Source organism: Bufo bufo, chromosome 1 (genome assembly GCF_905171765.1).
Source record: "Bufo bufo chromosome 1, aBufBuf1.1, whole genome shotgun sequence".
Taxonomy (NCBI): domain Eukaryota; kingdom Metazoa; phylum Chordata; class Amphibia; order Anura; family Bufonidae; genus Bufo; species Bufo bufo.
Window position 1 is genome coordinate 505,309,753 of NC_053389.1, and position 288,358 is coordinate 505,598,110.

General features: G+C 44.7%; 4 protein-coding genes across 5 annotated transcripts; 2 read left to right on the top strand and 2 right to left on the bottom strand.

Annotated features, from left to right (window-relative positions):
• Window positions 1-2,023: 2,023 nt before the first annotated feature.
• Window positions 2,024-109,256, bottom strand: PNPLA8 (patatin like phospholipase domain containing 8). Its single transcript, XM_040410925.1, has 10 exons — window positions 109,088-109,256; window positions 95,079-96,120; window positions 87,871-88,020; window positions 85,976-86,127; window positions 85,680-85,774; window positions 70,588-70,759; window positions 60,609-60,666; window positions 46,677-46,871; window positions 25,774-25,969; window positions 2,024-4,224 (listed from the first exon to the last, which is right to left on the bottom strand). Exons 2-10 carry the CDS (start codon window positions 96,084-96,086, stop codon window positions 3,953-3,955), a joined length of 2,298 nt encoding a protein of 765 aa, XP_040266859.1. The 5' UTR covers window positions 96,087-96,120; window positions 109,088-109,256; the 3' UTR covers window positions 2,024-3,952.
• A 75,858-nt stretch (window positions 109,257-185,114) lies between these two features.
• Window positions 185,115-195,089, top strand: LOC120985614 (isotocin receptor-like). The gene is made up of 2 exons (XM_040413650.1): window positions 185,115-186,009; window positions 194,878-195,089. Exons 1-2 carry the CDS (start codon window positions 185,115-185,117, stop codon window positions 195,087-195,089), a joined length of 1,107 nt encoding a protein of 368 aa, XP_040269584.1.
• A 45,563-nt stretch (window positions 195,090-240,652) lies between these two features.
• On the bottom strand, window positions 240,653-244,345 carry THAP5 (THAP domain containing 5). Of its 2 annotated transcripts, none has more exons than XM_040410960.1 (2): window positions 243,959-244,345; window positions 240,653-241,330 (listed from the first exon to the last, which is right to left on the bottom strand). In XM_040410960.1, exon 2 carries the CDS (start codon window positions 241,298-241,300, stop codon window positions 240,671-240,673), a length of 630 nt encoding a protein of 209 aa, XP_040266894.1. In that variant the 5' UTR covers window positions 241,301-241,330; window positions 243,959-244,345; the 3' UTR covers window positions 240,653-240,670. The 2 variants fall into 2 exon arrangements, with proteins under 2 accessions (XP_040266894.1, XP_040266885.1); XM_040410951.1 differs by having other exon boundaries at window positions 243,926-244,345.
• A 93-nt stretch (window positions 244,346-244,438) lies between these two features.
• On the top strand, window positions 244,439-251,241 carry DNAJB9 (DnaJ heat shock protein family (Hsp40) member B9). The gene is made up of 3 exons (XM_040410939.1): window positions 244,439-244,548; window positions 247,654-247,881; window positions 250,735-251,241. Exons 2-3 carry the CDS (start codon window positions 247,665-247,667, stop codon window positions 251,184-251,186), a joined length of 669 nt encoding a protein of 222 aa, XP_040266873.1. The 5' UTR covers window positions 244,439-244,548; window positions 247,654-247,664; the 3' UTR covers window positions 251,187-251,241.
• The last annotated feature ends 37,117 nt before the right edge of the window (window positions 251,242-288,358 follow it).

Below are 288,358 nucleotides of genomic sequence, written 5' to 3' on the forward strand. Positions count from 1 at the left end.
TACGGTGTTGGACCCCCTTTTGCCTTCAGAGCTGCCTTAATTCTACGTGGCATTGATTCAACAAGGTGCTGATAGCATTCTTTAGAAATGTTGGCCCATATTGATAGGATAGCATCTTGCAGTTGATGGAGATTTGAGGGATGCACATCCAGGGCACGAAGCTCCCGTTCCACCACATCCCAAAGATGCTCTATTGGGTTGAGATCTGGTGACTGTGGGGGCCATTTTAGTACAGTGAACTCATTGTCATGTTCAAGAAACCAATTTGAAATGATTCGAGCTTTGTGACATGGTGCATTATCCTGCTGGAAGTAGCCATCAGAGGATGGATACATGTTCTCATTCTGTTTATGCCAAATTCGGACTCTACCATTTGAATGTCCCAACAGAAATCGAGACTCATCAGACCAGGCAACATTTTTCCAGTCTTCAACAGTCCAATTTTGGTGAGCTCGTGCAAATTGTAGCCTCTTTTTCCTATTTGTAGTGGAGATGAGGGGTACCCGGTGGGGTCTTCTGCTGTTGTAGTGTTGTGGCTTCACAAATGCTTTGCTGCATACCTCGGTTGTAACGAGTGGTTATTTCAGTCAACGTTGCTCTTCTATCAGCTTGAATCAGTCGGCCCATTCTCCTCTGACCTCTAGCATCCATAAGGCATTTTTGCCCACAGGACTGCCGCATACTGGATGTGTTTCCCTTTTCACACCATTCTTTGTAAACCCTAGAAATGGTTGTGTGTGAAAATCCCAGTAACTGAGCAGATTGTGAAATACTCAGAGCGGCCCGTCTGGCACCAACAACCATGCCACGCTCAAAATTGCTTAAATCACCTTTCTTTCCCATTCTGACATTCAGTTTGGAGTTCAGGAGATTGTCTTGACCAGGAGCACACGCCTAAATGCATTGAAGCAACTGCCATGTGATTGGTTGACTAGATAATTGCATTCATGAGAAATAGAACAGGTGTTCCTAATAATTCTTTAGGTGAGTGTATGTTGCCTACAGACTGGGTAGTTTGAAGGTGCCAGGTTTGCTTCAGTTTATTTTTCATATAAGATACGGACAGGGATGTTAAACATTCTTGTAATATACTTTATTAGGGAAAGAGGTTTCTTTATATTAGAAAACATGGTGTAAAGAGTATTCTGTAACTGAGCATTGCTGAGCAGTCAGTCTTCAGCGTTCTACTGAGCGCTAAAGATGCCCATGTGTAACAAGTCAGATAGGGAGGGTGATAGACCACATGTCCATAGCCAGGGACTGAGGTAGTGACAAGAGGCGGCTGGAAGCCTCTATATTTTACACACAAGGCATCTTCAGTGCTCAGTAGAACTGAAGGCAGACTCCATTAGGGTATCTGTACATGGTGCAGATTTGTATGCAGAAAATCCGCATGAAATCAGCACCAAAACTGCACAAAAATCAGCACTATTTTGGCTGCGTTTTTGTTGGAGATTTTTAAAAATCTGCACAACAGGTAAATTCCCAAGTTCGAAAAAAGCAAAGCGTACATGAAATTTATCCAATCTCATTCACTTTGCTTTTACTGTATTACGCTGAGGTTTGTCTGCACAAAATCATGGTGAAAAAAAATGCACATAATCCGCATTGTGAGCAGGTAGCCTAAACACGCTCCGGTACACTTTGCTCTTTACACCCTGACAGTTACAATTTTAAAGGGCTATGTCTGACCTAAAACCACAAAACATGCACATTGAGCTTGTTTACACAGCCTGCAGACATGCTGCTGTACCTCTTTACTTATTTGAACGTCCTGTTCTCCCACAGCGCTCCGATGTTTACAACCCAAACTTCTGGGTTGTGCATGTTTCTGATATGCAGCAACCACTCTTCCCATAGTGCTGGGCACTGCTATCTCACTCCACCGCTCCCTTAGAGCAAGCCATGCCCACGACACCTCCAATCCTCGGCGGCCCCACCCAGTACACCTTTTCGCTCTGAAAGAAGAGCTTTACGCGAAAACAAGGCTGAGCACGAATAATAGAGACCAAGAGGTCACAGGAGCAGTACACTGTGAAGTTTAATGGTCTGGCAGTGAAGGAACAATGCTAAGGAGAAGTTCATTCTTGGACAAACTGTTCAACTATATTATTATATATATAGTATTATATTACTATCAATTCTGAGGTTTATTATATAAAATATTGGCTTAAAAGGAAGCAGTCACCATGAAAAAAAAAACAGTCCCACCTACAGGCAGCATATTATAGAGCTATAGAGCTCTTCCTGAGCTCAGTTGCCTAAGTGGCCCATCTTATTAGTGATCGACAGCTCTCCCTGTATAATTGTGTATACAAAGATAGATGTCATCACTGATCGTTTCAGCCACTTGTCTACCGATCTAAGAAAGAGGAGACATTTTGAATTAATTACAAGTTTTACTGCATCTTTTCCCATAAAACTATATATCAATCTGCTCAGCTTCTCCTGCTTTATAACATGGTTGCACTACATTTTCATCATGACATGTTTTATTTAAAGGGGGTCCCAGTGGTCACCCCCCGGTAAGCATTCTTTTATCACAGATGATAAATGTTGTTTGTTGGCCAAGCCCTTTAACAAATATAAACAGTGCATCATAAAAATACATCTCAAAGTGTATGCCACATTTATAATTTGCAAAAGCCATAATCATTAGTAAGCACCTTGCTTTCATTTTTCTGTACTGATTCTGAAATCCAACAAGCCCAGAGCTACATAGTTTAGGGTACTGGACTCCAACCCTTCAGCACTCCCTGCTTGTTTAGTCTCAGCACACAGCTTTTGCTGGTGTTTTACATCCTGGGAAGTGAAATCTTTACAGCAGTCACTGTACAAACTAAAGTTGACTATACACATGAAATTAAAGTTAGCCAAAACAACCGATTTTGGTTGACTATTGTTTGAATGAATAGGCAGGAACATTTTTGAGTATGGCCTGATTAGCCAAATTAGGTCGATCATTTGCAAACATACTGAAGGACCAGGGAGTGGATTTTATTTTTTTTCAAACGGACACCGCGATCAGCCAGGTTAGTCTGACATGGTGCTGGTGGGATTGTTCTTATGAACGATACAATGAACAACTGATGGACTGCAAAGTTGCCTATCAATCTCTCATGTGTATGGCAAGCTTAATATGATGTACAAATAAGTAACACACTGATTCCTAGAAAGTCAGTTAAGTTGTTGACGGATTCTAAAGCTAGCCATATATATTAGACAGCTGTCTGACCAACGCTGTAGTCCAACTGTCTCATCCTTATCTCCCCTTTTTTGCCATCAGAGGAGAGTTGAAAGGTCCACAAATTAGATGGCTGGCCAAAATTATTCAGATTTCATTTTGATGGATTTCAGATTCTGAACGGATTTCAGGTCAGTGCTGGACAAATAAAGCAACAATTTAACTTTTTATGCAGAGTATTTCTTTATAGTCAACTGGAAAATGATGTTCAATGGTGAACCTCTGCTGCATGTCATAATTATTAAGAAATACCAGTTCACTGTACACCTGACTCATTTAAATCAACTTATGCGCACACTACTGCCCCTTTATACAGTATATAAGTGGAGAATAAAGCAGCTCTTTTAGTGCACTAATCCTCGGACAGGATGGAGGCAAGGACGGCAATCAATATTTCATTTTAAATAATCATGTATAACGCTTAACCAAGAATATCCAACAGGTTAATAAAATACAGTAAAAGTGAGGAAATATTTATAATATGTACATTCCTTTTCTCAAATGCATTATACACCAATGTAAAAATCTGTCTATAATGAAATAAATTTAATCCCTCTGGCTCCACGATATACTTGAAGATGCAATTCCAGTAGCTTCAGTCGCAAGGATCCCTTTTACCTCTTAGCTACAGGAGATGTAAACAGCACACAAATGATGTGTGGACTAGTATTGGACATATGCACCTCAGTGTCATACATGGTTGCAGCTCTACAGCTTGGAGACAGGAAAGCCATCATACATGTCAACTTTTAATTTAGTCCAGTCACAAATCCTCTGGAATGTTGTTCTGTCTTGTTTCAAGACCGTGGCAGCTTTCTTGAGTTTCTCCTCATTTCGCTCTAGATAGTTCTGCCCATCTAGCAGAAGTTGACTGAGTTTTTCTTTACGGTTTTCATCCAATGGTATGTCTTCACTCATGACTGGGTTGAATCGGAAATAGGTGTTTGGTGGTAGTAAGGCGTCCAGTGTTTTGTGAACCTCTGTTGTAATTGGGAAACAAAACATGGCACAATTATTAAGAAAAGAATCTATAGTTACACTGAAGTTATTTACTATTGTATCTAATCACAATGACTTACTCAATAATATACAGGTCCTTCTAAAAAAATTAGCATATTGTGATAAAGTTCATTATTTTCTGTAATGTACTGATAAACATTAGACTTTCATATATTTTAGATTCATTACACACAACTGAAGTAGTTCAAGCCTTTTCTTGTTTTAATATTGATGATTTTGGCATACAGCTCATGAAAACCCAAAATTCCTATCTCAAAAAATTTGCATATCATGAAAAGGTTCTCTAAACGAGCTATTAACCTAATCATCTGAATCAACTAATTAACGCTAAACACCTGCAAAAGATTCCTGAGGCTTTTAAAAACTCCCAGCCTGGTTCATTACTCAAAACCGCAATCATGGGTAAGACTGCCGACCTGACTGCTGTCCAGAAGGCCATCATTGACACCCTCAAGCAAGAGGGTAAGACACAGAAAGAAATTTCTGAACGAATAGGCTGTTCCCAGAGTGCTGTATCAAGGCACCTCAGTGGGAAGTCTGTGGGAAGGAAAAAGTGTGGCAGAAAACGCTGCACAACGAGAAGAGGTGACCGGACCCTGAGGAAGATTGTGGAGAAGGACCGATTCCAGACCTTGGGGGACCTGCGGAAGCAGTGGACTGAGTCTGGAGTAGAAACATCCAGAGCCACCGTGTACAGGCGTGTGCAGGAAATGGGCTACAGGTGCCGCATTCCCCAGGTCAAGCCACTTTTGAACCAGAAACAGCGGCAGAAGCGCCTGACCTGGGCTACAGAGAAGCAGCACTGGACTGTTGCTCAATGGTCCAAAGTACTTTTTTCGGATGAAAGCAAATTTTGCATGTCATTCGGAAATCAAGGTGCCAGAGTCTGGAGGAAGACTGGGGAGAGGAAAATGCCTGAAGTCCAGTGTCAAGTACCCACAGTCAGTGATGGTCTGGGGTGCCATGTCAGCTGCTGGTGTTGGTCCACTGTGTTTTAGCAAGGGCAGGGTCAATGCAGCTAGCTATCAGGAGATTTTGGAGCACTTCATGCTTCCATCTGCTGAAAAGCTTTATGGAGATGAAGATTTCATTTTTCAGCACGACCTGGCACCTGCTCACAGTGCCAAAACCACTGGTAAATGGTTTACTGACCATGGTATTACTGTGCTCAATTGGCCTGCCAACTCTCCTGACCTGAACCCCATAGAGAATCTGTGGGATATTGGGAAGAGAAAGTTGAGAGACGCAAGACCCAACACTCTGGATGAGCTTAAGGCCGCTATCGAAGCATCCTGGGCCTCCATAACACCTCAGCAGTGCCACAGGCTGATTGCCTCCATGCCACGCCGCATTGAAGCAGTCATTTCTGCAAAAGGATTCCCGACCTAGTATTGAGTGCATAACTGAACTTAATTATTTGAAGGTTGACTTTTTTTGTATTAAAAACACTTTTCTTTTATTGGTCGGATGAAATATGCAAATTTTTTGAGATAGGAATTTTGGGTTTTCATGAGCTGTATGCCAAAATCATCAATATTAAAACAAGAAAAGGCTTGAACTACTTCAGTTGTGTGTAATGAATCTAAAATATATGAAAGTCTAATGTTTATCAGTACATTACAGAAAATAATGAACTTTATCACAATATGCTAATTTTTTGAGAAGGACCTGTATAGTATCCGAAACCTCACCATTGGACACTATTTCAGAGATTTGGCACCCATCAAAACCATAATAATAAAACCATGTAAAGAATAGGAAATCCCTTCTTATGCACCAACCCTTGTCTGACCTTATGACCGTGTCTTCTGCTACCAATTTTGGATACCTGTTACTTCCTGTTCTGTCTTTTATGGCGCTCTCTCTAACCCACCCTACTACCTGGCCATCTATTAGGGACCATCCTGGAACCATGACCTGGGTATTTTTCCGCTAAACTTCATCTCCCCTTTCAGGAGTTAAAAGTGAACAACAGAAGGATATCTTAGACTCTTAAGCTTAGGTTAACCCAATAATGGTCTCTTAGAATTGCTCCCTGTTCTGCTGCCAAACTTCTTCCAATACCCTAGTCAGATCTGTTAATGCTTCTTGCCGTGTAAATGTGTTTTTTGGAAACCTATTTCTGGTATACCGATCATCTGGATAGGAATGTACGCTCTTTCACTAGTGTCAGTAGAGAGTGCCACATTAACTTCTATGGGACAGTGTTGTGGGCATGCTCTTTGAAATATCTAAGGTTTACTGTTCAGGGAAAAGGATGAGGAATTCAGCCATACACATCACCTATTAGGCTAGGTTCACATCTGCGGGTGAGGTTATGGGGGAAGCCTCCGTCACAGAATGGTGGAAATCATGCCAGAAATCTTACAGACCCCATCATAGTGAATGGGATCCGTTGGGTGCCATCTGTGTCCAGCCTATGCCAGATGCAGCAATTTCGGTATTCTGTTCCTATGTTGCAACAAGATATCTGAATTTGGCTGGAGATCTGAATTTAACCTTTTCGGGGGTGTGAATTATTTTTCATAGTTGAAATTAAATTAAATTACAATTTTGGAGGCTACTTTTTAATTAAAACGCTTTTATGGATATACAATTCTGGTGATTAATTACCAGGGGTCTCCAAACCCCGGCCCGCGGGCCACAACCGGCCCGCTTGTGCGTTCGATCCGGCCCGCCCGCAGCTGGCAGGTACCAAATCCGCACAACCGCCCATGCTGTCACGCTTGTGTTGTGTGTTCGATTCCGCGCCCGCCCGCAGCTGACAGGTTGCAGGAACGAAAGCCGCACAACCGCCCATGCTGTCACGCTGTGCTTTTTGATTGGCTGCTGGGACCGCCGATGTCCCGGCAACCAGTGACGTCACAGGTGCGGCACCTCCCCTCTTCCCGCCCGCTGTTTGAAATAACAAATCCACGTGTGTAGCAGCGGGCGGGAGTCGGGACTCAGGAGTCCAAGAAGAAAAAAAAAAGAAGAGGAGCAGAAGCCGGCTACAGCGGAGGCAAGTGTTGCACAACGCTGATGGGGACACAATGGGGAACGCTGACATTGCTGTGCTGCGCTGATGGGGACACAAGCTGCTGAGGACACATACTGATGGGGATATTGCTGTGCTGCTGGGGACACTGCTGATGGGGACTTTGCTGTGCTGATGGGGACATTGCTGTTCTGATGGGGACACCGTTGATGAGGACACGGGTGTCCCCATCAATGGTGTCCCCATCAGCACAGCAATGTCCCCATCAGAGGTGTCCCCATCAGCGATGATGGGCACACTGCTGATGGGGACAATTCTGTTCTGATGGGGACATTGCTGGGGACACCGCTGTTTGGCACACTGCTGATGGGGACATGGGTGTCCACATCAATGGTGTCCCCATCAGGATAGCAATGTCCCCATCAGCGGTAACCCCATAATCGATGTCCCCATCAGCACAGCAATGTCCCCATCAGAGGTGTCCCCATCAGCGGTGATGGGGACACATGCTGCTGGGGACACCGCTGACAGGGACATTGCTGTGCTGATGGGGATGTTGCGGTGGACACTGCTGATGGGGACATTGCTGGGGACACCGCTGATGGGGACATGGGTATCCCCATCAGCGGTGACCCATCATCGGTTTCCACATCAGCACAGCGGCGTCCCCATCAGCAATGATGGGGACGCTGCTAATGTGGAAACTGCTGATGTGAACATTGCTGTGCTGATGGGGACATTGCTGAGGACACCGCTGATTGGCACACTGCTGATGGGGACAAAGGTGTCCCCATCAATGGTGTCCCCATCAGTACAGCAATGTCCCCATCAGCGTCCCCATTCTGATGGGGACATTGCTGTTCTGATGGGGACACCACTGATAGGGACACGGGTGTCCCCATCAACCGCGTCCCCAAAGGCAGTGTCCCCATCAGTGGTGTCCCCATCAGCTGCTAATGGGGACTCCGCTGATGGGGACATTGCTGTTCTGATGGGGACATCATTAATGGGGACATTGCTGTGCTGATGCTGACATTGCTGTTCTGATGGGGACATTGCTGTGCTGATGGGGACACCGCTGATGGGGACATTGCTGTGCTGATGGGGACACCGCTGATGGGGACATTGCTGTGCTGATGGGGACAACGCTGATAGGGACACGGGTGTCCCCATCAATGGTGTCCCCATCAGTGGTGTCCCCATCAGCACAGCAATGTCCCCAACAGCAGCGTCCCCATCAGTGGTGTCCCCATCAGCACAGCAATGTCCCCAACAGCAGCGTCCCCATCAGTGGGTGTCCCCATGATGGGAATATTGTTTTTCTGATGGGAATATTGTTTTTTTGATGGGAATATTTTTTTTTTTATGGGAATATTGCTTTTCTGATGGGGACATTGCTGTTCTGATTTGGCCATTGCTGTTCTGATGGGGACACCGCTGATAGGGACACGGGTGTCCCCATCAGTGGTGGCCCCTATCAGCTGCTAATGGGGACTCCGCTGATGGGGACATTGCTGTTCTGATGGGGACATCGTTGATGGGGACATTGCTGTGCTTAAGGGTGACACGGCTGATGGGGACATTGCTGTGCTGATGCTGACATTGCTGTGCTGATGCTGACATTGCTGTGCTGATGCTGACATTGCTGTGCTGATGGGGACATTGCTGTGCTGATGGGGACATTGCTGTGCTGATGCTGACATTGCTGTGCTGATGGGGACATTGCTGTGCTGATGGGGACATTGCTGTGCTGATGGGGACATTGCTGTGCTGATGGGGACATTGCTGTGCTGATGGGGACATTGCTGTGCTGATGGGGACATTGCTGTGCTGATGGGGACATTGTTGTGCTGATGCTGACATTGCTGTGCTGATGCTGACATTGCTGTGCTGATGGGGACATTGCTGTGCTGATGGGGACATTGCTGTGCTGATGGGGACATTGTTGTGCTGATGCTGACATTGCTGTGCTGATGGGGACATTGCTGTGCTGATGGGGACATTGCTGTGCTGATGGGGACATTGCTGTGCTGATGGGGACATTGCTGTGCTGATGGGGACATTGCTGTGCTGATGCTGACATTGCTGTGCTGATGCTGACATTGCTGTGCTGATGCGGACATTGCTGTGCTGATGGGGACATTGCTGTGCTGATGGGGACATTGCTGTGCTGATGGGGACATTGCTGTGCTGATGGGGACATTGCTGTGCTGATGGGGACATTGCTGTGCTGATGGGGACATTTTTGTGCTGATGGGGACACCGCTGATAGGGACACGGGTGTCTTTGCGTTGTTTTGCTAAAGTTTTTTCTCTTTTGTTCTCAGTCATATTATGCTGATTACAAAAACGATCCATGTAAAATATATACATTTAATTTAATACATAACTGATTTTTTTTTCCGGCCCCCGAATACTTGTAAAATCTTCAATGTGGCCCTCCTGTTGAAAAGTTTGGAGACCCCTGAATTAGACGAATCCTATTTTACGCCACAACTTATTATTGTGGCACAAAATAATAGGTCTGAGAGACACAAGAATGATACTTCCCTCCGTTCCCCCTCAAAAAAAAAAAAATCTATTATTGTTATTTCCACTCTGGCAAAAGAGCACTAAAACTGCTACAACCCTTCCATCGAGAATACAGGAAAGGACCTGTTAAAGCCATTTTCCTGAATGGGAGCTGCTAAATACTTGAAGCAAATCAGCACTGCAATGCGTACCAGACTAAGGTCTCAGTCAAATTAAATATTGGCCATGCTCAGAACTGCAATCCACTCCACTTGTGAATACGCTGAGCTGGCAGCGGAGGACAACATCAGCAGCAGATTAGAAATAGCTACAACATCACTCTTTGTCTGCAAGAAAGATTGCAAAAGTCACTGTGGAATCAATTCAAAGAAAAAACTATCCCTGCCTATTCAAGAGCTTATTCTTCACAATGCTTAAATGTCACTTGTTTGTAAGGAGCAGACCAGATTGCACATGATTGCTATGTGGCAGTTAAGCTGGCATTAACTCATGTATTTGTTAGCACTGGATACATGATAAAATCCCGGATACCCCCCCATTGGGAGACTAATCAGACTTTAATTATTTCTACAAAAACAAAAAGTAACAATATAACACTTTTCTAAACACACTTGGTAAGGTACATAACACAATTCGCCCATTAAAGGGGTAGTCCAATGAATAATATTCTACAGTTTTCAAACCAGCACATGAAATTAAAATGTAGTCTAGCTACGGAGTTATTCAATAAAATCTCTCTATAGCGCCACCTGCTGTTTTTTCTAATTTTGCTGTCTTGCTCACTGAGACGGAAGCACATTCTCAGTTCCATCATTCAACTGCCACTAGCTACAGCAGACGGGACATGCCCTCTGACAAAGGACGCACCCCTGAGCTGCCAGCTTGAAATAAATCTACCAGATTAATTGGAGCAATGAATGGGGACATTTCTGGAGGTAGGAGGTACAGGGCTGGTTCTAGCTTTGTTAGAAAGAGATGTCATGTACTATGGTGTAGGATTTGAAATTTTTTACATTAATCATGGGATAACCCCTTTAACTCACACATACTTGTTAGCTGTTGCCAACACGACTAGGGGGGCGGTCGATCTGTTTACAGTGTTTTATGGCTCCTGTTGACCTGAAGACAAGGGGATCAAGGGCAACTTTTGCTTGTGCAATATTTGCGACCGCAATGGAACTTTAAAGATTCATATCACTGGGTGCCGCCAGTGACTTTCCCCCTACAAACACTGAGGATGCACAGCAGTCACTGTAACCCATGATTTCACCATGATTATTGTGTGACCAACAGATGCTATGGAGTCTTAACTCTCAGAGGACCTGTCAAGCCCTCTTACATGTCTATTTTACCAATGAAATAACACTGAGCTGTGACATTCCTCTACTATTCCTCCTTAAAATGTATGTACAAATTGACAACTGGTAAGGCTACTTTCACACTAGCGTTTTTCTTTTCTGGCATTGAGTTCCGTCTTAGGGAAAAGAACTGATCAGGCATATCCCCATGCATTCTGAATGGAGAGTAATCCGTTCAGGATGCATCAGGATGTCTTCAGTTCGGTCATTTTGACTGATCAGGCAAAAGAGAAAACCGTAGCATGCTACGGTTTTATCTCCGGTGAAAAAAACTTAAGACTTGCCTGAATGGCGGATCCAGCATTTTTCCCCATAGGAATGTATTAGTGCCGGATCTGGCATTCAAAATACCGGAAATATATATATATATATATATATATATATATTTGTGGTCAGGGCGACGGCCCTTGAACGTACAACACGGAGCTTACCGAAGGCTGGTTAATGCCGGGAGCCCGGAGCGAGGGTAGGCCTAAAAGGGGGCCTACCCCAATAGAACTGAAGAGAAAAAGGGGACGGGTGGGAGGGGTAACTGGCTGCACGTCCCGTCTGTAACTCCCGCCGAGGTTATAAGGGCAGAGGGGGCGTGGCCTCTGCCCCTCCCACAAATACAGGCTGCCCGGCAGCCTTAACCACTTGTGGTCAGGGCGACGGCCCTTGAACGTACAACACGGAGCTTACCGAAGGCTGGTTAATGCCGGGAGCCCAGAGCGAGGGTAGGCCTAAAAGGGGCCAAAAATGGAGACATAATCATACTGTTAAACACTTTATTGTAGCATTACAGGGCAAGTGAAGAGAACGCATCACGAATCTCGGATTGAGGGTTCGGTACATATCTGGAGAAACACGACGATCTCCACCGCCCCATACTCCTGATGACATGCGGTGGTATTTTGTGCCTAGAAGCAGCTGAGGCCGCCCCAATGCGAAAGGAGTGGCCCGAGATGGCCTTGGGATCCTGACCCAACCCTGCAACCAAGGAGCGGACATGGGACATGAACTGAGACGTGGACAATGGACCCCCCTTAAAGGGAAGTAGAGGACTATCTGGGGCAGCCGCCTGCAGCCCTGCAGACAACTGCTGTAGCGCATTGACCGGGCACCAGTCGTTGTGCGAGGGGTAAAACCTCACCAGCGTTGGAGGTCCTGTTTGAGCGGTCTTGGTAGACAGGATACTCAGGATAAAATGGTCGTGATGCCAGGTCAGGTGCTGCTTCTGGAGATGAAGGCTGTGCCGGACGGCAGTGGTGAATTCCCCCGGCCGGAGGAACCCGTAAAACCCCAGGTATAGGGCGGCTTTAATGACTGTGCTAACCAAAGGCCCAAAAGGATTACCATCCAGAGCCAAGGACAACTGCCTAAACAAAGAGCCGGACATAGGCTGACGGACCACTGGCCTACTTGTACCAGCTTTCTCAATGCCCCGGAGCGTGGCCTTGATGGCCTGCGATGTGAAAAAAGATACTCGGGCAGGGTTGTTCAATGTGAATTGATGCTGAATTCCTGCCAAGTAAAGGCGGATGGTGTTGTGCGCAAGACCGAGGTTGGCATGACAATGCGCGATAAATGCCATCATGAATGACACGTCATCCACGTTGCCTTGTGGATGATTCTTTGCAAACTCCTTATACAGGTTCCAGCCCGTGCGATAATTTCTGACAGTGTTCCCAGAAAGGCTCTGGTGCAAGAGATCTTTGGCTGTCCCGATCAAAGCCGTTAATCCCACACCAGGTCGCTGTAAGGTGGAATGCCCGCCCCGGTTGCGTCTGCATGCGGCATAACCTGAAAAAAGACATTAGCGTTAAACCGGGACAGCGCATCCGCAGCCGTATTCATGGAACCCTGAATGTGGGAGCACTCAAAGCAAAAATTATGCACCATGGACAGCCACACCAACCTGCGCATGAGAGACATGATCTTAGGGGATTTAGCTCTGCCACTACGGATGATGTCAACCAAATCCTGACTATCAGTGATAAACAACACCCTCGAGTCTGACCAGTCCTGGCCCCATACATGGGCTGCTGCTACCAAAGGATATAACTCCAACAGGGGGGATGACCGAAGAGCCTCCCTGTCCACCGTGATCTGGGACGGCCAGGCACCGGCCAGCCAGTGATTGCCAAATATAGCTGCAAAGCCCTTGGATGCGGCTGCGTCTGAATAAATCGTGGGAAAGGACGGGTCCCGGGGGGAATGAACAACCTTACCCCATTCCATGAAGATATAAATGTATTCCACATGGACAGATCCGCCATGGCCTGTTGGTCCAACCGAATAATACTGTCTTGCTCTGGGGCTGATGGCAGGAGCAGCAAGAGCCGGGAAACAAAGGTACGTCCCTGGGGCATGACCCTCATGGCGAAGTTCAGCCGGCCCAGTAACGATTGGAGGTTCGTCTTGGTCAGGAAGCAGGACTTGGACGCTTCCAGGATGGCTAACCGTATCCGCTGCAACTTCTCCTCGGGGAGCCTTGCTTCCAACCTCACTGAGTCCAGGATGACCCCCAGGAAGGTGATAGTCTTGGAAGGACCTACCGTCTTCCCCGAGGCGACCGGAACCTGGAGCGCCGAGAATAATTCCAGCAGGGAGGATAAGTTGGAGGGCTGCTGGGCCGGGTGTTCCACCAGTAGGAAGTCGTCCAGGTAATGGATGCACATGGGCGCCTGCCCATGTTCGACCAGGATCCAATGCAGGGCCTGGGCCAGACGGTCAAACAGCCATGGGCTGCTCTTAGAGCCAAACGTTAGACGATTGGCAAAGTAGTACCTGCCTGCCCACTTGATACCGTAGTACTGCCACAGTTGCGGATGGATCGGAAGCAGTTTGAAGGCGTCCGCAATATCCGTCTTGGACAACCAGGCCCCCTGCCCGCCTTGAGAATAAACTGAATCGCCTCATCGATAGAGGAGTACTTCATACTAAACTCCTCCGATGGTATGAGGGAGTTGATACTGGGTATGTGAGAGGAATGAGGAGCCGAGAGATCATAGATAAGTCTTTTTTTATTAGAGTCCTTCTTAGCCACCACTCCAATGGGGTTAACCCTCCACACCTCAAAGGGGATAGAATTAAATGGACCGATGAGGAACCCTTTCTCCAGCTCCAAGGAAACCGCCGCTTGCACAGCCTCTGGATCCTGTCTGGCAGAGAGGAGATTCTCACACTCCCAGTTGGCATGTGGAAGGGCCACCAACCCCGTATGGAACCCCTGTGACAGACCCGTAAGCAGATGCACCACAAACTGTCGATCACCATGCCCTTCTAGAAGTGCCCCCAGGAGATCAACGTTGATGTCGGCCAGTCATGCCTGTTTAGATGCCTTTTTAGGACAGGTGGACCTTGGATGTGCACGAAAGCAGACTGTGCATACGTGGAGGGCCCTGCACCCACTGAACATGCAGTGACCGAAGTTAAAATTATTACATATCTGGCTTTTGCCCAGATACACAATCGGCCTACCAAACTTGTCCATGAGGGCCGGACCCCTGGTGACTCCTGATGTACCTGGAAGGGCTCTATCTGGACGGGAGGCCGCCTCGTTGGGGCACCATACCGTATCATGAAAAATGGATTGGCATGAACCACAAGTGGGGGCACGGAGCCCCGCAAAGTGCCTGCAGAAAAGCTCCATGTCTAGCACAGCCCAATTGGTTATGAATTGAAACTGTGCTAGGGAGGCTGCGGCTTTAGCCGCGAAGAACCGATGGTAGTCGTAGAACGCCGAGCCCCCATACTTGTGGCCCAAATCGGTGACCTGATATAGGTAGGCGTCCAGCTCCTCCCTCCTATTGGGCTGTGCCGAGCAGATGACGTCCCTGAACAAACTAAACGCGAGCACAAACTCGGGTATGGATAGTTTGTGATTCAGTCGGGCATCTTTGGATTTCATCACTACTGACACCTCCCCGCAATCAATGGTTCTGTGCTCGCTAGCATCATGGGATGCTATAAGAATAGATGCCAGGTTGACCTCTTTGCCCGCCAGTATATCCCTCCTGATATTTTCCGCCACAAAATGAGCTGGGACAATGGCCGGCGGAGTAGCTGACATACCTGGGGAACATGCCACTGGCCCTGACACCGCCGTCACGGGCGACACTGACTGCGACGAGGTGGAGGCCCTGGACTCCAGCTCCATGACCCTGTGCTGGATGTCCGCTACTGAGGCAGCCAGACTCCCCATAGTGGCATTCAACTGAGCCAGCGATGCCTGGACAGTAGGTACTGCCAGCTGCTCGCTGGATGGACCCGGGCTAGACACCAGCAGCCTATAAAGTTCGGCTTTCCTGGCTGAAGCCGGGTGACTGATGCCCCTTCTATTCAACTCGGCCACCAGTTTCGGAATTGTCCAATTCCTCAGGGATCCATGACCAGCCAGACCGGAAACGACGGACCCGGAGATGGACGAGGCATCGTCGATGTCTGAAGCCTGGGACATGTTGACCACGGTGCAATACTCTACGCCCTGGATATCACCTGAGGACAAAACCTTTGTTACTAGTACCGACCCAGGCGTGTCTTGGACATCCCGATGGCCCCTCCCCCTTTTTTTTTTTTTTTAAAACAAAACTGCCCCTAGATTTATGGACGGCCTGATGGACCTGAATTGATACTCACCTGGTAACGGAATTCGACGAAAAATGGTAACGATACCGTACTGGAGGCCCTTGCCACCGACCGAGGTGGAGGCTTGATAATGGGAAACTGAAGGCACCGAGACCCCAACGTGCTGCCGTATAAACAAGAATGACAACCTAAATGCACTGGGAATAACCCACCTGGTTGCGTCAGGCCGTACAACCTGCCCCTAAGGGTAAACGAGAAACATAGCCTAAACGTTTTACGGCCACCAAGATGAGGACAGAAGGGCCAATAACCAGGATGACGTGCCCCCCCCCCCCCCCGGGCGAGCTGCTGAGTCATGCATGCTGCTATGGGCGAAATGTGTGCCAGATTGGTGAAAACGACCCCTTGGACGTACTTAGACAGGACACCATGCCGCCGGGGCGGTTGACGCGACATTGCCTGAACGCTTCAGACATACGTGTAACAAAACGAGTAAGACAACCTGGAAGTACCAGGTAGGATCCCGTGCCACCGGGGTGGCGGACATACTTAGCCTGAACGTTTCAAGCAGACATGTAACAGGAGATGACGTGACAACCTGGACGTACCAGGCCGGACCCCATGCCACCGGCGTGGCAGACCCACTTTGCCTGAACGTTTCAAGCAGACGTGCCACAGGCGACGAGTATGGCAACCTGGACGTTCCAGGCAAGACCACCTGTCACAGGAGTGACCAATATAATGCTTAAACGCTTTAAGCGGACGTACCACATGAAATGACAAGACACCCTGGACATCCAGGCAGGAGACCGTGCCACAAGTAGCGGACGTGACATTGCCTGTACGCTTTAGGCAGACATACCACAATGAGGAAAAAGACAACCTGGAGTTTCAGGTATGACCACATGCCACCGAAGCAGCGGACGCCACAATGCCTGAACGCTTCAAGCAGACGTACCACAATAAACAAAGCGACAACCTGGGGTTCCAGGCAGGATTACATGCCACCGGAGTGGCGGACGCAACAATGCCTGAACGCTTCAAGCCGACGTACAAAAAGACAAGTGACAACCTGGACGTTCCAGGCAGAATCCCGTGCTACCGGGGAGGCGACAGAATTGCGCCTGAACGTTTCAAAGCCGACGAGCCACGAAGGAGACACACGGGAATGACAACATGACGTACCCAGAGGAACCACATGCCACGGATATACATATGGGACGTGAAAAGTGCCCGCGGCCAAACCCCGTGACACATATCATACCCATATGACGACAGGACATACAACCTACTGCAAGTAAGGAATCCTTGGAACGGAATGGTGCGTCAGATACTTGACCAGAAGAAAACTCTGCAATATGATGATGCATGACAGAAATGTAAATGCACAATAAATTAAATATTTCCTTTTTTTTTTTTTTTTAAACAACATAACAGACATTGGCGCTGCTGCTCCCGCCCGGAGAGCCCAAAACACCGCTCTAGAGCCGGGCAGCAGAAGATACCTAAGTTAGGGTAATCCTACATGACACACCCAGTCAGGCACTAAATAGCGATCCAAGTGGAAAGGTGTACCACCACTATCCCAACTGCAGGTAGACAGTGAAATACGTTTGGGCCTACTGTCTATGCCAGCCAAACCTAGACATAATAGTTCCTTATTATATTGCTTGCACCCCACAAATTCTCGCACAGTTTACAAGAGTTAGCTGTTGCCACATCACAGACCTAAGTACGAAGTCCCCAAGTGCATGCCCTCAGTGGTGGCATCTGTTTTATGTAACATTGATCCGTAAGAAGTAACCCATTCCAGTAGATCTATATATTTGCTCCACACCGCAAGGCTACATGGGTTACTACACTGCCATCGTGCACGGCCTGTAAATGTGGCGTGCCGGCAGTTATTAGCAGCACCTAAACAACATAACCTTGAACCTGGCATTTGCCTTGAGGTGTGGGTGGCATTGCTAACTTGGTTATTTCTCCAACGTTCCCCTTCTAGCACTCAACTTAAGGACAACGGTCAAGCCCCCACTACCGTAATTGCATAATATTCCCAACCAGCGTTTGCAGCCTGTGTTACTCATGCCTCAGCGCAGCAGGCTTAAAAACCGTTGTCCCGCTCCCATGGACACCAGCCACGTGCGTAGTAACAGCACGCGCTGGTCTACATGCGCCTCTGCCATTCATCATGACCCCCGGCCGACGGCGGTGACCAACAAAGAGGCGTAACTAGGGGCGGCGCCGCCGGCGTGCCTAGCAACCGGCACCCGCGGCCGCCCCCGGAACACACACACCCGCCCTCGGTCTGCCAGTGCCCTCGACCCCCAGCCCCCCCCCCCCCCCCCCCCCGTGGATGCGCCGTCCCCGTGGTGAGGAGACGCCTTGCGCCGCCGTAAGCCGCCCCCCGCACTGAGGTAAGAATCAGACCAGACCGGCATCGGAGACATAGCTTACCTGGGCGACCGAGACGAGGAGAAGCCGATCCAATACTTACCCGGATCGAGGCTTGAAGGCGCGGGACGTGCAGGAACCAGACGTGACCGGACGATCCAGGTAACTGGCTGCACGTCCCGTCTGTAACTCCCGCCGAGGTTATAAGGGCAGAGGGGGCGTGGCCTCTGCCCCTCCCACAAATACAGGCTGCCCGGCAGCCTTAACCACATTATATATATATATATATATATATATATATATATATATACACATACACACACACACACAGTTGCAAGAAAAAGTATGTGAACCCTTGGGAATGACAAATTGGTCATAAAATGTGATCTGATCTTCATTTAAGTCACAACAATAGACAATCACAGTCTGCTTAAACTAATAACACACAAAGAATTAAATGTACGATATACAGATGGCTCACTGTGGATAACCACGACTGGTGCTCAGGTTGAAAAGAAACACCCCTTGTTCTTAATTGTATAGTCAGAGAGTTGAACCGGCACTCAAAACATTCAGAGAATATGTGGAAACATACAAATTTATTATATGGTAAAACCGCAATGTACCTAGGTACTATACATCTAACTGATAAAATATATAATTGATACAAATATATAATTGATAAAAATTCATAAATTAAGAACATCAATTAATCACTCTAGGTGGAATTCTACTTTGGTTCTCTATAGAGATATGTTTGTATAGGTCAGGGATCAGCAACCTCCGGCACTCCAGGTGTTGTGAAACTACATCTCCCATCATGCACACTTGCTTGGCTGTTCTCTGAACTCCCACAGAAGTGAAAGGAGCATGCTGGGAGTTGTAGTTTCACAACAGCTGGAGTGCCGAAGGTTGCTGATCCCTGGTATAGGTAGAACTCCTGGTGGCAGGTGCCATGTAATCAGCGTATATGCATAGGACTTCTGGTCTTTGTGTGGAGGGACACAATTTCTACGTAGTCCCAAGCTTTCAGAGTCAATAGGGTTCACCAGTTTTATAGAAAATATGATGTACACATTTGGTACTCATTTGTGTCCCACCACACAAAGACCAGAAGTCCTATGCATATACACTCACCTAAAGAATTATTAGGAACACCATACTAATACGGTGTTGGACCCCCTTTTGCCTTCAGAACTGCCTTAATTCTACATGGCATTGATTCAACAAGGTGCTGATAGCATTCTTTAGAAATGTTGGCCCATATTGATAGGATAGCATCTTGCAGTTGATGGAGATTTGAGGGATGCACATCCAGGGCACGAAGCTCCCGTTCCACCACATCCCAAAGATGCTCTATTGGGTTGAGATCTGGAGACTCTGGGGGCCATTTTAGTACAGTGAACTCATTGTCATGTTCAAGAAACCAATTTGAAATGATTCGAGCTTTGTGACATGGTGCATTATCCTGCTGGAAATAGCCAGAGGATGGATATATGTTCTCATTCTGTTTACGCCAAATTCGGACTCTACCATTTGAATGTCTCAACAGAAATCGAGACTCATAAGACCAGGCAACATTTTTCCAATTTTGGTGAGCTCGTGCAAATTGTAGCCTCTTTTTCTTATTTGTAGTGGAGATGAGTGGTACCCGGTGGGGTCTTCTACTGTTGTAGCCCATCCGCCTCAAGGTTGTGCGTGTTGTGGCTTCACAAATGCTTTGCTGCATACCTCGGTTGTAACGAGTGGTTATTTCAGTCAACATTGTTCTTCTATCAGCTTGAATCAGTCGGCCCATTCTCCTCTGACCTCTAGCATCCACAAGGCATTTTTGCCCACAGGACTGCCGCATACTGGATGTTTTTCCCTTTTCACACCATTCTTTGTAAACCCTAGAAATGGTTGTGCGTGAAAATCCCAGTAACTGAGCAGATTGTGAAATACTCAGACCGGCCCATCTGGCACCAACAACCATGCCACGCTCAAAATTGCTTAAATCGCCTTTCTTTCCCATTCTAACATTCAGTTTGGAGTTCAGGAGATTGTCTTGACCAGGACCACACCGCTAAATGCATTGAAGCAACTGCCATGTGATTGGTTGACTAGATAATTGCATTAATGAGAAATAGAACAGGTGTTCCTAATACCGTATTTTTCGCTTTATAAGACGCACCTGATGATAAGACGCACCTAGGTTTTTGAGGAGGAAAATAAGAAAAAAATATTTTGAACCAAAAGGTGTGCTTTTGGTAGCTTTTGAACTAATGGTGGTCTGTGGATGATGTACTGTTATGGGGGGATCTGTGGATGACGCACTGTTATGGGGGGATCTGTGGATGACGCACTGTTATGGGGGGATCTGTGGATGACGCATTGTTATGGGGGGATCTGTGGATGACGCACTGTTATGGGGGGATCTGTGGATGACGCACTGTTATGGGGGGGATCTGTGGATGACGCACTGTTATGGGGGGGATCTGTGGATGACACACTTATGGGGGGGGATCTGTGGATGACACACTTATGGGGGGGGATCTGTGGATGACACACTTATGGGGGGGGATCTGTGGATGACACACTTATGGGGGGGGATCTGTGGATGACACACTTATGGGGGGATCTGTGGATGACGCACTGTTATGGGGGGATCTGTGGATGACGCACTGTTATGGGGGGATCTGTGGATGACGCACTGTTATGGGGGGATCTGTGGATGACGCACTGTTATGGGGGGATCTGTGGATGACGCACTGTTATGGGGGGATCTGTGGATGACGCACTGTTATGGGGGGGATCTGTGGATGACGCACTGTTATGGGGGGATCTGTGGATGACGCACTGTTATGGGGGGATCTGTGGATGACGCACTGTTATGGGGGGATCTGTGGATAACGCACTGTTATGGGGGGATCTGTGGATGACGCACTGTTATGGGGGGATCTGTGGATGACGCACTGTTATGGGGGGGATCTGTGGATGACGCACTGTTATGGGGGGATCTGTGGATGACACTGAGGGGGGATCTGTGGATGACACTGAGGGGGGATCTGTGAATGACACTGAGGGGGGATCTGTGAATGACACTGAGGGGGGGGGGATCTGTAAATGACACTGAGGGGGGGTCTGTAAATGACACTGAGGGGGGGGGGGGTCTATAAATGACACTGAGGGGGGGGATCTGTAAATGACACTGAGGGGGGATCTGTGAATGACACTGAGGGGGGGATCTGTGAATGACACTGAGGGGGGGATCTGTGAATGACACTGAGGGGGGATCTGTGAATGACACTGAGGGGGGATCTGTGAATGACACTGAGGGGGGGATCTGTGAATGACACTGAGGGGGGGATCTGTGAATGACACTGAGGGGGGATCTGTGAATGACACTGAGGGGGGATCTGTGAATGACACTGAGGGGGGATCTGTGCATGACACTGAGGGGGGATCTGTGCATGACACTGAGGGGGGGCATCTGTGCATGACACTGGGGGGGGCATCTGTGCATGACACTGAGGGGGGGGGGATCTGTGCATGACACTGAGGGGGGGAATCTGTGCATGACACTGAGGGGGGGAAATCTGTGCATGACACTGAGGGGGGATCTGTGCATGACACTGAGGGGGGGGGGTCTGTGCATGACACTGAGGGGGGGAAATCTGTGCATGACACTAAGGGGGGATCTGTGCATGACACTGAGGGGGGATCTGTGCATGACACTGAGGGGGGATCTGTGCATGACACTAAGGGGGGATCTGTGCATGACACTGAGGGGGGGATCTGTGCATGACACTGAGGGGGGGATCTGTGCATGACACTGAGGGGGGATCTGTGCATGACACTGAGGGGGGATCTGTGCATGACACTGAGGGGGGATCTGTGCATGACACTGAGGGGGGGATCTGTGCATGACACTGAGGGGGGATCTGTGCATGACACTGAGGGGGGATCTGTGCATGACACTGAGGGGGGATCTGTGCATGACACTGAGGGGGGATCTGTGCATGACACTGAGGGGGGGATCTGTGCATGACACTGAGGGGGGATCTGTGCATGACACTGAGGGGGGATCTGTGCATGACACTGAGGGGGGGGATCTGTGGATGACACTTATGGGGCTCTGTGGATGACACTTATGTCATCCACAGATCCCCATAAGTGTCATCTACAGATCCTCCATCGGATGCATCAGTGTGGAGGGAGGAGGCGGAGACACTCATGGCGGTGCAGTGACTCTACTCTAATACACCGGGCCCCGCAACTTTTAAACATTCAATCTGATCTATATCTAATAGTATATGCTCTGTACGGCTCTTACTGTAGTACCGTAAGTTTAGCGCAGACCGGCATCTCCATCGATCATGCGCCGTTTGCCGCACCTCCCTCCTCATGCGCCGTCTGCCCCAGCTCCCTCCTCATGCGCCGCCTGCCTGCTTATCTCACTTTATGAATGAACAGGCAGGCGGCGCATGACAAAGGGAGCTGGGGCAGGCGGCGCATGACAAAGGGAGCTGGGGCAGGCGGCGCATGACAGAGGGAGCTGGAGCAGACGGCGCATGAGGAAGGAGGTGCGGGAAGCGGCGCATGACCGAGGGAGATGCCGGTCTGCGCTATACTTATGGTACTACAGTAAGAGCCGTACAGAGCATATACTATTAGATATAGATCAGATTGAATGTTTAACAGTTGCGGGGCCCGGTGTATTAGAGTAGAGTCACTGCACCGGGCCCTGCCTCCTCCCTCCACACTGTCACTGATACTTCGCTGGCCGCGCTGTGCAGCATAGCGGCCAGCGAAGTATTCGCTTTATAAGACGCACGGCCATTTTCCCCCCACTTTTGGGGGGAAAAAAGTGTGTCTTATAAAGCGAAAAATACGGTAATTCTTTAGGCGAGTGTAGAATGATTACATGGCACCTGCCACCGGGATTTCTACCTATACAAACATGTCACTATAGAGAACCAAAGTAGAATTCCACCTAGAGTGATTCATTGATGTTCTTAATTTATGAATTTTTATCAATTATATATTTGTATCAATTATATATTTTATCAATTAGATGTATAATACCTAAGAATTAAATGTTACCATGTTTTTATTGAACACACCATGTAAACAGGTGGAAAAAGTATGTGAACCCCTAGACTAATGACATCTCCAAAAGCTAATTGGAGTGAGGTGTCAGCCAACTGGAGTCCAATCAATTAGATGAGATTGGAAGTGTTGGTTACAGCTGCCCTGCCCTATAAAAAACACACACCAGTTCTGGGTTTGCTTTTCACAAGAAGCATTGCCTGATGTGAATGATGCCTCGCACAAAAGAGCTCTCAGAAGACCTACGATTAAGAATTGTTGACTTGCATAAAGCTGGAAAGGGTTATAAAAGTATCTCCAAAAGCCTTGCTGTTCATCAGTCCACAATAGACAAATAGTCTATAAATGGAGAAAGTTCAGCACTGCTGCTACTCTCGCTAGGAGTGGCTGTCCTGTAAAGATGACTGCAAGAGCACAGCGCAGACTGTTCAATGAGGTAAAGAAAAATCCTAGCGTGTCAGCTAAAGACTTACAAAAGTCTCTGGCATATGCTAACATCCCTGTTAGCGAATCTACGATACGTAAAACACTAAACAAGAATGGATTTCATGAGAGGATACCACAGAGGAAGCCACTGATGTCCAAAAAAACATTGCTGCACGTTTACAGTTTGCACAAGAGCACCTGGATGTTCCACAGCAGTACTGGCAAAATATTCTGTGGACAGATGAAACCAAAGTTGAGTTGTTTGGAAGAAACACACAACACTATGTGTGGAGAAAAAGAGGCACAGCACACCAACATCAAAACCTCATCCCAACTGTGAAGTATGGTGGTGGGGGCATTATGGTTTGGGGCTGCTTTGCTGCCTCAGGGCCTGGACGGATTGCCATCATCGAAGGAAAAATGACTTCCCAAGTTTATCAACACATTTTTCAGGAGAACTTAAGGTCATCTGTCCACCAGCTGAAGCTCAACAGAAGATGGGTGTTGCAACAGGACAACGACCCAAAGCATAGAAGTAAATGAACAACAGAATGGCTTAAAAGAAGAAAATACGCCTTCTGGAGTGGCCCAGTCAGAGTCCTGACCTCAACCTAATTGAGATGCTGTGGCATGACCTCAAGAAAGCGATTCACACCAGACATCCCAAGAATATTGCTGAACTGAAACAGTTCTGTAAAGAGGAATGGTCAAGAATTACTCCTGACCGTTGTGCACGTCTGATCTGCAACTACAGGAAACGATTGGTTGAAGTTATTGCTGCCAAAGGAGGTTCAACCAGTTATTAAATCCAAGGGTTCACATACTTTTTCCACCTGCACTGTGAATGTTTACATAGTGTGTTCAATAAAAACATGGTAACATTTCATTCTTTGTGTGTTATTAGTTTAAGCAGACTGTGATTGTCTATTGTTGTGACTTAGATGAAGATCAGATCACATTTTATGACCAATTTGTGCAGAAATCCATATCATTCCAAAGGGTTCACATACTTTTTCTTGCAACTGTATATATATATATCTGCCACCCTGTTATTGGGTTTACCCAGTAAAAGGTATACATATCACCCACTAACACATCTGGTCCTTTACCTCTTGCAGATAGATACGATCGGAGATCTTCCCTACCGAACCATTTTCACTTGAGTGCAGCTGTAGTGTATAGCCCATGAAAGGACTATATTGATTCCAATGACCAATGATATAACATTTCTACTAAATACATATCTACCTAGTATACCCATCTTATTGTTTGGAGTCACCCTTGTTTCCTCCTCTGTGAGAAAACAAGGGTCTCTGATTCAATTTTTTTCTCCTTTTTCATTAATCCTTCAGGTATACTGCAGATGACACATGCAATAATTAGTATTTTAGCTCAGTTTAATAATGTATTTGATTGGACCCAGGATCACCTAGTAATACCTTGTGTTACCATCTTCTATTGATCCGTTTCTTAATTGTTTCTGGGAAAACGAAGTGGCAGCCAAAACAAGAATCTTGATCTGTCAGCTTAAAATGCACTTTTGAGGACAAATAAATAGATTTTCTAAACCCAACTAAGGCTACTTTCAGACTCGCGTTTTGTGCGGATCCGTCATGTATCTGCACAGACGGATCCACACGAATAATGCAAACGCTTGTATCCGTTAATAACGGATCCGTTTGCATTATTCATTAAAAAAAAGTCTAAGTCAAAACGGATCCGTCTTGACTTACATTAAAAGTCAATGGGGAACAGATCAGTTTTAAATTGTGCCATATTGTGTCATTGAAAAACGGATCCGTTCCCATTGACTTACATTGCAAGTCTAGACGGATCCGTTAGGCTCCGCATAGTAAGACAGTCACCAAAACGCTGCAAGGTGCGTTCTAGTGACAGTCTAAAAAACGTAACGGAGACCAAACGCAGCAAAAGTGATGCATTCTGAACGGATCCTTATCCATTCAGAATGCATTGGGGCTTAACTGATCCGTTTTGGGCCGCTTGTGAGAGCCCTGAAACGGATCTCACAGGCGAACCCAGAAACGGCAGTGTGAAAGTAGCCTAATATTTCACATCTGCCAGAGAAAATAATTTTACTCTTGAAACTTGGAAATTATTTTTATTTCCCAATTATAAAAATTATTATAAGGAGCTTATACCCACCTTCTGTGTCAGTTGCGCTGCTGATCACGTTGTTCAGTTTGGCTTTCAGACTGGTGTGAGTAGCATTAGTTTTTATTGCACCCTCATACCGCCCTGTGCCAAGTGAGACTATGCACTGGAAAGTAGCATCTGGCCATAGGCTCTTACATTCATGAATAGCTAGAGCACATGGGTTATTTATAAGCAGTCCTCCATCCTGTAAGGTAAGAAAAATGCTTTAGAAATAGTCAGTATGACAGGTAACACTGTAGCATGCATCAAGAGAGAAAACTAATATTGGATAACTTAGGATGCAACTATAAAGCTGGCTGAAAAACCTTTGTCATCACATGATTAACCGTGCTGGTGATCTCCTTTTCAGAGGTTAGTTTGAGTTTGTTAGTGGATGGGACATGTAAAATGGACGTATATAGCAATTATGATGTAACAAGAAGCACAATGGTTTCTAAGAACATTTTACATTCTCGAAACTCAAACATTTAGGCCTTAAAATAGCAAAGTTGAATTAAGACACCAGTCCAATAAGTTCAACAGTTCTGCCGTTACCTAGCCATGTTGGTCCAGAGGAAGGTAAACCAACATATAATCCAAGACCCACCTTCAGTAATCTACCACATGTAAGACTGGGTTCACATCACATTTGTTCCATCTGTTTAACATATACAAAAAATGTACACGTTAATGAATGCCTCAGACATACCGCCATACAGTGGCATCTGTTCACCATAGAGTTCTATTGTAAAAAAAAATAAAAAATGGTGAGCTATGGGGACTGGGTATTGCAGATGTGCTAGCGGCCATCTAGCAACCCATGTCCTCAGCTCTATACATCAAATTCCGGTGACAGGTTCCCTTTAACGTACATGTTTTTTTTACCGGACTCTGCAGGATAGAAAAGGGTGGTGTGTTTCCGATCCTTTCCCCCAACGTATACGTTAAATGGATGGCAAAAATGTGATGTGAAGCACCATAACTTGTAATGTTATAACTTTCTTAAAAGTCATCAAGGTCCTTTTTAAGCATTTTCAATGAAAAACAGCATCCAGTGGTAGAAATGTCCAAAGTCTTAAGGCTCTTGAGGTGTCATACACATTCAACAGCTGTCTGTCAAACACTCGTTCAGCTGATAGCTCTCTCCCGACTCCACATACATGCTCAGATTGGCTGACCATGGGAGCATTCTCAACGCAGAGAGGAGAAAGCCGCTGCTATACACCTCTGGAGTCAGCATATCTCCTGGAGAACAAAAGGATTGGGCGTTAAAATTAAAAGTGCCCCATCCTTCTCTTCCCTAAAAATCTGTTAGGGGAGAGCTTAGAGCACCCCATACACGTTAGATTGTCAGTTGGCCCACCTGAAAATGGCGGGTTTGGCCGACAATAGTCTAATGTGTATTGGGACCTTCACAGCAGAAATCCCATCAGTGTAGAAACCTTCTTTCCTACAGGCACACTGGAGGACTTCTTATCATGGTCACGTGTCTAGGTATCTCTGTATTGTTCATTGACATATTTGTGCATAATGAAAAGATTGATCCTAAGCTGTCTTAACAGCCACAAATTTGTTTAGCTTTCTTAGTACCTTAATCCATTCCTACCAATGATTTTGGTAACATTCAAATGCAATGCATATGATGGCACAATACACTGCATACTACTCTGTACTGTACACTATTACAGTGTAATGTGCTATCACACCTGCCAAGATATCTCATAATTTTAACTAGATGAGCTATGTGTCTCTGCATGAATGGGAGAAAAGAGGAGAACTACTGCGCTAGAATATAGGGACTCTGAACAAGGATATCTTGAGAAGCCTACAACAGGATTAAACCGGTGGCCGCACAGAATATCCAAGACAACTAACAAATAAGATTCTTCTCAAGGTAAGTTGAGCTTCCATGACTTCTAATGGCAAGAATGGTCAATAAGGTCCATCAGCAACCTGTTCTTATTCGGTGTTTGAACAATTTGGAAAAGAGTTATGACTTCCATTACGAGTATAAACAAAAGCTATAATGCAAATGTGAACAGAGCCGTTGAAGACAGGTATAGGGCCCTTTACAAGGGGAGACACAGTAGGCAATTATTGGGAATGAACCACTCATCCTCGATAACTGCCTGCTCATCAAAGGAGGTTAGAGCTGGATTTATCTGCAAAAATCACCTCTTTTCATAGGAGGATCAGCTGTTCAGGAATGATGCTAAGTGAGCACATCAGTGGTGCTTTACCAATGGCACCTTTACAAAGGGCAATTATTGGGAATGATTGATCTTAGTATATTCCTTCCCCAAAACTGCACCAATTGCTGGCCCGTGTATACTTTAAAGAGGTCTTAAGGCTTGTAACATAATTACAGTCTATCTCCACACTAAAACAAAGAAATGAACTGATTGTATTCAGCATAAAGTACATTGTAAAGAACCATTCTGCTTAGCTATTCTATATATAATGTGACATTTGCATTTAATCCTAGTTTTTTTGGCACACCGAGGTCATATATTGAAAAGCAGTATAGTGTTAAAAGAGATATTTTGCTCCATTCTCAGCTGGATTGTGACTACAAACATTTTCAAAAGCAGAAATATGGCCCTGTTCCTATTTTAGCACATTCCCTCCCCCCAAATAAAACAGGTCTTTCATTCTGATTCTTTTGAAGAGAACCTTGAGAGAGCATCATACATTATTTAGTAGAGGTTCACACTGAGCAGGATCTTCTGTTACTACAGCTGTGATACTGTACATACAGAGAGCTATATTGCTCAAAACTAAAGATTCAGAGCAAGTCTCTTCCTTCTACTTTGACTAAAAACCAGTTTTCTACTAATGACTGGAATTAATAGTAGGTCTGAGTGTGTAACAAGCCCTATCTACATAAAACATGACGGCTTCTATTCCCAGGTTGCCAAACATGGAAACTTGTGGAAGGTAACAGAAAAAATACACAAAGGCAGGCATATTTAATTGTGCACAGATGCAACTTGACTGGTTTCAAAATTCTTGACTCATTTAATTCCTAATCATAGATTTTACAAGAAAGCAATTACCAACTATAACAGTGTACTTCCAGGTAAGATGTACACAGTTCGTGTTCATTTCCCAACAGTTATCCTTGGGGTTCCTCCTGCCTGCTTTGCTGACAACACAGCACCCTCATCATCTGCTTGGGTGGATCTTTGTCGAGTCATCCACTGGAAAGTACAGTATCCAGCAGAGGAAGCATACATTTATAAAGAGGATTAGAAGTCTGTCATCCAGTGCAAGAATTGTGTAAGAAGAACATCTTTTTCTGTATAAGTAAAACACAAACAACTTGACTAGTATGGAGACTTTTTTTTTGCGGATTTGTAGACACACAGAATATTATGGAGGGTAGTGGATAATTCCTAAAATGCATGATAAACTTCAATAAATCGGCTTGGAGGAATTTTAGTCCATTCCTCCATACAAAACCGCTTCAACTCAATTTTGGTGTGTTTCCTCCCGGGAAATGCTTGTATCAGGTCTCTTCCACAACATTATTAATGGATTAAGGTCAGGAATTTGACTTGGCCATTCCAAAATGTATTCTTCTTTACCCTTCTTTGGAAGAATAACTTGTGTGCTTAGGGTCGTTACCTTGCTGCATGACCCAAATTCTCTTGAGATTCAGCTCATGGACAGATTTCTTGACAATTTCCTTTAGAATCTGCTGGTATAATTCAGAATTTATTGTTCCTTCAATGATGGCAGGCTGTCCGGACCCAGATACAGCATAACAGACCCAAATCATGATACTACCACCTTCGTGTTTCACAGATGGTATGACTTTTATGCTGGAATGCAGTGTTTCCTTTCTCAAAAACACAACCCTTTTCATTTAAACAAAAAAGTGCTAGTTTGGTCTCATCCATCCACAAAATTGATCCAATAGCCTTCTGGCTTGTCCTGGTAATCCTTAGAAAACTGCAGACAGACAGCAATGTTCTTTTTGGATAGTAGCAGCTTTCTCCTTGCAATCCTACTATGCACACCATTGTTGTTCAGTGTTCTCATGATGGTGGACTCATGAGCATTACCATTAGTTAATGTTAGAAAAGTTTTTAGTTGCTTAGAGGTTACCTTGCGGACTATTACATGCCTTGCTCTTGGCCTGAACTTAAAGGGTACACCTAAAGGGTAATAGTGATCTTGAATTTCCTAAATTGTACACAATCCGTCTGACTATGATTGGTGGAGTCCAAACTCTTTAGAGATGGTTTGTAACCTTTTACAGCCTGATGAGCATCAAACACTCTTCTTCTGAGGTCCTCAGAAATCTCCTTTGTTTATGTTATAATTAAATTCTACAAGCATGTGTTGTGAAGATCAGACTTTGATAGATCGCAGTTCTTTAAATAAAACAGGTCGCCCACTCACACCTGATTGTTGGCCCACTGAATGAAAACACCCGACACTGACTTTACCTTCAAATGATCTTCTACGCCTAAAGGTTCACATACTTTTCCACCCACAGACATGTGACACTGAAACATTTTCTTCAATATGTAAATAACCAAGTTTAATATTTTTGACTCATTTGTTACTGTGAGACAGAATTTTACACCAGAATTGTGCAGCAATTTTGGTGCGAAACAATGCACTGAAAGCCACAACCCCTTCCTGCTAATCCCCCCCCCACGTCAAGAAAGTTGGAATAAAATGTATAACCGTATTTGTGGCAAATAGCACAACCTTTTCAACAGATTCTAGGCACAGACACATTAGTAAATCTGGGCCATTGACTAGTGTGGCAAATAAAAAAACATCTGCTTCATCATGTAGACTGCAGGGACAAAAAACACTTGAATCCACAGATTCATCCTGTCTTGTATCAAACGTTCAGTCTAGCAGTAATCTGGAAAGTGTCTCCTTTATGTACATCAGGCTCCTTAACAACTGAGCAAGTGTGTCTGTCATTTCAGATAAATTTTCGATAAAGCACTATGTTGGAACTACACAGATAAAAGATAACACTTATTTTTCAAAAGAAAGTTGCAAACTTATATTACTCTCGAGATATTTCTCACATTTTTTCTTGATGGCCATTTGCAGAAAATCACTCTGGTAAAAGTATGCTATTTTATATGCAGAACACAAAAACCCATCCTCGAGCATTTATCCGCGTGAACCAGTAATGACACAACTGAATTGGATAAAATGAGCAGCAACATGCAGAATGCACTGAGAAATATATGACTTGGCAGACCCAGCTGTAATATTTGGGCGCAAGGTCTTCAGACTCCATAGTAACCGTTTCACTGTTTGGACAGACATGCTTTGCATTGCTAGTAACTTTCACAGTTCAGCCCCTTTGTTAACAGGAGAATGTCAAACACTGAGTTACTGAAAATATTACGAATCTCTCAGTGAACATTTTTTGCTGCATTTAATCTGTTAGCCTCATCTGTGAAGAGTTACATGCAGGTAAGACTTCGTTCACATCGCCGCAAGGCTTTCCGTTATATTTGTAATCCTTTCAAAATAAAGAAAAGTAAATAATTAACGGAAAGCCGACACTAACGTAAAGCATATTTTTACTTTTTAATGGACTGCCAAAACTGATCAGTTTAAAAAAAACGGACACAATGCATCCGTTCGCTTTACGTTATGTTCCATTATTTATTGTTTTTAAACGGATCCGTTTTTTTTTTTTTTTTCAAATTTCATTTGAGCATGCTCAGAAAAAAAACGGAACAGAAAAACGTATCACATACAAAGCACTCCGTTACAATCAGTCACTCATTGACTTTAATGCACAACAAAACGGATCCGTCACAAATCCATTAATTTAGACGGGAGCAAAAGTCCAGCATGTAGCCAAAAGGAGATGCTTTATCACCTCCACAGAAGTGAATGGGATTTACAACGGATCTGTTTATTTGCGTTTTATTCATCCTCTGAACGGATGAATAGAATGGAAATCGGTGATGTGAATGAGCACTAAGAGTCCATTCACACGTCCGCAAAATGGGTCAGCATCTGTTCCCTGCAATTTTGCGGAACGGGTGCAAACCCATTCATTTTCAATGGGGCCGGAATGTGCTGTCCGCATCTGCATTTGCGGATCCGCACTTCCGCATCCGTGCTTCTGTTTCAGCAAAAAAATAGAACATGTCCTATTCTTGTCCGCAATTGCGGCCAAGATTAGGCATTTTCTATTATAGTGCCAGCAATGTGCGGTCCGCAAATTGCGGAATGCACATTGCCAGTGTCCGTGTTTTGCGGATCCGCAGAACACTTATGGACGTGTGAATGGACCCTAAGACTGGACAATGTCAAATAGAACTGCTTGAAGGTCAGGTTTACAGCTTGAAACAATGGCAGGTTGACTCATAAAAAAACTGCAAGCCTCTGAAGATGGAGTAGGTCTACATTTTGCAAAAATCTGCTTCCTAGTCCTAACTGGAAGGCCTTCTCCACCAAAAAAATTTACCACAATGTCTGACATCCCACAGCATGCGCCGTGGATACACATGTCAGCGCCTGGAATCGGCCTCACAGGACACACTGCACATGCGCCAGCCGGCAATGAGGAGTGAATAAATTAGCAGTGGGGCGGTGCTGGGCTCCAGGAGAAGGGGCGTGGCTGGGCACCAACGGCTGGAGGGACAGCCCCTTGGGCTCCTTACTCAGGTAATTACCAAATTAATAAAAGCGATTTTCTAGACAAAAGGACAACACAAAAGGGAGTTTTTCATCCAAACAATGAAGAATATTGAGAAATGTACTTTTGTGGTTATATTTGCCTATGTCCTCCACATACTAGGAAATGTTATCCGAAGGAAGTACACAGATGGACGCAATATGTGGTAATGTTGGATTCTATCCCTGAGAACATGACCTTTAGTTTAGAGTCTTGTCTTAGGGATCTATTACCTAATATGATTATAAGACATTGCCAATATATATCACGTGCAGTTATGTAATTTACATTGTCCAATAATATGCAGTGTAACTGCCCTGAACACCCCCATGTAACTCCCATATGTTAAGGGTATATAATAAAGAGTTTGGGGCGGTCTCAATAGAGATCTCCACAGACATATCAAACCTGATCATCTCTGTGTGTCGACTGATTGATTTTATTATTTTTATATTGATTACCTGTACCTGAAATTGAACTACTCTGTCATGGTAATATGAGGCAGTGAGATACAGAGAAAGTTTAGGTCAGGAGCCATTCCTCCTTGGGCTTAGGATCAGAGTAATCAGAGACATGGTTAGGTATGTCCTCTGTGACAACTTCACTGAAAAGACTATTTTCATTAGGTAATGGATTCCTAGCAACCAGACTGTCAGACATGACTCCATGCAATGTATGAACACGTTCTCCTGATGGAATAGTCAATGGACCCAAACTGATGCCACAGTGCACCAATCTGCATATTTATTTGCAGAGGTCACAATAACGTCTCTACACGGGTTATTGATCCCTGTATAGGCAATGACACGTTTTCAGATCAGTCTCATGCTTACTCATTCATGTGACCAAATTTGTTTTCAGGATGGTGTCACAGACCGCTCCAAACTGAAATTATAAAAGCCCTTGATCACCCAAAATTGATTTGTGGTTGCTGAGATACTTACTTATTTTAACAAGGAACTGTCAATCCTATTAAACCAGGCTAGTAACTCTGGTAGGGTAGCTACTGCCAAATAAAAAAACTATTTATTGCTCAAATCTGTTTTGTGGTTGCAGAGATGTCTTACATAGGGCATGCCCAAGCCCCTCGGTACCCTGCAGTCTCTCCACTCTCTAGAGTCCCAGGCATGCTCAACCTGCGGCCCTCCAGCTGTTGTAAAACTACAACTCCCACAATGCCCTGCTGTAGGCTAATAGCTGTAGGCTGTTCGGGCATGCTGGGAGTTGTAGTTTTGCAACAGCTGGAGGGCCGCAGGTTGAGCATGCCTGCGTCTAGACTTATCCATGTCCGCTTCCCTTCATCATCTTGGCAGTGAGGAAACCTGAATGAGATGTACTGCACAAACGTTGATTATAGAATTCACAGCGCATACAGGGTCAGGGAAGAGCACAATGAAGATGCCTGGCCCTGTCAATCCAGGAAAGTGGAGGAGCTGTGGTACACAGAGGGGCCAGGGGCCACTGCTCAGTGCACTGAAGCCCTAATTAATATATTAAGAGTAAAATATCTCTGCAATAAATGTATTGTTTTAATCAGCATGATTTGTACCTGTGAAACTGGCTGACCTGTTACATGTGCACTTGGCAGCTGAAGGCATCTGTGTTGGTCCTATGTTCCTATGTGCCCGCATTACTGAGAAAATGATGTTTTAATATATGCAAATGAGCCGCTAGGAGCAATGGGGGTGTTGCCATTGCACCTAGAGGCTCTGTCCTTTCTGCAACTGGGCATCCTCTGCACTTTGATTGACAGGACCAGGCAGGTGTGATGATGTTTTCACTGCGTGGTCCTGTCAATCAAAGCGCTGAGGGCACAGCAGTTGCTGAGACTCTAGGAATAACGCCAATGCCCTAGTTGCACCTACAGGCTAAATTGCATATATTAAAACATCATTTTTCTCAGCAATGCGGGCACATATGAACATGGGACCAACACAGATGTCTTCAGCTGCCAAACGAACATTCAACAGGTCAGCCAGTTTCATAGGTACAAATCTGCTGACAGATGCCCTTTAATAGGGTGTATCCTGCTGAGGGTTTTCTGAATTTTTTTGAACTTTGGATATGTCATCAGTATCTGACCAGTGGGGGTCCCACACTGGGGAACCCTGGTGATCAGCTGTTTTAAGAAGGCACCGGTACTCACAGTAGCGGCCTTCTCGCAGCTTTCTTGAGGCCATGTGATGTCACGTTCATTGGTCACATGGCCTAGGAGCAGCTCAGCCCCATTGAAGTGAAAGGGGAGGAGTTGCGATACCAAGCACGGCCACTATCAAATGGACAGTGCTGTTCTTAATGTGAATGCCAGTGCCTTCTTCAACAGCTGATCGGCAGGGGTCCCAGGTGTCAGACCCCCACCGATCAGATACTGATGAACTATCCGGTGAACTATGGGCTGTTTGTAGACAGAATGAATTAGTGAAATGTATTTGTTGCATCTTTCAATTACATTTTTGTAAATGTATTTGCACATTTACAAAGACCAACAGGATAAATACCTCACATCATTCGACACTTACTCATACACTCTTCAACACCAAGGAGGACAAGCTGTAAGGTTATGAAAATTGACGAAACAGGTGTCATTAAGATCTGCAGGTGACAGGTGATCACATTTTAAAGCACCTAGCTCCAATCTGTGAGAGAGGCATAAAAGCCCGATTGAAAGCAAAGTTTCCATCCACAAAAAAACTCAAAATTGTATTAAACTGTGTTTTGTACGATAACCTCTGTTTGTCTATGTGCCAGTTATCGCCTCTTGTCACAAACTGAGAGGAAAAGAATCCTGCATTGGGCTACAAGCTAGATGTCCAGCTACAGGTGATCCATTGACCTCATGCCTCTGCTCTCAAAGTCCATCATGGTGCAGAGCAAGATGGCACTGAAGGCTGGACTGGAGGTCTATCATGTTCAGCGATGAGTCCCGCTTTTGTCTCTAACACAAGGATAGCCAGAGACTGGTCTGGAGACCATGTGGACAATGCCATAAAGAGGCCTTCACAAAGGAACATCACATTGGTCCCACTTGTAGATTTACAGTGTGGGGTGGCATAATGTACGGTAGATGGACCCCTCTAGTCTTCATTTAGGAACACTAACAGCTCAGAGTTGCATTGATTTGATGGTGGAACCAGTGGTACAGCCATTTCCCCAAGGTATCCCAGGAGCTATTTTTCAACAGGATAATGCCAGGCCACATGTAGATTGTTCAACTCTCAGTAGCCTGCAAAGTCTAAACGTGCTACCATGGCCTGCAGCGTCTCTGGACTTTTCTCCCATCAAGCACATATATGAAATCACTGGACAGCAATTGCAACAGGAGCAACCAGCAGCAGATGTTGATGATATGCGTGCCAAAGTGCATTCAGCGTGGCAGAACATTCCTCAGACAACCATTAATAAACTCATTAATAGCATGCCAAGGCATGTAAGTGTGTGTATTTCTGCATGTGGCTCTCATATTTGATACTGAATAGATCGGGATGTTTTTAATATTTTGTATAATTTGCATATCAATAACACGTCCCAAGTCCTCATAGGGGGCTTCTTTTGGAATGCAGCATTTTGTTTCCAAGAAAGGTCAACTTCCAACTTGTCTGAAACAGGCCATTCTTCCAGAAGCTTCATGAACATGCCACTGGCTTTGAGATGACTATTTTCCTATGGAGAGCTGTGATTGTCATTTTTATGCAATGCTCTCCATAAAGTGAGGTTATAAATTCCAAGCCTAGAGAATGCAGGACGGACCACTCATCCACAACTGCTTCAGTTCACAGGGTATTCTACCCATCAAATCACAAGTCACATAAATTCCCTGTAAAATAATCCTGCATTACACCGCTACTAATAGACTTCTGTATCACTGGTCAATGAATATGGCAGCAAGAAGGATTGCCTGCATTTTAAAGACATTTAGTTCAGCCAACTGTGGATGAGGGCAAACACCAAACGCACTTTCTAATATAGCGGTACATTTTTATGAACAAGGGCATGGATGTGGATGCAGCCGTTTGGTGGCATTCACATGCCCCTATTAATAAAAGGGGTATGCTTAAAGATGTATAGGGGATGAAGGGGTTACCTTAAATACATCAGGCATGGGGACAGATTCTATTTACAGCATTAAAAGGAATTTGTGACAAAATAATATTTATTTTATTTAATATCTGCTACATCCAGTGCTGCTGCTGTTCTTGGAATAAGCATTTGTCAAAGTGCCCACAATAGAAGACAGGTTTGCCCGCACCCCACTGATCAGCTGTTCGGTAGCAGGTCTGGCATTAAACTATAAAATTCTGCCCACTACACAATGGACAGAGCTTGAGCTACTCATGAACAGTTTTTGGCAGGTGTGTCCAACACCCACCGATGTGCCCCTTTATGTTTCAAAGATTTATTTAATGGAAAAGAGCATCTTAGATGCGGTTCAGTATATAGAGAAGTTTTTAAGTGTTGTACAATACAAGCAAAAACATAGTCATTACAACAATTGCAATGGGAGATCAGAAATTAAAAGAGGCAATGTAGTTTGACATTAAAGCAATACAAAGGGTTTGGCGACTTTTCAGTTTTGTACATCTGTATGTGATCGTATTAGGCATTTGTTGGATTACAGTGTCATGCTATAATGAAAATCCACTGAGTGGGAAGAGAACAGCCAGGGTTCCCAGAGCTTTTCAAATGACTCGTATGTGTCCATACGGATGGCCGAGAGCCTCTCATATAATCCTGTCGATCACTGCTTGAAGACTCAGGGAGCTGGACCTCCATATCGCCTTAGAGGAGATATGGATTCTGGCGGCTAACAATATATGTTGGGCTAATTTCAATTTAGAAAATGTCAAGCATAAGGGTTTGTCTCCAAGGAGGCATAGGGAAGGTGAATAGGCACAGTCCAGCAACGAGGATAGCAATCGGGAATTTTTTTTCCAGAATTGCTGGACACGTGGACAAGACTACCAGATGTACCTTCTCCCCCGCATCCTCTAAAACATAAAGACGAGACTTCAGGGTAAATATGGTGTAATCTATAGGGCACTAGATATGTCCTATGAAGGACTTTTATCGAGGTTTCCGCCAGTGATTTGCCATGAGTTTTTGGTCAGGGTCTGGGAACGAAGATGCCATTTAGATAGGGGAAATTCTTCCTGGATATCCTCTTCCCAATCTTTCATATATGGCAATTTAACTCCATCTGGGGAGGCATTAAGCGTCCCATAAATTCTTGACAATAATCCCTGTTTGCACATGGAGAAAGTAATAGACTGTTCAAAAGGGTTAGGTTGGTAAGCATTATAAGACTCATTATCTGGGATTGCGCATTTGTCTTTAAAATCAATTAGGTTACTGATCAGGGGAAAGATGATACCCCTATGGAGAGAGGAGAATCCATTAATAATCCACCACTGAAAAGTACCGTATTTTTCGCCCTATAAGACGCACCGGCCCATAAGACGCACCTAGGTTTTTGGGGAGGAAAATAAGAATTTTTTTTTTTTTAAAAGGTGTGCTTTTGGTGGGTTTGGAAGTAATGGTGGTCTGTGGATGACGGACACTGTTATGGGGGGGATCTGTGGATGACGGACACTGTTATGGGGGGGATCTGTGGATGACGGCCACTGTTATGGGGGGGATCTGTGGATGACGGCCACTGTTATGGGGGGGATCTGTGGATGACGGCCACTGTTATGGGGGGGATCTGTGGATGACGGACACTGTTATGGGGGGGATCTGTGGATGACGGACACTGTTATGGGGGGGGATCTGTGGATGACGGACACTGTTATGGGGGGGATCTGTGGATGACGGACACTGTTATGGGGGGATCTGTGGATGACGGACACTGTTATGGGGGGGATCTGTGGATGACGGACACTGTTATGGGGGGATCTGTGGATGACGGACACTGTTATGGGGGGGATCTGTGGATGACGGACACTGTTATGGGGGGGGATCTGTGGATGACGGACACTGTTATGGGGGGGGATCTGTGGATGACGGACACTGTTATGGGGGGGATCTGTGGATGACGGACACTGTTATGGGGGGATCTGTGGATGACGGACACTGTTATGGGGGGATCTGTGGATGACGGACACCGTTATGGGGGGATCTGTGGATGACGGACACCGTTATGGGGGGATCTGTAGATGACGGACACTGTTATGGGGGGATCTGTAGATGACGGACACTGTTATGGGGGGATCTGTGGATGACAGACACTGTTATGGGGGGGATCTGTGGATGACAGACACTGTTATGGGGGGGATCTGTGGATGACGGACACTTATGGGGGATCTGTAGATGACGGACACTTATGGGGGATCTGTAGATGACAGACACTGTTATGGGGGGATCTGTGGATGACAGACACTGTTATGGGGGGATCTGTGGATGACAGACACTGTTATGGGGGGATCTGTGGATGACAGACACTGTTATGGGGGGATCTGTGGATGACAGACACTGTTATGGGGGGATCTGTGGATGACAGACACTGTTATGGGGGGATCTGTGGATGACAGACACTGTTATGGGGGGATCTGTGGATGACAGACACTGTTATGGGGGGATCTGTGGATGACAGACACTGTTATGGGGGGATCTGTGGATGACAGACACTGTTATGGGGGGATCTGTGGATGACAGACACTGTTATGGGGGGATCTGTGGATGACAGACACTGTTATGGGGGGATCTGTGGATGACACTGTTATGGGGGGATCTGTGGATGACAGACACTGTTATGATTAGAAGCGACCTTGACGACCGGTAGATGGGCCCGAAATATTTTTGATCAATTATATTCGCAAAGAGCTTCTAGCTGCATTTGCAGTAAGTATGACCACCAAGCATTTATTCTTTCAGTGTTTGCTTATATCTTTGTGCAATTGAATAGCAGAGTGCTGTTACCTGTAGTTCTACGAATCCAAGTGTGTTTTAGCCAAGGTAGCGTGCACCTGCGTTCTTATATTCACTTATTGTGGAGGTGCTGGTTCGTTTATTTTTTCCCCATTGTCACTGCCACTAGGGGAGTGGCTCCCCCTGGTGGTGAGATTGAACCGTTCACCACCAGCCCATTTACCATGTGCTTTTAATTAGATAGCTTGTACAGCTGTATTCTACCCAGCCCATACTGCAGGCTCACAGCCTGGGAGAGGCATGCGTAGGATGCAGCTTGGTACTACTTTGCCCAGATTGTAGGCTGTAGGCCCAGGAGAGGCATGTCAGAGTAGGACCCATCTGATTAGAAGCGACCTTGACGACCGGTAGATGGGCCCGAAATATTTTTGATCAATTATATTCGCAAAGAGCTTCTAGCTGCATTTGCAGTAAGTATGACCACCAAGCATTTAATATTTCAGTGTTTGCTTATATCTTTGTGCAATTGACTAGCAGAGTGCTGTTACCTGTAGTTCCACGAATCCAACTGTTATGGGGGGATCTGTGGATGACAGACACTGTTATGGGGGGATCTGTGGATGACAGACACTGTTATGGGGGGATCTGTGGATGACAGACTGTTACAGGGGGGATCTGTGGATGGCACTGTTACAGGGGGGGGGTCTGTGGATGGCACTGTTATATATGTGCCATCCACAGACCCCCCACCGCATAACAGTGCCATCCACAGACCCCCCCAGCCCATAACAGTGCCATCCACAGACCCCCACCCCTTAACTGTGCCATCCACGGATGTTATCCACAGACTCCCCCCCCCCTCCACCGCCCCCCCAGTATACAAATATAAAATGTATTATTCAATTAAAAGTTATTAAACATGCCCTCCTCACTCCTAATAGTACCGTATATCCTAATAGCTTCTGTACAATGCCGGCAGGCAGGCCGGGCAGCCGGCGCGTCACTCACTGACGTCACTTGCCTGCGCCGCCTGCTTCATTCATAAAGTAGGCGGCGCAGGCACGTGACATCAGGGAGTTACGCTGCCGTCCGCCCGGCCTGCCGGAATTGTACAGAAGCTATTAGGATATACGGTACTATTAGGAGTGAGGGGGGCATGTTTAATAACTTTTAATTGAATAATACATTTTATATTTGTGCAGCACTGGAGCGGCGGGGCGGGGCTATAGTACAGTGACTGCATCGCCCCGCCACAATTGCCGGCCCCCAGCTCCTCCTCCCAGTTCCTCCTCCGCTCGCACATCGCAGCTAGCGATGTTAAACTGGTCAGTATTCGCCCCATAAGACGCAGGGGCATTTTCCTCCCATTTTTAGGGGGGGGGGGAAAGTGCGTCTTACGGGGCGAAAAATACGGTATCTGTCCGGAGACCCGGGGGGAAAGCTGGATTTCCAAACAGGTAGAGAAGTGGTGTACATCTGGATTGTAACCTAGCCTTGAACCTAACGGACCTTCAGAGTAGTAGAGAGTGATAGGATAATGGAGAGTAGGTCCAAAATTCTTGGCGGCAAGGGGAGGGATGTCCAGAGTAGAGCTTTCCAGGACCAAGGGTTAAGAAGGGATTGTTCAAGGGAGACCCACAGAGGGTGTGCTTCTGGTTGTAGGTGTGTTAGTAATAATTGGGCTAAGCCCGCCGCTCTGTAATACTTTGCAAAGTCTGGGACTGAGAGACCCCCTTGTGATTTATGTCTACACATTACAGTACGGGATATGCGGGCTCGTTTGTTGCTCCAGATAAATTTCATCACATCTGACTGTAAACTACGGATATCCTTACTAATAATTTTTTGCTTAGCTTTTAATTGACGCGCTAACATCTTGTCGGGTTTGTTCGCATATTTATAATAATACGATGCAGTCCATCGTAGGGCTTTTTCTGTATTGTTTGATGGGATCAGGTTTATCTGCATTATGGTATCTTTTACTGCCTTAAGCAAGTAAAGTGAGGGTGACCTCTGATGAGCTCGGACCAACCTACTAAGTTTGGCTTCTAAAGCCAGGAGGGTTTAGTTCTTTTCTCTTTTTAAGTGGGATGCTTCCTTAATCAGAAGCCCCTTCATGAAAGCTTTATGAGAAAGCCAGATCACCATAGGGTCCACGTCTGTGCTAGCATTATCTGCAAAGAAATTTTCCATTTCTTCCTGGAGCCGATCACGAACAGCGGGTCTAGTCACAAGCGATTCATTAAGTATCCAAGTAAATGGGCGACTAGTAGGAGCGGATGGAGTGACGTCAGCCATAACTATGTCGTGATCAGACCAGGAAGCGACAATGTGCCTGCAATATGACATAGATGGAAGGAGAGATGTGGAGGCTAAATTGAGGTCTATATGAGTGTACAGGCGATGGGCGGGGGAGTAAAAGGTGTAACTCCTTTGTGGGCCGTTATGTTCCCTCCAAGTATCCACAATGGAGAGTGATTCTAAAACCCTTTTGATATGGACCCCTTGTACAGCAGAGCGAGGAGTATGCGGTAGAGACGAGCGATCCAGTAAAGGATCCATCTCGAAATTAAAGTCACCACTTCACAACAGCTCATCGTATGTAAGGGGTTCAAGCAGTTGATGCATTTGAGTAAAAAAAAGTAACCGGATCGTCAGTAGGAGCATATACATTTACAATACATATAGTGCGGCCCTTCCATTCACCCAGCAGGATAACATATCTACCATTGTGGTCCGTGATGGAGCAGGAGATTTGGAGGGGGAATGAGTTACGTATAAAGGTTGTTACTCCTCTGCTCTTGGTTTGAAATGTAGATGAGAAGAACCTGGTGTACTGAGGGTGAAAGAACTTAGGATGGGAGGTGGATGTGAAGTGGGTCTCCTGTAGGCAAATTATATCTGGACTATGTTTGAGGTATGAGATAAATGCAGTCTTACATTTTGTTGGGGAATTGAAACCCCTTACAATATGCATTAGTAACTTACACGTAAACGGAAAGGCGATAAGCTTCTGCTGATATCAACTAACATTGATAACCTTTTTACATTAGAGAGGGTAGAAGAGATGATCTCCGTAAAAACATTTAAACCATAAGACAAAAATAATAACAAAGCACTAATAGGTGCAAAGTGACAACATGAATGGCTGGGTCTAAAATGGCCAGCAAACATAGGTGGGTCAGTTGCAGGGATCAGAGGAGTAATAACTAACCCCTGAACTCCAATAAAAGACCCTATAATGGATGGCAGCATGTGGGTCCGAATCGCTGTTTCCCTGTATAATAACAGGAGGACTGCTGGATGAAGGGGTGGTTAGGTATGTTGAATATCAAGGAGCACACATAAGGGAAAGAATAACCTCAGGGATGTTGATGTGTGCAAACCCTCTCATACGGCAGCAGTAGGAAGGTGAGAGGCGACGGGGATCTTTGTCCAGACCCGGGCTGGTCGTTGGGGTCTTGGGGGTGCCGGGGATCCTTCTGGACGGTCAACCGCTATACCGGCGCGTTGTAGGGTCTCAAACCCCTCCGCGGGGGTAAGAATCGTGTGGATGCGAGAGTTCAGTTGAAAAGAGAGGGCGAAAGGGAACCCCCATCTGTATCGTATTTGGGCCTGTTGTTGAGCTTCGGTCACTGGTCTCATTTCTCAGCGTTTTCGCAGTGTTCATGGGGCTAAGTCCGCATATACAGTACAGACCAAAGGTTTGGACACACCTTCTCATTCAAAGAGTTTTCTTTATTTTCATGACTATGAAGGCATCAAAACTATGAATTAACACATGTGGAATTATATACATAACAAACAAGTGTGAAACAACTGAAAATATGTCATATTCTAGGTTCTTCAAAGTAGCCACCTTTTGCTTTGATTACTGCTTTGCACACTCTTGGCATTCTCTTGATGAGCTTCAAGAGGTAGTCACCTGAAATGGTCTTCCAACAGTCTTGAAGGAGTTCCCAGAGATGCTTAGCACTTGTTGGCCCTTTTGCCTTCACTCTGCGGTCCAGCTCACCCCAAACCATCTCGATTGGGTTCAGGTCCGGTGACTGTGGAGGTCAGGTCATCTGGCGCAGCACCCCATCACTCTCCTTCATAGTCAAATAGCCCTTACTTTCAAAGTTTTCCCAATTTTTCGGCTGACTGACTGACCTTCATTTCTTAAAGTAATGATGGCCACTCGTTTTTCTTTACTTAGCTGCTATTTTCTTGCCATAATACAAATTCTAACAGTCTATTCAGTAGGACTATCAGCTGTGTATCCATCTGACTTCTCCTCAACGCAACTGATGGTCCCAACCCCATTTATAAGGCAAGAAATCCCACTTATTAAACCTGACAGGGCACACCTGTGAAGTGAAAACCATTTCAGGGGACTACCTCTTGAAGCTCATCAAGAGAATGCCAAGAGTGTGCAAAGCAGTAATCAAAGCAAAAGGTGGCTACTTTGAAGAACCTAGAATATGACATATTTTCAGTTGTTTCACACTTGTTTGTTATGTATATAATTCCACATGTGTTAATCCATAGTTTTGATGCCTTCAGTGTGAATCTACAATTTTCATAGTCATGAAAATAAAGAAAACTCTTTGAATGAGAAGGTGTGTCCAAACTTTTGGTCTGTACTGTAGATGAACAGAGGATGGGAGACCAGGTAAGTTGGACATATTTCGTGCAGCAGTCAGGACCATGTCCCTCACCTCTGGGTGGTGAAATTTAAGGACAACGTCCCTTGGAATGTCCGGTGAACGTGGCTTACCCAGGGCTCTATGAACCCTATCCAGCCGTAGCTGATTCGGCTGCGCTTGAGGCAGCAAAGCTGCAAAGAGGGATCCCATGGTAGAGTAGAGATCTTGAAATGATTCAGGCAGACCTCTGATTCTTAAGTTCCCTCTCCTGGACCTATTCTCTAGGTCTTCCAGTTTTAATTCAAGCGCTTGTAGTTTTGCAGTATGGGAATCCATATCTTCCCTATCGGCGCCTATGGCATCTGCGATCCCGTCCGTTCTGGACTCTAGGTCAGAGACCCCATTTCCCGGGTCTTGTATTTGGCGGGAAAATTCCACCACTGCTTGAGAGAGTTCAGCACGAAAGAGGGCTGCAATATTTTTGCATAAGTCAGCCTGACCTGGATGCGGCACTTCAGGGTCGAGGTGCGGTCCACTTTCAGTTGAGGAGGCCGGGCTTGCCGGGGACGGAGCCTGGTCCGCCATGATGGAATGCCTCGTGTTCCTGAAGATCTCTGGTAAGGTCTGTGACGATGTCGGTGAACCCGGAATTTTAGATTTACCCTTTCCGCGGGTCTTCTGTGTCCCCTGCATGAGTGTTCTAGGCTGATGAAGCCAAAGGATCGGCGCTGAGAATGGGAAAGTGTCAGCGGTTGGAGCGGAGCTCACACAGGCATGTCTTCCCTGTAAGCTGCGCGCATGCGCCCTCCACCGATGTGCCCCTTTAAAGGGCATCTGTCAGCAGATTTGTACCTATGAAACTGGCTGACCTGTTACATGTGTGCTTGGCAGCTGAAGACATTTGTTATGGTCAGGGAGTTGCTATTACTCCCAGAGGCACATCTCTCTCTGTAACTTCTGTGCCCTCTGCACTTTAATTGACAGGACCTGGAAGTGAGAACATCATCACACCTGCCTGGCCCTGTCAAAGTGAAGAGGGCACAGCAGTTGCAGAGAGAGCTGAGCTTCTAGGTGTAAAGGCAACACCCCCGTTGCTCCTAGAGTCTCATGTGCACATATTAAAATATCATTTTTCCCAGCAATGCGGGCACATATGAACATGGGAGCAACACAGATGCCTTCAGCTGCCAAGTACACATGTAACAGGTCAGCCAGTTTCATAGATACAGATCTGCTAACAGATGTCCTTTCAGGAGAATTATAAAGGCAGAAGTAATTCTATTGGGCCGTGCTGCTTCTAGGCCACGTGACAAATGAACGTATGGTCACTGGCCTAGGAAAAGCAGAGAGAAGGAAGCATGGGGATCCCGGATGTCAGCCCCCACCAATCAGATACTGGTGACCTATCCTGAGAATAGAAGAAATATATCAATAGAGCAGCACTATAGTGCCTCACGGATTTCCTAGGAATGCATCAGCCAGTCCAAGACCCCAGATCCATTAGGTTTAACACGATAATGTCCAAATAAGGGTCCATTCACACATCCGCAAATGGGTCCGCATCCGTTCCGCAAAATCGAGAACGGGTGCGGACCCATTCATTCTCAATAGGGCAGGAATCGATGCGGAGAGCACAATATGTGCTCTCTGCATCCGCATTTCCGGAGCGCGGCCCCGAACTTCCAGGCTGCGGCTCCGCAAAGAAATAGAACATGTCCTATTCTTGTCCACAATTGCGGACAAGAATAGGCAGTTCTAGGGGAGGTGCCGGCCGGGTGTATTGCGGATCCGCAATACACCACGGACGTGTGAATGGACCCTAAAGAGTAGTGGCAGCATCTCCAATCCAAAAAGGATTATTCACACAGGGTTCATGAGACCATACAGGAGGTCAAATAAAGTGTGACGTATTGGCTACATGGTAGCCTTTCTCAGCTTGCACTTTAATACTCCGCTTGAGAAAAGCTACCATGTAGCCGAAACGTCACACTTTATTTGACCTTCTGTACTGTCTCATGGACCCTGTGTAAATAAACCTTTTTGGATTGGAGATGCTGCCACCACTCTTTATTTGGACACTATCCGGATAGGTCATCAGTATTAAAATCTCGGAAAGCCCCTTTAAGGTGCAGAATAAAAGTTCAATATTCACACTATTCCTGATAATAAAAGGTATGTTTGTCTTCCTCTCCCCAGCCCCAACACTGTCAGCAGTTTATCATGGTCAAAGCTGCTGACAGATTCCCTTTAACACTCATGTTATATAATTTACACTACTCTTAAAATGGCGGTAACACAGTTTGCACAAGACAAGAGAAGTGCCGACTAAATTATGATGTCCACATAGACAGTGGTGCACTGGAGAGGAACAAGCTTTGCTCTGTCAACGGTAAGATGGCTCTTTTGTTAAGGAATCCAAGCAAGTAATGCCAGAAGGCACAATATTCTCTTCTTCAGTAGCTTTTTATTAGTGTCAGGGCTGTCAGGCTGCTACCGAATAATTTCACTTCAGGTTTCTTTTTTTGTTTTATGGGATTAGGTAAATCACAGTCTGCAGAGAAATAATGATGTGAGGTGGAGGGTGTGTTTGACATAATTATCAAGCAGCCTTTAGGCATGTTCATAAAGCTGTGCTCACTAAAGATGTTCTACGGAATTCTGGATCTGGAATAATCACTTGTATTACAAGATCACAAAATACTACAACCAGGTGAAATTGACAACTATGAGGTGATGGATACGCCACTTACCTGGTGCAAGTCATTCCCAAGTACATACTCCTGGAAGTATCCTGGTGCCGCAGATGAAGCTCGAATTGCTTGCCACAAATTATACTGACATCCACCCATATAAGGTGACTTAACACCCGGAAAATGGTTGTAGTTCCTGAACACAAAGGCCTTTAATGGTATCCCTCGGTTAACTATGGTACTGACAGCAGCGACCTACAAAATAAAGATGGCATAATGACATGATGGCCATGTATTTCATAACACAGGCCTTCACTTCAGGCGTAATTACTAAAATGTCACAAAATGAGAACTAAATTGCTGTAACTAAAATGGCAAAAGATTTCCAAATACAAATTTTCCTAAAGCTTAAAAGCTAAAATTAACCATAATCTACAAGGCAGCATCCAGGCACTGTATATATGTTTTATTTCAAATGTTATATCCAACAAACTACCATAAAATTAAAATAATCTACCAAAAGAGGTCTAACCCACCGATCTGGCATCAAGATGTTGGCAGATACGTTAACTATTTCCAGACCAGGCCATTTACCCCCCTTCCTGATGAAGCCTCATTTTGTGACAGGTCACTTTATGGGCTAATAACTTTAGAATGGTTTTACTTATCCAAGGCTAAGCCATTCCGAGAGTTTTCTCGTGACTAATTGTACTTCATGTTAGTGGTAAATTGGCATTGATATTTTTTACTTTTACTTATAAAAAAAAAATCCAAAATTTGCCAAAAATTTGTAAAAACTCACCATTTTCTAAATTTGAATTTCTCTGCTTTTAAGACAGATATTGATACCTCATAAAATATTTATTAATTAACATTCCCCATCTGTCTACGTTATGCGATTTTGGTAATGTCAGCTTATTTTTTTTAGAACGTTAGAAGGCTTAGAATTTTAGAAGCAATTTTTTAAATTTTCAAGAAAACTTCAGATATCAACTTTAAAGGGGTTGTCTGGGTTCAGAGCTGAACCAGGACATACCCACAATTTCACCCAGGCAGCCCCCCTGACAAGAGCATCGGAGCAGTTTATGCTCTGATGCTCTCCTTTGCCCTGCGCTGAATCACGCAGGGCAAAGGCATTTTCTGGAGTTCCGGTGACGAACCGGGCTCTCCTTCGGGTTGCCAGGTGGAGGCTTCCGCCCAGCAGTGAGCCCGGTGATGTCACCGGCACTGATGGGCAGGCTTTAGCGCTGCCCTAGCCTGTAAAACGGCAAGGGAAGCGCTAAAGACCGCCCATCCGAGCCGGTGACGTCACCGGGCTCACTGCTAAGCGGAAGCCTCCAATCGGCAGTGTGTTATGGTAAATAAAAGAGCCATTGCCCTGCGTAGGGCAAGGGAGAGCAATGGAGCATAAACTGCCTGGTTGAAAATATGGGTATGTCCGGGTTCAGCTCTGAACCTGGACAACTCCTTTAAGGACCAGTTCAGTCACTTTGAGGAGGTTACATAATGGAAACCACCCATTAATGACCCCATTTTAGAAACTAAACTCTTCAATTTATTTAAAATAGATTTTTAGAAATGTTGTTAACCCTTTAGGTGTTCCACAGAAATTAAAGCAAAATGAAGGTAAAATTAAAAAATGTCATTTTTGCCGATTTCTAATCCATTTTTTTCCGCACATGTGTTTGTAAACTGCTGTATGGGCACATGGTAGTGGTCAGAAGGAAAGCATCTATCTCCATATGGTTTTTGGAAGGCTGCATTTGCTGGAATGGTCTTTGGGCACCATGTTGCATATGAAGACTTCCCAAAAAGTTGTATCATTGAATTTATAACACTTGGCTGTGAAAATGAAATATTATTTGCTACCCATTTTCTCCTGAATACAGTAACACCCCATTCGTGGTCATAAACTGCTGTTTATGGGGTTCACCATCTGGTATATGATAACTTTATTCTGCAGGTAGATAACACTATGGCGATAACAAATTTATAAAGTTTTTATTTCATGTTTTAATACTTTTGCATAATAAAAATCTGTTCTAATTTGCATTGCCATATACTAACATCCATAACATTTTTATTTTTATGCCAAAGTAGATATCTGAGGGCTTGCCTTTTGCAGGACAGATTGTATTTTTTATTGGTACCATTTTGGGGTACATACGACTTTGATAGTTTGAGATTATGATTTTTTTACGGTGTTTATATAACATTTGATGCTTTAATAGAACACGGTTGTTCCAGATGCAGCGAAACCAAATAGGTCTATTTTAAATTTTTCATTATTCTAGGTTAATTATTTTTTTCAATTTTACACAATAAGAGAATAAAAAATAAAAAATATTATGCTTTTGTGCTGCCATTTTTTCAATTATTCTGTTGATGGTCTTGTGTGAGGTCTCATTTTTTGCGGGATGAGGTGACTTTTTCACGGATACAATTTTGGGTGCATATCACTTTTTTGATCGTTTGATTTTTTTTGGGAGGTGAGGTGACTAAAATAGCTGTTTGGCATAGTTTTCATTTATTTATTTTTTACGGCATTCACCATATGGGGTAGATCATGTGATATTGTTAAGGATGCAGGGATATCTATTATTTTTTTTAACAATCCTTAATTGTCTTGATTAGGGGAAAGGGCATTTATTTATTTTTTTACACCTGAAACTTACATTTTTTTTAATACACTTTTTTTAAATGTATTTTTAATTTTACACTTTGCCCCCATCCATAAGGTCATACAAGACCTTTGGGGGACATTTAACATAACTTTTTTGTTTTTGTTTTTTACGGCTGATTTCACCTGTAACTTGGGCTGACATAGTAGTTACGGGATCACAGGGACTGGAACAAAAAGCGTGCAGCTGCTATCTCTGAACAGACATTTCAGAAGTCCCGACCGCCGGGAAGTTTATAGTCAATCGGCAGTCGGGGAAACTGGTTAAAGGGATTTTCCAGGATTATGGCCCTTTTTAACTAGATCCTGGTGACACTTAATAAAGGGGTTGTCTGGGAATTCATAATTTCTAACAAGTGCAGGCAGCCTGTCTCCACTACTGAAAGGATCATACCTACCTGCTGCTGGCGACTCTATTGGCTCCTGCGTATCTTGTGAGACCTTCTTCAGTAGGGGAGGCAGGCTGCCGACACCTGGTAAAAATTATATATTCCTGGACAACCCCTTTAAGTTCCGTAGGTTGTGAGATAGAGCTTCCATGGACTGGACTTGTTTTACCAATACTTTCCCACAGATGCTCAACTGGATTAAAGGGGTTGGCCAGTTTATATTACTAGCTACAAATCAGCCTCCATGTCTGACGGTTTAATAAGACTAATTTATATTTACACGCAGATCGGCTCACTTGCTTCTGGGCGCTTCCTCAGAACATGGCTGCCGATGGACGGTCCCGTCCATCAACAGCCTGCACTCACTTACCTTGGGGACAGACAGAGGAGTTAGTGCATGCGGAATACATCCCTAGTGTAAGAGAACCTGTCACTGGTTCACAGGCTGACCTTCTGTGAGTCACAGGTACTAACCACTGCATACTGGGAACAACCCACAATAGCCATTAACTATCAGCAACATTTACTACCTTTGCAAACTGCACAGGTATGGGACCACATTTTGGTTAGCATTTGGAAATTCTTCAGACACTTTAATTTTTTGACATTTTGTTGCAGCCTTGTGTAAAATAAAATAAAAAGTTTACATTTCCATCATTCTGCACTGAATACCCCATAATGAGAAAGTGAAAACAGGATGTTCAAAATCTTTGCTAATTTATGGAAATTAGAAAATTTAAATATTGCATGGACATAAGTATTCAGACCCTTTAGTCCTTTGGGAGCGATTATTGCCTCTAGTCTTCTTGGGTATGATGCCACAAGGTTTGCTCACCTGAATTTGGAAATTTTCTGCAATTCTTCTCTGCATATCCTCTCAAGCTGTGACAGGTTGGAAGAGGACAGTCGGTGGACAGCCATTTTCAGGTCTCTCTAGAGATATTTGATTAGGTTCAAGTAAGGGCTGGCTGGGCCACGCAAGGACATGCACTGAGTTGTCCCTAAGCCACTCCCGTTTTGTATGGGCTGTGTGCCTAGGGTAATTGTCTTGTTGGAAAGTAAATCTTCAGCCCAGTCTGAGGTCCAGAGCATTCTGGATCAGGTTTTAATCAAGAATATCCCTGTACTTTGCTCTATTCAGCTTTCCCTTAACTCTGGCCAGTCTTCCTGTTCCAGAAGCTGAAAAACAAACCCACAGCATAATGCTGCCACCACCATGCTTCACTGTAGGGATGGTATTCAGCACTGCCTGGTTTCTGCCAAAGATAATGCTTAGAATTGAGGCCAAAAAGTTAAATCTTAGTTTCATTAGACCAGAGAACACAGTATGGGAGATTCTCCCATCTGCACACAGGAACTTGGGAGCTCAGCCAGAATGACCATTGGAATCTTGGTCACCTATCTTACCAAGTTTCTTTTCCCCTGATTACTTAGTTTGGAGGGACGACCAGCTCTAGGAAGACTCCTGGTTGTTCCAAATGTCTTTCATTTAAGAATTATAGCGGTCACTGTGCTCTTGGAAACTTTCATTGCAGCAGAAAGTGTTTTTCCAGATTTGTGCCTCCACACGATCCTGTCTCAGAGCTCTACAGGCAGTACATTCCTCCTCATGACTTGTTTTTTGCTCCTACATGCATTGCCAGCTCTGAGACCTTATATAGACAGGGTTTTGTTGTTCCAAATCAAGTCCAATCAACTGAATTTACCACTTGTAGACTGCAATCAATGTGTAGGAACATCTCAAAGATGATCAAGAGAAATGTTAAGCCCCCAGAGCTAAAATTTTAAGCGTCGTAGCAAAGGGTCTGACTACTTATGTCCATGCAAAAGTTTCGTTTTTCCTTTTTAATACATTTGTAAACATTTCTAAAATTCTGTTTTCACACATTCTCATTTTGGGGTATTCAGTGCAGAACCATGGGAATTTAATTATTTTATTTTTTTTTTACTTTACCACAAGGCCACAATTTAACTAAATGTGAAAAAAGTGAAAAAGGTCTGACGACTTTCCGAATGCACTGTAAATAGATAGCTAGATATGAGTTAGATAAAAAGATGGATGCATAGATAAATAGATATAGATAGTATCATGTTTCCGAAAGTTTATTTTTATAAACTAACTTTAATTTTTGTTGTAATGGTCAGTTAATTTGCACATCAACAGTATACAAGGTCATAACGCTGGCATTCTAATATAGTCCCATCTCCTAAAATCCCATGTTAGCTAAACTGCTGAGCTTACAGCCATTCAGGGAGTGGAATTCGCATGATGACCCAGCACTTCCTGTTGGGAAGCCGTAGTCAATACAGAAGGTTTAACAACAAAGTACAAGACTCATCAAGAGCTTTTCCAGTGAAACATACATACAGAGTGGCTGACATTCACAATCACAGTATGTCTAGTGCCCCCGTCAATTGAATTACTATTTGCAATGCAACATTTTATGAAGTGGCCTTTGTGTTTTACTGCAGCATTACATCAGCACTTGATAAAGCAGACCATAGCAGTGAATAAACTCCCCGTCCCACAGTTGTATCATACTAAATGAATAATTGATCCACTTAAGGGTAAGTGATGCTTTTCAAAGCTGGAAAACAACTGTCTCTCACAAAAGGCCACTTTGTTGCGAAATATAAAGAAGCAGAAAAATTCTTTTTTGGAATATGCTGAGGATTGTCAAGAAAGAAATACATAATCCAGACTCTTCCATTATACTGACATGACTCTGGAAATAGAGTCTTCATTTTGCATCGTGATGCATCTGCGCATACAGGAGGGGTACTTCTTATGTATCTCAGTCATGTGCCTAGAAAGGACAATCCAATATATGAAATTGGGTTCATCACTCAGCTGTATTATGACTTTCGGATTTCATATGGAGGCTATATGATTTTCACGGAAAATAAATTGCGGCATTAAATTGCAGAGTATAAAAAGTTCCCCCATATGCCGGGCCCCTCACACTGAATATACTTTTCTGGCTCCCCGGCGCCGCCGATGCAGCTTCTCCCTGTGCGCGGATGAAAACATCCGGTGTCTGGGGAAGCAGCCAATGGCAGGCAGGGGCGGGGACGAACCTCCCTAGCATCATGGGTAACTCTAGGGAGGCTCATCCCCATCCCGCCTGCCATTGGCTCCTCCCCACCCCCGACACCGGATGTTTTCACCTGCGCACAGGGAGAAGCTGCAGCAGCGGTGCGGGGACCAGGCCCCTTCGCTGTGATTGACAGCGCTTATGCACGACAGTTCGGCTGGCTTTGCCGAACTGCCGGCTGTCAGTCACAGCGAAGGGGGCGTGGTTACCGTGACTTGAAGCAAGGAGGCCGCTGCCTCAGTGACGTCAAGCCTGACTAGAGAAGCGCGCCGGCAGGGGATTAAAGAACGTTTTTACATCTTTTGCTTCATCTGCCTGCAGGAAGAAAATGATCGTTACAAACACGCTGCTGGCTACTCTCAGGTACTGCTGCCGGCTTAGGATGTTTTTTGGAGGTGACGGGTTCCCTTTAACAATGAGATCCCTCTGATGCTTTGGAAGCTCTCTGTGGACCATGGCTTTTGTTGTGGGATGCGACAAAAAATAAAATAAAATCAGGAAAGACCAACTAGAGCAGCTGAACTTTATTTGGGGTTAATCAGAGGCACTTTAAATGATGGCAGGTGTATGCTGACTCCTATTTAACATGATTTTGAATGTGATTGCTTAATTCTGAACACAGCTACATCCCCAGTTATAAGAGGGTGTGCACACATTATTTTAGTTTTTTTTTTTGTTTTCTTCCCTCCACCTAAAAGATTTCAGTTTGCTTTTCAATTGAGTTGTACAGTTTATAGGTCACATTAAAGGTGGAAAAAGTTCTGAAATGATTTATCTTTGTCATATTTTTCTACATCACAGAAACCTGACATTTTAACAGGTGTGTGTAGACTTTTTATATCCACTGTATGTGACAGAAAAAAATATACCTACTTTTTCTTGTGTGCATAATAAGGTTCCAAACATTTCTACCTGGTCTGACCTAGAGTTTGCTGGCTGTTTTTTGTAGGAGGAAAAGTGAGGCCGGACGAAGCAGCACGCTTCAGGGGAGGCCGGCATGAGGGGTTTTGTGAGCAAGGGTCAGGGAAGGTAAGGGTTAAGTGGATGAGTGCAGGAAAAGGGGGGAGGAGCTAGGAAGGGGCGGGGAGCGGCAGGCTGAAGTAGTGGTGAGGCAGGTCAGCGCCCGCCATTTTAGGAGCAGAGAGCCAGCATCTGGCAGAGAGCCAACATCTTCTGAACTGCAGCATCGGATACAGCAATGGCAGAAGCAGTGGAGGTGATGCTGCGGCGCTTGAGGGAAGCGGCGGACACCAGGGGCAGCGACTGGCTGGAGCAGCAGGTGACCGCATTGCTAGGGGGGGCGGAGGTGGGTACGTCTAGCCCTACTCCAGCAGCTACACGGCCGCGGCGGGTACGGCCGCCGGCGCGCCTGAGCCCTGATTTACCCCCCCGGGTCCGGCGCCGTGTCAGGAGCCCCACAAGGGACCCTCCACGCCGGGAGCATTCTAAGGCTACTGCGGCCTCCCGGCGTGGGAGGAATCCATATGTCCGGCGGGACCCTCCAGAGGCTGTGGGGCCTTCCCCTCAGCCCATCGCGCCAGCAACAGGGGAGTCAGGACCTGGTTCTGCAGGATCCCCTCCTGTCCTCAGGAGTCGGAGGCCTGCTCAGCGTGGGAGAGGTAGTGGCAGCAGAGGCAGCAGCGGGGCTGCGCGGTCGGCCAGGGCGGCCCGGCGCAGGCCCTTACAGGATGAGCCCCTTTCAGTGGCACACGAGGCTGCGCCTGTAGGTGCCAGGGACGGGCGCAGGCCTTGCCATGATGCGCTTCTTACAGAGGAGGAGGACGAGGCTGTTCTGGACGGCTCCCCGCCCCAGAGCAGGCCTCTTGGGCATGAAGACAGTCGTGCAGATGCTTATATGGAGGACAGGGAGTTGCGCAGGCCATTTCCTGAGGGCGGACAGTTTGTTACTGGTCCTGACACCGTGGAAGACAGAGGGCGTCCCAGAGCCATTCCTAACGCACCCAGCAGTGATCCGGCTGGGGTGCTGCCGGCGAACAGCGCAAGTACCCATCAAAGGAATGTCGTGGATCCAGGAGTCGTCCGTCAGGAAGCAGGACCTGCGGCTGCCGGGTTCACAGCACCCGGGCAGCTAGGTGAGACATCACTGGGAACACTGTTATCTATATTTAATGTGGCGCCTGGGGCGGGGGGGAGCAATAGTGCTATTATCGGTGGTTTGGGGCGCTTGCTGTGTGGTTTAGCTGGGGTTAGTCAGGATAGGGGGGCAACGGGGGCTACCCCCTTAGCAGCGTGGGGGTTGGGGGCAGAAAATAGCAATGTACCGGCGACCGCTAACAATAGTAATGTAGCAGTGGCCAATAGCACAAGTGTAGCCGAATCAGTGTCAGTGCAGACGCAGGCGGGAGGTGAGGAGGATAGGCCCAGATTAGATGACGCCGCAAAAGGGGAGGTGTATGTTTGCTTTGAGGGTCCCCTGGGAGCGCATTTGAAAACGGAGGTGCGTGAGAAAATTTGGAAGGGAGAGTATATAGAAATTTTTTCGCTGCTTCCGTTGGAGCGGTTCAACCTTGATGTGGTAAAAAAGGATGGAGTAAGAAAGGAGGATGATGATAAGCGTCGCTATCGCCTTATCCCTAGGTCATTTAGTAATTGGCTACAGGCCTTTGCTATTTTGGCAAGTGTGATTGGGGAGAAGAGTCCGGAATGCTGTTCCCCTTTATTTTGCTATCTGGATGCTATTGGGGAAGCCTATAGAGTGTATGGGGGTTCCGGGTGGTTACGGTATGACGAGCAGTTTCGTCAGAGGAAAGCGGTCCGTCCTAATATGAGATGGGACCATAAGGACATTGCGTTATGGATGAGGGTGACAGCGCCAGGTAGGAGTGGTCAGTCCTTTCGGAGTGAGTCAGGGGTTGGGGTACAGCAAGGTACAGGGACGCCCCCAGTTGGAAGAGGATACTGCTTCCTTTTCAATGAGGGAAGTTGCAAATTCGGCCAAAAATGCAAATTTAGGCATGAATGTTCCGTGTGTGGCGGGGGCCATGGGGCTAACAGATGTTTTAGAGGGGGTAGACAAAGGGGGGGGGGGATAGTTTTGCAAAAGGGGCAGACCCCAGTGCGAGTGGAAAGGATGGTGGGGCATCTAAATAGATATCCGAACCAGGAGTTAGCTGAATTTTTGTATTCAGGGTTTAAGTTCGGTTTTCATATACCTTCACACCCGTTATCAGTCTTAGAGAAGCGGAAGAATTTGCGCTCGGCATTGCAGTTCCCGGACATAGTGACAGGAAAGTTAGCTAAAGAGGTTTCCCTAGGGAGGATGGATGGTCCGTTTGTTACATCACCCATCAGTAACTTGCGTGTTTCCCCTTTGGGTTTGATCCCTAAGAAGGAGCCTAATAAATTTAGGCTCATCCACCATTTATCATTCCCTAAGGGTGCGTCGGTCAATGAGGGCATTGACCCGGAACTTTGTTCTGTGGTTTATGCTTCCTTTGATGCGGCTGTGGAATGGGTAAGGAAGCTGGGTCCGGGTACCCTGTTGGCAAAATGTGATATTGAAGCGGCATTTAGGTTGTTGCCAGTTCACCCGGATAGTTTGTATTTACTGGGTTGTTTTTGGAATGGCGCTTATTTTGTGGATAGGTGTTTGCCAATGGGCTGTTCAATATCGTGTGCATATTTTGAGCGTTTCAGTTCTTTTCTGGAGTGGGTGGTGGTTCAGGAATCAGGTTGTCACTCTGTCATTCATTATTTGGATGATTTCCTGGGTTTGGGGCCGGGGGGATCTAGGGTTTGTTCGTTGTTGTTATCCACATTACAGTCTGTTTTTGAGTGTTTTGGAGTCCCGTTAGCGGTGGACAAAACGGTGGGGCCGGCTACTGAGCTAAGTTTTTTGGGTATTGTCATAGATACACAGCGGATGGAGTGTAGGCTACCAGTAGACAAAGTGTCAGATTTAAGAACAGAGGTGGCGGCGGCATTGACAGCAAAAAAGATTCGTCTGCGGGACCTGCAGTCTTTGTTGGGCAAATTAAATTTTGCATGCAGAATCCTACCTATGGGCCGCATTTTTAGTAGGAGGTTGGCTTCGGCGACAGGAGGGGTGGTGTCTCCCCACCATTTTATTAGACTAGGCAGTGAGTTGAAAGGGGATTTGAAAGTTTGGGATTCCTTTTTAAAACAGTTTAATGGCAGAGCATTAGTTATGGGGGGGGTGGTTGATGCGTTTGATTTCGAATTGTTTACGGATGCTGCGGGTGGAGCGGGTTTTGGGGCGTACTGTGAAGGGCAGTGGTGTGCGGGTCGGTGGCCTGAGTCCTGGGTACGAAAAGGGTGGGTAAAAAACGTGGCATTGTTGGAACTCTTCCCCATTGTGTTGGCAGTCACGCTCTGGGGGGAGAAGTTTCGGCACAAGAAGGTTCGTTTCCATTGTGACAACTTGGGAGTTGTGCAAGCCATCAACAGGGTAACGGCTTCTTCCCCACCAGTTATTTGCCTATTGCAGCAGTTGGTTCTCCGGTGTTTGTCCCTTAATGCTTGGGTGTTTGCGGTGCATGTGCCTGGTTCCTCTAACTGTATAGCTGACGCACTTTCTCGTTTTCAGTGGGAGCGGTTTCGCCAGCTGGCCCCGGAGGCGAGTCAGGTCGGATTGGTGTGTCCAGAGTCGTTGTGGGAGATCCTGGAGGTACCGTAGCTTGTCTGTTGCAGGCATCATTGAGTGAAGGCACGTGGAGGATGTACGATAGGGCTTGGAGTAGGTGGCAGCAGTGGTGTAATGACCTAGGGGTCGAGGTACTGGACGGGGAAATTCCGTTGTTACTGTTCATTGGCCACGTGAAGGATCAAGGTTGGTCGGTTGCCAAGATCAATGGTTGCATGGCGGGCTTGGCTTTCGGATTCAAGTTGCGGAATTCCCCGGACATTACTAAGTCCTTTTTGGTCCGACAAATTTTGAAGGGTTATAGAAGGTTTCAGCGTGTCAAAGATTCCCGCCTACCGGTGTCCTTTTCGTTATTGTTACAGTTAGGGGAGCAGGTAGCTGGAGTGTGTCGCTCGGCTTGGGAGGTGAGCTTATTTAGACTAGCCTTTGCTCTGGCTTTTTTCGGAGCCTTTCGTTTAGGGGAGTTAGTGTGTGCAAGTGTGCAGCGGGAAGGGGGTCTGAGGAGTGAGGATGTAACGTTATATGACGACAGGGTGCTGATTTATCTGAGATTTTCAAAGACGGATCAGGAGGGGAGGGGTCATTTAGTCTCATTGTTTGAGGTGCCGGGATGTCTATTGTGTCCAGTACGGTGTTTGCGGGATTTTCAAGGAAGGGCAGGGGTCGCGGCAGGACCGATTCTCAGACACGAGGATGGCTCCTTTTTATCACGATTTCAATTTATAGCGGTATTCAAGAAATGTTTGCGTAATCTAGGAATGGACTCTGGCAAGTTTACGGGTCATTCCTTCAGGATAGGTGCTGCCACGGAGGCTGCTCGCTTGGGGGTGCGAGATGAAGTGATTAAGCGTATTGGGAGGTGGGAGTCGGAGCGTTTTCGGCTGTATGTGCGTTTAGGGGCAGTTTAAGGCTGTGTCTAACCATGTTTGTCTCGTTCTTTTTTCAGGTGATGCCCCGTTATTAGTTTGGATCCTGGGCCATTCGTTCGTGTTCTGGGGGGCATTACGAGCGGATGTTCGGCAGAATGGGCGGCAGCTGGGGTTTGATCGGGGGACAGCCATAGTAAGATGGATCGGACGCAGAGGTATGGTGTGGGGTAGTGTTTTGCAGGAGGTTCATCGGCAAGCCAGGTTAGATAGAGTCCCAGATATCTTGGTGTTGCATGTTGGGGGAAATGACCTAGGGGTCCGACCTTGCAGAGAGTTGATCAGGGATATACGTTTTGATTTTTTGCGTTTGTGGTCCCTCTTCCCGTCAGTTGTCACTGTGTGGTCGGACATTGTCCCCAGGAAGGTCTGGAGGGAGGCGAGATCGGTTGAAAAGGCTGAATAAGGCTAGGATTAAGCTGAACAGGGTGATTGGGCGGTTCTGTGCCAAACATGGGGCGGTGGTGGTGAGGCACCCCGAGTTGGAAGCAGGAACAGGAGGCTTTTGGAGACAGGATGGAGTCCACCTCAATGCGGTGGGCATTGATTTGTGGTCACTGGACTTGCAGGGAGGTATTGAAACAGCCCTCCGGGTGTGGCGGAACGCGCGAGCTTAAGGGCTGTCAAGCTGCGCGTTGTTGGCGGGGGGAGGTCATAGAAGCTGGGGCTACTGGATGGTAACGGTGAATGAGAGGGCCTCAATGGTGGGGCTGGACTCTCAGAGTTGGGGCACCTGGTTGGCTTGGTATGGCGTCCGTCAGTTGGTGTCCCCGAGCTTGTGGTACGCGGCTGGGGGCAAGATGGAATTGCCGTGGTGGTTTGTGGTCGTTTAAAGGTGCAGTTAGGCGGCTTCTAGGACCCCCCTCGTCAGTTAGACATGTATATATTTATATATATATATATATGTCATTGTTATATCAAGTGTTATGTTTATTCATGTTATTTATATTATTTAATAAAAGACGGCTGCTGTGGCCGATTTAATCCAAACAGTGGCTGTGTGTGGTTATTGGGAGAGGAAATGGGGAAGGTTAGTTAGCTAAATGATGGGGTAGTGGACCCGAGCGTAGCCAATAACCCTACTCATGTAACCTGAATGTAATAAATACTGGAACAAATGACCTTCAGGAACACACTTAACAAATGTCAGCAGTTGATGTAAATGTGACACAGCTATCAAAAAAACTATCTGCATCACTAACAAATTTAAGAAAACCCTCACATGGCTCACATGGTAATAATTTGTTTTAGTTGTGAAATGTTGGTAGCACTGGCCTGGTTTCACATTTTACACCAGAACCATCATAATAGTTAAATCAGACCAAACCAAATAATCATAAAAACTGAGAAAAAACACAAAATAACACTGTTAAAAACATAATAACCGTATCTTTTTCCTATAAGACCACCAATATTGGGGAAAAATGTCAGTGTGCCTTGTAGAGTAAATACCAATCAGTGATTCCATTATGGAAGCACTCATTAGTACAGCAGGACCGGGGAGCAGTGAATACAGCGCTCCCTGTGCTGGCTTTACTCACTGCTCCCTGGTCTTCTTTTGCTGCCCCCGCAAGTTGTGCTGTGACCTGCACACAGCTTGAGGATGTAGACGTGTTCTGTGACCTCGCACCGTGCAAGGTCAGGTCACAGCACAGGAAGAGCACTGGACACCAGGAGTGGTGGCGGCGTCCTGAACAGGAGAGATGAGCTGAGTTGATTGGGGTCTGAGTCTGATGGGGGTCTAAGCTGAGGTCTAATTAACACTGGGGGTCTGATCTGAGGTCTGATTGCAGGTCTGAGCTGAGGTCTAATTAACATTGGTGGTCTAAGCTCAGGTCTAAATAACATTGTGGGTCTGATTGGCGGTCTGAGCTAAAATTTGAGACCTCAGATGAGACACCCAATGTTAATCAAGTTTTAGCTCAGACCGCCAATCAGACCCACAATGTTATTTAGACCTGAGCTTAGACCCCCATTGTTAATTAGACCTCAGCTCAAACCCTCAATGAGACCTGAGATGAGACACCCAATGTTAATCATTGAGGGTTTGAGCTGAAGTCTAATTAACTTTGGGGGTCTCATCTGAGGTCTCATTTAAAAAAAAAAGATTTCCTTATATTTCTCCTCTAAAACCTAGGTGCGTCTTATGGGCAGGTGCCTCTTATAGGGCAAAAAATACAGTAGTTACTAAAACAGAGATTTCAGAAGATGTTTTATAAAACAAGCTATAGATAAACAATTCTGTCACACAACAACCACCGAGCATTGCCGTAATTACCTTAGGACATGAAGGATTTCTTGCAGTCTCAATAAGAAGGTCAGAGCCCATTTTTTCCCTTTTAGAAAGAAAAAATACAACTTATGAACATGAAAAACAAAACACGACTACTACCAGAACAATACAGAGTTCATGAAAACATAAATCGTCCAAAAAACACATTTATATGACGTTTTGTATTATAAAATATTTTTTGGGCATTTTCTTGTGCCATTGATATGACTATCCAAATAAAAAATATGATATTGCATTTTTCACACTGGTCATACTAAATTATTTCCTGCTGTCTGCGGCTCACTTGACAGCCTTGCTGCATATACAGCCCAGGATGATAAGGATCATCTTATTATCAATAGAGGGGGGCAAGTTAAGGACAGCTCTGTTATACTGCTGGAGGCTTTTCATACGGTAGAATAGAATAGTAACACAGGATATATACATTGGTTGTATGTCATTCTACAAATCCACAGCAGATCACACAACGTAATCGAGAAAATCCGCTCGTGTTACATGTGGATATTGTAGACCATTTCACTACTGCTAAATGAAAAGGGATGAAAACTAAAGGGAAAATCCATAAAGAAAATGCAGAAAATGTAAAAATCTGCACTGCAGACCAATTTCTGTGTGGTACATGTCCACAGCAGGTGGATAAGATGTGTAAAAGGTCACTTGTGGGCCTACTGTATTCTGTTGTGGATTATACACTAAAATCCAAAGCAATTCTGACCCACATAGACCTACCCTTACAGTGCAGGTTTCATAAATCATTACGTTTGATGGAAAAGGGGTCTTTTTCACTTTAGGACCCTGTCTCTTCGTGTTGACAAACGTAATAATAAAACAAGGATTTAAAAGAAAGAAATATCTGTATCTATGCTGCAATCTGACTTCCACTTACTTTCTGATCACATCCGATCTCCTTCTCATGGAATTCTCATGAATCATGCATGATAAACCATTTCTATATTCCTCCCTGGTGATAGGTTAAAGGATGTAATTCTTCATTATTATCTGCCCTACATTGCCGACCTGTGTAACTAACTAGGCCTTAAAGTAGCAATGCCTGGAGGACCCATTAAAACAAGCAACATTAAAAAGGAGGAACAAGGGGGGCGTGGTCTGAGAGCGCATGGAGTAAGTCGCACCGCTCACAGCTCCTGCCGGCATCCTGATCATTAGAGTGGTAGCAACGTCTGATTCGATTATTTTACCTTACCTGGTGGGTGAGAGGAGACCGGAGAGTGCGGGGGTGATTCTGAGAGCTCCGACATGCCGAGAAAGTCCAGCACGGGGCCGCGATCCGACAGGCCAGAGGTGAGCCAGCATGGCGCCGAGGAGGAAGAGGGGCCGGCCTTACAGTCAAAGCTGAGCCAGAGTGCGGCCGCAAAGCTGAGCAAGTTTGCCCGCGCAGATACCGGTGTGGGCGACTGGGCAGAGGGAAAGGAGACAGACGCACATACCTCCTCTAAAAGCGCGGTAGGCCCCAAAGCTGCGGCTAATGAAGAGCCCACTTGAAAAGATATTATGGCTGCTGTGGCCAGCTGTAACAGTAACCTGAAGGTGTTCTCTGTGCAAGTTGGTAGCCTGAGGTCAGATGTGTCTATAATTAGGCACGACCTACACAAGATCTCTGAGCGCACCTCTGAATTGGAGAAGAGGGTGTCTACTATAGAAGATGATGTTCGGCCTCTGCAAATGGCGGCAAAAACAACTGCTAAGGACATAGCTGCTTTATATGCCAAAACAGATGATCTGGAGAACAGGTCCAGAAGGAACAACCTGCGGATTGTGGGAATGCCAGAAAAGACGGAGGGGGATAACGCTACAGAGTTTGTGGAAAAATGGTTGAATCAGCTATTTCATGAGAAAGGTCTATCTTCCCTGTATGCGGTGGAGCGGGCGCACAGAGTCCCCATGCGGCCGCTTCCGCCAGGCAGACCTCCTCGTCCTATACTGGCGAAGATCCTGCATTTTAAAGACCGGGACACTATCCTGCGGCAATCAAGGGACAATGAGGAGATGGTCCTGAATGGGGGGAAAGTGTCCATATTTCTGGATTATTCCAATGAAGTGCAGCGGAGGAGAAGCAGATTTATGGACATAAAGAAAAAGGCTGAGAGAGGTCTACAAGTTCAATATGCTATGTTGTTTCCTGCTAAACTGCGTGTGGTGGCATTGGGATCCACCAGATTTTTTGAAGATCCGGAGGAGGCGGCGCAGTGGCTGGACGTCCACGAGCGGCAATTGAGAAGTGGGGCCCTGAACACTTGAAGGAGGCTAAGATATAGTTTCTTATGTTCACTTTATATTTGCATTTGCACTCTAAGGTTGCTATAAATGTTGCACCAGTTAAGAAGTGTATTATGTAATGCTACCACAAGGTAGATCCTGTGGAGGGAGTAGGTTGCTGAGAGTGAAAAATGTATTTCTCAGATGTGGGGAGGATTCTCTACCTGAGGGATGTTGTTATAATCTGTTATGATTATTATATGTTGGGGGGTAAGTTGCTCTCAGATGGCCCTGTTTTAATGTGTGAGGTTGATATCAAAGGGACAATGTTCCCCAGTTATAGAAATCTGATTGGGAAAGGGAGGGAGGGGCGTGGGAGGATGGGTAGTGAGTGGGGGGGAAGGGATACGGTCTTGAAATATGAGCTGAGGGAGTTGGAGTGGGGTGTGAGATCCAAGTATGGTCTGGAGTTCTACCATGTCACAGGTGATTAGAGTTTTAAGTTGGAATGTGAGAGGAATGGCAGATGCACGAAAGAGACAGTGTGTTTTTCAATACTTGGGGCGGTTTCAGCCGGCTATATGTTGTCTTTAGGAAACGCATCTGATTGGAGAAAATCTACACTGGATGAGTAAAAATTGGGTGACATATGCGTTACATTCAACTCATTCTTCTCACTCTAGAGGGGTTAGTATTATTGTGCATAGTAGCATTAGGTATGAACATATGCAGGAATGTGTGGACGCGGATGGTAGATATGTGTGTGTTGTGTGTAAGGTGGATGGAATACAGGTGGTGCTGGTGTCTGTACGTGCCCCCACCATTTGCATCCCCATTGATAAGAGAGATCATGGACTTTGTGGCGGACTTCCCTGGGCTGCCGTGGCTATTGGTTGGGGACTTTAATTGCACGCTGAATGACTCCCTAGATAGATGCCGGGTGGAAGGAGCAGGGGGTTTACCGGGGAGTGTGGCTCTCAGAAATATTATGGGTGAAATAGGTGTGCATGATGTATGGAGATTGCGTAACCCTGATAAGCGTGAATTCTCGTGCAGATCTGCCGCGCACCATTCGTTATCGCGTATTGATTTGGCTCTTGTTAATGATATAATGCTGCCACTGGTTGGGGATGTTGTCTATCATCCTCGGTCGTTGTCTGACCATTCTTTGGTGCAGATAGACTTGTGCCTGGGGGTGCTCAGACAGGGACCGAGGCTATGGAAGTGTAACTCACATTGGCTAAATGTGTTGGGTGATCTGTCCGGGATCTCCCTTGAAATTAAGGAATTTTTTGCTATCAATACAGGGACGGCCTCGGTTCCGGGTGTTTGGGACGCCATGAAAGCATTCCTGAGGGGAGTCTTGATGAAAGAAATTAACAAGCATAAATCTAGGTCTAGGGAGGCGGATGTTAAGGCGCATGTACTGGTGGCTGAGGCGGAGAGAGAGTTTGGTAGATCCCCCACCCTGATTAATAGTGAGGCGCTGGCGGTAGCTCAGGAGCAGCTAAGGTGTCATTTAGTGCAGGCCGCAGAGAGAAAGAGAAGTTTTTATCGTCAGAGATCCTTTGAAGAAGGTGAGAAGGTGGGTCATCTGTTGTCGGTGGTTTCACAGGCTCAGAGAGGCTCCTCTTGTATTCAGGAACTGAGAGATGACAGGGGGAATAGTAGCCAGGACACGAAAGGAATATTAGATATTTTAAAAAGCTTTTATGTATCTCTATATGCTTCCACCGGCTCTAGTTCTGAGGAGGCTCTTAATGATTTCCTAGGGGAGGCACAGTTATCGATGCTGTCAGAGGAGGATAGAGTAAGGCTGGAAGAGCCGATTTCACTGGAGGAACTGGAGGCTGCGCTTGGGGGTATGGCGAATGGTAAGGCGCCTGGAGCTGATGGCCTCCCAGTAGAGGTGTATAAAAAGCTGCAAGGGATATTACTTCCTGAATTACTTAAGGTGCTTGAGCACTCATTGGAGGCAGGTTCGTTACCACATTCGATGCAGGAAGCTATAATTGTGGTTATATCTAAACCTGGGAAGGATCCTAAAATACCGGATTCCTACAGACCAATTTCGCTCCTCACGGCTGATGTTAAGCTCCTGGCGAAGGTGTTGGCGAACAGGCTGTCCAAAGTAATTCTGTCTATAGTACACCCGGACCAGACGGGTTTTATGCCTGGGAAATCGACGGCTATTAATCTCCGTAGGCTGTATGCTAGTTTAAATATCCCGGCGGATAATTGTGGAGACAGGGCCTTGCTTGCTCTTGACGCCGCGTTCGATAGTGTGGAATGGAGCTACTTGTGGGGGGTCTTGAAAACCATGGGTTTTGGAGCGCGGTTCATTCAGTGGGTAAAGGTCCTGTACTCTAGTCCTAAGGCGAGAATTAGAGCTAATGGAGGGCTGTCAGATTGTTTTGCTCTTGCCAGGGGCACCAGACAGGGATGCCCATTGTCGCCCTTATTGTTTGCTCTCGCAATAGAGCCGCTCGCGGCGCATATCCGCTTATCAACAAATATAGAGGGGTTTAGATACGGTGGGCTGCACAATAAAGTGGCTATGTACGCTGATGATACTCTGCTTTTTATGGGCGATACTGGTGCGTCCCTGGATGCGGCCATGGCATTGATTGACAGATTTGGTGGCTTCTCTGGACTTCAAATAAATTGGCAAAAATCCTCTTTGATGCCAATTGATGGGCAGGCCCTGTCAGGCAGACAAGTAGATAGCCTGGTGCCTTGGGTGGATAAATTTAAATATCTGGGACTGTATATAACACCGAGACTATCGGATTTTGAAGACCTTAATCTGTCCCCATTGCTGGCTAATTTCAGGCTTAAAGTGAGGTCATGGTGTAGACTCTTTCTTTCGGTGGTAGGTAGAGTTAACCTTTTAAAAATGGTTATGATGCCCCAGTTGCTCTATGTACTGAATAATGCTCCCGTATGGATCCCCCTGGATAGATTCAAGAAAATTCACTCTAGATTTAGGGATCTTACTTGGAAATATGGGCAGGCTAGGATTAAACTGGAGACATTGCAGTATCCTAAGTCGGAAGGGGGCCTGGCTGTCCCTAATGCATGGATTTATTTTCTGGCTTCCCAATGTCAGCATTTCAAGGGATGGATTGATTTACAAGCACCGGATATGACTGGGCAGATATTGCAGCATTGGCTGGGCAGTCGGGACCTCATGGGCATTCTGGAAGGCTCAGGAATGCATGCTGGGAGGGAAAAACTCCCTCTTATTGAACTTATGAAAAAAGTTTGGGCAAAGGTGAAGCAGCTAAGAGGTGCAGGTGGAATTAGTGAACTTTCCCCTATTGGAAAGAATCATCTGTTGCCCGAATTTTTTGCCATACCAGGACTTAGGAATTGGGAAACTTATGGAGTGACGAGAATTGGCCAATTAATTGAGGACAAGATATGTAAGTCATTTCAAAACCTGCAGCAGGAATTTAATATTCCTAGGGGGTGGTTCTATAAATATCTCCAAATGAGGCATGCCCTTGAGGTCACACTGCGGAAAGGATGTGAGATAGCTCAAATGGAGGTGGTTCATAAGCTTGTTCTCCCGACAGGGGGGGGGGGGAAAGAGGGCTGATATCACAGTTGTATGCTCTTTTACTGGAAAATTCCTGGAAGGGTTTCCGCTCTCAAGAATGAAAAAATGGGAGGCTGACGTGGGGGTTATGTCTAAAGATAAGTGGGAAGATATTTTGGAAGGGGTCCCCAAAGTGTCCTTGAGCGAACAGGGCAAACTGTCCCAACTATTTATTATACATAGAGTGTACAAAACACCGGTGTTTCTAAAAAAGGTTGGAGTAAGTATTGATGACAAGTGTCCAAAGTGTATGGAAGATGGTGCGGATTTGTTGCATATGCTGTGGTCTTGTCCAGTAATTGGTAATTATTGGGAGGATGTAAGAAATATGATTAATAGCAGAATGACATTGAGAATTCAAAAAGACCCTAAGGTGTGTGTATTGGGGTATGTGTCTGAGATTGGAGGGACTGAATCGGTCAAGGTAGCTGTGGGGAGGTTGCTATATGTGGCCAGGAAACTGGTGGCTATGAGGTGGATCCAGGGAAGTCCGCCTACACTTAGTGAGTTTGAACGGAAGGTGCATGACATGATGATACTTGAAAAAGGGGTGTATGTGAAGAGAGGGTGTCCTCAGAAGTTTGATAAAATGTGGAGTGATTGGTTATCTCATACCCACGTGGTTATATAGGCTCGTGAAGGTCAAGACTAGTTGTCAGGGAGGGGGGTGTTAGGGTAGGGTGGGGGGGAGGGGTTTTGGGGGGGTTAAGATATTTGTAATTCTTTGTTTCAAATATTTGTTTTAACATGTGTACACGCTATGTACAGATACTTGATAAAACTGTGTGTTGATATTTCTACGGTTACTGTTGTACACTGATTCCACATGGTGGATAAAGCAAGGAAAAACAACGTATTGTTTTTTGTAAAACAGGCAGCTGCTTGCCACAGTTGCCTGTGGTTGGTATTCCTGCCTCACTAGCTAGTTTTGTGTTCGTTACTGGATTGCTGACCTTTTGTCTGTTTCTCTGACTTTGCCACTGTATTCAGATTTTCCTTTAATGTGACCTGGTATTTGACTCTGCTTGTTATTCGACATTGCTTGATATTAGACACGGTTTAGTTAATTGCCTTTGCCTGCTGAATTTGTCTCTGATGTTATTGCCTGGTTTCACTCTGCTGTGTATGTGACTTAGCTTTTGAATTCTGATCTGGTCCTGGTTTTCCCTGTCTGGTTTTGACTACTCTTTTACCCCATTAGGTTTAGGCCCCTGTACTTAGTCAAGTCAGGGACCATTATCAAGTTTGGGGCCGCCATTAGGGCAGACTGTGCAAGTAGGTAGGGACAATGGTGCAGGAGGAGTACAGGGCTGCACTGCTCCCTACCCATCATGACAGATCTACACACATCTCAAGAACATTAAAATTAAATAAAATGTGGCTCTTACTATCCTGCTTAGGGTAGGTGTTATCCAGACAATAGTCAATAGACTTCTGATGCTGTAGTGATATTCAAAAAGAATGGAAATGGAGCTTTTCATCTGTAGTGGTAGCAGTGCCCACAAACCTGCTCTGGCTGGTAGCTCAGTCCATACCTTCCACTTTCCGTCCATGTTGCTCAGAATAATGCTTAGATACAGGATGCTGCAGAGATCCTTTTTGGATGTTCTTAGGTGTTCTTGGATCCATTTTTAAGAGGACTTTTAGTTTTACCTAACATACACCATTTTACAAGGGCAACTAATAGCAAAAATAACACCTTATGTATTGCAGAACATAAAGTCTTGAATGTTTTTCTTCCTTTCAGCTGCCAGATTTAGAAATTTCCTATTTTTTGTGGAATGTATACCTAGGGTATGACACATCTTCTATTTTCTAAAAGGTAAAAAAAAAAAAAGATTCTACTTGCATTAGTGATTTGGGATTCCCCAAGACTACTTTTTCTCTTTGCTGTAGGGGGTCACTGAATTCCCAATTGTCTTGGGCAGGGTATGATAATCCTGCTATCCTTTGAAGGTTATTTGATGTGAAATGTCCCTGAGGAAGGAAACCAAAGTTTCCGAAATGCATTGGAAGTTTGATTACTACCAGCTCCCTTTACAGAACTGTAAGACGTCCCTGTAGACTTCAGAGGAGTGGTGGAAACAAAACAAGCACCCTAACAGCCGTCGCGGATCTGTGGGCATCGCTACAAATATACGTTAAAAGCTCCATCTGCATTCTTTTTTAATCTCATTAGACCTTAAAAATGGTTTATGGACTACTGTCTGGATGACACCTACCTCAAGCAGGATGAGGACTGACTAGAATCCTGATTGATCATAGTAAGATTCACATTTCATTTAATGTTAATATTCTTGAGATGCGTGTAGATCTTTATTGATTCCAATAGTGGATTGTTTGTAGCTCAATTCCATTATGTGGAGTGGAAGGTAGTGGATAATATTTTTAATAATTCGTTTTTGTAGTAAAGGTGTGGCTCAGCGGCTAGCACTGCTGCCTTACAGTCCTTGGGTCCTAGGTTGGAATCCAACACATCTGCGTGGAGTTTGTATGTTCTCCCCGTGTTTCCCACACTCCAAAGACATACTGATAGGGACCTTAGATTGTGAGCCCCATTGGGAACAGTTTGACGCTAATGTCTGTAAAGTGCTGTAGAATATAGTAGTGCTATATAAGCGAGTAAATATGTTAGCGAGCAGGGTAGTGGTAGCTATTTTCATTCTTTATCTCGTGGAGTATAGTGGTAGAGCCAGTACATCTACTGCAGCTCCCCTATCCTTATCAGCTAATGGTGTGGAAATGAGTGGTTACTTGACTAGAAAAAGAAAATGTATTCATGTATTAGAACTGTACACCACGGTTTAGGTGTGGTGAATATGTTAAGGATCTTAGAAGCCTGTACCACAGCACAGTGCTACGCTATGACCAAGGACCAGACAGGTCCGAAAGATGCAGAAGCACGTAACCATCGACAGGACGTTTTAATGGTGACTAATAAACAAGAAGAGAAATCCTTCAGTCTTCATTTACAATGCTAGCTAATGGATTTTACAAAACCTCACTCATAAGGTGGTTATAATCCAAGGTCTGCTGCAAAGTCTGATTATATGTAGCAGATGTGACTTTGGATGCAAATTTGCTTTGGAAAATTTCCTCCACATCTGAAAAAGGCCCCAACTGTATCTACAATAATGTATTGTGTTCCCTCTACATTGTGAGCCACACAATAAATACTTATGACCCGATCCGGGAAGGGTTTCTATAAATCACCAAAAAAAATAAAGCCTATTTAGGCTAATACCTCACTTGTCCCGGATATTAACACTTAACTTTTACTATCTTCCATTAAAAGTACTCCCCCTAAGTATAAGTGAATGTGAGCGATAAAGAAAGGGTTAAAACTAACTAATGCTCTGTCAGTTCTGTAACAGTCTGTCCGTTACCCCCTGATGAAGCCAGATTAGCTGGCGTTAGGCTCCATTCACACGTCCGCAAAATGGGTCCGCATCAGTTCCGCAATTTTGCGGAACGGGTGCGGACCGATTCATTCTCTATGGGGATTGAATGGATGCGGGCAGCACACAGTGTGCTGTCCGCATCCGCATTTGCGGTGCGCGGCCCCGATCTTTGGGTCCGCAGCTCCGCAAAAAGATAGAGCATGTCCTATTCTTGTCCGCAGCTTGCGGACAAGAATAGGCATTTCTATGGGGGTGACGGGCCGGTGTGTTTCGGACCCGCAATTTGCGGGTCCGCAACACAACACAGACGTGTGAATGCAGCCTAACATGTTGGGGGGCAGGTTTAGAGTTTTAGATTCTGATAATGAGTGCAGCATAATACTAGTGGAGTACACACAAGAGTGAACATTGGTTCCCACACAGAACCATCCATAGTACACTACATATCGGACGGTATTGCACTAATCAGTGAATACAGAGTTCAAGTGTGTGCCGGCGTGGGGAGTGCACCCCCGGCCGACATTACAATTACAGGGAACCTGCTACAGAACTGACAGAGCATTAGTTAGTTTTAACCCTTTCTTTATAGCTCACATTCACTTATACTTAGGAGTACTTTTAATTGACGATAGTAAAAGTTAAGGTTATTAGCCTAAATAGGCTTTATTTTTTGGTGTTCCCTCTACAGTGACGATAACCATCTTATTACATAGCAGGCAGGTGTCATCTGGTGCTGCATACTTACTTCAGCAATTTTTCCCACATCTCACTATTATAGTAGGCATGGCTCCAGCCCATTTTAACTGTTCCAACGATGACGTTCTGCTTGAAGACATCATTTCCTAATTTACGGTACATCTCTTCGCAGTCATCAAGTGGGAGGTGGAATAACCCCAGCATGAACGCCAGTATGGCCCCTAGTAAGGAAGACATATTGAAGTATAATACTGTATAACATGCCCGAAAATGCATGAAAACATCATGACATGGAACGTACAAGTCAAAGAATCTATCCCTGTATGATCAGCCCCTGGATGAGAAAGGCACAGTAGCTGACTATACTATGGCCTATCGCTTTACATTCCCATAGGCAAAAACAATTTTTATTAAAGGAGATTAAAAAATATTTAAATAAAATAGAATCCCATCAAACTGCACTTTATCATATATCTCCACCTACCAGTTATTAAGCGTTTTCAAAAAATGATGGCTCAAAATATTTTCAGAAATTCCATAAAAACCTGTTAATGGGGAGATACATTTGGTAATATTCTCCATGATTAGCTCCAAAGGGCACGTCAAAAGCATTGGTCATGGCTCTTGGGATCACTTGCACTGAAAAAAGGCTGAAAATATTTAGAAAAGAGTACTATTATACTGCCATCTAGTGCGCACGCGCAAGTAGAACATCGCACGAGTGTGCAGCCAAAATATTCTGCATTAATAAAATATTAGCAGCTATTTATAGGCCTATCACAAATTCTATGTTGCCATAGGAATGAAGCAGATATTGCTTGCGTTTTCTATACCAATACCCCATGAAAACACATTACACTGCGTATGGTGTAGTCGCCATTTATACTTTCCCCTGACATACTACATTATTAATTGGGGTGCCCATCTTCTGCATAAAGTAACGCTCTGCCTTTGGAGCTATAATTGCAATGATCCATTACCCAATATGTAGCCATTACTCCAAATGAGTACCAGAACAGGAGCATTTTGGGCAGCAGAGAGAGGGCATCAATAGGGAAATCAATCTCCTTGCAGCTACTGCTCCAGCGCCATCATCGGAATACAGTGCCTATATTCATTCAGGGGTAGACGAAAAACTGCTGTGATGTGCCGAAGGCAAATCTCACTTCCTCACTGCTGCTCGCCTTCATATCCCGAATTGCTCCCACTTGAAAAAGGAATGATTTGTGTAACAGATGTATATGAGGAAACTGGTCACAACGCAGTTCCCCCAAGAACAGTACTGCAGCTTCCAAATACAGTCATTTCTTTAAAAGATATGTAGCAAAAACTGTAAAAAATAAATAAATAAATATACACACTCACAGTTTATGGTACAAAATGCAGCCAATGTCCATAGGCATCATATCTGTGAAGCTCATAGTGGAGAACGGACATAACGGACATTTTTTGATTAGGCGGGTTTTTTTTTTTCTCTTCTTTTTTGTTATTGGTAAGTAAGGTGATAAAATTAGTGTTGAGTGAAGAGAAACATCCGAAGTGGAATTCAGTTCAAATTTTAGAAAAAATTTGATTCCAAAGAAAACCGAATTTCCTTGCGCTTTGTGGTAACGAATAATTTTTCCTAAAATGGTGGCTGGAGTTGAACAGAATGGAAATAAAAAAAAAAATACCTCATCTACTTGCTCGCGGCAGTCCGAGTGTGATGACGTCACCGTGCGCTCCCAGCGTGATCACATGGTGACGATGACGTCACCACGTGATAATGATGGGAGCATGACGTCATCACGTTCAGCGCAGGTCCTTCAGCAGGTCTTTTTCAACCAAGGGAGGAGCGGACTGCCTCTGTGCGAGCAAGTAGATAAGGTGAGTCATTTTTATTTATTTTTACCAAAAAGGCCATACTGCACTAGAGTATTACCGTTTTTAACGGCCGTGAGAAGGGTGCACTTCTAGGCTGAATGAGATTTATGACAAATTCATTCGGAATTAATCAAATTTTTGTCAAACTTCAGTGAAGCTGCTGAATCTAATTTTTCAAAACTTTGCTCATCTGTAGACATGATACAGGACAGAGATTGTAACTATATGACGCAGAGGTCCATAAAATCCAGCCCCTAGCATTGCAGTCTACCTACACAAGCATATGTAAAAGAATGGCTCCTTCTAAAGAGCTCACTGAATTTGGTGTTGTAATAGGAGGTCACCTTTGCAACAAGCCAGTTTAGGAAATTTCTTCCCTCTTAGATATCACACTATCTACTATGAGTGGTATTATTGTAAAGTGGAAGCATTTAGGAAGCACAGTATCTCGGCCATGAAGTGCCAGACCCCACAGAGTTACAGAGCGGGGGTCGCTGAGTACTGAGGTGCAGAGTCAACGCCAACGTTCTGCTGACTCCATAACTGCAGAGCTCCAAACCTCCTCTGGCATCAGCACAAGATGCTCCGAGAGCTTCATGGCATGGGTTTCCATGGATGAGCAGCTGCAGGCAAGCCTTACATCACCAAGCACCATGTCAAGCGTTGGATGGGGTGAAAGCACACCATCACTCTATGGAAACATCTTCTGTGGAGTGATGAATCACACTTCTATATCTGGCAGTGTGATGGACAAGTCTGGGTTTGGTGAATGCCAGCAGAATGTTAACTGCCGGACTGCATTGTGTCAACTGTAAAATTTGGAGGAGAAGGGATAATGCTATGGGGGTGTTTTTCAGGAGTTGGCCTAATTCCAGTTAAAGGGGTTATCACATGAAAAGACATCATATAGTACATGAGGAGATCTCTGAACCAGCCCTGTACCTCACATGGATCCAGAGATCTCCCCATTCATTGCTCTGCTAGATTTATATCCAGCTGGCAGCTCAAGGGGAGTGTCTTTTCTGCTGCAGCTAAGGGGGCGTGTCCATGCTCTACCTATCACAGCTCAGGGGGCGTGTCCATTCTGCTGCAGATTTATCCCTATCACATGACATGTGCGGCCATCATATTGAGCCAGACATAGATATAATACTGATACATTTTATTGAATAACTCAGCGGTTATGCTAAATTTTTAATGACATGCAATTATAAAAGTATTCAGATCCAGGTGCTGGTTTGAAAAACGTGGAATATTTTCATGGGACAACCCCTGTTAAATGAAATCGTAAGCATACCAAGACATTTTGGACAATTGTATGCTTCCAACTTTGTGGGAACAGTTTGGGGAAGGTCCTTTTCTGTTCCAGCATGAATGTGCCCCAGTGTACAAAGCAAGGTGGTGTGGAAGAACTTGGCTGACCCACATACAGCCCTGACCTCAGCCCCATTAAACACACATTTGGGATGAACTAGGAATAAGATTGCAAGCCAAGCCCTCACGCCCAGCATCAGTGTCTGACCATCTCAAATGCTCTACGGGATAAACGGGCAAAAGTTCCCACAGCAACACTCCCAAATCTTGTAGAAAGCTTTCCCAGAAGACTGATAGCTGTTTTAGCTGCAAAGGATGGAACAACCAATATTAATGCCTATGGATTTAGAATGAGAGGTCATAAAAGCTCCCATGGGTCTAATGTGTAGATGTCACAATAGCTTTGCCCATATAGTGTATATGTATGTATCTAGTATGGACCTTTTATATATGGCTGTATTTCCAGTCTGTGTTAAAAATAAAAATAAATGGGGGGCGTGGCTAACTGCCGACATGAGCGCACGCATCTGAGAGTCGCTCCGTGCCCCATACTTAATCCTGAGTAATCCTGCCAAGCTGACTGCCCCAAGTACCGAGTGGCAAGTGCAGAGGAGACGGAGGAGGCCAAGGAACACAGACATGGGTCCTAGCAAGGCTCAAACGGCGGCAGACAAGCTGAAAGAGTATGCCAGGAACGAGGCCCAACATGGCGACCAGGCGCCCTCTACCCCGCGCGCCGCGGTGACTCGCGGTCAAGCTGCTGCGCAACTGCCACCCGAGGACTCTGCTGATCCTGAACCCACCTTGAAAGCGGTCTCGAATCAGCTCCTCCTGGCGATAACCGCCTGCCAGTCTTCCCTCACGGGCAAAATAGAGGAGGTGAGAGTGGACTTGGGCCTACTACGCCAGGATGTCCAGCAGCTCCGGGAGCGGGCGCGTCAAACGGAAGATCGGGTCTCCGCCTTGGAAGACCTCACCAGACCCATGAACGTCCGTCTGCAGGAGGTGGAGAGATCGGTGGGCCTGTGGCAGCAGAAATGCGACGATTTAGAGAATCGCGCTCGGCGCAACAATGTAAGAATCCTGGGCATGCCGGAGAGGGCGGAAGGCCCGGACCCGGCCTCATTTCTGGAGCGCTGGTTTAGGGAGCAGTTTCCTGAGGCCCCATTTTCGGCCGCGTACACAGTTGAGAGGGCCCACCGGGTACCGGCCAGACCCCCTCCCCCAGGAGCTCCGCCACGACCGCTGCTGGCCCGACTGCTCAACTGGAGGGACCGGGACCTCATACTCAGCCAGGCGAGGATCAAGAGAGTCATCAAACATGACGGCGCAAGTGTATCACTCTTCCCGGACTTCTCTGCCATCCTTCAAAAGAAAAGGGCTACTTTCGTCGCGGTGAAGCGACGCCTGCGGGACTTGAATATTCAATACTCTATGGCCTACCCTGCACGTCTCCGAGTGGTGGACGGAGATCGCTCGCATTTCTTCACCGATCCCAAGGAGGCGGACGACTGGATCCTACAGCGCCCACGACCGCGCTGACAACGGCGATTCAGTAAGTTCTCACTGGCAGCCTGAGAGGCCTGCTGACATGTTGCGGCGCCATGCATGCCACCCGCTAGCCGCACCTTCGGCCGGCGCGTGAGATTCACTTGCGCTTTATTGTGGCCCGAATGGGTACAGACTCCTTTCCTTTTCCGTTTTTCTCCGTTTGTTTTTCTCCTCTTCCACATTTAAAGTGCTTAGGCTGGGCTACATCACCCGGAAAGACTTTATCATCACAATGACTCTTTCTCACTAGCCATTGCTGGCCCAGTTCAGCTTGGACATTTATCATCCTGGAAGGCACATTTCGGCTACCTGCATAACCTAACACCTTACCACATGCAGGTCCCCGAATACACAGCCACGATATGCCACAGCATAAATGACAAGATTCAGTATATGTTTAACTATGTTTGTAGTATAACAAAAAGTTCTCTGTTTCAGGCACGGACACACCTTTGCTATGCGGGAAGGGAGACTCAGGGTATGGGAGGGAGAGGGGGGGATAATGCCCGCCTGATGGGTATCACATTGTTCGATCGGATATATATGTCAATAAGCTGGTTATTATGGGGTCCCTGAAGGTGATGTCCTGGAATGTGAGGGGCCTGGGGGCCCCGGATAAAAGGATATCCGTCTTTTCACAGATCAGGAGGCATGGCCCTCACATTCTGGGACTTCAGGAAACTCATCTGACCTCAGAGACGGGAAGGCGAGTGTTAAAACCATGGGTGCAGTGGTCTCTTCAAGCATACGGGACCTCTCATGCTAGAGGGGTTGCCCTCATGATACATAGGAGTGTGAAATGGGAGGTTAAACATTCTGTAGCTGACCCGGAGGGACAGTATGTTTGTGCTTTTGGATTTATTAATAACATTGCACATGTTATTGTTAACTTATACAACCCCCCGCCTGCCAGCATGTCCCTCATTCAGACAGTACTATGCTATGTGGCTCAATACCCCACAGCACGCTTGATATGCATGGGGGACTTTAACATGGTGATGCAGGAGGAGCGGGACAGGTTTCACTCGGACCGAGGGGATGAAGCGGCAACTGCTTCTGACACCCCTCTGTCTCGATTGATCGCGGAGGTTGGATGGCTGGACATGTGGAGACTCCGACACCCCTCACTAAGAGAGTACTCTTGCTATACTCCCGCCAGGGGTGCTCTGTCTAGAATTGACTACATCTTGGGGAATGCTATGGTGTATAATGACTTAGAGGACATAGAACACGCACCCCAGGGCCCGTCAGATCATTCCCCGGTACTGGCCCACATCAGACTGCCGCGGTCGGGCGCTGCGGGGGGGAAGATGCGAGTGCACCCCTTCTGGCTGTCCCTGCTGACTCCCTATGACAGAATTCCGGATCAACTGAAAATGTTCTATGAGGTACAAGGGGAACATACAGATGACCTATTGCTGTGGGAGACCATGAAGGCGTACCTTAGGGGGTGCCTTAAGTCCTCCATTTCGTACATAAAGAGGGAATCCAGGAGAAAGGAAGTTGAGTTGCACAACAGATGTAAGGAAGCTGAGGGAGCTTTTAGACTGGACCCATCAGAAGTGAACAGGCAGGAATGGATGGAAAAAGGCAGAACTTATATGATGCATATTAAAGAGAAAAGTGAGAGGAAGTTATTCTTCCAGAAACAGCAGGCCTTTGAGGCAGGAAATCAGGCGGGAAGGCTGCTGGCGCTAATTGTCAGGAATAACAGCGCGTCTCCCCCGGTTCTCCGACTCCAGGATCCCGCGGGGGACACGGTGGATTCAACTGAAGGTATACTGGAGTGCTTTAGGAATTTCTACCTAAACCTATATACATCAGCAGTAGGTTATGACAGTCAACAACTGGGAGATTATGTAGCGGAAGTGACTCACCCCCTGCTCAGCGTCGAGGCAAGGGACATGCTAGATGCTGACTTCACCCTTGAGGAGGTCCAGTTGGCGGTTAAGAACTTACCCTCCGGGAAAGCTCCAGGGCCTGATGGGATCCCAATAGAGGTGTACCGCAAGTATCTTGAGATTCTGGGCCCAGGGCTCCTGGATGTGTACAGGGCATCCCATGACTGCCATCGCCTGCCTGAGTCCTTCTATGATGCCACTATAGTGGTTCTTTTGAAGCCGGATAAAAATCCCTTAGAATGTGGCTCTTATAGACCCATATCATTGCTGAACTTAGATTACAAAATACTCACCCGTCTCCTGGCTACCAGGCTGAATAAGGTGATCACCACCATCATACATGGTGATCAGGCGGGATTCATCCCCGGCAGGACGACATCTGACAACGTAAGAAGGGCTCAGGCAGTGGCGCAAATAGGGGCTCTGGAAAAGAAACAGTGGGCGCTAGCTTCCCTAGACACAGCTAAAGCCTTTGACTCTGTGGAATGGCCTTTCTTGTTGCAGATCCTGAAAAGTTTTGGGTTTGGCCCGCAGTTTATCAAATGGATAGCAATTATATACCAGAGCCCAAGAGCAAACATACTTGTAAATGGGGTGCAATCTGAGTCTTTCCCACTTCGGAGGGGGACGAGGCAGGGGTGCCCCCTCTCGCCTCTGCTGTTTGCTGTAGCCATTGAGCATCTCGCTTTAAGGATTAGACAGGATGACTCCTATCGTGGGGTGACAATAGGTGAAAGGGTGGATAAGGTGGGACTCTATGCTGATGATCTTCTCCTATTTATGTCCGAGCCTGAAACCACACTACAAAGATCCATCACCATAATTGAACAATTTGGGGTCTTCTCGGGCCTGAACATAAACTGGACAAAGTCAGCCATTATGCCCCTTTGGCCCCATAGCTGGCCGTCACGGGTACATAATTTACCTGTGGTAGACCACTTCAAATATCTAGGCATTGTCATAACTAAGGACCCACATGGATATATAGACAAAAACATCACCCCACTGGAGACCATGCTCGCAGATAAGATTAAAACTTGGAAATCACTGCCCCTATCAGTGATGGGGAGACTCAACTTAGTCAAGATGATACTGCTCCCCAAGGCATTGTACCTCCTCACCCATGCCTGTATGCCTATACCCCGAACCTTCTTCAATAAGTTGCACTCCTCAGTTGCCACCTTTGTCTGGGGGACAGCCAGAAGGAAGTTGTCCATCAATGTACTGCAGCGCCCTAAGCTACAGGGGGGGGCCGCCTTGCCCGACTTCTTCTTGTACTATCTCGCCAGCCAACTGAAATACATAGTATCTTGGATGTCCCCGGGGACAATTCCTGGGGCTGAGTACTACCTCCTGGAGCATCTCCACATGTCCACCCTGTGGCCTGTACTGGAGGACCTCAGGTCTGTACCTGGTAAAATTCTGCCACTGCATAAGCTAGCGAATCAAGTGTGGGCGGCGGCAAAGCTGCACTCATTTAAAGACATACCTGACGAAATCCCCCTATGGGACAATCCTATGTTTACGCACCTGGTGAATTTGGAGGGCTCTAGAGTGTGGCAGACGTCTGGGATTACATTGTTGAAAGATCTGTATGTTAACGGGACCCTGCGCTCATTCCAGCAACTGCAGGAGATGTTTGAGATGCCCCGAGTCCACTTTTTCAGATACCTCCAATTGCGCCACGCTTTAGCGACGCAGTTTGGAACCAGAGGCGCCGAGATATCGAACTACCCTTTAATTGGTGTTTTGAGGTCCCAGGGCCCCAGGGGTGTCATTTCGGCACTATACACACACTTACTCAATGCCTGGATTGCTCTTCATCCCCTGGGGGTGGTGGATAGATGGAGGCTGAACATACCATCTCTAACGGCCGTGGAGTGGGAGGAGGCACTGCAAGTGCCAGCTAGGGTCTCCCCGTCCATCAACAACAGATTGACTCAGCTTTTCATACTACACAGAAGTTATCTGTCCCCTACCAGGCTGTATAAAATGGGTAGACTCCAGCACACCGAGTGTCACAGATGCCATACCCCTGGCGCTGACTTCTGGCATTTAATGTGGTCGTGTCTTTATCTACAGAGGTTCTGGAAAGAGGTACTGCAGAAACTGTCCATCATACTCCCCTCTCCTGTCCCGATGTGTCCCAGGATCTGCATTCTAGGGGTGTTAGATGAGGAGGTGTGGTCCTACTATCAGAGGAGGTTCCTCGACGCCACACTATTTCTGGCTAGGAAGGCTGTAGCCTTGAGATGGATGGCAGATGGGGCACCCACTGTCAACCAATGGATATCACTAGTTAATCACACAGCTGCCATGGAAAATGTTGTTTACATTCATAGGAAACACCCAGAGAAATTCCATAGGATATGGGGGGATTGGTGCTCGTCCTCTATGTCTTTGCAGCCCACTCACATGTATTCTGTGTCGGGAGAGCCCGGCTTTGTGGTCCCTGGACCTCTTTGAGATTCTGCCTTGCCAATAGAAGTGAATCTGTTTCATTATGATAAAATGTGATGCCTTGTGTGCTCCCTAACCCTTCACTGCATAATATGTCACATGTTGCCTCCCCTGCGAGGGATGGACTGATTCTGAATATGGAAGTGTCGTGCCTTTTTTGTTACTTTTCAATAAAACGAGTTTAAAAAAAAAAAATAAAAATAAATAAAGGAATAGACTTTGGAAGATCAGTTTCTTCTGTCAGTTGTAAACCACAGCTCTGTGGACCTTATATGTATGCATTCCCAGCACTGACGATACCCCTGCCTGAATGTTATGTGCAGTGGGCTGATCAACGGCCGGATTTGGCACACGGGTACAACAGGTGTCCGGGAAGGTTTTAGACCTGGTCTCAGCTCTCTAGGACGTACCGTTCCTGAGATATTCCCAAAAAATGCATTAGCCAATAGAAGCTTGGTCACATGACTATCAGCCAATAGAAGCTCGCAGGTCCTCTAGTCTCCACATACACAGTTTTACTCCAGGTTTCCATAACAACCCAGCCATTTTTCTTCACTGCTATAGGAGAGCTTTAAAGGAAATCTGTCACCAGGATAATTGCTATTGAAGTAAAAGTCATGGCCTAATAGCAATTAGTACCTTATTAGTACCAAGATGTGCCTTTGTTCCAGCAATAGATGTTTTTATCCTCTGAAAAATTCAGTTTATTTGGTATGCAAATGAGCCAGTAAGGTGCCCAGAGGGGCGTCACTCTTGCAGGAAGGAGCCCAGACACGCCCCCTGCCGCAATGTGTCCACCCTCAAAAGCAGGACTGTCTGGCCTAAAACTGGACCTCTGGCCACCCTAAGGGCAGGCTGCTGTTGAGGTCACAGTTAAAGGGAACCTGTCACTGGGATTTTGTGTATAGAGCTGAGGACATGGGTTGCTAGATGGCCGCTAGCACATCCGCAATACCCAGTCCCCATAGCTCTGTGTGCTTTTATTGTGTAAAAAAAATGATTTGATACATATGCAATTTAATATAAAAGAGTCATATCTTACTTGTGTGACCAGAGAAGAGTCATATTTTCAAGCTCTGACTCGTCTCAGGTTAATTTGCATATGTATCAAATCAGTTTTTTTACACAATAAAAGCACACAGAGCTATAGGGACTGGGTATTGCAGATGTGCTAGTGGCCATCTAGCAGCCCATGTCCTCAGCTCTATACTCAAAATCCAGATGACAGGTTCCCTTTAAGGGGATGGTCCGCTATGGAGATCAGTGTTAAGGGGCAGATTGCTGTAAAGGCCACTGTTAAGGGGGCGGGCCCCTGTGGAGGTCACTGTCAAGGGGGTGGTGTGCTGTGACACTCACTGTTAAAGGGGAAGGCTGCTGTAAAGGTCAAAGTTAAGGGGGTGGGACCTTCAGCTAATCTATAATAAAACACACTCCAGACATCTGGACTTTCACCCTGCTTCTGATCTGACATTATGATGAAGCGCATACAGTCTGCAATAATTATTTTATGAGAGGCTGACGCTGGAAGAGCTTAACAAGGGATTTACATCCATCTCTTACTGTAAGCGTTGTCAGAGGAAGGTTCATGTCCTTAAACAAATATATCTACACTGACTCCTGCATTACTAATATGACTCTCTAAATGTAAAAACTGATATAAAGGAAAAAATAAAGTAATTGAACTCCTTTTGTGTGCGATTGCAGCTTTGCTTTGTCAACTGCATAATTACGTTGCAGGACGCTGGGATAGCAAACGTGCCCCAGTACATACAACGGAGCTTAGACGGGTTAAAGGGTTTCTACCACTTAGTTTTCAGACACTAGCGATCCGCTAGTGTCTGCTCTACCAAACAATCCTAATATAATAGCTTTAGGGGCAGCCGTTTCGCTAAAAAAAGAACTTTCATTAATATGCTAATGAGCCTCTAGGTGCTATGGGGGCGTCATTAGCACCTAGAGGCTCCGTCTACCTTCACAAAATGCCGCCGCCCAGTGTGTTCCTCCAGCCCGCCCATCTCCTCCTGAATGCGATCCTCCCTGTGAGCGTATGTATTCGGCGCATGTGCAGTGAATGTCTGACCGCTTCCCTGCTCAGACATCTCCACTGCGCCTGCGCCGATGACGTCATAGTGCTCCGAGGAACAGGCGCAGTGGAGATGTCTGAGCAGGGAAGCGGTCAGACATTCACTGCGCATGCGCCGAATACATACGCTCACAGGGAGGATCGCATTCCGGAGGAGATGGGCGGGCTGGAGGAACACACTGGGCGGCGGCATTTTGTGAAGGTAGACCGAGCCTCTAGGTGCTAATGACGCCCCCCATAGCACCTAGAGGCTCATTAGCATATCAATAGAAGTTCTTTTTTTAGCGAAACGGGTGCCCCAAAAGCTATTATATTAGGATTGTTTGGTAGAGCAGACACTAGCGGATCGCTAGTGTCTGAAAGCTAATTATGTGAAAACGAAGTGGTAGAAACCCTTTAAAGGGTTTCTGTCACCAGGATTAACCCTATTAAACTGGCTGACATCAGCGATGTGTTAATGTCAGCAGACCCTAGCTAGCCTATTCTTATGCTTATGGATGCACCCCTTACTGCACAATTTTAACTTTTATTGTATGCTAATTAGCCTCTAGGAGAAGAGGGGGCAATGCACCTGCTCCTAGAGGCTCCGTTCGCCCACCTCTTTCAACGCCCTTGTTCACTTGATTGACAGGGCCAGGCCAGCATAGGTCTCCTCCTTCCGGCCCTGTCTGCCTGCGAAATCTTGCGCCTGTGCCATCCCGTTCAGTATTCGTTGCAGACGCAGAGAAGAGGGAAGAGAGAGCTGTGACGTCGCTGGATCCTCCTATGTGGTAAGTATTTGCCTAATTGGCCAGCGCTTTATTCCCACTGATACCACCAATAATCAAGGGGGCATTAGAAGAATAAATATTTTATACAAAAAAACGTTCTACCAATAATAATTATATTTATGACCACTATATCACCAACGAATCAAATTAATTTGGCCACCAGATAATGTATATACTTCGCTAATGTCAGTTTAATAGGGTGAATCCTGGTGACAGAAACCCTTTAAGGCCCTTTTACACGGGCTGAGGATGGAGCCAATTATCCGTTTGTAGAAATTCTTTTTACAGATAACCCCTTGTGAAAATGTACCGACGATCACTCAAAAATTTTGTCAGGTGATGATACATCATTTATATGACACCCAGAGGTCACGTCACACTACATTTTTTTTACAGAAGAGTAATAATACTCCTCTTACCATTTTTGAGGAGTATTTTTAGCCGAGGAGTACGAAAGTTGCAGTAACTCAAATAAATAGTATGTAGGCCTAAATGTTAAAGCGTTTGTGCAGCTGTTAATACTGATGACCTTTCATCAGGATAGATCATCAATATCAGATCAGCGATGGTCCAAAACCCAGCCCCCCAATGTCCCAATTCACAAAAAGTTATAATTAATTACCGTATTTTTCGCGCTAGAAGACGCACCTGCCCATAAGATGCACCTAGGTTTTTGAGGAGGAAAATAAGAAAAAAAATATTTTGAACCAAAAGGTGTGCTTTTGGTGGGTTTTGAACTAATGGTGGTCTGTGGATGGCACCGTTATGGGGGACATATGTGGATGGCACCGTTATGGGGGACATATGTGGATGGCACCGTTATGGGGGACATATGTGGATGGCACCGTTATGGGGGACATATGTGGATGGCACCGTTATGGGGGACATATGTGGATGGCACCGTTATGGGGGACATATGTGGATGGCACCGTTATGGGGGACATATGTGGATGGCACCGTTATGGGGGATCATTGTGGGGGCATCTGTGGATTGCACTGTTATGGGGGCATCTGTGGATGACACATATATAGCATCTTATCTTATGTGTCATCCACAGATCCCCCCCATAACAGTGTCCCTGTGTAGTGAATGGGGGCCGGCATCTGTTTCTGTAATGGCAGCAAGGCCCGGTGCCTGCTTCATTCATAAAGTGGGCGGAGCAGGCGCGTGACGTAGTGAGCTACGCTACGAGCGCTCACCCGGCCTCCTGACTGCCAAGAAGTTAGTAGTAAGTAGTACAGCGCTAGATTTAAGATGATTGGAATACTTTAACAATACCCACAAGTTAGAAAGGTTTCCCTTTTACTACAGTGAGCGGGGCCCGGTGTAGTAGAATACAGTGACTGCATCGGGCCCCGCTGCCATTACAGAAACAGATGCCGGCCCCCAGCCGCTCCTCCCTCTCAGCCTATTCACCGGACGGTCGCAGCATTCGCCCCATAAGACGCACTGCTATTTTTTCCCCACTTTTGCAAAAAATACGGTACTTCTCTACTGTAAGAATAAAGGCCAATGCATGCAGTGCGTCACGTTACCGCAAAACGAACACGTTAAGTGACCATGAAGAAGCATGCTTTTCATATGCTTCACTATATGGCACACAACGCACAGTTAAGGAGCAGCGATACTTATACTTTCCATCGTGTTGTGTTCCGCTGTTACAGGGAACGCAACGCCCATGGTTAACCTAGCCTCTCACTGATAACTGATTAAGTAAATATGTTTTTTGCAGGACTAGAGACACTTGTATAAGTGAAGGGAATGGATAGTCAATAGTTCAAGACTGAAGCTGAAAACCATTTGAAAAACTGCTGTCATTCAGCTAAGGCTATAAAAACTTGTAAACTCAGATTGTTAGCTTAAACTTTAAAGAGGACCTTTCACTAGAATAAAAAATGTAAACTAAGTATACAGACATGTAGGCTCCGGTATCTTCATATGTTCGGCTCAGCTGGGTGGAGCCTGCCGGCGTCTCCTTCTCCCAGGCTGTAGCGCTGGCCAATCGCAGCGCTCAGCTCATAGCCTGAGAGAGAAAAAAACCTCCCAGGATGTGAGCCGAGTCCTCGGGCAGAGCTCACCACTCCATCCCCTACTCTCCTGATACAGCAACGGCCTGGGAGCTAGCCTCTCCTTCCCTGTCAATTACAGCTATTATTCTCTGCAGCTGCCCCACTGTTCCAGGACACGATATTGATCTGGCAGCCCACCCAAAAACAAAGCTCCTTGCTGTATGGAACTTTATTATTGGTTATATACCTGGGCCGTTCACAGCGCACCCTGCGCTTATGAATGGCAGGGAAAAGTCTAAAGCGTATTCTTACGTGTTAGACTTTTTTTAAGCGAGTAAAATGGCTTGAACAGGTGTCCATGACGCTTGTACAGGCATTATTGAGATCTCTGATGACACCTAAAAACATTGTTTGTTGACAGCACATCACCCTGTGTGAACGCCGACCTGCTGCCGACAAACAATGAACCTGTATGGGATGAAGGTTTGCAGTAGTGATCGCTCATCCCCGTGGCATGTAAATGCAACCAACGAGCGGACAATGACTGGGAATGAACAGTTCCTTCCCAATCATTGCCCATCTGAATGGACCTTTAGTGAGAGGCCTGCATTTGATGCCATATGTAGGTCACCCTACCCTCTTACCTGTGTATTGTATATTTCTAGGTCACTTATAAGCTTCCAACACTGCAAGTATATTACCATTAATCTTTCTTACCACGGACTCCATAAACAGTTAAGGCCTCTTTACACTGCCCAAACATTGGATAGATCCTCACTAACAGGCGGTCGTAGGAACGTTAGTGATAATCTGCTGGTGTAAAGTTGCCGCCTATTACTTGATGAACGATCCAAACATTCGTTCATCCGGTAAAAGGACTGTTCGTGTGGTCACCTAAATCCTTGCTTGCCGGCAGCAGATTGTGTCGTCTAAACACACTCTGCTGCCGGCAAACAATGATTCTGTATGGGGAAGAGCGATGGCAATAGTGATCACTCCTCCCCATACTGTGGAGGAGATCTCTGCATCTTAATACAGCTTTCTCCTCCACTGATGAGCAGGCGATTGTTGTGAAGGAACGCTTCCTTCCTGACAATCATCTGCTCCATTGAGCAGTGTAAAGGGGCCATTAACAACATGAGGAATAAATGTCTGTGCTAGTAAGCTATGAGGCATCATTAGCACGTACCTGTGCTGACCCCACAGATGTAGTCGAATAGCTGATGCACTGGCTTCCCGGTCAGCTCTTCTAATTTCCGTAACATCTGTAAAGCTACAACTCCTCTGCAGCAGAGAGAGGAAAGAGAAATCAGGCAGATTCATGTTCTACAGAGTACAAATGTGCACATCAGGGTAGAGACTGGCTATCCTCTAACATTCACATTGCATTGCTGTGTGCCTTGCTCAGCAGACATCTCACAGACACCTGACAGAAGGGTTAATACTGTATTTACTTACGTGTAGTAAAAGCCAGTCACATCTTACCTGGTCCCTCCACCATCAATGGTGAGTACTCTAATCCCCCTGCCCTTCACAGGGTCATTGTAACCAATCAAGGCTAAGGCTTCTCTCACAGCCGCTCGGAGAGTCTCATCATGTGCTTGTCGTAGTCGCAGCAAGTAAGGAATAGCTTTTCCCTAGAATTAACAAGAAAATACGTTTAAGATTATTTTAAATAAAAGAGAGTATGTCAGACAAGTTAGGCTACTTTCACACTGGCGTTTTGGATTTCCGTATGCGAGATCCGTTTCAGGGCTTTCACAAGCGGTTCAAAACGGATCAGTTTTGCCCTAATGCATTCTGAATGGAAAAGGATCCGCTCAGAATCCATCAGTTTGCCTTCGTTCCGTCTCCATTCTGCTCTGGAGGCGGACACCAAAACGCTGCTTGCAGTGTTCTGCTGTCCGTCTGACGATGCAGAGGCAAACGGATCCATCCTGACACACATTGTAAGGCTACTTTCACACTCACGTTTGGTGCGGATCCGTCATGGATCTGCACAGACGGATCCGTTCAGATAATACAACCATCTGCAGCCATTCAGAACGGATCCGTTTGTATTATCTGTAACAAAGCCAAGACGGAGCCGTCTTGAACACCAATGAAAGTCAATGGAGGACGGGTCCGTTTTCTATTGTGCCAGATTGTGTCATAGAAAACATATCCGTCCCCATTGACTTACATTGTGTGTCAAAACGGATCCGTTTGGCTCAGTTTCGTCAGACGGACAGCAGAACGATGCAAGCAGCATTTTGGTGTCCGCCTCCAGAGCGGAATGGAGACGGAACTGATGCAAACTGATGTATTCTGAGCGGATCCTTATCCATTCAGAATGCATTAGGGCAAAACTGATCCGTTTTGGACCGCTTGTGAGAGCCCTGAACGGATCTAACAAACGGAAAGCCAAAATGCCAGTGTGAAAGTAGCCCAAGTCAATGGGGACGGATCCGTTTTCACTGACACAATAGAAAACGGATCCGCCACCCCATTGACTTTCAATGGTGTTCAAGATGGATCTGTCTTGGCTATGTTAAAGATAATACAAATGGATCCGTTCGGAACGGATGCAGACGGTTGTATTATCTGAACAGATCCGTCTGTGCAGATCCATGACGGATCCGCACCAAACGTGAGTGTGAAAGTAGCCTTATCTATGAAAAGGTGTGACCCACGGCATGCAGAATTCCCAAAGTACTAGGCAGGGCTGGGTGAGGGCTGTGATCCCTCTTCTCTCCTAGCTAGAACAAACAAGCTTAATCAGCACTCACACATCCAAGTCACACATTAACTTTCCCCTAGTGCCAGCAACACTAGTTACCCTTTGGCTTGGATCTGTGAGCGCTGCCATCACTTGTGCGCCCACCCATTCCTTCATGTCACAAGCTCTGTAGATACCACGGGTGTTGATTCTCACCGGGGCTCGCTGTAGCATTAGTCTCTCATTGTGTAAATTAGTGTCACTTCAGCAAATCACATTTATTATAAAGAGTTAATACAAGGCACTTACTAATGTATTACTGAAGTGGATAGGAGATAACTTTTAGACTGCTGAAGCCAAAGGTTGACCGCCACAGCCTACCACAAGAACCCCTGAAATTAACAGAGCAGAGGGTCAAGAATGCACACAGTAGTTCCATTCATCTCTATGGGACCTGGCCAAATACAGTGCTTGGCTAGCTCCAGCAGTCCTATAAAGATCAATGGAGCTACTGTGTGCACTCTTGACCTGCCGCTCCTTTCATTTCAGGGGCTATTGCAAGGATGGGGGATAACTTGAAAATACAGGAATAGCCCTTTAACTCTAGTTTTACACACATCATGTTGATAAATCTGCCCATGACCCTGAAGGACATGCAGCAGGAACCTCAGTCCCTTTATACCTTAACGGCGACTCCTCTGGTTTCGGGAAACTCCAGAAGGTGACAGCTCAGCTCCTCAACCCGATTGATGCACAGTCTCCGGTCAGAGGCCCTCTGCAGCGACTGAACTAAAGATCTGGTTCTGTTATCCACGCTCACACGGGCAATGATCTAGATGGAACACAGACAGGCATATCAGTAAGGCCATCTTAGCCAAAGAAATGTCCATATGCTTTAGAGACACACAGAAGAAGTGGTGATCGGGCCGGTACCGAGACACATGAAGAAGAATCCCATCACTTCTTATTGATATCGTGTTCAATAAAAACTGTGAACGTGTGTATAGCTGGAGGCAGACCTTCACGTGGATCCCTTAGGAACTGGAAGGACATACATCTGTACTTCTGCTCTGTACCTTCTCCTCTGGCAGTCCTCTGCTATACCTGCTTTTACAGGGGACCATTCTGCCCTGCAGTCTTATTCCCTTCAATGTCCTAGAAGAAGCATGGCCTCACACAGAAGTACTAACAGACATGGGGCGGATTGATCATGAGGGCAATATTTCAAGTTCGTTTTCCTTGAGTTTGCATTGAAGTACTTTTCACTAAATGTATCAAATGGCACACACTGGGGGACACTGACTAAGGGTAACAGGAAAACCTCAGCCTGATGACCACACACATATGCCTAATAATTGGCTATCCAGTGGGATTCACCCATTCAGTGATAGCAGTATGGCCAGTAGCCATATCAAAGGCAGGAAGGGCACATTGTAAAAGCAGTTGGACAACATTCTCTTGGGCCAAGAGATGGGAGAAGATATTTGGGTGGTCCATGGTGGGGGCTGGGAGAAAGGAACATATAGGTGACATGAAAATTGGGAGCCTCTCTCTCTCTTCCTGGACCAAGCTAAGGTATATGTGCGCTTATGTGGGTATGTATATAAGTATATTATCCCAGTAGACTTTATATATGTACATACAGATATTTGTAGTACGTGTAGATTATATATATGCTGTTTACGCATGAGTCTCTATATGTACATGTACTAATGGTCAGGTACTGGATGTGAGTTGGGTAGAAGAGTAGATCCAGTAGACTGTATATTGGTGGACTCTGGATATACTGTATATACATACACATTATTAGCCACATTGCTTAGGGTACTTTCACACTAGCGTTTTTCTTTTCCGGCGCTGAGTTCCGTCCTATGGGCTCAAATCCGGAAAAGAACTGATCAGTTTTATCCCCATGCATTCTGAATGGAGAGAAATCTGTTCAGGATGCATCAGGATGTCTTCAGTTCAGTCTTTTTGACTGATCAGGCTTTTCAGAAAACCGTAGCATGTTGTATTTTTACCTCCGGCCAAAAATCCTGAACACTTTGACTGAACGCCGGATCCGGTCTTTTTCCCATTGACTTGCATTAACGCCGGATCCGGCGCTGTGTGTTCAGTCAAACCGGATCCGGCTTTTGCATGTTAAACCCGAAAAATGTGAAAAAAAAGTTAAAGTCCATAAATGGCAGATCCGTTTTTTCCAATGCATTTTTTCATTGTGATCAAAATCCTGATCAGGATTCAAATGTAATCCGTTTTCTCATGTTTTTCCGGATCCGGCGGGCAGTTCCGGTGTCGGAATTGAACGTCGGATTAAAACAACACTAGTGTGAAAGTAGCCTTAGCATCCAGGGACGGCAGGAACGGAGGCGGCTGTGGGTGGTGTTGTCCTCTATGTTATTTGTAGTGTCTGTATCTTTATGTATAATGTCCATTGCTTTGTCATCTCTATGTTATCAGTAAACTATGTTTCTATATAAGTATCTGCGAGGGTTGTGTGTTGCTCCTGGGGTATATGAAGGACTGGAGGGGTATAATAATACACAGAACAAGCGGGTTATATAGGAAACAAGGGCAACAGTCTAGGAGTAGACTAGAAGGGACGGAATACGGAGAGAGACATAAATCTCTAATTTACGATAAGCAAAACCTCCCTTCATCACTAAGGCTACTTTCACACTAGCATTATTCTTTTCCGGCATAGAGTTCTGTCCTAGGGGCTCAATACCGAAAAAGAACTGATCAGGCATATCCCCATGCATTCTGAATAGAGAGCAATCCGTTCAGTTTGCATCAGTATGCCTTCCGTTCAGTCACTGTCAGGCATTTTGGCCGGACATAATACCGCAGCATGCTGCGGTATTATGTCCGGCCAAAATGCCTGATCAGTCGCCGGAATGCCGGATCCAGCATTAATTCCCATTGACTTGCATTAGTGCCGGATCTGGCATTGCAAAACAACTGAAGGACGGATCCGTGAAAAAGACTGCAAGACGGATCCGTCCGTCCGCATGACAAGTGGAGAGATGGATCCGTTCTTGCAATGCATTTGTAGACGGATCCGCACCCGGATCCGTCTACAAATGCTGTCAGTTGTCACACTGATCGGCGGATCCAGCAGGCAGCTCCGACGACGGAACTGCCTGCCGGAGCACACTAACGCTAGTGTGAAAGTACCCTAATGGTATTACGCCATAAGCTATGGTGCACACCACATCTGTACCATAATAAGCCTCTCGACACTTTTCCAAGGTGCCAAGAAAAGGGAGTAGGACTTAGCGGGAGCAGTGGCGCTTCATATGGCCTACCTGATTTACTATGACTTATGCCAGAAACTGGCGTAGACCTCAGGATCTGGCGCATGGCAGAGATGCGCCCAATTTATTAAAAGGCATCTCATGCCAGAGCAAAGAGATCAAGACAAAAAAAAACTAATTAATATAGCGAACCATGTTCATTTTCCCACCAACTTTTTGAAACTGGAGTGAATAGTGCAAAAATGCAAAATGTCACAAAAACTTTGTGCAAGCGAGTCCAAAAAGCCACAAAATCCCCATTTTGCAACTTTTTGAAGAGAGAATTCTGGAGTGTAGGGCATGACAGATTCTGGGCTGTGTGCACCAGCAGGACACTGCAAAAGCGGAAGTTCAGTGGAAAGGGGGCGTGGCTTAGTCCCCAGGGACTGAAAGGCCTCTTTCACACGGGCGTTGCGGGAAAAGGTGCAGGTGCGTTGCGGGAATATGCGCAAGTGCAAAACATTGCAATGCGTTTTGCACTCGTGTGAGAAAAATCACGCATGTTTGGTACCCAAACCCGAACTTCTTCACAGAAGTTCGGGTTTGGGTTAGGTGCTGGGTAGATTGTATTATTTTCCCTTATAATATGGTTATAAGGGAAAATAATAGCATTCTGAATACAGAATGCATAGTACAATAGCGCTGGAGGGGTTACATTTTTTTTAATTAAATTAAACTCACCTTAATCCACTTGCTCGCGCAGCCCGGCATCTCTTCTGTCTTCTTTTTTGCTGTGTGCAGGAAAAGGACCTGTGGTGACGTCACTCCGGTCATCACATGGTCCATCACCATGGTAAAAAGATCATGTGACGGACCATGTGATGACCGGAGTGACGTCACCACAGGTCCTTTTCCTGCACACAGCAAAAAAGAAGACAGAAGAGAAGCCGGGCTGCACGAGCAAGTGGATTAAGGTGAGTTTAATTATTTTTTTTAACCCCTCCAGTGCTATTGTACTATGCATTCTGTATTCAGAATGCTATTATTTTCCCTTAAAACCATATTATAAGGGAAAATAATAATGATCCGGTCTCCATCCCGATAGTCTCCTAGCAACCGTGCGTGAAAATCGCACCGCATCCATACTTGCTTGCGGATGCTTGCGATTTTCACACAACCCCATTCATTTCTATGGGGCCTGCGTTACATGAAAAACGCACAAAGAGGAGCATGTTGCGATTTTCACGCAACGCACAAGTGATGCATGAAAATCACCGCTCATGTGAACAGCCCCATAGAAGTGAATGGGTCAGGATTCAGAGCGGGTGCAATGTGTTCACCTCACGCATCTTATCCGCGCGGAATACTAGCCCGTGTGAAAGGGGCCTAATGGATCCCAAAGGCTGTAGGGAGCTCAGGGATCTGTAGTAGGGATTAGAGAAGCTCCAAGGCAGCACTTACTGTATGGTTGCCGAGTGCTCAGATCTTTTAGAATTTTAGTGTAAAAAAATATATAAAAAAATAAAAAGGACCCAGAGTGAAATTGCTGAGAAAATGTACTTTGAGCACACTACCCAGACAGGTAAATCTAACTATGGCACCATTTGGCAGCTAGAAGAGGGATTTATTATTCAGCTGTCTCTGTTACAGCTCCACATGCTGTTACCCAGCATTCCCGGGATCCTGAAAGGCAAATAGCACATCATTCGGGAGCCAAAATGGGGTTTTATTTAGGTATATAATGTATTTAGCAGTCCCTATAACAGCTCTGCATGCTAGGTTACCCAGCTTTCCCAGGAACCTGAAAGGCAAATATGGGACATTATCACACAACCTGGGAGCAAGAATAGGGTTTTATTCCCATGCAGTCCCTATTACAGCTCCACATGGTATGTGACCCGGCTTTCCCCTGAGACCCTGAAAGGCAAATGGCTCGATGTGGGATTTATATAGTGAGGTACAGCTGGCTGGTGTTACTATGTGTACTGCATATGTACTAGTATCAGAGGGGGAGAAGACATGGCTCCGGCCTGAAAGATGAACACACAGATTTTCTACGATATTTTTATGGTCTGCAGTTTTGATATATTTGTTTGGACTCTGGTGTAGGATTAACTGGTGTAACTGGTTTCTTGGAATAGGTGAAATGAACATTTAGTACGCCATATTTATAGCATGCAGAAAACTATGTGCAGTTCACGGACGCCCACATGCCAGCCTAGACACACATCCCTCACCCGCAGACATAGAGAACACCACTAATGCGGGAAAGGACATAATGAAATATTTGGCAGAATCCAAGACCTGACACAGTTTTTTCCAATTTTTTGATTTTTATTCCTTGCCTTCCAGAAGCCATAACTTTTTGATTTTTCCATTCACATAGTCGTATACGGGATTGTTTTTTGTGGAACAAGTTGTACTTTCCACTGCCACCATTTACTATGGCATACAACGTAGTGTTAAGCCGGACAAGTTTCTAAGTGTGCTGGAATTTGAAAAGCAACGGAATTCTGCCATAGTTTTATGGGTTTTCCTATGCGGTAAAACTGACATGTTAATGTCAGTATGCAGGTCAGTTTGATTAAAGCAATACCACAGTTGTACAGTTTTTCTTGTTTTATTACTTTTATAAAATAAGCTATGCCTAAGGCCTCATGCACACGACCGTTCCGTTTTTGAGGTCCGCTAATTGCGGATCCGCAAAAACACGGAAGCCGCCCGTGTGCCTTCCGCAATTTGCGGAATGGAACATGCGGCCCATTGTAGAAATGCCTATTCTTGTCCGCAAAACGGACAAGAATAGGACATGTTATATTTTTTTGGCGGGGCTACGGAACAGAGCAACGGATGCGGACAGCACACAGAGCGCTGTCCGCATCTTTTGCGGCCCCATTGAAGTGAATGAGTCCGCACCCAAGCCGCAAAAAAAAAAAAAATGCGACTCGGATGCGGACCAGAACAACGGTCGTGTGCATGAGGCCTAAGCTGCATTTTTCATTGAACCCATGTGCCTTTTTGATTACAAAGAAAAAAAAAAGTCAAATCTGCCATTTTGATTATTTTTCCATGAAGCTGTTAACTGTACAGGACCTTCGTTATGGCAGGCCTTGGAGCCTTCTGATGGCCCAAGGCTGCCATAGCAACCAACCGGCTCCTGCGATCTCATCGCAGGGAGCCATACAGTCGCTTGTAGTGACTTCTCGGATGCTGTGGTAACAAGTGACTACGACATCTAAAATTCAATGATCAGTGTACTCGCTGATCACGGACTCTGCCATCATGTGTAAAACAGCAGGCACTTGGAGGCTATGGCACCCACTCCGCTCCTGAGCCAGCACCATCTTTTAACACCCGACATCTCTTGTACATGTATGGTGGATGCCAGGAAGGGGTTAAATGTGTGCCAATGCTCTGTACCCTAAACTCATATACTGTAGTAAGAGAACAGTACTCACACAAAAGGAAACTGGAAAGCTGCATTTTATTAACCTAAAACTAAAAACCCCCTTACAAAGTGACATTTTAGTAATCCACACAGACACCCAACATGTAGATACCAGTGGCAAAGCTGTAGGGGCCTTCATTTATTTGAAATGTCTGTAAAGCGCTGCAGAATATGTCATTGCTATATACGGTAAGTGAGCAAAATAAATTAATAAGAGGAATGCTTCACCTTCTGTCCATGCATAAAGACTTTCAGAAAGGAAAAGGAAATGGACTTTCCACATGAGAAGATCTGATCATACATGGAGCATTTATCTGCTTGAAGGGAAAGCTCATAGTGAGTCATTTAGTAAGACCAGCATTTTAGACGCTGGTCTTAATAACCCCTGAGCTGGCGGTGGATCCGCAGAAGTTATGTAGAGGTGCCGGCCTCTACATAACTTCGGCGCATCCACCGCTGGTTTAAATCTACACCAGCTCCCATGCTGGCTTAGATTTAGAACATTTCCTATGCCTAAAACAGGCGGAAAAAATGAATGAGGAGATCTCTGGATCCATGTGAGGTACAGGGCTGGTTCTAGCTTTGAGATGGTCATGTACAATCTGATGTCTTATTTTCAGTTTTTCAATCATGGCCTAACCCCTTTAACCAACAATTGTTAAACACCTTAAAGGGATTCTGCAGGTCTATTCTTACTTATAATCTATCCTCTGGATAGATCATTAGCGCAGCTGACTTCTCAAACAGCTGATCGGTGGGGGTCCCAGGTGTCAGACCCCCACCAATAAGATGCTGATGATCTATCTAGAGGATAGGTCATCAATAGTGTGGAGCGAACCTGTGTTTTCAAGTTCAGCATACGAGGTTTGGGCTATCTAAGAATTCCGTTATGGATTCTGCTACCACGGACCATAACGGAATTCTATGACGGCATGCACCACAAAAGCATATAAGAGGCATTCCGCATTACATTTGGTCATAATAGAAGTCTATGCTGGCCATAGACTTCTATTATGATGGAATGCCTTTTATAGGCTTCCGTGGTGCATGCCGTCATAGAATTCCGTTATGGTCCATGGTAGCGGAATCCATAACGGAATTCCTAGATAACCCGAACACAAGTTCGCTCAACACTAGTCATCAGTAATCTGGAACTGCAGAACCCCTTTGAGGCTTTTGCGGTGCTTAGGTTCATAAACGGCCTACCTTTTCCCTCTGAAGAGACAACCGCTTGGCTTTTTCATCGACTCCTTTGTCTTTACTGATTTCTTGCTCAGTCTTACTCTCGAATTCGTCACTTTCTAGTTCTTTTGCCTTTTCCTCTAAGGCAAGCTTCTGCTCAGGCTTGAATTTAGGCACAAGCCCACCAAGATAATTACCCACAAAAGCATGAACGCTACTGGACTGATTTGATAGAAAGTTTGAAATACTTTTCTTCGCAGAACTTGCACCGTCTTCAGTTTCTGCGGTTAAGTCTCTGTCCGGGTCGCTGCTTACATCAATACTGGTGGGGCCTTTACCGTTAGCTTTCTCCATGCTTGTTTCATTAGCAAAATAGGAGTTTATATGATGGGCCAAGAAATTATATGTCTCCCCAAAGTTAGTTGTAATGTAGCTTACATGGAACAGGCCGGTTTTTGGCTCACCGCTTTCTTGTGGTGTGGATGCTTGGATGAGCTGAGAGGTAGATTCAGTTGTACTATCTGGCTTCTTAGATGGAGTTGGAAGTGGTTCTTTGCTTGTGTCTTGAACGTCTCCTTTACCAGAGTTGGACTGGGCTGCACTTGCTTCTCTTATTTGGATGTTTTCTTCTTTCCCAGTATTGGCAGGATTCGGCTTTGGACGTACAATACGTGAAAGCAATTCCCCATGAGTGCTCGAGACAGCTTTGGTGACAGAATCCAAAGTGCTCTTGATCCGTGACATAGACTTTTTGGCTATAGTTATTCCCTTTGAAGTTGTGGTGCTGAGTTTAGAACGTGTGGAGTAAGAATGATCCTGGGATTTGGTGTGAATAAATTCTCTTTCTCCTGCTTTCCTGTGTAGATGTGCGGGCTGTTGAAAGCTGGAGACAAAGCTCTTACTGCGGATCCCTGAGTAAATGTTATAGTGTCTACAGCAGGAGTACACAGGCCTTAGATCAAGTCTTCTCCAGATACTCCTCCTAGAGGTCAAGAAATACAGGTATGTGTCCAGCAGCAACAACACTGACATTACTTTCCCAAGAGCTCAATTGCCTTGTAACCATCTGGAATGAGAAGAACATACGATACAATATCAAGGTCAATTACACAAGGCTTCCATTAGCAGAACACCAAATGATGCAAATCTGTAATAAGTGCCCTGTGCAGCCTGTGGATGCGAGATCCTACTGTGTCCACACAGCCGCCTGTATGGATGTGTGGCACACATAGCTTCTGCTGATGTCAGGAGGTAAGACATTACTCCTTAAAGAGGACCTCTCTCTGGTCCTGACATTTCCATATAAATACCTGGCAGTGTAGGGTATATTGATCAGATGCTGCTCTGTTCCCCCGCTGTGCCCGCCGTTCTGGTTTCCCACCCATCCATACAATCGGTCAGGACCGGTGAAAGGTCCTCTTTAAAGGAAATCATTTTTTTTTACTAATTAAAGCGAAACATATTTTCTCTTTGTAATCTGGTTTTAATTTTCTAGATTTATTATTCTATTTTCTGTACACGATTATGCCTGAGCAGTTGTTAGTAGCACTTAGAGATATGCTCTATGGCAGGCACATAGACAAAGAACAGGAGAAGACTCATTGACTTCTATGAGAGAGTTTCCTAGACATGTTCTGTGACCGGTGTAGAAGTCATTGGGGGAGATTAATCAAAACTGGTGTAAAGTAGAACTGGCTTAGATGCCCATAGCAACCAATCAGATTTCACCTTTCATTTTCCAAAGGAGCCCTGAAAAATAAAAGGTGGAATCTGATTGGTTCTTATGGGCATCTAAGCCAGTTCTACTTTACACCAGTTTGATAAATGACCCCATTGTACACAAAGGGGAAGAGATGAGCTGGGGTGCAACTCATTGTGGATCCTGTGTTATTCATCTATAGATGATATGTTTCACTGTAATCCTGCTGGTGATAATAATGAGATGGCTGCTTTAAAGTAATCTCAAAATTTTTCTCTATTTTAAGTAAATATAGATGTATGAGTGCTTGTTTTTTGTGGGATCAATTGTATTTGGTAATGGCAGCAGTTTGGGGTGAAAATAATGTATTGCAGAACTGTTATTAGTTTTCTTGGGAGAGAACTGTAAAAGAAAAAGATGTGTTGACTGAGCAGTATACATGACATGTCTTTACGATTACGTACGTATTTTCTTTGCCGGCTACATGTTAGCTTCATGGATGTGCACCTATGACTTTGAATGTGCTAGTCTAAGTCTGATCAAAAATGTGCGCAAAGAGCTTCCATTTTTCATGTATAGTACATATAGTACCACTGTATTGTAGAATAATCCTTAGTTCTGTTGTTTGCATGTGTAATGGTGTGCTGCCATACATTTTTGTTTGCTGTCTGCATGCTAGCTTTATGGATGTGCACCTGTGACTATGGATGTGCTAGTCTACATTTTCTTGCAGTATGTTTGAGGGTAGCTCCCTCCTTTAGATTGGGCACTCCCCGCCCATGTGCCCAGGGCTTCTGAGCAGAGTATAAATATAGCTGGTTCCTACACTGCCCTGTATATTGTAGGCTTAGGTTAGGCCCAGGAGAGGCAGTTCTGTTAGTGTTAGTTACCCATTTGCTGAAGCCACCTTGACGCCGGTAGATGGGCCCGACAAATGTTTGATCAAAAATGTGCGGAAAGAGCTTCCATTTTTCATGTATAGTACCACTGGATTGTAGCATAATCCTTAGTTCTGTTGTTTGCGTATGTAATGGAGTGCTGCCATACATTTTTGTTTGCTGTCTGCATGATAGCTTTATAGATGTGCACCTGTGACTATGGATGTGCTAGTCTAAATTTTCTTGCAGTATGTTTGGAAGGTAGCTTCCTCCTATAGATTGAGCACTCCCCACCCATCTGCCCAGGGCTTCTGAGCAGAGTATAAATATAGCTGTTTTCTACACCGCTCTGAACATTGTAAGCTTAGGTTAGGCACAGGAGAGGCAGTTCTATTAGGCCTCTTTCACACGGGCGAGATTTCCGCGCGGGTGCAATGCGTGAAGTGAACGCACTGCACCCGCACTGAATCCGGACCCATTTATTTCTATGGGGCTGTGCACATGAGCGGTGATTTTCACGCAGCATGCTCTACTTTGTGCATTTTTCACACAACGCAGGCCCCATAGAAGTGAATGGGGCTGCAGGAAAATCGCAAGCATGTGCGGATGTGGTGCGATTTTCACGCACAGTTGCTAGGAGACGATCGGGATGGGGACCCGATCATTATTATTTTCCCTTATAACATGGTTATAAGGGAAAATAATAGAATTCTTAATACAGAATGCTTAGTACAATAGGGCTGGAGGGGTTAAAAAAAAAATATATATATTTTTTTTTTTAAAGGATAACTGTCACATTTAGACCCCAATTTCAATTTTCATATATGTAGTTACTAATAACATGATATTCCAGAATCAGTTACTATTAGACTGACTTACCCCATATTTAATAAGATTCAGCCCTTAGCAACCAGTCTGCATAAAACTGCAATTTCACTATTCCAAAAAAATATATAAAAATGTGACAGTTATTCTTTAACTCACCTTAATCCACTTGTTCGCGCAGCCAGGCTTCTCTTCTTTCTTCATCACCATGGTGACGGATCATGTGATGGACCATGTGATGGACCATGTGATGAGCGCAGTGACTTCACCACAGGTCCTTTTCCTACTGCACAGCAAAGATGAAGAGATGCCGGCTACGCGAACAAGTGGATTAAGGCGAGTTAAATTATTTTAATTTTTTTTAACCCCCCCAGCCCTATTTTACTAAGCATTCTGTATTAAGAATGCTATTATTTTCCCTTATAACCATGTTATAAAGGAAAATAATACAAGCTACACAACACCTAACCAAACACGAACTTCTGTGAAGAAGTTCGGGTCTGGGTACCAAACATGCCGATTTTTCTCACGCGCGTGCAAAATGCATTAAAATGTTTTGCACTCGCGCAGAAAAATTGTGCATTTTCCCGCGACGCACCCGCATTTTATCCGGCCCAAAACCATGACGCCCGTGTGAAAGAGGCCCTAGTGTTAGTTACCCATCTGCGGAAGCCACCTTGACGCCAGTAGATGGGCCAGACACACGTTCGATCAAAAATGTGCGCAAAGAGCTTCTATTTTTTTCTGTACAGTAGGTATTGTACCACTTTAATCCAGAATAATCCCTAATCCTTAGTTCTATTGTTTTCATGTGTAATGGTGTGCTGCCATACATAGCTTGCTATCTTTAGGATTACAGTTACCACACAGCCCCTCTCTTGTTTCCATTGACAGAGTATTAGCGCCATAAGATTTGTTGCAGAGACTATTCCACTGATCTGAATCGGCTTGCAGATATCCATGCACACCCTTTAACATGTATAGAACAATTTTCAATTGCAGAAGTTTCTGCCATGTAAAATCACCCTAAAAGAAGCCTTTATTATTGGGGATGAGCGAACTTGTATTTCAGGTGCGGCGTACAAGGTTCGGGTCAGCTAAGACTTCCGTTATGGATTCTGCCACAACGGCCCATAACTTATGAACCCCCCCAGGACTCTATATAGAATTCTGTCGGACATCTTGGGGAGGATATCCATTATGTCCCAGGGAACCCTAGGTTAGGCTGCGTTCACATCTCAGATGAACGTTTCTGGCAGGCATTGCCACATTCAAGAGAGAGTACTGCCAGCTCCTTATTGATTAGAATGGGATCCAGCTGATTTCCGAAATAAATGGCAGGTTTAGCTGGAAAAAAAAAAACATTGCAAGCAGCGGTTTTTGGTCCGGCCGACAGCCGGCATTTGTGCTCTATCAGGCACCAGGAACATCTTGACAGAGATGTAAACCGGCCTTAGTATTCAGAAATCTATGTAAATCAGACCAGAAGGATTTTCTATCTGGACATTCCCAAGTCATGAGCATTAAAGCACCCCGTCCCCCGTAAGTGTCAGGAATTCTTACCATTTCATTATAGAGGAAAGGTATGAACTGTAGGTTGTTGATGCAGATGGAAATGATGGACATGACACCATAGTACAAAGGTTGTGGACAAGATGTGAAAAGAGTACTTCCATGCAGTGCACTTTCCTAGAAGTATCATGCTGCAGCCATGTGTAGTGGTATGTCATGTTTCTGTGAGGTCATGTTACAGATCTCGGAAGAGACATTCCTATGGCACGTCTACCAATGAACGCTCAGCACGAGGTGCACACCTCTGTACTCTGAGCGCCACACGTGTGCCCTGAACCTAGCAGAACCCTGAGCTTGTCACACATGTCATCCAAATGTGAGGTTCCCAGGCCCCACTGAGGGTTATATCTCACAACAAACTACTCTGCTACGTTCAGTACATATGGATAGAAGTGCCATCCTGACTGCCCTGTATAAAGGCAATGGAGGCAGAGGCTGCGCCTCATCCTGCCCCAGACTGATGGACTCTCACAGGAATAATGCAGAATCTTAGAAGTCCGCACGGCATCGCTGCATTAGAAGGAATAACGGGAGGGATCCTGGAAATGACATCTAAGGGAAGATCCATTATCTACAGATCCCTCGGGCCACTAAAATACAGTCTTTTCAAAGAGGATGGCAGGGGACTGACCTACTAATTGCCATATCTAGGCACAATCCCATGGAGCAGAGCCCAGTACTAATACATGGAGAATATGTCACTACCTCTGCTTACCTTCACTATGGAGCCCAGCAGCTTACACATCACACATGTAGCAGTGCCAGCTCATTACTGATGACATCTCCAGGACCATACAGACAGGAATGCTCCAGACGTCATTCTAGGCCCTGCAAGCAGCTCTACCTGCTGTCACGTTCACGTGCGATTCATCAGGATCCACCCCAGGAAGAAGCTGGTGAGGAAACCGGATGAATCACACAGTGACTATGTCCTCATGTCCTCTGCTATCCCTATATAACTATGTATACTGTACACCGGACATGTACGAAACTACTACAATGTCCCCATATAACTGAGTGCGGCATCCAAGTACAATGTCCCTATGTACCCTACTAGTATATACACATACTATACCTCTATATACCTGTAGTGTACAACTACAATGTCCCTATGTAAACGGATGATCCCTACTAGTATATACACATACTACACCTCTATATACCTGTACTGTACAAGTACAATGTCCCTATGTAACTGGATGATCCCTACTAGTATATACACAAACTGCCCCTCTATATACCTGTACTGTACAAGTACAATGTCTCTATGTAACTGTATGTACCCTACTAGTATATACACATACTACACCTCTATATACCTGTACTGTACAAGTACAAAGTCCCTATGTACACTACTAGTATATACACATACTACACCTCTATATACCTGTACTGTACAAGTACAAAGTCCCTATGTACACTACTAGTATATACACATACTACACCTCTATATACCTGTACTGTACAAGTACAATGTCCCTATGTACACTACTAGTATATACACATACTGTACTACACCTCTATATACCTGTACTGTACAAGTACAATGTCCCTATGTACACTACTAGTATATACACATACTACACCTCTATATACCTGTACTGTACAAGTACAATGTCCCTATGTACACTACTAGTATATACACATACTACACCTCTATATACCTGTACTGTACAAGTACAATGTCCCTATGTACCTGGATGAACCCTACTAGTATATACACATACTGCACCTCTATATACCTGTACTGTACAAGTACAATGTCCTTATGTACCCTACTAATATATACACATACTATACCTCTATATACCTGTACTGTACAAGTACAATGTCTCTATGTAACTGTATGTACCCTACTAGTATATACACATACTACACCTCTATATACCTGTACTGTACAAGTACAATGTCTCTATGTAACTGTATGTACCCTACTAGTATATACACATACTACACCTCTATATACCTGTACTGTACAAGTACAATGTCCCTATGTAACTGTATGTACCCTACTAGTATATACACATACTACACCTCTATATACCTGTACTGTACAAGTACAATGTCCTTATGTACCCTACTAATATATACACATACTACACCTCTATATACCTGTACAGTACAACTACAATGTCCCTATGTAACTGGATGAACCCTACTAGTATATACACATACTACACCTCTATATACCTGTACTGTACAAGTACAATGTCCTTATGTACCCTACTAATATATACACATACTACACCTCTATATACCTGTACAGTACAACTACAATGTCTCTATGTAACTGTATGTACCCTACTAGTATATACACATACTACACCTCTATATACCTGTACTGTACAACTACAATGTCCCTATGTAACTGGATGAACCCTACTAGTATATACACATACTACACCTCTATATACCTGTACTGTACAAGTACAATGTCCCTATGTACCTGGATGAACCCTACTAGTATATACACATACTACACCTCTATATACCTGTACTGTACAAGTACAATGTCTCTATGTAACTGTATGTACCCTACTAGTATATACACATACTACACCTCTATATACCTGTACTGTACAACTACAATGTCTCTATGTAACTGTATTTACCCTACTAGTAGTATATACACTAACTGCCCCTCTATATACCTGTACAGTACAAGTACAATGTCCCTATGTAACTGGAGGAACCCTACTAGTATATACACATACTACACCTCTATATACCTGTACTGTACAAGTACAATGTCCCTATGTACACTACTAGTATATACACATACTACACTTCCATATACCTGTACAGTACAAGTACAATGTCCCTATGTAACTTGATGAACCCTACTAGTATATACACATACTACCCCTCTATATACCTGTACAGTACAAGTACAATGTCCCTATGTAACTGGAGGAACCCTACTAGTATATACACATACTACACCTCTATATATCTGTACAGTACAACTACAATGTCCCTATGTAACTGTATGTACCCTACTAGTATATACACATACTACCCCTCTATATACCTGTACTGTACAAGTACAATGTCTCTATGTAACTGTATTTACCCTACTAGTATATACACTAACTGCCCCTCTATATGCCTGTACAGTACAAGTACAATGTCCCTATGTAACTGGATGAACCCTACTAGTATATACACATACTACACCTCTATATACCTGTACTGTACAAGTACAATGTCTCTATGTAACTGTATTTACCCTACTAGTATATACACTAACTGCCCCTCTATATGCCTGTACAGTACAAGTACAATGTCCCTATGTAACTGGATGAACCCTACTAGTATATACACATACTACACCTCTATATACCTGTACTGTACAAGTACAATGTCCCTATGTACACTACTAGTATATACACATACTACACTTCCATATACCTGTACAGTACAAGTACAATGTCCCTATGTAACTTGATGAACCCTACTAGTATATACACATACTACCCCTCTATATACCTGTACAGTACAAGTACAATGTCCCTATGTAACTGGAGGAACCCTACTAGTATATACACATACTACACCTCTATATACCTGTACAGTACAACTACAATGTCCCTATGTAACTGTATGTACCCTACTAGTATATACACATACTACACCTCTATATACCTGTACTGTACAAGTACAATGTCTCTATGTAACTCTATTTACCCTATTAGTATATACACTAACTGCCCCTCTATATGCCTGTACAGTACAAGTACAATGTCCCTATGTAACTGGATGAACCCTACTAGTATATACACATACTACACCTCTATATACCTGTACTGTACAAGTACAATGTCTCTATGTAACTGTATTTACCCTACTAGTATATACACTAACTGCCCCTCTATATGCCTGTACAGTACAAGTACAATGTCCCTATGTAACTGGATGAACCCTACTAGTATATACACATACTACACCTCTATATACCTGTACTGTACAAGTACAATGTCCCTATGTACACTACTAGTATATACACCTCTATATACCTGTACTGTACAAGTACAATGTCCTTATGTACCCTACTAATATATACACATACTACACCTCTATATACCTGTACTGTACAAGTACAATGTCCCTATGTAACTGGATGAACCCTACTAGTATATACACATACTACACCTCTATATACCTGTACTGTACAAGTACAATGTCTCTATGTAACTGTATGTACCCTACTAGTATATACACATACTACACCTCTATATACCTGTACTGTACAAGTACAATGTCTCTATGTAACTGTATGTACCCTACTAGTATATACACATACTACACCTCTATATACCTGTACTGTACAACTACAATGTCCCTATGTAACTAGATGAACCCTACTAGTATATACACATACTACACCTCTATATACCTGTACTGTACAAGTACAAAGTCCCTATGTACACTACTAGTATATACACATACTACACCTCTATATACCTGTACTGTACAAGTACAAAGTCCCTATGTACACTACTAGTATATACACATACTACACCTCTATATACCTGTACTGTACAAGTACAATGTCCCTATGTACACTACTAGTATATACACATACTGTACTACACCTCTATATACCTGTACTGTACAAGTACAATGTCCCTATGTACACTACTAGTATATACACATACTACACCTCTATATACCTGTACTGTACAAGTACAATGTCCCTATGTACACTACTAGTATATACACATACTACACCTCTATATACCTGTACTGTACAAGTACAATGTCCCTATGTACCTGGATGAACCCTACTAGTATATACACATACTGCACCTCTATATACCTGTACTGTACAAGTACAATGTCCTTATGTACCCTACTAATATATACACATACTATACCTCTATATACCTGTACTGTACAAGTACAATGTCTCTATGTAACTGTATGTACCCTACTAGTATATACACATACTACACCTCTATATACCTGTACTGTACAAGTACAATGTCTCTATGTAACTGTATGTACCCTACTAGTATATACACATACTACACCTCTATATACCTGTACTGTACAAGTACAATGTCCCTATGTAACTGTATGTACCCTACTAGTATATACACATACTACACCTCTATATACCTGTACTGTACAAGTACAATGTCCTTATGTACCCTACTAATATATACACATACTACACCTCTATATACCTGTACAGTACAACTACAATGTCCCTATGTAACTGGATGAACCCTACTAGTATATACACATACTACACCTCTATATACCTGTACTGTACAAGTACAATGTCCTTATGTACCCTACTAATATATACACATACTACACCTCTATATACCTGTACAGTACAACTACAATGTCTCTATGTAACTGTATGTACCCTACTAGTATATACACATACTACACCTCTATATACCTGTACTGTACAACTACAATGTCCCTATGTAACTGGATGAACCCTACTAGTATATACACATACTACACCTCTATATACCTGTACTGTACAAGTACAATGTCCCTATGTACCTGGATGAACCCTACTAGTATATACACATACTACACCTCTATATACCTGTACTGTACAAGTACAATGTCTCTATGTAACTGTATGTACCCTACTAGTATATACACATACTACACCTCTATATACCTGTACTGTACAACTACAATGTCTCTATGTAACTGTATTTACCCTACTAGTAGTATATACACTAACTGCCCCTCTATATACCTGTACAGTACAAGTACAATGTCCCTATGTAACTGGAGGAACCCTACTAGTATATACACATACTACACATCTATATACCTGTACTGTACAAGTACAATGTCCCTATGTACACTACTAGTATATACACATACTACACTTCCATATACCTGTACAGTACAAGTACAATGTCCCTATGTAACTTGATGAACCCTACTAGTATATACACATACTACCCCTCTATATACCTGTACAGTACAAGTACAATGTCCCTATGTAACTGGAGGAACCCTACTAGTATATACACATACTACACCTCTATATATCTGTACAGTACAACTACAATGTCCCTATGTAACTGTATGTACCCTACTAGTATATACACATACTACCCCTCTATATACCTGTACTGTACAAGTACAATGTCTCTATGTAACTGTATTTACCCTACTAGTATATACACTAACTGCCCCTCTATATGCCTGTACAGTACAAGTACAATGTCCCTATGTAACTGGATGAACCCTACTAGTATATACACATACTACACCTCTATATACCTGTACTGTACAAGTACAATGTCTCTATGTAACTGTATTTACCCTACTAGTATATACACTAACTGCCCCTCTATATGCCTGTACAGTACAAGTACAATGTCCCTATGTAACTGGATGAACCCTACTAGTATATACACATACTACACCTCTATATACCTGTACTGTACAAGTACAATGTCCCTATGTACACTACTAGTATATACACATACTACACTTCCATATACCTGTACAGTACAAGTACAATGTCCCTATGTAACTTGATGAACCCTACTAGTATATACACATACTACCCCTCTATATACCTGTACAGTACAAGTACAATGTCCCTATGTAACTGGAGGAACCCTACTAGTATATACACATACTACACCTCTATATACCTGTACAGTACAACTACAATGTCCCTATGTAACTGTATGTACCCTACTAGTATATACACATACTACCCCTCTATATACCTGTACTGTACAAGTACAATGTCTCTATGTAACTCTATTTACCCTATTAGTATATACACTAACTGCCCCTCTATATGCCTGTACAGTACAAGTACAATGTCCCTATGTAACTGGATGAACCCTACTAGTATATACACATACTACACCTCTATATACCTGTACTGTACAAGTACAATGTCTCTATGTAACTGTATTTACCCTACTAGTATATACACTAACTGCCCCTCTATATGCCTGTACAGTACAAGTACAATGTCCCTATGTAACTGGATGAACCCTACTAGTATATACACATACTACACCTCTATATACCTGTACTGTACAAGTACAATGTCCCTATGTACACTACTAGTATATACACCTCTATATACCTGTACTGTACAAGTACAATGTCCTTATGTACCCTACTAATATATACACATACTACACCTCTATATACCTGTACTGTACAAGTACAATGTCCCTATGTAACTGGATGAACCCTACTAGTATATACACATACTACACCTCTATATACCTGTACTGTACAAGTACAATGTCTCTATGTAACTGTATTTACCCTACTAGTAGTATATACACTAACTGCCCCTCTATATACCTGTACAGTACAAGTACAATGTCCCTATGTAACTGGAGGAACCCTACTAGTATATACACATACTACACCTCTATATACCTGTACTGTACAAGTACAATGTCCCTATGTACACTACTAGTATATACACATACTACACTTCCATATACCTGTACAGTACAAGTACAATGTCCCTATGTAACTTGATGAACCCTACTAGTATATACACATACTACCCCTCTATATACCTGTACTGTACAAGTACAATGTCCCTATGTACACTACTAGTATATACACATACTACACCTCTATATACCTGTACTGTACAAGTACAATGTCTCTATGTAACTGTATGTACCCTACTTGTATATACACATACTATACCTCTATATACCTGTAGTGTACAACTACAATGTCCCTATGTAACTGGATGAACCCTACTAGTATATACACATACTACACCTCTATATACCTGTACTGTACAAGTACAATGTCCCTATGTAACTGGATGAACCCTACTAGTATATACACATACTACACCTCTATATACCTGTACTGTACAAGTACAATGTCTCTATGTAACTGTATGTACCCTACTAGTATATACACATACTACACCTCTATATACCTGTACTGTACAAGTACAATGTCTCTATGTAACTCTATTTACCCTATTAGTATATACACTAACTGCCCCTCTATATGCCTGTACAGTACAAGTACAATGTCCCTATGTAACTGGAGGAACCCTACTAGTATATACACATACTACACTTCCATATACCTGTACTGTACAAGTACAATGTCCCTATGTACCCTACTAGTATATACACATACTACACCTCTATATGCCTGTACAGTACAAGTACAATGTCCCTATGTAACTGTATGTACCCTACTAGTATATACACATACTACACTTCCATATAGAAATAATAGAAAGATTCAGACTCCAGCACTCACTTTTTGACGCGTTTCGAAAAATTCTTATTCGGAACAGTGACTGTTACGAATAAGAATTTTTCGAAACGCGTCAACAGCCTACACCAGAGAGAATTTGAGTCCTGTTTTGTCTGTGCACAATTGCTACAATAAAGATGGAGAACTTGACACTTCAAAAAAAGTGAGTGCTGGAGTCTGAATCTTTCTATTATTTCTCTGTGCCTAACCAAGGAGGTTGAAAAACCAGGACACCGAGCACGCGGATACATCTCAACCGCAGACATAGTGAGCTGGTATATCTACTTTATACACTTCCATATACCTGTACTGTACAAGTACAATGTCCCTATGTACACTACATATGTGCTGTATAAAACTGTAGTTAGTGTACCAGTACTATGTCCCTATGCAGTTATACACAATATACACAGCATCATACATACCGGTATCTGTATGTACTATACAGCAATATCCTCATATACCTGTATGTACTATACCAGTACACAGCCTCTATGTATAGACAGTCCACACCTCCCCTTTCTATATGTATACACTCCACAAGTACACAGCCTCTATATATGTGTATACCACCCTTTCTATATGTATACACTCCACAAGTACACAGCCTCTATATATGTGTATACCACCCTTTCTATATGTATACACTCCACAAGTACACAGCCTCTATATATGTGTATACCACCCTTTCTATATGTATACACTCCACAAGTACACAGCCTCATATATATATATATATATATATATATATATACACACACAGTCTACACCGCCGTGTATAGAGCAGAGGGTCCACCATTTACCTGTCCGTAGGTGTGAGGTCCTAGGTAACGAGTCTGCTATCTGGGACGGGAAGTGCAGCGGTCCAGCACAGGAGAGGCGCTCACTTCCAGGAGGAGGAGACAGGCAGCTCTGTCACTTAGGCTCGGAGATCGCATCAGCTCAGCTGTGGCCTGACACTCGGCTGTTTTGTTTTCACGTCACGTGACTTACTACTGGAGCTAAGGGAAGCCAACTAGGACAAACCTCTCCAGGAGGCGTTTCCTGTCTCCTCCGTGTGAAGTGACGTGCCCCATGATTATAATAGATAAGTACCAGAGTCCATTCCACCGTTCTCATGGGAAGAAGTGCCCTGCTGCACGTGCTGTGGCGTCATACACCGCAATGTGTCACAGGAGATGCTAAAAATATAAAAAGTGATTGAAAATCCATTCACCCGAATGAGCTTGCCGAAATCCATGTTGATTGCCACCAAAACAACCCCATTTAGATGAATGGATCTGATTTTAAGAAATGTTTGCATACTTATCAGCATTTAACCCTTTGAAGACAGTTCCATTTTTTCCAAAGATCACCATGGGTGCTTGCACAATTCTACCTCCTCTCAGTAAACGCTGCGGTACCGCCACTGCTGTAAGAAGTAAATTCCGTAACCAAACACGACTTAGAAGCACTGCGCAACCTGTAGCATTTGTCTCTCCACAGACAACCAGCTAGCGTAACGCCGTCTCCAACCGGCAGCGTTCTTCTGGCTTGCGATCTACTCCTACTAAGGCCTCATGCACACGACCGTTGTTGTGTTCCGTTCCGCAAAATGGGGTTCCGTTGTTCCGTGATCCGTTTCAGTTTTTGTTTCTGTGTGTCTTCCTTGATTTTTGGAGAATCACCAGACATGAAGGAAAGTAAAAAAAAATCTAAGTCAAGTTTGCCATGCAAATGATAGGAAAAAAACGGACGCGGATGACAATCTTGTGTGTCTCCGCGTTTTTTCACGGTCCCATTGACTTGAATGGGTCCGCGAACCGTTTTCCGTGAAAAAAAAATAGGACAGGTTATATTTTTTTGACGGACTGGAACCACGGACGCGAATGGCAAACGGTGCATTAGCCGAGTTTTCAACGGACCCATTGAAAGTCAATGGAGTCACAGAAAATCATGAAAAACGGAACAACGGACACGGAATAAAACAACGGTCGTGTGCATGAGGCCTAAGGAGAAGCCTATATAAAGATACATAGAACAGGCAAACGAAGTCCCTGAGGAAGGAAAGCGTTCTTTTCAAAACGCATTGGAAGTTTGGCCGTAGTGCTTCCGTGGAGTTCCGTGCCTCCGTTCCTCACCGCAGCTCCAGATTGCAGACCCATTCAAGTGAATGGGTCCGCATCTGTGATGCGGGGAGCACACGGGCGGTGCCTATATATTGCGGACCTGCTGTTTTCGGGCCGTAATACGGACTCGGCCGTGTGCATGAGGCCTTAGCTTCCAGGAAAGAGTGCTGCCGCTTGCTGGGGTGTACTCTTACTGAAGGATTTGCCACTACATCCTGGACGTTCACCACAAGCCAGAAGAACACCGATACGTGTTGGTTGTCTGTGGTGAGACAAATAGTACAGGTTGCGTGGTGCTTTTAAGTTCCATTTCCGGTTTTTATTCCCTGCCTTCCCAGAGCCATAACTTTTTTATTTTTCCATTTACACAGTCATATGAGCGCTTGTTTTTTTTTTTGCGAGACAAGTTGCACTTTCTAATGGCACTATTAAGGCTAAGACTACACGACAATGCTGGTCCTGGCCAGGATCGCAGAGAAGTGGTGATCCCATAGAAATGTATGGGATCGCAGCATAAGTGGTAAAGAATCCGGCACACACAGATACTACAGACAGGTAGTGTTAGTCAGGAGTAGTATATCACTGCAGCTAGTCACCGAATACACTTATCTACTGCATATCTACACTCCTGGTCCTTTAGATAGGGAAGACTTTATATCTTCGACAGAACGCAGAGATATACAAAGGACCATGGAGGGGGAGGAGCCTGAGAGCTGCCAGGAGGGATTTGATTGGTGATGACGTCATCCTGTAGTTCACAGGAAGTCAGCCACAGGGGAGGATTTCCTGTTTACACATAGAAAAGCTGTGGGCTGGTGGTCAGACGCGAGATCACATGACCAGGTTCCTAGAATGAAAAGGTTGAAAATGTATGGATGTGTAACAAAATACACTGCTAGAATACTGATTTAGTAATATATGTAAAATAAAAAATGCACTGCTTCTTTAATGAGGCTCATTATTGGTCAGTTTAGAGCTCTTGGCAATAGAGCCACCAGTCTGAGAGGAAGACAGGCAGTGAAGAGCCCTGTGGGAGCTCCAGGGAAGCTAGGTGGTAGACCCAGGTCTTGGTAGGGAGGGAGACTACTGTTTAGGCCTCATGCACACGGCCATTCCGTGCACTGGGGACCGTTGCACGTGGACAGGAAAAAAACGGACACACAGACCCAACACTGATATCTTCACGTAGGCATCACTGACCACCTTTTCACGGATTTAAGCATGGACGTGTGAATGGGGCTTTATTCTGGTGTTTTTTTTACAGGTAAAAAATGCCAGAGCCAAATTCATGTGTTAGGCTACTTTCACACTGGCGTTTTGGTTTCCGTTTGCGAGATCCGTTCAGGGCTCTCACAAGCGGTCCAAAACGGATCAGTTCTGCCCTAATGCATTCTGAATGGATAAGGATCAGCTCAGAATGCATCAGTTTGTCTCCGTTCCGTCTCCATTCCGCTCTGGAGGCGGACACCAAAACGCTGCTTGCAGTGTTCTGCTGTCCGTCTGACGAAACAGAGCCAAACGGATCCGTTCTGACACACAATGTAAGTCAATGGGGACGGATCCGTTTTGACTGATACAGTGCAAAATGGATCCGCCCCCATTGACTTTCAATAGTGTTCAAGACGGATCCGTCTTGGCTATGTTAAAGATAATACAAACGGATCCGTTCTGAACGGATGCAGACGGTTGTATTATCTGAACGGATTCGTCTGTGCAGAACCATGATGGATCCGCACCAAACGAGAGTGTGAAAGTAGCCTAAGCAGTTAGGACCCTTATACGCTAGGCAAGGGCGTAGCTAGAAATGCATGGGCCCCATAGTGGTGGACACTACAGGGGTGTGTGTGCTGTAAATTTGTAATTAGTGAGAGTCTGATGATCTGAAGTTAAAAAGAGATGCCAGCAGTGATAAGGAGGGCGCCCCTTCCTTCTTTTGGGGGGCACACTCTAGTTCTGGGGTTTCTTCCCTCCCCCTGTCTGATGGTGGACACTACAGGGGTGTGTGTGCTGTAAATTTGTAATTAGTGAGAATCTGATGATCTGAATTCTGAAGTTAAAAAGAGCTTCCTGCAGACCTGTAATGATAAGGAGGGCGCCCCTTGCTTCTCTTGGGGGTCCCACTCTGCAGGCAGCTCTTTTTAACTTCAGAATTCAGATCAAGTATCTCATAAATCATAAGTTCTCACTTTCTTTCACTTACTTTTATTTAGAGCACACTAGTCACAGCAGGCAGCAGGCACAGACTGGCAGGAGTGGAGACCAGTTGAGGAGGAGGCAGGAGCACCGAGCAGAGAGAAGAGGACCGGCCCCCTCTACCGCCTGAGTCCACCTCCCTCTGCTGCTTCTCCAACCTGGTGGGTGGCTGGCTGGCTCCAGTCCCTCCTCCCTCCACTCAGGTACGCCCCCGGTCCGGCCCCCTCCACTGCCTACCTCTATCTGTGCTGCTCTGACTGCTCCTGACTCCTCCCCAGCTAGGCCCGAGCCAGCCTGGGCCACGGACGGACCGCCCACTAATTGTGGCCGCCCTTGGCCCTCCCCTAGCCTGCCCTGCAGCTCACAATGGCGCCGCAAGTCGCCGGCAGCATGCCCCACCCCGGCTTCAACTGAAGATCCGGAACTTAAGATTCCTGCGCTGCGGGCCTGCGGTGCTGGTGGCTGGCTCCGTCCCTTAGGTACGCCGCCGTCCCGGCCCCCTCATCTGCTGCGCGTGCGCCCTGCTCCAGTCCTGACTCCTTCTCCCCAGCCAGGCCCGACCCGCAGACCGCCCGCGCCCCGCGGCTCGGGCCTGGCTGCCTGTGTGTGTGTAAATAAGAAATAAATAAAAAAAATCAACAGAAGGCGGCCACTGCTACGGCGATCCCTACGCCACTGACGCTAGGGGTCATTTACTATGACCCCCTATGCCAGAAAATGGTGCAAAAAAGTTGTAAACCCACAGTTTTTAAATGCCTCTGCACCTAAATTTTGGTTTGAGTGGCACTTCTATACCGCCCTTACAACTTTCTGCCGAAATGAGGACTGATGTGTACTCCAGCTATTTTCAATCTAGGTACACAGACTGCCGGAGGAGGCACCCAATCTATGAGGAGGCTCAGGCCTCCTGCAGTTTCCAGACCCACGCTAATTGGCTTTGCAGTTTACCTGGAGTCACACATTGCCCACATATGTATGCTGTTTCGTATGGCCAGTTCCCCGAGTCAGTCCAGCTGAAATAACACGTCTGTAAACATCTCCTTCACATTTTGCCTTTTTAAAACATTGGGGGAGATTTATCAAAGTGGTGCAGTTGAAAACTGGCTTGGTTGCCCCTAGCAACCAATCAGATTCCACCTTTAATTTTTCAGAGCTCGTTTGGAAAATGAAAGGATCAAGCTGATTGGTTTCTAGTGGCAACTAAGCCAGTTTTCAACTGCACCACTTTTGATAAATGACCCCCATCCAGTTTTAAGAACTTTGCTGCATTTAAAAAAACTAAACAAAAAGAAAACATCACATCATGTCTTTCGGTCACATATTAGTGACATTTTTCCCTCATTCACTGAGGCTAAAACAATAATTGCTTCTGCTTGCCTTGTGTAGTTATAGGGAAGATTAGTATCACAACTGTGTGCTGTCCGTCTCCGTAAGTCCGTTCCGCGGCCCCGCAAAAAAGATAGAACATGTCCTAATCTCGTGCATTTTGCGGACAAGGATAGCACATTTCTACAGAAGTAGCAAAAATAAATGGTGGCATGCACTTGGCTGGAATACGTGTTTTGCGGATCTGCGATTTCTGGGCCGCAAAACACACTCGTGTGAATGAGTCCTTAGGAAATGCCTAGGAGCTGACCTGAAGTGGAGTGGTCCCGTCTCCAGTGCAGCCAATCAACGGCCTTGGCAGTCACATGTGCCAGGACAGCACGTCACTAGCTTTTATGTGCCATTCTAGAACAGTGATTGGCAGCAGAGGTTATAGTGCCAAGCCACTTCTGAAGCTGCCAGGAACGGGACCACGGCTCGGAACTGTGGACAGGTGAGTGTTTTTTTTTGTAAATCCGGTACAAGCTTCCGTGGATTGAGTTGGTCGGCTCCAGAGCCAGAAAATGCCTTTAAAGGGCACCTACTTTACGTTGGATGACATTCACATTTGTAAGGCTCTGTTCACATCTGAGATACAACGTCTATTCAGAACAGCACAGAGCTGTGATGGATACGTCGTGCAGCAGATCCAAACGGCACCGAACAGACTTACATATCATGGGGCATCCTCAAACTGCGGCCCTCCAACTGTTGTAAAACTACAACTCCCACAATGCCCTGCTGTAGGCTGATACCTGTAGGCTGTTCGGGCATGCTGGGAGTTGTAGTTTTGCAACAGCTGAAGGGACGCAGTTTGAGGATGCCTGCTTTAATGTCAAGAATGCTGCATGCTGTGCAATTCTTGTGGTCAAACGCAGGTGTGAACAGAGTCTAAGGCTGCGTTCACACGGGCGAGATTTCCGCGCGGGTGCAATGCGGTAGGTGAACGCATTGCACCCACACTGAATCTGGACCCATTCATTTCAATGGGGCTGTTCAGATGAGCGATAATTTTCACGCATCACTTATGCGTTGCGTGAAAATCGCAGCATGCTCTATATTCTGCGTTTTTCACGCAACGCAGGCCCCATAGAAGTGAATAGGGTTGCGTGAAAATCGCAAGCATTCGCAAGCAAGTGCGGATGCGGTGCGATTTTCACGCATGGTTGCTAGGTGACAGTCTATAAACTGTATTATTTTCCCTTATAACATGGTTATAAGGGAAAATAATAGCATTCTGAATACAGAATGCTTAGTAGGTGATCAATTGAGGGTTAAAAAAAAATAAAAAAATTAACTCACCTTCTCCTCTTGTTCGCGTAGTTCTCCCGGTCTTTAGTTCTTTAAAAGATGAACTATGGGCTAAAGGACCTTTGGTGACGTCAGATCACATGCTCCAATCACATGGTACATCACCGCGGTGATGGACCATGTGATTGGAGCATGTGATCTGACGTCACCAAAGGTCCTTTAGCCCATAGTTCATCTTTTAAAAAGAACTAAAGACCGGGAGAACTACGCGAACAAGAGGAGAAGGTGAGTTAATTTTTTTATTTTTTTTTAACCCTCAATTGATCACCTACTAAGCATTCTGTATTCAGAATGCTATTATTTTCCCTTATAACCATGTTATAAGGGAAAATAATAATATCTACACAACATCTAACCCAAACCTGAACTTCTGTGAAGAAGTTCAGGTCTGGGTACCACAGTCGGTTTTTTATCACGCGTGTGCAAAACACATTGCACCCGCGCGATAAAAACTGAACATCGGAACGCAATCGCAGTCAAAACTGACTGCAATTGCATTCCTACTCGCGCGGGTTTGCCGCAACACACCGGGACGCATCCGGAACTAATTTGGACACGCTCGTGTGAACCCAGCCTAATACTTCTTTCTCAGTATATAGCCTCATGCACACGACCATTGTGTGTTTTGCAGTCTGCAAACCGCGGATCCGCAAAACACGGATGGAGACCGTGTGCGTTCCGCAATTTGCGGAACGGCACAGACAGCTTTTAATATAACTGCCTATTCTTGTCCGTAAAGCGCGGACAAGAATAGGACAGGTTATTTTTTTTGCGGGGCTATGGAACGGAGCAACGGATTCGCATCTTTTGCAGCCCCATTGAAGTGAATGGGTCCGCATCCGAGCCGCCAAAACTGCGGCTCAGATGCGGACCAAAACAACGGCCGTGTGCATGTAGCCTTAGGCTAAGTTCACACAAACGTGTGTGATCTGTGGCCGTATTGCGGCCCGCAAATCGCTGGCCGCAATACACGGCCACAGTTCCGTGTGAATTCCGCATCACGGATGCGGACCCATTCACTTCAATGGGTCTGCAAATCCGGAATCGCGGAACGGCCGCACGGGACAGGACCCCTCGGAAGCACTACGGAGTGCCTCCGTGGGGTTACGTCCCGTACTTCCGTTCCTCTAAAAGATAGAACAAGTCCTATCTTTTAGCGGAACGGCCGGATCGCGGACCCATTAAAGTGAATGGATCCGCGATCCGATGCGGCTGACCTACGGCCGGCGATCGTGCATTGCGGCCCGCTATTTGCGGGCCGCAGCACAGGCATGGGTCACACACGTTCGTGTGAACTCGGCCTTACTCTTCTAGTTACAACATGACTGAGAAAGTGACAGCTTGTTGTCTGTGCCTAGCGAACCACTGTCAGAATTGTAATTGTTATGGAGTAAATACGAAGATTTGTGTGTGGTTTCACATCTGCCTCCCATCCCCCTCCTAATCAGGCAAACTGCTGTGCACTCCCAATCCCAGTGCAATTCTTAGTCCACCCAACCTGTTTAGAGCACATCACCCTCTGAAATACACATCATAACACATACAATTCCAGACTAACGCCTCATGCACACAGCCGTAGACATTTTTGCGGTCCGCAAATTGCAGATCTCAAAAAAAATGGATGCCGGCCGCGTGCGTTACCCATTTTGCGGAAGAAAATGTCCTGCCCCCTGTAGAACTGTCCCATCCTTGTCTGCAAAATGGACAAAAATAGGACATGTTCTATTTTTTGGTTTGTGGCCGCGGAATGGACATACGGATGCAGACAGCACACGGTGTGCTATCCACATTGTTTTGCGGCCCCACTGAAGTGAATAGATCCGCAAACATTTTTGGGGGGGGATGCCGACCAAAGCCACGGTTGTGTGCATGAGCCGTAAGAATTAGGCTTCTCCAAAAATAACTAGGCTTCTCCAAGCATAACTACTCACCTCTTCACGGTCATCTTTGGAATATTTCTATTTCTTAAAGTGTCGCTATCATTTCGGTTTATTTTTAATGTAGTGTTGGGGCAGGTATGTCAAACATTTTGAAATATACTTTATTAGGGCCCATTCAGACGGCCATAGTACTTTGCGGATCCTCAAAACACGGATACTGGCCGTGTGCGTTCGGCAATTTACAGACCACAGATGGCTGCAACCATAATAGAAAATGCCTATTCTTGTCTGCTGGAAGCTCTGTATCTGTCCTCTTAGGAAGAGAGTGGAGAACAGGACTGTCATTGCTTAGCAATAGCAGTAACTGTACAGTAACATGGCGCAGAACACTGTACCGCACTCCATATCTTCCTAGTGCTAAGAGACATACTGGGAAGATAGGGAGAGGAGCAGGGCTGCAGCATTCTGAGCTAATAGTAAGGCCTCGTGCACATGGCCGTTGCCCGGCCGTGGCTGTATTGTGGCCTCCAAACAGCTGGTCCGCAATATGCGGGCACCGGCCGTGTGCTCCCTGCATCACTGACTCAGACCCATTCACTTGAATGTGTCCGCAATCCGGAGCTGCGGTGTGGAATGGAGGCACGGAACCCCACGGAAGCACTGCAGAGTGCTTCCGTAGTGTGTCTATCCGTGCCTCCGCACATGTTCTATTTTTTTACCGTGCAGATGGATCACGGACCCATTCAAGTTGAATGGGTCTCCATCAGTCCCAGCGGCCGCATGGATGCTGCCCGTGCATTGGGGACCGCAAATTGCGGTCCCCAATGCACGTAACGGCCGCACAACAGCCGTGTGTGTGAGGCCTAAGGGTGCTATGTTACTGTCAGTACTAAACAGGGTCTGTAAGTCCCATAGAAGTGACTAAAGCGGTGGTCATAACTGCGCACCACCGCTTCGTTCTCGTGCGGCATTTGAGGTCCTTGTTAATGCTGGAGGTAACAGCTTTAGCCGCAGAACAATTTCTTAAATTTACAGTAACTTGGGTGTCTGTTTCATGCTCCCATCTAGCCAATACTGTCTTATTGCAAAGTTTGTTTGAGAATAGAAAATTGCTAAGTAGCATGTCAGTTTTAACAACATTCTGATATGGAGACATGGGGGGTCATTTACTAAGTGATATAGGCCAGTTTTCTGGCATATAATTGTCACAGATTGCAGCTCGACTTTTCCCTGCTCACGCCAGGTCTAAAAAAGGGGGTGCAGCGTTGGCAGGGAAGGGGACAGGCTGGTAGGCCCTTCTCATTTATCATTTTGTACGCCTGTTTTAGGCTTAGAATATGGCCTAATTTAAGCCAGCAAGGAAGCTGTCTTACATGTAGACATTTTCATTAGTGTTGAGCGCATCAAGCTTTGGATCCAAAGATCCGAAGTCAATTCCTTAAAAACTCAGTTTGAATACTGTACGGAGATCCGTCTCCATACAGCAATAAAATGTGAAATTCGTTATCACTGAAGTCCCGTGGGACTTTGGTCAATAACTTCGGACTTCGATATTTTAAAACTTGAATCCAAAGTGGGATTTAGTACTGTCTGGTACCTCGGTACCGAAGCTGACTTCAGATCCAAGTTTTAAATAGTTTTTTCAAGTTTAAAAATCAAAGTCCGAAGTTATTCACCAAGGTCCCGCGGGACTTCATTGATAACGAATTTCACCTCGCCGGAGTCCATACATTTAAATGCTGTACAGAAACAGATGTCCGTACAGCATTCAAACAAAATTTTGAACGAATCGACTTCGGATCTTGGATCCCAAGCTTTATTCGCTAAACACAAATTTTTATATATAGTAATGTGCAAAACTTTTAAGCAGGTGTGGAAAAAAATGCTGCAGAGAAATAGTTTATTTTTATCAAAATGCAAAGTGAATGCACAGAAAAGAAATCTAAATCAAATCAATGTTTACATACACTTGATTCCAAAATGTGTGAAGCCCGAGGCACGGCCACAAAATATGGATTAGCGTACCGCTATGTTGTTTGCATCTCCAACGTGTGTCAGATTCAAGTAACCCTTTTTTGAAATGTCTCCTAGGATCATTGTACCACCTCGTCATGGTTTTATAAGAATGCTCTTGGATCTTATACACCTCGAAAACCCATGGGACTTTTGGCGGATTTGTCTTATGTCACTCAAGGAGAAAGATTCCCCTAGGTCTCGCTCCCATTTCTTAATACAAGCCGGGGTGAATTTGACATCTTTGTATCACTTTGTTTGTCAAAGCAGAAAATCTTAATAAAAAGAGATTTGATTAACATATATATATATATTTACTTACATACACTTGCACACAGTTTTTGAAGGATGTTGGCAAGAAGGTTGTTTCAAACATCTTGGACTTGGTCAGGATTAGGCCTCCTGCACACGAACGTTGTGTGCACCCGTGGCCGTTGGCCCGTTGAACGTGTTTTTCTGCGGTCCCATTGACTTTCAATGGGTCTGTCGAAAACTCGGCTACTGCACCGTTTTGTCCCCCGCGCCCGTGACCCGTCTTTCCAGGCCGTGAAAAAATATAACCTGTCCTATTTTTTTCACGGCTAACGGTTTGCGGCCCCATTCATGTCAATGGGGCCGTGAAAAACGCGGTTGCACACCCGTTTGACATCCGCGGCCGCGTCCGCGCCCGTTTTATTTCATCTTCTGGCATGGCCAAATTGTCTGGCAAAACTTGTGGCAATAAATTGAAAAAAAATAAAAAATCAGGAAGTGAAGGTCACAGGATATGCTAATTTCGAGCAATCTGTGGTAAACAGGTTGTGTGTGGTGAGGGTGTCATTTCATCTGCTCCAAATTTCATCCACCGTGCCACGCTGGGATGTGGATAAACTAATAACCCTGGTACAGGAGAGGCCCGAGCTATGGGACAGCAGGCAAGAAGCATACAGTGACCGCCTAAAAAAGGATGCTTCGTGGGAGCAAGTGGCACGGACCATGCGCCGAAGCGAATGGTCCAAAGCGAATAGTCGAGAGCGGGCCCAATTAGGTAAGTGATAGTAATGTAGTTGGCCTGTCCTTGCCCCCTGTGTGGCCAAAAGATGTAGTTTTGATTTCCCTGAGGTGACAATAGTATTTATTTGGTGGTCCAGACTCGTTGGGCATAATGGCCTGTACATGGCTTTTCAACCCGACATCTTTTTTTCCCCTTTCTACTTTTTGGAGCTCACAAATGTGTATTATGTCATTTCCAAACAGTCAAACAAACCAAAACACGCTGGGCGAGTTGCCGGGACCAATTCCGGAGGGAGATTGCCAACAAAGGCCGGAGTGGTGAGGGAAACTCCCGGAAACGGCCCTACATTTATACTGCCCAGTTGCAGTTTCTGCGGCCAGTAATGGAATTGAGGACGTAAGTATTATTAATGTATTCTTTAAAATGTTTTCAATTTTCTCACTTTACTTTCAATTTAGACTAGCAAAAGTGGCCAATAAACTAATGGATACAGTGGTGTTCTTGTATAGAAGACCTTTTCTTTAGGTAGGGCAGCCATGTCCTAACTGACTACATTCAGCTCTTTTCCAACTGAAACTCCCAGCATGGCCGAATAGCTAGAAGCTACCCAGTCCTGCATGGAGTTGGAGTTGGCCATCAGCTGGTGGGCAACAGTTTGGACATGCCTGGTGTTGGATGGCAACCTCATCTTTGTGGTGGAGTCAAACCAGGGGCGACCGCTTTTGAGCTGTGTATGATGAGACGACACGTGTAGTGTGCAGATGTCGCCTCCCCTCTCTGTTTGTGGACGTGTCGAAGCAATTTATTGGCCCTCGTGGAACATAGATGTTTGCAATTCAAACCAGAAAAGAGAATGGAGATGACACTTGCGCACTGCACGCATTTTTTCCTCATACTGTAGATCATTGGGTTTTGCGGCTCCCTGTCACACAGCAATAGTTTGTAAAGCTTTCCGAAACCCACACGTTTTAATGGGAGCCATGACTAGTGTTTTTTGAATGTAATTCTTGGGGCAACGTGAGATTTGGACCATTGAGACCTATTATCTAACTTGGGCATGTTTAAGAAATGGTTTCCCTATAGGGATTTCCAATGTTAGTTATATACCTTAAATGTTAGTGCACCAAACCCCTTCATGGATTACTTACATTGGTCATATAAAATGTCCCAAACCAGCTCCTATGAAAAAGGTTAATAATGTAGTTCAAACGACGCTTGACCAGCAGGAATCAAACTACTACTCTCACCCTGGTCAAGTGTGTCCTGGTACATGTTGTTTCTCATTGGATGTTGTTATACTACGTACAAATTACAACGTGTAACTTTGGATGGTGGTAGCGGGCCACATCCAGACGACCAGGACTGAATTTCAGCACTGGGTTTGGTCCTTGAATGAGGAATCCTCTTCTGGGGCTGGACAGCTCCAAACAGCAAACACTGTTTTGCCATTACAGTAACATTCTGCCTTTCCAAGACTTATCCCATCAATAGTTTTTTAAGGCACTCCAAATGTGATTTCCCATTTTCACATAGAAGCTGGTATTCTTTGTGTAAAAGCAAATCTATGATGTATGCTGCCACTCCGTATATATATTTAATTCACACAGCGGTTTTATTACAATAATATACTTTATGTATTTTTAAAAATGTTACAATCAAATTAGATAATGGTTAATTTTTATTTCTTTCAAATACAGTACTGTGGACAGTCTGGATCCGTCCCCAGATTCGGACACGTCGGGGAGTGAAACCCCTGCGGTTTTCTCCCCCCAAAGAAGTCCTGCTCCAACGCCGGCTGAGGACCCAGAGGACTCCACACTGGCCGAGGCCCCCCTACCACTGGCCAGTCCACCCCGGATTGGACAGCCACAGCCAAGACGTCGGCGACAAGTCCCTCCCTCTACCTCTGGGCAAGAGAGTCGGGAACTGATTAACGCCCGGCTCATCGAGTTTCTTGCCCAGAGGAGGAGTGATGGTGTTGAGGAAAAAATAATCCGGGGATTAGGGCCGCTAATGAAGCACGTCACTCCTTTGGAGCATCATGAGTGCCTTGCTTCATTAGCGGTCGTAATCAAGATGTTTGCACTACCCAACCATGGGGACATTCTGGCAAAGATTAATGCCATGAAGGTTGAAATAGAAAATGCTGGCCAGCAGCAAAGGGCAGGAGCCTTTGAGGGAGCGCCCCAAACCTTTCAAGGGCCTTCATATCACCCTCCACCCCAGTATGGACCACACCACGGCCCATTGCAACAAGTGGGTCAGCCCCTTTACCCGGGCAGTTTATCTTCTATGGCACCTCCACAGGCCCATGTAAGGCCACGGTCCTCCTTTACACCGGGTTCCTTCACCCAGGACCTTCTTAATTTGTAATCTTTTTTGTCTTTTTTGCTCTTTATATGTTTTTACCTTAATGTTTGTCCCATTGTTTACCTTTGGGTTACGGTACTAAGAATATTCCTCATAAATGTTGTTTTTGCTAAAAAGAAGGCGACTGGTTTTTATTTCGCACACTCCACCGAACATTTCCATGTCAAAATTCGAATTGTATCAAAAACCACACACACTGAAACACAAAGACAAAGCCACACTTTATTTAGATGATCAACATGTTTATTTTTGCATACTGTCATGATGAGGTATTAGAAAAATTTTTGGAACGTTCCAAACAAAAACAAGATGATTAAGTCAAATTACATTTTGGCAGAATCATCTTTTATATTACTTTATCTGCCAATAAAATTTTGGGTTGTCCAAAAAATCTCAGCCCGCAAGCCCACGTCAAGGGTCCTCATTATCTTGCGAGTCCCTACACTCAACTACCACAATAAATTTATAGTATTCTATCTAGAAAATAATAAAAAAACTAAAGAGCCCAGAAGAATTCAAAAACTGCCACGAATAGCGTCCCTCTGCCATGGCACGGACCCCTCGGAGCTTGAAAAGTAGTCTGCATAGAGTTCCCGAACTGCAATGCCTGCAGTCCCAGGTCGTCTATGCAGGGTCCTTTCCAAACCCAAATCTGAAGACGTAGGAAGCTCTTCCATGTCAACAGAAGAGGAAGCCTCGTGAATCCTGGTGAAGTTGTGTAGAACAACACATGCTTTAATCACCAGGGTAGCATTTTCCGGAGCCATCTGTATGGATGACAAAAACACCCTCCACTTGCTAGAGAGTATCCCGAAAGCGCACTCAACATACCGACGGGCACGAGTCAACCGGTAGTTGTAAATACGCCTCCTGACATCCAAACCACACTTTGGAAAGGGCCGCATAACATGTGGAGTCAATGCAAACCCTTCATCCGCCACGATGAGAAATGGAGCCGGCGGACCTGCATATCCGGGCAGTCTTCTGGACTCCGGCAGGGCAAGCTGGTTGGCACGAAGCCGCTCACCCATTCTAGAAGCACTAAATAAAGATGCGAGCATCCGCAGTGCTTCCGTAGGCCCCGATATCAACCATTATAAACCGGTAGTTACTGTCAGAAACTGCCATCAGCACTACCGAAAAATACTGTTTATAATTGAAGAAACGGCTCCCTGAGTGTGGCGGTTTCTTTACACGGATGTGCTTGCCATCCATTGCCCCGATGCAGTTTGGAAACTGCGCAGAATTTTGGAAGCCCTCAGCGATCCGTACCCAATCGTCCACCTTGGGCTGCGGCATCACCGTCTCTCGGAGTTGCTGCCAGATTACATGGCAAGTGTGTCGTACAATACTCGAGATCGTCGAGGTTCCTAAAAGAAACTCAAAATGCAGGGATGCAAAAGAGTTCCCACTTGCAAGGAATCTGAAGAGTAAAAAAAAAAGACAAACAGTCACCAAAAAAACGAAGGGAAGAACAGATTCAACATTCAAGTATAATGTGGTATACACTCCATGCTTGAAAGCACCCTATGTCTAAGGGTGTGGCACCTATGGGACGGGTGCCTGTGGCGGCATTCAATGTCCACTCTGTGGGCACCCACAGCCATTGAAGCGACTATGGTTTATAAATATACACCCATGAGTTTGCCAAGCATTCATCAGCACAGGGCACACTATGAAATCTACTGGCAGCACTGGATTGAAGGCACAAATTTGTGCAAAATGCTAAAATGCAATTCCAACATTTTTAACGTACCGTATTCTTGCCAAATTGCTGGGTTGACATTTGGAAAGTAAAGCTACGGAACTGGATACAACATTGCCAACTCTGTCTGATAACGTCTCCACAACACTGCCCTATGTCCTCGGTTGATTAAACTGTCCGAAAAATAAAGGTGTATATGCCCGAGACACTACCAGCTATTGGGGTGTGGGCAGTACTAACACAACTAAGTTACATCATCTGAGGTTAGCCCCTTTAAAATGCTGAGAGTGTTGTGCACGTTGGAAATATTGACAACATTAGCCATGATGATGACGTTTGTTGGAAATCGCAGGGGTTGGGACCAGAAGAATGCTACGAAATAGGGTACAGACCGGTATACAGCCTTCTAACAGGGTGGTGCACGCAGATAGACATCCTGACAGAGGGCCCAACTTTTTTACAAACCAACAATAATCCCCTGCACTCGCCAGTAATCCCTGAAAAATATTTCAAAAAAACCCAGACAGGCAGGTTACAGACTGCAGTAACATGGCTGACTGACTAAATCCAGCAACTTTAAAAACAAACTACTGGCGAGTGCAGGGGATTCATGGATTGTCTGGAGGCCGGGAACTGAACTAAAGTTTAAAACTTGCACAAAAGCAAGTTACAAATAAACAATAACGGGATGTTAGGTGCCAGGGATTAAGGGGATAAAAAAACAACACCAACCGAATGAATTAAAAAACCAAAAAGGGTAAACAAACGTTACTTCGGGAAACATTAGCACATGTCTAACAGCAGCCATTTTCGAGCACATGTTCCTCCTGACAGAAGCACTGCACATTACTGGTTTAACTATAAAAGTACTATTCTGCTTACCTCAACGTGACGATGAGCCTTTCCTCAGGAGAAATGCTGCGCCTCATATTGGTGTCCATGAAGGTAAGGACAGTACGTAGAGACGACAGCAAGCGATCAAATGTAGGCACTGTCATCCGACAGAAGGAATAGAACTTCGCAGGATGCAGGCGCAGATCTTGGTAGAGGGAATGAAAATGTCCTTTCCGGTAACGTTGGGAAACTAACGGATGGACCCAAAATCGTCGCCTTCTACTCGGTTCCTCAGGCAACAAAGGACTGCGCGGACCACATTGCCCGGAAACAAGCCAATGCAGTAAGAACTCTTCCTCTGAATCAGACATGGTGAAACAGCAAAGAGAAGCAGCCAAATGAATCTCTGTACTCTGTGAAGACTACAGAAAATGGCCACAAATGCATACTCAGGTGACCCTCATTTATACCAGTATCCTGGGTGGAGTTCTTAAAATTTAATTTTTTTCACCATGAAAATGAATTCAGGCGGGCCGCAAAAAAAACGGGAACACGGACACACGGAAGCACAACGGAAGCAAAAACGGTCACGGATCACGGAACAACGGAACCACGTTTTGCGGGACGTTCAAAAATACGTTCGTGTGCAGGAGGCCTTAATGGTATCCTCGATGCTGAGAAATATAGGCAGATATTTATCCATCATGCAATACCTTCAGGGAGTCGTCTGATTGGCTCTAAGTTTATTCTACAGCAGGACAACGACCCCTAACATACATGAAGGCCCCTTTCACACGAGCAAGTTTTCCGCGCAGGTGCGTGTGCTAGGATCTGAGGCTTGTGCCGTGCTGGAGGGCTGAGACACCTCTGTAAGGGAAACGGGCCCCCTAAAAGCCTGCTATGGACTGCTGGAGGCAGAACTGCCAACAAGGTGACTTTTTGCTATGTGGACTTTCCATTGTGTGTGAACTAACACCAAGACTGCAAAGTGATGTTTTGTTTTTGCTTTATGTGTGAATAAACACGGAAGTTTGATTTAAGAACTGGTAATTTCCCTCTGTACTGCGTCCGTACACCCTGTCTACCAGATCGAAACCCCACAATAAATATGGTGTGACATTAAATTATGAAATCCAATCAGAGAAACCATAATAATACATTACATTTCATCCACATCATTACTACAGCAGATGGTTATTCAGTGTGTGTGCAACGTGTCAACTGAACAGATTTGACTTGAGGCTTATCCTATGGATGTCATCCTGGCAGGCCCCTGGTTTTCACCCTTTAACCCCTATACAGGGATCTAGACTTAGCTGCAGTGGAACCACCAGGCTGCTACCTCCTGCAACAGCCTACATGTGGAGATCGGGAGGCTGGTCTACGTCACCAGGACCCAGAACACAGAAGCAGGTGAGCAACACAGAGTAATAGAAGATTACTTAAATTTGAGATTTATTAAGTGTCTTATACAACAGATGTTTAAACGAGGCATAAAACTCAATATTTATTACTCTGGTTCTGAAGTGTTTTTTTATTTTTTTATATATATATAAATGTCCCTAGTATACTACTTGACTCAAGTGCCAGCATTAGGGCTCATGCACACGACCGTATGTATTTTGCAGTCCGCAAAAAAACGGATCCACAAAATATACGGATGACATCCATCTGCATTCCTTATTTTGCGGAACAGAAAAGCGGCCCACTAATAGAACAGTCCTATCGTTGTCCGTAATGCGGACAATAAAAGCACATGTTCTATTTTTTTGCGGAACGGAAATATGATAACTGAATGCACACGGAGTAACTTCAGTTTTTTTTGCAGACCCATTGAAATGAATGGTTCTGCATACGGTCCGTAAAAAAACCCGGATCGGACACGGAAAGAAAATACGTTCGTGTGCATGAGCCCTTAGAAATGAAGGCACCTTTGAGGCTTTTGGGGCCTCTTTTTTTTAAGGATGTTTATCTTACACGTTTTAGTTTTGCAGAGGCCAAAACATAAGAAACATCCCAAAAGACCCAATTTTGTAATCTACACCCCTAAAGGAATTCATCTAGGGTTCAGTGAGTATTTTGACCCCAGAAGTGTTTCATAGAATTTGTTAGAATTGGCCCGTGCAAATAAAAAATACATTTTTACAATAATATGCAGCAAATTTATTTATTTTTTATTAGGGTTAGGCCGAATGCACACGGCCGTGTGTATTACTGTAGTGCAGCGGCGGCATGAAGTGCACGGTGTCATAGCAACCAATGACGCCGTGCGCTCCTGCTCTGAAAAGGAATCCAGCCCGGCATAGCACGGACCGCTCTCGGCCGCGGAACACAGCCGTGTGCATTCGGCCTTAGGCCTATTGCACACGACCGTATGGCTTTTTCAGTGTTTTGCGATCCGTTTTTCACGGATCCGTTGTTCCGTTTTTTGTTTCCGTTGTGTTTCCGTTTCTGTTCCGTTTTTCCGTTCCGTTTTTCCGTATGGCATATACAGTATACAGTAATTACATAGATAAAATTGGGCTGGGCATAACATTTTCAATAGATGGTTCAGCAAAAAACGCAACGGAAACGGAAGACATACGGATGCATTTCCGTATGTGTTCCGTTTTTTTGCGGACCCATTGACTTGAATAGAGCCACGGACTGTGATTTGCGGGCAATAATAGGACATGTTCTATGTTAAAACGGAACGGAAAAACGGAAATACGGAAACGGAATGCATACGGAGTACATTCCGTTTTTTTTGCGGACCCATTGAAATGAATGGTTCCGTATACGGAACGCAAAAAACGTCCAGTAAACGGGAAAAAAAAACGTCCGTGTGCAATATGCCTTAACAGGAGAAAAATCATTATGGCATTAGCCCACAAGTGGTCAGAAACAGCTGTTTAGGCTAACGACAGGGCTCAGAAAGAAAGGAGCACCATTTGGAGCATGGATCTGGCTGAAATGAGTGACTTCCTTTTTGCAGGACAAGCTGTCATTGGTATCATTTTGGGGTACACATGGCCTTTTGATTCAGTTTTATTTTTGGAAAGCGAGGTGGCAAAAACAGGAACTCTGTCAGTGTGTTTTATTTTTATGAGGTACACTTGTGGTATACGTCTACACGACGACATTTGTCACGCGACAGATAGGGCACAACTACACTGCAACATTTGTAGCGCAACATTTTGTTGCACTAATGTCACGCGGCAATATTTAAAATGGCAGTCTATGGTGTCGCACTGGATTTTCTGCGACTGTTGCGTCACAGTATGTTGCATGTTGCAGTGCGACACCATAGATTGCCATTAAAAAAATTGTCGCGCGACATTAGTGCGACAAATGTCGTCGTGTAGACGTAGCCTAAGGCTACATGCACATGACCATATGTGTTTTGCGGTCCGCAAAAAAAACAAAACGATGACGTCCGTATACCATCTGTGTTTTTTTTTTGCGGATCCATTGTAACAATGCCTAAAACAGACAAGAATAGGACATGTTCTATTTTTTTTTGCAGGGCTATGGAACGGACATACTGATGCGGACAGCACATGGCGTGCTGTCTGCATTTTTTGCGGACACATTGAAATGAATGGGTCCGCATCCTATCCGCAAAAAAAAAGGAACGGACACGGAAACAAACAACGTTCATGTGCATGTAGCCTAAATAAAATTTTAACTTTATTCTGTGGGTCATTATGATTACGGCTATACTAAATTTATATAGTTTTTTTTAAATGTTTTACTACTTTTGCTCCATAAAATCACTTTTTTCTTAATTTTTATTTTGTGTCATAATAGACCCATATCATATTTATTTTTCTAACAGTGGAGATGTGAGGACTTGTATTTTGCCAGATGAGCTCTAGGTTTTACAGGGACCATTTTAGGATGCTTTTTGGTCCCTTTTGATTCAGTTTTTTGGGGAAGCCATGTGGCCAAATAATAACAATTTGTCACTTTCATTCTTCATGGGGTGCACAAGTGTGGAGTAAATAACATAGTAACTATATCCTGAAGGTTGATACAATTACAATGATACCAAACTTATACAGTTTTTTTATAATTTATAAGGGCTCATGCACATGACCGTATAAATTTTTGCGGTACACAAAAAATACGGATGACGTCCATGTGACATTAGTGTTGCATCTTTTTTTTTTTTTTTTGCGGATCCATTGTAACAATGCCTATCCTTGTCCGAAAAACGAACAAGAATAGGACATGCTCTATCTTTTTTGCAGGGATATGGAACGGACATATGGATGCGGATAGCACACGATGTGCTTTCTGCATTTTTTGCGGACCCATTGAAATGAATGGGTCTTCATCCTTTCCGCGAAAAAAATGGAATGGTCACGGAAACAAAATATGTTCACGTGCATGAGCCCTTAGGCTGTTTTTGTATCTGTGTTCAAGGCTCCATTAGGGCCTCCCATACAGCGACAAAATGCCCTATTGATATTATTAACAGTCAGTGGGTTTGTTGGGCACTATACCTTACTGTCATATGACGACTCCAACACGTCAATGGCTCCAGTGCTTTTCTAATTTTTTTGTTCTGAAGAACAGCAGTAATTGAGGTGCTGGTGTGAACCCAGGGGCGGATTGGACATAGAACTTACAGGGAAATTTCCCGGTGGGCCGATGCCTGAGCCCTCCCCACAGCCGGCCAGTGGAAGTTTTTGGAGATGTATTTTGTGCTGCTGGCAGTATTTTGTGATGCACTGTGGTATTTGGCTCTGTTGGGGTGGTACACTTGTGGTATAAGGCTACATGCACACGATCATATGTGTTTTGCAGTCCGCAAAAAAAAAAAAAAAACACGGATGGAGTCTGTATACCATCCGCACAGTAAGCGCCATTATAAAAAAAAAATGAAAAACTATGATGGAATTGCAATTTTGCCCACCTCACTTCCCAAAAAATGGTATAAAAAGTGATCAAAAATTTATATGTACCCCAAAATAGTACCAATCAAACAGTCACCTCATCCTGCAAAAAACGAGGCCCTACATAAGACAAAAAATAAAAATGGCTTTCAGAAAATGGACACAAAAACATGATTTTTTTTTCAAAAATGCTTTTATTGTTTAAAAAAAAAAAAAAAATTGACATATTAGGCATCCGTAATGACCTGCTCTATAAAAATTATCATGTGATCTAACCCTAAGGTAAATGGTGTAAAAATTTAATAAAAACTGTTCCAAAAAAGCAATTTTTTGTCACCTTACATCACAAAAAGTGTATTGCCAAGCGATCAAAAAGTCCAATATAGTCTAACATAGTAGCAATCAAGCAATCACCTCATCCCGCAGAAAATGAGCCCCTACACGTCGCCCAAAATGTGGACACAAAAAACATGATTTCTTTTTCAAAAATGCTTTTATTGTTTAAAACCGAAATACAATAAATAAAAGAAATAGACATATTAGGTATCAACGCTTCCATAACAACTTGCTCTATAATAATAGAACATGCTCTAACCTGTCAAGTAAACATTGTAAAAAACTGAAAATAAAAACTGTGCCAAAACAGCCATTTTTTGGTTACATTGCCTCCCAAAAAGCGTATTATCGAGCGATCAAAAATCATATGTATCCCAAAATAGTAGCAATAAAACTGTCACCTTATCCGTGGTTTACAAAATGGGGTCACGTTTTGGGAGTTTTTACTGTAGAGGTGCATAAAGGGGGTCTTCAAATGTGACATGGTACCTAAAAACTAGTCCGATAAAATCTACCCTCCAAAAACCATGTGGCGTACTTTCCCTTCTAAGCCCTGCCATGTGCCCATACAGCAGTTTACAACCTCATATCAGGTGTTTCTGTAAACTACAGAATCAGGGTAATATACACTCACCTAAAGAATTATTAGGAACACCTGTTCTATTTCTCATTAATGCAATTATCTAGTCAACCAATCACATGGCAGTTGCTTTAATGCATTTAAAGGGATTCTGTCACCTCCCCTAACCGAAAATCCGATTTTAAAGGGTTTCTATCACTTGGTATGACATAATTAGCTGTCAGACACTAGCGATCTGCTAGTGTCTGCTCTGGCCAACCATCCTACTATAATCACTTGTGGGGCAGCGGTTTTGCTAAAAAACTAACTTTTATAAATATGCTAATGAGCCTCTAGGTGCTATGTGGGCGTCATTAGCACCTAGAGGCTCCGTCTACCTTCATACACAGCCGCCGCCCAGCGCGTCCCTCCAGCCCGCCCATGTCCTCCTCCGTGTGACGCAGCGGCCGAATTCTCGTGCATGCGTCGTGCGCGGCTGTATTCGGCGCATTTGAGATGTGAGCTCGGAGCGGTCAGACATTCAATGCGCATGCGCCGAATACATCCGCGCATGCGCATTGAATGTCTGACCGCTCCGAGCTCAGACATCTCAAATGCGCCTAATACAGCCGCGCACGGCGCATGCGCGAGAATTCGGCCGCTGCGTCACACGGAGGAGGACATGGGCGGGCTGGAGGGACGCGCTGGGCGGCGGCTGTGTATGAAGGTAGACGGAGCCTCTAGGTGCTAATGACGCCCACATAGCACCTAGAGGCTCATTAGCATATTTATAAAAGTTAGTTTTTTAGCAAAACCGCTGCCCCACAAGTGATTATAGTAGGATGGTTGGCCAGAGCAGACACTAGCAGATCGCTAGTGTCTGACAGCTAATTATGTCATACCAAGTGATAGAAACCCTTTAAAGCATACATGTAGCACAGCTTACCTTGAATCGGCTGTGATCTTTTATCTTGTAATCCGTCCAGTAGTTTATGATAAAAACGACTTTTATGTTTATGTAAATTAGCCCTGAAGGTGCCCAGAGGGGCGTTTTGTTAGCTTTAGTGTGCCCAGTACCGCCCCTCTTACGGTGCCCAAAACGCCTTCCTTCCGACTGCCTAACCGCCCACAGCCTCTCATCCCTCTCCTCCCCCTCCCTCACGGCCGAACTAACTCTCGCGCAGGCGCAGTACCCACTGAGTGCTGCGCCAGTGCGATCTGCAGGAGACTGAGGGCAGGAGCTTCATCTTTGTCACTGGGCATGCGCCGAGCCCAGTGACGTCAGATGCTTGCTCTTCCCTCAGTCAGCCTGGTGAGGAAGCGCAGAGGATTGCCGATCGGCTGCTGCACCCTGCGTTTTCTCCAGCCTGTCTGCCTGCCAGAGTGAAGCCAGCCAGCGATTTCTTTCCCCACCCTCCCTCCTGGAAAGAAATCCTTATTTTTTTGGAGAAAATAGGTATTATTATACGCAGGGTGCAGCAGCCGATCGGCAATCCTCTGCGCTTCCTCACCAGGCTGACTGAGGGAAGAGCGAGCATCTGACGTCACTGGGCTCGGCGCATGCCCAGTGACAAAGATGAAGCTCCTGCCCTCAGTCTCCTGCAGATCGCACTGGCGCAGCCCTCAGTGGGTACTGCGCCTGTGCGAGAGTTAGTTCGGCCGTGAGGGAGGGGGAGGAGAGGGATGAGAGGCTGTGGGCGGTTAGGCAGTCGGAAGGAAGGCGTTTTGGGCACCGTAAGAGGGGCGGTACTGGGCACACTAAAGCTAACAAAACGCCCCTCTGGGCACCTTCAGGGCTAATTTACATAAACATAAAAGTCGTTTTTATCATAAACTACTGGACGGATTACAAGATAAAAGATCACAACCGATTCAAGGTAAGCTGTGCTACATGTATGCTTTAAAATCGGATTTTCGGTTAGGGGAGGTGACAGAATCCCTTTAAGGGTGTGGTCCTGATCAAGACAATCTCCTGAACTCCAAACTGAATGTCAGAATGGGAAAGAAAGGTGATTTAAGCAATTTTGAGCGTGGCATGGTTGTTGGTGCCAGACGGGCCGGTCTGAGTATTTCACAATCTGCTCAGTTACTGGGATTTTCACGCACAACCATTTCTAGGGTTTACAAAGAATGGTGTGAAAAGGGAAAAACATCCAGTATGCGGCAGTCCTGTGGGCAAAAATGCCTTGTGGATGCTAGAGATCAGAGGAGAATGGGCCGACTGATTCAAGCTGATAGAAGAGCAACGTTGACTGAAATAACCACTCGTTACAACCGTGGTATGCAGCAAAGCATTTGTGAAGCCACAACACGCACAACCTTGAGGCGGATGGGCTACAACAGCAGAAGACCCCACCGGGTACCACTCATCTCCACTACAAATAGGAAAAAGAGGCTACAATTTGCACGAGCTCACCAAAATTGGACTGTTGAAGACTGGAAAAATGTTGCCTGGTCTGATGAGTCTCGATTTCTGTTGAGACATTCAAATGGTAGAGTCCGAATTTGGCGTAAACAGAATGAGAACATGTATCCATCCTCTGATGGCTACTTCCAGCAGGATAATGCACCATGTCACAAAGCTCGAATCATTTCAAATTGGTTTCTTGAACATGACAATGAGTTCACTGTACTAAAATGGCCCCCACAGTCACCAGATCTCAACCCAATAGAGCATCTTTGGGATGTGGTGGAACGGGAGCTTCGTGCCCTGGATGTGCATCCCTCAAATCTCCATCAACTGCAAGATGCTATCCTATCAATATGGGCCAACATTTCTAAAGAATGCTATCAGCACCTTGTTGAATCAATGCCACGTAGAATTAAGGCAGTTCTGAAGGCAAAAGGGGGTCCAACACCGTATTAGTATGGTGTTCCTAATAATTCTTTAGGTGAGTGTATATTGAGTTTTGTTTGGCTGTTAACCCTTACTGTGTTACAGGAAAACATGAATTAAAATGGAAAATCTACCAAAAAATAGAAATTTTGAAATTTCATCTCCATTTTCCATTAACCCATTCGCCATCACCGTCGTAGCTGTATGCCGCTGCGAACTAGGTACAAAGTACCAGCGCAGTACAGCTACGGCGTGGTGTTCACTCGGTCCCTGAGCGAAATTGCTCAGTGACCGGTTGACGATGGCTGCTCAGGCAGCCATCTTCCCTAGGGGTATAGGGAGATTTTTCCACCCCCCTGCTACATCGCTGCGATTGGCTGAATTCTGCAGACCGGCCAATCGCAGCTCCAGATGATTTTACATTCATCCAGGAAGCTGCATGGGGGTGGAACAGGGTTTGTACAGGGGTGACTGGTGCTGAACTTGTCAGCACCTGTCCCCCCTGGGTCAGGCAGGGGACACTAGTGTTTGGCGTCCCCTGCCAACACTGCAATTGTCTGGAACAACGCTCCAGCCAATGGCAGCGCTACAGCTGCACAGGAAAGGGCTGAACTTCCCTGCATGCAGCCATTCTAGCTGGTGACTGCATGCAGAGAGGTTCTGTGCCCTTCTTTGCTGCTGGTTGGCTTGCTGGGACTTGTGGTGCACCACCACTGCGACTTCAACTGTTCCTGTAAAGAAGAAGAAATTATAAAAGAAGAACATCTGTAACTGCTGCAGTGATTTTTTTTTTCAATTTGCAGCAGTTCTAGATCCCTAAACCACCCTCCGTCCCTGTCCCTTCCCCCCTCCCCTGTCCTTTTTTACGGACGCCATTTTGTCCGTGCATTTTTATTTTTTTTACTTTTTATGCATTTTAAACCACCAAGCACTGTAGTGAATTTTTATACTACAGTTTTTGCACACACGCACCATCTGTGTGCGTGCGTGCTGAAGAGCATCGATAAGTAGTGTGCTCATTTTTGAGTTTGTTTTTTTACATTTTTTGGTGGGAAAAAAAAAGTTGCAGTTAGTGGTAGGTAGTTGGTTTTATAAATATATAAATCAATTTCAGTTAGTGTCAGTTTAGGATTTTGCACTAACGCACCATCTGCGTGCGTGCATTTTGCAACCACTGAGCACCGATCAGTAGTGTCCATTACTCATAGTGTCTGCTCAGTTTTCAGCGCTTTTTTTTTGTGCAGAAGAGACTTTTTTTTGTGCATACAATAATTTTAATATCTTCAACATCTTGCCTCTGATACTGAGTCGGCAAGTGAGGGAGAAGAGAATGCCACTTTCCTCTACCCCCTGTAGGGGATCAGCTCTCTTTCGGGGGTCATTCTCACAGATATCTTCAGGACACCAAGTTTAAGATCCAAACATGGTGCTTTATTGCGGCACATCCACATAAACATAAACAATAATACAAAATAATAAACACTTGCCCGGCTGGGCTCTAACTAAACAAATAGATCCCTGACTCACCTAAGTCCCTGTTCACACCCTGTGAACACGTGCAGCTTTCTGAGCCAATGTCCCACAGCCTCCTGGCTGTACAGAGCACAGTATGCCCACTGTCTCCAGTCTAGTGTCTCTTGGGGAATCGTGGTCTCTCAGCCCTCCTGGCTTGGACCACACTGACAGAGCCTCCAGGCCTCTGTCCACAGGTAACACACTCCCCCCTTGCGGACACCCTGGGAGGTGCTTTGTGCCAGCCTGATTACTTCCAACTGGTCTCGCCTGTGGTGGAATAGGCTCTAACTTAGACTTCTCCAACTCATAGACGTTCTTCCAGACGTCATCCTTTGAGCTCACAAGATCATCTACAGGGAGTGCAGAATTATTAGGCAAATGAGTATTTTGACCACATCATCCTCTTTATGCATGTTGTCTTACTCCAAGCTGTATAGGCTCGAAAGCCTACTACCAATTAAGCATATTAGGTGATGTGCATCTCTGTAATGAGAAGGGGTGTGGTCTAATGACATCAACACCCTATATTAGGTGTGCATAATTATTAGGCAACTTCCTTTCCTTTGGCAAAATGGGTCAAAAGAAGGACTTGACAGGCTCAGAAAAGTCAAAAATAGTGAGATATCTTGCAGAGGGATGCAGCACTCTTAAAATTGCAAAGCTTCTGAAGCGTGATCATCGAACAATCAAGCGTTTCATTCAAAATAGTCAACAGGGTCGCAAGAAGCGTGTGGAAAAACCAAGGCGCAAAATAACTGCCCATGAACTGAGAAAAGTCAAGCGTGCAGCTGCCAAGATGCCACTTGCCACCAGTTTGGCCATATTTCAGAGCTGCAACATCACTGGAGTGCCCAAAAGCACAAGGTGTGCAATACTCAGAGACATGGCCAAGGTAAGAAAGGCTGAAAGACGACCACCACTGAACAAGACACACAAGCTGAAACGTCAAGACTGGGCCAAGAAATATCTCAAGACTGATTTTTCTAAGGTTTTATGGACTGATGAAATGAGAGTGAGTCTTGATGGGCCAGATGGATGGGCCCGTGGCTGGATTGGTAAAGGGCAGAGAGCTCCAGTCCAGACTGGTTTGGGCTGGTATCATCAAAGATGAGCTTGTGGGGCCTTTTCGGGTTGAGGATGGAGTCAAGCTCAACTCCCAGTCCTACTGCCAGTTTCTGGAAGACACCTTCTTCAAGCAGTGGTACAGGAAGAAGTCTGCATCCTTCAAGAAAAACATGATTTTCATGCAGGACAATGCTCCATCACACGCGTTCAAGTACTCCACAGCGTGGCTGGCAAGAAAGGGTATAAAAGAAGAAAATCTAATGACATGGCCTCCTTGTTCACCTGATCTGAACCCCATTGAGAACCTGTGGTCCATCATCAAATGTGAGATTTACAAGGAGGGAAAACAGTGCACCTCTCTGAACAGTGTCTGGGAGGCTGTGGTTGCTGCTGCACGCAATGTTGATGGTGAACAGATCAAAACACTGACAGAATCCATGGATGGCAGGCTTTTGAGTGTCCTTGCAAAGAAAGGTGGCTATATTGGTCACTGATTTGTTTTTGTTTTGTTTTTGAATGTCAGAAATGTATATTTGTGAATGTTGAGATGTTATATTGGTTTCACTGGTAAAAATAAATAATTGAAATGGGTATATATTTGTTTTTTGTTAAGTTGCCTAATAATTATGCACAGTAATAGTCACCTGCACACACAGATATCCCCCTAAAATAGCTAAAACTAAAAACAAACTAAAAACTACTTCCAAAAATATTCAGCTTTGATATTAATGAGTTTTTTGGGTTCATTGAGAACATGGTGGTTGTTCAATAATAAAATTAATCCTCAAAAATACAACTTGCCTAATAATTCTGCACTCCCTGTATCTCAGCTCTGAGTTGCTTTTTCAGCCTCTCAAATTCAGCATGCTCCTCAAGTGCTTCTTCAAGGGCTCTAGCCAAGGAGAGGGCCTTGGACTCTTTCCCCTGAGCATCAGCCTCCGCTCGGTCACGTTCTTCGGCATACCGAGCCGATATGCATTTCTCTTCAGCCAGGAGCTGGCCAAACTTCTGTTTCTTCTCTATCGTATCTAGGGACCGTGTGGAGAGAGAGAAATCATCTTCATGATTGCAGCTGTACTGACAGGTCAGGTCATCTACCGCTGCCTGAATATGGGTCTCAGACACTAGGCTGGCGTCTCCCCACTCAACTCTAGTCACGTCAGGTACAATTATAGTCTGATTGCTACCTATAACCACGTCAATTTGGCAAGACCTCGACATGGCAGCCTCTCTCTCTAAGTTGCTATCGGCCACGGCACATGCATGACTTATATTACCTGTGTCATCATTATCAGTTCTGACCTCTAGGGGCACCAATGCGCTAATCCCCACATTGGACACTTCCCCAGCAACCATAAAACCCTGTGGGTACTGCATATCCACCTCTGGTATGTGTGGTACACCCTCTGGGCTCACAACATTAACCAGCATTTTTGTATCACATATATTTTTACCAGGAGGGGGCACTTCTCTCCTGATAACATCATGAAAGGGAAAAGGCATGTCATCATCATATACTTCACATGACCTCACATTTTCATTTTTCACTTCAACTACATCACTGTTTTCAATGGTCCTTTCCCTTACACGTTCACTTAAAGGGACAGGTACAAGTTCTGCAGGAGTTTTTGCACTCTCTGCAGAAGTGTCTCCATTACTCCACAACTCCCAGTATAAGGGAAAATTACACCCCAACACTCCCTCATGCATGAGCGTATCTGTAACATCCAGTTCATAAGTCCCTGTTCTCATTGGAGTCTCACGCTCAGTGAAAATCAGCAGATAGTCCTTATCCGCACGACTGTCCAGCACCCAGGGGCGGACTGACCGGTCGGGCATTTCGGACGTGGTCCGAGGGCCCGGCCAGGATAGGGGCCCGCCGCAGCTGTGCTAAAGAGTTTTTTTTCACCGCCTATTTCGCGTCCCCTCGTCACGTGACCTATTCCTCCCAGTAGCCCATACATTACAGGCTTTTTCTAGTTGGAGGAGGCTAAAAGACCTTTCATGATGTCACGACCACGTGATCCTGTGTGGGCGGAGTCAGTCTCCTGGGCTGGCTGTTCAGCGTGAGGAGGTAAAGGACCTGTGATGATGTCAAGACCATGTGATCCTGTGTGGGAGGAGTCAGGCTCACAGGCTGTGCAACTGGAGGAGGTAAAGGACCTGTGATGCTGTCGCTACCCTGTGATGCTGTATGGGCGAAGTCAAGTGAGATTCCCTAGGTAAAGTCTGTGACCAGGGCCCCACCTATGTTGCAGATCTACAACTTTCAGAATTTCTTGCCCACCAAAGACTGCCAGGACATGCTCAGAGTTTTAGCAGCAGCCTCAGAGCCACAGGTTGGAAAATATTGGTCTACAGAATTATTTATATATCTTAAGGCCTCTTTCACACTTGCGTTGTCCGGATCTGGCGTGTACTCCATTTGCCGGAATTACACGCCGGATCCGGAAAAACGCAAGTGAACTGAAAGCATTTGAAGACGGATCCGTCTTCAAAATGCGTTCAGTGTTACTATGGCAGCCAGGACGCTATTAAAGTCCTGGTTGCCATAGTAGTAGTGGGGAGCGGGAGAGCAGTATACTTACAGTCCGTGCGGCTCCCGGGACGCTCCAGAATGACGTCAGAGCCCCGGGAGTTGCACGGACGGTAAGTATGCTGCTCCCCCGCTCCCCACTACACTTTACCATGGCTGCCAGGACTTTAGCGTCCCGGCAGCCATGGTAACCATTCCGAAAAAGCTAAACGTCGGATCCGGTAATGTGCCGAAACAACGTTTAGCTTAAGGCCGGATCCGGATCAATGCCTTTCAATGGGCATTAATTCCGGATCCGGCCTTGCGGCAAGTGTTCAGGATTTTTGGCCGGAGCAAAAAGCGCAGCATGCTGCGGTATTTTCTCCGGCCAAAAAACGTTCCAGTCCGGAACTGAAGACATCCTGATGCATCCTGAACTGATTTCTCTCCATTCAGAATGCATTAGGATAATCCTGATCAGGTTTCTTCCGGCATAGAGCCCCGACGACGGAACTCTATGCCGGAAGAAAAGAACGCAAGTGTGAAAGAGCCCTAACTTGAACAAGTAATAGTTCATTTGGCTTCATTTGTGTCATCCTCTAGGCTCAAACTTGCTTGTCTAAAATAAATATTTTCTTTCCTTCTTGGTCTGTAGTTTCTGAGTTTCTTTGTGAATGTACACAACTTGAAATATATCAAATTCCCTTTTGTCCTCTTAGTGAAATTGGCACCTCCTAACCTCCAATGGCATCAGGGATCCAACAACTTTTATATTTTAAAGGGTTGTCAATTATCCTATTAGGGTATCCTAGATTGGTCCTAGAAGGGGCCTATGTTTTGTATGTTCATTAATTAGCACAACTGTGTGTGTCCTCCTGCCCCTTACCTCATCCTAGTGGTGGTCCCAGCCCTTCTGTACCTTGGTGCCTCCATTACAGCACCTGTGTTACAGTGTGTCAGCCCACAGAGAGCCCTGCATACAACCTGCTGACTGTCTCCATCTAACATAAGCTTTTCCAGGGTGAGATCCACCTGAAGCTGCTCGGTTCTTTCTTTCAGCCAGATGTTCTCTGTGATTTCTGGGATCTGTCTACAGTACTCTGTGAGAGTCTGTCCCTGTGTGTGTGTGTCTCTCCGTGTGTGTGTCTGTGGCTCTCCGTGTGTGTGTGTGTGTCTGTGGCTCTTCATGTGTGTCTGTGGCTCTCCGTGTGTGTGTCTGTGGCTCTCCGTGTGTGTGTGTGTGTGTCTGTGGCTCTCCGTGTGTGTGTGTGTCTGTGGCTCTCCGTGTGTGTGTGTCTGTGTCTCTCCGTGTGTGTGTCTGTGGCTCTCCGTGTGTGTGTGTGTGTCTGTGGCTCTCCGTGTGTGTGTGTGTGTGTCTGTGGCTCTCCGTGTGTGTGTGTGTGTGTCTGTGGCTCTCTGTGTGTGTCTGTGTCTCTCCGTGTGTGTGTGTGTCTGTGTCTCTGTGTGTGTGTGTCTGTGTCTCTCCGTGTGTGTGTGTCTGTGTCTCTCCGTGTGTGTGTGTGTGTGTGTCTGTGTCTCTCCGTGTGTGTGTCTGTCTGTGTCTCTCCATGTGTGTGTGTGTGTCTGTGTCTCTCCGTGTGTGTGTGTGTCTGTGTCTCTCCATGTGTGTGTGTGTGTCTGTGTCTCTCCATGTGTGTGTGTGTGTCTGTGTCTCTCCGTGTGTGTGTGTCTGGGTCTCTCCGTGTGTGTGTCTGGGTCTCTCCGTGTGTGTGTTTCTGGGTCTCTCCGTGTGTGTGTGTGTCTGTGGCTCTCCGTGTGTGTGTGTGGCTCTCCGTGTGTGTGTCTGTCTGTGTCTCTCCATGTGTGTGTGTGTGTCTGTGTCTCTCCGTGTGTGTGTGTGTCTGTGTCTCTCCATGTGTGTGTGTGTGTCTGTGTCTCTCCATGTGTGTGTGTGTGTCTGTGTCTCTCCGTGTGTGTGTGTCTGGGTCTCTCCGTGTGTGTGTCTGGGTCTCTCCGTGTGTGTGTTTCTGGGTCTCTCCGTGTGTGTGTGTGTCTGTGGCTCTCCGTGTGTGTGTGTGGCTCTCCGTGTGTGTGTATGTCTGTGGCTCTCCGTGTGTATGTGTGTTTGTGTCTCTGTGTGTGTGTGTATCTCTCCGTTTGTGTGTGTGTGTGTGTGTGTGGCTCTCCGTGTGTATGTGTGTCTGTGTGTGTGTGTGGCTCTCCGTGTGTCTGTCTGTGTCTCTCCATGTGTGTGTGTGTGTATGTGGCTCTCTGTCCCTGTGTGTCACCATCACCATGCCCACAGTGTTCCTATGTCTTGACGCAGATGCATCAAGACATTCTGTGCGGGGCAAAAAGAAAAGGAGGAGGCAGCGCCGCCAGCATGGAGTCCGTGGGAGAGACATAGGGAAGTGTGTTGAGCGAACTTGTGTTTTAAGTTCGGCATCTAAAGTTCGGGTTCGGATTATCAAAGTATCCCGTTATGGATTCTGCTACCACGGACCATAACGGAATTTAGAATCCATAACGGGATACTTTGATAACCTGAACCCGAACTTTAGACGCCGAACTTAAAACACAAGTTCGCTCAACACTAATAAGGAGGCACCCTAAGGACGTAGGTAACACTACCACATTATCAGCACTAGTGTTATCTGTAGTTTTACATAGGACTGCAGGTAACACTACTACAATTTCTGTACTCAGATAGCCATCACTGTGTTATCTGTGGTGTTACATAGGACTGCAGGGGACATCTACTATATTTTCTGTACTCAGAGAATTATCACTGTATAGGGGGACCCACTGAGACTTTATCGCCCAAGGGCCCACATGAGCCTGAAGCCGACACGGTGCGATGTGGGTGGGGCTGTGTGTGGGTGTGGATTGAGGGTGGGCGGGGACACAGGGGCCCCATAATCTCCTATTGCCCGGGGGCCCTATGAGTTGTCAGTCCGCCCCTGCCAGCACCTTTATTATTTTACCAGTCTCAGGTTTCAAAATTGTGCTACCTCTTACCCGGGCTAGCATGGGATCCCGGATCCTTGTCATCTCATGTCTAGCCTTGATTCCGGGCATTTTGGGTAACACAAGAACATTCTCCTCTGCAGATTCCTGCGAGGGAGCAATCACAACAACCTTACCCGCCTGTTCAGACACTGTTTTTTCCATGTTATCACACATTTTTGCAATAGTTTCTTGCCTCCGCGACTTATCACCTACCGGCCCGACAGGTATCAACTGCCGCCGGCTTACTGTCACTGGGTCTGCCACATAATCAATAACAGGAACAATCTTACCCAGCGATTTCACGGGTTTAGCAGTCCCGGGAGCCAAGGATACTCCAGCCGCAGAATATGAGCCACTTGCTCCGCTCCATAACTGCTGGACAGCCGCACGCTGTTGTGGTTGGTCGCCCTTAGCAACCGCCTCGCAGATCCTCGGCACATCCTCTCTAGGACTTTGTCTCCACTGGTAGGGAACACTCGACTTTATCTTCCCGACGGTTGCCCTTGGCAACGGCATATCTTTGCTTTTTCTCTGGCGTTCCCGATACACTGCCGACCTCTTGGAACTTTGTGCAGGGTCCATACAGCGTTGAGGACCCTCTATTCAGGGCTAGCTGCAGCTGCGCCTCCAAAGCCTCTTGCTCAGCATCAAATTTTACCAACTTACTTGGGGTACAACCCATCTGTTTGACCAGTTTTTCCTGCCGTTTAATCTCCCACGTCCGTCGGACGTATTCTTCCCCGAGACTCATGGTAACAAACAGTCTCGTAGCAGGAAAAACTTTCAGCAGCGAGTCCACTTTTGCTGGGCTACTGGCCCTTTAATTCACTGCAGTTTTATTTGCACTACAGCAAAATAGTCCACAAAAGCATGAGCAGCACCTGCTCCACCGAACAAACAGGCTTCCGGCCCTTTAACTCCAGCACAGCAGGATTCAGCAGCTCCTGCTCTTTCTCGTCGTTGCCCCTAGCAACCGATCGTTGCCCTTCTCTCATGGACAACTTGCCCGCATCCAACACCAATTGTAGGGGATCAGCTCTCTTTCGGGGGTCATGCTCACAGATATCTTCAGGACACCAAGTTTAAGATCCAAACATGGTGCTTTATTGCGGCACATCCGCATAAACATAAACAATAATACAAAATAATGAACACTCGCCCGGCTGGGCTCTAACTAAACAAATAGATCCCTGACTCACCTAAGTCCCTGTTCACACCCTGTGAACACGTGCAGCTTTCTCAGCCAATGTCCCACAGCCTCCTGGCTGTACAGAGCACAGTATGCCCACTGTCTCCAGTCTAGTGTCTCTTGGGGAATAGTGGTCTCTCAGCCCTCCTGGCTTGGACCACACTGACAGAGCCTCCAGGCCTCTGTCCACAGGTAACACACTCCCCCCTTGCTGGGAATTTGAAGCCCAAAAATGTAACAGCGGTATTTAATGGTTTTATTTGACTGACAGGAACGCAGTGTAGGCCGCAAATGTACTTTATAGCAACAAAAATTTGAATTTTTCAACAAAAAATGTAACTGCAGTATTTGGCGGTTTTATTGGACTGTCAGAAATGCAGCACATGGCAAAAAGATACTTTATTGCCCAAAAAAAGGGTTTCTTTATTTCAATCTCACAAATTAAGCACAGGGGTTTTTTACATAAAAAATTGTGGATATGTCACCCTACAATGGAACACATGGATTTGTTGAATTTATGTGCCTGCCGGTCACATATGCAGTGCAGGCCTCAGAGATACTTTACAACAAAAAATGTAAATATGTCACCCCACAATGGAACAGATGGGTTTAACTGATTATATTTCACTCTCAGAAATGCAGCACAGGGGTACTTTACTGAAAAATATGGGGATATGTCACCCCCTGGGTCCCTGAACTCACAGACGGTATTATTTTCCCTTCTTCTGGCACATATGCAGTGCAGGTGCACTTTAAAAATTGGTATATGTCGGCCACTGAACTGTAATAACAGGATTAAATGATTGTCCCTGGCACATATGCAGTGCTAGTGCACTGCTGTTGCACAAAATGGCCGCCGACGCCCACCTAACTAACAGATGGGCTCAGGGCAGGGTACAAAACCGTTGCATTGCACCCCCAAACAAAAAACGCTGTAGATTGCAGACTTCACACCAAGTGCAGATATCAGAGTCCTTCCTATTCTCTCCCTCACAGCAGCAGCATCCTATCCCTACACTAGTAACAGCAGAGTGACGTGCGGCGCTACGTGACTCCAGCTTATATAGAGGCTGGGTCACATGCTGCACTGGCCAATCACAGCCATGCCATTAGTAAGTATGGCTGTGATGGCTTCTAAGGGCACACGATGATCATGCAGCGATGCAGACAAGCCTCTTCTGGCAGGTCTGCTCTGGTGTAACGTCGCAGGTGGTGCGATGACATTATCTACGTCACAGAGAAGCGCCCGGAATGGAAGGACAGGGAACCAATCATTCCCTTCTTCCACTGGAGCTGCCAGATGCTCAATTGTATTTGAGTCTAGTGGACACAGATACAATTGAGGGCAGGAGCTCCAGAAACCAAGGGCATTCACCTGGTGCCTGGGGTCATTGTTGGACTGGGGTGCCCAGGGCCCACCAGAAGAACTGATTCTGGGGCCCACCCTATAGCTACATGGAAATATTAGGGTACATCATGTCACATTGGACATAAACAATGTCGACCTGCTGCACACAAGTATATGGTGGCAGGTCCACAGCGTTTAAGTGCCAGCAAAGTGGATATGATTTTAAGGGGTCTCAGCCACATGTTACGAACAAAATTCACTGCACAAATTGGACTGCGGTGCGGATTTTAATTCAGTGGTATGATTTGCTGTGGATTTTACTACTGCAGATTTACAAAATGACGGACCTTCACCTATTCTTTTGTCAGGACTTCACACACATGAAGACTGCACCACACAGAACTGTATTGTGCACTGTCATATATCAATATCGTAGGCTGGGGATCAGCAACCTCCGGAGCTCCAACTGTTCTAAAACTACAGCTCCCAGAATCCTCCTTTCACATCTATGGGAGTTACAAGAATAGCTGAGTAAATGTGCATGCTGGGAGTTGTAGTTTCACAGCAGCTGGAGTGCCGAAGGCAGTGGTATAACTAAAGGCTCATGGGCCCCGGTGCAAGAGTTCAGCTTGAGCCCCCTTCCCTCTGTACTTTGTGGCCAGGGGCAGGGAAGCACATAGCCTTTGCGGTGCCTGAGGCAGAAATTGAAACGGCAACACCTACCCCCCATGCCAAATTTTTGACCTAACCCCTTCTCTTCAGCTAGAGGTGTGACTTGACCAGCATGTACTTTGTATAATACCGGTGTCTTCTTAAGCGGCACAGGAGTTTTTGGACTCCCTCAGGCTCCTGGGCCCGGTAGCGACTGCTACCTCTGCACCTCCTATAGCTATACCCCTGGCCGAAGGTTTCTGAGCGCTATTGTAGGCCATCAATACTGATCATGGCGGTCTGAACTTTCCCACCAATCAGAACAGGGATGCCAAGGATGCTCCGCGTTTCTGCAAGTCATGCACCCTGATTTTTGGTCACACAGACACAATGGAGGATATTTACTAATCGTTTTATGCCACTATACTAATGTAAAAAAAAGTCACCGATTATGGCGCATGACATGTGTACCATAATATGTGACTTTTTAAGCTTCTTGGCACTTTTCTGGAGCAACGTCCACCACGTCCTCACTCAAGTATGGCAGAGCGGATTAACCCCATAGATGCTGCGGGTGATTAGGCACCACGGCATCTAGGGGGGTTAACAGGGCAACTCAGTTGATGATATAATCAAAATCCTAGTATAATTCACTACTCAAAAAGAGGACACATCTATTAGGACCATAATCTTATCCTATGCATTCGGCACAATACTAAGATTTCACTGTCACAGCGCCATCTATTGGAATGATAAACTTGATCCTGTGTTAGCTGTTGGAAATGTGGAGAAGTACAGCGCCCTCTAGTGGACATAAAGAGTCACTGTCTGGTCAGTCAGGAATTAAATAACATTTTGCATGCTGCACCACACCCACTGCTGCTCATTTAAATAAATCTGAATGTTAGTACTACGTTAAAATTCAAATGGGTATTCTTTTTCATTTAACTTTTGGCAGGGAAAATGTCTGCAAGAGATGAAATTGAAATCTCAATCTACCATTTTCAGCTTCTACATGGTGTTTTCATTTAATTTATGGTTTTGACATGAAATTTTGACTATAGGAAGAGGAGAATTAATTGACAAAGTGGAAATTTAAAATGAAAAAGGCTATTTATTTTTACATTTGTTTTTAACACTTATGAGCCACACTGGAGTTGGAAAAGAAAATTCAAATGCAGATATTGAATTTTCTTTTTAATTTTGGCATGCATTTTGCAGACACTAGATGAAATTTAAATGTTAAAACTTTATTTTAATTGTGATTTTAGGTTTTTCAATTTTATTTTAATTTTGGCAGGTTTTACCTCGTATACATTCTGAGCATTATCTGTCATGTCTCAATTTACACTGATGTATACCCAGCGCACGTAGAGGCACTTTATATTGTATTTTACATGTAGTCAATAAAGACTAATGATTGCCTACTCTTGGCGTGCGCTTTTTTTTGTGTTAGTGATTTTTATTTGATAAAAATTAACTTTTATTAGGTTTTCTTTAAATAGCAATGATAACTTATTTCTAACCTACCTAAATATTTAAAACTCTCATCAGTGGATTCTGACAGTGCTTTTCAGTATGAATGCATCTGCTGACATTCGTTTTTACATTTGTACTTTAGCTTTATGTATCTAATAGTTGTCTGCTGAAACAGATACGTTATGTCTACTATGTTGTAGCGTTGTCTTGCTACATTGTGAGCAGACTGTTTGCTGTTTGTGTCGGTCGGCACTGTATAATAACGTTTTATGGTGTTAGGTATGCAGCGCTTCCTACCTGCTGCCTATCCAATGCTCCAGTTCGTACTGTTGGTATTTTAATTGGAGCGCTTGCTACCTATTGCCTATCTGAGTGCTGCAATTCATTCAATTTTTACTATGCCGGCACTGTCTTTGCTATGCTGCCACCGGTAGCAGCGCAATGACTTGCTGAGTTGCCGACTCGCTGCTTAGTAGCTAGTACTGTCTAAACCTATCCACTGTGACCTAAAACCTGAAGCGCTGCCCCCCGACATGTTTCGCCATATACATGGCGTCCTCAGGGGATCGGGCAGTCTATGGAGTGAGCGGCATTACCGGATGTATTTAATACCTCCTACTGGTATGACGCTGGGGCTCTGACGTCACTGATAGCGCGATTTTTTACTCAAGTCTCGCGCATGTCTTACAACTTTGAGCTTTAACCAGCGCCGATCTGCTGGCTGGTCCGCAGGTTCAAGATATAATATGCTTATGTTCCTTTAATGATAAGTTAATCTATCTTTGTGTTATTAGCATTATCTTACTAGTTAGATCCCGCTAGTTTGCTGATTCCTGATTATGTAGAATTTATATAATTAATATAGAGCAGTTCTGCGCATGTCTCTACACTTAGAAGTTTTTCTGTGTATCTTACTTTTCTGCGCATGTCTCAGTACTTGTATATTTTGTTGCCTTTGTTCCTTGCTCTATTTTTCATCTTTTTCAGCAATTTGCAATGCTCATATGATTTCTTGCGTCATTTAATTTAAGCTGGCATATTTTTTATTATTATGCCATCATTATATATATGAGAGTAATTTACTTTGATTTTCTATATTTTTGTTTTTGGTGCCCTTGGCTCTGTAATTACTATATGTTATTTTCTGTATGTATGTATATGTTATATTAGGATTTTATATTCCAACTGTTTGGATTCAGTCAAATTTTGCCTGATCTTTTTAGAAGGCATTGATGTTTTTTATTAATTTTTGTTGTTTTTGTTTTTAATTTTTTGTTTTTTATTTTTTATTTTTTATCTTTATTGTTGTTTTATTTGAGTATGGATTTTGATTATCATTTTTTATTTATTTACTCTGCAGGCCAGTCCACAGTAGCAGATCTACCAGTAGATGATGCTAGGTATGTATTTCTTGATGGATCTAAATTAGTAGAATTTTTGATTTTTAAGATTATTTTATTTTATATAATTTGTTTAGTTTATTTGTTTTTTTGCCACTCTCTTTATCATTTTATTATATTCATGAAGGTCAGGTATCATTTGTTTACTTAGAATTTTACTTCTTTTGCTAATATCTTATTATTTGGCTAATTTTTATAAAAAGGATGCATAAGTGAAACCTTCATTAAGGCCTTGGGGTGAAAGGCTTTTGAGTCTGTATATCCAGCGAGTTTCCTCCTGCTGCAACTTTTTGTCAATATCCCCCTGTCTCGGGCCTGATTTGATTTTGGATATACCCCATATTTTCAAATTATCACTCTTACCACCATGTTCTGCCTGTATATGTCGAGAAAGTGTAGTATCTGTTTTCAGATTAATGTCACTCAGATGTTTTGAAATTCTTCTACGGAGTGCTTGCACAGTTTTCCCTACATAAATTTTTGGGCAACTGCATAATATTACGTATACCACTCCTGTGGTTTTACAGTTTATGTATTGGGTGATCTTGTATTTCTTGTGGTCCACTGGATTCTCGAATTCTTTACATGCTATCATTCTGCTGCAGAATTGGCATTCCCCGCAGGGGTAGGACCCTTTTGTGGTTAGCCATGTGGTTTTTTCTGTTTGTTGGAGGTTCCTCTGGAAGTGGCTGTGTACTAGTTGTTCTCTAAGATTAGTGCCTCTTCTATATGTAATTGAGGGATGTTCTGTGATGACACTTTTTATGTCTTCGTCTAATCTTAGTATATTCCAATATTTTTTTTTTTTTTTTTACATACAGAAAATAACATATAGTAATTACAGAGCCAAGGGCACCAAAAACAAAAATATATAAAATCAAAGTAAATTACTCTCATATATATAATGATGGCATAATAATAAAAAATATGCCAGCTTAAATTAAATGACGCAAGAAATCATATGAGCATTGCAAATTGCTGAAAAAGATGAAAAATAGAGCAAGGAACAAAGGCAACAAAATATACAAGTACTGAGACATGCGCAGAAAAGTAAGATACACAGAAAAACTTCTAAGTGTAGAGACATGCGCAGAACTGCTCTATATTAATTATATAAATTCTACATAATCAGGAATCAGCAAACTAGCGGGATCTAACTAGTAAGATAATGCTAATAACACAAAGATAGATTAACTTATCATTAAAGGAACATAAGCATATTATATCTTGAACCTGCGGACCAGCCAGCAGATCGGCGCTGGTTAAAGCTCAAAGTTGTAAGACATGCGCGAGACTTGAGTAAAAAATCGCGCTATCAGTGACATCAGAGCCCCAGCGTCATACCAGTAGGAGGTATTAAATACATCCGGTAATGCCGCTCACTCCATAGACTGCCCGATCCCCTGAGGACGCCATGTATATGGCGAAACATGTCGGGGGGCAGCGCTTCAGGTTTTAGGTCACAGTGGATAGGTTTAGACAGTACTAGCTACTAAGCAGCGAGTCGGCAACTCAGCAAGTCATTGCGCTGCTACCGGTGGCAGCATAGCAAAGACAGTGCCGGCATAGTAAAAATTGAATGAATTGCAGCACTCAGATAGGCAATAGGTAGCAAGCGCTCCAATTAAAATACCAACAGTACGAACTGGAGCATTGGATAGGCAGCAGGTAGGAAGCGCTGCATACCTAACACCATAAAACGTTATTATACAGTGCCGACCGACACAAACAGCAAACAGTCTGCTCACAATGTAGCAAGACAACGCTACAACATAGTAGACATAACGTATCTGTTTCAACAGACAACTAACTATTAGCTACATAAAGCTAAAGTACAAATGTAAAAACGAATGTCAGCAGATGCATTCATACTGAAAAGCACTGTCAGAATCCACTGATGAGAGTTTTAAATATTTAGGTAGGTTAGAAATAAGTTATCATTGCTATTTAAAGAAAACCTAATAAAAGTTAATTTTTATCAAATAAAAATCACTAACACAAAAAAAAGCGCACGCCAAGAGTAGGCAATCATTAGTCTTTATTGACTACATGTAAAATACATTATCTGTCATGTGACATCACTGCTTGCATTTCTTTTGTCCTGTGACATCAGTTAGTACATTATGCCTTTACTGTGACATCACAAACTAATACAATATTAACTTCCCATACAGAATTACAGTCAGCCAGGGTTAAAAAAAACTGTCAGCCCCAATCTAAATTGTTATTGCATACACAGTATATGCACGGCACTTTGTTAGCAAAACTCACATATGTATCATATTAGGAACACATGAGATAGAGGCCAGGGTTACATGACATCAAGATTACAGTGTTGCATTGTAAAATCACATCTAATGCTCAATCCAGGATACACTCTGCCAGGGGGCAGAAAAAGACAGCTCGCTGCACTGGAGGGCTTTGGAGTAAATAGTAATTTAATAAAAACACATAAAAAATTACATAAAAAGTATGCTACGCATTTCAATGGTGGACTACCACCTTCATCAGGCATAATTTTCAATGTGATTACGTTACGATATGTGGCATAACGCAAATTAGATTGCTGAATTAAAAAAAAAAAAAAAAAATTACAAGTCATGCTGCTGTCCTCCAAAAGGGCAGTCAGAAATGTTCATACAGAATTAAAGTTTATCCATACTTGCTAGTTTGTAGTAAGCTTGTATTTTTTCCTGCAGATCATACTAATGCCAATGGTAGCTGCTAAACACTGCAACCCTCTAGTAGATATATGGCATCACCTTATAAGATGGGGAAAACCCCTTTGAAGGGAACCTGTCATCATGAAAATGCTAAATAATCTGCAGACAGCATGTTATAGAGCAGGAGACTGAGGATCCTTTGTATTTTTTTCATTTACATTCCTGTCTATTTTAAGCCTTGAAGTCAAGGAGATGGTCCTATAAGTGACTGACAACCCTCCCTATATGACTATATGTGTATACAGAGAGAGCTGTCAGTCACTGACTGAAGACAAGGAGACGGTCCTATCAATGATGACAGCCTTCCCTCTATGACTGTGTATACAGAGATAGCTGTCAGTCACTGACTGAAGACAAGGAGGCGGTCCTATCAGTGACTGACAGCCTTCCCTCTATGACTGTGTATACAGAGATAGCTGTCAGTCACTGACTGAAGACAAGGAGGCGGTCCTATCAGTGACTGACAGCCTTCCCTCTATGACTGTGTATACAGAGATAGTTGTCAGTCACTGACTGAAGACAAGGAGACGGTCTTATCAGTGATGACAGCCTTCCCTCTATGACTGTGTATACAGAGATAGCTGTCAGTCATTGACTGAAGACAAGGAGACGGTCCTATCAGTGATTGACAGCCTTCCCTCTATGACTGTGTATACAGAGATAGCTGTCAGTCACTGACTGAAGACAAGGAGACGGTCCTATCAGTGATGACAGCCTTCCCTCTATGACTGTGTATACAGAGATAGCTGTCAGTCATTGACTGAAGACAAGGAGACGGTCCTATCAGTGATTGACAGCCTTCCCTCTATGACTGTGTATACAGAGATAGCTGTCAGTCACTGACTGAAGACAAGGAGACGGTCCTATCAGTGACTGACAGCCTCCCCTCTATGACTGTGTATACAGAGATATCTGTCAGTCACTGACTGAAGACAAGGAGACGGTCCTATCAATGACTGACAGCCTTCCCTCTATGACTGTGTATACAGAGATAGCTGTCAGTCACTGACTGAAGACAAGAAGACGGTCCTATCAGTGACTGACAGCCTTCCCTCTATGACTGTGTATACACAGATAGCTGTCAGTCACTGACTGAAGACAAGGAGACGGTCCTATCAGTGACTGACAGCCTTCCCTCTATGACTGTGTATACAGAGATAGCTGTCAATCACTGACTGAAGACAAGGAGACGGTCCTATCAGTGATGACAGCCTTCCCTCTATGACTGTGTATACAGAGATAGCTGTCAGTCACTGACTGAAGACAAGGAGACGGTCCTATCATTGATGACAGCCTCCCCTCTATGACTGTGTATACAGAGATAGCTGTCAGTCACTGACTGAAGACAAGGAGACGGTCCTATCAGTGATTGACAGCCTCCCCTCTATGACTGTGTATACAGAGATAGCTGTCAGTCACTGACTGAAGACAAGGAGACGGTCCTATCAGTGACTGACAGCCTTCTTTCTATGACTGTGTATACAGAGATAGCTGTCAGTCACTGACTGAAGACAAGGAGATGGTCCTATCAGTGACTGACAGCCTTCCCTCTATGACTGTGTATACAGAGATAGCTGTCAGTCACTGACTGAAGACAAGGAGACGGTCCTATCAGTGACTGACAGCCTTCCCTCTATGACTGTATATACAGAGATAGCTGTCAATCACTGACTAAAGACAAGGAGATGGTGCTCTCAGTGACTGACAGCCTTCCCTCTATGACTGTGTATACAGAGATAGCTGTCAGTCACTGACTGAAGACAAGAAGACGGTCCTATCAGTGACTGACAGCCTTCCCTCTATGACTGTGTATACAGAGATAGCTGTCAGTCACTGACAGAAGACAAGGAGGAGGTCCTATCAGTGACTGACAGCCTCCCCTCTATGACTGTGTATACAGAGATAGCTGTCAGTCACTGACTGAAGACAAGGAGACGGTCCTATCAGTGACTGACAGCCTCCCCTCTATGACTGTGTATACAGAGATAGCTGTCAGTCACTGACTGAAGACAAGGAGGAGGTCCTATCAGTGACTGACAGCCTTCCCTCTATGACTGTGTATACAGAGATAGCTGTCAGTCACTGACGGAAGACAAGGAGACGGTCCTATCAATGACTGACAGCCTTTTATCTATGACTGTGTATACAGAGATAGTTGTCAGTCACTGACTGAAGACAAGGAGACGGTCCTATCAGTGACTGACAGCCTTCCCTCTATGACTGTGTATACAGAGATCGCTGTCAGTCACTGACTAAAGACAAGAATTCGGTCCTATCAGTGATGACAGCCTTCCCTCTATAACTGTGTATACAGAGATAGCTGTCAGTCACTGACTGAAGACAAGGAGACGGTCCTATCAGTGACTGACAGCCTCCCCTCTATGACTGTGTATACAGAGATAGTTGTCAGTCACTGACTAAAGACAAGAATTTGGTCCTATCAGTGATGACAGCCTTCCCTCTATGACTGTGTATACAGAGATAGCTGTCAGTCACTGACTGAAGACAAGGAGACGGTCCTATCAGTGACTGACAGCCTCCCCTCTATGACTGTGTATACAGAGATAGTTGTCAGTCACTGACTGAAGACAAGGAGACGGTCCTATCAGTAACTGACAGCCTCCCCTCACTGTGTATACAGAGAGAGCTGTCAGTCACTGACTGAAGACAAGGAGACAGTCCTATCAGTGACTGACAGCCTTCCCTCTATGACTGTGTATACAGAGATAGCTGTCAGTCACTGACTGAAGACAAGGAGACAGTCCTATCAGTGACTGACAGCCTCCCCTCTATGACTGTGTATACAGAGATAGCTGTCAGTCACTGACTGAAGTCAAGGAGACAGTCCTATCAATGACTGACAGCCTTCCCTCTATGACTGTGTATACAGAGATAGCTGTCAGTCACTGACTGAAGTCAAGGAGACAGTCCTATCAATGACTGACAGCCTTCCCTCTATGACTGTGTATACAGAGATAGCTGTCAGTCACTGACTGAGACAAGGAGACGGTCTTATCAGTGACTGACAGCCTCCCCTCTATGACTGTGTATACAGAGATAGCTGTCAGTCACTGACTGAAGACAAGGAGACGGACCTATCAGTGACTGACAGCCTCCCCTCTATGACTGTGTATACAGAGAGAGCTGTCAGTCACTGACTGAAGACAAGGAGGAGGTCCTATCAGTGACTGACCACCTTCCCTCTATGACTGTGTATACAGAGATAGCTGTCAGTCACTGACTGAAGACAAGGAGACGGTCCTATCAGTGACTGACAGCCTTCCCTCTATGACTGTGTATACAGAGATAGCTGTCAGTCACTGACTGAAGACAAGGAGACGGCCCTATCAGTGATGACAGCCTCCCCTCTATGACTGTTTATACAGAGAGAGCTGTCAGTCACTGACTGAAGACAAGGAGACGGTCCTATCAATGACTGACAGCCTCCCCTCTATGACTGTGTATACAGAGATAGCTGTCAGTCACTGACTGAAGACAAGGTGACGGTCCTATCAGTGACTGACAGCCTTCCCTCTATGACTGTGTATACAGAGAGAGCTGTCAATCACTGACTGAAGACAAGGAGACGGTCCTATCAGTGACTGACAGCCTCCCCTCTATGACTGTGTATACAGAGATAGCTGTCAGTCACTGACTGAAGACATGGAGACGGTCCTATCAGTGATGACAGCCTCCCCTCTATGACTGTGTATACAGAGATAGCTGTCAGTCACTGACTGAAGACAAGAAGACGGTCCTATCAATGACTGACAGCCTTCCCTCTATGACTGTGTATACAGAGATAGCTGTCAGTCACTGACTGAAGACAAGGAGACGGTCTTATCAGTGACTGACAGCCTCCCCTCTATGACTGTGTATACAGAGAGAGCTGTCAGTCACTGATAGGACGGTCTCCTAGACTTCAAAGCCCAGAATGAACAGGAATTTACATGTATAAATCACAAGTTTTACTGAATCTTTTCCCATAAAACTGTATATCAATCTGCTCAGCTCCTCCTGCTCTATAACATGCTGCCTGCAGCTCAGACCATGTTCAACGTGACCGGTTCCCTTTAAAATCTGCTGTGTAACATTATAGATGCATTCGGAATGTATTATCGGGGGATTCCCAGGTGAACCACACAGTTATAATGTAAGTAAATTTAATCAATTTTCTGCCATTAAAGGGGTTGTCCATCTCTTTATATTGATGACCTATCATCAGGATAGATCATCAATAACAGATCGGTGGGGTTCCAACACCTGGGACCCCCAGCGATCAGCTGTTTGATGAGTAGACGGCGCTCAATGCGAGCGCTGCTTCCGGGTTATTACACTATGTATCGTCTCCTCTGGAGCCAAACAGCATCTTCAAACAGCTGATCAGAAGGGGTGCAGGGATCAGACACCCGCCAATCTGATATTGATGACCTATCCTGACGAATCACAAATAAATGAAGTCAATATGCTATTAGTAGTATTGTGAGTAATATATACAGATATAGCACTAGGTAACACACCCTGCTTCAAGGTAAACCAGACAAAGTTTCTGGTCTTCCATAAAACTTAATAGTTCCAAATTTTGCAATAGATAGGTTAAAAGACCAAGATATACTGGTAGCAAGACAGACGTTTAGACTTATCTGGGGAGTAGCTTCTATCTCTCACCCTGTTGAACTTGTCTTAATGGATAGCTGCGCCATAGCCGAGTAAAAAGGCAACCTGAATCTAACTTTACAGCCGAACCCCTACTTGTTCCTATTCAGTGCTTACTAACTTCCTACAAGTTTCATTCAACATTCATCGGGATATGGGTGGGATATCTCCTGAGAGTGATGAAGTCTATAAATCAACCAAGGTCAAGTGGACCATCAGTATGCCTCCTGTACATCCTGCTGTCATTTACATTAGTGGATATTGCAGCTAGATTAGTTTTCAGGTTGTGTATTGCATATCAACTAATCACACTGGCGTTTTGGATTTCCGTTTGTCAGATCCGTTCAGGGCTCTCACAAGCGGTCCAAAACGGATCAGTTTTGCCCTAATGCATTCTGAATGGATAAGAATCCGCTCAGAAGGCATCAGTTTGCCTCCGTTCCGTCTCCATTCCGCTTTGGAGGCGGACACCAAAACGCTGCTTGCAGCATTTTGGTGTCCGTCTGACGAAACTGAGCCCAACGTTCTGACACACAATGTAAGTCAATGGGGACAGATCAGTTTTCTATGACACAATCTGGGACAATAGAAAACAGATCCGTCCTCCATTGACTTTCAATGGTGTTCAAGACGGATCCGTCATGGCTATGTTACAGATAATACAAACGAATCCGTTCTGAACGGATGCAGATGGTAGTGTTATCTGAACGGATCCGTCTGTGCAGAACCATGACGGATCCGCACCAAACGCGAGTGTGAAAGTAGCCTTAAACTGTCTTGTGTTATATACTGTACTATTGAGATGGACAAGTTAGGTAATTTTTATAAAAATGACTCCTCCGTAATTTTGTGAAAGTAGATGATTTTCAGAATTACAGATGATGCCATTTCTAATGTACTAGCTATGGCCTGAATGACACACTCAATGCCAGCACTTTGTATCTTGGCTTTTAGGCTGTAAACATGATGACACTTAGGCTGTGGCTATTGATGGTTTGGCTTAACATTGAGGATTCATCTTAGAAATACAAATTGCAGCAAGGCTGAGAGAGGCTTAGCGACACATATAATTGACAGAGAAGCTGAATGACGCGTTTTCCTTGTCATTATTGTAGGCAGCATAAGGGATTTCTCAGAAAACACGTACATGTTCTTGGATTGAGCATTCGAGGAAGGAAGGCTTGCTGTGTAGTCATTTTCGTTTCATGGAAATGATAATACCGTATATATGGTAACCATGACATCTAAAAAGGAACTTGTCACTAGGTTTGGAGTTCACTAAACCACCAGAATGCCCTTGTGTACCTGTTGACCATTCTAAAGATGCCCCAATCACAAATGTCCATTTCACTATTCCATCTATTACCCAAGATGAGTTTGGAGGCTTTGAGCCCATACACATATGAAATGGAGGGGGGATGGGGGGTATTCTGCGGTTACTGACATCAGCTGCCAGTTTATAGAAGTGTGAGCTGCAATAATAACTAGAGGTGCCACCTAAAACTAATTCTGAGAGCTCTTACATGTACCATTAATAATACTGGTGTCCTTTCATCCCCATCAAGCACCATTGGCCTGGGTGCAACTGATACCTTTGCACCTTTTAGGCCTCTTTCACACGACCGTAAGGCTTTTTCAGTGTTTGGCGGGCCGTTTTTTCCGGATCCATTGTTCCGTTTTTTGTCTCCGTTTCTGTCCCTTTTTTTCCCGTATGGCATATACAGTATACAGTAATTACATAGAAAAAATTGTGCTGGGCATAAAATTTTCAATAGATGGTTCTGCAAAAAACGGAACGGACATGTAAGACATACGGATGCATTTCCGTATGTGTTCCGTTTTTTTTGCGGACCCATTGACTTGAATGGAGCCACGGAACGTGATTTGCGGGCAATAATAGGACATGTTCTATGTTTTAACGGAACGGAAATACGGAAATGGAATGCATACGGAGTACATTCCGTTTTTTTTTTTGCAGAACCATTGAAATGAATGGTTCCGTCTACGGAACGCAAAAAACGGCCCGTAAACGAAAAAAAAAAAAAAACGGTCGTGTGAAAGAGGCCTTATAGCTACACCTCAGTAGAAGGGCACTTTCACACGGTCAGTATTTTTTATCAGTATTTGGGCTCATGCACAAAGCTATAGCCGTTTTTGCTGTTCGCAAATTGCAGGTCCACAAAAAAAAGGATACTGGCCGTGTGCGTTCCGCCATCTATAGAACAGTCCTTGTAAAACGGACAAGTATAGGACATTTTCTATTTTGTGTGGATGCCACTGTGTGCTGTCCGCATCTTTTGTGACCTTATTGAAGTAAATGGGTCGGCATCCAATGCGGATCGGATGTGGACAAAAAACACGGTTGTGTGTATGAGCCCTTTGTAAGCGAAAACCGGGAGTGGGTCTGAAACTCAGACAGAAGAAGCAAAAATCTTTCCGTTATACTTTTTCTCTGGAGACTGTTTTTGGCTTACAAATACTGACCAAATGCTGACCATGTACACTGCGTGCAGAATTATTAGGCAAATGAGTATTTTGACCACATCATCCTCTTTATGCATGTTGTCTTACTCCAAGCTGTATAGGCTCGAAAGCCTACTACCAATTAAGCATATTAGGTGATGTGTATCTCTGTAATGAGAAGGGGTGTGGTCTAATGACATCAACACCCTATATTAGGTGTGCATAATTATTAGGCAACTTTCCTTTCCTTTGGCAAAATGGGTCAAAAGAAGGACTTGACAGGCTCAGAAAAGTCAAAAATAGTGAGATATCTTGCAGAGGGATGCAGCACTCTTAAAATTGCAAAGCTTCTGAAGCGTGATCATCGAACAATCAAGCGTTTCATTCAAAATAGTCAACAGGGTCACAAGAAGCGTGTGGAAAAACCAAGGCGCAAAATAACTGCCCATGAACTGAGAAAAGTCAAGCGTGCAGCTGCCAAGATGCCACTTGCCACCAGTTTGGCCATATTTCAGAGCTGCAACATCACTGGAGTGCCCAAAAGCACAAGGTGTGCAATACTCAGAGACATGGCCAAGGTAAGAAAGGCTGAAAGACGACCACCACTGAACAAGACACACAAGCTGAAACGTCAAGACTGGGCCAAGAAATATCTCAAGACTGATTTTTCTAAGGTTTTATGGACTGATGAAATGAGAGTGAGTCTTGATGGGCCAGATGGATGGGCCCGTGGCTGGATTGGTAAAGGGCAGAGAGCTCCAGTCCGACTCAGACGCCAGCAAGGTGGAGGTGGAGTACTGGTTTGGGCTGGTATCATCAAAGATGAGCTTGTGGGGCCTTTGCGGGTTGAGGATGGAGTCAAGCTCAACTCCCAGTCCTACTGCCAGTTTCTGGAAGACACCTTCTTCAAGCAGTGGTACAGGAAGAAGTCTGCATCCTTCAAGAAAAACATGATTTTCATGCAGGACAATGCTCCATCACACGCGTCCAAGTACTCCACAGCGTGGCTGGCAGGAAAGGGTATAAAAGAAGAAAATCTAATGACATGGCCTCCTTGTTCACCTGATCTGAACCCCATTGAGAACCTGTGGTCCATCATCAAATGTGAGATTTGCAAGGAGGGAAAACAGTACACCTCTCTGAACAGTGTCTGGGAGGCTGTGGTTGCTGCTGCACGCAATGTTGATGGTGAACAGATCAAAACACTGACAGAATCCATGGATGGCAGGCTTTTGCGTGTCCTTGCAAAGAAAGGTGGCTATATTGGTCACTGATTTGTTTTTGTTTTGTTTTTGAATGTCAGAAATGTATATTTGTGAATGTTGAGATGTTATATTTGTTTTACTGGTAAAAATAAATAATTGAAATGGGTATATATTTGTTTTTTGTTAAGTTGCCTAATAATTATGCACAGTAATAGTCACCTGCACACACAGATATCCCCCTAAAATAGCTAAAACTAAAAACAAACTAAAAACTACTTCCAAAAATATTCAGCTTTGATATTAATGAGTTTTTTGGGTTCATTGAGAACATGGTTGTTGTTCAATAATAAAATTAATCCTCAAAAATACAACTTGCCTAATAATTCTGCACTCCCTGTATGATGAATGCTTGCAATCAGCACATGATATGCATACAAATTCCAAAAAGGAACCAGATTTTTTTTCTTTGAGTGTGAATAGTGAAAAAAAAACATATAGATTAAAGGGGTTGTCCGAGTTGAACTCTGAAATAACCCCTTACTCACCCCTCCAGTCCGTATGAGTTAAAGAGGACCTTTCACCGATTCTTACCCTATGAACTAAGTATACAGACATGTGGAGCGGCGCCCGGGGATCTCTCTGCACTTACTATTATCCCCGGGCGCCGCTCCGTTCTCCTGCTATGCCCTCCGGTATCTCTGTTCCCTAAGTTATGGTAGGCGGAGTCTGCCCTAGCGCTGGCCAATCGCATTGCAGAGCTCACAGCCTGGGAGAAAATAACCTCCCAGGCTGTGAGCTCTGCGCTGCGATTGGCCAGCGCTAGGGCAGACTCCGCCTACCATAACTTAGGGACTGGTATCTCCGCCTACTATAACTTAGTGAGCGGAGATACCGGAGGGCATAGCGGCAGAACGGAGCGGCGCCCGGGGATAATAGTAAGTGCAGTGAGATCCCCGGGCGCCGCTCCACATGTCTGTATAGTTAGTTCATAGGGTAAGAATCGGTGAAAGGTCCTCTTTAAGCATCGGAGCATTTCATGTTTACATTTTTACACTGCTAGGTGGAGGCTTCCGCCTAGCAGTGTTCCCGGTGATGTCATTGGCACTTATGGACGGTCTTCACCGCTGCTCTAGCCTGTTTTAAAGGAAACACTGGTAGGCGGAAAGCTCCTCCTAGCACAGCACGGTATGTCACCCGATCTGCAGAAAAAGCTCTCACCCTGCACTATACAGCGCAGGTCAAGGGAGAGCATCTGGGCATGAAAGGCTCCAATGTTCAACTCATACGGACTGGCTGGGTGAAGAAAGGGTTATATCCAGGTTGAGCTCTGAAACCGGACAACCCCTTTAAAATCAGTACAAGAAAAGTGAATAGAATTTTATTAAGAAATACAGGCACATCTTCTGGCTTTCTATGGTCCAGAAACTAAAATCTGCGCAAGATGGCATGGCTGGATTTTGGCTACAGTTTACACCAGTTTCTAGTGTAAATTATAGTAAATCTGTCAGGAAGTGTGAGGCCATGGCCCTTCCATTAAGTCTTGTCCCTATTCTCGCCACTTTTAAAAAGTATTGCAAATTGTAAATTATGGTGTAAATACTGTGACATAGAAAGGGGTTTTGTTTAGGAAGGCAGGTATTTTCCTCCCGACATGGGCGGCTGGGCTGATTTCCAGCCACTTGAGATCAAATACTGGACCGGAGTTTAAGTGCCGGTCCGGGTTTTGGCAGCACCTGGCTGTCCTTTAACCCATTAAGGACTTAGGGCGTACCGGTACGCCCTGTTTCCCGAGTCCTTAAGGACTCAGGGTGTACCGATACGTCCTAGCTTAGAATCGCGATTGCGGCGCAGCGGGGATTAATCGCAACAGTATGTCCGCTGAATCATTCAGCGGGCATCCTGTCACAACGCCGGGGGGTTCCCATGACCCCCCCCCCATGTCGGCGATCGCCGCAAACCGCAGGTCTATTCAGACCTGCGGTTTGCAGCTTTTACCTTATCCGGCGGGCAGCGGTGCCATCGGGTCCCCATGTGGCTGTAGGGGGGACCCGATGGCATGGAAGGCAGCGCGATGTCTAAGGAAGCTGTATGAGTAATACTCACAGTATTAGGCCTCTTTCATACGGGTGTTGCGGGAAAATGTGCGGGTGCGTTACGGGAACACCTGCGATTTTTCCGCGCGAGTGCAAAACATTGTAATGCGTTTTGCACTCGCGTGAGAAAAATCAGGCATGTTTGGTACCCAAACCGAACTTCTTCACAGAAGTTCGGGCTTGGAATCGGTGTTCTGTAGATTGTATTATTTTCCCTTATAACATGGTTATAAGGGAAAATAATAGCATTCTGAATACAGAATGCATAGTAAACTAGCGCTGGAGGGGTTAAAAAAAAAACCTATATATATATTTTACTCACCTTAATCCACTTGTTCGCGCAGCCGGAATCTCCTTCTGTCTTTAACTGTGAGCAACAGGACCTTTGATGACGTCACTACGCTCATCACATGATCCATCACCATGGTGATGGATCATGTGATGAGCGTAGTGACGTCATCAAAGGTCCTATTGCTCACAGTTAAAGACAGAACAGATGCCAGCTGCGCGAACAAGTGCATTAAGGTGAGTTAAATTTTTATTTATTTTTTTAACCCCTCCAACGCTAGTTTACTATGCATTCTGTAGTCAGAATGCTATTATTTTCCCTTATAACCATGTTATAAGGGAAAATAATAATGATCGGGTCTCCATCCCGATCGTCTCCTAGCAACCGTGCGTGAAAATCGCACCGCATCCGCACTTGCTTGCGGATGCTTGTGATTTTCACGCAACCCCATTCACTTCTATAGGGCCTGCTTTCCGTGAAAAACGCACAAAATAGAGCATGCTGCGATTTTCACGCAACGCACAAGTGAAGCGTGAAAATCCCCGCTCATGTGAACAGCCCCATAGAAATGAATGGGTCGGTATTCAGTGCGGGTGCAATGCGTTCAACTCACGCATCGCATCCGCGCGGAAAACTCGCCTGTGTGAAAGGGGCCTTACTCATACAGCCAATGCATTCCAATACAGAAGTATTGGAATGCATTGTAAAAGGGATTAGACCCCCAAAAGTTGAAGTCCCAAAGTGGGACAAAAAATAAAGTAAAAAAAAAGTTGAAAAAATAAAGTTTTCCCCCCCACAAATTTAAAGTTTCAAGTAAAAATAAACAAAGATGTCATTCCCTTACGTCCTACCAGCAGCACAGATGGGGTTAACTGCCCCCCGTGGACTGGTAGGACCGGCAGAATTTTTAATGAGCCCAAGAGTAACCAATGAAAGAACTCCAGCTCCCTTAAAGGGAGGGGTTCACCCCCCAGCCCACCGTGTTTTTTTCTGTCCTTTGGACAGGTGGACTGGCGTGTTTTCCTCTCCCTTTGGGGAGTTTGGAGACGCTTCTGACTCTATCAGAGTTATCCTTTGTCTCCTTTTCTTTTAAACATAGGAGCGCTTAAATTTGCGCTTTATTTTTTATAATTTTTCCCCCATTTGATCGCGCTGCGGTACCTGGGGGCATGCTTGCCTCATCTATGGCTCCCCTCCTGCGATGTGACTCTGCGGCGCTCCGCTGCCGGCGTGGCATGGGCGCCGCCATGACCGGAAGTGACGCGCAGCCTAGCCGCGGCGTCACTTCCGGTCTCTCGGCCCGGCCGTCGGCATCCTTGGTCAAACAAACTGAGGATGCCGGCCGGGTTCTATTCCACAGGGGGGGATGTGATGTGAGGGTTCTCCCCTCACTTAGGCATAAGTTTTTTAAAGAAAAAACAGGATAATTCAGCAGTATCGTTTAGGAGGAGGGTTGTCATAGGAAACCACTCCCCTAGGCGGAGCTTCTCTATTTAAGCTCCCTGAGTTCCTTCAGTCGGTCTCTGGCTGCGCTGCTTGATAAGCTAGCTCCAGAGTCTCCTGTGCCGACTGAGAATTTCTGCTATTTACTGAATTTTCAGATTCTAATATTTCTATTGCCTGTCTTACTCCTCTGGTTCGTGCCGTTACATATGTGTTAAACTCCCTTTGAGTTTTAGGGATGTTTTAATCCTTTCTTTTCGTTTCAGCTATGGCTTCTCCTAGAGATTCAGACCAGCAGCAAAAATCGGCGGCCAAGAGGAAACACCTGGCCTGCTATGATTGCAATACGCCTTTAGACGATTCTTGCCCCTATTCCAGGTGCGACAGTTGCCGTTCCGGCTCTACTAAGGAACCCACGATGCAGGACATGTACCAGTGGGCCAAGACGTATGTGGATGATTCCATCAAGGGGGTCATAAGCCTGCTGAATGAGAGACTACCTGGCTCCTCCCAGACGCCCATGGATGTTGCCAACCATACCGTCAGACCCACCCCCCTTTCTGTGGGGTCATCTTCCTCTGAGGAGGAAGAATCTACTTCATGTTTTTTCCCTCCCGAAAAAACACAGAAGCTATTGAAGTCCATCAGGTCGGGGGACCGTGATGTTGACATAGGGGAGTCCTCCGATCCCGCCTGTCAGACTCAGCGAGTCTTTAAGGCGGATGAGACCCTCCTTTCTGTGATGCGCACAGAATGGAAAAAAACGGAGAAAGGTCCAGTCCTCACCCGGAGATTCAAACAGATGTTTCCGATGGCTAAACCTTTAGTGGAATCATGGGGTTCCGTTCCTAAGGTGGACATGGCTATAGCCAAGTTGTCCAGGCGCACCCTAGTTCCAGCAGACGATGGGTCTAGCCTGCAGGACCCTCTAGATAGGAGGACAGAGTGCACCCTGAGATGGAGCTACTCGGCGGCCGCAGCTTCGGCCTCAACTTCTATCGCAGCCACAGAGGTTACTTCCTTCTTACGGTCCAGGCTGAACCAGATTCAGACCGATGTTGACCAAAGTGTCTCCCGGGACGACATCCTGGCCGCGTTTAAATCCATAAATCTGGCCATGGATTTCCTATGTGATACATCCCAATTACAGCTGAAATTGGCAGCCAAGACAATGGCTCTAGTGTCAGCTGCCAGGAGACCTCTATGGCTAAAGCCCTTGAATGCGGATAACGCTTCCAAATATAATCTCTGTGGGCTCCCCTTCGAACCGAACCGTTTATTCGGTTCGGAACTAGACACCATCATGGAGGGACTCTCCGATAAAAAGGGAAAGAGTCTCCCCCAACAGCCCTTTCGGACCCGAGGCAGACAAGATCGTGGAGGCAGATCCGGACAGCAGGCTAAACGTAGAGATTGGGGGGGGGGGGGGGGGCAGTCTAGAAGATTTTCTAGACGCTCCCGAAAACCCACCAAGGAGTCAAAACCCTCCTAACTTTGGGCCTCTCTGAGGCTCTTGGATTAACCCTGCTACCCCTGTCGTTACGCCTCTGGTTTTTCCCGTAAACCTCCCTCACCTTCCAGAATGAGGGGGTCGTCTTTCTGTTGCAAACCTATGGGCCCAGTAGATCTTAGATCCCTGGGTCCAAAGCATAGTAGCTTCGGGCTATCTAATAGACCTCGTTTCTCTCCCCCTAGAAAGATTCATCGCCACGCGCAGTTTTTTGCCGGCCAGACAAAAAGAAAAAATAAATCTTAGAGTCCTATATCCAGGACCACCTTTCCAAGGGAGCCCTGGAGGAGGTACCGGCAGGGGAGAAGGGTCTAGGGATTTATTCTCCAGTATTTCTGGTACCCAAAAAGACAGGAGATCTTCGGATGATCATAGATTTGAGATTCCTCAATCGTTTCGTAAGGAGAACCAGGTTCCGCATGGAAACCATAAGGTCAGTCAGCCACCTCCTCAATCCTGGGGATGTGATGGCTACTCTGGACCTCAAGGATGCTTACCTCCACATTCCGATCCATCCTTCCTCCCGGAAATTTCTCAAGATCGCGGTCCAGATGTCAGGAGTGTGCAGGCATTTTCAGTTTGCCGCCCTTCCCTTCGGAGTCTCATCTGCCCCCCTGATCTTCATCAAAGTGGTAGTATCGATAGTGGCAGTTTTGAGACTCCAGGGTCTGACCATTGTCCCTTACCTGGACAACTGGCTTCTTCTAGCCCCCTCAGTCCCTCTACTTTCCCATCATCTTCATGTTGCAATTTCCTTTCTGCTCCGCCTAGGCTGGATTATCAACTGGCAGAAGTCGAACGTGAGCCCTTCAACTTCTATCCATTATCTAGGCTTCATAATCGACTCTCTGGAGATGTCCCTCCAGTTGACGCCAGAAAGAAGAAAGCGGATTCAGGACCTGGAAGGTTCCTTTATGTACCACGACGAGTCTCTATACGGACCCTTATGAAGATGGTGGGGCTCATGTCAGCGGCTGTGGATGCAGTCCCTTGGGCTTTATGGCACCTCCGACCTCTTCAGTCTGAGGTCTTAAACAAATGGAACGGCAGCCCTACGGGGCTAGATTCCCTGTGCTCCCTATCTAACCAAACCCCAAATTCCCTCAGGTGCCGGTTCCATCTACCAGAAGGGAAGTCTATGACCCAACCAGTTTGGCTCATATTGACCACGGACGCGTCCCTTGTAGGCTGGGGCGCCCATTTAGACGGATCCCCAGTTCGGGGATCCTGGTCTCCTCAGGAGCGGCATCTTTCTTCGAATCTCCGCGAGATGCGTGCTATCCGGCTAGTCCTCCTTCACTTCGCCCTCAGATTCGGGGCAAAGCAGTGAAAGTCTAGTCAGACAACATGACTGCTGTGCTTTATATAAACAAGCAGGGAGGCACAAGATCCTTACCCCTTCTTTCAGAGATTGGGGTAATTCTGCGGTGGGCAGAGCTGAACCTATCCCATCTATCCGCCACTCACATCCGAGGCTCCCTCAACGTCATCGCGGACCGCCTAAGTCGCGGCTTACCGACCATGGAATGGTCACTGCATCCGGAGATCTTCAAACAGTTAGTCCTCAGATGGGGGATGCCAGAGGTAGATCTCATGGCAACCAGGTTCAACGCCAAGGTACAGAGGTTCTGTTCCCTATACAGGGAGGACAACCCCCTGGCAATAGATGCTCTGACAATACTGTGGAGGTTCAGGCTGGCGTACATCTTCCCTCCTTTTTCCATGATTCCGAGGGTATTGATGAAAATCCGTCAGGATCAGGCCTCGGTAATAGCCATCATACCATTTGGCCCAGGAGATCCTGGTTTACCCAGCTCATTCAGATGAGTCGGGGACAATATTGGAGACTCCCCCCGGAGCAGACCCTGGTATCGTGGGACACTCATCTCTGCCCAGATCTGCACAGATTCAACCTGACAGCCTGGAGGTTGATCAGTCCCTTCCCAGAGTGAATGGGCTCTCTGAGTCGGTCCTGAGAACTTTATCGCAATCCAGAGCAGAGTCTACCAAGAAGGCCTACTCCCGGATCATGAGGATCTTCACCTCCTGGTGTAGCTCCAACCAGGTGGCGTCTGCAGATCCGCCCCTCGCAGCGATCTTACAATTCCTTCAGGATGGGATAGACAGAGGTCTCTCCCCCTCTACCCTGAAGTTCCAAGTTTTTGCCATCTCGGCCTGTCTCAACAGGCCATATTCTCGGGACCCGTTCATGAAACGCTTCCTTAAGGGAGCGGAAAGATTGAAGCCTACAATACTGAAACCCGTTCCTCAATGGGATTTGTCAGTTGTTCTCAGGGGGTTAGCATCCCCCCCCCTTTGAACCTTTGGAGGAGACAAGCTTTAAGTTTTTAACTCTTAAGGTGGTTTTTCTCCTGGCTATTACTTTAGCCAAAAGAATTTCTAAGCTGCAAGCTTTTTCCGCTTTGCACTCATATATTATTTTTCTACAGGACAGAGTCCTTCTAAGATATCTACCTTAATTTTAGACCTAAGGTTCCAACCTTTCAAAATATCAATCAGGTAATTTCTCTACCTGTATTATTCTCCTCCTCTGATGTTCCAGTCAGACATCCACTGGACATATCGAGATGCCTCAAGATCTATGTGGATAGATCCAGAGAATTCAGGATAGATGAGAACCTCTTCTTCCTGTTTGCCGGTAAGTATAAAGGCCGTAAGGCGTCTAAACTACTATTAGTTGCTGGTCAAGGAAACCATTAGGGAAGCTTTCACCTCCCAATCCTTAGATCCTCCGGAGTGTGTAAGGGCCCATTCTATTAGGGCCGCAGCTACCTCTGTCGCGGAGAGAAGTCTTCTCCCCCTAGAGTTGATCTTTAAGGCGGTTTTTCCTGGAGCTCTGAAATCAACCTTCATCTCTCATTATAGAATAGATGCTAAGGTAGCAGAGTTTTTGGCCTTTGGGCAGACAGTTCTTATTTGCTGCCAGGCATGAGGACCCTCCCTAGGGGATTCTTCTTGCTATCTCCCCATCTGTGCTGCTGGTAGGACGTAAGGGAATCGTTAATTTCTAACGATAATTTGTTTTCCCTTAGTCCTAACAGCAGCACACAAATTTCCCACCCTAAAGTACTTTCTTGTTATAGACACGGTGGGCTGGGGGGTGAACCCCTCCCTTTAAGGGAGCTGGAGTTCTTTCATTTGTTACTCTTGGGCTCATTAAAAATTCCGCCGGTCCTACCAGTCCACGGGGGGCAGTTAACCCCATCTGTGCTGCTGTTAGGACTAAGGGAAAACAAATTATCGTTAGAAATTAACGATTTTCCCCAAATAAAGTTAAAAAAAATTGTAAAAAATGTATACATATTAGGTAAAGCCTCGTCCGTATCGACCGTCTCTATAAATATATCACATGACCTAACCTTACATCACATAAAGTACAACAGCAAGCGATCAAAAAGGTGTTTGCCCACTAAAATAGTACCAATCTAACCGTCACCTCATCCCGCAAAACATTAGCCCCTACCTGAGACAATCGCCCAAAAAATAAAAAAACTATGGCTCAGAATATGGAGACACTAAAACATAATTTTTTTTGTTTCAAAAATGATATTATTGTGTAAAACTTACATAAATAAAAAAAAAGTATACATATTAGGTATCGCCGCATCCGTATCGACTGGCTCTATAAAAATATCACATGACCTAACCCCTCAGATAAACACCGTAAAAAATAAAAAATAAAAACTGTGCTAAGTAAACCATTTTTTGTCACCTTACATCACAAAAAGTGTAATAGCAAGCGATCAAAAAGTCATATGCACCCCAAAATAGTGCCAATCAAACCGTCATCACATCCCCCAGAAAATTAGACCCTGCCTAAGATAATCGGCCAAAAACTGAAAAAATTATGGCTCTCAGAATATGGAGACACTAAAACATGATTTTTTTTTTGTTTCAAAAATGATATTATTGTGTAAAACTTACATAAATAAAATAAAAGTATACATATTAGGTATCGCCGCGTCCGTTTTGACCGGCTCTATAAAAATATCACATGATCTATTCCCTCAGATGAACACCGTAAAAAATAAAAAATAAAAACTGTGCTAAATAAACCATTTTTTGTCACCTTAAATCACAAATAGTGTAATAGCAAGCGATCAAAAAGTCATATGCACCCCAAAATAGTGCCAATAAAACTGTCATCTCATCCCGCAAAAATCATACCCTACCCAAAGTAATCGCCCAAAAACTGAAAAAATTATGGCTCTCAGACTATGGAACACTAAAACATGTTTTTTTTTTGCTTCAAAAATGAAATCATTGTGTAAAACTTACATAAAAAAAAAAAAGGGTATACATATTAGGTTTTGCCGCATCCGTGACAACCTGGTCTATAAAAATATCACATGATCTAACCTGTCAGATGAATGTTGTAAATAACAAAAAATAAAAACGGTGCCAAAACAGCTATTTCTTGTTACCTTGCCTCACAAAAAGTGTAATATAGAGCAACCAAAAATCATATGTACCCTAAACTAGTACCAACAAAAATGCCACCCTATCCCGTAGTTTCTAAAATGGGGTCACTTTTTTTGAGTTTCTACTCTAGGGGTGCATCAAGGGGGCTTCAAATGGGACATGGTGTAAAAAAAAACAGTCCAGCAAAATCTGCCTTCCAAAAACCGTATGGCATTCCTTTTCTTTCTGCGCCCTGCCGTGTGCCCGTACAGCAGTTTACGACCACATATGGGGTGTTTCTGTAAACTACAGAATCAGGGCCATAAATATTGAGTTTGGTTTGGCTGTTAACCCTTGCTTTGTAACTGGAAAAAAATTATTAAAATGGAGAATCTGCTAAAAAAGTGAAATTTTGAAATTGTATCTCTATTTTCCATTAATTCTTGTGGAACACCTAAAGGGTTAACAACGTTTGTAAAATCTGTTTTGAATACCTTGACGGGTTTAGTTTCTTAGATGGGGTCACTTTTATGGAGTTTCTACTCTAGGGGTGCATCAGGGGGGCTTCAAATGGGACATGGTGTCAAAAGAAAAACAGTCCAGCAAAACCTGCCTTCCAAAGACCGTATGGCATTCCTTTCCTTCTGCGCCCTGCTGTGTGCCCGTACAGCAGTTTACGACCACATATGGGGTGTTTCTGTAAACTACAGAATCAGGGCCATAAATATTGAGTTTGGTTTGGCTGTTAACCCTTGCTTTGTAACTGGAAAAAAATTTTTTTAATGGAAAATCTGCCCAAAAAGTGAAATTTTGAAATTGTATCTCTATTTTCCATTAATTCTTGTGGAACACCTAAAGGGTTAACGACGTTTGTAAAATCAGTTTTGAATACCTTGAGGGGTGTAGTTTCTAGAATGGGGTCATTTTTGGGTGGTTTCTATTATGTAAGCCTCGCAAAAAGTGACTTCAGACCTGAACTGGTCCCTAAAAATTGGGTTTTTGAAAATTTCTGAAAAATTTCAAGATTTGATTCTAAAGTTCTAAGCCTTGTAACATCCCCAAAAAATAAAATATCATTCCCAAAATGATCCAAACATGAAGTAGACATATGGGGAATGTAAAATAATTATTTTTGGAGGTATTACTATGTATTATAAAAGTAGAGAAATTGAAACTTGGAAATGTGCAATTTTTAAAAAATATTTGGTAAATTTGGTATTTTTTTTATAATTAAAAATGATTTTTTTTTTTACTTCATTTTACCAGTGTCATGAAGTACAATATGTGACGAAAAAACAATCTAAGAATGGCCTGGATAAGTCAAAGCGTTTTAAAGTTATCAGCACCTAAAGTGACACTGGTCAGATTTGCAAAAAATGGCCAAGTCCTTAAAGGGGTATTCTCAACACGCTATTTGATACTTACCTGCTCCCGGCGCGCTGTCCACTTCCTGGTTTTGGCACTCGGCAGGGGGCGGGCTCCATCTTGATTTAAGTCTTCTCCCGGCCGGGCCGCGCGCTCTACTGAACGCGCACGCCGAGGCCGCGCATGCGCCCTGGTGACTTCTTCCTGGCAAGTATACTATACTGGCCAGGAAGAAAATCACCATAGCGCATGCACGGCCTCGGCGTGCGCGTTCAGTACAGCGCGCGGCCGGCCGGGAGAAGAGAAGAAGTCGTCTGCGCACGCGCGGCCACCGCGATTCCTGAGAAGAGCGTTGGTCGTAACCAGGGGAGACGGAAGACAACAGTCAGGTAAGTATATGTTTATTTACTTCTAAGGGGTGGGAATTTGTTAATTAAATACATTTAGAAAAATGATCACTGTTAAATCATTAACAGATTTAACAGTGATCATTAAGATGAGAATACCCCTTTAAGGTGAAATAGGGCTGAGTCCTCAAGGGGTTAAATAGGCAGCTGGGCTCAAATTTAAGGTCTCTGTTTTGGGATCTGAGGCATGTTGCTGTGCTAGAGGGCTGAGAGCCGCACGCTGGGAAACAGGCCCCCTAAATCCTGCTGTGAACTGCCGGGGATAAAACGGCTAGAAAGGTAATGTGCCTGTTCTATGGACTTTTCATTGTGTGAATTAACACCAAGACTGTAATAAGTCGTTTATCTTTTGCCTTTTATGTGAATAAACGCTGACATTTTGATTTACGAACTTGTTTTGCCTCTGTACTGCGTCAGCTTACCCTGCCTACCAGAGCAAATCCTCACAATATGTATAGCAATACATCCATTTATATTTCTCTACTTATTGTCCTTTTAGACCTTATTCTTACCTCCATTATTTGTATTAATTCTATGTCTAGCACTGATATTTACAATATTATTTTGATTGGATTTATGCCCCTAATGCAGCTTTGTTTATGTGATATCTATAGCGCCTCATACTATGTATAATGTTGTACTGGCATCCTGCCCTGTGATATCTATGCAAGAGAACAAAACACGTCCCACGGCGCGAATTACCGTCAACCAGTCACCAGGATCAAGAAGGAATCTTTTATTGCAGCGATACAACGCGTTTCGGGGAATCACTCCCCTTCATCAGGTACAAAAAAGCTGCACAAGGGTAACAGCACATAGCTACACATATTTATACTTACAAACATACCGCCTTAAAGGGGTCACAGGGTCAAAAAGGGAGGAGTTTTGGGTGTTGCCTAAATGAGCAATGGCAAATATAATGTGCATATCAACAGGTTCTCATATTGGACCGCCGATGTGTACATTCTAAACATATATATATATTATACAGAACAGAAAAAACGTACTGGTAATAGTCCGTTTTATAATGAATCTCAAAACAATACGCCCATAAGGGGGCCGGCCCTATGAAGTATGTAAGAGGCACATCACAAAGCGCATCGCAGGGGTCTCTGGGCGCGCAGGACGATGATATAGTCCTATTGGGAATGCAGGACCTGTGTCACATGAGCGGATCCTGGTAAGGTGTTGAGATTCTATATCACATGAGCGGATCACGTGAGGACCATTGCTAGGTTACAGCGATGTTTCAATGGTAAAGGGGCCGTCCTCTATGAGGAAGCTGACGCACATCATTCGGCCGGACATCACGTGACCCACATCACATGGGTAGATGCCGGTCATGTGGAGGCCGTTGCTTAGTTTCAAAGACGCTTCGATGGTGAGAGAGCCGTCTGGCCTGTACTTATGCGGCCTGACATCACATGATACATGTATCATGTGATGTCAGGCCGCATAAGTACAGGCCAGACGGCTCTCTCACCATCGAAGCGTCTTTGAAACTAAGCAACGGCCTCCACATGACCGGAATCTACCCATGTGATGTGGGTCACGTGATGTCCGGCCGAATGATGTGCGTCAGCTTCCTCATAGAGGACGGCCCCTTTACCATTGAAACATCGCTGTAACCTAGCAATGGTCCTCACGTGATCCGCTCATGTGATATAGAATCTCAACACCTTACCAGGATCCGCTCATGTGACACAGGTCCTGCATTCCCAATAGGACTATATCATCGTCCTGCGCGCCCAGAGACCCCTGCGATGCGCTTTGTGATGTGCCTCTAATTACATACTTCATAGGGCCGGCCCCCTTATGGGCGTATTGTTTTGAGATTCATTATAAAACGGACTGTTACCAGTACGTTTTTTCTGTTCTGTATAATATATATATGTTTAGAATGTACACATCGGCGGTCCAATATGAGAACCTGTTGATATGCACATTATATTTGCCATTGCTCATTTAGGCAACACCCAAAACTCCTCCCTTTTTGACCCTGTGACCCCTTTAAGGCGGTATGTTTGTAAGTATAAATATGTGTAGCTATGTGCTGTTACCCTTGTGCAGCTTTTTTGTACCTGATGAAGGGGAGTGATTCCGCGAAACGCGTTGTATCGCTGCAATAAAAGATTCCTTCTTGATCCTGGTGACTGGTTGACGGTAATTCGCGCCGTGGGACGTGTTTTGTTCTCTTGCATCAATATCTTCTTGGGGGCTCCAGGCTTCTCCTTTTGAAGATCTCTTGTGGTCCCGTGGCTGCAGACCGCCATATCCAGACGTCCAGGCTTGTCTGAAAATACCTACAATAGTGTTGTGCCTACCAATGCACAACTATATAAGGTGAGCCTTACCATTTTTCTCCGTATATTATTATACACTCACAGAATTACCCTATGTTGCGCCCATCTGTTTTGTTACAGATTTAAATACCAGCCTGCTATATTACTGTGATATCTATAGCGCCTCATACTATGTATAATGTACTGGCATCCTGCCCTGTGATATCTATAGCGCCTCATACTATGTATAATGTACTGGCATCCTGTCCTGGGATATCTATAGCGCCTCATACTATGTATAATGTACTGGCATCCTGTCCTGTGATATCTATAGCGCCTCATACTATGTATGTTGTACTGGCCAATTGCAGTGAAAATATTCGGATGAAATAAATATTGGATTAATTTGCATTCAATATCCGAGTTCTGTGATCTTTGTTTTCTATAATTTCAGGTCATCACTCCATCACTGAGCATCGGGACCTAAAACTTGTGGAGTGCCAACTAGGGCTGCAACAATTAATCGAAGTTATTGATAATGGGTTTCGTTGTCAACGAATCCCGTTATCGAATAATCGGCCGATTCGTTGCCATGCGGGTCGGGAGCGGGCGGTCAGGGTGCTTAACCAGCAGTAACTTTTACTTCAACTTTAAATCAGCGCATCTTTTCTAACTTACAATGAAGCTCCGGTAACAGGCAGAGCGGGCGGTGGCGTTACGTCACTTACTCACGTGACGCGCCTGCTCCGCCTGCTTCATTCATAAAGTGGGAGGAGCAGGCGCATCACGTGAATGAGTGACGTTACGCCGCTGCCTGCTCTGCCTGTTACTGGAGCTTCATTGTATTTCTAAGGTAATAAAGATCATAGAGCTGATTTAAAGTTCAAGTAAAAGTTACTGCCAGTTAAGGAATAGTCTGAATACTGATGTGGCCGGTGTATTGGGAGATCTGTGGATGGCAGTGTTATGGGGAGGGGGATCGGTGAATGGCACTGTTATGGAGGGGATCTGTGGATGGCACTGTTATGGGGAGGGGGATCTGTTGATGGCACATATAGCATACGATGCTATATAGTGTCATCCATAGATCCCCCCCCATAGCAGTGTCATCCCCAGATCCCCCTCCCCATAACAGTACCACTGCCATCCACCGATTCCCCTCCCCATAACACTGCCATCCACAGATCCCCCTCCCCTTAACAGTGCCATCTACAGATTAGCGCCATCCACAGATCCCACATAAGTGTCATCCACAGATCCCCATAAGTGTCATCCACAGATCCCCCTCCCCATAACACTGCCATCAACAGATCCCCCTCCCCATAACAGTGCCATCCACAGATCCCCATAAGTGTCATCCACAGATCCACCATAACTTGTCTTTTTTACATTGTAATGCAAAATTTTTATAATCATGTAACTCCTAAATTTTTTAAATATGGCCTTTTGAACGTAATTTTTCAAGTAAAATCATATAAACCCCTTTTTTTGTCATTTTGGTGTTTTTTCCAGATTAATCGTCGAAAATATCGACAACTAATCGATTATTCAAATAATCGTTAGCTGCAGCCCTAGTGCCAACCATCTAGTATCATTTTAAATATGGCGTGCATCATAAGGCTACTTTCACACTAGCGTTTTTTCTGGATCTGGCAAGTTCACCAAAAAACTCTTCCGTTACTGATAACACAACCATCTGCATCCGAACGGATCCGATTGTATTATCTGTAACATAGCCAAGAGGGATCCGTCATGAACTCCATTGAAAGTCAGTGGGGGACGGATCTGTTTTCTATTGCGTTCTGTATCCGGTCCGTATGCGGAACCATTAATTTCAATGGGTCCGCAAAAAAAACGGAAAGTACTCCATATGCATTCCGTTTCCGTATCTCCATTCCGCTCAAAGATAGAACATGTCCTATTATTGTCCGCAAATCACGTTCCGTGGCTCCATTCAAGGCCTCTTTCACACGACCGTATGGCTTTTTCAGTGTTTTGGGGTCTGTTTTTCACGGATCCGTTGTTCCGTTTTTTTTTTTTTTGTTTCTGTTCCGTTTTTCCGTATGGCGTATACAGTAATTACATAGAAAAAATTGGGCTGGGCATAAAATTTTCAATAGATGGTTCCGCAAAAACAGAACGGATACTGAAGACCTACGGAGGCATTTCCGTATGTGCTCCGTTTTTTAGCGGACCCATTGACTTGAATGGAGCCACGGAACATGATTTGCGGGCAATAATAGGACATGTTCTATCTTTCAACGGAACGGAAATACGGAAACGGAATGCATACGGAGTACATTCCGTTTTTTTCTGCTGAACCATTGAAATGAATGGTTCCGTATACGGAACGCAAAAAACGGCCCGTTAACTAAAAAAAAAAAAACGGTGTGTGTGAAAGAGGCCCAAGTCAATGGGTCTGCAAAAAATATGGAATGCATATGGAACACTTGTATTAGAAGAAAAGACCGACATTGGTATCTTGGACTCGTGCACCACGCCTCCTAAGCAGAGTGCCGGCTGAATATTACCTGATTGCATATGGAACACATCCGTATGTCATCCGTTTTTTTGCAGATCCGTGATTTAGAAATGCTAGGCCAAGCCCACTTGTGCCATGTGTTTAAAAATATTACCAGAGCACATGTCCAAGTGCTGAAACAGGCTCCAGCGTGTCTGCCTTGCCTGAGTACAAGCAAAATGGATGTGGAGAAGCTCATCTCGCTGATCCAAGAGCGTCCCAAGCTATGGGACACCAGAACGGATGCATATCATGACCGCATTACCAAGGAGCGAGCATGAGACAATGTGACTCGGAAGATGTTGGCCAGAGAGTGGGAGAAGGCCAATTCCTCCAAACGCCGCAAGTTGGGTAAGTCAACCCATGCAGATGTGTTGTCTTTTACAAATGTGTAGTATTTTTATATGTTAACTTTGATGCAGTGGTGTATATATTGGCGATGCAGGGAAATGAGGACATGTCTTTTTGAAGGGGTATCATGAGGATGTTTTATACAACACTTAATTTAAATGTCAACGTCCACAGCACTATATATTGTTTTATCACATCAGCCATGGCCACCGGTGGCTCTCCTGCTGTAGTGAAGCAACAATTGTCACCATGCCCTTCTGTAGGCTGCTATATTTCTTATGTGTAGACATGCTTTCAGTTGTAGTTATTATACAGCTGTCGAGCTTCATATTGTGTATCCATCTAGTTTACAAATATAACTGGTGACTACTGTTTTAGCCCTGTCACGTTTCCATGGTTATAACAACCCTGCTATCCAGCAGCGGTGGCCATGCTTGCATCGTATTGTAAAACGTGCCACACTCTATGTTGGTTGGGACCACTGGAGGTGGGATAGTTCAGCTTGTTTTTCTGTACTGGTCAAGCGTGGTCACTGCAGATGGATTTCATGGTTTTTGGAACCATAGAAACAAGATGTCTTGGAAGTTATGTTAACGTGAGGTCAGCCAGCGTAGGAAGATATAAGTTACTGTATATGGTATCAACTAAAATTTATTTGCATGTATAAATGTTGTAGTATCCATGTTTTTGCATGTGCTTTTATATGTGTTTTTAGATATCTTAATTTAGAATGGTTATGTTATATTTCTACAGTCCAACATGTCAAGACCCGTTGGTAGTCCTGCCGCGACCAATACCGCCGGGAACGTGTGCACTCAAGGGGACACAGTGGCGATGGGGGCCATAGGAAGAAGCCCTATCTATATACAAGACAACTCAGTTTGTTGAAACCAGAGCTGGACCTTAGGCCGTGAGTATCAAGTGTATTTATTACTTATAATGTAAATAAAAACCTTGCTTGTGGCATTTCTTTTTTAAGATAGTTAACATCATAGAAGTAATGTTTTAGCCTAGGTTACAACTAGGCCTGGATTGCACAAGGCAGGTACACGTTGTTCTCTGGTGGTTATATACTGCCCTTGTCAACACCGTGCTGGAAGAATTCTTCTATCTACCATTGTTTCTCCTGATATGACCTGCACAAATGGCTGACATTAGAAACAGGTGAGGAGAGTGATAAGGAACATCCATCTATGCAGGTCCCTTTAATAGGTCATCAACATTGCTAGGCGGAAGTCGGTTTCTACCATAGTGTGGACAAGGACAGTACATCACTGTCAGGTCTGAAACAGGCCTTGGCCTCTGCAATACAGCACATTCCAAATGGGAACAATGGACCAAGACTGGAGAATACATAATGTACTTAGTTTTTTATGTCCTTCTCCAGCCTTTTCATATTGATTACCAATCTTGAAAATACTTAATCAATATGTTAAAAGGCTACTGGACCCATGTAATCTAGTGTTGGTTCTGATATGTGGTTTATATTTTCATACACTTTTATATATACACCTTTTTTTATTTACATTGATCTCTCATTCAACAGCACCGTTGACAGCCTGGAGGAACAGGGGGGCCGTGCCTCAAGCTCCTGTGAAGAGGAGCATGCTGCTGCTCCCCTGGAGTCCCCTCGTCTTGGGCAAGAAGAGACCGAAGCATTCCAGCAGATGGGTCAGACCGAGAGGGAGGAGTCCTCTGCTGTGGAGGGAGCTGCAGATGTACCATCATGCCCAGAACCCCCAAGGAGACAAGCAAGGCGTAGAAGGGTGGCACCACAACCTCCCAAACCTGCCTCAAAGGCTCGAGCCCTGGTGGATAGTCAGGTGCTTGAGTATTTGAGGCAGAGACGGGCAGAAGGAAAGGAGGAGCACATGCTCTGTGGGCTTGCTCCACTTATAGAAACATTAAGTTCGGACAAACAAGTTATTTATGTTTCTACAATGGCTTCTGTGGCCACCATTTTAAAGAGCCCTCTTGACCCCATCAAAATTTTGCGTGTGGTGGATAACATTAAATACAGAGCTTTAATGTTAACCACAGAAGCACAACCTGGGCCCAGCATGGTGTCCCAACAACCTAGGGCAAGCTCCTATTCACAGCCCCTATTTAGTCAGGAGACAGAATGTATTCCCCTGGGCCCAGGATGAACTACCCACCACCAAGTAATCTACCTGGACCTAGTGCACAGGGGCCTTATGCAACTGTAAAAAAAAATTTATATTGTTATGTTAATATTTGCTGACTATTAAGCAATTTTTTAAACATTATATTTTGCATATAAACATATTCAATATTTGTACAAAATAATAACTATACAACATTCCATGTTTTCATTACATCCCAACAGTAGAAACGTCATACACATATTTATTATTTTGTTTAATCCTAGGGCTGTACATACAGTGCTGCCCATAATTATTCATACCCCTGGCAAATTTTGACTTAAAGTTACTTTTATTCAACCAGCAATTATTTTTTTTTACGGGAAATGACATAGGTGTCTCCCAAAAGATAATAAGACGATGTACAAGAGGCATTTTTGTGGAGGGGAAAAAAACCCTCAGCTTTTATTTACATTTGAGCAAAAAATACAAGATGTTCTGCACTGTGGAAAATCTCAGAGGACGTGGTCGGCAGCCAAAAGTGACACCTGTGCTGGCCAGAGAGGTGGAAAAAAAAAAATCCAAGGATCACTACCAAGGCCATCCTGGTGAATCTGGGCTCTGCTGGTGGCAATGTCTCAAGACAGACAATCCAACGGACACTGCACACTGCTGGGTTCCACTTCTCCAGATAAGGCACACAAAAGCTTGCTTGGCCTTTGCAAAAGCTCATCTGGACAAAGAAGAAGACTTCTGGTCTTCTGTGTCAGATGAAACAAAAATTTAATTGTTTGGTCACAATGATGTTTCCTTCATTTGGCGTAAAAAAGGAGAAGCCTTCAACCCAAAGAACACCATCCCCACTGTCAAACATGGTGGTGGGAACCTAATGCTTTGGGGGTATTTTTCAGCCAATGGACCAGGGAACCTAATCACAGTCAACGGCACCATGAAAAAAGAGCAATACATGAGGATTCTCAACGACAACATCAGGCAGTCTGCAGAGAAACTTGGCCTTGGGCACCAGTGGACATTTTAGCATGACAATGACCCAAAACACACAGCAAAAGTGGTGAAGAAATGGTTAGCATACAACAACATTAACATTTTGGAGTGGCCCAGCCAGAGTCCAGACTTGAATTCAATTGAGAATCTGTGGAGGGAGCTAAAGATCAGGGTGATGGCAAGAAGACCCTCCAACCTGAAAGATTTGGAGCTCATTGCTAAAGATGAATGGGCAAAAATACCTGTGGAGACATGCAAAAAGCTGGTCTGCAATTATAGGAAGCGTTTGATTGCTGCAATAGCCAATAAAGGCTTTTCAATTGATTATTGAGAAGAGTATGAATAATTTTGGACTGGATACTTTTTGCTCAAATGTAAATAAAAGCTGAGAAATGGAAAATGCAAATGTGATCGCACACTACATCCAGCACTCTGCCCTCCATGCTGGATGAGACATTGGTTTATATTTTGGCCAAAGCATAGTAAGCCACTCACCGCGTCAAGGCTGTCTCATGAGTGGTCCCTAACTCTTGTTCCTACCTGTTCATGGGCCATGACAGCCACATAAAATCCAGGGAATGCAGGTCAGCATGCAAGCCAAGTACACTTTGCTTGTAACCCCGTCCGGTGTATTTCGCCATAGTGATGTGCACCTGCAGCAGGTTGTGCTGACCCAACCCCTTATTTTTTTCTTTGTAAAAGCTGAGAAATGTTTTTTTCCCCACAATAATGCCTCTTGTACATCGTCTTAGGTGTCTCCCAAAAGATAATAAGTAATTTCCCGTCAAAAAATTACTTGCTGGTTAAATAAAAGTAACTTTAAGTCAAAATTTGCCAGGGGTATGAATAATTATGGGCAGCATTGTATACTTTAAAAGTCAGCGCTGCTCAACCTGCTGCCCTCCAGCTGTAACAAAATGACAACTCCCAGCATGCCCTAAGAGCTGGAGAATATCCAGTAATACTGGGACTTGTAGTTTGGCTACAGCTGGAGGTACACAGGATGGGCAGACGTTCTTTACCAAAAACATACAACATTTTGCTAATAGATGTTGCATATGTAAGTGCTGGGATAATCTCCAAATCTGGGACCTTGGACAGCGCCGTCAAGTCTACAGCATGCCTAAATAAAGAAATATGTTGCAATAAGTATTTAAACATATGGGCATGTATGCAAACATTACATAGGTCATAAACATATAATTATTAGAGGGTTTTAATCGACAAAAATTTAAAACAATCTATAGTCAGGAAAATGTCAAATACGACATATTTGTAAGACATAGATGTTTTTAAAATGTGCATACATTTTAACCCCAGCCCACAAGCCCACATCAAGGGGCTGTCTTGTGAGTCCCTACACTATCAACATATAACCCCACCACCCAAAACAAAACATCTAGAAAATAATAGATACTACGGTAACCACAGTCTAGAAATATTCATAGTCTGCCATTCACTACGTCCATCTGCCACTGCAATGCACCCTCAGGACTTGAAAAATATTCCTCCTGAAAGTCGTGAACTGCAAGGCCTGCAGTTCCAGGTTGTCCATGAAGGGTCTGGTCCAATCCTCCTGATGAAGAAGATGTACCAGGTTCTAATAATTCAACTTCGGAGGGAACATCATGAATCCTGACAAAGTTATGCAGGATCACACATGCTTTAATAACCAGGGTGGCATTGTCCGGCGCCATCTGTAAGGATGACGGTAATACTCTCCACTTCTGTGTGAGCATTCCAAACGCACATTCATTATAACGACGGGCTCCACTCAGCCGTTAAAAATATGTCTGCTGTCATCCAGGTTGCGTCTGGGGAAGGGGGGCATGACATGTGGTGCCAAAGCAAACCCTTCATCAGCCGGTGGTCTGGCTGAACCTGGCAGCATTCTGGGCTCTGGGAGGGCAAGATGGTTGGTTCGAAGTCTCTCACCCATTCTAGAAGAACTGAAAATGCGTGCATCTGCAGTGCTCCCATAGACCCCAATATTCACACTTATAAACTTGTCAGCCAAGGCCACCAGCACTACGGAAAAATATTGTTTATAATTGTAGTACCGGGACCCCGAGTGAGGCAGCTTCTTAACACGTATGTGTTTGCCATCCAGTGCCCCAATGCAGTTTGGAAACTGCGCATCCACATAAAAACCCTCAGCGATTCGGATCCAATCCTCAGCCTTGGGCTCTGGCATCACCGCTTCCCGGAGTCACTGCCAAATCAAATTATAGGTTTGACGAACTATTCGATAAATCATTGAGACTCCCAGCAGGAACTCAAAATGCAGAGATACAAATGAATTCCGAGTTGCCAAAAATCTAAAATACACAAAAAAAAAAACTGTAATGTAACACAGATATAGTGTAATACCTACCATTCACACCAAATCTAGATATGAACATTATCACATTGCAGCTACACTATCACACATATAACAAATTCGAAAAAATACTACAATGTAATACTTTGCACATTCAACAAAATATAAATTATAATAAATACACATACCTCAACGTCACAATGAGCCGTTCCTCAGGAGAAATGCCTCATATTTGTGTCCTGGTATGTGAGGCCAGGGCGCAGAGTCGCTAACAAGTCAAAGCTGCTCACAGACATACGACAAAACCCATGAATTTTATCAGGATGCTGTCGCAGATCCATGTACCGTGTGGAAATGACCCTTCATGCACCACTGAGAGACAATTGGGTGAACCCAATGCCTCCTCCTCCTCGGTTTCACGATCAGCAGAGTTGGCTGTGCCCGAGAAAGCAGCCAGCACAAGAAAACCAGTTCCTCCTCAGCCATGATACAGCAGAAAATTGTAGCCAGAAACCAATGTCTGCCAAACACAGGATTCCGAGTACGCTCTCAATGCTGCAACAAGCTGCATAAAATGGAGTCACAACAGTCACATGACCAAGTTAAATAGGGGGAGTGAAAAAGGGGATGTGGCCAAAAATGATGATGTCAAACTCCCTTTTCCCGTTTACGATCCGCAAAAAATGGAATAACGGAACGGAAAAACAACGGAACAAAAAAACTGAACAATGGATCTGTGAAAAACGGAACGCAAAACTATACGGTCATGTGCAATAGGCCTAAGGGTCCATTCACACGTCCATTTGGGCACCCCCCAAAGAACTGCCTATTCTTGTCCGCAATTGTGGACAAGAATAGGACATGTTCTATTTTTTTGCGGAGCCGCGGCCCGGAAGTTCGGGGCCGCGCTCCAGAAATGCGGATGTGGAGAGCACATAGTGTGCATCTCTTCTGGCCCCATAGAGAATGAATGGGTCCGCACCTGTTCCCGATATTGCGGAACGGATGCGGACCCATTTGCGGACGTGTGAATGGACCCTTAAACTGTGGGGACAAGTGGGGACAAGTGGGTCAAACTGTGGGGACCCTTAAAGATCGTGGGGACAAGTGGGTCATTGTGTCACTGTCGCTGTATGCACCGATATGCTGGTGATTTGAATAAAGACCGGGAATTTTTTCATTACGTCCTTCTGGTGCTGGAGCATTTCTTTTATCGTGACCCTTAAACTGTGTAAGGTTCAAAAGTGGAGTTTTAAATCTGACACTTTACAGTTCTTTTATTGTATTTTATAAATTGAAAAATAAGAACCATTTCTACCCCCACAATTGCAATGCCACATAAGAAGCAGGGGGATCATGAAAGTTTGCACCGAACTGGTCCGTTTACCATCTTTGTACAAAGCTTTACAGATTTATTATATATCTGTTTTACTTGGTTATACCAACATATTCCGCTGTGCTTTACAGACATTCTCATCACTCACTGTCCTCAATTGGGCTCACAATCTAAGTTCCCTTTGGAGTGTCGGAGTACTCGGAGAAAACCCACACAGACACAGGGAGAACCTACAAACTCCATGCAGATGTTGTCCTTGGTCAGATTCAAACCTTGGAACCCAGCGCTGCAAGGCCCCAGTGCTAACCACTGAGCCACCATGCTGCCCTGATTCTAGGCAATACATCTAAGCTACCAACATCTAATGCCTTATTCAGACAAAAGTGAACAACGGCTTAGTGATGCATATTTTTTTACTGGCCGTCACATGTCAGTTTTTAGAACAATTGAAATCTATGGGAGTAGTTACATGTCCTATTTTGTCTGTTTTCATGGCCTGACAGCCGCTATGCAAGTCAAAAGGACCGTTTTTATTGGCTGTTTTTCAGAAAGACACTCACGGAAAAATGGCTGATTTTGTGCATTCACACGACCAGTAGCGTAGCTAGAAATGACTGGGCCCCACAGCAAATTTTTGAATGGGGCCCCCCTCCCCCAGTAATTTTTTCGCAACCCCTTCCTTTCATGCCGCCCCCATTCCTGTGGCTAGTAAAGATCGCTCTCTCAGACCAGGCCCGGCAGCTGTTCCATCCGTTTCTTACACTGTCTATACTGTCACTGTACATCATTTCATACTGTTGAAGGGGCCCTGACAAAATCTTTTAGTCCTCCTCCACCTGGATGGGCCCCTTCTGGGTCAGGGCCCCAAAGCAGCCGCTTCCCCTGCTTCCCCTATACCAAGGCCCCTGCACACGACTATATGTATTTTGCTGTCCACAAAACACGGATCTGCAAAAATACAGATAACGTCCGTGTTGCATTGTTTTTTTTTGCAGACCCATTGTAACAACAACTATTCTCTTTTTCGGGACTACGGAATGGACACAGGGATACAGACAGCACAGTGTGCTGTCTGCATTTTTTGCAGCCTCATTAAAATGAATGGGTCCACATCCGATCCGCAAAAAATCTGATGATAAAAACTCCTGGGGCCAGATTTATCATTCCTCTGACAGCTCACTCCACTTTAACATATGGCTAAAGTCAGTTTTAGCCAAGTCAGATTTATGATCGGCCCTTTAAGACTGTAATAAATGTGGTTTGACGGTAGCAGTTTATCCGTCAGTAAGCAGCTTTACAAAAGTCGCACATCTTTACGAAAAAGTCGCACGTTTTTATGAAAAAGTCGCATGTTCTATTAAAAAGTCTCATAAGATAAGCATGGTCCTCACTGGAGTGAAATTGGGACTTTTTTGCGACTTTTTTAAATAGTCCCAATAGTAAATCTGTCTAGAGATTCATTTACATAAGAAGACACGCCCACTTTCAGAAAACTGGCGAGCATAGTGCAGAGCAGAAAAAAGTCGCAAATTTGTGCGCAGTTTTAGCGTTTGGGACTTTTTTGGGACTTTTTCACTCCATTATTCTGACCTGAGCTAATGATAAATCTGGCCCCTGATCTTTGCCCTTAGGAGTACCATACATGAATTCAGTCACTTGCATAGACTACAGTACTGTTTAACCTTTCACTTTTATGGTAGGTCTATATATCTTTTAAAATGTTGTCCATACACAAGAAGCAACATAATGTTAGGGGTGTACTGGCCATAGACCCTACTGGGAAACTTCCCGGTGGGCTGATGCCCAGGGGGCCGCCTGAACATTTCTCACGGTGGCTGGCCAGATACATAACAATCTGATGGTCTTAGCATCAGTTAATGCTTGGATTATCAGGTACTTATGCACCTGGACAACAGCCGCAGGTGCTCTCCTGAACTCAACTGTATCACTATCTTTAGGAGGGTCATACAGTTGAATACTGTGGTGAGGGCGGCAGTATTTTGTGCTGCACTACAGTCAGTGTCGGACCGGGATACCTAGGGCCCACCAGTAAAATTCATTCTGGGGGCCCACTGTACAGCGACATGCAAATGTTACCTGCCCACAGAGAGGCAGACAGCAACAAGACACTAACAGATGATTGATTTTGGGGTTGTCTGCAACAACTTCAAAAGGTGGGTCCCAGGAAAGCGGGAACTGGCTGACCTGCATCTATTCCTAGAGGTCATCTAAACCTTCCAATGCGTCTATAATGATAAACTGGATAGTCTACCCAGTTTTTTATATTGATATAGGTTATTTGAGATGCTGTGCTGGTGGACACCTTTCTCAGGCAGGCCCCACCTACTTCTGTTGTCTCTGCCTTACTTTGTTAGTCCTGCCTTCTGTCAGTTTGGACCCACCTACAACATGGGGAGACTTTTTTGTTTCCAGGGCCACTTTAAGTTCCCAGTCCAGCCCTGCATATTGTTATATTTAGATAAATGGAGTGATCATAGCATACATTTTAGGCATACAACACCAATCTATTACTGTGATAAATACTGTGGTGCATGTGTCACTCCCCTTTCTAAAGCCAGTCAGATACAATTAATTTAGTACATTATCTCCTTCTTCATTTTTATGACAGAACAATTCCTGGAATTGGTCAGGAGGAGGAGTGCCCCTCAGCCACAGATTAAGTAGCTAAACGCTTATCCATTGACGAAGCATACCTCTTCTTGTTACGGACAACCACATTAAAATCATTATCTTTTTGCTCTATGAAATAAGTACAGTCTTCAAGAAAAATACATCAATTTACTAACAACATTTTCACACAATGAAAAACTGTTCTGATTCTTTAATGGAAAAGCAGGACCACATTGGACATGAAGTAAGCAAGAACAACTGGACTAAAATAACTGTCTGGTCCAAGAGAGAAGAGCATTTGGCTTATGCTGAGATTTCTGTGCTCGGGATCATTTTCATTGCGGCCACAGTTGGAAATTTTATCCTGATTTTTACTTTGTGGAACAGAAGAAAGAAGCTGTCTCGCATGTATGTGTTTATGCTTCACTTAAGCTTGGCTGACCTAGTTGTGGCATTTTTTCAAGTTCTCCCTCAGCTGATTTGGGACATTACAGATGTTTTTATGGGACCTGATCCACTATGTCGGATTATTAAATATTTACAACTGGTTGGAATGTTTGCTTCCACGTATATGATCGTTGTGATGACTTTGGACAGGTTTCAAGCAATATGCTACCCCATGGTGACATTTCAAAAAACACGAGCTCTGTGGAACTCTGCAATCTGCACAAGCTGGTCAATCTCTCTCATTTTTAGTGTTCCCCAGGCTTTTATTTTTTCCAAAACAGAGATTGCTCCCGGCATATATGAGTGTTGGGCTCAGTTCATGGAACCTTGGGGCTTAGTGGCATATGTCACCTGGATTTCTATCACTATATTTTTTATTCCAGTTACTATTCTTAGTATATGCCAGATCAAAATCTGCTGGGAGATAAAAATAAATGCCTGTGTGAAAAAGCACAAGGGGTTTTCAGTTCGTGATCCACAAATAAGAATATCCAGGGCAAGTAGTGTTAACTGCATATCCAAAGCCATGATTAAGAATGTGAGAATGACTGTAGTGACAGTTGTCTCTTATGTTACCTGTTGGACACCATTCTTCATCGCTCAGATGTGGGCTGCATGGTCTACTGATATTCCAGATGGTAAGATATTATGGATTGATGGTCTAGATAACAGAAATTATTGATACACTCATGCTCCAAATAATTTTCTTTCTATCTACATATAGCAGTTAGACTGTGCTGTGCTGTCTTTGTTAAGTGTATTGATTTTAAGATAAAGGTTCACTTATGGTGAGCCTTTATCAATATTTTGTGGAATTGAATATAGAGAAACCACTGAAAGGGGTATTCTCAGCAAATCGGAGGGATCTGACCTCTGAGATCCTTATGGATTCTAAAAACAAAGAAAATTATAGAGGGAATCACAGTATTCAACTAGCACAGATTAAGTTTTGATGGGTGTCCAGGAAGAGGGAACTCCATTGAACAGTATGTAATGGCATAACCTAGGTATATGTCACTCCCTGTAGTGAGAAAATGTCTTTAATATATATTATTATTCACTTGAATGGTTACCCCACAAAGAATATTGTTTATAGTTAAATCTAGCACATGATTATAATTTTTTTGTATTTGCACTTAATAATATATGCTTATATCTCCTGATTTTCCAGGAATAATGTTAACATAACAGTTAAAATAGCCTTTAAAGAGTTGAATGAATCTTAATTATTCCCTGCCCTGTAGCATGCATGACCTAATAAAATAGTCATACTAATCTGCTCCCTGCAACTCCGGTCCTGTGCCCTGGCTTGTTTACTCCGGGCGGGGGTATGGACATCGTCACCTGCACTTCTGCAGCCAATGTCTGCAGCAGTAAGTTGCTGTTTGGGGACACAACATTGCTAAAGAAAGTAATTGGCTGCATCAGCACACATGATCCTGTCCATACCCCGTCCCGGCCAGAAGTAAATAAGCCTGGGACCGGAAGATGAACAGGAGCCAGGGCCCAGGATCAGAGGGGACAGGAGCAGGTATGTATTGCTCTTTCATTAGGTCATACAAACTAATAGGCATAACAAAATAATGCAGATTACCAGAAAATCCCTTTAATCCTCACCTTGTCAGAGGAGATACCGATGGGACTAACTGCTTATATAATGCTTTGGCATACTCAGTATACCGAAACATTATTTTCTGTCAGACATAAATTGATAATCTATAAGGACATTCCTTTAGCATATAGCTATGGCAGGTCTGGGGGCCTTTGTGAGGACCCTGGCTTCTACTGTAACCAATCCATGTTTGGACAGAAGGGGTGAAAAAGGTGCCCTCTCTCTTTGTCTAAGCACCTAAGTACTAGAGTCACTGCTAAACATGGCATCTAGGGCGTTGACAAAAAGGCACTGTCTAGCAAGTCCATCTGAGCTCGCTTGGCTCTACAAGGGATTCCTGGTGTGGTGATCTGGCTGCTTTTGAAGATGCAGCATCTTCTGTCCTTCTCAGAAGAGATGCTAAGCAAGTGATGAGAGTGAGACAGGGTTACTCTAATTCCACTTCCTCAGCATTTCCTCTAAGAATCAAAAAAGATGCTACAGCTTCCGAACACCAGGGATCCCTGCGCATACCGTAAAGAGCAAGACTGAGCATGTGTGTCCACCTCATTATGTTCAATAGAAACAGCAGCTGAAGCTATACTATAATCATTTCTTGAATATCTTGGATTTAACCATAAACAGTATTTTAGTGAGACAACGCCTTCAAGTGACTCTTGTGTAACTTTAGCTTTACGTTTTGTGAGTTTTGTGTGTAGTGTTCAAAAGAATCCTCTTTCTACTTCATTTTGGAGTCTACAACATGTCAAATATCTTTTTAGATATAGCAGTATATAGAAATATGACAATGCATAAAGGATTTAAAAAAAAAAACATTCTAAAAATGTCTTCATGCAATAAAGCTCAATAAACAGTAGAGCCATGTTTGATATCCTCATAATCCTAACACTCTTACAACTTGTATAAATGTATCATGTTAATTACAAAGAAGTGCAAAAAAAAATTAATTACAAAAAAAAAAGGAAAAGAAGCTTGAAGCAAGTGCTTTTCAATGCAATTTGTCATTCTAAAAATAATAATAATACTAAATATTTAAATATATGTGATGCCTAAACATCAATAACTTTTCTCATAATAAACATGGCCTCAAATAGCAAAGTAAGTAAACATTTTTTTAAAAAATGGTATGCCTGAAAGGCTGCAGGGAGAAAAAAATAAATAAAAATCTAGTGCTTAACCTCTTCAGGACACATGACATACCGGTACGGCATGTTGTCCTGGTACTTAAGGACACATGACGTACCGGTACGTCATGTATAGTTCCGATCACCGCCGGGCAGTGATCGGAACCCGGTGTCTGCTCAAATTAAATGCGCCGGGGGGTCCTGTGACCCCCCCTATGTTGGCGATCGCAGCAAACCGCAGGTCAATTCAGACCTGCGGTTTGCTGCGGTTTCGGAAGTTTCTGATCAGAAAATTCAAATAACCTTTATTTTAATGTTTAAATCCCCCCCCCCTGCTGCCCTCTTTGTTATCTGCTGGCGGGCGCAGGGGGTGCAGGGAGTGCGGGCGCCTGGTGCGGGCGGTGCTTGGGGGGCGGGCAGGCATGCGATCATCCGCCCGCCCCCTCTCTCAGGATAGCCGAGCGGTTTGCAGAGTGTCAGCACATTGCTGACACTCTGCTTGAAACGCCTGACATCTGTGCTGGCACAGATGCCATGCGTTTAACCCCTTCCATGCCGTGGTCCGTAGGGACTGCTGTATGGAAAAGGTCAAGAGGGAGGGAGCTCCCTCCCTCTCCCATCGGGGGCTGCTGTGCCTTTTCAGCCCCCAATGGGAGAGGGAGGGGGCCCACCTCCCTCCCCATCACCCACTGCTCTGCTGTAAGGCAGAAGTCTAATCAGACTTTGTAAAGTGAAAATACAGTACAGTACACTATATAGTGTACTGTACTGTATTATACAGACATCAGACCCACTGGATCTTCAAGAACCAAGTGTCACGGACTATGGTGTGCTGTGACACTGTTTCTACACTTGCGGTTGCCTGCGGCAACGTGTTGCTGTGTATGCATGCGGTGGCAGTGTCTCGGCCTTCTGGGTGATTGCCGTGACATGGTTGCCACGCATGTTGTTGCCTGCGGCAATGTGTAGCTTTCTATGCTTGTGTGTGCACTTCCCCTTTAAGTGGCTTCCTCCCCTTGTCTGGTGTTGGAAGGGTTAACTCCCTTCCTAGTGTTTTAACACTGGGTTTATGTGTGTGTGGGTGTGGCTGCTTGGGCTATTTAGCCTCTGCTGGATGCCTGAAGCTGAGGGGTACTCCAGCCATGGTGTATGCTGGAGTTATCCTCCTGGTCTTCATATGCCTTCTGTCCAGTGAGGGCCACCCTTGTGGTCATAGAAGATGTTAGATGTTTTTATGGTGTCTCACGTTTATTGCAGCTATCGCTGTCCTGTGTGCTGTGTCCTTTTAATGTTGGTGTGGACACCAGCACTTGTGCACGGGTTCCAGTCAGTGTGTCTGTGGCAGGTAAGGGTGCGTTCGCACAGGTGAGATTTCCGCGCGGGTGCAATGCTGTAGGTGAACGTATTGCACCCGCACTGAATCCCGACCCATTCATTTCTATGGGGCTCTTCAGATGAGCGGTGATTTTCACGCATCACTTCTGCGTTGCGTGAAAATCGCAGCATGCTCTATATTCTGTGTTTTTCACGCAACGCAGGCCCCATAGAAGTGAATGGGGTTGCGTGAAAATCGCAAGCATCCGCAAGCAAGTGCGGATGCTGTGCGATTTTCACGCATGGTTTCTAGGTGACAGTCTATTCACTGTATTATTTTCCCTTATAACATGGTTATAAGGGAAAATAATAGCATTCTGAAAACAGAATGCTTAGTAGGTGATCAATTGAGGGTTAAAAAAATTATAATAATTAACTCACCTTCTCCTCTTGATCGCGTAGTTGCCGGTCTCTTCTTTACTTGGCTGTGGGCTAAAGGACCTGTGGTGACGTCAGATCACATGCTCCAATCACATGGTCCATCACCACGGTGATGGACCATGTGATTGGAGCATGTGATCTGACGTCACCACAGGTCCTTTAGCCCACAGCTCATCATTAAAGAAGTAAAGAAGAGACCGGCAACTACGCGATCAAGAGGAGAAGGTGAGTTAATTATTATTATTTTTTTAACCCTCAATTGATCACCTACTAAGCATTCTGTTTTCAGAATGCTATTATTTTCCCTTATAACCATGTTATAAGGGAAAATAATAACATCTACACAACACCGAACCCAAACCTGAACTTCTGTAAAGAAGTTCGAGTCTGGGTACCACAGTCGGTTTTGTATCACGCGCATGCAAAACACATTGCACTCGCCCGATAAAAACTGAACATCTGTCACGAGGGTGTCAAGAGCCACGCCTGACTCCGTTATACCCGGTGTCAGGAAGTCGCAGCGGGTGGCTGCGCGCTCGATGTACAAAGACAGTGCTGTTTCGTAATGGTAGCTTTCAGGGTTTGCCTTGCAACCCTTTTTGGCTCACTCAGGGATCCGTAGCTTCTCCTCCTCAGCTGTTTCTTGTCCAGCAATCCCAACCTCCTTATATTCCCATCTCCCACTTCTCTGGTTGCCAGATATAGAGCTTCCTGCCTGGACTTCTATACTGACCCTGACACACTGTGTAGTTGTGTTCCCTGGTTGTTGTTCCAGAACATTACCCTCCGGATCCCTGTTGGGCCTTGGTGGTCTGTTGTTGTCGCCCACCTGGGATTATATGTTTGTCTGTATTGTCTGTCCTCTCCTTGGTGTTTTCCTCTTAGTTTCAGTGGTGTGGACTAGTGATCCCACTGCCCCGTTCACTACACAGGGCTCATCCTAGGGAAAGCCAGGGTTTAAGCACGTGATCGGCGTACGGGTGAGGAACCCGTCTAGGGACATCAGGGCAGTCAGGTGCCAGCCGCAAGGTGAGTCAGGGGTCACCACCTTTCCCTCTCCCTTGGAAAGGGCCTTCCCATTTCCCTCCCTTTGAGTGACGCCGGTCATTACAACATCGGAACGCAATCGCAGTCAAAACTGACTGCAATTGCGTTCCTACTCGCGCGGGTTTGCCGCAGTACACCGGGACGCATCCGGACCTAATCCGGACACGCTCGTGTGAACCCAGCCTAAGTGTGTTACTGGTTTCACTTACCTGCCATCTCCTTATAGCTGTATGTGTTCCCCTCTCCCTACAGCCTGGCCTCAGATAGAGACTCCTGTTCCTCCTAAGTGAGGGATTAGCAGGGCGACTTAGGGTTTCTAGGAATCCTGAGTATGAGTTGTCCTACCATAGGGGTCCGCTCATACAGTGAGGAGTCAGGGAGAGGATTAGGGACGCGGTAGGAGGTGACCTGCTCCCTTATTACTCATTTTGGCCAGGCTGATCCCCTTTACCCTCTGACACCGCACGGTGGGGGGTTTCCCCCACTCCCTGCCGTGACACCAAGTGGTTCTGGGTCAAAAAAAATTTCACTTATTAAAAATGAAAAAAAAAAATAATTCCCTACACATGTTTGATATCACCACGTCCGTAACGACCTGATATATAAAATGGTCATGTTATTTTACCTGCACGGTGAACACCATAAAAAAAAAAAAAAAACTATGATGAAATTTAAATTTTGCCCACCTTACTTCCCAAAAAAGGTAATAAAAGTGATCAAAAAAGTCATATGTATGCCAAAATAGTACCAATCAAACCATCACCTCATTCCGCAAAAAATGAGACCCTACCTAAGATAATCGCCCAAAAACTGAAAAAACTATGGCTCTCAGATTATGGAGACACTAAAACATGATTTTTTTTTGTTTCAAAAATGAAATCATTGTGTAAAACTTACATAAATAAATTTTTTTTATACATATTAGGTATCGCCGCGTCCGTGACAACCTGCTCTATAAAAATATTACATTATCTAACCTGTCAAATGAATGTTGAAAATAACAAAAAATAAAAACGGTGCCAAAACAGCTATTTCTTGTTACCTTGCCTCACAAAAAATTTAATATAGAGCAACCAAAAATCATATGTACCCTAAACTAGTACCAACAATACTGCCACCTTATCCCGTAGTTTCTAAAATGGGGTCACTTTTTTGGAATCTCTAGGGGTGCATCAGGGGGGCTTCAAATGGGACATGGTGTCAAAAAACCGATCCAGCAAAATCTGCCTTCCAAAACCGTATGGCATTCCTTTCCTTCTGCACCCTGCTGTGTGCCCGTACAGTGGTTTACGACCACATATGGGGTGTTTCTGTAGACTACAGAATCAGAGCCATAAATATTGAGTTTTGTTTGGCTGTTAACCCTTGCTTTGTAACTGGAAAAAAATATTAAAATGGAAAATCTGCCAAAAAAGTGAAATTTTGAAATTGTATCTCTATTTTCCATTAAATCTTGTGGAACACCTAAAGGGTTAACAAAGTTTGTAAAATCAGTTTTGAATACCTTGAGGGGTGTAGTTTCTTAGATGGGGTCACTTTTATGGAGTTTCTACTCTAGGGGTGCATCGGGGGGCTTCAAATGGGACATGGTGTAAAAAAAAACAGTCCAGCAAAATCTGCCTTCCAAAAACCATACGGCACACCTTTCCCTCTACGCCGTACTGTGTGCCCGTACAGTAGTTTACGGCCACATATGGGATGTTTCTGCAAATGACAGAATCGGGGCAATAAATATAGCATTTTGTTTGGCTGTTAACCCTTTCTTTGTTACTGGAAAAAATTGATTAAAATGGAAAATTTGCGTCATTTTTGGGTGGTTTCTATTACGTAAGCCTCACAAAGTGACTTCAGACCTGAACTGGTCACTAAAAGTGGGTTTTTGAAAATTTCTGAAAAATTTCAAGATTTGCTTCTAAACTTCTAAGCCTTGTAACATCCCCCAAAAATAAAATATCATTCCCAAATTGATCCGAACATGAAGTAGACATATGGGGAATGTAAAGTAATAACTACTATTTTTGTAGGTATTACTATGTATTATAGAAGTAGAGAAATTGAAACTTTTTTTTACAAATTTCTGGTTAATTTGGTATTTTTTTATAAATAAAAATGATTTTTTTTAACTTAATTTTACCAGTGTCATGAAGTACAATATGTGACGAAAAAACAATCTCAGAATGGCCTGGATAAGTCAAAGTGTTTTAAAGTTATCACCACTTAAATTGACACTGGTCAGATTTGCAAAAAATGGCCTGGTCCTTAAGGTGAAATAAGGCTGTGTCCTTAAGGGGTTAAAAGGGTTGTTTCAAGTATTAAAGTTATAGGGGATAACTAGCTGATTGGTAAGGGTCTGTCAGCTGCGACCCCTGTGATCCTGAGATTGAGGGTCCCATTGCTCCACCCTAATGGACTGTCAGAGATAACTGAGAACAGTGCTCAGCTACTTATGGCAGTCCCATAAAGAAGAGGAGAAGTGGCAGTACCATGGCACATGCTGAACCTGCCTCTTCATTTGGACAGGGGATCCGCTACTCATTCCCTATACTGTGGCAAAACCCCTTTAAAGGGAGTCTGTCACCTCCATATGGCCATATATACAGGATTGTAACAGTACCTTTGTTCTTTTCTTTAGACTTGCACCAGCAGGAAAAACGAAGTTTAAAGGGAACCTGTCATGTGGATATTTGATTATAATCTAACTAATTATATACAATCATTAACTACTAAAAAGTGCCTTAGATGTATTCACTTACTGGTGTGACAGATGGTTACCTCATAATATACACACAAAGATGCCGCATGCTAATGAGCTGATTTGAGTCCAGCGTGATGTCATTAGTAAAGCATTTATTTAATTAACAGCTATAGCCACTCCCCTGCGCACCTGCTGCTGATTCATATGGAAAATAGGTCCGGACTTGGAGGGCGGGCAAAGGCAGAGACTGGGAGGAATAAAGTGAAAAGAAGGCAGAGCAGCCTGGGCACCTACACACTGAACACCGCCCCTGGGCACTTGCGAGTGCTCATTTGCATATGAATTTAAACTTCGTTTTTCCTGCTGGTGCAAGTCTAAAGAAAAGAACAAAGGTACCGTTACAATCCTGCATAGGTGTGCTACAGAGCCATGTAAGCACTGTATATGGCCATATGGAGGTGACAGACTCCCTTTAAGCCCAAAATTAGCCTGCTCTTTAGTGTATTAAACGACAATTACAGTATGTTTTACCCATATAAGACGCACCTGCCCATAAGACGCACCTAGGTTTTAGAGGAAAATGAGAAATAAATACTATTCATTGGACCTCAGATCAGACCGCCAATCAAACCCCCAATGTTAATCAGACCTTTAAATAAGAACCCCAATGTTTATAAGACCCCTAATTAGACCTCAGATCAGACCCTTAATGTTAATAGGAACCCCATTCAGACCCCCAATGTGAAAAAGACCATCAGACTCCAATGTGAATGACCCCCAATTTGACCTCCAATGTTTCTAAGACTCTTATTCAGACCTCAGATCAGACCCCCAATATTAATAAGACCCCAGATGTTAATCACATCCCAGATCAGACCCCCAACGTGAAAGATTCCTAATCAGACCTCAGATCAGACCCTCAATGTTTCTAAGACCCTCATTCAAACCTCAGAACAGACCCCGATGTTAATGAGACCCCCATGTTAAGCAGACCTCAACTTACCTCTCCTGTGATCTAGTGCTCTTCCTGCCACACTGTGATCCTCTTGTACTAATGCGCACTTCCATAATGGAAGTGCTCATTAGTATTCACCCCATAAGATGCACTTACATTTTCTTCCCACTTTGGGGGAGTGGGTGTTATAGGGCGAAAAATATGGTACTTAAATACATATAATAATAATAATAATAATAATAATAATAATAATAATGTAATTATTAGTGAAAGATGCCCTTAAAACCCTGCTGTAATTTATTACTGTTTTATTTTCAGGCCCTGTATTCACAATTGTAATGCTTCTGGGAAACCTGAACAGCTGCGTCAACCCCTGGATATATATGTATTTCTGTGGTCACATTTCACATGGCATTAAAGAGTTAACGCGTATCTCCAAATATAGCTCAAATCAACCAGAATTTCCAGTCTCGGGAAGCATCATCAACTGCAGACAAAGATTTTGTGAAGAGCCAGTTCCCTATGTATAAGGAGTGCTTCACTCATATAAGAAATGCATGTTTAGCCGGATGTCTCACGTACCTCTTCTATTAGTACTCGAGTAATGACTGTAACTCCTAAGTGTGGTATGAATAGAAAGTCATTATACCGGTCACCTCATAATGTTACATGCATAGAGAATGTGTTATGCAGAGCCCTGCAATCACACACATTCTCATCACACATACTCATCTCTTTCTATTTCACTCTGCTATATGCATATATATAGAAATAGGTACATCTATAAGCTATCTATATATCTGTTTGAATCACTGCGAAAGGTGCGCCACAATGATATGCAACTGACAACACTGGCCAATCCCTCAAGCTGATGTTAAGAACTGAGACTTTAGCCAATGTATTCCAGTCAGGAACACATCGGAGGGGCTTACAGCCTTATCATCTCTCCCACTACCTGAGTGATCTCACTATGGAGGAATGTGGGAGCTTGGCTGTTAGTTGTATCTTAGCACCTCTCGGACCGTGTTCACACACCGTAGGTAGTTTAGTGGTAGGAACCCATGCCACGCTGAGATACCTTGATGGTGGTGCAAAAGGGCTCTGATGTGTTACTGACTGGAATACATTGGCTAAAGTCTCAGGGCCAGATTTATCATTAGCTCAGGTCAGAATAATGGAGTGAAAAAGTCCCAAAAAAAGTCCCAAACGCTAAAACTGCACACAAATTTTTTCTGCTCTGCACTATGCTCGCCAGTTTTCTGAAAGTGGGCGTGTTTTCTTATGTAAATGAATCTCTAGACAGATTTACTATTGGGACTATTTAAAAAGTAGCAAAAAAGTTGCAATTTCACTCCAGTGAGGACCATGCTTATCTTATGAGACTTTTTAATAGAACATGCGACTTTTTCGTAAAGATGTGCGACTTTTGTAAAGCTGCTTACTGACGGATAAACTGCTACCGTCAAACCACATTTATTACAGTCTTAAAGGGCCGATCATAAATCTGACTTGGCTAAAACTGACTTTAGCCTTATGTTAAAGTGGAGTGAGCTGTCAGAGGAATGATAAATCTGGCCCTCAGTTCTTAACATCAGCTTGAGGGATTGGTCACTGTTGTCAGTTGCATATCATTGTGGTGCACCTTTCGCAGTGATTTATGTATTTTAATATTTGCATCCACACATTATCCTATTTTGTGTAGGATGCCATTGTGGTGCGTGTGGTCCGCTGCCGACATCCTCCATTGTATGCATTTTTTGCGGGGGATTGCCATTAGCAACGGATCACATGCGGAGGAATTGCTCCCCCGGTTAGGCCAGTTTATTTCAGTGTTTTTTCTATATATCTGTTTGCACTATTTTGGTCTGCATGGATTTTAGAATTTTGAAGATCCAAAGACAGCAGTCCTTGCAGTAGAAATCTTCAGATGAAGGTAAACCTATCTGATAATGCTAGAACAATAAAAACTTAAAGGGGTTGTCTCACTTCAGCAAATGGCATTTATCATGTCGAGGAAGTTAATACAAGGCACTTACTAATGTATAGTTATTATCCATATTGCCCCCTTTGCTGGCTTGATTCATTTTTCCATTACATTATACACTGCTCATTTCCATGGTTACAGACCACCCTGCAATCCATTAGTGGTGGCCGTGTTTGCACAATATAGTAAAAGTGTGCTTTTTCCTGTAGTGTGCGATCACGGCCACCGCTGCTGGATTACAGGGTGGTCGTAACCATGGAAACAATAGGTGTATTATAAGATGGAAAAATTAGTCCAGCCGGCAAAGGAAGCAATATGGACAATAACAATACATTAGTAAGTGCCCTATATTAACGTTGTCTACATGATAAATGGGATTTGCTGAAGTGAGAAAACCCCCTTTAACTTTTAGGGTGCATTTTGCCTGTTTGAACTCTTGGGAAATTTCGTGGTTCTTTATCATTCTAGTTAACTTCAAATAATGATACATGTGGTTAAGCAGGGGGCACATTGACGGCAGATACTGTTCAATAGGTGGTCATCACAACTTGGAAGGTGCAAGTCTGTCTCAGAAACGTCCCAATTGATTTCCATTGGGAAATTAGATAATGCTGTTCCGAAAAGCAGCATGACCACATCACTACTGTGCTGTTTGGTCGTACCCACATTATGTTCAATTAAAAATGATCATTATGATGGCAGAAGTAGAGACAGACCTACGATGGTGGATATCACAGAGATATGAGAAAGCCACAAGTCAGCCACCAATATAAGAATGGTTTCCGAATTATTTTTTCAAAAATACCACTTTTTTATTCATTTATTTTTTAACACAAAAAACTGCCGTCAGATGTTGCATGTTATTCAATAGAAAATTATAAAATGCCCTACAAGCACAGCATTTTTTCTTCAAATTGCAGCATGCTCTTAATGCTGCAATCCTATCTGGCGTCGCGTGTGAGGGCCAGATAGGATGCGGGTGCGTTGCGGGAAAATGCACAATTTTTCCGCGGGAGTGCAAAGCGTTTTAATGCGTTTTGCACACGCGTGAGAAAAATCGTGATGTTTGGTACCGAGACCCCAACCCGGACTTCTTCACAGAAGTTCGGGTTTGGGATCGGTATTGTGTAGATTGTATTATATTCCCTTAAACATGGTTATAAGGGAAAATAATAGCATTCATAATAAAGAATGCTAAGTAAATTAGGGATGGAGGGGTTAAAAAAATAAAAATTTAACTCCCCTCAGCCACTTGTTCACGCAGCCCGGCTTGTCTTCTTTCTTCTTCTTTGAGGACCAGGGAGAAAAGGACCTTTGGTGACGTCACTGTGCTCATCACGTAGTCTACCAAGTAGATGAGGTGAGTTTAATTTATGTATTTTTTAACCCCTCCATCACTAATTTACTTAGCATTCTGTATTCAGAATGCTATTATTTTCCCTTATAACCATGTTATAAGGAAAAATAATAAAGATCGGGTCCCCATCCCGATCGTCTCCTAGCAACCATGCGTGAAAATCGCACCGCATCCGCACTTGTTTGCGGATGCTTGCGATTTTCACGCAGCCCCATTTACTTCTATCGGGCCTGCGTTGCTTGAAAAACGCACAATATAGAGCATGCTACCATTTTTACGCAACGCACAAGTGATGCGTAAATATCACCGCTCATGTGCACAGCCCCATAGAAATGAATGGGTCCGGATTCAATGCGAGTGCAATGTGTTCAACTCACGCATTGCACCCACGTGGGAAAACTCGCCCGTGTGAAAGGGGCCTTAGGTAAAAAAAATAAAAAAAGGATGATTTATTTTTTTGTAAAACTCAGCATAAATAAAATAACTCCACCCCAAAAACCCATGTAATAAACAACATGAATTGTACGGAGTTTTTATTTCTTTTACAAACCTAAAAAAAGAGACAAAAGATAAAAGTAGTGTGGCAGCACCCTAAGCCTAATTTCACATAAGTGAGTTTACCATCCATTCTTCTAGATTCAGTGGGTCTGTGCACCCGAGCTTTGTTTATCACTGATCATCTGTGTTCAGGAAAAATCTTAGCATGTTTTATATTGTGCGTTGTGTCCCTGACCCCTTAGAAATGAATGGGGCTGCATGAAAAGTAAAAGGTATCCGGATGCAATGCGTTATGCACTAATGGTTTCTAGATGCTGAATGTTATTCTTCCGCTTTACTTCTCGTGCGTGCAAGATGAAAAAGAAAATGGAAACACTGCATGCAATCACATACATAACTGATTGAACTTACATGAAAAACCATCAGGTGGTTACCGAGCAGACCCTGACAAATTCTGTATCACTCATATGGGCTCATGCACACAAGTGAGTTTAATGCACTGAAACTGACCCATTAATGTTAAGAAGAACCCCATAAAATGAATGGTTCTGCAGGAAAAATCTAACCAAATCCAGGATTTACCCATTCAAGTCAATGGGGCACACAGTGGCGGATTATGATTGGGGCGTTTGGGTCGGCAGCCCCGGGCCCAGGGTGAGTGAAGGGCCCACCACCAGACCCAAAGTTACTAAAATATATCTGCAGTAGCGACGCACAGCCAGCGCTTCACTTACATGCGCCGCTGCGCTGCCTGCTGCAGTGCAGACAGTAACAACCGGCCGGCTTGCTTGATCCCGCCCCCGTCAGCGCCGCAGTGGAAGGAGTTAAAAATGAAGCAGGGCGGATTCGGCGAAAGACAGAGTGCCGAGGAGGGGGGGCACGTGACTCAGTCAGTCACTCACTGTAGCTCCGCCTCCTCCGTCACAGAACACAGAAGGCGCGCTGCAGTGCCCCCGATCTTCTCAGTGCCACCACTACTATTGCCAGCGCCAGGAGTCAGGACAGCCTGGCTGGAGTGGCTGGGTCTGTGAGAGAAAGCAGCAAGGAGGGAGGACCTGCTTCGTCGGGGTTAACTTCCAGCATTCCAGTGAGCAGGCACAGCAGCAGCCAAAGCCAGTACATTTTATTGAATGGTGATGGCCTGGGCAGCAGGGCAGTGGGACTGTGGGTTGTGTCTGTGAGTGAGAGGCAGAGCAGCAGTGGCCATTTTAGTCAGATTACAGGTTACAGCCACTCTGCAGCTTTGGCTCTAATCTGACTGAAATGACTGCTGCTGTCTGGCCTCTGCTCTGCCTCTTTTTCACAGGTGCCACTGCCCATCACAAAGTGTGTTTGACTATAAAAATTATGGATTATTACACCAAGTGTTTAATATTAAAATGGTGGATTACAATTGATCCTTCTCTTTACAGGTGCCTAGCCCAGCACACCAAGTTTTTGACCATCAAAATGATGAATTATTAATCCCTGTATGATATAGGGATTAATAATCCAGCATTTTGATGTTCAAACACTTGGTGTGCTGGGCTAGGCACCTTTAAAGAGAAGGATCAATTTTAATCCACCATTTTAATATCAACACTTGGTGTAATAATCCACCATTTTTATAGTCAAACACACTTTGTGATGGGCAGTGGCACCTGTGAAAAAGAGGCAGAGCAGAGGCCAGACAGCAGCAGCCATTTCAGTCAGATTAGAGCCAAAGCTGCAGAGTGGCTGTAACCTGTAATCTGACTAAAATGGCGGCTGCTGGCCAATGTCTCTGTGCCACTGCTCTGTCTCTCTCCTCACAGGTGCCCAGTAGTGTTGAGCGAACTTCTGTTTTCAAGTTCGGCATATAAGGTTCGGGTTATCTAAGAATTCCGTTATGAATTCCGGTACCACGGACCCTAAGTTATGGTTCCTGTTTGCAGAATCCATAACGGAATTCTTAGATAACCCATACCTTATATACCGAACTTGAAAACAGAAGTTCGCTCAACACTACTGGGCACCTGTGAGGAGAGAGACAGAGCAGTGGCACAGAGACATTGGCCAGCAGCCGCCATTTTAGTCAGATTACAGGTTACAGCCACTCTGCAGCTTTGGCTCTAATCTGACTGAAATGGCTGCTGCTGTCTGGCCTCTGCTCTGCCTCTTTTTCACAGGTGCCACTGCCCATCACAAAGTGTGTTTGACTATAAAAATGGTGGATTACAATTGATCCTTCTCTTTAAAGGTGCCTAGCCCAGCACACCAAGTGTTTGAACATCAAAATGCTGGATTATTAATCCCTATATCATACAGGGATTAATAATTCATCATTTTGATGTTCAAACACTCGGTGTGCTGGTCTGGGCACGTGTGAGGAGAAGGATCAATAGTAATCCACCATTTTGATGTTCAAACACTACCACGCTACCACGGACCCTAAGTTATGGTTCCTGTTTGCAGAATCCATAACGGAATTCTTAGATAACCCATACCTTATATACCGAACTTGAAAACAGAAGTTCGCTCAACACTACTGGGCACCTGTGAGGAGAAAGACAGAGCAGTGGCACAGAGACATTGGCCAGCAGCCGCCATTTCAGTCAGAACCGAGCCAAACCTCCAGAGTGGTTCCTCCTCAAATATAGAGATTACTAATCCACCATCATGTTATATTTATTCTACAGATCTGCTTATTCCACTATCATTACCTCCTGTGAAATCCAGCATCTCACAGAAGTAAAAAACACAAGGGCAGACAGCCCTACAAGAGGATCACAAGCCATTCATTTTGACGGTAAGAAGCTGTGTCTGTGCAAACTGTTTGGTAGGCAGGTCGCTGGTGAGAAATTCCCTTTAAGGATTTTAGCGTGCAGCTAGAATAATATGTTATATTTATTCTACAGATATCATCATAACCTCCGAAATACGTCTCACAGAAGCCTACAAGACAACGGCAGGCAGTCCTACAAGAGGATCACAAGTCATTCATTTCGACGGTAAGAGGCTGTGTCTGTGCAAACTGTTTGGTAGGCAGGTCGCTGGTGAGAAATTCCCTTTAAGGATTTTAGCGTGCAGCTAGAATAATATGTTATATTTATTCTACAGATATCATCATAACCTCCGAAATACGTCTCACAGAAGCCTACAAGACAACGGCAGGCAGTCCTACAAGAGGATCACAAGTCATTCATTTCGACGGTAAGAGGCTGTGTCTATGCAAACTGTTTGGTAGGCAGGTCGCTGGTGAGAAATTCCCTTTAAAGGGGTTGGCCACTTTCTGGTAATTGTTGACCAATGTGTTTCTGAGATGATATAACACTTACCTATAGTCCTTGGTGAAATTCTGCACCATTTTCTATATTTCATAAGGTATTCTCCCTTGTTTACAAAGTCTCTTGTGCTGTCCACACAGAGGTCCTGTCCATAAGATGGCCGATAATGGAGGGTCATGTGACCAGGCAAATCACCTCCATGTGATGTCTCCTCTATTCAAAGCCACTGCATCTGCCATCTGTACTTGTTCTGTTGGGAGTTTAGTACAGGTGCAGTGTGTTTGAATGGATGAGCCATCAAATGGAGGTGACATTATACACTGCTAGTTTCCATAGGTACGACCACCCTATAATCCAGCAGCGGTGGTCGTGCTTGCACACTATAGGAGAAAGTTCCAGACTCACTGGTGGCCGGGACCACATGAGTGCACAATCTTTCCTATAGTGTGCTAGCATTACCACTACTGATGGATTGCAGGGTGGTCATAATAAGCATGAAAATGAGCAGTTTTATAATGTGATGGAAAAATGCATCCAGCAAAGGAAGCAATATGGACAATCACAATAAATTAGTAAGTGTCTTGTATTAACTTTCTCTACATGATAAATGCCATTTACTGAAGTGAGACAAAGCCTTATACTGGGGTCTCATTATACACAAGGCACATTTACTTGCGCCAACCTTGGAGGCAGTTACTGGGTGGAGAGTGCACATATGATTTTTTTAATATTTTTTGTAATATTTTCGGATGCTAGATTGTTCGTTTCCTGAACATTATTATGGGGGATGTTATAAATGTATGTGGTCTGTAAGAGTGTATGTCCTCTGACACTTACTATTGTATACAGTATGGCACTATTGTACATTTTCCAAACTGGTTGTACAGAAAACTGACTTAGTTGTCCCGAGCAACCAATCAGATCCCACCTTTCATTTTTCAGATCTCATTTGGGAAATGAAAGGTGGAATCTGATTGTTTGCTATAAGTAACCAAGTCACTTCTCCTTTTAATTTAGTTTGGATAAATCTTTCCCTGTAATAAAAAAAAATATATAATCCATTTAATATATTATTTGAAGGACCATTTACCATTGTTATAAAAACTTCAATAAAGGTTCGAAGTTTGCAAAGAATTTCATGTTGTGTAGTTATCTTTAAATATTTACTATAAATATGGGGCAGAACACCGAATTGGGGGGGGGGGGGGGGGGTCATTGATAAATAGAGGAAAGGGGCCCAAGTTTGGGAAACAGCCCCGGGCCTATGATGCACTTAATCCGCCTGGGGGCACATTTACTAAAACCGGCTTTTTAAGAGTTCCAGCCCGACCACAGGTCTACTGCAGGGCTCGACAAACCCCAGGCGCCAGGTCGCCATGGCGATCAGGAATTTTGTCCTGGCGCCTGGGTATTTGCCCCTGCTTGAAAATAGGCCCTGCACACCAGCAGCCGGGCGCAGTATCACTTTAAGTTTAGAGTGGAAGCGGCGTCATGCAGGAGTTCGCGTCTACTAGGCCCGCCCCTCACGCTTCCCGCCCCAGACTACAGTGAAGAGGACAGCTACTGGCTCAGGCTGTCCTCGTCGTACCGCTCAGGCTCCTCATCGCTGCGGCGCGTCTCCTCCTCCTCAGAACTGTGACTCTGCGACTGCAGGACGAGGTGAGCTGCTTGGGAGATGTCAGATAGATACGTGGAGATGCCGGAGAAGGTAGGAGCCGCTGCTGTCATGGCGTCTGGGGCGCCCCTTACCTTACACATGAGGGCAGATTCTACATATCTTGAGGTGCCATATACCCTCAGTCTCCCCCATATATGTATGAACAGTATGTTCTTTCAGTGGGGGGAGAGAAGAGCCAGTGGTGGTTATCTCCTGAGACAGCAAATGGATCAACCGCTAATAATGGGGGAGAGTCGTGAGGTCCCCATAGACATTGCCCCACTGAAAACACTGTATGTATGCAGTCCTTTAGCTCTGTGCATCCGAACGATGAGTGGGGGGCTGGATCCACAAACTGCATTTGGTATCATGCGCTCGGCGGAGCCTTGAATTTGGAGGTTATACCGGTCTCTAGTATGGAGCCTCTTGGCCTCCCCACACTGTCAGACAGGCTCCATATGTTCCTGTTTGCAGAATTTTTGGCTTCTGAAAATCAGTTCCATTCGTTTGAATGGGGCAGCGAGCACATGGGTTTCTGCTTGCCCCATTTCAGATGAATGGAACTGATTTTCAGTTACGGAAAATTCTGCAACAAAAATTTGCAGCGTGTGGGTTATGTTCAGATGTCGGATTTTGAGCGCAGGTTTCAGTGTAACTTGGCTGAAGCCACCTGTAATTGTTTCCAATAGGAGGCTGTGCTGCAGTTTCTATGTGGCCCGGAGTTTTGCCTTACGGTTTTTAAGACCCCGCCTAAAATGTACAGGCACCTTGTTCTTGGCACTGTACCCACACAATGGAATTAACCCTATAGCAGATCCGCATGAAAACCCACAGCAGAAACCCAATCCGTGATAAAATCTGCTGCGCATCTGACGGCAGAAACAGCTGCTGTGGGTTTTCACGCGGACCCACTGTAGGTTTAGCTCCATTTGAATGGAGCTAAACCGCGAGCATACTCCCACTGTGGCTTTGTGAGGGGTCCGCCTCCTATTGAAAACGGTGTGAGGCGATTTCAGCGCATGTTCGGTCCAGTTTTCAGCTTCAGATCTGCGCCCCCAAAATCCCTCTTCTGAACATGCCCTAATATGCTGGCGGCAAAGTGGGATGTGGTTAGTTATATTAATAAGTAGGGATCGACCGATTATCAGTTTTACCGATATTATCGGCCGATATTAAGGATTTTGAATGTTATCGGTATCTATTTTGCCGATATACCGATAACGTATGGGGAACAAGGATCGCACTACTGTCAGCGCTCTCCGTGTTCCCTCAGCAGCACAGGGGAGAAGGAAGCAGTGTCTCCCTCCCCTCTGTGCTGCCGCTGCCACCAATGAGAGGAGGGAGGACAAGAGGAGGGGAGGGGCTATGGCCACGGCGCCACCAATGAAGATAACTATCTCATTAATTCATATACAGGAGGCGGGAGCTGGCTGCAGAATAACATAGCCGGCTCCCGACCTCTATGAGCGGTAGCTGCGATCCGCAGTAGTTAACCCCTCAGGTGCCGTGGATCGCAGCTACCGCTCATAGAGGTCGGGAGCCGGCTATGTGATTCAGCAGCCAGCTCCCGCCTCCTGTATATGAATTAATGAGATAGTTATCTTCATTGGTGGCGCAGTGCGCCCCCCCCAACCCCAGTATTAGACATTAGTGGCGCGGTGCGCCCCCCCCAACCACAGTAATAGACATTGGTGGCGCAGTGCACCCCCCCAACCCCAGTATTAATCATTGGTGGCGCAGTGCACCCCCCCACCCAAGCCCCCCAGTATTAATCATTGGTGGCAGTGGCCACAGGGTCCCCTCTCCCCTCCTCCTCATTGGTGGTGCAGTGGCAGTTCCGATTGGAGCCCCAGCAGTGTAATCCTGGGGCTCTGATCGGTTACCATGGCAGCCAGGACGCTACTGAAGCCCTGGCTGCCATGGTAATCTCCCTGCTGCTGTGTGTACTATGAACAGAGCAGCAGGGACAGTGTGAGGTCCTATTCACCCTGATAGAGATCTATCAGGGTGAATAGGACAAGGGTTCTAGTCCCTAAGGGGGCTAATAGTTAGTAAAAAAAAAAAAAAACACACCAAAATATTAATTATAAATGAAAAAGAAAGATTTACAAAAAAATAACTACAAGTTAAGAATAGACATTTTCAGCAGATTTGGGTAGGAATTTTTATTAATTTTTCAAAAATGAAAATTCACTTATATCGGCCGGTAAGTTCACAGATTATCGGTATCGGCCCTAAAAAATTAATATTGGTCGATCCCTATTAATAAGGTAACCCGATTCGTCACAAACACATTCGTATTCCAGCAGGAGGGGGTGTCACATCTCTACGGAAGTGTTCTGTGTAAGGAGGCAACGTGCGGCGCTTGGTTAACTTTGCTGCTGTTACGGCAGCGCAGACAAAAAAAAACTGGCAAAAGTTTGGAGCATTGATTGGGGAAATACTCATTTGTCTAGTCATCTTCAGTTAGCGGAAACCGAGCATGATGTCACTTCTGCAAATAGTTTGGGTATAAAACCAATGCATTTCCCACAAACGTCTGACAGATTTTCACCATGGAGAAATGTCAGTAATGTTGTGAACTGGTTATGGTGACTGGTGAGGTGCTGCCGCTATCCTTCATGGGTCATGTTATTTGGCAGGGGGCAGCCACAGGGAGATGCTATACTGTACGGGGAGAGGGGGACCCACAAGGAGACGTTACTTATTAGTTCGATGTGATCCGTGCAAGTTGATTCATTGATTTGGCATTATTTTTTAAATCAACTTTGTTTTGGCATCTTAGAAAGTTAATGGGCAAAAGACGAGAGGCAAACGTTTGTGTAAACCTGTGTGCATCTGTAAAGATACACATCAGGGTTACTAACAAGAAGGGGTGCAGTGCTTTTTTTTTTAAAAAAAGGAAATAATTTTTTTGGAGACCATGCCGCTAAGTAATAACATACTAAAATGCAAACATCTTTATTTGGGACTTCAGAAAATTAAAATAAGTTTCAGATCATCAATGCAGCAAGAAAGTTTAGGTGATTTGTTAATGATCAACATGAATGGACCACGGTGATGGACCATGTGATTGGAGCATAAGATCTGACGTCACCAAAGGTCCTTTAGCCCACAACTCATCAGTAAACTCAACTCAAAGGTCCTTTAGCCCACAACTCAAGTAAAGAAGAGACCGGGAACTTCGAGATCAAGAGGAGAAGGTGAGTTAATAATTTTTTTAAACCCCTCCAGCCCTATTGTACTATGCATTCTGTATTCAGAATGCTATTATTTTCCCTTATAACCATGTTATAAGGGAAAGTAATACAATCTACACTACAACTAACCCAAACCTGAACTTCTGTGAAGAAGTTCGGGTCTGGGTACCAGTGTCGGTTTTTTATCACGCGCATGCAAAAAACATTGCACCCGCGCGATAAAAACGGAACATCGGAACGCAATTGCAGTCAAAACTGACTGCAATTGCATTCCTACTCGCGCGGTTTTGCCGCAACACACCGGGACGCATCCGGACCTAATCCGGACACGCTCGTGTGAACCCAGCCTTACACTGTTGTGTAGAAATCAGTTCCAAAAGTTAGGAACCAGCAATAGGCTGTGTGTAAGCAAAGCTCTATAGATCCCTGAAGGCTGTATTACACAGGCGATTGTCAGGAAGGAAGCGATCTGTTGCCTGCAGACGATATTTTTTTTAACGTGAAAAGATTTGGATTGCCCAATCATCAAGCACTGCAAGATCATTGCTAACATGTCTTCATGTGAACGATCATTAGTGATTATCTGTCAAAAATTGGGCAGTGCTATACAGGCTTTATGGGGGTTTCCCAGACTTAGCGCTGCGCCCCCTGCTGGCAGAAAACTACGTGCACTGGTTTTATTGTCTCCTATATACCGCTCCCTGCCTGGGCCTTAGGCCTCATGCACACAAACGTATTTTGTTTCCGTGTCCGTTCCAGTTTTTTTTTTTTGCGGACCGTATACGGAACCATTCATTTCACTGGGTCCGCAAAAAAACTGAAGTTACTCTGTGTGCATTCTGTTTCCGTTCCGCAAAATAATAGAACAAGTCCTATTATTGTCCGTATTATGGACAAGGAAGGGACTGTTCTATCAGGGGCCAGCTGTTCCATTCTGCAAAATACAGAATGCGCACGGACATCATCCGCATTTTTTGTGGACAGCAAAATACATACAGTCGTGTGCAAGAGGCCTTAACAAACAGGGTTGCCATTCCACGCCTGTCACTGGGTTTTTTCTGTGAACACTTTTCTGTGTAGCCTGATGCTTGATGTCAATGACAGTACTCAGCTCCGTATGTTCCTCACTGGTTGGAGTCTCCCAGCCAAGGCCGCCGCCACCCATAAGCAGAGTAGGCCACCACGTAGAGCGCACTCTTGCTGGGGGCACCGGCGCTATGGAGTCTGCCCGCAATAGAAGTCACAGCAGCAGACGGCTACTAGCAGTGGCGTTGCGAGGGGGGTGCATTGGGTGACATGTCTGATAGGGTGATCCCGGTCCGGACCCAACATGCACGCCTGCGCAGCAAGCCCCGCCCCTTTAAACTTTCACTGTCCCAGCTCCCTGGCGGTGGCGGCCCTGGCACTGCACTATCCTCCGGAGCGCGTACAGTGTCAGGACGTAGTGCGTGCACTATGACCTGACGCTGCACGCTGTCAGGTGACAGTGCAGCGCCGGCGGGAAGACGGGAGCGCGAGGAAGAGGAGCTGCAGCGTTCTAGGTAAGTATTGTAGTATGTAGTTAGTTCTGCCTGCCACGAGGATTTAAGTTTTGATGGGGGGCATTGGGGGCTGATCTGAGGTCTGATGGGGGCTGTGTGGGCTAATATGAGGTCTGATGGGGGGCTGAGTGGGCTGATTTGAGGTGTCTCTGCAGTGGCAGAGAGACTCACTGAGGCCAGCAGCAGCCATTTTAGTCAGATTACAGCCACGCTGCAGCTTTGTCTCTAATGATGAATGATGCTGCTATTTTATGTTTTGCATATGAGAAAATGTTTACAATTAAAATGCTTTAATTAAATGTTCTATTTTACTATTTTTATTATTTGGTCGAAAGGCTGATGGGGAGGGAGGATTGTAACGGATATCTAAAATTAGCTGGTCAAGTAAAATGTTGCATGCAACAATCACTAAATAGGTGGCTGACAAAAAAGGGGCGGATCAAAGGGCTTGATCAATGGGCGGAGTCAAGGGGCAGCAAAATTAGCTTTTGCCTAGGGTGGCAAAAATCCTTGCACCAGCCCTGCTCCCAGCCATCAAATGCATGAATGTCAGGGACCAAAAGGTGAATTTTCTAGTAACCATGACTATGGTTATGTCAAGTCTTCCCTAATTTATAATGAAAATGTCTCTTAACGGTCTATGCAACACGTGCAGTAGACAATTGGGGGAGGTTTATTAAAACTGGTGCAAAGGAAAACTGGCTCGTAGCAAAGATCCTTTGGAAAATGAAAGAATCAATCTGATTGGTTGCCACGGACAACAGCTTTGATAAATCTCCCCCAATGACTTTCAAGACGACACTGGTGCTTATAGCAGTCTCTGATCTTACAAGAACCCTTTTCCTTAAAATAAGCCAATATTCATGACTTTGGCTTCTCTAATTTTCCAACTTTGCTTTTGTTGCAGATTTTGACTTGTATTACATTACTCTGGTATGAACATTTCTATTCTACTAGTATCTTGGGAACATGGCTTGGCCTTTTTTTTTTAACTTCATTTGGATCTCGCACATAAGAAGTGGGTAGTATGAGTCCCAAGAAACAGTTAATATATTTTTCTTACATAAGCACAATGAATAGAAATGTATAGACTGCAGAATACACATCACTATGTGAGAATGGCTAAACATATTGGAAACGGCAAATGTTGTGTAAGCAACTTAACTATCATTGGAGCGCCATCTGGTGTGGATGTAATGAAAGTGCAGCTAAACCACATCAGCAATTATCAGCATGTAATTAGGTCATTTCGAAACCCGCTGACTGTTGTGTAATACTGGTTGGTACCATGGTTTGTAATAGCCTAAAATAAAGACTGAAGGATTTTCACCTGCGGTTTTGGATGCTGGAATATTGTATTTTTACATCAGTAATATGATGTGCCCACAATAATTAACTACCTATTATATCAGATAGAATATTCTAAATTATTTTCTACAATTAAAGAGTTTTTTTGGTAATAATTACGGTACTTTTTATCTAATGCTCGCAACCTGCCTCCATAAAACAGAAAATTCATACTTACCTGCTGCCCGCGCAATGGTCACCACTGATGCCAGTGATTGGCTGCAGCATTCACATGATTTATTGGGTAAGTATTGCCGATTTTTTTTTTTTTTTTTATTAAATACCATTTCCCGAACCTACAACAATATATTAAAATCACTATGATCCCAGTATTCCAGCCTGAAGCTTTTATAACCTATCCACTAAATAGATGATAAATGATAGCTAGTCCTACCTCTGGGACCCAATCTATTGACAGAATAAGGGACATCGGACTTCACAAAAGCAAAACAGAGGCTGGTGATCGGTGGGTAGGTGATGAATGCTTTAGGCTGAAAGGGGTTGACCACTTTTTGGGTACTGCTAACTAATGTGTTTGTAAGATGATTATATGACACTTATTAATATAGACTTCAAATACTGTGCCATTTTCTATGGTGGAGGGTCACGTGACCAGACAAATCATCTCCATATGATGTCTCCTCCATTCAGATACACTGCACCTATCATCTGTACTTGCACTGTTGGGAGTTTAGTGCAGGTGAAGTGTGTTTGAATGTAGCAGACTGTGATGTGTCTGGTCACATGACCCATCATCAGCGGCCATCTTATGGACAGGACCTCTATGCGGACAGCACAGAAGACTTGCCCAACAACAGGGCATGGCTTATGAAATATAGAGAACGGCACAGAATATCTACAAAGACTATATTAGTAAGTGCCATATAGTCATATTACCTACACATTGGTCACAAGTAGCCAGAAAGTGGCCAACTTCTTAAAATACCTCTTATAGCAGTTAGTAATAAGAGGTATTCTGGTTACAATTAGTGTAAGGAGCTGCGGAATGTTACCGCTATATAAGTGAGCAAAATAATAATATCCACTGGACAGGGAATAACTAAATGATCGGTGGGTGGGTATCTGACTGCTGGGACCCCACTGATTGGGGGTCTCTTCCCCTATCTTGACAAGGCAGATGGTCAAGCATGGGTCCTGCTGAAAACTGCCCTGTACTCCAGTGGATGGGAGATAACTTGTAGAAACCAGAATATCCCTTTAAGAGGTAGCATTTTTCCCTTGTTGGAAGTTTTGCCAATTTGGGAATTGGTTCACAATTTACATGACTTTAGGATGCATTGAATAACTAAAATGATCAGGTGAGAAATTTAGGCCGCGTGCACATGGTAGAGCGGCTGAGGCACATACCGTATGTACAGCAGCTGCAGTGCATTCTGAGGTACATACATGATTTAATGGGTAAAATACAGAGGCAAATTGTCTCATCTCCGCTGTGAGGGCAGCACTTTAATTGCATCTGACATTCGCCCATGTGGTCATTGTCACGTGTGTGCGTGTAATTACTTGTGTATATTTGTCATGACTTCACACAGGGTTGGAGCTGGTTGGTTGGTAGCTTCCAGCTCAAGGGTCTTCCATACCAGTTTTTGTGACATAGGAGAAATACATCGCAAGACAGAAGAATATCTATAGTAGTGAATCTGTTCTCCAAAGTCCCTTCCATCTCACCACTACACTATCAGCACTGCTGTAGAGGACCATAGTGGGAACCAGGACAATCTGGGGTATACATCAGGACCACCCTACATCCGTTCTGTCCTATATGGATGCTGTGCACCCGGCTAGAAAAGAACCATACTGCACTTCAGATACCAGAAACCATAAAATGTTATATCCTCTGCTATAACAGATGCCCAAAACCCTAGTATCTGGTGAGCCACATTCAACCGAAACATGGAGGAGAGACATTAAAGAGGTATTCCAGTTATAACAAGTTCCACAGGATAGGGGAGTCCTACTGCTGGGACCCCAACCGTTCACGAGAATGGAGGCCCCGTACAGCCCCTTGAAATGGACAACGCTGCTTCATCAATTTCAATGGGCATGCTACCTCTGGCGCTCTCATACAAATCAATGGAGCAGTGGCCCCCTTATCCGACCCACCGATCTGATAGTTATTCCCTATCCTGTGAATAGAGGATAACTTGTCATAACTGGAAAAACCCCTTTAAATGTGGAGAAACAAAAAATCCTTATTTCCCCATTTACTGTACATTTCAATGTCAAAGACACTAGTGTTATAGCATCCAAATTGGCACTTGGACAGTCTGAAAGGACTCATGCACACACACACACAAAAAAACGGACTTCACACAGATGTCATCCATGTGTCCGTTCAGTAACTTATAGATCATGTCCTATTCTTGTCCATATTGCAGACAAGAATAGTAATTTCTAGTAATGGCAGAGGGAAAAATGTGAATTGCACATGGAATAATGACAATTGCCAATGAATCTGTGTATACAGTAAGTCAGGAGTTCCATGGCGAGCCACACAGCATGGACTCTCGGGACTGCCAAGAGTAATAAATACAAGAGCAATGATGTCACAGTGGAGAACTAGCGGGTAGAGGGGAGCAGCATGTGTTTACCAGATAGAAGACATTCTGTTTTCCAAGCCTGAGATCCCCCGAGATGTGGCCGAGTGTCAGAATCTGAGGCAACGATTGCATAGGACAATTCATGAAAACAGTTCCCTACTTACTATTCACCAGCTGCTATATCTTTTCTGCATAGGGATCTGTATAGCATGGGTACACTACCAAGTGACAGGTTATGTATGGATCTACATATCAACACCTAGAATGGATAGCAGTCATTTATATATATGTTTATAATGATTCTGTGTTCATATTTTTCACCTGTATTTTGGCATAAAAAATACTTTTTTTTATATATATTCCAACAACTTCTAGAGGGAAAATATAGAGCCTAAACAGACACAGAATACTGCCTTTTTCAGACTATAAGATGCACCCACAATTAGAAGGATAAAAGGAAGAAAATACAATTTCAGTTGATGCGATACAGTATGAGCCAACGCCTCATCAAATTAGCAGTCATAATGCCTTCTGACTAGTGATGGATGAACATCGGCCGGGACGATTCGCGAACGCGCAACCGCGATCGAATTTTCGCGAACCGCAAGTTTGCGGCAGGCCCCATTCACTTTAATGGAAGGCGAACTTGAAAAACCTTCAGCTCATATTTGCAGCCACCAAATACTTAGTAGAAGTACACAAATAGTCCCACAACATGGACAGAGACATACCAGAGGGGGATCAATGGCAAAAATTCCCACAAAAAATATGTATTTTAATCAGGGGCCATTTATATGCATCTTAAAGGGAAACTGTCAAAAATGTGCCCTGCTAAAGCCTAGAAATTTTTTATTTTAGGCCAGTGGAGTACAGGCCCCAAAAATTAGGCATTCACCAGACAGAAAAGAACAACTGAAAATGTGGCTGGAGGTACATTACGCCAGGGCTTGACAAATTTCCTTGGAATCTAGGAGCCAGCTAAAAAAGTTAGGAGCCGTTTTTTTTTTTTAACCTTATAAAGCCTTATTTTCAACGACAAAAATAACACCTCTTAAATTAACATACAGTATAAAGAAGTCTAGAACCTTGGCTTTGTTTATAATCAGTGTACTGTGATGTCACTGTGTGCCGCATCTCTTCAGTGTTTATCAGTGTACTGTGATGTCACTGTGTGCCGCATCTCTTCAGTGTTTATCAGTGTACTGTGACGTCACTGTGTGCAGCATCTCTTCAGTGTTTATCAGTGTACTGTGATGTCACTGTGTGCAGCATCTCTTCAGTGTTTGTCAGTGTACTGTGATGTCACTGTGTGCAGCATCTCTTCAGTGTTTGTCAGTGTACTGTGATGTCACTGTGTGCCGCATCTCTTCAGTGTTTATCAGTGTACTGTGATGTCACTATGTGCAGCATCTCTTCAGTGTTTGTCAGTGTACTGTGACGTCACTATGTGCCGCATCTCTTCAGTGTTTATCAGTGTACTGTGATGTCACTGTGTGCCGCATCTCTTCAGTGTTTATCAGTGTACTGTGATGTCACTATGTGCAGCATCTCTTCAGTGTTTATCAGAGTACTGTGACGTCACTGTGTGCCGCATCTCTTCAGTGTTTATCAGTGTACTGTGACGTCACTATGTGCAGCATCTCTTCAGTGTTTATCAGTGTACTGTGATGTCACTGTGTGCCACATCTCTTCAGTGTTTATCAGTGTACTGTGATGTCACTGTGTGCAGCATCTCTTCAGTGTTTATCAGAGTACTGTGATGTCACTGTGTGCAGCATCTCTTCAGTGTTTATTATCAGTGTACTGTGATGTCACTGTGTGCAGCATCTCTTCAGTGTTTATCAGTGTACTGTGACATCACTATGTGCAGCATCTCTTCAGTGTTTATCAGAGTACTGTGATGTCACTGTGTGCAGCATCTCTTCAGTGTTTATCAGTGTACTGTGACGTCACTATGTGCCGCATCTCTTCAGTGTTTGTCAGTGTACTGTGACGTCACTATGTGCAGCATCTCTTCAGTGTTTATCAGTGTACTGTGACGTCACTATGTGCCGCATCTCTTCAGTGTTTGTCAGTGTACTGTGACTTCACTATGTGCAGCATCTCTTCAGTGTTTATCAGTGTACTGTGATGTCACTGTGTGCCACATCTCTTCAGTGTTTGTCAGTGTACTGTGATGTCACTGTGTGCCGCATCTCTTCAGTGTTTATCAGTGTACTGTGATGTCACTGTGTGCCGCATCTCTTCAGTGTTTATCAGTGTACTGTGACGTCACTGTGTGCCGCATCTCTTCAGTGTTTATCAGAGTACTGTGACGTCACTATGTGCCGCATCTCTTCACATTGTTTATAATCAGTGCACTGTGACATCACTATGTGCCGCATCTCTTCAGTGTTTATCAGTGTACTGTGACGTCACTATGTGCAGCATCTCTTCACATTGTTTATAATCAGTGTACTGTGACATCACTATGTGCCGCATCTCTTCAGTGTTTGTCAGTGTACTGTGACGTCACTATGTGCAGCATCTCTTCAGTGTTTATCAGTGTACTGTGATGTCACTGTGTGCAGCATCTCTTCAGTGTTTATCAGAGTACTGTGATGTCACTATGTGCAGCATCTCTTCAGTGTTTATCAGAGTACTGTGATGTCACTGTGTGCAGCATCTCTTCACATTGTTTATAATCAGTGTACTGTGATGTCACTGTGTACCGCATCTCTTCAGTGTTTATCAGTGTACTGTGATGTCACTATGTGCCGCATCTCTTCAGTGTTTATCAGTGTACTGTGATGTCACTGTGTGCAGCATCTCTTCACATTATTATCAGAGTACTGTGATGTCACTGTGTGCAGCATCTCTTCAGTGTTTATCAGAGTACTGTGACGTCACTATGTGCAGCATCTCTTCACATTGTTTATAATCAGTGTACTGTGATGTCACTGTGTACCGCATCTCTTCAGTGTTTATCAGAGTACTGTGATGTCACTGTGTGCAGCATCTCTTCACATTGTTTATAATCAGTGTACTGTGATGTCACTATGTGCAGCATCTCTTCAGTGTTTATCAGTGTACTGTGACGTCACTATGTGCAGCATCTCTTCACATTGTTTATATTCAGTGTACTGTGATGTCACTGTGTACCGCATCTCTTCAGTGTTTATCAGTGTACTGTGACGTCACTATGTGCCGCATCTCTTCAGTGTTTATCAGTGTACTGTGATGTCACTGTGTGCAGCATCTCTTCACATTATTATCAGAGTACTGTGATGTCACTGTGTGCAGCATCTCTTCAGTGTTTATCAGAGTACTGTGACGTCACTGTGTGCAGCATCTCTTCAGTGTTTATCAGTGTACTGTGATGTCACTGTGTGCCGCATCTCTTCAGTGTTTATCAGTGTACTGTGACGTCACTATGTGCCGCATCTCTTCAGTGTTTGTAAGTGTACTGTGACGTCACTATGTGCAGCATCTCTTCAGTGTTTGTCAGTGTACTGTGACGTCACTATGTGCAGCATCTCTTCAGTGTTTGTCAGTGTACTGTGATGTCACTGTGTGCAGCATCTCTTCAGTGTTTATCAGAGTACTGTGACGTCACTGTGTGCAGCATCTCTTCAGTGTTTATCAGTGTACTGTGATGTCACTGTGTGCCGCATCTCTTCAGTGTTTATCAGTGTACTGTGACGTCACTATGTGCCGCATCTCTTCAGTGTTTGTCAGTGTACTGTGACGTCACTATGTGCAGCATCTCTTCAGTGTTTGTCAGTGTACTGTGACGTCACTATGTGCAGCATCTCTTCAGTGTTTATCAGTGTACTGTGATGTCACTGTGTGCAGCATCTCTTCAGTGTTTATCAGTGTACTGTGACATCACTGTGTGCAGCATCTCTTCAGTGTTTATCAGAGTACTGTGATGTCACTATGTGCAGCATCTCTTCAGTGTTTATCAGAGTACTGTGACGTCACTATGTGCAGCATCTCTTCACATTGTTTATAATCAGTGTACTGTGATGTCACTGTGTACCGCATCTCTTCAGTGTTTATCAGTGTACTGTGACGTCACTATGTGCCGCATCTCTTCAGTGTTTGTCAGTGTACTGTGATGTCACTGTGTGCAGCATCTCTTCACATTATTATCAGAGTACTGTGATGTCACTGTGTGCAGCATCTCTTCAGTGTTTATCAGAGTACTGTGACGTCACTGTGTGCAGCATCTCTTCAGTGTTTATCAGTGTACTGTGATGTCACTGTGTGCCGCATCTCTTCAGTGTTTATCAGTGTACTGTGACGTCACTATGTGCCGCATCTCTTCAGTGTTTGTCAGTGTACTGTGACGTCACTATGTGCAGCATCTCTTCAGTGTTTGTCAGTGTACTGTGACGTCACTATGTGCAGCATCTCTTCAGTGTTTATCAGTGTACTGTGATGTCACTGTGTGCAGCATCTCTTCAGTGTTTATCAGTGTACTGTGACGTCACTGTGTGCAGCATCTCTTCAGTGTTTATCAGAGTACTGTGACGTCACTATGTACCGCATCTCTTCAGTGTTTGTCAGTGTACTGTGATGTCACTGTGTGCAGCATCTCTTCACATTATTATCAGAGTACTGTGATGTCACTGTGTGCAGCATCTCTTCAGTGTTTATCAGAGTACTGTGACGTCACTATGTGCAGCATCTCTTCAGTGTTTATCAGAGTACTGTGACGTCACTATGTGCAGCATCTCTTCAGTGTTTATAATCAGTGTACTGTGATGTCACTGTGTGCCGCATCTCTTCAGTGTTTGTCAGTGTACTGTGATGTCACTGTGTGCAGCATCTCTTCAGTGTTTATCAGAGTACTGTGACGTCACTATGTGCAGCATCTCTTCAGTGTTTATCAGAGTACTGTGACGTCACTATGTGCAGCATCTCTTCAGTGTTTATCAGAGTACTGTGACATCACTATGTGCAGCATCTCTTCACATTGTTTATAATCAGTGTACTGTGATGTCACTGTGTGCCGCATCTCTTCAGTGTTTGTCAGTGTACTGTGATGTCACTGTGTGCAGCATCTCTTTAGTGTTTATCAGAGTACTGTGACGTCACTATGTGCCGCATCTCTTCAGTGTTTATCACTGTACTGTGACGTCACTATGTGCAGCATCTCTTCAGTGTTTGCAGTGTACTGTGATGTCACTGTGTGCAGCATCTCTTCAGTGTTTATCACTGTACTGTGACGTCACTATGTGCAGCATCTCTTCAGTGTTTGTCAGTGTACTGTGATGTCACTGTGTGCAGCATCTCTTCAGTGTTTATCAGTGTACTGTGACGTCACTATGTGCCGCATCTCTTCAGTGTTTATCACTGTACTGTGACGTCACTATGTGCAGCATCTCTTCAGTGTTTGCAGTGTACTGTGATGTCACTGTGTGCAGCATCTCTTCAGTGTTTATCACTGTACTGTGACGTCACTATGTGCAGCATCTCTTCAGTGTTTATCAGAGTACTGTGACGTCACTATGTGCCGCATCTCTTCAGTGTTTATCAGTGTACTGTGATGTCACTGTGTGCAGCATCTCTTCACATTGTTTATAATCAGTGTACTGTGATGTCACTGTGTGCCGCATCTCTTCAGTGTTTGTCAGTGTACTGTGATGTCACTGTGTGCAGCATCTCTTTAGTGTTTATCAGAGTACTGTGACGTCACTATGTGCAGCATCTCTTCAGTGTTTGCAGTGTACTGTGATGTCACTGTGTGCAGCATCTCTTCAGTGTTTATCACTGTACTGTGACGTCACTATGTGCCGCATCTCTTCAGTGTTTATCAGAGTACTGTGACATCACTATGTGCAGCATCTCTTCAGTGTTTATAATCAGTGTACTGTGATGTCACTGTGTGCCGCATCTCTTCAGTGTTTATCAGTGTACTGTGATGTCACTGTGTGCCGCATCTCTTCAGTGTTTATCAGTGTACTGTGATGTCACTGTGTGCAGCATCTCTTCAGTGTTTGTCAGTGTACTGTGATGTCACTGTGTGCCGCATCTCTTCAGTGTTTATCAGTGTACTGTGATGTCACTATGTGCAGCATCTCTTCAGTGTTTGTCAGTGTACTGTGATGTCACTGTGTGCCGCATCTCTTCAGTGTTTATCAGTGTACTGTGATGTCACTGTGTGCAGCATCTCCTCAGTGTTTATCAGTGTACTGTGACGTCACTATGTGCCGCATCTCTTCAGTGTTTATCAGTGTACTGTGATGTCACTGTGTGCAGCATCTCTTCAGTGTTTATAATCAGTGTACTGTGATGTCACTGTGTGCCGCATCTCTTCAGTGTTTATCAGTGTACTGTGACGTCACTGTGTGCAGCATCTCTTCAGTGTTTATCAGAGTACTGTGACGTCACTGTGTGCCGCATCTCTTCAGTGTTTATCAGTGTACTGTGACGTCACTATGTGCAGCATCTCTTCAGTGTTTATCAGTGTACTGTGATGTCACTGTGTGCCACATCTCTTCAGTGTTTATCAGTGTACTGTGATGTCACTGTGTGCAGCATCTCTTCAGTGTTTATTATCAGTGTACTGTGATGTCACTGTGTGCCACATCTCTTCAGTGTTTATCAGTGTACTGTGATGTCACTGTGTGCCACATCTCTTCAGTGTTTATCAGAGTACTGTGACGTCACTCTGTGCAGCATCTCTTCAGTGTTTATCACTGTACTGTGACGTCACTGTGTGCAGCATCTCTTCAGTGTTTATCAGTGTACTGTGACGTCACTATGTGCAGCATCTCTTCAGTGTTTATCAGAGTACTGTGATGTCACTGTGTGCAGCATCTCTTCAGTGTTTATCAGTGTACTGTGACGTCACTATGTGCCGCATCTCTTCAGTGTTTGTCAGTGTACTGTGACGTCACTGTGTGCCGCATCTCTTCACATTGTTTATAATCAGTGTACTGTGACGTCACTATGTGCCGCATCTCTTCAGTGTTTGTCAGTGTACTGTGACGTCACTATGTGCAGCATCTCTTCAGTGTTTATCAGTGTACTGTGACGTCACTATGTGCCGCATCTCTTCAGTGTTTGTCAGTGTACTGTGACTTCACTATGTGCAGCATCTCTTCAGTGTTTATCAGTGTACTGTGATGTCACTGTGTGCCGCATCTCTTCAGTGTTTGTCAGTGTACTGTGATGTCACTGTGTGCCGCATCTCTTCAGTGTTTATCAGTGTACTGTGATGTCACTGTGTGCCGCATCTCTTCAGTGTTTATCAGTGTACTGTGACGTCACTGTGTGCCGCATCTCTTCAGTGTTTATCAGAGTACTGTGACGTCACTATGTGCCGCATCTCTTCACATTGTTTATAATCAGTGTACTGTGACATCACTATGTGCCGCATCTCTTCAGTGTTTGTCAGTGTACTGTGACGTCACTATGTGCAGCATCTCTTCACATTGTTTATAATCAGTGTACTGTGACATCACTATGTGCCGCATCTCTTCAGTGTTTGTCAGTGTACTGTGACGTCACTATGTGCAGCATCTCTTCAGTGTTTATCAGTGTACTGTGATGTCACTGTGTGCAGCATCTCTTCAGTGTTTATCAGAGTACTGTGATGTCACTATGTGCAGCATCTCTTCAGTGTTTATCAGAGTACTGTGATGTCACTGTGTGCAGCATCTCTTCACATTGTTTATAATCAGTGTACTGTGATGTCACTGTGTACCGCATCTCTTCAGTGTTTATCAGTGTACTGTGATGTCACTATGTGCCGCATCTCTTCAGTGTTTATCAGTGTACTGTGATGTCACTGTGTGCAGCATCTCTTCACATTATTATCAGAGTACTGTGATGTCACTGTGTGCAGCATCTCTTCAGTGTTTATCAGAGTACTGTGACGTCACTATGTGCCGCATCTCTTCACATTGTTTATAATCAGTGTACTGTGATGTCACTGTGTACCGCATCTCTTCAGTGTTTATCAGAGTACTGTGATGTCACTGTGTGCAGCATCTCTTCACATTGTTTATAATCAGTGTACTGTGATGTCACTATGTGCAGCATCTCTTCAGTGTTTATCAGTGTACTGTGACGTCACTATGTGCAGCATCTCTTCACATTGTTTATATTCAGTGTACTGTGATGTCACTGTGTACCGCATCTCTTCAGTGTTTATCAGTGTACTGTGACGTCACTATGTGCCGCATCTCTTCAGTGTTTATCAGTGTACTGTGATGTCACTGTGTGCAGCATCTCTTCACATTATTATCAGAGTACTGTGATGTCACTGTGTGCAGCATCTCTTCAGTGTTTATCAGAGTACTGTGACGTCACTGTGTGCAGCATCTCTTCAGTGTTTATCAGTGTACTGTGATGTCACTGTGTGCCGCATCTCTTCAGTGTTTATCAGTGTACTGTGACGTCACTATGTGCCGCATCTCTTCAGTGTTTGTCAGTGTACTGTGACGTCACTATGTGCAGCATCTCTTCAGTGTTTGTCAGTGTACTGTGACGTCACTATGTGCAGCATCTCTTCAGTGTTTGTCAGTGTACTGTGATGTCACTGTGTGCAGCATCTCTTCAGTGTTTATCAGAGTACTGTGACGTCACTGTGTGCAGCATCTCTTCAGTGTTTATCAGTGTACTGTGATGTCACTGTGTGCCGCATCTCTTCAGTGTTTATCAGTGTACTGTGACGTCACTATGTGCCGCATCTCTTCAGTGTTTGTCAGTGTACTGTGACGTCACTATGTGCAGCATCTCTTCAGTGTTTGTCAGTGTACTGTGACGTCACTATGTGCAGCATCTCTTCAGTGTTTATCAGTGTACTGTGATGTCACTGTGTGCAGCATCTCTTCAGTGTTTATCAGTGTACTGTGACATCACTGTGTGCAGCATCTCTTCAGTGTTTATCAGAGTACTGTGATGTCACTATGTGCAGCATCTCTTCAGTGTTTATCAGAGTACTGTGACGTCACTATGTGCAGCATCTCTTCACATTGTTTATAATCAGTGTACTGTGATGTCACTGTGTACCGCATCTCTTCAGTGTTTATCAGTGTACTGTGACGTCACTATGTGCCGCATCTCTTCAGTGTTTGTCAGTGTACTGTGATGTCACTGTGTGCAGCATCTCTTCACATTATTATCAGAGTACTGTGATGTCACTGTGTGCAGCATCTCTTCAGTGTTTATCAGAGTACTGTGACGTCACTGTGTGCAGCATCTCTTCAGTGTTTATCAGTGTACTGTGATGTCACTGTGTGCCGCATCTCTTCAGTGTTTATCAGTGTACTGTGACGTCACTATGTGCCGCATCTCTTCAGTGTTTATCAGTGTACTGTGACGTCACTATGTGCAGCATCTCTTCAGTGTTTGTCAGTGTACTGTGACGTCACTATGTGCAGCATCTCTTCAGTGTTTATCAGTGTACTGTGATGTCACTGTGTGCAGCATCTCTTCAGTGTTTATCAGTGTACTGTGACGTCACTGTGTGCAGCATCTCTTCAGTGTTTATCAGAGTACTGTGACGTCACTATGTACCGCATCTCTTCAGTGTTTGTCAGTGTACTGTGATGTCACTGTGTGCAGCATCTCTTCACATTATTATCAGAGTACTGTGATGTCACTGTGTGCAGCATCTCTTCAGTGTTTATCAGAGTACTGTGACGTCACTATGTGCAGCATCTCTTCAGTGTTTATCAGAGTACTGTGACGTCACTATGTGCAGCATCTCTTCACATTGTTTATAATCAGTGTACTGTGATGTCACTGTGTGCCGCATCTCTTCAGTGTTTGTCAGTGTACTGTGATGTCACTGTGTGCAGCATCTCTTCAGTGTTTATCAGAGTACTGTGACGTCACTATGTGCAGCATCTCTTCAGTGTTTATCAGAGTACTGTGACGTCACTATGTGCAGCATCTCTTCAGTGTTTATCAGAGTACTGTGACATCACTATGTGCAGCATCTCTTCACATTGTTTATAATCAGTGTACTGTGATGTCACTGTGTGCCGCATCTCTTCAGTGTTTGTCAGTGTACTGTGATGTCACTGTGTGCAGCATCTCTTTAGTGTTTATCAGAGTACTGTGACGTCACTATGTGCCGCATCTCTTCAGTGTTTATCACTGTACTGTGACGTCACTATGTGCAGCATCTCTTCAGTGTTTGCAGTGTACTGTGATGTCACTGTGTGCAGCATCTCTTCAGTGTTTATCACTGTACTGTGACGTCACTATGTGCAGCATCTCTTCAGTGTTTGTCAGTGTACTGTGATGTCACTGTGTGCAGCATCTCTTCAGTGTTTATCAGTGTACTGTGACGTCACTATGTGCCGCATCTCTTCAGTGTTTATCACTGTACTGTGACGTCACTATGTGCAGCATCTCTTCAGTGTTTGCAGTGTACTGTGATGTCACTGTGTGCAGCATCTCTTCAGTGTTTATCACTGTACTGTGACGTCACTATGTGCAGCATCTCTTCAGTGTTTATCAGAGTACTGTGACGTCACTATGTGCCACATCTCCTCAGTGTTTATCAGTGTACTGTGATGTCACTGTGTGCAGCATCTCTTCACATTGTTTATAATCAGTGTACTGTGATGTCACTGTGTGCCGCATCTCTTCAGTGTTTGTCAGTGTACTGTGATGTCACTGTGTGCAGCATCTCTTCAGTGTTTATCACTGTACTGTGACGTCACTATGTGCAGCATCTCTTCAGTGTTTATCAGAGTACTGTGACGTCACTATGTGCCGCATCTCTTCAGTGTTTATCAGTGTACTGTGATGTCACTGTGTGCAGCATCTCTTCACATTGTTTATAATCAGTGTACTGTGATGTCACTGTGTGCCGCATCTCTTCAGTGTTTGTCAGTGTACTGTGATGTCACTGTGTGCAGCATCTCTTTAGTGTTTATCAGAGTACTGTGACGTCACTATGTGCCGCATCTCTTCAGTGTTTATCACTGTACTGTGACGTCACTATGTGCAGCATCTCTTCAGTGTTTGCAGTGTACTGTGATGTCACTGTGTGCAGCATCTCTTCAGTGTTTATCACTGTACTGTGACGTCACTATGTGCCGCATCTCTTCAGTGTTTATCAGAGTACTGTGACATCACTATGTGCAGCATCTCTTCAGTGTTTATAATCAGTGTACTGTGATGTCACTGTGTGCCGCATCTCTTCAGTGTTTATCAGTGTACTGTGATGTCACTGTGTGCCGCATCTCTTCAGTGTTTATCAGTGTACTGTGATGTCACTGTGTGCAGCATCTCTTCAGTGTTTGTCAGTGTACTGTGATGTCACTGTGTGCCGCATCTCTTCAGTGTTTATCAGTGTACTGTGATGTCACTATGTGCAGCATCTCTTCAGTGTTTGTCAGTGTACTGTGATGTCACTGTGTGCCGCATCTCTTCAGTGTTTATCAGTGTACTGTGATGTCACTGTGTGCAGCATCTCCTCAGTGTTTATCAGTGTACTGTGACGTCACTATGTGCCGCATCTCTTCAGTGTTTATCAGTGTACTGTGATGTCACTGTGTGCAGCATCTCTTCAGTGTTTATAATCAGTGTACTGTGATGTCACTGTGTGCCGCATCTCTTCAGTGTTTATCAGTGTACTGTGACGTCACTGTGTGCAGCATCTCTTCAGTGTTTATCAGAGTACTGTGACGTCACTGTGTGCCGCATCTCTTCAGTGTTTATCAGTGTACTGTGATGTCACTGTGTGCCACATCTCTTCAGTGTTTATCAGTGTACTGTGATGTCACTGTGTGCCACATCTCTTCAGTGTTTATCAGAGTACTGTGATGTCACTGTGTGCAGCATCTCTTCAGTGTTTATCAGTGTACTGTGACGTCACTATGTGCAGCATCTCTTCAGTGTTTATCAGAGTACTGTGATGTCACTGTGTGCAGCATCTCTTCAGTGTTTATCAGTGTACTGTGACGTCACTATGTGCCGCATCTCTTCAGTGTTTGTCAGTGTACTGTGACGTCACTGTGTGCCGCATCTCTTCACATTGTTTATAATCAGTGTACTGTGACGTCACTATGTGCCGCATCTCTTCAGTGTTTGTCAGTGTACTGTGACGTCACTATGTGCAGCATCTCTTCAGTGTTTATCAGTGTACTGTGACGTCACTATGTGCCGCATCTCTTCAGTGTTTGTCAGTGTACTGTGACTTCACTATGTGCAGCATCTCTTCAGTGTTTATCAGTGTACTGTGATGTCACTGTGTGCCGCATCTCTTCAGTGTTTGTCAGTGTACTGTGATGTCACTGTGTGCCGCATCTCTTCAGTGTTTATCAGTGTACTGTGATGTCACTGTGTGCCGCATCTCTTCAGTGTTTATCAGTGTACTGTGACGTCACTGTGTGCCGCATCTCTTCAGTGTTTATCAGAGTACTGTGACGTCACTATGTGCCGCATCTCTTCACATTGTTTATAATCAGTGTACTGTGACATCACTATGTGCCGCATCTCTTCAGTGTTTGTCAGTGTACTGTGACGTCACTATGTGCAGCATCTCTTCAGTGTTTATCAGTGTACTGTGATGTCACTGTGTGCAGCATCTCTTCAGTGTTTATCAGAGTACTGTGATGTCACTATGTGCAGCATCTCTTCAGTGTTTATCAGAGTACTGTGATGTCACTGTGTGCAGCATCTCTTCACATTGTTTATAATCAGTGTACTGTGATGTCACTGTGTACCGCATCTCTTCAGTGTTTATCAGTGTACTGTGACGTCACTATGTGCCGCATCTCTTCAGTGTTTATCAGTGTACTGTGATGTCACTGTGTGCAGCATCTCTTCACATTATTATCAGAGTACTGTGATGTCACTGTGTGCAGCATCTCTTCAGTGTTTATCAGAGTACTGTGACGTCACTATGTGCAGCATCTCTTCACATTGTTTATAATCAGTGTACTGTGATGTCACTGTGTACCGCATCTCTTCAGTGTTTATCAGTGTACTGTGACGTCACAATGTGCCGCATCTCTTCAGTGTTTATCAGTGTACTGTGATGTCACTGTGTGCAGCATCTCTTCACATTATTATCAGAGTACTGTGATGTCACTGTGTGCAGCATCTCTTCAGTGTTTATCAGAGTACTGTGACGTCACTGTGTGCAGCATCTCTTCAGTGTTTATCAGTGTACTGTGATGTCACTGTGTGCCGCATCTCTTCAGTGTTTATCAGTGTACTGTGACGTCACTATGTGCCGCATCTCTTCAGTGTTTGTCAGTGTACTGTGACGTCACTATGTGCAGCATCTCTTCAGTGTTTGTCAGTGTACTGTGACGTCACTATGTGCAGCATCTCTTCAGTGTTTGTCAGTGTACTGTGATGTCACTGTGTGCAGCATCTCTTCAGTGTTTATCAGAGTACTGTGACGTCACTGTGTGCAGCATCTCTTCAGTGTTTATCAGTGTACTGTGATGTCACTGTGTGCCGCATCTCTTCAGTGTTTATCAGTGTACTGTGACGTCACTATGTGCCGCATCTCTTCAGTGTTTGTCAGTGTACTGTGACGTCACTATGTGCAGCATCTCTTCAGTGTTTGTCAGTGTACTGTGACGTCACTATGTGCAGCATCTCTTCAGTGTTTATCAGTGTACTGTGATGTCACTGTGTGCAGCATCTCTTCAGTGTTTATCAGTGTACTGTGACATCACTGTGTGCAGCATCTCTTCAGTGTTTATCAGAGTACTGTGATGTCACTATGTGCAGCATCTCTTCAGTGTTTATCAGAGTACTGTGACGTCACTATGTGCAGCATCTCTTCACATTGTTTATAATCAGTGTACTGTGATGTCACTGTGTGCAGCATCTCTTCAGTGTTTGTCAGTGTACTGTGATGTCACTGTGTGCAGCATCTCTTTAGTGTTTATCAGAGTACTGTGACGTCACTATGTGCAGCATCTCTTCACATTGTTTATAATCAGTGTACTGTGATGTCACTGTGTACCGCATCTCTTCAGTGTTTATCAGTGTACTGTGACGTCACTATGTGCCGCATCTCTTCAGTGTTTGTCAGTGTACTGTGATGTCACTGTGTGCAGCATCTCTTCACATTATTATCAGAGTACTGTGATGTCACTGTGTGCAGCATCTCTTCAGTGTTTATCAGAGTACTGTGACGTCACTGTGTGCAGCATCTCTTCAGTGTTTATCAGTGTACTGTGATGTCACTGTGTGCCGCATCTCTTCAGTGTTTATCAGTGTACTGTGACGTCACTATGTGCCGCATCTCTTCAGTGTTTGTCAGTGTACTGTGACGTCACTATGTGCAGCATCTCTTCAGTGTTTATCAGTGTACTGTGATGTCACTGTGTGCAGCATCTCTTCAGTGTTTATCAGTGTACTGTGACGTCACTGTGTGCAGCATCTCTTCAGTGTTTATCAGAGTACTGTGACGTCACTATGTACCGCATCTCTTCAGTGTTTGTCAGTGTACTGTGATGTCACTGTGTGCAGCATCTCTTCACATTATTATCAGAGTACTGTGATGTCACTGTGTGCAGCATCTCTTCAGTGTTTATCAGAGTACTGTGACGTCACTATGTGCAGCATCTCTTCAGTGTTTATCAGAGTACTGTGACGTCACTGTGTGCAGTATCTCTTCACATTGTTTATAATCAGTGTACTGTGATGTCACTATGTGCAGCATCTCTTCAGTGTTTATCAGAGTACTGTGACGTCACTATGTGCAGCATCTCTTCAGTGTTTATCAGAGTACTGTGACGTCACTATGTGCAGCATCTCTTCACATTGTTTATAATCAGTGTACTGTGATGTCACTGTGTGCCGCATCTCTTCAGTGTTTGTCAGTGTACTGTGATGTCACTGTGTGCAGCATCTCTTCAGTGTTTATCAGAGTACTGTGACGTCACTATGTGCAGCATCTCTTCAGTGTTTATCAGAGTACTGTGACGTCACTATGTGCAGCATCTCTTCAGTGTTTATCAGAGTACTGTGACATCACTATGTGCAGCATCTCTTCACATTGTTTATAATCAGTGTACTGTGATGTCACTGTGTACCGCATCTCTTCAGTGTTTATCAGTGTACTGTGATGTCACTGTGTGCAGCATCTCTTCAGTGTTTGTCAGTGTACTGTGATGTCACTGTGTGCAGCATCTCTTTAGTGTTTATCAGAGTACTGTGACGTCACTATGTGCCGCATCTCTTCAGTGTTTATCACTGTACTGTGACGTCACTATGTGCAGCATCTCTTCAGTGTTTGCAGTGTACTGTGATGTCACTGTGTGCAGCATCTCTTCAGTGTTTATCACTGTACTGTGACGTCACTATGTGCAGCATCTCTTCAGTGTTTATCAGAGTACTGTGACGTCACTATGTGCCGCATCTCTTCAGTGTTTATCAGTGTACTGTGATGTCACTGTGTGCAGCATCTCTTCACATTGTTTATAATCAGTGTACTGTGATGTCACTGTGTGCCGCATCTCTTCAGTGTTTGTCAGTGTACTGTGATGTCACTGTGTGCAGCATCTCTTTAGTGTTTATCAGAGTACTGTGACGTCACTATGTGCCGCATCTCTTCAGTGTTTATCACTGTACTGTGACGTCACTATGTGCAGCATCTCTTCAGTGTTTGCAGTGTACTGTGATGTCACTGTGTGCAGCATCTCTTCAGTGTTTATCACTGTACTGTGACGTCACTATGTGCCGCATCTCTTCAGTGTTTATCAGAGTACTGTGACATCACTATGTGCCGCATCTCTTCAGTGTTTGTCAGTGTACTGTGATGTCACTATGTGCCGCATCTCTTCAGTGTTTATCAGAGTACTGTGACGTCACTATGTGCCGCATCTCTTCAGTGTTTATCAGTGTACTGTGATGTCACTGTGTGCAGCATCTCTTCAGTGTTTATCAGAGTACTGTGACGTCACTATGTGCAGCATCTCTTCAGTGTTTATCAGAGTACTGTGACGTCACTATGTGCAGCATCTCTTCAGTGTTTATCAGTGTACTGTGATGTCACTGTGTGCAGCATCTCTTCACATTGTTTATTATCAGTGTACTGTGATGTCACTGTGTGCCGCATCTCTTCAGTGTTTATCAGAGTACTGTGATGTCACTGTGTGCAGCATCTCTTCAGTGTTTATCAGAGTACTGTGACGTCACTATGTGCAGCATCTCTTCAGTGTTTATCAGAGTACTGTGACATCACTATGTGCAGCATCTCTTCAGTGTTTATCAGTGTACTGTGATGTCACTGTGTGCAGCATCTCTTCAGTGTTTATCAGAGTACTGTGACGTCACTATGTGCAGCATCTCTTCAGTGTTTATCAGTGTACTGTGACGTCACTATGTGCAGCATCTCTTCACATTGTTTATAATCAGTGTACTGTGACATCACTATGTGCCGCATCTCTTCAGTGTTTATCAGTGTACTGTGACGTCACTATGTGCAGCATCTCTTCACATTGTTTATAATCAGTGTACTGTGACATCACTATGTGCCGCATCTCTTCAGTGTTTATCAGTGTACTGTGATGTCACTGTGTGCAGCATCTCTTCACATTGTTTATTATCAGTGTACTGTGATGTCACTGTGTGCCGCATCTCTTCAGTGTTTATCAGTGTACTGTGATGTCACTGTGTGCAGCATCTCTTCAGTGTTTATCAGAGTACTGTGATGTCACTGTGTGCAGCATCTCTTCACATTATTTATAATCAGTGTACTGTGATGTCACTGTGTGCCGCATCTCTTCAGTGTTTATCAGTGTACTGTGATGTCACTGTGTGCCGCATCTCTTCAGTGTTTATCAGTGTACTGTGATGTCACTGTGTGCAGCATCTCTTCAGTGTTTATCAGAGTACTGTGATGTCACTGTGTGCAGCATCTCTTCACATTGTTTATTATCAGTGTACTGTGATGTCACTGTGTGCCGCATCTCTTCAGTGTTTATCAGAGTACTGTGATGTCACTGTGTGCAGCATCTCTTCAGTGTTTATCAGTGTACTGTGATGTCACTGTGTGCAGCATCTCTTCAGTGTTTGTCAGTGTACTGTGATGTCACTGTGTGCAGCATCTCTTCAGTGTTTATCAGAGTACTGTGACATCACTATGTGCAGCATCTCTTCAGTGTTTATCAGTGTACTGTGATGTCACTGTGTGCAGCATCTCTTCAGTGTTTATCAGAGTACTGTGACGTCACTATGTGCAGCATCTCTTCAGTGTTTATCAGAGTACTGTGACATCACTATGTGCAGCATCTCTTCAGTGTTTATCAGAGTACTGTGACGTCACTATGTGCAGCATCTCTTCAGTGTTTATCAGAGTACTGTGACGTCACTATGTGCAGCATCTCTTCAGTGTTTATCAGTGTACTGTGATGTCACTGTGTGCAGCATCTCTTCAGTGTTTATCAGAGTACTGTGACATCACTATGTGCAGCATCTCTTCAGTGTTTATCAGTGTACTGTGATGTCACTATGTGCAGCATCTCTTCAGTGTTTATCAGTGTACTGTGACGTCACTATGTGCAGCATCTCTTCAGTGTTTATCAGAGTACTGTGATGTCACTGTGTGCAGCATCTCTTCAGTGTTTATCAGAGTACTGTGACGTCACTATGTGCAGCATCTCTTCAGTGTTTATCAGAGTACTGTGACATCACTATGTGCAGCATCTCTTCAGTGTTTATCAGTGTACTGTGATGTCACTGTGTGCAGCATCTCTTCAGTGTTTATCAGTGTACTGTGACGTCACTGTGTGCAGCATCTCTTCAGTGTTTATCAGTGTACTGTGATGTCACTGTGTGCAGCATCTCTTCAGTGTTTATCAGAGTACTGTGACATCACTGTGTGCAGCATCTCTTCAGTGTTTATCAGTGTACTGTGACATCACTATGTGCAGCATCTCTTCACATTGTTTATAATCAGTGTACTGTGACATCACTATGTGCCGCATCTCTTCAGTGTTTGTCAGTGTACTGTGACGTCACTATGTGCAGCATCTCTTCAGTGTTTATCAGTGTACTGTGATGTCACTGTGTGCAGCATCTCTTCAGTGTTTATCAGAGTACTGTGATGTCACTATGTGCAGCATCTCTTCAGTGTTTATCAGAGTACTGTGATGTCACTGTGTGCAGCATCTCTTCACATTGTTTATAATCAGTGTACTGTGATGTCACTGTGTACCGCATCTCTTCAGTGTTTATCAGTGTACTGTGATGTCACTGTGTGCAGCATCTCTTCAGTGTTTATCAGAGTACTGTGACATCACTATGTGCAGCATCTCTTCAGTGTTTATCAGTGTACTGTGATGTCACTGTGTGCAGCATCTCTTCAGTGTTTATCAGAGTACTGTGACATCACTATGTGCAGCATCTCTTCAGTGTTTATCAGTGTACTGTGACGTCACTATGTGCAGCATCTCTTCAGTGTTTATCAGAGTACTGTGACGTCACTATGTGCAGCATCTCTTCAGTGTTTATCAGTGTACTGTGATGTCACTGTGTGCAGCATCTCTTCAGTGTTTATCAGAGTACTGTGACATCACTATGTGCAGCATCTCTTCAGTGTTTATCAGTGTACTGTGATGTCACTGTGTGCAGCATCTCTTCAGTGTTTATCAGTGTACTGTGATGTCACTGTGTGCAGCATCTCTTCAGTGTTTATCAGTGTACTGTGACGTCACTATGTGCAGCATCTCTTCAGTGTTTATCAGAGTACTGTGATGTCACTGTGTGCAGCATCTCTTCAGTGTTTATCAGAGTACTGTGACGTCACTATGTGCAGCATCTCTTCAGTGTTTATCAGAGTACTGTGACGTCACTATGTGCAGCATCTCTTCAGTGTTTATCAGAGTACTGTGACGTCACTATGTGCAGCATCTCTTCAGTGTTTATCAGAGTACTGTGACGTCACTATGTGCAGCATCTCTTCAGTGTTTATCAGAGTACTGTGATGTCACTGTGTGCAGCATCTCTTCAGTGTTTATCAGTGTACTGTGACGTCACTGTGTGCAGCATCTCTTCAGTGTTTATCAGTGTACTGTGATGTCACTGTGTGCAGCATCTCTTCAGTGTTTATCAGAGTACTGTGACATCACTATGTGCAGCATCTCTTCAGTGTTTATCAGTGTACTGTTAAATAAATATGTACTCTGCACACCTTGGATCCAGTGTGGGTGCCTGTGAGAGTGGTTTGAACAGTATAAAGTTAATCCACGGCACTCCAATAGATTTTTGTGCAAAATAAATTTTCTACCTCTATACCCTGCCACCAGACCCGGCTGAAGAAGGTCATAATTGACCGAAATGTCCGGGAATTATGTCTCATGTGGCTATATACTTATGATGTACAAATGATCTACTCTGGATGTATACAAATGATAATCTGCATAAAGGAATAAAATGTGAAAATTTATTTTGCACAAAAAATCTTTAGAGTGCCGTGGTTTATCAGTGTACTGTGATATCACTGTGTGCCGCATCTCTTCATCGTTTTTTCAGTGTACTGTGACGTCACTGTATGTATAATCCCTGCGCTGTGACGTCACTGTGTGTAAAATCCCTGCGCTGCAGCTGACAGAACTGAGATCCCTTCCCCAGGATGTTTGGTCCGGGCTCATCATTCATCTCATAGTTCTTCTCTTGTAAACTTATTTTGTGACTAGATAAAACTGAAGCAGCACTGGGTTTGAAGAGAAATGTCTCTCGTTGCCGCCTGTATCTGGCGTCACTGCGGGATCACTGCCCTTCTGCTGTCCCGGATTATTTGTCCTGTCCGGGGGATAATGGAGTCGCTGTTGTCGACGTCTCCGGGACCGTCCTTGTGCTCCCTCCGCTGTGGAGTCCAGACCGAGATTTGGTTCCAGCTCTTGCCGGATCTACATCCCGTGCTGTGATGGGGAGGGGATGGGGCTGCGGTCCTGTTTGTCGGAGGGATCTCGGAGTCCTGTGAGTGCGTTATACCTCATGCACACGTCCGTGGAACACGGACCGTGTGATACCGGCCTGGATTTCTTCTGAGTGTAATGATCTATACCAGTGTATCAATGTACTGCGGCGGCAGCAGGAAGCGCACGGCGTCATAGCAACCAATGACGCAGTGCGCTTCTGCATTCAGAAGAAATCCAGGCCGGTATCACACGGTCCTTGTTCTACTGACGTGTGCATGAGGCTTTACGGTGATGAGACGGCTCCTCTCCGGGAAACGCTGGAAAAGTCTTCGTACAGGAAAATGGAAACCCTGCCGTAGTCATCTGCGCTGCTCCCGGGACATGAGGCGTGCGGTGGAGAGCGCCTAGCGGGTAGGTGAGCGCTGCCATGTACATGTCGTGTGTCACTCCGCGGCCAGCTGACACTAACAGCCAGCGGGGAGAGGGAGTGATGTGACTCGGCTTAACCCGTCATGTGCACCGCCTGTCACATTGTTAGCCTCGTGGTCTTACAGAGGACCTTTCATCTGGCAAAAAATTGTGAACTAAATATCATGATCTGTACAGCGGTGCCCTGGGATCTCACTGCACTTACTATTATCCCTGGGCGCCGCTTCGTTCTCCTGCTATGCCTTCCGGTATGTTCGGTCACTTGGTTATAGTAGGAGGAGACTGCCCTTGTTCTCCTGGGCGTCTCCTTCTCCTAGGCTGTAGCGCTGGCCAATCGCAGCGCAGAGCTCAAAGCCTGGGAGAAAAAAAAATAGCAGAAGAACGGAGCGGCGCCCAGGGATAATAGTAAGTGCAGTGAGATCCCCGGGCGCCGCTCTACAGATCATGACACTTAGTTCAGAATTTTTTGTCAGATGAAAGGTCCTCTTTAACACTCCAGTGGCTGCGCCCGGCTGCTGGTGTGCTGGGCCTATTTTCAAGCAGGGGCAAATACCCAGGCGCCAGGACAAAATTCCTGATCGCCATGGCGACCTGGAGCCTGGGATTTGTCGAGCCCTGCATTAGGCGTTCACCGTATAACAATTTACTGTTGGCCAGTTAGATTACAGGCCCCAAAAATTATGCATTCACCGTACATAAAAGATCAAGCGATTATGTGGCTGGAGGTATATTAGACGGTCATTGGATAACAATTTTACTTAAGGCCAGTGCAGTACAGGCCCCAAACATTAGGCATTCACTGTACAGAAAAGAACAAGTGATTATGTGGCTGGAGGTATATTAGACGGTCATTGGATATCAATTTTACTGCAGGCCAGTGGAGTACAGTCCCCAAAAATTATTCAATGTACAGAAAAGAACACGTGATTACGTGGCTGGAGGTGTATTAGACGGTCATTGGACATTAATTTTACTGCAGGCCAGTACAAATACATGTCAAATACATATGTTTAAAAGAACTAAAAATATAAAATTTGATTAAAAACATGGCTAACAAAATCCCTCCTCTTGAATAAACCCCAAATGATAATAGGTTGCATTAGATAACACGTGGCCGTCACAGGTGTTGAATTCCTCCGAAGCCGCAACAATTAGGCATTCACCGTACAGAAAAGATCAAGTGATTATGTGGCTGGAGGTATATTAGACGGTCACTGGATATCAATTTTACTGCAGGCCAGTGGACTACAGGCCCCAAAAATTATTCATTCACCGTACAGAAAAAGAACAATTGATACTGTGGCTGGAGATACATTAGGCATTCACCGTATAATAATTTTACTGTTGGCCAGTTAGATTACAGGCCCCAAAAATTATGCATTTACTGTACATAAAATATCAAGTGATTATGTGGCAGGAGGTATATTAGACAGTCAATGAATATCAATTTTACTGCAGGCCAGTACAAATACATGTCAAATACATATGTTTAAAAGAACAAAAAATATAAAATTGGATTAAAAACATGGCTAACGAAATAAACCCCAAATGATAATAGTTGAAATTCGATAACACATGGTCGTCACAGGTGTTGAATTCCTCTGAGGTCCCAAACATAAGGCATTCACCAGACAGAAAAAGGCCTTTTATCTCGCTGTATTTACATAAGACAGGGACCATTATTTGTTCTGGGTTGTGGCAGATATGTGTGGGCTGGCATGAGGAAATTTTATTAAATGTGGTCGTCACAGGTGTTGAATTCCTCCGAGATCCATGCCTCATTCATTTCTATAAATGTGAGGTAGTCCACACTGTCGTGAGCTAGGCGAGTGCGCTTATCGGTCATGATCCCCCCTGCTGCGCTGAACGTCCTTTCGGACAGGACACTCGATGAGGGGCAAGCCAAGATTTCCATGGCAAATTATGCCAGCTTTAGACACAGGTCAAGCCTGCACACCCAGTAGTCAAGGGGTTCCTCGCTTCTCAAAGCGTCCACATTGGCCGTTAACCCGATGTAGTTGGACACCTGTCTGTCTAGGTGTTCCCCAAGGCTGGATACGGAGGGCGGCTGTCGATGGGTTGGCTGCAAGAATGATCTCATATCCAAAGTGACCAACACATCTTCAAACCGCCCTCTTCTTGCATGCGCTGTAGGATTGGTACTCGCAACTGTTTCTCTGTGGGTAGAAATTCTCTCCGCCAGCGCCCGCAACAGCAGAATGCAGCATCTCTTGAAGCAAGGCCTGGAAATGCTGCATTCTGACAGCCCTCTTTGATGCTGATAACATGTCCGCCATTTTGTGTTTGTACCGTCGGTCTAAGTACGTTGCCACCCAGTACTGGTTCTTGCCCTTTATGCTTTTTATACGGGGGTCCCTCTTCAAACACTGGAGCATGAATGCCCCCATTTGCACTAAATTGGAAGCAGTAGAGCGGCCTGGCTCCTGCTCATCGCCCAGGAGAATGAATGTCGTCCTCGTTCTCCCCCCCATCCACAGACAACACCAGGGATCCCAGAAAAGATTAAAGCCTGCTCTTCTTGCTCCTCCTCCGCCCCGACACCATCCTCCTCTGACTTCTCTTCAGACTACTGCTGACTTGTATCAGATGGAGTAGCACCCCTGGGAATTCATTCAGCATTGAGACTTCCTCATCTTCCTGCTCCTTGACGGCTTGATCAATGACAACGCAATGCACGCTCCAGAAAGAAGGTGTAAGGTACGATGTCACTGATGGCGCCCTGGCTGCGACTGACCAGTTTGGTGATCTCATCAAATGGCCGCAGAAGTCTGCAGCGTTGCGCATGAGCAGCCACTGGCGCGGTGAAAAAAAAACAAAGCTCCCCAGAACCTGTCCTGCCGCAGAGTTCGTACAGGTAGTGGTTAACGTTTCTGCTGGAGCAGCCTATCAAGCATATACAAGGTGGAGTTCCAGCGCGTCGGGCAGTCACAAATCAGACATCTGACAGGAAAGTGGTGTCGCCGCTGAACGTCAGCAAGGCAAGCCATGGCCGTGTAAGGCTGAGTTCACACGAGCGTGTCCGGATGCGTTGCGGCAAACCCACGCGAGTAGGTACCCAATTGCAGTCAGTTTTGACTGCGATTGCGTTCCGTTGTTCAGTTTTTATCGCGCGGGTGCAATGCCTTTTGCACGCGCGTGATAAAAAACTGACTGTGGTACCTAGACCCGAACTTCTTCACTGAAGTTCAGGTTTGGGTTCGGTGTTGTGTAGATGTTATTATTTTCCCTTATAACATGGTTATAAGGGAAAATAATAGCATTCTTTAATACAGAATGCTTATTAGGTGGTCAATTGAGGGTTAAAAAATAATTAACTCACCTTCTCCTCTTGATCGCGAAGCTGACGGTCTCTTCTTACTTCTTTAATCATGAGCTGCCAGCTAAAGGACCTGTGGTGACGTCAGATCACATGGTCCAGTCACATGGTCCATCACCACAGGTCCTTTAGCCAGCAGCTCATGATTAAAGAAGTAAGAAGAGACCGGCAGCTACGCAATCAAGGAGGAGAAGGTGAGTTAATTATTTTTTAACCCTCAATTGACCACCTACTAAGCATTCGGTATTAAAGAATGCTATTATTTTCCCTTATATCCATGTTATAAGGGAAAATAATAAAGTGAATAGACTGTCATCTTAGCATCCATGCGTGAAAATCGCACCGCATCCGCACTTGATTGCGGATGCTTGCGATTTTCACTCAGCCCGATTCACTTCTATGGGGCCTGCGTTGCGTGATAAATGCACAATATAGAGCATGCTGCGATTTTCACGCAACGCACAAGCGATGCGTGAAAATCACAGCTCATGTGCACAGCCCCATAGAAATGAATAGGTCCGGATTCAGTGCGGGTGCAATGTGTTCACCTCCCGCATTGCACCCGCGTGGAAATCTCGCCCGTGTGAACTCAGCCTAAGATCTTCTAAAATGGCCAGGTATTTTCCTGGCCTGCCGCAAGACGTCCTGGACCCCGGGGTATTTGGCAACGAATTGCTGCACGACTAAGTTCAGGATGTGTGCCGTGCACGGCACATGTGTCATTTTGCCCTGTTTCAGCGAGTTCAGCAGATTGGCACCGTTGTCGCACACCACTTTAACAACTGTCAAATTGAGCGGGGTTAGCCACTGATCGGCCTGTGACAGCCGGCAGAGCTGAAAGAAGTGCAGGACCGTTGTGGCTCATGGCTTCCAAGCACAACAGCCGCAGGACAGCATGGCAACGTCTCAACTGGCACGTCGAATAGGTTGTGGGGAGCCGAGGAGGAGAAATAGAGGCAGGCCTGCATGCAATCTGTGGCGGTAACACCAAATCCACACGGGTGCCACGGGTTACATGCTTGACGGCCGTCAGTAGGTTCACCCAGTGGGCAGTAAGAGTTATGTACCTTCCCTGCCCATGTTTGCTAGACCACGTGTCTGTGGTCAGATGTATCTTGGCACCAACACTGTGTGCCAGAGATACATTCACTTGCCACTGAACATGGCCATATAGCTCTGGGATGCCCTTCTGGGAGAAATATTTCCCTCCGGGGACCTTTCATTGCGGTGTGACAATGGCCACAAATTTTCTAAAGGCCTCCCAGTCCACCAGTTTATGTGGCAGTAGTTGGCGGACTAGCAATTCCTGCCTTTTGCCAGATGAACGCGACGACGCATGGTGGAGTGGAGGACAAATGGGAGGAGAGGGGAGAAAAGGCCGGACGTGGAGTGCCGGGAGTGTGGCTTTGTGGGTTCTGACTGTGTTGCTCCCACGGGGCTCAGCGATAGGCCAGGTGCCTTCTTAAGGCGGTCACCCCTAGGTGTTGGGCTTACTGCGACTTATGCGTTGACAGCACAGGCCACAGATGGCAACACTATTGTCAGCAGCTGACACGTTAAAAAAAGCCCACATTGCGTAACCATGTGCCAGTGTCTTGGGAGTGCCAGATGTGACCGTGCGTGGCTCGCTCCAAATACATTTGCAGTCTGCTTTTTGCCTCCTGTGCACTGCGAGTTCTGCCTGCTTCTCTGTCTCTCCCTCCTCTTCCTCTCTTGTGGGCACCCACATGACGTCCATCGACACGTCATCATCGTCACCTTCCCCAACACTGACATTAGAAATCTCGGAGTAGACAGCAACAGTGGGGACCTCCCTCCTTGGGCTGATCAGACCGCTGGGTGGCGGCCATTGCTACCTCCTCTTTCTCATCCGATGCCAAGAATGGCTGCGCATAAGTAAGGTCTGGAAATTGATGGGAAAATAATTCCTCTGACTCAAGGGGCTATGGTGGTGGTGTCTTTGGGGGTGCACACAGCAGAGAGTGAGGAGGGTGCTGATACAGAGGATAAGGGTGCAGAAGTGGAAGGCTGAGTAAGCCACTTAACCAACTCTGGTGCGTCTTTTGACGTAACCGTAAGCACCTGCTCCAACTTGTCACTTAGGATCCGGCCTGGTGCACATGCCCGACCCCTACCACCCCTGCGGAATGGTCTGCCTCTTCCTCTCCCTGTCAATTTCAAAATGACCATGTGACAAAGTCCCTATAGAACAGCAGAATTAGCTGGAAGCAGGTATTTAGAACCCCTTAATCAGTTTATTTTGGGGCAACAACAGGTATATCACATCAGTTGCAATTATTTGTTCCAATAGCGTTTGTACCTCTGTATAGCTGCGGTATCTCAGCAGAGCCGCACACAATTGCTGCACATGCACTATATATAAAGTATATTATTGGTATATCACACTCCTTCCTCAACCAGTTTTTTTGGAGGGCAACTGGTATATCACACCAGTTGAAATTAGTTGTTCCAGTAGCGTTTGTCCCTCTATGTAGCTGCGGTATCTCAGCAGAACCGTACACAAATGCTGCACAATACAAATGCACTATAATATACTGTCTATGTTAGAAAGTATACTATAAATCTATCACACCCCTAAGGATAGCACACCTATACCAGTCCTTAAAAGGAATTTTGTGACCCTATTAGCTAGCGTTTGGTGTCTCTAACAGTCTGTCCCTGCTCCACACAGCAACATCTCCCTACACTGGCAAAAGACTGAATGTAAAATGGCGGCCAGACCAGGTTTGTTTATAGGGTAGGGGGTATGTCCATGTGCTGAAACCTCTCAATTGACTGCCCTGTCCCACCTGATGGATGTGTCATGGGTCAAAGTTCGGCACAATGCAAAAGAATATGGCGCCGGCGGACATCGCTGCATGTTCGCCGAATCGCAAACGAGCAAAGTTCGCTGTGAAACGACCGTCGGGGGAACCGCAAGGTCATCTCTACTCCTGACAATCCCAACCACAGTGCTTTATCACCTTAGCAGCCATAATGCCCCTTGACAATGCCATCCACAGTGCCCCCTGACTATGCCAGCCTCAATGTCTCATCACATTGCCAGCCACAGTGCCTCATCACATTAGCATTCATAATGCTCCCTGACTATGCCAGTCTCAATGCCCTTCGCTATGCCAACCAGTGCTTCAAAGGTCCTGGCAGGACAGACACTGCACACATTTACTCTGCTGTGTGTATGAATGTGTTATGTGCACACTAAACAGTCGCACTTTACAGAAATATGTGACGGTTCAGTGAGAGGACGATGTACACAGAGCACAGTCCATGCTGTGTCCTCACAACTGCACTGCCAGGACCTGTCCGTAACGGAGCGCAGAATGTCCTGCTTCTAATGCCGGCATCTGTACTATTAGACCCACCAGAAGATGGCAGCACAAGATCGAGGAGAAAAAGTGTATCTAATAGTCTGAAATACTGTAAATATGGTCTGTGAAATACTGATATATTAAAACTGGTTGTGTCAGGCGAGGTTTACATCTTTGGTGAACATTCCCAGCAGAGAACAGCCTACCCAAGTTCACCAGATCATCGCCAGATCCCTATAATGTTATTCTGTGGTGGTCATTTTTCACCCCCTATAGAGAGAGGTATGTTAATACATCACAGCTACAACATACTGTGATGTAAAAAAATAAATTATATATATATATTCGAATAATCGTATTATACTATTGGGGATTGCCGTTGCCCCCCTTTTTTGGACATTGCACCCACTTGCTAGGTTGGTGCTCCCGTTGGACTATATATATATATATATATATATTTTTTTTAAAACCTGCCATGGACAAAAAAATATAAAATTAACAGCTTTCATAATTTCAATAGACGTTTAGCTTTTATCTGGAGTTGGCGTTTCTTTAAAAATGCTGCAAAAAGTCAATAAAATCGATGTCTAAACCCACCCTTATACAGGCATTTTTTTGCACTCACTTTACGGTAACAAAACCCTGACCTTTGGGGTTCAACAGAACCAGAGTTAAGGGATGTTCAGATGGCGTCTTTTGCCGTGGAACTCTGGCACAGAGACACACACACACACACAGAAATTTCGCTGGTGGCAGTGTAGTTTATGACACCCATTCATTTTAGGGAGGCAGTGCTGAGGATAGTGGAGGGGTGGTTTAAAGCCTTGGCCCCCTCCGAGAAGGGACATGTCTTTTCTCGGTGAGGCAAAAATAGAACAGCTATGGTAGGATTTCGGCACAATTTCACAAAAAAAAGCACCTGTATAATGGCCATCTAAAAGTAACCTTAAAGGAATGCTCAAACTGCTATTTTTAACATTTTCCACACCAAAATCTAGGAAAAAACGTTTTTTTATTTATTTTTCTTCTCCATATAGAAAAAGAACTGCCATGTTAATTCTTGCTGTGGTCTCCTCGCTGAAACCACTGTCGATCGCTACACGCTTATTAGCTCCACTGAATTCTGTGATTTCTGCTGCTGGATTCATAGCAAAAATACAGTATTTTTCACTGCATAAGACACACTTTCCCGTCCGCCCCCCCAAGTGAGGGAATCGGCAGGATGGCTTATGAAGCAAACACTAATGTGCGCTTCCATTATGGAAGCGCTCATAAGCACACAGTAGGACTGAGAAGCGTTGACTATATTGCTCCCTGGTCTTCTGCCCGTGCCACGCTGTGTCCTGACTGCATACAAGGTCAAGTCACAATGCAGCACTGCAGGAAGAGCGCACTGGAGCTTTTATTTTTATGTCTGATGAGGATTGGGGATCTGATGAAGATTGGGGATTTGATCTGAGGTCTGTGGGTTTGATGAAGATCGGAGGTTTGATGAAGATCGGAGGTCTGATGAAAAACTTTTGGTTCCCCCCCCCCTCTAAAACCTAGGTACGTCTTATAGAGTGAAAAATACTGTACATGGATTTTTTTCTCACAGTTTAAACATAGCCTTACTCTGAATTCAGCCCACCCCCACAGCTGAGTGGATGTACACACACCTGAATGAGGCCATAGTGAATGATGCCATTTCGAGGTGATGTTGCCATCCGCCTGTACAGTGAACTAGACACATACATCATCCATTACCATATTCATACACAGCAATGACATTCAGAAACAAGTTTATTGTACAATTGCAAAATCAAAGCTGTTCTGACAATTATCAATGATTTTTAACTTTTCATCCGATAACAAATTTTCTTGCTTTAATTGTCCAAAAAGCGCTTCCAACGATCTTAGACGGGCGAGAGTGACATTTTCCTGCACCTCTAGCAGTGCGACTTTGGACTGGAGTTTCGCAATGGTTTCCCAGAGCTGGTTCCTATCCAAATCAAGCCTGCAGTAGGAATGCTCCATCTCTGAACTCTCCTCAGCTCCGTCTGATTCATAACCGTGTTCCACCTCCAGATTTTCCTCTTCAGTGACCTGATGATCCTGTAGGATGGGCTGATTCGTCAGAAAAGCTTGTTTTCCAGGAAAGTCTTCTGGGATAATGATGGTTATGATGGATTCTTCAGCCGAGCCCAGTTGCTCTATGGCTTGTGTGACTGCGGTGAACACTATTGATTTGTCAGAGGTTTGTGGTTTGTTGCTGAAGTTATCTGCATGAAATCTATGGAGATTTTCTGAAACAATGTCACCTGTCCCTACTAATGGAGCCTCAAAAGACATCTTGGAGACCGATGAGGTGTTAAGTATATTTTCCAGGGAGGCATGATGCAACTCGTAAGTCATTGTCTGGCAGCTTGGCATTTCATGGCCCACGGAATGATGCTCTGTTCCCTGAAATGGTAATGTCATACATTATAGTGATAAGGGCATATTGTCACGGTCAGGAACCACTAGGGTTTTGTTGGGTTGAGGGCATCTACCGTTAATATATGCACACTTACAGGTTTAAGATTGGAGCTGCTATGCTAACTTCTGCCAAATTATGAATGGTTTTTATAAATTCAACGCAAGTGTAAAGTTGTTGCACCTATTTTCAGAGAAAGTACGCCTGGGGGTTACCTGGCTTGTGACTTAAAAGTGATCTGCTGGCAAAAAACCTGACCAACTTCTCACCCCACCTCTGAAAGTGGCATGGGAACAACAAAAGTCCCAAAACGTGCAACATCGCTTGAGGCATTTTTAGGTATAGCAGATTTGATAAATGTTCCCCTTAGCATGAAAACATTCATACTACATATATTTCATGCTGGCATACATTTCCTAGGTTACATAAGATATAAAATATGGAGATATAATAGATAAGGACTCAGGTTATTTCAGATTTTATTTGGTCGGAAGTTTACACAGGATAGGCAATAAGCATCAGATTGCGGGGAGTCCGACTGCTGGAACTCCCTGGGTCTTCCATCTGAACAGAAGCTAGTGGACATGGCGGTCAACCACTTCATTCAACGGACTGTGGGGATCCAACAGTCGTACTCATCGTGACACCATACTTATCACCTACCCTTTGGAAAGCCAACATACTTTTTGTTGGATGACCCCCTTTAACCTTCCTTCTGGCACAGCTTGTCAGGGGTCATTCCCATCACAAACGGTGACCGCGTATAACTAGGATGTGCCATTACTTTCTGATTGGTGACCACTCCCTAGATTGCACAGGGACCTGTTCGGGCATACCAGTTGTACGTTTCTGTACACAGGAAATAGTGTAACAGCTCCACGCTTACGCATTTCTACTGCATACTGGCGGTAACTCATAGCATGCTTTTAGGCAGTAGAGACACGTAATCGTGGAGCCGTTTCGCTTTTCCCTGGAGGACCTTTTAATCTGCCTTGAATAAAGTCCATATTGCCAAACTCACTGGATCTAAAACGGGTTGTCTATGTATTGCGAGTGTCCATATTGTCTCCTTTGCTGGCTCGATTAATACACTGCTCATTTCCAGGGGTTACGACCACCTGCAGCAATGGTCTTGCTTGCACAATGTAGATAAAAGAAAAAAATAAAAATAAAATCGCCTGCCTCTCTAGAGGCCAGGTCCTCAAGAGTGCGTATGGGCTGGTACTTTTTCTTATAGTGTGCAAGCACAGCCGCCACTGATGGATTGCAGGGTGGTCTGTAACCATGGAAACGAGCAGTGTATAATGTGATGGAAAAATGAATTAAGCCAAAGGAGACAATATGGACAATCACAATACATTAGTAAGTGGCTTGTAATAACTTGATGAATGCCACTTCATATCTCTACATGATGAATGCCACTTCATATCTCTACATGATGAATGCCACTTGCTGAAGTGACAACCCCTGGAAACTCGAAGTGGATTGGTGCTGGGAGGCTGATACACAAGGCGGAGCAGTGAGCTGTTTTTTGTTTGCTGTGCACCATGCTACTTGTAGTCCAACTCCGCAGTCATACTGCCTTTTCATCTGTGCCCCTACTATGTATGTTTAGTAGGTAAGTAGGAGTAAGACAGAAGAGAATATGGCTGCAGAATCAGTCTACGCAGTCTCCATGATGGAAGACCAAAAAGAACTCACCGTGTACACTATCCCCTGCACCGCGACATCACCGAGCACACTATCCCCTGCACCGCGACATCACCGAGCACACTATCCCCTGCACCGCGACATCACCGAGCACACTATCCCCTGCACCGCGACCTCACCGAGCACACTATCCCCTGCACCGCGACCTCACCGAGCACACTATCCCCTGCACCGCGACCACTATCCCCTGCACCGCGACCACTATCCCCTGCACCGCGACATCACCGAGCACACTATCCCCTGCACCGCGACATCACCGAGCACACTATCCCCTGCACCGCAACATCACCGAGCACACTATCCCCTGCACCGCGACATCACCGAGCACACTATCCCCTGCACCGCGACATCACCGAGCACACTATCCCCTGCACCGCGACATCACCGAGCACACTATCCCCTGCACCGCAACATCACCGAGCACACTATCCCCTGCACCGCAACATCACCGAGCACACTATCCCCTGCACCGAGCACACTATCCCCTGCACCGCGACATCACCGAGCACACTATCCCCTGCACCGCGACATCACCGAGCACACTATCCCCTGCACCGCGACATCACCGAGCACACTATCCCCTGCACCGCGACCACTATCCCCTGCACCGCGACATCACCAAGCACACTATCCCTGCACCCTGACATCACTACTGAATATGGTCATGGTGGAGCCCCCTTGCTACAATCACGTATCTGCTGTTCACACTATAGGTGATGTTTGCAGCCGCAATGCTGCGGATCTGATAAGAATCACACGGAAGGCTCCTCTCCTGGTGGCAGGGGACACGTAGGGTCACCACCACAGTCACAGGATCATCGTCACAGATGAACTACCGAGTAATAAAAGCGAAGCCTCCCAGACATACACACCTTCTTAAACTACTACTCCCGCTCTCCACTTACAATATCTCCGGGTATCGGCCTAGGCTCGGAGGAGTCCGGGGCGCAGCAGGGTCATGCACGCCACACGAGGACTGTGGGGGGTGTAAATAACCACAGGGCAGTGCGCCTGCTCTTCCGCATCCGAAATGCCAGCGCTTACCTGGCGCAAGCCGTCAGCATGAGCGGAGCGCCGAGCCGCCATTTTTGTTGAGGGCAGAACTGTGGGATAGGACAGAGCCATAAACTCCTATTATTAACACCTTCCCCGCCGCTCATTGATAAACCAGGGGCCGAGCGGACACACAGCCTGGTAACCTCTGTACTGACTATACAAAAAATGCTGCCCCACGGCACCGTTCAGCTCCGCCCACCTTCCTTATTCCCGCGCTAATGACGCAGCAAAGCAGCCAGTGCACTTTACAGCGGAAGTGACGTCCACGTTTTCTGTAAAACAACAGCATTCCACGTGCGTCTAAAATCACGTGAGGGTTGTGGGCCAATGGTAAAGCGTGTCGTGTAGCAGAGCGGCTGGCAGCGAAGAAGGCGGGGCGCCAGTGGCAGTACAGATAAGTCAGAGCTGCTCCTGGCTGCTGGTTATCGGCGGAAGGCTGGTAAGTGGCTGCACGTGTAGAGGGGCACTGGGTGATGGTGGCTCGCCATGTGTGCCCCAGCACGGAGAACCGCCAGTGGCGGAGCATGGGCTTCTAGTTAGAGCTGTGCCGGTATGGCCAGAGGATGATAGGGGTAGTAGTGCTCACTGGCCTCGTTCACATGGGAGGATGACTGGCAGCATAGGGTGTTAGAGCGCCCCCTGTCGTTAGTGACTGGTTCAGGACGGTTTGGGTTTAGTTTTCTTCTACTCCTATAACTGTTGTATTATTCTCCGCTTGTTTCCCTCATGGGTCTCCTCTGCTGGTGACCTTACATGTCAACCTACTGAAGCCTGTGGGGGAAGGGAAGTGACAGCAGTCATCAGCCCATCTCTGATGCAGGTACATAGTTGTCAAATGACTGAAGTGTTTGGATGAGACCCATTTAGGGTATTTTTTTTTTTTTTTTTTTACATATATCTTCGTGTTTATTCTGTGCTGAACTACACATGAAGGCGTCCCACAGATTAGTGGGGAGGATGTGCTGTCCTTCATACAGAGTGTCTCCTCTTATTTCTGGTGTGGTGTGAACATGCCCTTATACATCTGCAGCTGTCAGACCTGTTCATAGTGAAGCCTGTGGTCGGACGCTGGTCATCTCTGACAAGCTGTGAACTTTAGCGGATGATGATCTCAGTGCCTTTGGGAAGGTGTCAATCTAATGGGTGGTGTCGCACACATATAGAGGTGTGTGATGCCCCTTAGACTCCTTGGGTAGAAGGAAGTATGGACTTGGCGCCTGGCATGAACTGAGTGCCTGTTTATCTGGGGTCAGTAAGTTTCCTTCATTCTGGTGGACGATGGGCGCAGTGTTAGCGGTCGTTTCTAGCCTAAAGCATGTGGTGTCCTCAAAACTAACCCTTTATTGGTGTATTGTTAGTGTACCGACACTTTCAGCTGACCTTTATTAAAACTTTTTCTTAATGTGATAAGACACTTTGAATTTTTATTTTATTTTTTGTACTATACCTTTTAAAATATTCCTGTTTTTGTGAAATCGTCACCAGGAGATCGGGTATCATCTATAGCGCTTTGGACTCCGTACACCGCTGACGCGTACTGGTGGATGGATTCTGCTGGGACAGCAGTGAGCACCAGCTCCGCTCGCTAAGAGCTCTGCATGGCACATCGCGTGGACGGACTCCAAAGCGCTCTAGACTCCTGAATGGCGGGTGCCCATTTCACAAGAAAACCGTAAATGGCTTTTAAGGTATAGTACGAAAAAATTTCTTATCACATTCAGAATAAGTCTTAATAACGTTTAGGTACACTTTGAGGCCCCTATTTAGAATGGCGCTCACTTGCATGTGGCTGTCTCAATGGAAGCGAAATGGTTGTGCATCCCTCGGGATAGTGTTTATTGCCTCTGTAGGGCTATAGCACTTGTCGTGTTCCACTTGTGCCAAGTTATGCCCGCTGTACTCTGCCGTCTCGAACTCCCTGGTACTCTGGGTAGGACCCCCACGATACAGTAGCTATCCCCTATCCTGTGGACATAGTAAACCGATAATCTGGTTGTGACAAGCTATGTTGGTTCAGTCCAAAAGGGCATACCCAGCATTTTCATGTGTATAGTGGGCTGAAATGGGAGTCTGTCTTGCTCTTCGTAGGCTGCAGATTGGAAATCTACGTCAATTAGGCTTTATTTCTACACAACGACATGTGTCGTGCAATACATAGGGCACAACTACACTAACATGTGTCGCGTGACAATTTTTATAATAGTAGTGTGTCGTGCTGTGACTGCAACGCAACAGTCGTAGAAAAATCCACCTTGAATGGTTTTTTGTGTGACACCATAGACCGTCATTGTCGTGTGACAATTTTTATAATGTTAAAAAAATAAAAAATTTAATCTTGACCTCTGCAAAGTCCTCTGTGTGTGTGTGTGTGTGTGTGTGTGTATATCTGTATCTATCTATCTATCTTTCTATATCTATCTATCTTTCTGTATCTATCTATCTTTCTGTATCTATCTATCTTTCTATATCTATCTATCTTTCTATATCTATCTATCTTTCTATATCTATCTATCTTTCTATATCTATCTATCTTTCTATATCTATCTATCTTTCTATATCTATCTATCTTTCTATATCTATCTATCTTTCTATATCTATCTATCTTTCTATATCTATCTATCTTTCTATATCTATCTATCTTTCTATATCTATCTATCTTTCTATATCTATCTATCTTTCTATATCTATCTATCTTTCTATATCTATCCCTTGTATACATGCCCTCATAGTGGGCATAATGACGTCCAGTAATGCCCCTCACACCTATTGTCTAAATGTGCCAACAAATTAAAACAAACACAACCTGCCTGGTCCACTGTTACGTGCAGACTCTTCACTGGAGGCAAATTGACTTGGAACCGAAACAGAGTTCAGTTAAAGGTTTTTAACAGTAGAAATTAATTTCTGAAGTTATTATGTGAGACTTCGAGAAGTAGTAATGTCGGCTCATCGCAGCCAGTACATTCTAATACTGTACAGAGCGCTCACTCTGTACAGTATTCAAACAAAGTATTATCCGAATCGACTTTGGATGTTTCATCGAAGTCTATTTGATCACCCCTACCCCAAGCATAGTGGCGTTACCGCTGAGTGCGCCACGTCCTGCTGCCTCTAGTAAGGAGCGAGTGTCCCTGCCCGTGCTAGTGGATGACCGGTTTTGTAATGTTTATTTTTTATAACTTTTTACAGTGAATGTGTTTTTTAAATGGCTGAGAGATGGGTGCAGTCCTGCTGAAACCGGCTCCGTCTGGCTGTGTAAACGGTCCAAAATATTAATTTAAAAAATGGCTATGTGAATGTAGCCTTACTGTCTCCCTGTTATAATTTTATGTACTTTAGTGGCTTCATGTTACTCCTTTGATGTCCTTGCATCAGCCACAAGCAGGTAGAATAGAATTTAAGAGCCCGTTTGCTAACGCTCTTGTAAAGGTACACATTAGCAATGACTGTCTTCTCCATAAGACCTTGTATTGCCTGTGGACTTGCAGCAGATCTGATGCAATCCTTCTGACACCTCATAACAAGTTGCTTGTGTTTCTTACAGGGACCTCGGCGATGGCTTCTGCTAAATCTGTGCTCACATTTGCTGTGTGTATATTATTAATATCTGAAGTCATATTAGCAGCCAAGACATATTATGACATCTTGGGGGTTCCGAAAAATGCCTCAGAGCGACAGATCAAAAAAGCTTTCCACAAGCTTGCCATGAAATATCATCCGGATAAAAATAAAAGTCCTGATGCTGAAGCAAAGTTCAGGGAAATAGCTGAAGGTAAGAGCATTTAACCCCTTAAAGGCTATGGACACCTTTGTGCACTAAAAATCAATAACCCCATATCTTACCATAACACAGCACATAATAAAATTGCACTTGTTTGTTTACTGGTATCAGCTTTGCTTCACATGCTCTCAGAAATGCTCTTCTATGAGATTCACTCATTGTTCGGATGTTTCATCGGGCTCTGTGGGTGTTCCTGTGGATTTCACATGCACAAGCTCTGCTGCCCCGCCCCCACATCCTGTTACATAGCACAGCTAGCAGCCACTTACATATAGGCTGCTGGAACTTGTAAGATTTCATTCCAATCCACAATATGGTGAGTCTTACATTTTGCTACAGCCTGTAATCAGCAGTTCTATTTCTCTTTTCTTTCTCTAGAAAGTCCATTATTTGTAGACACAATGGATATTTCTGCTGATAACGTCAGTGCAGCAATCTACACCCCAAACCATGGTGTTATACGCAGGATATAGATATCATAACTGACGGCTCACTACATGCACTCTCTTCTGAACACAGTATTGTGTGCAGTCCGCACAGTGAGCGGTCACTTGTCCCATACAGATTAGTACAGTGTGACAACACACAATGCTATGTACACGCAACTACACAGTGGGGTCGATTTATCAAAACTAGTGCAAAGGAAAACTGGCTTAGTTGTCCATAGCATCCAGATTTCTTCTTTCGTGCGTTCCGCTACAATGGACCATAAGGGTCCATTCACACGTCCACAACTGTTTTGGGGTCCGCAAATTGCTTATCCGCAAAACACTGACATCGGTCATGTGCATTCTGCATTTTGCGGACTGCATATGGCCAGCACTATGTTAGAAATGTCCTATTCTTGGCTGTGGATACGTACTCCTAACACAATTGCGGAACAGATGCGGATGTGTGAATGGACCCTTAGTTATGGTCCGTGGTAGCAGAATCCATAACGGAATTCTTACATAACCTGAACCTTGTACGTACGCCAAACTTGAAACACAAGTTCGCTCATCTCTAGTTGTGACCACAGGGGTGAATAAAGTGCTTTTCTTTTCACTAGTTTTTTTTGAGTGCTGCCATTTTTTTTAAATTCTTATATTGTCCATTATTATTATTTTTTTTTTTATAAAAGTTTGGGAAGGGTGGGGGCTGATTTTAAACTTTCATCCCACCCTCTACCAGCTTTCTGTACTATAGCTTGCAGTAAATGGCAGCCTCCCCTCTATGCTGGCTTTTCCGCCATGTACTAGAGCTTATTATGGCACCCATTTGGCAGAGATGCATGCTTTATTACAGAAAGCTGACACGACCACAGTCAGACCAGTCCCTTCCATTCATCACTGTGCATAGGAAGCACAGCAGGCTGTAGAACAAAAAAGAAAAATAAAGACAACCAATTGGAGAAATTATTATATAAATTGGTGTAAAAAAAAAATAGATAGATTTTTTTTCTCTCGTAACGGCGTTCATCGCATAGGAATTAATATTTTAATAGTTCACACATTTTCAGATTCGGCAATACCTGTTAGGTTTATTTTTTTAATTAGAATTTTTATATGTAAAATTGGGAAAGGTGGGTAAGGCTACTTTCACACTAGCGTTTTTCTTTTCCGGCGCCGAGTTCCGTCCTAGGGGCTCAAATCCGGAAAAGAACTGATCAGTTTTATCCTAATGCATTCTGAATGGAGAGTTATCCGTTCAGGATGTCTTCAGTTCAGTCTTTTTGACTGATCAGGCTTTTCAGAAAACCGTAGCATGTTGTATTTTTACCTCCGGCCAAAAATCCGGAACACTTTGACTGAACGCCGGATCCGGCCTTTTTCCTATTGACTTGCATTAACGCCGCATCCGGCGCCGTGTGTTCCGTCAAAACGTATCCGGCTTTTGCATGTTAAACCTGAAAAATGTGAAAAAAAAGTTAGTCCATAAATAGCGGATCCGTTTTTTCCAATGCATTTTTTCATTGTGATCAAAATCCTGATCAGGATTCAAATGTAATCAGTTTTTTCCGGATCCGGTGGGCAGTTCCGGTGAATGAATTGAACGCTGGATTCAAACAACGCTAGTGTGAAAGTAGCCTAACTTTAAACTTTTTATTTAATAACTATTATTTACACTGGTCCATACTACGCTGACTTTATTTTTTAGTAGTGGTTGTGTTGGGTTATTGTAGCTTTTGTCCTATTCATTTGAAAGGGAAAAAACGAAAAAGCCGATCAATGTAGTTTTGTATTTCTGCAATGCATAAGTTAGTAAAGGCTGCTTTCCCTGGGTGGTCGCATGGTGACCAAAAAAGCTGTTCATTTGTTGTAGCAGCCTCAGATCCTTCAGACAGACTGAGGCTTCCACAACGATGGTTCATGTAGTGCCCTACATGTGGCTGAAATGTGTGGGTCCCCCAGTCTGTGGGACAAGTGATCTAACAACTGCATTTTCAAGTTCCCTAAGGGGACTTTGATATGAATAGGAGGGGAAAAAAGTAAAGCTTTGAATAAAAGTGATTAAAATATCATACATGCTGGTATTGGGAAAAACTACTGATCACCCCACAAACAATGAGCCCTCAAACGGCTCTGTGGATGGAAATGTGAAAAAGTTCTGGAGGTCAGAATATGGCCGTGCATGGAGTTGAAAATGGAAAATCGCCCTGTCCTAAGAGTTAAATGGCACCACTAAAAGGTTAAACTCTCCCATCAAAAAAAACATGCCACCTACAGCTATAGTAACAGAAAAATAGTTATGGCTCTTGGAAGGTGTGGACATGAGATGAAACGCGCTCCTGGGGTTCCAAGGGGTTGATATATTGTACCTTTTCTAAACTAGTTTTAATGTGCTGTGCATTCCTTTTCATTACAGCCTATGAGATCCTATCGGATGACAATAAACGGAAGGAATATGATCTATCTGGCCATGATGCTTTCACCACTGGAGGAAGACCAGGCTCCGACAAACATTTCCACCAGCATTTCAATTTTAACTTTGATGAACTATTCAAAGATTTTGACTTTTTTGGGGAGAGCCAAAATTCTAGATCAAAGAGGCACTTTGACAATACCCACTTTAGGAGCCAACAAGACCCTTCTCATAGGCAAAGGCGCCATTTTGATGACTTTGGTTTTGGGGGAAGTTTATTTAATGACATGTTTGAAGATATGGAAAAGATGTTTACATTTGGTAGTTTTGGCAATGCACAAAGGCACAACGTTGGAAGCGACAGCAGATTCCATGGATCGAGCAAGCACTGTAGAACTGTCACTCAGCGACGAGGAAACATGGTTACCACCTATACAGATTGTTCCGGACAGTGACAGCCCGACCTACGAAAAGCTGAGAGCCTGTGAACTGTACCAACGAAAGCTTTCCTCCTAGAATCTAAAAATGCTACAATGAGCAGCTAGCCAGAACGTACAGCAAATGGTGGGACAAGCACTGTCGCATGCATAGTGGCGCCTAGACCATTGTGTGATATTTGTCCTACCATTAACTTATTCTAGGTTGTGTGTGTGAAACTGCTAACCTTACTCTGCTCTTAGAACGGTAACTTCGCCCTATGCATGGCATGCACCCAGTTTCCTTGGCCATGGTTATACACGGAATAATCTGGGCTACAGCATCCTAGTTTTGGCTTTCAAACTGGTTTACACTGATCAAAAGCAATGCTTTCCCTTCCCTCCTAATCCTTGCACTTTGTCCTACTTTGCTTGGCTTACAAAGCATTGCAAGCTGTACTTATAATTTTTTATTTTTTTTTCTTACAGGCCAGTCGGTACATTAATAATTTGGCCCTTAAATTTAGTTAGAGCCACCACCAATGATCGCAGCAAGATCTGTCTATGGTGTTCACAAATTTAGCAGAGTAAGGGTCCATTCACACATCCGCAAAACACTGACACCTGCAATTTGCGGATCCGCACATCAGACACTATAATAGAAAATGCCTTTTCTGGTCCGCAATTGCGGACAAGAATAGGACATGTTCTATTTTTTTTTCAGGAACGAAATTGCGGATCCTAATAATTTAATCTATAAAAAGCCAATTAGCTATCCCTTCAATTACCTGTGTGCCAATGTGACCATCTAAAACTGATTGCTCAGTCTTCCGATGACTAGCTTGTGTTTTACTCCCTTTTATTTTATTATAGCAACTTTTTTCCTTCAAAAGGATTCCTCCATCTTCCTACAATAGCTTCCATGATTCTACAAGCAATACATCATTGACTTGGCCAGATGCAGCTCTTCAACACTTTTTTAAAATGTGCAATATTTCCAGTTTCCAATGTGTAGTTTATTTTGTGTGCATTTTCAGATGTTCTATTTTTGTTTTAAAGAGGACCTTTCACCGATTCTTACCCTATGAACTAAGTATACATACATGTGGAGCGGCGCCCGGGGATCTCTCTGCACTTACTATTATCCCCGGGCGCCGCTCCGTTCTCCTGCTATGTCCTCCAGTATCTCCGTTCCCTAAGTTATGGTAGGCGGAGTCTGCCCTAGCGCTGGCCAATCGCATTGCAGAGCTCACAGCCTGGGAGAAAATAACCTCCCAGGCTGTGAGCTCTGCGCTGCGATTGGCCAGCGCTAGGGCAGACTCCACCTACTATAACTTAGTGAGCGGAGATACCGGAGGGCATAGCAGGAGAACGGAGCGGCGCCCGGGGATAATAAGTGCAGTGAGATCCCCGGGCGCCGCTCCACATGTATGTATACTTAGTTCATAGGGTAAGAATCGGTGAAAGGTCCTCTTTAATATTACTGCACTTTCCTTGGCATATTCCATATGGATATTAATACATGCCACTCGTCTTCACTCATGTGATATGAGTGAAAAATAAATGATTGCTTATATTGGACTCTTGTGTTCGTGTGTGTTGTAATAAAAAAAAAAAAAAAAAAGTCTTAGCATAAAGGTATGTCCTCAGTCTCATATTTTCCATGGAGCTTCAGCTAACCACTGGACCTGGTGTTCTTAAAGTGAAAACACCATAAAGGTTGGCCAGATTATATTTCTAGCTGTACTTGTTCTGGTAACACATGCACAAAGCTAAAGTAAGCATTATTAAATTATCAGCATATTCGGGCCCAGGTCCTCTTACCTGCGTTCCGGCGGTGGGAACATGGCCTTCCATCAGCCTATATACACTTACACTGGGCACGGACTGCTCTTTTGCCACAGTCGGCAGTGAAATGCTTTTTCACCACATACCACCCTGCAGCTGTGCAAGGATAATATAAAAAAAAGAAAAAATACATGTACGTCAGATGCTGTGATCTAGAGGAATACGTATTGCTTAGTCCTTTGTACAACTTCACTTTTATGCATTACTGAGTATATAAACCTCCTGGAGAAAGTAACTCTTCCGAAACCTTTCTGTCCCCGCAAGTTGCAATATCTCTTGCCTGCCCTCACTGACGAGAAATTATGGTCTGGATGAGTAGGGAAAGTTAATACAAGCCAGTTACTAATGTATTGTGATTGTCTATATTGCCTTCTTTGGCTGGATTCATCTTTCCATCACCTTATACACTGCTTGTTTCCATGGTTACACCTAGGACTGCAGCTATCGACTATTTTTTATAATTAAGTATTCTACCGATTAATCCAATATTAAAATAATGTTTTTCTTTATGCCGTGCCATCAGGCTCCCCGCCCCCCTCCTCCAGTGCCATCAGCTGCCCCCTATGTCATAAGTTGCCATCCGGCACTCCAGCTCTATCAGGCTCCCTTCCCCGTGCCATTAGGCCCCCCCCCCCCCCCTCAGTGCCATTAGCGGCCCCCCAGCTCTATCAGGCTCCCCTTGCCAGTGCCATCAGCTGCCCCCCATGTCATGAGCTGCCCCAGCACCATCAGGCTTTCCCCCCCCTCAGTGCCATCAGCGGCTCCCTATCTCATGAGCTGCCCCCCAGTGCCATTAGCTGCTCTCCCCCCCCCCCCCAACAGCTGCCCTTCCAGTGCCATCCTCTGCCCCCTCAGTGTCATCAGCTTCCCCCCCCCCCCCCCGTGACATTAGCTACCCCCATAGTGCCATCTCCCCCTTGCCAATAAAATACTTACCTTCCCTGTAGGGGCGCTGCGAACACTCCAGTAATCTTCCATCCTCTTCTTCATGCGCTGCACTGTCGTCCTGATGTCACACAGCAGCAGTGCGCGCTTACGTGCACTACATCTTGAAGATGTGTGTATGTCAGGATACAGTGCAATGTGGTGCGGGCTGGCGGGGGACCACGGAGAAGTGAGTAAAAGCAAGCGCTTCACTCACTTTCCATGGTCACAAGACAAACGAATCCTCATTGCAAAAAAATTGCATCAAGGATTTTTTCGAGGTACTCTATTTAATCGAGTAATCATTTCAGCCCTTGTTACAACTACCCTGCAATCCAGCAGAGCGGTGGTTGTGCTTGGACACTATAGGAAAGAGCACTAGCCAATATGTGCTGCCATAGTCCCGTCCACAAGAGAGGCTTTTTCCTATAATGTGCAAGCACGAACATTGCTGATGGATTGCAGGGTGGTCATAACCATGGAAAACGAGCAGTGTATAAAGCAATGGAAAAATAAATCAAGCCAAAGGAAGCAATATGGACAATCATAATACATTAGTAAGCTCCTTGTATTAACTTTCTCTACATAATAAATGGCACTTGCTGAAGTGACACAACCCCTTTAACCCTTTCCTGACATGTGACATACTATTACCAAACATGTCGCATCTTTAAAGATGGCGCCCGCTCCGCTAAGTTTCTTACAGCAGACACCCGTGGCTAATGTCCGCGACCGGCGGTAATGCTGGTCAAGCCATCAAAGGAAGCAATATGTAAAATATCAAAATAAATTAGTATGTGCCTTGTATTAACTTACTCTACATAATACATTTCTCTTTAATGATAAATGGAAAGCAATCTCTAGTATATGATCTACTGAAATCCACCTTTATTTCCTTTGTTTTCTCAACACTCAGGGAGAGGTTATCAGCCTGGCACCATGTAACCAAGTTCACCACTTCCTGCAGATAAGGCCCCTAATATGAATCAGGCCCCCCACCACCACCATGTCATCAGCAAACATTACCACCCTATTACAATTGCTGGTAGCCACACAGTCACTGGTATACAAAGTGTATAGCAACAGGTGAAGTACACAGCTGAGGTCGAAGATGTATTTCCCAATCTCACCACCTGAGGTCATCCAGTTAGAAGATCCTGTAGCCTATTACAAATTCTAGAATTTATCCCCAGGGCATGGAGTTTTGCAACAAGCAAGTCAGAAACAATGGTATTAATGGAGGAACTATAATCCACAAACCACATACACACATAGGCCCTGATTTATCATGCTTTCACTCCAGAATTCTGACTTAAAAAAGTTGCAAAATGGGGATTTTGCTACTTTTTGGACTTTTTGCAAGGTAATGGGTTGATACCTGCACTCCAAAAAGATGTGGAATCACAGTACTACAAGGGACATACTGTACCATGGCATTCAAGTAAGCTTATTCAACTGTGAATTGTTTTGTAGCACATCATTTCATAAAGACCAGAACAAAGCAAAAAAGTATTTGCCAATAATGCTCATATATATTGGATGTTTCTGTCTAAAGAGACCTTCCTCAACAATAGTTACCTTAAGGCCCCTTTCAGACGAGCTAGTTCCACACTCCAGACATGCAGCGTGAGTATGTGGCAGCTCCCGTCCTGACCTCCCAGCATTGCCGGGGTTACATAGCATTATATTGATTTATGATGCTATGTAACCCTTAGAGTTCTGAAATGTATTGAATAACACTGATATAATGCTGTAAGGGCTACATAGCACTGTTTGCGAGTTGCAATATGGACAGAGGCCTCACAAGTTCGTGTCCATGAGCCCTAAATCTGATTGGTTGCTATGGACAACTAAGCCAGTTTTCCCTTACACCAGTTCTGATAAATAATAATCTTATTACACACCCTGGGATCCCATCCGGGCCCCATGCGTTTCTCAGGTTCCCGCCTTTGAACACCCTGCGCACATCGTGTTTTGTAAAAGTAATTATGGCCTCCTTACTATTCGGATCACCCAGCATATTGTTTACAGCAGTGGTCCCCCAACCTTTTTTGCACCAAGGATCGGTTTCATGCAAGACAATTTTCCCAGGGACCGGTTTGGGGGGGGGGGGGAAGGGGCGGAGTTGCGGGGCTTAGGGGGGGGGCGGGGTCGACTGATTCACGCGCATAACAAAACACAAAGGTGCATATTAAAATATATAACACTATATAATGACTATATAAACTGACTATGGTCTCTGCTGCACTGTACCGTATTTTTCGCCCTATAAGATGCACCTAGGTTTTAGAGGAGAACAATAAGAAAAAAATATTTTTCATTACACCTCAGGTCAGACCAGCAATCAGACCGCCAATGTTAATCAGACCTCAGATTAGACCCCCAATGGCTCAGATCAACCACCAAACCTTTAGCCATCTATCAGCCCCCAATGTCAGCCATACACCCCCCCCCCCCCCAATGTCAGCCATAAGCCCCCTATTAGCCCCTCATGTCAGCCATAAGCCCCCATTAGCCCCTCATGTCAGCCATAAGCCCCCCATGTCAGTCATAAGCCCCCCATTAGCCCCTCATGTCAGCCATAAGCCCCCATTAGCCCTTCATGTCAGCCATAAGCCCCCATTAGCCCTTCATGTCAGCCATTAGCCCCTCATGTCAGCCATAAGCCCCCATTAGCCCCTCATGTCAGCCATAAGCCCCTATTAGCTCCTCATGTCAGCCATAAGCCCCCCATTTAGCCCTTCATGTCAGCCATAAGCCCCCCCATTAGCCCCTCATGTCAGCCATAAGCCCCCATTAGCCCTTCATGTCAGCCATAAGCCCCCCATTAGCCCTTCATGTCAGCCATTAGCCCCCCCATTAGCCCCTCATGTCAGCCATACGCCCCCATTAGCCCTTCATGTCAGCCATAAGCCCCCCATTAGCCCCTCATGTCAGCCATAAGCCCCCATTAGCCCTTCATGTCAGCCATAAGCCCCCCATTAGCCCTTCATGTCAGCCATTAGCCCCTCATGTCAGCCATAAGCCCCCATTAGCCCCTCATGTCAGCCATAAGCCCCTATTAGCTCCTCATGTCAGCCATAAGCCCCCCCATTAGCCCTTCATGTCAGCCATAAGCCCCCCCCATTAGCCCCTCATGTCAGCCATAAGCCCCCATTAGCCCTTCATGTCAGCCATAAGCCCCCCATTAGCCCTTCATGTCAGCCATAAGCCCCCCCATTAGCCCCTCATGTCAGCCATAAGCCCCCATTAGCCCTTCATGTCAGCCATAAGCCCCCCATTAGCCCCTCATGTCAGCCATAAGCCCCCATTAGCCCTTCATGTCAGCCATAAGCCCCCATTAGCCCTTCATGTCAGCCATAAGCCCCCATTAGCCCTTCATGTCAGCCATAAGCCCCCCCATTAGCCCCTCATGTCAGCCATAAGCCCCCATTAGCCCTTCATGTCAGCCATAAGCCCCCCATTAGCCCCTCATGTCAGCCATAAGCCCCCATTAGCCCTTCATGTCAGCCATAAGCCCCCCATTAGCCCTTCATGTCAGCCATAAGCCCCCATTAGCCCTTCATGTCAGCCATAAGCCCCCCATTAGCCCTTAATGTCAGCCATAAGCCCCCATTAGCCCTTCATGTCAGCCATAAGCCCCCCATTAGCCCTTCATGTCAGCCATAAGCCCCCATTAGCCCTTCATGTCAGCCATAAGCCCCCATTAGCCCTTCATGTCAGCCATAAGCCCCCCATTAGCCCTTCATGTCAGCCATAAGCCCCCCCCATTAGCCCCTCATGTCAGCCATAAGCCCCCATTAGCCCTCCATGTCAGCCATAAGCCCCCCATTAGCCCTTCATGTCAGCCATTAGCACCTCATGTCAGCCATAAGCCCCCATTAGCCCCTCATGTCAGCCATAATCCCCTATTAGCTCCTCATGTCAGCCATAAGCCCCCATTAGCTCTTCATGTCAGCCATAAGCCCCCCATTAGCCCTTCATGTCAGCCATAAGCCCCCCCATTAGCCCCTCATGTCAGCCATAAGCCCCCATTAGCCCTTCATGTCAGCCATAAGCCCCCCATTAGCCCTTCATGTCAGCCATTAGCCCTTCATGTCAGCCATAAGCCCCCCATTAGCCCTTCATGTCAGCCATTAGCCCCTCATGTCAGCCATAAGCCCCCATTAGCCCCTCATGTCAGCCATAAGCCCCTATTAGCTCCTCATGTCAGCCATAAGCCCCCCATTAGCCCTTCATGTCAGCCATAAGCCCCCCCATTAGCCCCTCATGTCAGCCATAAGCCCCCATTAGCCCTTCATGTCAGCCATAAGCCCCCCATTAGCCCTTCATGTCAGCATAAGCCCCCCCATTAGCCCCTCATGTCAGCCATAAGCCCCCATTAGCCCTTCATGTCAGCCATAAGCCCCCCATTAGCCCTCATGTCAGCCATAAGCCCCCATTTGCCCTTCATGTCAGCCATAAGCCCCCCATTAGCCCTTCATGTCAGCCATAAGCCCCCATTAGCCCTTCGTGTCAGCCATAAGCCCCCCATTAGCCCTTCATGTCAGCCATAAGCCCCATTAGCCCTTCATGTCAGCCATAAGCCCCCCCAATTAGCTCCTCATGTCAGCCAGCCCATAAGCCCCCCATGTCAGCCAGCCCATAAGCCCCCATGGCAGCCAGTCCATAAGCCCCCCATGTCAGCCATAAGCCCCCCATTAGCCCTTCATGTCAGCCATAAGCCCCCCATTGGCCCTTCATGTCAGCCATAAGGCCCCCATTAGCCCTTCATGTCAGCCATAAGCCCCCCATTAGCCCCTCATGTCAGCCATAAGCCCCCATTAGCCCTTCATGTCAGCCATAAGCCCCCGATTAGCCCTTCATGTCAGCCATAAGCCCCCCACTTAGCCCTTCATGTCAGCCATTAGCCCCTCATGTCAGCCATAAGCCCCCATTAGCCCCTCATGTCAGCCATAAGCCCCCATTAGCCCTTCATGTCATCCATAAGCCCCCCATTAGCCCCTCATGTCAGCCATAAGCCCCCATTAGCCCTTCATGTCAGCCATAAGCCCCCCATTAGCCCTTCATGTCAGCCATAAGCCCCCATTAGCCCCTCATGTCAGCCATAAGCCCCCATTAGCCCTTCATGTCAGCCATAAGCCCCCCATTAGCCCTTCATGTCAGCCATAAGCCCCCATTAGCCCTTCATGTCAGCCATAAGCCCCCCCATTAGCCCCTCATGTCAGCCATAAGCCCCCATTAGCCCTTCATGTCAGCCATAAGCCCCCCCATTAGCCCCTCATGTCAGCCATAAGCCCCCATTAGCCCTTCATGTCAGCCATAAGCCCCCCCATTAGCCCTTCATGTCAGCCATAAGCCCCCATTAGCCCTTCATGTCAGCCATAAGCCCCCCATTAGCCCTTAATGTCAGCCATAAGCCCCCATTAGCCCTTCATGTCAGCCATAAGCCCCCCATTAGCCCTTCATGTCAGCCATAAGCCCCCCATTAGCCCTTCATGTCAGCCATAAGCCCCCATTAGCCCTTCATGTCAGCCATAAGCCCCCCATTAGCCCTTCATGTCAGCCATAAGCCCCCCCATTAGCCCCTCATGTCAGCCATAAGCCCCCATTAGCCCTCCATGTCAGCCATAAGCCCCCATTAGCCCTTCATGTCAGCCATTAGCACCTCATGTCAGCCATAAGCCCCCATTAGCCCCTCATGTCAGCCATAATCCCCTATTAGCTCCTCATGTCAGCCATAAGCCCCCATTAGCCCTTCATGTCAGCCATAAGCCCCCCATTAGCCCTTCATGTCAGCCATAAGCCCCCCCATTAGCCCCTCATGTCAGCCATAAGCCCCCATTAGCCCTTCATGTCAGCCATAAGCCCCCCATTAGCCCTTCATGTCAGCCATTAGCCCTTCATGTCAGCCATAAGCCCCCCATTAGCCCTTCATGTCAGCCATTAGCCCCTCATGTCAGCCATAAGCCCCCATTAGCCCCTCATGTCAGCCATAAGCCCCTATTAGCTCCTCATGTCAGCCATAAGGCCCCCCATTAGCCCTTCATGTCAGCCATAAGCCCCCCCATTAGCCCCTCATGTCAGCCATAAGCCCCCATTAGCCCTTCATGTCAGCCATAAGCCCCCCATTAGCCCTTCATGTCAGCCATAAGCCCCCCCATTAGCCCCTCATGTCAGCCATAAGCCCCCATTAGCCCTTCATGTCAGCCATAAGCCCCCCATTAGCCCCTCATGTCAGCCATAAGCCCCCATTAGCCCTTCATGTCAGCCATAAGCCCCCCATTAGCCCTTCATGTCAGCCATAAGCCCCCATTAGCCCTTCGTGTCAGCCATAAGCCCCCCATTAGCCCTTCATGTCAGCCATAAGCCCCCATTAGCCCTTCATGTCAGCCATAAGCCCCCCCAATTAGCTCCTCATGTCAGCCAGCCCATAAGCCCCCCATGTCAGCCAGCCCATAAGCCCCCCATGGCAGCCAGTCCATAAGCCCCCCATGTCAGCCATAAGCCCCCATTAGCCCTTCATGTCAGCCATAAGCCCCCCATTGGCCCTTCATGTCAGCCATAAGCCCCCATTAGCCCTTCATGTCAGCCATAAGCCCCCCATTAGCCCCTCATGTCAGCCATAAGCCCCCATTAGCCCTTCATGTCAGCCATAAGCCCCCGATTAGCCCTTCATGTCAGCCATAAGCCCCCCACTTAGCCCTTCATGTCAGCCATTAGCCCCTCATGTCAGCCATAAGCCCCCCATTAGCCCCTCATGTCAGCCATAAGCCCCCATTAGCCCTTCATGTCATCCATAAGCCCCCCATTAGCCCCTCATGTCAGCCATAAGCCCCCATTAGCCCTTCATGTCCAGCCATAAGCCCCCCATTAGCCCTTCATGTCAGCCATAAGCCCCCATTAGCCCTTCATGTCAGCCATAAGCCCCCCCATTAGCCCTTCATGTCAGCCATAAGCCCCCATTAGCCCTTCATGTCAGCCATAAGCCCCCCCCAATTAGCTCCTCATGTCAGCCAGCCCATAAGCCCCCCATGTCAGCCAGCCCATAAGCCCCCCATGTCAGCCAGTCCATAAGCCCCTTATGTCAGCCAGCCCATAAGCCCCCCATGTCAGCCAGCCCATAAGCCCCCCATGTCAGCCAGACCATAAGCCCCCCATGTCAGCCAGCCCATAAGCCCCCCATGTCAGCCAGCCCATAAGCCCCCCATGTCAGCCAGACCATAAGCCCCTCATGTCAGCCAGCCCATAAGCCCCCCATGTCAGCCAGACCATAAGCCCCCCATGTCAGGCAGACCATAAGCCCCCCATGTCAGCCAGCCCATAAGCCCCCCATGTCAGCCAGCCCATAAGCCCCCCATGTCAAGCCAGTCATAAGCCCCCATGTCAGCCAGCCCATAAGCCCCCCATGTCAGCCAGCCCATAAGCCCCCCATGTCAGCCAGCCCATAAGCCCCCCATGTCAGCCCCATGTCCCCCAGGTCAGCCATCAGTGCAAATAAAATAAAATAAAAAAAACACTTACCTCTCCTGCTCCTGGTCACCATCGCGATCCTCTTCGTTCTGCTGTCGGCTGTGTATAGCGGCGCACAGCGTGAGGTCACAGAGAGACCTCACGCTGTGCGCAGACATGCACAGCCGATAGCCGAGCCGAGGACCAGGAAGCGGTGAGTACAGATCCTTCACCGCTCCCTGGTCCTTCTGTACTAATTAAGCGCTTCCATAATGGAAGCGCTTCATTAGTACAGAGTTAAAGACTGCCCTGATCGCCGCGGCCCGGCTAACAATCTTCCACGGCCCGGTCCTGGGCCGCGGCCCGGCGGTTGGGGACCGCTGGTTTACAGGACTTACAACTGGTTCTTCAGCCCCATCGCAGAGCCGAAGTCAATTAGTTTGTTTTAATGCTGTACGGAGACCTGTAGTTCCACATTGTGATCGCCATGAACGTTTTGATGCGACCAAAAACGGCAAATCTGCCATTTTTGCTTTTTTTTGCCCATTTAGCTATTCGCCGTAGAGGATGAATATTTTTATATTTTAATAGTGCAGCCATTTTTCATGCGGCGATCCCCATGATGTTAATTTTTTAAATTATTTATGTATTTTCATATTTGGAAAAGGGCGTGATTTAAAATTTCATATTCTTTTTTCATATTTTTTAAAACTTTTTTTTAAAGATTTTTTAATAGTTCCCCTAGGGAACTATAGCAAGCAATCATTAGATTGCTTTTTCAAAGACTCCAGGTCATTAGCATTGGAGTCTATGGGGATTACACTGTATTTCTATGGAGCCCTGCCACCGGCAGGCCATCTATAGGACTAATGTGTGGCAGCCCTGTACCACTCCTGAGTACAGAGGCTGCCGCACACTACATCCGGCTCCCCAGATTCTCCCTAGGGGTAGCCGGACCACGGCATTTGAGGTGTTAAATGCATGTGCAGTGGCTGGGTTTGGGGTGGCCCCAACGCTACGCTGGGTCCCCCGGACGCCGTCTAGTTGTCACCACGTCGTGTTGCTGCTCTTTGTAAGGGATGGTAAAACGTAGTTTACCCTAATGGGAAATAAGTCCAGAGAGTTAGCGTCTGCAGTAAACCAGGGTGCTTCTTTTCTCGAGGAATTCAGGTGCAAAACAATACAGGCAAGGCATAGGGCTGGCTTCTCCAATCTCCTCCCTGGCAGAAGAAGGGTTTGATGTTGAGGAAAGGCCTGAGCTAGCTGTCCCTCTCTCTCTTAATAACGCTGGTATCCAGGTCAAAGGCTGGTGATCCAGGGTCTGTAGCAGAGTATCCTGGTCTCAGTGTCTTCTGGTCACTCAGTAGACTGGCATGGGTCTCCTCTTCCAAGCACTGTATGCTAACTGCAGAACACTAGGGGCTCTGACTGCTCTCCTTATATACCATTTCTAGATAGACTGGAACCTTCTAGTGGAAGGGGTGGAGTGGAGAAACTTAATACAAACAATTACAAAGTTACCACTCCCGTCTGGCATAAACTTACATTAGAGCTTCAACGAAACTCAATGGCAATGATACATAAGTTTTTCCAGACAAAAACAAGTTTCCAGACATAACAGAGCTAAAACCAGACATTCAAAAGGTCAGTCTCTCTGGTTTTGGTGATAAACAGGTCTGGCTTTTTCCCTCCAAAACATGCTCTTCTGTAAACCCTATGGCAGGTGTGGAAAATTACCAGCTTCTCATTCAAAGTCTCAAAAGTCTCTTAGTATTCCTTAACCCTTTCCACAGAGCCTCGCAAATACAATGCAAATGAACAGGATATATATCACAACATACATATAAAATGCAGGGAAACAGTATTAGACAGTGCACGTTAACCCTTTCAAGTGAAGTAAAATAAGAAGTTTATAACTTTGCATAGGGGAAATAGGCAAATGACCAAACATCAAAATACCCTTGCTTCAGGGCACTAAAGAAGTTATGAATGAATTACTGACAGTGTGTAGTCAAGGTCTAGAATGGTGTAACCAGTTGAGGGGGATGTCCCTGTACAAGATTACATTATTCAATCAATGCTGCGAGGCACATACCCACAACTGGTAACTTCCATCTGGACCTTCATTGCAAACTCCTTGCAAATTAAATAATACCATCTAGCAGAAATATTAAAGGAATTGCACAGCATATAATAATAAGAATATATGTTCCGGAATTGTTATGACACAGTATATATGCAGGAGAGACGGAGTCCCAGTAAACAATGAAAGCACTGCTTCAGCACTGTCAGCAGGCAACGCTAGAGTGATTTACATACAATACCAGCTAAGTAAGTTTAGTTCAGGCACAGCCAGGAGAGGTAGTGGTCCCACTCCCATCGTTAGTGTGTGTCCGAGTTGTAAGCCGGACGTGGAGGTGAAGCTGTGCACGTCTGCTGCAGGGAGTGAGTGAGGAGAGGCAGCGTGACCAGCAGAGCTCTACAGAGCGATGGTGTCGGGTGGGAAGTCTCCAGCGCAGCGGAGGTCTGACTGATGTGGAAGGGCCGGCCACTCCTGCTACAGGCTGGTAGGCGGGCAGGACCAGGGGCCCAGGACCTAGTTGCTAGTAGTCTGTGTATAAAGTGGCCAGTTTTTACTGGTTTCCCCAGATTGTGCTGGCCTGGGATGGGGCTGGGTTCTACTGGGACTGGGTATAGTCACTGTGTGAGTGACACTGCTGTAATGTGGCTGTACAGCATGTCACCTCAGTTTGGGGGGTACACTGCCACTACCTTGACTTTTAAAGTATCCCTGCTTTAGAATTGACTTAAAGTGTCAACTACATTCACATGGCTGTGATGCCACAGGCACGGCAGCGCCATAGCCATGTGAACGTAGCAGCCTAACTTTAAGTCAATTATCCCTTTAAAGGGCTTGTCTTAAAATTGACAATGGGGGCATATCGCTAGGATATGCCCCCATTGTCTTATATGTGCGGGTCCCACCGCTGGGACCCGCACCTATACAGAGAACGGAGCCCCGCAAGGTGGTGGCTGGAGGACTCCGGTCCGGTCAACACCAAGCCGGCTCACCATAAAAGTGAATGACAGCGTACCGCGCATGACCTGTTACTGCTCCCATTCACTTCTATGGGCTCGACGGAAATAGACAAGCCAGCGCTCTGCTATTTTCACCGACCCCATAGAAAATGAATTGAGGGCAGCTGCGTATGCACTTATTGGATTAAAATGTATTTTCTCAGTGAGATTTTAGTTCTGCCATTAGGCATGGTGGGCGTGCAGGGGTCTGGTGATGTTAGGAAACAATATTGAGGGTAGGGGGGGCCCAAACTGAACTCTTGCACCAGGGCCCATGAGCCGATAGCTACGTTCCTGTATATATGGTAAACAGCACAGGATACAGCCAGCTCCTCAAAGAGACCTGGTGCAAGGAAAGCGCTGAGATGGCGGAAAAAGGCAAATGAAGGAATCTCCAGCCACGTGTAAAAAATACTTTGGATCTTTATTTCACTTGACTAAAATCAACAGGACAAGACACATCACGCACATGTAAGTATCATCTGATGTTTTGGATGTTAAACCACTGTTAGTCGTAGTGCTGTGATGAAGGGTGGTTTAACATCTGAAACACGTCAGATGATACTTACATGTGCGTGATGTGTCTTGTCCTGTGGAATTTACTCAAGTGTCAGAAATAAAGATCCAAAGTCATTTTTACCAGTGGCTGGAGATTCCTTCATTTGCGATATTCAGTTAGGTAAGTGTTTGGACAGTGATTTGGGCTCTGCATGCCACCACATTGGATTTGAAATGAAACAACTGAGATGCAATTGAAGTGTAGACTTCCAGGTTTAATTCAAATTGGTTGAAAAAAAATTTCCTGTGAAATATATGGGAATTGTAACCATTTTTCTACAAAGCCTCCTCATTTCAGGGGCTCAAAAGTAATTGGACAAATTAACATTATCATAAATTACAATTTTAATACTTGGTAGAGAATTCTTTTGGAGGCAATGACTGCCTGAAGTCTGGAACCCATGGACACCACCAAATGCTGGGTTTCCTCCTTGCAATGCTTTGCCAGATGTTTACTGCAGCTGTTTTCAGTTGTTGCTTGTTTGTGGGTCTTTCTGCTTTAAATGGGTTATGCCATGATTAATGTAAAAAATGAAAAATTGGACATCATATAATATGTGACAATCTCTTTCTAACAAAGCTCACATGGATCCAGAGATCTCTCCATTCATTGCTATGCCAGATTTATATCAAGCTGGCAGCTCAAGGGGAGGGTCTTTTCTGCTGCAGCTAAGGGGGCGTGTCCATGCTCTACCTATTACAGCTCAGGAGGCAGTTTAAGGATGAAACTGAGCATGTGCGGCCTTCTTAGCGAGCCGGACAAAGGAATAAAAAAAAGAACAAAGAGCAGGAGGCGCTATACAGATACATTTTATTGAATAACTCAGTGGCTATCCAAAATTATTAATTACATGCAATTACAAAAGTATTCAGATCCAGAAGCTGGTTTGAAATCTAGAATAATTTTTGCGAGACAACCCCTTTAGGTTTTGTCTTAAGCAAGTGAAATGCATGCTCCATCAGGTTGAGAACTGATGACTGACTGGGCTATTACAGAATATTCAACTTCTTTGCTTTAAAAAACTCCTGGGTTGTTTTCACAGTATGTTTTGGGTCATTGTCCATCTGTACTGTGAAACGCCATCAAATCCACCTAGCTGCATTTGGTTGAATCTGAGCAGAAATCATATCCCTGTACACTTCAGATTTCATCCGGCTGCTTCTGTCTTCAGTCACATCATCAATAAACACTAGTGACCCAGTGCCATTGGAAGCCATGCATGCCCATGCCATCACACTGCCTCCATCATGTTTTACAAAGGACGTGGTGTGCTTTTGATCATGAGCCGTTCCAAAAGCTACTCCATACTTTCTTCTTCCCATCATTCTGGTACAGGTTGTTCTAAGTTTCATCTGTCCAGAGAATGCTTTTCCACAACTGAGCTGTCTTATTTAGATATTTTTTTTGGCAAAGTCTAATCTGGCCCTTTCTATTTTTGAGGCTGATTAATGGTTTGCACCTTGTAGTGATCCCTCTGTATTTGCTCTCATGAAGTCTTCTCTTAATTGTACTTACAGTAGATACTGATACACCTACTTCCTAGAGAGTGTTCTTCACTTTAGTAGATGTTGTGAAGGGTGTTTTCTTCACCATGGAAAGGATTCTGCGATCATCGACCACTGTTGTCTTCTGTGGATGTCCAGGCCTTTTTCGTTCCTGAGTTCACCAGTGTGCTCTTTGTTTACCAGAATGTACCAAACTTGGTACATTTGTGTACTCCTAGTTGATTTGGACACTCCTAGCATTTTAGCTATCTCTGATGGATTTCTTTGTTTTGTCAACCTAATGATGGTCTGTTTCAGTTCTATTGAGAGCCCCCTTGACTGCACATTGTGGGTTCACAACAACAGCATCCAAATGCAAATGCCACACCTGGAATCAATGCCAGACATTTTACCTGCTTAATTGATGATGGATTAACAAGGGAATAGCCCATGCAGCTCATTAACTAGATTTTGAGATAATTGTCCAATTACCTTTGGTCCCTTGAAAAAGAGGCCGCTCCATATTAAAGAGCTGTAATTCCTTAACCCTTCCTCCAAGTAGGATATGATTAACCTCAAATTAAATCTGAGAGTCTGCACTTGAAGCCCATATTGATTTTAAAACAGTATCTTGAATTTTTTTTAGTAAACAGCTAAAATGCCCAAACTTCTCACTGTCCAAATATTTCTGGACCTAATTGTATATCAGCCCAGAGACTATAGACCTGAAATTTTAAACTCTTTTGCCATCCTTGTCTAACTGAATGAAAATACATGTATAAATCAATATCAGCATGGGTTTATGAGGATATATCTTGTCAAACTGAGACTGAACTGGGTGAGTTGTTACATGCCATGTATCTTGATTTCTCTAAAGCATTTGATGCTGTGCTGCCTTAAATATTACTACGAAAAAGGAGAATGCTTGGACTAGGGGATAATCTGTGCATTTCTAATAATCTCTATATAGCACCAACATATTCTGCAGCACTTTACAACTCAGAGGGTACATGTAGCAAGATTTTATAATCTATAAGGAAAAAGGAGTGACACAAAAGGTAAACGTGATGTTTTTGGGGTGCAGGCAGCATGAGTGAGCAATTGACTGAATATAGGGAGCAAAAAAATAAATAAATGTAAACAGAGTTAAAAATAACCCCAAGACAATGGGCATGCTGCCTAGGAGTTATTATTGTACTACACACTGAAATAGAAATAGGTCTTAAGTAGGTTAGTAGATGGTGGAAGCACAAGGAGGCAGATTTTCTAAGACTGGTGTTGTGTCAGTTTTAAAAAAAAAAACGCTCTGATAATAGGAGGTACATTTTCTGGCTGTCCCTGCACCAGAAACTGAAATCTACACCAGTTATGAGCTGATGTAGATTTCAGCCCTGATTTGCACCAGTTTCCAGGGTAAGCCAAGCTCCTCCTGCTGAGCAACAGATTTCTTTAAGTACAAAAAGTCACAAGTTATGTGACATGCCATAATTTGTGACTTTTTGCACTTCTCAACACATTTGGTAAATACTTTAATAAATCTGCCTCAAGAAGTTTGGGTTTTGAATGATTTTTTCATATAGTGAGCAGATGCTAGAGACTGCGGATCAGTATTATGTTACAAATAGATCAGGATACGTTGGTGGCTTGGCCAGAGAAATGGCAAATGAAGTTTATCACTGATAAAGTTAGGGTTATGCACATGGGAAGGAAAATACATGTCACCAGTACATACTAAATAGTAAAACACTGGGTAACACTGACATGGAAAAGGACTTAGGAATTTAGTTGACAATAAACTTAAACAGAGTCAGACAGCTGCTTCAAATACTAATAAAATCATTGGGTACATCAAAAGTGTCATATGTGAAAAGTGTGCACATGACAAGAACACAGGGGGGAATTTACCATCCCCATCCAACACCAGTCTTCTGGCATCAAAAAGGTGCAAAACCTGGTTATACAACTTTTTAAAAAGCCATTGCAACTTTTTTTTTGTTGTTGTTGGAATTGGCATTTTTATGTTGCCCTTGCCAGGTTTCCAAAAAGGGTGTGTGGTGAGGGTGGTGTGTGGACTGGGCCATCGGCCCCTCTACATTTATCATTATTAATGCAAGAAACTGGCCTAAATAATAAGTGGAATCTACGGCAGTTCCGAGTACAGACTGCCGGAGGAGACATTTAAATTATGACAAGACCTACACCTCATCATAAATTAAATGCCTTCTCTGGTGGCACAGGCCCTATCAATACCAGCATAGTGCACATTGGTATAAATCAGGACATAGTACTTCCACTTTCAAAATATCACTATTTAGACCACACATGGAGTATTCTGTACAGTTTGTGCACCAGTGGACAAGAAAGGCTTAATAAAGCTTTAGGGGGTTCAAAGGTGGACTCCCAAAGCAATAACTGGAATAGATGGACTGCAGTACCCAGAAAGATTATCAAAATTAGGGTTATTTAGTTGTGTTATTGGGTCTGGATGTATTTCTTAGGTATGATAAGATTATAGGTTATACTTACTAGATCACTGGAGAAGGGTTGTTGATCCAGGGAGTTATTCTGATTTCCAGTTTTGAGTCAGGAAGGAATGTTTCCCTAACGCTGGGTTCAGATCTGAGCGTACCGAAGGAGCGCTCTGTATGCGCGATTGTATCGCGCGTTTACAGACGCGGCTCCGGCAACAAGCAACGCCCATAGTCGCGCATTCCCGGAAGTCTATGTACGGGAACGCGCGACCATACGCCCCAAAGAAGCTCCTGTACTTCTTGGGGCGGATGGCGTTTTACAGCGCATTCGTACGCGCTGTAAAACGCTCAGGTGAGAACCATGCCCATAGGGAAGTATTGGTTCTTGCCTGTTGAGCGCTTTACAGCGCGTAGGAATGCGCTGTAAACCCAGCCTTAGATGGTAAAAATTGGCTTTTACTTCATGACAGTTTTTGCCTTTCTCTGGCTAAACTTTGTAGGAAAATACGCTCAACTGGATGGATTTATATGTTTTTTAGCCTAGGCTATTTTCACAAGCATAAAATCTGTCACTGATGGCCTAGATGGCAGGTCCGCAACTGGTCGGCATTCCCTACTCTGCTAAAGTGCAAGACATACACGCAAAGAGACAGAACGACACAGACATGGAGTCATACCGAAATTGGTTAGAACCGAGTGGACAATACAGTACAAAATCGCAAGACGGGGGGGGAGTCAAATAGCCAAGCCGAAGTCAGAACCAGATGAGAAACATAGTACCAAAACACGAGACAGAGTGGTCAAAAGCAAGCCAAGGTCAATAATAGAAGCAATCCAAATGCAACAAGGAGCACAACAAGGGAGTCAATGACTATCATTGGCACTGTTATAAGGCCAGGAAGGGGTTTAAATAGAGCATCGAGTCCCAGGATCAGACCCAGATAGGTTATGACTCGGCCCTCCATTATTCAGAACACTAGCACTTGGGAATAGATCTGCTCAGCAATGAACCCACTCCTCCATCACATGCCTGCTGTGGGGAGAAAGAGCATTGCATCCTGTTGCAAATCATGCTGTCGCATCACCAGGGATCATAACTTAGCAGCATGTCTCTCCCAGTGTAGGTAAGCCCAGACAGGCAAGTTTGTGACAACCTCAGTGTAAAAGAAAATTGGACCATGTGCACAAGGTAAAGTTTTTTTTCACAAAGCCTCAAACAAAAATGGCCTGTTTTCAGCTGCTAATTCTGCTAATGATGTGCTTTTTTTTTCTGCTGCATGAACCTAGCCCCACAAACTATATTACTATGCTTTTTTTTTTATTTATTTTTTATACGCTAGGTCACATTACTTTGCCCCTTCCTGCTTTCCTCTCATAGAGATTTACTGCCAGCTTTAAGAGATATTCCTTTCTTAATGATTACATTTACTTCTTTAGAGAATCAGATGTTGAATAGTTTTTTAATATACATCTATTTAAAATTTAGCTTACAGACATTTGTTATATAACCACATACTGTAGTTGCCTCTCAAAAAAAAAAATGGTACGGCCCGTTTTTATCCTGTAAAATGCATTGATATCCGAGCTGGTTAAGACTAAACATGGCATCAGTCATGCAAGCCATCACGCGACCCTCACAAGTATCATGTGACCTGGTTTTCAGTTAACTGTCCAGCTATCTAACAGGGAATAGTAATATATTAGGGAGCAATTATAAACAGTGTCCTGTTCTCACAACATGTACCCCCGGGGTCTGTATGCAGTTCAACCGGCAGATATCACCATTCTACTAGTTAATAAGATGAGACTTGTTTCTGCAGTCTGTGGTTTTATTAACCGGCAGTAGATAAGGTAAACTATAAGAAAATGAACATACAAGAACTGAATATATTGTACAGTGTACACAAAACTCACGCAAAAACATTAATTAATCCCTTACCAACGTTGCTTTAGTAAGAGACACACAATGTGCAGCTGCTCCTTCCATGAGGTGAGGAGAAAAAGGAAGAAGGTGCCTGTCTCTTTCCCAGAAAGCACTGTGAGCAGGAAGTCAGGTGACCTAATGAATATGCATAACTAACAAGGCAAAAGATGCACTTACAGCTAAAGGTCACTAGATGGTGCTGAAGGCACACATATGAACGCACACATTAACAAACTATGCAATAGTTAGTGGAGAGAAGACAGTACACCCCCCGCTTGACATCAGCCGATGTCACTATTAGAGTCCTCAACAGATAACAGTAGGATTAGTTCGGAAGTAGGTCTGATAAACAGTTTGGTCTCATTTTGTTTGAAAATCTTGACCTCAACTTTACGGACATGTCCGTCTTCACTTGGGAACACTTTAGTAACGAGGCCCAAAGGCCAATGATTTCTTTGAGCCTGAGAGTCTTTAACAAGAACAATGTCATCAGGTTTTAGGTTGGGCTTAACTGTGTGCCATTTGGTTCTTGTCTGGATTGCTTCTTCCACTATTCCAGAAAGTATCGGCAAGGCCTTGCACTTGTCTCCATTGGCGTTTGTAGAGATCTTTGGTGCCAAACTCTACAGAAGGAGCACTCACTATACCAGTCTTTTGGGTAAGTAGAGAGGCAGGTGTAAGCAGTATTGGATCTCCTGGGTCATTTGATATCGGAGCCAAGGGTCTGGCATTGATAATGGCTGAGACTTCGGCCATAAAGGTTGTAAGGCATTCATGAGAGAGTCTAGCATTGCCCACTTGTAGGAAGATAGAGTTCAAGATTCTGCGGGTTATGCCAATCATTCTTTCCCAGGCTCCTCCCATGTGAGAAGAATGAGGGAAATTGAAAATCCAAGTGCATCCTTGCTCACTAAGGAATCTTTTTACACTGTTATTATCCAAGTTGGAGAGAATCTTTAGCTCATTAGCAGCTCCAACAAAGTTTGTGCCTTTGTCAGAGCGGATTTGTTTTACAGGACCTCCGATTGCTATAAAGCGCCTGAGGGCATTTATGAAGCTAGAAGTGTCCATAGACTCAATAACTTCAATGTGGACGGCTCGAATTGACATACAACTGAAAATGACTGCCCATCGCTTGGAGCTAGCGTGGCTACTCTTTGTTTGGCATGTGATAACGGACTAAGGACCAAACACGTCAAGGCCCACATTAGTAAATGGAGGGTCCATGCTAACCCTGTCGGATGGGAGATTGGCCATTTTTTGCGTTTGTAAACCCCCGCGTAGCTTGCGGCAAGTGATACATTTGAATATAGATTTGTTAATACACCTTTTTGCACCAATGACCCACAGCCCAGCAGCTCGTAATGCTCCTTCGGTGAATAGTCGGCCCTGGTGTTTTATCTTACTGTGGTAGTGCTCTACAAGCAAGGAAGCTAAATGATGCTGACCAGGTATTATGATAGGATGTTTCTCATTAAACCCTAATTTGGCCTCTTTAAGCCGCCCTCCCACTCTTAGCAGACCATTCTCCTCAAGGACTGGATCGAGCTTCACTAACACACTGTCTTTTGACACAGGTTTTTTGTTGTTGATGCAGTAGATTTCCTTGGCGAATGTCTCTTGTTGCATGGAACAAATAATTAGATTTTTCAATTGTTCTAGCTCACTTACCGAGTATCCATTCTTACAATGGTGCCAATCTTTGCAGTTACATTCCATAACAAATGGGGCATGCTTGAAGGAACGGGCTACGTGTGCTAAGCAGGTGATAGCTCGCACGAGTGACTTTCAAGTGGAAAACCTGATGAAATGGTGGCTACCGAGCTGATTGTACGAATTTACAGTAAGTAGCACAGATACCTGGGGGCAGATTTCTTTGTCAAAATCTGCATCTAACAGCTCATATGAGTCACAGGCAGAAGAATGTTCTGAGTTGTATAGAAAAGCAGGACCCCTGAACCAAACTGTGTCCTTAAGGTGACTGGCAGCAACTGACCTGGTTGCTAAGTCTGCTGGGTTATGGTCAGTAGTTACAAAGTGCCATTGCTTTGGGAAAGTGGACCTCCTGATTCTTAACACTCGGTTGTTAACGTTAACATAGAAATGCCTATTTTGGTTGTAAATGTAGCCCAGGACCACTTTACTGTCTGTATAAAACTCGGTGTCTCGAATCTCTAGGTTTATCTCTGATGTAATTAATTTCAGCTAGTTCAACGGCTAGTACAGCGGCACAGAGTTCTAACCTGGGTATTTATTGTATGTTCGAGAAGTGGTGCGAGTTTTGCTTTGCCCATGACAAACCCTGTGTGGCACTGACCTTTGTTGTCTATAGTTTTAAGGTAAGCTACAGCGACAATTGCTTTGACGGACGTGTCAGAGAATACATAAAGTCTTTGTGTTTTTACTTCTGTAGATGGCACAGGAGCTTAAGAACGTGGAACATGCAGGTTAGATAAAGTCTTTAGGGAGTTTGTCCACTATCCATATGTTTCTTTTTCCAGGGGAAAGTGGGTGATCCCAATCCAATGTCTCCTGAGTTAAGTCTCTAAGTAGTGATTTGCCCTGGATTGTAACGGGGGCCGTGAATCCCAAGTGATCATAAAGACTGTTTATGGCAGACAGGACACCTCTACGGGTAAAGGGCTTCACTTCCTGGCTGACTTGGAAGGTAAACGTGTCTGATTTTAGATCCCAGAGGAGACCAAGGCTACGTTGTATAGGAAGGGAGTCAGTCCCTAAGTCTAAGCTCTGTAGGTCGTTTGAGTGGTCTTGAGAGGGAAATGCTTCTATCAGCTGCTTACTATTGGAGGCTATTTTGTGGAGTCTCAGGTTTGAGCATGCGAGCATTTCTTGAGCTCTCTTAAGGAGACTTATTGCACCCTCAACAGTGGGTAGTGATTTTAGACAGTCATCTACATAAAAGTCTCTTTCTACGAATTGTCTGACGTCTGACCCATATTCTAGTTCGCCTTCCTGAGCAGTGTGTCTGAGACCATAAGTTGCTGCAGGAGAGGGGCTGTTACCAAAGATATGTACCCGCATGCGGTACTCCGCAATATCTTTTGTGGGGTCATTGTCAATAAACCAAAGAAATCTTAAGAAGTTTCTGTGTTCCTCTTTAACGAGAAAGCAATGAAACATCTGCTGAATGTCCGCCATGAAGGCAACAGAGTCTTTACGAAAACGAAGCAGTACTCCTAGGAGCTTGTTGTTAAGTTCTGGACCTGAGAGCAGGACGTCGTTTAAGGAGACCCCTTCATATTTAGCACTAGGGTCAAACACTACTCTAATGTGACCTGGTTTCTTTGGGTGGTAAACCCCGAATATGGGTAAATACCAACATTCTTCTGAGTTTTCAAGGGTGGGAGCTACCTCAGCATGACCATTCTCAAATATTTTCCTCATGAAAGTAAAGAAGTGATCTTTCATTTCTGGCTTCTTGTGGAAGCTACGTCTTAGAGAGACAAAACGTCTGTAGACTTGCTCTCTGTTGTTAGGCAAACGTTGTCTTTGAGGCCTGAAGGGAAGGGGTGCGACCCAACTATTTGTTTCATCCTTACTGATTTCCTTTTGTATAGTTTCTAAGAACAATCTGTCTTCATGGGACATTGCTACCTGATTGTTTTCCTTGGTCCTTTGGAACACTGAGCAACCTAAGTGGTCTTTGTCACTGTCACAAGCTATGTCATGGTCTAAAGAGTCTATGAAGGAACAAGGTAGGTGAGTACTATGTGGCAATTCCTTTATGAGGAAATTGTTTTTACATGGTTGGAAAATAGAGGGACGTCCATTATCTAATGTGCTTGTGAGCATGCTATTAATGGAGGTTGGTTTGTGTATGCTTCCTAAGCAGACATCTCCTACTATGACCCATCCTAGGTCATGCCTTTGGGCATAAGGAGCATGATGTGGGCCATTAATCTGTTCTCTAGTTTTATGAACTTGTAAGATATCTCTCCCTAGGAGTAGGATTATCTGAGCGTTAGGATCGAGTTTTGGTAAGAGATGGGCTATACGCTGTAAATGGTGGTGATGTATGGCTACCTCTGGTGTAGGGATCTCGTGTCTATTATCAGGGATTTGGTTACATTCAGTAATAGTTGGTAAGGAAAGAGACGTTTTACCATCTATGGATTCAATTAGGTAGCCACTAGCTCTCCTCCCTGCTGTTTCTACAGTACCCGCACAAGTCTTTAGAGAATAAGAAGTGTTAGGCCCTTTGATGTTGAAAATGTCAAAGAAAGTAGATTTGGCTAGGGACGCATTACTTTGGTCATCTAGGATGGTGTAAACATTGATGGCTTTGTCTCTGCAGCCCTTTGGGTATACTTTTGTTAGGCAGATTTTTGAGCAGGACCTGCCGCCTATGAGTCCTTTACAGACTTCAGTGCATTGTGAAGTAACTGCTGGTGGGTTAGCTTCAGAGTTACTTTCCTCCCCGCCATGCTCTCTGGCACTGTTACTCTGTGATGAGGTCCATGGGAAAGGCCCAGGATGTAGGGCTGTGTTGTGATCTGAGTTGTTGCATTCTGTGCATTTTACACTAACCTGACAGTCTTTGGCAATATGTGATGTTGATGAGCAGCACTTGTAGCAAATGCGGTTCTCCTTGAGGAAGGCTTTGCGATCTCCTATGGACATTTCTCTAAAGGCTTTGCACTTCAGAAAAGGGTGTGGCTTCTTGTGTAGAGGGCACTGCTTACCAGGATCTTTGACTGTTTCGCGGCTGGCGGAGATGTAATGCCTGTAAGAATCTGCAGGTGAAATGTTAGTTTTGTGCACTGCCACTGATCCTTTGTGTGGTCTGTGGTCATAGGGAGTGGCACAAGACTGTGATAGATCAAAGCTAGGGTCATTACGAATATTAGCCTCTAGCCTTACAAAGTCAACAAAAACACTGAAGGGAGGGAATGGCACATTGTGGGTATGTTTGTACCTTGACCCGTGGGAGACCAATTTCTCCTGCAGGTTGTGGGGAAGCTTTAATACAATAGGTTTGACACCTCTGGAAGTGTCGAGGAAAGCAAGCCCCGGTAAATCCCCTTCGGCTTTGGCAACCTGTAATTCCATCAGTAGATCACTTAAATCCCTAAGTTTCTGGAACCCTTTGCTAGATATTTTAGGGAATTCGTCAATTATTTTAAACAACGCATCCTCTATGACCTCTGCAGAACCATAACATTCATCAAGTCTATCCCAGATCATTTTTAGGCCAATCTCTGGGTAGTTTATATTAATATCCCTGATTCTCTTGGCATGTTCTACAGAGTCTTTTCCAAGTCGATCTACAAGGAAGTCTATCTCCTCACTGTGTGACAGACCCAAGTCTTTTGTAATGTTATAAAAGGAGGCCCGCCATGCTCTATAGTTTTCAGGGCGATCACTGAACCTCGCCAGTCCCTTTGTAACTAGCTCTTGTTTAGTAAAGAACCTGGCAAAGTCTATTGTGCTATGGTTACTACTAAGGTTAGTTGGAGGTGGAAAGTCACGGTGACAGTGCGGCGGGTGATCATACCTGTATGGAGTCTCTGACTTAGGCCAGCCCATGTCATACCGTCTTGTGTGATAAGGTGGTTCTGCAGGCTGGACTGTAGCTGGCTTCCTTGGTGTGCAGGGAAGTTAGCTGGAGTTTTGTCACATGGCTCTGGGCTCTCTTGTTTGTAGGACTGGTATCCGAGTGTGACTCTTTCTTTTGGACGGTATGATTCTTCTGTGGCATAGGTGACGTCTTCGGTTCCTGGGAATGGATCAGCATTGCTGTTTGGTCTAGAGTGTTGACGGACGTACTCTGAAGTGCGTTGTACAGGATCTTGCTGGCCGAGTTCTGGGCTAAGCACACTGCGGTGACTTCCGGTTTTCGGGTATTCCATTGCTTACAAGAACTCTGCTTCAGCTATGGCGGCTGCCGTTTCTTTCTCTACGGCGAGTTTCTCTAGCTTTGCATCTAAGAGGACCTTTTGCATGTCTATTGAAGCCTGTTGCTTTACTTTCTCAGCCTCTAGCTTTGCATCTAAGAGGACCTTTTGTATGTCTATTGAAGCCTGTTGCTTTGCTTTCTCAGCCTCTAGCTGTGCCTTTTCTTCTTTCATCTTCATTTCCAGCTGTGCCTTTTCTTCTTTAATCTTCATTTCTTGTTCGGCAAAGGCTGCTTTGACCTTCCCAGCTTCTGCCTTTGCGCGGGCAATGGTAGCCGCATTGCTAACGGAAGACGACTTAGTGGAACCATCCTTCCCTGATTTTGTCTTGTAGCTTGATACTGTGCTACGCGACATGGTGTTAGTGAAGACACTTAACTGCGTGGAGACTACCGTGCTGTGGAATGCCGGTCGCTGTGCTTAGAGAGCGGTCACGGTATGCAATCAAATGTGTCTACATTGCTTGAAGCAGCTATCCCCTTGCAGCACTGGCTGTATAGAAGTCGCTGTGCTGTCCGTTTACAGATATTGCGTGGACCGTAACAGACTTCTGTGTAGTCAGGTGCGTCTCTCTCGCTGGAAGTCGTCGTTTACTGTCCTGTTCTCACAACATGTACCCCCGGGGTCTATATGCAGTTCAACAGGCAGATATCACCATTCTACTAGTTAATAAGATGAGACTTCTTTCTGTAATCTGTGGTTTTAATAACCGGCAGCAGATAAGGTAAACTATAAGAAAATGAACATACAAGATCTGAATATACAGTACAGTGCACACAAAACTCACGCAAAAACATTAATTAATCCCTTACCGACGATGCTTTAGTAAGAGACACACAATGTGCAGCTGATCCTTCCATGAGGTGAGGAGAAAAGGAAGCAGGAGCCTGTCTCTTTCCCAGAAAGCACTGTGAGCAGGAAGTCAGGTGACCTAATGAATATGCATAACTAACAAGGCAAAAGATGCACTTACAGCTAAAGGTCACTAGATGGTGCTGAAGGCACACATATGAACAAACTATGCAATAGTTAGTGAAGACAGTACAAACAGTATATACACTATTACTACTTGCAGCGGTATCCCATCATGTCTGTCAGTGTATATGTAGAAACACATCTGTGTGTTTTGTCTTTTTACACTACACTTTATTAACAACATGACAACATCACTTAGAGACAGACGGACATTTTACAAATCACCTACAGACAACAGCCATGTAAATACACACAGTAATGTACAGTGGCGTAGCTATAAATGACTGGACCCCACAGCAAATCCCTCATTTTACCGTGTAACAGCCAAGTGAATTTGTTCAAAAAAATCGTGAACAAACACTGGGATGTCTTGAGGGAGGATAAAATTGTGGGGGAACTTATCCCGAAGGAGCTTAGATTTATTTATCGTAAATCTAAAAATCTGGGCAATATGGTGGCAGCCACTAATAGCTGCATCATGAAACAAGAGAAAAATCTAAATAAAAATAAAAACTAAAATTAATACAAAAACAAGAATAAAGATAGTATAAATAAAGAACAACAAATAGGCATAGGCCAACATAGTGGATTATTTCCCTGCAAAAAATGTATAGGGTGCAGAACGTCTAATAATAACAAAATTGTGATGACAATTAAAAACATCAATGGCACCCACGAAGAAGACATCAGAGGGTTCATTACATTACATTCATTACAGCTGGGGGGTAATATACGCCATTACATGCCCATGTAATAAGACCTATATTGGCCGCACTTAAGGCAACTAAGAAAAAGGGTGGGAGAACACATATCAAACATTAACAGAAAGTTTGAAGGACATCCACTGTCTAGGCACTACAGGGAAAAACATGAAGGGAAATTTAATGGCTCCACGTTCTGTGGAATAGAAGTATTAGGACTTCCAAAAAGAGGGGGAGATTTGATAAAAAGTATGTCCCGAGTGAAAACCAAATGGATCTTGAACATGGACACCCTGGCACCTGGAGTGTTAAATTCGGAGATAGAACTGTTTGCATTTAATTGAGTGAGCAATGCAGCAGCAGATGATTACCCTGAAACATAGGAGGACTCACTACAGATAAACCAGAATCCAAGACAGGAGAGAAGGAGTTAAGGTGGGACTGCTAGGGGGTATAAATAGTGAACGCTCAGGAGCATTGCCATATTCCTCCATACCTGATGAAGGACAGTGCTCTGTCTGAAACACGTTGTTAGGAATTTTGGCACTAGCTACGATCCGTAGCTGGTATAGTGACATCACTATCTGCTTGCTGGGAACGCCAATTACAATCTATACAGACGGCACCATGCCACCGGCCGGGGCGCGGACCATCTAGTAATAACCCCAACTAAGTATCCAGTGCCACCTGAAACTACACCACAAAGGAGAGAAAGTCACGGAACAAGTGCTAGGAGACCGGTAACGTCAGTTTCTTGCAGTAAACAGCGGTAGTTTCGTTATAGCAAACAAGTTCGTGATACCCCCACTGTGTAGGAGTGTACTGAGAAAGGTTGAGGCAAGCGTGGTGTCACTTTATATTTATATTGATATCAGCTTTGTCTTTTTGTGGCGGTTTGTGCGGTTCTGCTACGACACTGCAGCTAAGGATATAACAGGAGAGAGCAAGCACCAGGAAAATTGTTTGTATACTTATGATTGTAATATATCAACAAGAAAGTTAAACATTTTTTAAACTGGAATACCCCTTTAAATCAGAGCCCCTGCTACTACAGCTACAACAAGCCTTTATTAGCCATTGAGTTCTCTCTGCAGACACACGCAGACAGCTTGTTATTAAATACAGTATATAAGATATTCAAGGTATTTCAGATACATCTCTTGTTCTTTATCTAATTATATTTCCCTCTCAGCAAGAAGTAAAGGTGATTGGCAGATACCCAGCTTCCATAAGGCTTACTTGGCTGTCAAGAACATGTAGCAACAAGCGAAGGCTGCACAAAACAGTCTGTATAAGTGTATTGCATAGGACTGATGGGTTATCATCATGAGTAGTGCTTAAAATAGTTTTCAAAGCTTAGGGCTAGGGATGAGCGAATCGACTTCGGATGAAACATCTGAAGTCGATTTGCATAAAACTTTGTTTATATACTGTACGGAGCGAGCGCTCCGTACAGTATTAGAATGTATTGGCTTCGATGAGCCGAAGTTATTACCACTTGGAACCGAACCCGAGTTCGGGAAATGTTTCTTTACAGTAGAAATCAATTTATGAAGTTATGAAGTAATAACTTCGACTCATCGGAGCCAATACATTCTAATACTGTACGGCGCGCTCGCTCCATACAGTATTGAAACTAAGTTTTACGCGAATCGACTTCGGATGTTTCATCCAAAGTCAATTCGCTCATCCCTACTTAGGGCTAGATAATTTAATTAAAGGGAACCGGTCACCTAGAAAATGCATATTAAACCTCCAGCAGTACCTTATTGCAGCCTGTAGCATGACTATAAAGGTGTCTGTCTTTTCTGTACAATGCGCCAAAAGTCTGAAAAAAGACTTTTATTCAACAGGCCACGCTATGTAAACGATAGTCTTGAAGTCAAGGGGGCAGTGGCTTTCTCGCCTGAAGTCAAGCGTGCCCCTCCCCCTTTCCGTCCCCTTAGCGTTTGATTGATAGGAATTCCAATTCCTTCACCACTGGACGCTCAAACATAGTCTTGCGCATGCGCTGTGTCCCTGCAGTGCCGGCGCCTGCGCACTGTTCCACTCCGCTGTGAGGTAGGCTCAATGATAAGGCACTCGCACATGAGAGCCCGCGCATGCGCGAGACTACACTCAAGACTATCGTTTATATAGCGTGGCCAGTTGAATAAAACATTTTCAGACTTTTGGCACATTGTACAGAAAAGACACAGACACCTTTATAGTCATGCTACAGGCTGCAATAAGGTACTGCTGGCGGTTTAATATGCATTTTCTAGGTGACAGGTTCCCTTTAGGCTCCATTCACACATCTGCAAATGGGTCCGCATCCGTTCCGCAATTTTGTAGAAGTATATTTTAAAGTTGTCAATTTTATTTCATAATTTAGGTGCCAGTTTAGGCTTTATTTTTCAACACTTGTGTGCCTTAACCCCTTAGTGATCACCCATGCGTCTTTTTACGGCGGTCACTAAGAGGTGTTAGTCTGGGCCGATGTCTTTTCATGGCAGCCTAGTCTAAGTGCTGTATTGTAATCTGATTAAAAAAAATCAAAAAAAAAATCGAGGGTCCGCCGAAATGCGCATCGGGGCTGGCGCCATCCCGGAGGAAGCACAACATGGGTAATGGGTTCTTTTACATTATTGCCCTGGTGTTTTCCTCCTGTGGATGCCACCTTTCCTGCACTTGTTTATATGTATTGTATGTTCATTGGCTCACAATTTGTGGGAGTTAAGTGCTGTATTGGTCTGATCCAGACTCCCTCTGTCTCCCATCAGCACCCCGCAAATGCGATTGCGGGGTGCTGATATGTGTAAAGGCTGGCTGGGGCCTGGTATAGGCACCAAGCCTGCCTTCAGTGTTTTCCAGCAGGCTACAACCTCTCCATAGCACTGACATTTAAATGCAATGGGATAGGGATAGTGCATTGTATTTTAAAAGTAATTAAAAGATTACCTATTATGGTAGTAAAAAACAAACAAACATTTATTAAATTAAAATAAAATAATTAAAAAAAATATGCTTTTTTTCCATTGAAAATGCACTTTTAGTTGAAAAATAAGTAGCAAAAATACCCCCCCCCCCACATGTTTGGTATCGCCGCATCCCTAATGACCCACACTACGCATATATTATGTAAATTATCCCCTACACTGGACGCCGTAAACCCCCCCCCACAAAAAAGCAGAATTGATAATTTATTCTTTGTCGCCACTGAAAAAAACTTAATAAATTTAGTTGTTAGTAATTTACCCTAAGATGATGCCAATGAAAACTACAAGTCATTCTGTAAAAATCAAGCCATCACACAACTCCATAGTAAGAAAAAAAAATTATGGGTCTTGGGCAAAGAGTTTTTCTTCCTTTTAAAAAATAGGTTTTATTGCACAAAAGTAGTAAAATAATAAAAAATATATATATATATATATATATTTATATTTAGTAAATGTACTAACCCAGAGAAAAAAAAGATATTATGTTATTTATACCGATAAAATGAACGGCGTTAAATCTATAATGTAAAAACTCAGTGGCAGTTTTGCTGTTTTTTCCCATCTCCCTCCAAGAAAGAGTTAATAAAAGGTAATTAGAAAGTTGTGTGTACTCCAAAATGACACTATTAAAAACTACAGCTTGTCCTGTAAAAAACGATTCCTCATATAGCTACATAGATGGAAAAATAAAAAAAGTTATAGCTCTTGGAAGGTGACGATGAAAAAAGGAAGAAAAACGCTTGGTCAGTAAGGCCCAAAACAGGCTGGTCACTAAGGGGTTAAAAGCTCATTTAACCACCTCCGGACCGCCTAACGCAGGATCGCGTTCCGGAGGTGGCAGCGCTGCGCACAGTCACGCATATACGCGTCATCTCGCGAGACGCGAGATTTCCTGTGAACGCGCGCACACAGGCGCGCGCGCTCACAGGAACGGAAGGTAAGAGAGTTGATCTCCAGCCTGCCAGCGGCGATCGTTCGCTGGCAGGCTGGAGATGTGTTTTTTTTAACCCCTAACAGGTATATTAGCCGCTGTTTTGATAACACAGGTAGCTCAGTAAAGTAGCACCAAGCACCACTACACTACACTACACCCCCCCCCGTCACTTATTAACCCATTATTAGCCCCTGATCACCCCATATAGACTCCCTGATCACCCCCCTGTCATTGATTACCCCCCTGTCATTGATCAACCCCCTGTAAAGCTCCATTCAGATGTCCGCATGATTTTTACGGATCCACTGATAGATGGATCGGATCCGCAAAACGCATACGGACGTCTGAATGAAGCCTTACAGGGGCGTGATCAATGACTATGGTTATCACCCCATATAGACTCCCTGATCACCCCCCTGTCATTGATTACGCCCCTGTCATTGATCACCCCCCCCCCCTGTCATGCTGCATTCAGATGTCCGTATTATTTTTACGGATCCACGGATACATGGATCGGATCCGCAAAACACATACGGACATCTGAATGGAGCCTTACAGGGGGGTGATCAATGACAGGGGGGTGATCAACCCATATAGACTCTCTGATCACCCCCCTGTCATTGATCACCACCCCTGTCATTTATCACCCCCCCTGTCATTGATCACCCTCTGTAAGGCTCCATTCAGACATTTTTTTGGCCCAAGTTAGCGGAATTTTTTTTTTTTTTTCTTACAAAGTCTCATATTCCACTAACTTGTGAGATTTTATTTTTTGACACATGAACTCACCATACCCCTCACGGAATCCAAATGCGTAAAATTTTTTAGACATTTATATTCCAGACTTCTTCTCACGCTTTAGGGCCCCTAGAATGCCAGGGCAGTATAAATACCCCACATGTGACCCCATTTCGGAAAGAAGACACCCCCAGGTATTCCGTGAGGCGCATATTGAGTCCATGAAAGATTGAATTTTTTGTCCCAAGTTCGCGGAAAGGGAGACTTTGTGAGAAAAAAATAAAAAATATCAATTTCCGCTAACTTGTGCCAAAAAAAAAAATTTCTATGAACTCGCCATGCCCCTCATTGAATACCTTGGGGTGTCTTCTTTCCAAAATGGGGTCACATGTGGGGTATTTATACTGCCCTGACATTCTAGGGGCCCCAAAGCGTGAGAAGAAGTCTGGTATCCAAATGTCTAAAAATGCCCTCCTAAAAGGAATTTGGGCACCTTTGCGCATCTAGGCTGCAAAAAAGTGTCACACATCTGGTATCGCCGTACTCAGGAGAAGTTGGGGAATGTGTTTTGGGGTGTCATTTTACATATACCCATGCAGGGTGAGAGAAATATCTTGGTCAAATGCCAACTTTGTATAAAAAAATGGGAAAAGTTGTCTTTTGCCAAGATATTTCTCTCACCCAGCATGGGTATATGTAAAATGACACCCCAAAACACATTCCCCAACTTCTCCTGAGTACAGAGATACCAGATGTGTGAAACTTTTTTGCAGCCTAGGTGGGCAAAGGGGCCCATATTCCAAAGAGCACCTTTTGGATTTCACAGGTCATTTACCTACTTACCACACATTAGGGCCCCTGGAAAATGCCAGGGCAGTATAACTACCCCACAAGTGACCCCATTTTGGAAAGAAGACACCCCAAGGTATTCCGTGAGGGGCATGGCGAGTTCCTAGAATTTTTTATTTTTTGTCACAAGTTAGTGGAAAATGATGATTTTTTTTTTTTTTTCATACAAAGTCTCATATTCCACTAACTTGTGACAAAAAATAAAAAGTTCTATGAACTCACTATGCCCATCAGCAAATACCTTGGGGTCTCTTCTTTCCAAAATGGGGTCACTTGTGGGGTAGTTATACTGCCCTGGCATTCTAGGGGCCCAAATGTGTGGTAAGGAGTTTGAAATCAAATTCTGTAAAAAATGACCAGTGAAATCCGAAAGGTGCTCTTTGGAATATGGGCCTCTTTGCCCACCGAGGCATCAAAAAAGTGTCACACATCTGGTATCTCCGTACTCAGGAGAAGTTGGGGAATGTGTTTTGGGGTGTCATTTTACATATACCCATGCTGGGTGAGAGAAATATCTTGGCAAAAGACAACTTTTCCCATTTTTTTTATACAAAGTTGGCATTTGACCAAGATATTTATCTCACCCAGCATGGGTATATGTAAAAAGACACCACAAAACACATTCCTCAACTTCTCCTGAATACAGAGATACCAGATGTGTGACACTTTTTTGCAGCCTAGGTGGGCAAAGGGGCCCATATTCCAAAGAGCACCTTTCGGATTTCACAGGTCATTTTTTACAGAATTTGATTTCAAACTCCTTACCACACATTTGGGCCCCTAGAATGCCAGGGCAGTATAACTACCCCACAAGTGACCCCATTTTGGAAAGAAGACACCCCAAGGTATTCGCTGATTGGCATAGTGAGTTCATAGAAGTTTTTATTTTTTGTCACAAGTTAGTGGAATATGAGACTTTGTAAGAAAAAAGAAAAAAAAAATCATCATTTTCCGCTAACTTGTGACAAAAAATAAAAAGTTCTATGAACTCACTATGCCCATCAGCGAATACCTTAGGGTGTGTACTTTCCGAAATGGGGTCATTTGTGGGGTGTTTGTACTGTCTGGCCATTGTAGAACCTCAGGAATCATGACAGGTGCTCAGAAAGTCAGAGCTGCTTCAAAAAGCGGAAATTCACATTTTTGTACCATAGTTTGTAAACGCTATAACTTTTACCCAAACCATTTTTTTTTTACCCAAACATTTTTTTTTTATCAAAGACATGTAGAACAATAAATTTAGAGCTAAATTTATATATGGATCTCGTTTTTTTTTGCAAAATTTTACAACTGAAAGTGAAAAATGTCATTTTTTTGCAAAAAAATAGTTAAATTTTGATTAATAACAAAAAAAGTAAAAATGTCAGCAGCAATGAAATACCACCAAATGAAAGCTCTATTAGTGAGAAGAAAAGGAGGTAAAATTTATTTGGGTGGTAAGTTGCATGACCGAGCAATAAACGGTGAAAGTAGGGTAGGTCAGAAGTGTAAAAAGTGGCCTGGTCTTTCAGGGTGTTTAAGCACTGGGGGCTGAGGTGGTTAAAAAGCCCATTTTCATAAACCCTATTAAAGGAGTTGTGTCATGTCATACATTGGGGGCATTTCACTAGGGTATGAAAAAAACACAATGCAACAGCACTCTGCAAACACAAATAAAGTACAATAATGCCATAGTTATAGAAAATATTCTGGTGCTAATGCTACGCTTATTTTGTAAATTTGAGATTCTTGGCAATATACCCCTGAAGAAGGAGGACCGAAGCCTAGGTTGGTCGGACTCTGAGAAACTGGAATTTTAAATGATATGCCTTGTTTTAATCGATTCTTGTGAGTAGAATACATCTGTCTTTTAGCCCAAAGTGCTTGTGGAGCTTCCCTGTCTTGCTTCTTGATATTACAGGTTGATAGGATGTTAAAAAAAAAAAAAAAAAAAAAAATATATAATAAAAAAAAAAAATCGGGAACTGCACTGCACCTGGACATAGTAGCAGTGTTTGGCGACATAAGGCCTTTTTCACACGAGCATGACGGATTGGCTCAGGATGCGTTCAGTGAAACTCACACCATTTTGCAAGCAAGTTCAGTCAGTTTTGTCTGCAATTGCGTTCACTTTTTTCTGCGAGGGTGCGATGCGTTTTGATGCATTTTTCACGCGCGTGATAAAAAACTGAAGGTTTACAAACATCTCTAAGCAACCATCAGTGAAAAAGGCATCGCAGCCGCACTTGCTTGCGGATGCAATGCGTTTTTCACTGAAGCCCTATTTACTTCTATGGGGACAGGGCTGCGTGAAAAACGCAGAATATAGAACATGCTGCATTCTTCACGCAACACAAAACTGATGTGTGAAAAAAAAAACGCTCATGTACACAGACCCATTGAAATGAATGGGTCAGGATTCAGTGCGGGTGCTATGCATTCACGTCACACATTGCACCCGCGCGGAAAACTCGCTTGTGTGAAAGAGGCCTTAGGCCCCTTTCACACGGGCGAGTATTCCGCGCGGATGCGAGAGTTGAACGCATTGCACCCGCACTGAATACCGACCCATTCATTTCTATGGGGCTGTTCACATGAGCGGTGATTTTCACGCATCACTTGTGCGTTGTGTGAAAATCGCAGCATGCTCTATATTCTGCGTTTTTCACGCAACGCAGGCCCCATAGAAGTGAATGGGGTTGCGTGAAAATCGCAAGCAAGTGCAGATGCGGTGCGATTTTCACGCACGGTTGCTAGGAGACGATCGGAATGGAGACCCGATCATTATTATTTCCCCTTATAACATTGTTATAAGGGAAAATAATAGCATTCTGAATACAGAATGCATAGTAAAATAGCGCTGGAGGTGTTAAAAAAAATAAAAAAATAATTTAACTCACCTTAATCCACTTGTTCGCGCAGCCCGGCATCTCTTCTGTCTCCTTTACTGAACAGGACCTGTGGTGAGCATTCACTACAGGTAAAGGACCTGTGGTGACTTCACTCCGGTCATCACATGATCCATCACATGATCTTTTACCATGGTGATGGATCATGTGATGACCGGAGTGACGTCACCACAGGTCCTTTACCTGTAGTGAATGCTCACCACAGGTCCTGTTCAGTAAAGGAGACAGAAGGAGATGCCAGGCTGCGCGAGCAAGTGGACTAAAGTGAGTTAAATTTATTTTATTTTTTTAACCCCTCCAGCGCTATTTTACTATGCATTATGTATTCAGAATGCTATTATTTTCCCTTATGACTATGTTATAAGGGGAAATAATACAATCTACAGAACACTGATGCCAAGCCCGAACTTCTGTGAAGAAGTTCGGGTTTGGGTACCAAACATGCGCGATTTTTCTCACGCGAGTGCAAAACGCATTACAATGTTTTGCACTCGCGCGGAAAAATCGCGGGTGTTCCCGTAACGCACCCGCACATTTTCCCGCAACGCCCGTGTGAACTCAGCCTAAGGAAGGAGGATTGGAGGAAGGATCTGGCATCTGATTTAACTTTTGTTTGTGGATTCCAGGAGAGCAGCACAGTCCCTTAACTTTATTATACTTGAATTGCACACATGCCAAAATAACCAAAATTTCTTGTCTTTATATTAGGATATGTAATCAGTATTAGATTGTCGGGGTCCAACTCTTGGCACGCTGCAGCCTCTTCATTGCTTACATTGCTCTATGCCCCTGTATGTTGTACATTTAGTAGCAGCTCTAGAGTTCCAGAAAAATATCTACTTCTGCTTCATTGACTACACCAAAGCCTTTGATTGTGTGGATCACAATAAATGATGGCAAGTTCTTAAAGAGATGGGAGTACCGGATCACCTAACATGTCTCCTGAGGAACTTGTATGCAGGTCAAGAAGCAACTGTGAGAACTGTACATGGAACACCTGATTGGTTCAATATCGGAAAAGGAATACGACAAGGCTGTATATTATCACCCTATTTATTTTACTTATATGCAGAATATATCATGTGAAATGCTGGACTGGATAAAGCAAAAGCTGGAATTAGAATTGCTGGAAGAAATATAAACCTCAGATATGCAGATGATATGACTCATGGCAGAAAGCGAAGAAGAATTAAGGAGCCTCTTGATGAGGGTGAAAGAGGAGAGTGAAAAAGTTGGCCTAAGTCTCAACATTAAAACAACTAAGATAATGGCATCAGGATCCACCCCCTCCTGTCAAATAGAGGGGGAAGAAATGGAAGCAGTATTAGATTTTGTTTTCTTGGGCTCAAAGATCACTGCAGATGGTGACTGCAGCCATGAATTTAAAAGATGTTTGCTTCTTGGAAGGAAAGCAATGACAATCTTGGACAGTAATTAAAAACAGATGTCACCTTGCCAACAAAAGTTTGTATGGTCAAAGTGGTTTTTCCTGT

Bases quoted from the DNA above. Each gene is read 5' to 3' on its own strand.
- PNPLA8 (XM_040410925.1), bottom strand. From the start codon at position 96,086: ATGTCAGTGTTGTTGCTGCTGGACACATACCTGTATTTCTTGACCTCT. The intron at 85,775-85,975 runs GTAAGATGTGAC...TCTCTGCTGCAG, and splicing joins ATTGATGGTGGAGGGACCAG to AGGAGTTGTAGCTTTACAGA. The intron at 46,872-60,608 runs GTAATTACGGCA...TTTATTTTGTAG, and splicing joins GAAATCCTTCATGTCCTAAG to GTCGCTGCTGTCAGTACCAT.
- LOC120985614 (XM_040413650.1), top strand. From the start codon at position 185,115: ATGAAAAACTGTTCTGATTCTTTAATGGAAAAGCAGGACCACATTGGA. The intron at 186,010-194,877 runs GTAAGATATTAT...TTTTATTTTCAG, and splicing joins GTCTACTGATATTCCAGATG to GCCCTGTATTCACAATTGTA.
- THAP5 (XM_040410960.1), bottom strand. From the start codon at position 241,300: ATGCCAAGCTGCCAGACAATGACTTACGAGTTGCATCATGCCTCCCTG.
- DNAJB9 (XM_040410939.1), top strand. From the start codon at position 247,665: ATGGCTTCTGCTAAATCTGTGCTCACATTTGCTGTGTGTATATTATTA. The intron at 247,882-250,734 runs GTAAGAGCATTT...TTTTCATTACAG, and splicing joins GTTCAGGGAAATAGCTGAAG to CCTATGAGATCCTATCGGAT.